At 48.7% G+C, this 288358-nt stretch overlaps 1 protein-coding gene across 3 annotated transcripts; it reads left to right on the plus strand.

The window, feature by feature from the left end:
• The first annotated feature begins 26585 nt into the window (after window positions 1-26585).
• svp (COUP transcription factor 2) lies at window positions 26586-179343 on the plus strand. Of its 3 annotated transcripts, none has more exons than XM_055077163.1 (5): window positions 26586-27154; window positions 55498-55632; window positions 59293-59579; window positions 63269-63527; window positions 71344-72202. In XM_055077163.1, exons 1-5 carry the CDS (start codon window positions 26809-26811, stop codon window positions 71553-71555), a joined length of 1239 nt encoding a protein of 412 aa, XP_054933138.1. In that variant the 5' UTR covers window positions 26586-26808; the 3' UTR covers window positions 71556-72202. The 3 variants fall into 3 exon arrangements, with proteins under 3 accessions (XP_054933138.1, XP_050045295.1, XP_050045296.1); XM_050189338.3 differs by lacking the exon at window positions 71344-72202 and adding an exon at window positions 173427-179343 and having other exon boundaries at window positions 26591-27154; XM_050189339.3 differs by lacking the exons at window positions 55498-55632; window positions 71344-72202 and adding an exon at window positions 173427-179343 and having other exon boundaries at window positions 26592-27154.
• The last annotated feature ends 109015 nt before the right edge of the window (window positions 179344-288358 follow it).

Raw genomic sequence — 288358 nt, forward strand, 5'->3', positions numbered from 1 at the left:
TCTGCGGCGCACTGAACGATATTCCCAAGGGCATGACAGTAATTACTCCCCCATGTTAAGTTATGTGCGTTAAGGTCCCCACATATGATAATATTCGAACTTGTGATGCTGAAATATTTACGAAATTATCAGTCGTAATACGTCTCGATGCTTGCAGGCATATACTTACGACTGTTGCACATATTTTAGCGAGATATACTTTGTAGACTGCATATTCAAGAAAATCCTACCTGCCTGATTGAATAAGGTGAGAGGGCGAACCTTTCGAATGCTGAGCATTGTTCAACTCAACTGGACGAGAAGATTTATATGTTATCTAACTGGAAAGACGAGAGTCATCACGTGCTCCAGTCTCTTGTATCTATAGCACAGGGAAGCTGTATTGTACATCTAACTTGCGAAAGTCAGCAGATTTGGATCGAAGGCTACTAGCGTTCCAGTGAAATACTGCGACATTCTCGTAACGGCTATTCAGGATTGCAATTCGATAGCACTGATGTGAACAGCTGACTGATTATAGGCTCCATGGACAAGAAACCCTTTGAAGCCTCTTCGCCTGAGGCACAGCAGTGGCAATTGCTCGAACAGCAGCAAACAGCATGAGTATATATCTGTGCAACACTGAGTGGCGTGGCGTTATTCTGGAATGCCGATGTTCCGGCTGCCGTTTGCGCTGATCGCTGAGGGGTGTTCTGAGAGGATCGCTGAGGTTGTCCAAGGTTCGGTCGTCGATATTGTTGGGGTGTGTATCCTTTAGTGGCCATAGCGGAATGATGACTCCGCTGTCTCTGGAACGCTTGCCTAGTTTGTTACTTTAATGCCGACGAATACAATGTTTTTTTTTTCTTATTTTTGCTCAATTGCAGTAAACTGGCGATATTTCGCCGGGCTTACTGCATCGAGATTCGTAAGAGGCTCCTTGTGTCGTTATTTGCTTCCCATGAATTAATTCATGTTTGCGTAGCATGGATGCGGCCTTGTTCTGTGTACATCCTGAGAGGGAATACGTACGGTTACCTGCACAATGTGCACATTTAGGCTGTCGCACAGACTTGCATTCAGCGTGCTCAAGGTTCTCGGAGCACATTTCACATCGACGTGACCCACGACAGTTTTTTGCTAGGTGTCCAAACCTCCGACAGTTATAACACCTCAAGGCAGGATTAAGGTATTCTTCCACAGGGTATCTGGTGAAGCCCAAGTAGCACTCTGAGGCACTGATTTGTCATCTCTGACGTGAAGGATTACAGTGCACAAGGAGCGGGATTCAACTGTACCGTCCTCTAGACGGTATCTTGCTTGGCGACGGACTGATATTACACCAAAATAATTCAAAAGCTCGAGCAGTTGTCCTTTAGCGTACTGAACTGGCACGTGACGAATCTTGCCGGCAATTTGAGTGTGCGAAGCCTTAGCCCTGTTACTTATGCAGCCCTGCTCTTATTTCTGTTACTTCGTGCATAAAAGCAGGTTTTTCGCAGATGCCACTGAGGTAGCACTGACTGAGAAATTGCCGTCCTTGTGTACTGGGAACTTTTGAACTTTTTCCTTTGCCGCCGAGACAATTTCTGAGGCAGCATGATTTGAATTCACTTGCCAAAAATTGTGTCTTTCTTCTGACGGTCGGAACACCACCGGGATTCCTACACTTCTTTTCCTTTTATACGTCACGAAAGTGAAAGGTATTCCATCACACTCAATGTCTTGATCATTGATTGGGTCATATATATAGTTTGAAGTACTGTCGTTCTACTGTTTGTATGTATCATCAAGACGTCTCTTGCTCTCACCGTTCGTGCATGGGTTCCACAATAGTGACGGGAGGCGGGGCGGGGCGTCAGCTACTTGGCGTTCGAGGACTACAGCCGTGCCGGCTTGATGATGCCATTCGCATAGTGTGTGTTGGCAGAATCTTGGACGTGCTCCTGCATTGCATTCACGTGCCTCAATACACGTTAGCGGTCGTAGGGCTCATGTCGCTGCTATCCGCTGTCGTAGTGGTTAGAGACATTCCTAAGTAAAAATTAGTTTTATTGCAGTTGGAAGTGAGCGAAAGCTGCACTTCGCACTTCGAAGTTTTCAGAGTGAGAGAGGGAGAGAGAGAATTAATAAGGAAAAGACAGGAAGCTTAACCAGGCTCAGTTCCTTCACTGGGGAAGGGGGACTGAAAGATGCAAAGAAATAGCCAAGTTCACCCTTTGAAGGGGTATACACACAATTTAAAAATTCACAAGGATGTCATTGGCGCCCAGGTTATGGCGCGACTTTCAGAAAAAAAGGAATTTCAGGGTTCGTTCTCTGCACGTCATAATGACTAACATTTATCCGCCGAAATGGGCTTCAAACAATATAGCGCCAACAACGAATAATTTAGTGTTTCTCTTCAATGTTGGTTTGACGTCTTTCAGTAGTACTCCACCCAAAGCACGAATTGCTGCGTTCTTCGTTAGGTAAAGTTTTCATGGAATTCTCACTACTAACTACATTCGCAACCAATTGGCCCGAAAGCGAGAGCCATCAGGTAAGCCATACTGCCTGCCGTTTCGATCGGGCAAGGACGGCTAGGATATGCCCCCGTTCCTGGAAATGGGGGTGCGGAAAGGGCGCGAGAATTATTTTCTAGCGATTAGCAATCTTTGGCGGTGCTGCAGCTGGTGGCATATAGTAGCGGGAGACAAAAAAATGATTAGCCAAAAAACGAGAGAGGAAAAGAAAGAAAGAAAGAAAGAAAGAAAGAAAGAAAGAAATCAAAGAAACGCCCCGAGACCTTGCGCACTTGCGGGCGCCCCTCGGTGCTCCTTTCTTTGAAAAGGCGGGCCGCGCGCTTTGCCCTCCCGACCGACCGGAGCTCTTGGACCAGATGATAACTGCGTCGCCCCCCTCTCCCCTGCTCCCCGCTAACCCGTTTCGGAGAATTGAAAACAAGGCGCCAGTAATAAACCGCCACAAAAGGAAGCCTCGGCCAGACGGACTCGCCTGGTTATTATACCGTACTACTTTTCTTTTAACCATATTTGTTGCTTTCCTTTCGGAAATTTGGTCTATGCGCTTAAAGAGTCCTCGGTGCACGCTGGGGTTGCGGTTTGCAGACGGGGGTGCCCCCTCTAGGGGACAGCGATGCGGGAAAAGGGGGGGGAAGAGGGGGGTTTCCTTGCGGAGAGATTCGTTTTGTCGGGCGAAAGAATCGCGCGCCGCGGTTCGAACGCGCTGCCTACTGACGGGACTAGTGGGTGTCGTATGGAGGGTAGCGAACGAAGGGGAAAAGGGGGCTGCGGTGGTTCGGTTAGCGAGGGTAAGGGCGTTCGCGGGGAGGCTAGATTGTGCGGCGGCGGTGGGTCGCGGGAACGCTGCGTTACACTCAAAATCATCCATCATGCTACGGTGGTTTTAGGATACGCTCCGGCTAACCTCTCCGCTTTTTCCTCTCCTCCATCGCTTTTCTATTTATTTACTTATTTACTTTCGTTCCAGAAAAGAGGGAAGGGGGCAGCTCTCCCCCTCGCACGGTGCTCCACGCTCGCGTTCGTTTTCTTCCTTTGACAGATTGGCTCATTTTTTTGCTTCTCGCCTCCTCGTCGTTTTTCCTATGCCCTGCACGGGTTTTCAGTTGCACCCGGCCGCTTCACGTGGAGGGTATGCGCGCGGTCTGGTTAGTTCAGCGACAGAGACCACCGCGCGTGGACCGCAAGGCGGCGGCAGCGGTGGTGGTGGAATAGGCAGCGCCGTGCGGCCTCCGGCTCTCGTGCGCGAGCGTGATTATTATGCGCACACGCGTGTGTGTGTGTGTGTTGGGCCTCTCATCTGCATGTAACGAGGCTGACTGTTGGTCTCCGCGCCATCTGCCGCCGCGACGGCTGCGAGCGATGATGTCCTCGCCAGCGTCGTCGAGAGGGAGGAAGAGCGCAGCGCCATGCATGATGGCTTTCGGATTGTCAGGCATTAGGGCGCCCTCATGAATGCACGATGCGCTCTGTTCGGTCGAACGTGATTTACGCTGGAGTGTTTGAGTAAGCGCCGCGAGTGGGTGTCCTCGCGTTAAAGAGCGAGGATATAGATTGAACAGAAAAAGAAATCAGGGGATCTCAAGAGGAGAGGTGTGGATGAAAAAAAAAATAATAATAGAGCAGGAACACCGAACGCGTCGTGGCTTCCTACAGACCAGCGACAAGTGCGCGGTACGTGTCACTCGCTGGAGCCGCATGTGGGAAGGTAGATATACACCACAAACACTTCTGCTTCCACACGCGCAAGGAGGCCATAGAGAATGAGCTGTTGGGGGCTGCTTTTCAATTTGCGGTGCTGTGTAAAATATGGCGGCTATAATAACGTACCTCTCGGTCGGTGTGTATCATTCTGTCCTTTAAATGGGTGGAGGTCGACGGTGGGTGTTGATGAAACGCTGTTGTCATATGCACGACAGGGAGCTGAATTCTGGGGTTTTACGTGCCAAAATCACGATTTGATTATGAAGCACGCTGTAGTGGGGGAACTCCGGATTAACTTTGACCACCAGGGCATCGTTAACGTGCTTCAAATGCACGGGACACGGGTCTTTTTGCATTACGCCCCTTCGAGATTCGGCCGCCGCAGCCGGGATTTTATCCCAAGACCTCGTGCTTAGCAGTGCAACACCATAGCCGCTATGCCACTGCGGCGGGCATGCACAATTGTAGGTCAACGACATCACTGATGCGGCATCACTGCACCATTGACTGCCATAATAATAAAGCTATAATAATAACAAGGATTTCAGTGGTCGCTAAATGTCGTTGCATTTTGCTTCCCCACAAGCGAAAATTTGTGCTGAAACGTTTCACAGAAAGCGGAGAGAATAAAATTTTAGTTGCCATGCGTAAATAAGAGGTAAAACCGGCTCATCTCAAGCCATTTACTGCTGTAACACACGCTGAATTCACTAAGCTTTTCGTTCGTAAATGCTCTTCGCCATCAAAGGGCCACCTTCGCTAATGATGTTTCCAACATCAGGATTGGCTGGTATTGGCTCTTAAGAACAGCTGTAGCGTAAGAGCTTTCTCGTGAATACGAGCCCAGATAATTTTAGCTTCAGGGCTGGTATTCACAAAAATGCTCTTACACTTGATTTTCTCGTAAGAGAAAATTCCAGCCATTTCTGATGCTATGCCTATATTTATTTGCGGAAGTTACCAGCCAACAGACAAAGAACACTTACGAATGAAAAGCTTTGTGAATTTGACCTCAGTTCATTGGTAAATGGTTCCTGCGATGTACAGTACCTACGCATGCAAAAAAAAATGTGACGGTCGCTTAGTGTTTAGGGTTTGTGCCTGACACGCGGACGTAAGGGTGCCATCATCATCATCATCATCATCATCATCAGCCTGATTACGCCCACTGCAGGGCAAAGGCCTCTCCCATACTCCTCCAACTACCCCGGTCATGTACTAATTGTGGCCATGTTGATCCTCCAAACTTCCTAATCTCATCTGCCCACCTAACTTTCTGTCGCCCCCTGCTACGCTTCCCTTCCCTCGGAATCCAGTCGGTAACCCTTAATGACCATCGGTTATCTTCCCTCCTCATTACATGTCCTGCCCATGCCCATTTCTTTTTCTTGATTTCAACTAAGATGTCATTAACGCGCGTTTGTTCCCTCACCCAATCTGCTCTTTTCTTATCCCTTAACGTTACACCTATCATTCTTCTTTCCATAGCTCGTTGCGTCGTCCTCAATTTAAGTAGAACCCTTTTCGTAAGCCTCCAGGTTTCTGCCCCGTACGTGAGTACTGGTAAGACACAGCTGTTATACACTTTTCTCTTGAGGGATAATGGCAACCTGCTGTTCATGATCTGCGAATGCCTGCCAAACGCACCCCAGCCCATTCTTATTCTTCTGATTATTTCACTCTCATGATCTGGATCAGCAGTCACTAACTGTCCTAAGTAGATGTATTCTCTTACCACTTCCAGTGCCTCGCTACCTATCGTAAACTGCTGTTCCCTTCCGTAAGGGTGCCACGTTTCCTCAAATAAATTTTTTCACTCGTATTTCGGCAGATTGCTACCACAGTCTGACCTTGATCATGATCTTAGCCCGAAAGGACGAGAAGCGATACGAGGGTCTGACAAAGTGATCGCGGCATAATCTGATTCTGAGAGAAGATTCATATATATAAGCGACTTAAGGAAAACTTTAGAGGTATCATTTGAGGGGCGATGCACTTTTTAAACAAGTATTTCGTTGTTATCATAGCTTTGCTGTAGTAGGGTCGAGACGACGTAATGATGGTAGCCCAGTTATTTTTCTTATAGCGCCAGTGGTCAAAGGGACATTCTGAATGAAAAAATAAAAAAAGGGAACCAGAGTCCAGTGAAAAGGAACGCCTTTTGAGGCACCTTAGGTTTAGGCATTTATTTCTGGCATAGGTTGTAACATTGACGAAAACGTCTATGCTGTGCCCTTAAATCATTCAAGAGCGTATGGCATGTTTTACCAGGCCATGCCACATAAGCACTTGAGAACACGACGTGTTTTATTTTGGTAATAGTGGAGTCGGGAGTCCTGATTGACGGTTGTGATTACAGCACTGCATCATTACTTTTGCCAAATTGTGCGATCAGATAGTGCTAGCGTAATAATTACACGATGCTTATAAACCAGCACACGTAAACGTACCCGACAGACATGATGAATGTGCGTAGATGGCAGCGTATTCATGCAAAACACGCAGGGGGCAACCGTTCAGACTGGTGTCTCCCAAATTACGGCTGGAATAAGCGATATATAGCCCTGCTATAACGTAAATTAGTGAAGCAAAGGGGTGGATTGTGATCTTGCCTTCGCATGCATGCACCGCGGTGTCGTTGCATTTATGTGGTCGTAAAATATTTCTCAATGAAATATTGTCAGAGAACTTCTAACGTATTACACTGTAATGTTAATAAACGTTTTATGGCGTTGTATTGCCGCCTGAAGGGTATAAACTGATTTACACGGCCGTTGGGGAGCGCCTTCACGATATAGAGTAGTTTAGCTTGAAGCGAACAGGCTGCACGTTATTGTGCTCCCTCGGGTTCAAGCTTGCAAAGTGCCAAGTACGTGCGTGTGTGTGTAGGCCACACACACAGTGCACAGTTCCAAGCGGTGACACAGCATAGATGGCTCACTGAAGGATTAATCCTGAACACCTCAACCTCTTTGGTGCGCACATGGAACACAGAATCTGTAACCGAGGTAATGTCACCGTGAGCACACATCTATCTTTTTTAATTGTCGGTCTCGCGTAAATATTGACGGACCAGAATCCCATCAGGAGTCGTAAAGACGCTGAACAAGGCGCCTAGCATTCCATGGTTTTCTTTCTTCAATTCTGAAACCGCAAACCCCTTTTAGTTCTTTTACTTCGACTGATGTGCTTTCAACAGCGGAAGTTTTTTTCTCTCTTTTTGTTTTTTAACCGGGACATTCAAGTCCAACCGGAGGAAAATTCTTGATTAGCAGTTTCTAAGTTTCTCCAATAGCTCACTTTACTAGTGTGGCCACTGGTGCATGACAATATCACGCGGTACTATATGCCATATACAGAGTGTTGAAGCAGTATCATACCCTTCTGCTATTATAACTAGACTACGAATTCTTTCTGCGATAAAAAAATATTCGGAAGAAGCATGGCAATTTGCGTAACGTATATCTTTATCGTCTTCTGTTTTCTGTTATCTTGTCATTTTTTATTTAACCAAAATAATCTGTTCATTGTTCTTCCATAATTTTAGAGGAAAATACATATATTTTATTCTATTAAGGAAGTAACTTGTACTGCCCTCATTACTGCACGCAGTTGTCTGTAGTACGAAAGGGCCAAATGCTGGGATACGTTTGTAGCAGACCATATATGTACAGATAAGCAAGCTACGTAGAACGCACAAGATATGCTCACCCACTAGACATGAAATCTTGCACGAAGACACCCGGCACTACGCAACACATCCAAATATTCACTTTACGAGTTTATATAGCCGTACTATTAACGGCCTCACTCGTCCTGACTGCAGCTGTAGTTCTTCCAGAAACTCAGATAAATTGGCACGCGCATAGGAGATCTATCCTGCTTATGTACGTGCATGGCTGATGAAGCTGTTCACAAATGTTAATGGAGGATATAAATTTTTCAATTTACCGTATGGCGAACAATTCTGGTAAAATCAAGAAAAATTCTATTTTTTGCCATAAACAGAAAAAGTCTTTTTTTTTTTTAAATGAAATAATGTCTGTTTCTTCCATTGAAAGAAACCGGAGCTTTATGCGAAATGCCTTTTTTTTCCTTTACGTTATTATCGTGCCTATTTAGCATATAAGCAGGAACCATATGAATCGAAGAACATTTTAGTGGCACTTTATCATGCCTGAGAGCAGTCCTCTCAGCCACCCTAGACAAACTGGACAAGCGCTCTATGACAGAAAACAACATCCTTGGAAACTGGCCTACGCGAACAACAGCGCGATCTGCTTTGAAGGCGCTGCTGCGGTACGTAAAAGACACGGGACTTTTTGACAAATTGTGACTGTACACTGTGTGACGCAGGATTGTACGGTGACACTGAGTAACACTAGGAACGCCTCTGCGGGCTGCGTGATAGTGCCTACAGAAACAGTTCGTGTGTAGGTGTATTTGTGTGTGTATACTTCCTTACTTCCTTTTTTGTTTATTTTTTTATCCTTTCCTCTCTTTCACCTATCTCATCCCCTGTCCACTCCACCAGTACAGGGTAGCCAACCGGAGATAATCTCTGGTTAACCTCCCTGTCTTTCCTTTGCCTTTCTCTCTCTCTCCCTCTCGCTTGGTGTTGGGTCCTACTTTGGGTGTTCTGGCCTAAAAATGCCTTTTTTTTCTGTGTTTTCTCCTGTAGCTTCATGTTGTTTGTAATGTTATAACCCACTAGGGAACTTAGCTGAAGGCAGCCAGTTATTACCCCAAACTCTTCGCCGGTGTAAAACCTGGTATTAACAGCTTTGCAGCAGTCTGGAGCGTTAGCGTGAGAAAGAGAGATGCAGGGAGGTGGGTGGGATTGGATAATTAAATAAAATGCGTGAAGGTTAACTAGTAGTGAGCCCGGTTGGCTACCCTGCACGGGGGATAGGGAAAGGGGAGGAAAGGATTAGGATAGGAAGAGAAAGTTCGCCTCGAACTTCTCTAAGCGACGATATACTTGATGGCGACTTAGCGAACTTCTCTAAGCGACTTTATACTTGATGGCGACTTAGCCCATTTGCATGCTCACTTCACGTTTTTAGCCGACATCATCTAGAAACTTGAATGCTCGGGCGCGACTCTTACCTTAACTGTGGGACTCCTTTTGGATTTTTGTCCGTGCTTCTGACAAATCTCCAGTGGACCTCCAGCGGATATGTTACCGATATAGTTCGAAACTTCAATCTGCCTCGGACAAGAATCTCGGCTTTTCGGTGCTGACAGAACAGTCACAGGCTCTGCCTGGCGAACATTCTGCAATTACAGAGGAAGTTGGATAATCTCATGTTCCGAAGTACAAGTATATGCCTCCAACTTCGGGGGATGTTGACCGTTTCCTTATTCTCCATACTAACTCGGTGAAAAAAAGACACGACATGAAACCCGAAAATCTTCGGATGCATGCTTGTTTGTCACTGCTTTCCCAATTTTTCACTTGTGGCTAGTACCATACTAGATTTCAAATGAATATTGTAACTTACTCAACCTTCCTCACACCGTGTTATTGAGAAAGCAAAATGAATTTCACAGAACAGGGTTTTCGTGGGCTGTGTTCCTCAGATGATCGTACTTTATCTTCTGGTGCACAGCGGAAGTTCTTATTTATTGAGCCTATACATAGACCTAAGAGACCGTAATTGGCGCCTATATATGCGTTATATGGCAGCTTCAGTGCTTCTTATAGGCGCCTAAAAGAGCAATATTTTGTGCCTACACATCCCGCTTCCAATTATAACCATTATGTCATGCCTTCGATACTACGTAAGAAAACGTGCAAATTAATTACAATATGTATAGGATCGGTACGTGGGAACGTATGTCTAAGCTACTATGCAACTTGAGAATTATAAGAAAAGTGGCGCACTTAATTTGAGCGAAATTACTTAACTTCCTGTGTGAGGACAGAGTGCTGCGGCTTTATTACCGACGTCGATTTAAGCAGTGGCGCTGTCCTGAGCTTTAAACAAAACAAAAGCGATTGAGAGAACCGCGAGACATGAAATAAGTAACGCAGTGCCAGAGACAAGAAAGAAAATCTTTTACTGTCCCATCGCTCACAGTTTTCAAAGTATATATGATACTAACAATGGGCCCCACCAGTGGGCACTATAATGAGTGCTATTCACCTGATTGTACCGTCTCTTGGAGAGCTGTATAGAGCATTGCCGGCAGAGCAGCTCACTTGGAACGGACCAAATTGAACCGCTAGAGCTTAATTGCGACGGTCGCAGATGATTGCGCATACGCGCTGAGGTCCACCGGCGTCGGAGACTATCAGGCGCGTTCACCTCCAACGACTGCATGCAGCGGAACCGCAACTGCATTGTCACATGGTTTTAATGAAGCTGCCATAGTCTTAAGAGTCGCCTTACGCTTCCCGCGTGTGTGCGGGGAGCGAAAAGAAATAAAAGGCTGATGAGGTGGGTTTGAACGTCGAGGTACGCACACATATGACGGGCCGACAAAAAGCGTTCACCTGTACCAACCGTTGTCGGTGAAGAGATCAAGAAAATGACAATTTCGCAACAGTTTGCTTTGTGCTCTTTTGGACTGGCGAACGACAAATCTCGTTGCGCGAGGGCTGCGACCGGGTGTAATTTCGACGGAAATGGTCCGCGGAAAAAGTCAATATAGGAACTCCAAAAGGCATGTCAGAGAGAGGCAGGGGTGCTTAAAGGGACGGGGGAGGTAGTGAGAATAGGGTGCGGCCAACCACACACACACACGCCGCTGTGTCGCCAGCTGATGCAGTAGCTCATTGGGTCCTTGGCGCGCGGGCAAGTTAATAGGACGAGACCGATATTGCCTCACGCGAATCACTGCGGCAGCGTATGCACATAGGAAATAAACGCCAAAGACGGAAGGCCCAGAGTATAAGGAAGACCTCCTGCGTGTGCGCGGCCGCCAAGAATCTGGAAGAACTGACCGATCCATCCTCGCCGCTATATACTATACAGAGTATTTTCACGAGCGTATACGTCTGTGCGCGTGCGTGCGTGCCACTCGCCCGGCTTCCAGCTAATGACCGTTCAACTGCTCCCAGAAATGACCGCGGCGTTTACTCTATAGCGGCAATCAGCTCCTCTGCTCGGCTAAGCGACCGAGGATAGAGAGGAAGAGAGAGACTGCCTCTTAAATTAACGAGTTCATTATTAGGACCGTATAATTGCTCCCGCTGTCTGTGCTTCCTGTTTAACTGCGACTCCGGCTGTTCTCTATATACACGCTACGCAACCTGCGCTCTGCCTTCCTGCTCTTCATCCTGAAGTTCCTTTCGCTTTTTATGAGCGCTCCGGGTGGTTTCGACTCGTCGCTCCGCGCAATCACATCGCGGCACTGGCCTGCACCTCTTCGAGCGCAACCATTGCGGCTCATTTGCCTGGATTGTTCGTGTAATCCCGGTGCACTCGCGGTGTGCCTGCAGCACTCGTAAGAGAAAGCACTTGTGTAGAATCCGCTTCACTAGATTGCTTCTCCTCCATGGGTGCAAGCAGCGCGTCACGCTTTTTTTATCTCACAAACCTGTAATACATAAAGAGTCTCGATGTTCGGATCGGTCAAGTATACGCAAACTAATAGTTCACGGCGTCTAACGATGCGAATACACCGCCTTACGAGGCCGTAATGAAGCGCCGTCTGACCGCAATGTCATCGCGATCATCATCATCGCACGCGTCATTTTCGAGAGAGCAGAGAAGTCGGTTAGCGATCGTTGGGACCGAGAGCTGCAAGACATTATAGCTACTCATTTCGAAGCTTCCGAATCACGAACGGGTTTTTTTCTTAACGCGGGCTTATTGGAAACTGTACAGCACGAAACTGCAAATCCAAACTGCCAGACCATGCCGACAGCCGGCCTTTTATACGTTTATACGAACAAACCTATTTCTTCTCAGTGGAAATTAGTGACGCTCCAGTAGCTAATTCAAATAGAAACAAACACATATTGATGTGAGAAAAGCAGGATGAGCGATAACGCACGTATACGTAATGACTTAGGACACTTCAGTATACTTTATTTTGCTGGACAGTTCTTTTGGCATTTCGCCATATTTAAAAAGTAAAATTCAGCCATTTACTTTGCTCTGACGAACGTTTCAATAAATTCTAGCTGGCAATCATCATGGCATTGTAGGGTGCAGGAATGAAGTCGTGCACACAAAGCCTTCCCAACTGAATAACAACATTAAGGACAAAATGGAGCGCGCTGGATGCAGTGTCCTTATGGCTATTAAACTATAATCTCTTTAGAAATGCACATCCCCTGACATTTTGTAACCACGTAGAATTCGATTACAAAGGCAAGTGTTACGCGTGAATGCCAACCCCGTCACGATTAGCGAAGTTGGTTTCTGGAAGACGAAATACAATGAAGTTATTTCAGCTACACATTATTAGCGACATTAGACGTCAGGGAGTACATGACCCTGACTAATTAGAATTAATTGAGAATTCTGTCAACCTAACGCGTAGCTTCATAGCTACGGTTCTAACGGCGTTAACACTGATAACATTTCCACCCTAGACAAACAACATCCTTGGAAACTGGCCTACGCGAACATCAGCGCGATCAGCTATGAAGGCGCTGCTGCGGTACTTAAAAGACACGGGACTTTCTGACAAATTGTGACTGTACACTGTGTGACGTAAGATTTTACGGTGACACTGCGTAACACTAGGAACGCCTTTGCGAGCTGCGTGACAGTGCGCACAGAAACAGTTCGTGTGTACGTGCGTGTGTGTGTGTGTAGGTTTCTTGTACTCTTCAAAATTTTTTATCCTTCTCTCTCTCACCTATCGCATCCCCTTGCCCCTCCCCCAGTACAGGGTAGCCAACCGGAGATAATTTCTGGTTAACCTCCCTATCTTTCCTTTGCCTTTCTCTCTCTCTCTCTCCCTCTGATAATATTTCCAAAGTATATATGCATCACCAAACTGCTCCACGAAATGCACGGCACACTTCTACGAAATTTGTGCGCAGGTGCACCAGGTACATTACGGAATATGATCCGTTCAGCAAGAATTCATTTCACCGCGGCATTTTGGTGATCAATACACCAAGACATTTGTTAAGCAGATGATCGACTGCACCGGGGTGAGCGTGCCTTGGGCACTGGCCGACTGCAATTACGCATTCACATCGGTTTTCGAGTCACCACTAATATTATTAAGCAGAGGCGCAACAGTACAGTTTATGGAGAGATGAGTACTATCACACAGCTACTAATCCACAGTGGTGGCGTAGTAGCTTTGGCGTTGCGCTGCTAAGCCCGAGGGCGCGGGCTCGAATGCCGGTCGTGGCGGCCGCGTATTCGGTGAGCGCGAAATGCAAAAAACACCCGTGTGCCATGCATTGGCTGCGCGTTAAAGGACCCCAGGGGGTCAATATCAATCCGGCAGTCCCCCACTACGGCGTGCCTGAAAACGACAGAACTAAAAAAAAAGGAAAGAAAAGCCGGATAGTGGAATCTGGTTATGCTACCTTTTGCCCCGTTCTTCTTGTCGTTTTGAACCCAATTATCATGTCAGAGAAGAGGAATAGAAGATGTCTGTGTCAGCTGGTCACGTGCAGGCACAGAAATCTTTAGAAAATTTTTTTAGAAGGTTATCTTATGGTGGTGCGCAAATTAGAGTGCATCGTGCCATTAAAAACAACAAATCGACTTCACTGCCCTAAAGAAAATAGGCATCTTCACTGAAACGCGTGGCATGCATTGATCAAATGTTCCTTCAGAAAAAGAGGGAGGTCGTTCTAACTATGCCTCTCGGTCTGCCTCAAACGGGCTTAGTGGGTGGTCACTTTTCAGCGCGCCTTGTTGTTGCACTTTTTCGGAAGGCGGGATGGGGGGGGGGGGGGGGGGGAATGTTTACTCAATTTCTTTTCTTTCATTCTTCCTTTTTTATTCCTTGGAAGAAAACATTTACATTCCGACCAGTTCCTCATTGGCTTCCTCGTTGGCTGCGATGCCGGTAGAATGTTGCTCTGAATGTTGGGTTGAGATAATTATTTCAACGCTTTAAGGCACTCGTCTTCCAAAACAAGAAGTACGTAGGCAACAAGCAACACAGTCGGTGTAACGGACGCAGAACACATTGTGTTCGTTTAAGACCGAAAATTCCCGGCGTCCAAAGTCGCCCTCGATGTCGCGGGCAGATGGCGCCCGAAAGCGAGGCGCCATCTCTTGCCAGCCCGGGGCAACTCATTTGCATATTGAGAGCGGAGAGCGGGCGAGTCGTCTCTCTCCGAGTCCGCGCGCGTCGCCGCTCCCGCGAGCTACTGAGAGAGAGAGTGCGCGTGAGGGAAATCGAAGTTGCAAACGCGACCAAGAGGGCGGGGCATGCGACCGGCGCGTCGCAGGCGGTAGCGCGCGCGGCGCTCGAGCACGTGCAGGCGGGACACGTGCTCGCGAAAAAGCCACGCGCCTTCGCAGCCGGGTGGGGAGTCGGCGGCAGCGTAGCGCGAAGCGCCGGCACGAGCCAGCGTCACGCTCCATTCGCCAACGTGCGAGCTGCGTCCGTGTTTTCTCCGCGGATCGTCACTTTCACCCTGCCAATGTTACCGCGACAGTAAAGTCAAATACTGAAACAGTTTAAACTGGGAAACTTTCCTTTCAAATGTCTCTTTTTTTTTTCTTTCGATAATTTAGCGGTAATAGGTTGAGTATTAAAAGAGAAAATAAAGGTCGAAGTTCAATTTTTTTTTAAATTTTGTGTCCGAACACCTGCGCCGGTACGTCAGTGTGACGTCACGGATTTCAATTTTCTTTTCGTATTTGGACTATTGTGGCTCAATAAAAGTTATCGAAACTTGCTAAGGCTTCGGCTCCTTTAGAATACAGTGGAATGCATCCTTGACTATAAATACTTAAGGCCGAGGAGACGCCGTCATAATACGCGATGTCGCGCAACTGCTGGTGCGCGAATTTCGAGGCAGGTGACCACCTCTCATTTCCTCTTGCCTCTTTTATGGCTTGTTAAACTTCGTGTCAATTCTCTCTCTCGCGCGCTCTCTTTGATGCCCTGTAAGAATTCCCAGAAGAGCTGGCGGCTGGCCTTTTCCGCTCCCTGCATTCGTGCGTGTGCGCAAACTGTGAAGACGCGAACGCGCGTTTTTCCCAGCAGCAGAGTAACCTCGAACACACCGACCCGACGACTGAATCTACGGAGCCATACTGCGATTGTGTACTTTTTCTTACCTTGGCACATTTGACGTCACATCGGCTTCTCCCTTTTCTTGTAAGATTAGCGTTATTAAAACGAGCTCCACGCTGTAAAATAATTTACACCCTTAAATGTGAAAAGAGGTGTAAATGTGTCTAGAACTCCTTACCTTATGGTGTTATTGATATACCGGACACCCGTGGGGTGTGAGTTATAGACACATTTGCACCCTTTTCAATTTTAAGGGTGTAAATTATTTGACAGTGCACACGTAGAGCAACAAGGGACTTTTAATGTTCAGGCACCAAAGTCACAAACCTAAGTCGTTCGTAAGTGCTGTCTGCCATTGGCCGGCCGCCCACCTTTACTAATGTAATGTCCAGCATCAGGATTTATTGAAGTGTTCCCTTACGGACAATTCTAGCGTAAGATGGTTTTGGTGCAATACGGGCCCAGGCGGTAAATTCACAAGGCGTATAGTCCGCAAGTGCTGTTTGCCGTTGCCCGGCCACTTTCAATAACTATATGACCGAGATCGCGATTGGTTGACATCGTCTCTTACGAGCAGTTCTTAGCGTAGGAAATTCTTTTTGTGTATACAGGCCGAGATAATAAGGCTCTGCACGTATGTGCATGCCATAACGAACGGAGTGTTTCGCTTGCACTTAGGTAGTAAAGCATAATGTACCTGAAGACACGGTTTCACTGACATGCAGTGATGAACAGAAAGACACACACAAAAAGAATGAGGCGAAAAAGGACATGGAGAGTGTTACAAAGCGTTGCAGTGCGAATTCGTTATATGTGAGAAATTAAAACCCTCTAGTTGTTTTCCTCAACACATTTTTTTTTTCATTTCCTTTCTCTCTTTTTTTTTTCTTTCTCAATCGGAATCTTTGGGCCATATATAGGTGGTAGCACGTTGGTTATGCCAGTTTAAATGTGCGCTAGCCTAGGCAATGCATTGAACAGCAACTAAAAGCGCTTAAATTAGAGCGAGGTGGTGAAATATGACTGACTGGCAAGTTGGTCCATTATCGCAGAAAGCAGCGCTAGAGGACTGGAAACTATAGGACAAAATCGCTGTGTGCTTCTCTCTACCTTGTGGCGTATTGTAGCGCTGCTTTTCTGCATGGACGAGATATAATTGTTTTTCGTGTCCATTTCTTGAAACAATTCTAATGGATGCAAATAATTGGTATCTTTGGCTGTTACTTCGTATAAAACGACTTCCTTTCTTCCTCGATAGTTGGGGAGGCTTTGAACAACTTCAAGGATTCACTAATTAAGTTTATAACTAATTATCTCATGGCACATATTGCAACCTACAACCTCTAGCGGGTGAGGCCGCAAGGCACATCCATTTGAATAGGATCGTGTAGATGACGCTATTTACATATGCGCCGTCAAACTTGCAGTAAAAACAAGACGTCGTTTTATGCATTGAATCACGAAAGTAACGGGAATGCCAATGCGTGTCTCCGCAAAGTTCGGCAATTAATATCTCGAAACTGGTGTCATCCTGTGAAATCGTTCCAAGTGGACCAGCCTCACGAACTCCACGCCTAGAATTTGTAAATTGCAATATGGGCCATAAAGTAATTATTTAAAAAGTTAATTAGTGAGTTAATTGGTTGATTATGCATGTCAATTTTTGTCCAAGTAATATCCGCCTCTTGCAGCAGACCAGCTCACGGACTAGAATTGTGTTATGTGCCACAGGCAACTTTCAAAAATTTTTGAATGTGTTCGCTGAAACACCCGGTATTATTTGTGTCAAGATCTAAGTCTGCCACTTTTGATGACTTCGAGTCACGAGGCTGCTCAGGCGAAGATGCAAACTCGAACAATTGTCGCCAACATCCAGAAGACAAGATGGCGTCATCGGGAAAATATATCGTTTACTAAACTCTGGCTAAAGCTAAAAAAGCAGATTAAGCAGATAGTCGAACATACATAACTGGTGATCCCGATATGCCAGAAACGACAAAATCAGTTCAAAAGGTGGCTGAAGGGACGCGTTGCTAATGTTTCATCTTTCGTTAGCAGCGCGATGATCTACATGGGAAGCAAAAGAAATGACAAGAAGGAGCGCTGTAAATTTCCTGGCATTTCTCTTACTTACCATGCAAATCGTCGTGCTGCTGACAAGACAGAAGTAGATCATAAGCACATGTTGGCTCGGTTACTTGGTTACGTGTGATTATATATAATACAGCGCTTGTCCTGTGTTCGTGTCCTTCATTGATCGTTCGTATGCGATGTATATAACATTCACAGTGACAAGTAGAGCTCTTTCTTTTATATATTCTGTCGAGTCGGGGATGTGACTTGTGCTTATAAAAGAAGGAACAATCTGTGACTCCATACTTGCAATTGCTATGAACACAAAGCTATAACAAAGGCAGAGGAAGCGATAGGAAGCAGGATGTTTAAAACGCGCGGAATTAAATAAAATCATCCACAGAACAGAAGGATTGAGAGCCTGAAGCGGTGAGGTCGTATTAAAGGGCAGACAGAGAAACAAACGCATGCGAAGGTACACAAATGAGGAAGCATCGATGCCCGTATTCCTGTTTTCGCCATTTCCTCCCTGCGTGCTTTGAACAGGGATGCATTTCTGGTTAACATCCCCGCCTGCTCTCTTTTTTCCTCCTCCTCCTCTTCCTCGAACTTAGGCATCGTCCCAATATAGTGTGACATCCCAAAAGCCCCATATTCTTGCGTCACCAAGCAAGTAAATAAATAAATAAGCAACATAAACCAGGCGCACACGTCTGGTTTGTTATACGTTACGGAAGAGGAATCAACTGCAAAAAGAAATATCGTGGAACGAGGTTATTGATATACGGGTTTATTGATGTACAAGTACAATGTCGCACAATGTGCACAATGTGCACATTGTGTATTTTGCACAATGTGCAAAGCACAGTATACGTATGTATGTGTGTATGTATGGACTTCAACTCCCATGTCAGCTGATCGTACATTACAAAGCCGCACTGCTCTCGCAGCTTTGCGGCCCGATTAATGAGAGCAAGATTTGACTAAGCGAGCAGTGTACGAGTAATGATAACGAACAGATCGGTGGGAATTAGCTCCCCGGGACTAACATGCACGATCTTGGGCAAAAGAAAAACAACGGCTGCCTTTCACCGGACGGTTCGCGCGTCGGCGCCGCGGGAAACCGAACCCAGTGCGTGCCTGCGCACCGCGCAGAGGGAACCGCTGCCACCGCCACGAAGGGAGCAAGGAGCACGCCCTCTTTCAAAAAAAACCAGTGCGCATACTCAACAAGCGCGGTACACGTACGCATACACGCACGCACCAACTGCGCTCGCCCTTGCGTGCGTGGTGTGACGCTAAGGGGAGCGTGGCCGGTGTGTTGCCGTTATAAGCGGAGGTGGCCAGTGACCTCCTGTGACCTTGTCTGACCCCTACTCGAGGAGATGCAGCAAGCGGAGGGCCCGTGCAGCCGCCGTAAACCTGTTCTCTGGGGTTGCGCTCGAATAAAAGAACCAGAAAATGAGAAGAAGAAAAAAATCGGAATCGTTTCGACTTTTGCCGAAACCGAGCCTGGCTGCACGCGGAGAAGAGCCGCTTGCCGGTGCTGCCCGAGAGTGCGCGATATAGGGGCCCGGCGGCGCCGCCAGCGAGGACCGTGCGCGTTGGACGAAGCTCGGCTGATCCCGGTGGTGAATGGGCGGGGATTGCTTCTTCGCACGTCGCTAATTTCTGCAGTGTCATTGCCTTTCTTGTTGCCTTCCTAAAGAAAGAGTACTAACGCAACACAGGTGGACCCTCTGCGACGATATATAGCTCGCGGCGCATAAGCTATTTATCGAGATTGAGGGATACCGCGAACTATCTCATCGCCCCCTCTCTCTTTTATATATATATTTATCTGATAGAGCCTGGATATGTGTCTGTCAGTTATGTTTATATCACCTATTTATCGATCACACATTGGGAACCATGGGGTACCGAACAATTATTTTAATATGCATTTATTTCTTGACACTGTACGAAATTTCAAGATGACGCAGGGACAAAGGCAATGAGTGCCTGACAGAGGTCCCTGATCATCCCGCCTAGTAGCAGTAGTACGGTGCATCAAAAAAAAAAAAGCACGTTGGCTATAAACAATGTTAATAAATAAAAAACAAATTATGGGGTTTTACGTGCCAAAACCAATTTCTGATTATGAGGCGCGCCGTAGTGGAGGACTCTGGAAATTTCAACCACCCCAACGTGCACCTAAATCGAAGTACACGCGTGTTTTCGCACTTTGCCCCCATCGGAATGCGGCCGCCGTGGCCGGGATTCGGTCAGGCGACCTTGTGCTCAGCAGCCCAACACCATGGCCACTGAGCAACCACGGCGGGTGCAAATAAATAAAGAATTGTACTTGGTGGTTAAGTCTACAGGACGAATGTATCGCTAGTTAACGTAATAGTATTGCTGGAGTCATACACAACAAACTGCAATACAGATTAATTATAATTTCAATATTCACAAGAAAAGAACACAGCAGATGTCTGCGACTTTGGAGAATTACGACCCAATTTCAAGCGAAGCTGTTTCTTCCGAGCAGCTGCAATTAAAATTTCAGTTTCCTGTAATTATATCGCATACTTTAAAATGTTGCCCGCACACGATTGTTCTGTTTGAAACCATGCCCACATGTTAATTCACACATGTTACATCGCACAGAACATTTACCATAGTCTACTACCGGGAAACTTAATAACTGGGATCTGAAAAAGAAGGCTGCAACAGCACCGCAATAATGTAGCCAAAGAGCAAACACTGTTAAACGCCCTGGCAGAGAATCACGAAAATACACGTCACAGTATTGACTGGCAATTGGCCTCCGTCACTAAAAAGAAGAAATTACCATCCCGCCTGCTCCTTGAACCTAGCCTGCGGTGAACTTCCATGCCCTTCAACTCTCCCTCTCACTCTCGGCGCATACGATAACCCGGAGACGGGGACCCCTCCCTGAGTTAGACGCAAACGCATTACGTCGTTCGGCACGTACATAATAAAGACCGCCATGCGCATTGTTCGTTGTGAACAAGGCACCCGTATTGGGTGCAAAATCGTCAAAACCATTTTCGTTTTTTCATTTTGTTTTTCAGTTGGCTTGGGTACATTTTTTTTTAATCACGTTGTTTCCTGGCCAGATCCGCTTTCGTCGAGCACTCGATTATAAAAAAAAAAAAAAGGGAGAGAGCGAGCAGTCGGTAACTGTTATCAGAAAACATAAGCAACCTACACAGTTTAAATTTTCGGTACACGTCACCAAGAAGTGGCTCCCATTTATTCAAAATACGATACATCTGCTATTATTTCTCCTGGCAGGAAACAGGTGATAGTGTAACTCTTATTGAGAAACAGCCTGAAAACAAAATTGTCGAAGTCAAAAGTGGCACACGCGTTTGAAAAAAAAACTCACGTAAGTGTTCAATTGGAATTGGAATAGCTATGTACGTTCGACCAAAGTTATTTTCAAGAGAACATCTACGATAAGTAGTGACTGCACAACGAAATTCAAAAATTACACCTGTAAGAGATATGATTAGTTTTGTGATGGCGATAAGAGACTGAAACTGCAACGCATAGTAGACTATCTCTGGACAGAGATTCAATAGTTCCAACGTTTGATGATCCAACGATTTCATGCCGCAAGGCACACCAATATATATTGTTGGGCGCGACTGATTACAATAACTTAATCAGCCGCGCCCCCTCGCCCGCAGCCTGAATATAACTAATTTAATATTGCGTTTTAAATACGATTAGGTGGTCCCAAAAACTGGGCATGATGTAAGTACAGCAAGCTGAAATTTGTTAAAGCGGAAACTGCCCAGCGAGGCATTCTCACCAATGCGAGCTCGCATGCTGAATGCCGCACGTCATCCGCTACAGTGCGTCCTCATGCGGCACAAAAGACAACCCTCGCCACCCAAACATGGAATGCGCAGTAAATAAAAAGCATTACTTACGTGGCCACTTAACAAAAAAGAAAATTTTGCTTTACCTGTGTTTTGTTTGAAAGTGCCCACGTTTAAATGTGTGTGTGTGTGGCGGCGGGGGGGGGGGGGGGGGTCAAATGGCATACTTTGCCCCCTCCGCTGTCATAAGGGGGGAGGGGTGCAAGTGCCCCCCCCCCCCCCGGGTACAATACAGACCTGTGTATACAGCTCTCAAAGAACATTTCCCAAACAGAAGTGGACTCTCTAGTTTAGTGCGATTTATAATTCGTCTCGTCAAAAAGGGAACCCAGTAAATTAGCATGGTTTGAGCATATTTACCTGTAATTGTCCATGCACTATTTTCTTATAGCGGTACGAACCTTAACTACTTAAAAGATTTGTAACCAAATATGAGCAAATCATGTGCAAATTCCGAAAGTGGAGTCAATGACACGTTCTATATGGGTTCCTGCGACGCGTTGAAGAGATTTTATACATAGCTTTCGCCTCTCTGCAACCCCTTCAACCCACCCTTCCAACCAGCGTACAAGACAGATGAAGAGGTACAGGCGAAGAGGGAATAACCACGGAGACACCTACACATGCCGCGGGGGGAAAAGAGGGAACTTTAACGACACGGAAAAACTGCGGATTGAGAATGCCTGCGCACGAGCACGCGTGCCTATACGAGCGTTATTATGGGGTCGGCAGCATTATCCAGTTGTATTCAATAGCGGCAGGTGTGATCACGCGTCGATTTTCGTATACATGACGCCCGAGATCAATTTTCTAAACCGCATTGCTTCACGAACGGTCGATAGCCAAACTGACTTATAGGCTAGCACGGAGTGAAAATCATTGGGCCAAAAAAGTTGAAACGTTTGAGAGAAGAAATGCATCATCCGGCCACGTATACGATGGGTTGTTTGTGTACAAGGTTGCAGATGCCACACCAAACTCGGACCAAGATGCCTGCAACGAAAAGAGGAGAGGGTAAGCAAGAAAGTAGCAGCGTCGGCGAGAGGTTCCGAAGGGCGCCTTTAGACAGTGACACAGCTACCTTGTTACATAGTAGCCGTCCTTTCTGATCTTTCGTACTATACAGACCTGTTTCCACTTGCTGTAGACAGCCGATCAATATTTCGAATCCATGCTGATGCTTCTGTTCAATAACTCGCTTCTTCAGCCAAACCGACGATTTGTTCTAGCGGAATTAAGCCCCGACGCGCGGCACAGGTATACTCGAAGTGTACACACCCGCCTTGCCATCATCTGCAAGCTCATTATTGTTACCCTTATCCGCGCATTTCCGGATAATCGTTCTCGCAAAAATGGAGCTTATAGAAAACACTTTTGAAATAGAAATCGACAGCCAGAGCGAAACAAATTCATGCTGCGGAGTATATACTTTCACAGCCTTCAGTGAAATGCATTTTTTGCACCAGAAGAAAGAAAAATGTCCCCTGGGACATCACTACATTATGTTCGAACTCGATGAGTGACGTAATTCTGTTCTTAATGAGGACTGGCTAAGACAGTCATAGTGCGTCCCTCATTTACAACGTAAACACCGGTATAAGCAACGAAGTCGAAAGCAACGCATGAATCCGCGAGAGCAGAGAACGAAGGGGAGAAACGACTGCGACGTTACGTTCAGGGCTGCCCGCGACACACACACCACTCGCGTGCTGTCTGACGTCGCCACCATGCCGTATACGCAAGAGGGGCGCGATATATATGCACGGCTTTGCGTAACACACGTGCCCATATCGGCGAGCGCAGACGCGGACAGGGAGGGACGTCGCCTAAAAAAATAGGAAGGAAAGAAAACGCATAACAGAAATTATGAGTCACGCGCCGGCAAGGAGGAGACCTTGGCTTCTCTCTGCCTTCAATTTTTTCTCCTCCCCTAACACATCTGCGCGAGAGTGCGCTTCCCCCTTTTCCCTTCATTCTCTTACCACATCCTCTTCTTCCCTACAGCGTGGCTTCCGGCGTCCACGTAGTCCGCGCGAGGAAGGGACGGGAGGAAAAGGGACAAGCGACCCGCTACGGGCATCACGACGACGCCAGCCGCACAGACGCACGACGGGTGAGCGATGGTCGGCGCGCCTCAGCCTCAGATAGGGAGGAAGGAAGCGGAGCTTGGTCGCGGTTTAAAGCCCCAACGGCGGTGGCGGTCGGTCGCGCGACCCCCGAGGTTCGACCCTTGCGGTCTTAACACTACACCCCGCGCGCGTTGCCCCCTTATACTCGCCGCAACGCGTGGGGTCCAGTGCGGCGACAGGGAAAAAAAAAAACTGCGCTCGCGACCTCACTAACGAAGGGGAAAAGAACGAACAGATAAATTGGGAGGGGTGGAGGGCGCAAAGACCCGGAGAATATCACTCGGTGGGTACTCGTGATACGTTGCGGGAGGGGGGGGGGGGAGAGAGAAGATGAGGGGGTGGATGTGGGCGCCCCTGAGACCACGATGTGGAAGGAGGGGGTGTGCATAAAAGGAAATGCGCGGTCGCGAGCGAGCGCGTGCGTCTAGAGCGCGGGGTCGCGGGCCTGTGGTCGACGGAGGAGCGCATATTAAAAAGCAAATATTCAGGAGCTATGTAGAAAACGCCCGAGGGAGAACGCGTGCGGGTGACTGAATGAATCAAAATATGGCCGCAAACGACAGGAATAAAAGAAAGAGAAAAAGAGAGAGGGGGGTGATGTCGCGGTGGGGTGGTGCGAATCCCTTGCTGACAAAGCGGCTCGGAATGCTGAGGTCATTGGGAGCGCTCGCCGATCCCCCCCGAAAGAACGGCGCACGAGTTCTGCCTTTCTGCAGCGTGCTTCGCGAGATTGCGAAGTTGGTGCACTTATTGTCACATGGTGGATGGCGTCATGTTTTCCAACAATTTTTTTTTCTTGCCATACGTAGATTACACGCTCATGCCACACCAGCGAACAAAACACGATGCAGCTCACTTTTTCTCTAGTAAGGAGGGAGGTGCAATATGGCCCATTTTGTTGACAGATGCGCCAGGCTGAATGGAACTCTTTGGTGGCCAATTGAGGGGCTTCGTATTGGGAACTAATGGCGCGCCTTTATCACGCTACATTTGCGTCAAACTGCTCAATAATGGCCTTGTCCTATACGTGCTGAATGTGCAACAAGCAATAGTTTTACCTATATGTCTTTTCTTTTTATTGGTTCTATTTGCGAGAAGGACGGTTTCTTCTTGACTACCTATAGTCGAGTGAAGCCAGCATGAAGAAAGCAACGAATTAGGAAGGAGCGTGGCGAGGTATAAAGTTGAAGCCAGAAAGAGTCGATGCAACAGGTGGTCATGTCGCGGTAAGTTTTACCCGTCTTCCACTATACCTACCCAACACGAGTTCGCGCACGCCATTCCGGAAAGACAATCGTTGCGACAGCAACATACGACATCAGAACCCGCACGCATTACAACGAAGACGATAAATATATAAATTGTAATAAACAACTGAACTTGCGCAATCATATCGGGAGAAAATGTGCCCGGAGAGGTTGGCAAAGCAGCCGAACAGTTGCACATCTATTGAAACCTATACCGGGAACCAACACACACTGGGCCTAATTCATCGAACGCAGGGTGATGTGCTGGACCAAATTTTGAGGCAGAGATAAAGCGAATTAAGCGCAATTATTTCACAGAGAGTTAGTTGCCTTGCGAAGGCTGGCTGCGTGAAGTAATGCTCCCATTTAGTCTATTTGCTTTCTATATACATGGAAGCGGTCAATGAGAGCTATGCCTTGACGCACTCTAAATATAGTCAAATTTGTAGATCACAGATCTTACATATATAAGTGCTGTTTCGATGCCATTCTGCGAGCCAAACCGTTTGCGATTACCTCTTGGTGGTCGAGGTTAATCGTTGCCCCGTACAGCAATGAGACGTCTCTGTTATCTGCATTAGGAAATAACGCGCACCTATTGCAAAACGAAATTTGATATTTCTCAAAGAACCAAAGTTCAGAGCCTGGAAACTTACTGAAGAGATGCTTATGGGGTATTTTCATGGCTATAACGGTTATTTCGTCATTGGAGTCCTCCGTGAGCAACGTCTCAGTGCGGCCGTGTTTGAGTTCCGACTCAACCTAATGGGTCCGTAACGAGATGGAATCTAACCCATTCCCATGTGCTGAGCAGCACAACCCCATAGCCAGTGAGACGCTGCTGCGGGCCCACTATACGTGTAGTTGCAATGAGCGAATCTCTTCGCGCGAGGCACGTATAAATAGCCAAGAGGCATTAATTTCTGGTGTTTCAAAAAATAATGCTATTTAAAGACGACCTAGATTCTTCACATGCAATGACCGCGTAAAAGTGAAAGCGCCTCCTCAGAATAAAGATGGTAATCGGTTGAGCTTGTGCGCTAGTCTCACCAGACATAAACCACACCTACATACGATGAAATGTTAAAGTTTGCACATTACCGTAGGGGGAGGGGCCTTTAAAAATATATATAATATTACTATATTATAATATTTAACCTTTGCGACGTCGGTGCCACAAGCAGAGAGGACAACGGAAAGCGGGCAATGAAAGCTCGATGCATAACCTCCCGAAAATGAGTTCACGCGTTTTCATGACAGGAAAACCCTCAAAAACAATTGTTGGATGTTATACACGAAACACATTTCAAAGAAAAAAATAATGTCAATCAAATATCACCGTCTTAAGATTCCCCGGAATCAACCGCCACAATCACTTCGCAATGACAAAATTGCGTCCGCCTTCCATCCCGGGAAAGGCATCACTGAAAACCCAAGTGCGGCGGACGCGTGCGCGCATGCCCGCACTCGACTCCAACAAGGGGCACGCGCGGCAGGGATGATCAAGTCCGTACGGGGCGCGCGACAAAAGCGGCGGCCCACCGCTCAAGTACACCGCGGGAGCCCGAAGACGGCAGCAGTAGCTGAGGCGACAGCAGCGGCGCGCGCGCGCTCCGCGACCTCTCAACTCGGGAGAGGCGACCCAGGGTCCCGGGTCGCGCAGGTTTCCGCACCTCTCACCCCCGCCGCCGCCGCCACCTCTTCTCGCGCCCTCCTCAGCACAGTGCCTCAGCGAGGCTCCTCGTTGCCCGGCAGCCACGCGCGCTGCTGAGGCGGCCGTGACGGCGGCAGCGGCGCGCCGGCGGGGGGGAGTCCGGGGGAGGCGGGACCTGTGCGCATGCGCAGCGGCCCGTCGGGTGGCCCCAACAGCCAATGAGCGCCGGGGTCCCGCCCGTGCCCCGAGAGATCCCGCCAGGGCACGACCGCGGCACGGGGGGGCGCCGCGCAGAGACGCACTAATCGGCCCCGTGAACCATGGCCGGCCGGAGGTGGCCTCCCGGCTCCTGCTGCTGCTGCTGCCGCCGCCGACGCCGTAGCAGCCCCCCGTGCGCGTAGCGGGCGCGCGCATTGGGCGCGACGCCACACCATGGCGCTCGCCATGACGCCCTGGAGAGACTCCGTGGACCCGGCCGACCTGGTGATCGGCCTGCCGCCGCCGCTGCCCCCGGGTACGCCGCACTCGTCCTCGTCGTCGGACAAGAACGGACAGCACGCGAACATCGAGTGCGTCGTGTGTGGCGACAAGAGTTCGGGCAAGCACTACGGCCAATTCACCTGCGAGGGATGCAAGTCGTTCTTCAAACGCAGCGTGCGCCGCAACCTGACGTACACGTGTCGCGGAAACCGAAACTGCCCGATCGACCAGCACCACCGGAACCAGTGCCAATACTGCCGCCTCAAAAAGTGTCTCAAAATGGGCATGCGTCGAGAGGGTACGTGTCTGATGCATCGCGGGGCCTTTTTCCCGCACCCCCACCCGCCCCCGTATCGTCGTCGTCGCTGTTCGTCGTTGTGATGCCTCCCTTCCCCTCCTCACCTGCTCACTTGCTCGGATGTTGCACCCCCCTCCTCTCCTCACCTCCCCTCACCCCTTCCTTCTGCCCCAGCCCAGTGTCGTGTGCATATTGTTGCCCCGTGCCCCCATTGGGGGGTCGGGGTCGCCGCCCCTGCCTGCACCGGTGTCACCTGCGATGCAGTTCTGTTTTGTTTCCTGTTCGATGTTTGTGTGCCTTGTGCTGTTCCACGGCGCGTTTGACGACACGTGATTGCGGGCCCGGCTACTATGAAAGGTAGGATGTATCTTTGCCACATTAACATACCAATTAACAGACACTTCAATCTCATGTAGAGTGTGCTCTAACTTCAATGCGAATGGCGGTGAGTGCTAGTGTTGTGTTTTCAGGCTCACTCGCCGACGCGCGTCGCATCCGTGCCCGACCACGCCGCGCTGTTACGCGGCGCTTGGCCTTGCGCGATCTCGGCTTTCTGTTGCTCGTTTGCGCGGCTCAAGGTCACGTCGGCAGCGTGCTTGTCGTCAACTGCTTCAGGAACTTGTTCGACCGCTAGGAAGCGTTTGCAAATACAGCAGGATCTTCGCAGCAATTGCATGTGCACGGAAAGGAGGATCACGCCTCCGTGCGTGGGACATCCCGCCCGCGATCTCACAGTCCCGACTCGTTCGGCGCTGTTCCACGAAGCGTTAGAGTGCGCTGACGCTTTTGACAGCATTCGCTTTCAATATAACCGCTAGCAGCCTGTCACCTGGCAAGATCCCATGCGAAATGCCTTCGTCTTCCGGCGCCCGTCTGGCTCTGCACTGCAGATGCTTAGTTGGGCTGTACATAGACACACATGCTTCCAGATCTACTTTATTTCGTTGGCCCAGCAGCCTCGTATCCAACAGCATCGGCGTTGGAAGGACGAAAACAGCGATTGCGCTGCAGTATAGTGAGATTCAGAAAGGTTGTACACCCTAAAGGTAAAAAGGAAACAAAAGGCGCAGGAAATACACTGTAGTCTGACGCTCAATACTCACCGTCCAAATTGTGGCATCACCAAGTTCAATTTCCGTCTTATATATCGGTCACAAGCTGGATTGCATGGAGACGCAAAACAAAAGTGCTTAGTAAATTTTTTAACATGCTTCCTTGAGTATCGGAGGGTTGTAAGGTTGCAGCCATGGCACACCAGATAGCACTTGCAAATGGTAAAATTATGGACGAAGGGTATTATATGGGACATTTGTTGTTGTTAATATATCGAGAGCCTGAACGTTCCGACCGTCTGAGGCGTCTTTGTGATGCGAGCTGTGAGTTCCTGTACAAAAAGGATACTAGGTCTCATCATACATGCATGCATTACGATCAGCTTGTGCCACCGCGGCGCCATTGACAATCGGCATTGACAATGGTTGCCTGCATTGCCACGGCGCCCACCTCGGCACTCTACAATACCGATTCGCACGTCATTCATCGTTTGAACAGACTTGAAGCGATGCTTCGCGAGAAGAGTATTGCATGTGAAATCCTGCTTCGGGGTAACCGCATGCATGTACCTGCGTGTATTCTGGCATAATCAGCATTGTGTTCCACTATTGCCTCGTGTGGTGTTCCTTGTAAACGTCAGCTTGCACTTGGTCAGTTTAACTATGGAAACATATTGACGCGTGTACTTCCTCCATTACAGTGTTATTTCGCTTAATTCATTTTCACAGGAGACCACAGGGCATTCAGTACAGCAAACATAATTTTTGCGCTGTATCAATGCGTGGGACTAGCATGGTTCATCATGCGCGCTCATTGCATTGTTTATACATCTTTACCGCGGACACTCGAGCTCGTCCAGAAAAATGAGTATGAGAAACAAATGGTTCCTGCCTTTTCACTAAATCATCATCGTAAATCATACAACACAACGAACCACACCGCCCAAGAACAGCAAGCGCAAAGGCACTCAGTGTTTCTTTCTTCCGGCCACAAAGCCTCTCGGATCCCTCGTTCATCCTCGAGTTGCAAAGACTTCGTTAAATACCCGCTCGGGCTCTTTCTTTTTTTTTTCAATGCGACCTTGTTCCCTTTATGGCTCGTCACTTCTCGTCCGTTTCTTCGCTGCCGAGTGAATGCGCGCCGCGGGGTCCCTAATCCTCTTGTCACCTCCCTCGCCCCCATTTTCATACTTCTTTCTTTCTTTGTTCCTTTATCAATTTTTTTTTCTTCGCCTCGTTCTCGTGGTCGATTGCGGCGCACCGCGGTACATTCCCGAGCTTTATCCACATGGCTGCGTCTTTGCTCGGATCGCCGCCTTGCGCGGTGCACCTGTGGAGTGATTACGGCCATCCATATCCTTCGCGTTCACATCTCGCTTTGGAGGCCCGCATGCAGCGGCTCCGCGAGAACGGCCTTCGCTTTGCCCGAGCGGCCGAATGCCGCGTTTTGTGGGAATCGAACCGCCGTGCACGTATACATATTCATAGCGCCGGGATGCCATCGTGGAGAAATGCGAAGAGAGAAAAAAAAAGAGAAAGTAACGCACTAAGAAAACAGACAGAAAGGACGAGCATGAAGTTGCCCATGGCCCTGTCGGAGCAGATACGCGAGTAATTTTGAACGCGCTTGCTTGTCATTCCCGTTGATAGCCCACACAGCGAGCGTCATGGTGTTCAAATAAAAAGGGACAAATGCGCTGTTTACACACGAGGGAAGTCTCTCCTCGGTGCATACTTAATGCGCGTGTAGACCTGGAAATGTGAAGCTAATATATACAAATGTATACGCATATTTGCCACGAGAACATGGGATGAAAATATGTTGAAGTAAAATATTCGAGGCGTTGGCGAAACTGAAAGGACTGTAGTTTGAAACTAGCCGACCAAGACAATAACAAGGCGGATTTCCTTTTTGTCTTCGTTTCTCTGTGTCTATTAATTACACTGGTTTTTGTTGCTTCTCTATAAGCCAAACAACCGATGGTATTTCATCGAGTATTACCAAGCGTTAATGTACTCCGAGGCGTTAGTTCGAGAATGATGGTTGTAAGAATTCGTGCCACATTTTCACACTCTTAGCGTTTACTATTTCGGCACCTATAAAATTGCTTTCTTGCAGTCCACCGTACATGATATCTTCCAGATATGTCGCTTATGCTCACTGCTTTCTTGTCCTCAGTTGGTAACGAAGCACATTTATGACCTGCTCGTTATTTCTGGCAACCCGCTAAATGCGAATCCTTATCGAGCTTTCAAAGTCTCTATAAGACATTCTGTGTAGGCACTGACTGGAGAAAACTTGAGAGGCTCTACCCGGGTTTTGCTCATTTCTTAGCACGCATTGACCTGTTGTTCGTGTTACACTTCTGCAGTGGCTCACAAAAAATCTACTTTACGTTATGATTCATCTGGTGCAGCTGATAGAGTCATAAGGCGGCGAGTGAGGCCTGGATGTCTGGCATACAAGTACCTGTAGATTGTAGAATAAGCGTAATGTGCGAAGTACCGTCACGGACGGGTTAATTTCAGCCCGATTTTGGGTTCTCTTGAACCATAGCGTTATTCAGTAAATAAAAGATCGTATATGTGTTGAACAAAGCCTCGCTCTTCTTAAGCTAAGCAAGGAGCTCTTTTAATACAAACAAGAAAGATTCTCACATTCCTACAAAGAAAAATCATTACTGTTTCTTTACTACTGCGTTGTTTCAGGTGACCGGTCAGTCCTTTTTGTCAAGGCTGCTGAATTCTTTCCAAACAGTGGACCTTTGATGCGCGTGTGACCACATCGCTGCAAAACTTTACATCTGGGCAAAGAAAGTATATGATATGTCAAAGATGTAATACCTTCTTTTAGGTTAAGAACGATGCAATGGGATCAAAACAGCACAGACCTTACACACAGACCAATAAAACATTGAGGTATATTAGTAATAAGTGATTGCATAATTTTGTTATCAAATGGAAGGAAAGGAATTCCTCCTAGTCGCGCGTACCTGTCTAGCATATCAGTTATAGACTACTTATGTCAGTTATACTTACAACTATAAGCATAGTAAGAACCTTACGTCTCACCTATTCCTACTTCTGAGTTGAAGAAGTACCTCGGAACTTATGCTCGGAAATAAAGATCTTGCATCTGACATAGCGAGGTTATAATCCAACTCAGAGTGCGGGTTTTGACAGTGGTAGATCAGTGGTATATCATTGAAGCGTTTTCTGTCCTATGTAGTGAATTACGTTTTACGTATAGAGCAGAAACGAAAAAGTAAGCGCATGTGACTATTTCACTTAGGGAAGCATGACGCAAGGTGAGCACGAACTGATCTTGAAGGAATATTAGCTTGCAGAAATATAGCGGAACCTTGTACGCCATCTACCTGTGAACTTTCGTGCCCAGACGCACATTCGTGCGCACTGAAAAGTGACATGTATACGTGCTCACCCAACGGTTGTTGCGCACGTTGCTGTTTCAGCCTGGCAAATCAATAAGCACAATGTGTACAGTATAGTTTTTCCGAGAGATATGTGCCAACAAGAGGATATTGTGGAAGGGACTCGTGCACATATCGAACAGGAGCACGGATACATTGCTGCGTTAATAGAATGGACAGCTAGAGGCGCTTGTTATAGAGTGCCCATAGTTGAAGTATAGTTCTCAGGAGTCCAAGACATAGATCCCCAGGGTTCTCGCTTGCATTACCTCCGAGATCTTTATATTTGTTTGAAAGTAGCCATCCAGGGCATGTAGCCCGTATCGATGGAGACCTTCGCAGAGTGTTGTATATAATCGAAGAAGTGGCGCGATGCAACATTCGGTGGCATTACTGGAACGCAGATGTGGGTAAAAGGCAAGTTGCTGCTTAAGATATCGTACATGCGGCAATCATGTAAACTGTACTCTCGTGAGGAACTTCTGTAGCCCAATGCAAAATTAGTTTTTCATCTTGAATGCGCAGTGAGTTTTCTATGTTAAGTTACGCAGCGCATGATTGTGGACTTCCCCCAACGAGTATATTTGCTATAGTTTCGTTGCACACGTGGTCCAGGCAGAGTGAAAGGTGAGGGTATACGTCAGTATTACGAGAGCGAAGTGCGCATGGAACCACGTGCTATATGGCAGGCGATGTTTTGAGCATATGTGGCACGTTGTGAAAGAACCGCGGGGCAACCCCGGCCGCCTCGGCGTTGCTCAAGCGTCCCACTTGGCATTGTCCCCCGCGGAAGCCTTGATAAGCCGTTATATGCATGCGTGCGCCGGCAGTTTATCACGGGGGAGATTGCTCATGTTGCGACCTTGGATTATCTCCGGCGTCTCTCTCTCTCTTTTTTTCTTCGCTTTCTTGGTTCATCACGCTTATATACTCTCCGTCCACCACTTCCCTTTGGCTCCTTTTTCTGTGTTATTTTTTCCACTCTCGCTTGAAGCTCACTCGCTCGTGGGCTACACCCTCTCAAGACGCGAGCGCGCGCCTTAGCTGGGCGCCGTACTTTCACAAAGATGGCTTCCCGCTACGCGGTGTTTTTTTCTAACCCGAAGGTGGTTCGCGGGGTGACGTAATGTACTGACTCGGCTGCGACTTGAATTATAAAGCTAGAAGAGGGTGAGGGGAGTGGAAAAAAGATACGGCTCGACTGGCTGTCGTATTTCTTCACGGAGCAACTGCGTCAATTAGTGACTGCTTCTGACTCGACGCGCAATACGGTGGGCCGCGCAGTACATCTGTTTTGTCTGCCGCGGTCCAAGGAGCTGACGTGTTTGTCCCTAACATTGTTGCAGATAAGCCGTGCACCGAGATGCAGCGAAGATATTTTTACAGATCTCCCTTCTTCATGGTCTATGCTACTTGTATAGCCGCTGTTTACGACGACCGACCAAAGGGTTTTTATTCTTTCTTTCCTTTTTTATTTTTTGTCCAGGAGGCTGAACTATGCCCCTTGTATATACCCATGCGGGCAAAGTGCGGGCTCTGATATTAATACTCTCATGGCAGAGCCCGCATTCACAAAAAGCTGTTACACTAGAATTGTTCCTAACAAAAAAAAATCCTCCCATGCAGTCACGACGCTGGACGTATTATAGCTAAGGCGACCGGACAATCATAGAGAGCACTTACGAACGAACAGTTTTGTGAATTTGACCCCGGGTTTCTTCGATAACCCATGCTGAGTGTAAATATGCCCTGTTCGAAAGCCTGTATTTGCACAGTTGATGGGCATCGGATGAGCGAACAGTGGACGTTAATTTGTTCGCATTTTACATTTTTGGTACCGATAGCAATAATTTGTAGAGTGAAAAAAACAACGAGCCAGTTGGGACCTTTGAATTTTTTTGAAGAAATACTTAAGTCGCTACACTTTCATGCGAGGAGCAGAGCTTTGCACTGATAGATTGCGACGTGTCAAAGGTTTTGCATCAAACTACTGATTAGTAATCAGGTGCTGCAAAACAACGAAACACGACTGCCTCATAACAATCATAGACTACACGCCCTGAGCCAGCGAGAGGAGCAACATGTGCCGCACAACTTCGCTAATTTGCTTTGAATCATGCACATAATTAACCTGTTGGAAGAAAAGCGCGTCAGCAACTGGCGTCTCTAATGATTCATTCCGCCTATCGTGAAAACCGGTTATCGATTTGCCATCGCCCACAAAAGCACTGCGGTCGCGACTGCCTCCTAATCAGCTTAACTCGCGCACCACGCCTGCAATAGTATACGGCATCCTTTAATACCTTTGTCAGGGTTGATAGTGCTCCCATATAGTCTCCGGCGCCGGGAACGAAACACTTCCAATAGCTGGAGCGCTAGCGCATTCGAGCGCGCTGACGCTGCAAGCCAGCACGAAGCCGAGTCTCGACACATGAAATATGAAACCGCCGCTTATGCCTCTCCCCTTTTATTTATGTCCGTGTGCCACGGTGAGGACATGCAGAGCGCGGTCTTCTTCTTCTACTTCGCGGGCGAAGCGTGGTACATGTGCGGAGTTGCACGCCGGAGGGATAGAACGCCTTATCGGAGGGTATACGTGCCGACTTGGGCCGTCGGCGGCGGGGCGGTTGGTGCTACAGGTACGTGCTCCGCAACCAAACGCGAATTGCGTGAACCGGCGGCGCGGCCGGAACGCGGAAAAAGGCGTGCCCTTCCCCCCTCTGCCTGACCCTCTGCACTCCCGCAAATAAAAGGTCCCATCTGGAGGTTTGCACGTATTTAGAACAATTTCGCCAGACCGAGCTCGCGCGCGCGTTCACTTCGAGCAATGCACGCGCAGCGCCAGGGCTTCGGCCCATGCCATTGTAAGATGCCCGTGACCCCGTGGTTTGAGATGTGTTTGGTGGCCGTGGACCATTTTAGTTTCGGTGAAAGGTATACCCAGCAATCTTGGCCTGTGAGGCGAACATTTTGCTCACTTTAGCGGGCGCGGTGACGTCAAGTTAACACGCTTATACGAAACTCCGAACGCTATACTGCTCGAATGTTTAGGAGAGCACGACTGGGCCAGTCGAGGTGACTCAGTAGCTGCGGCGTTAATGTTAAGCATAATGATAATGTTAAGCATGACGTCGCGCGTTTGGTCCTTACCTGTACAGTAGCCGCTTTAACTTGGGCTGGAATGTATGCCACTCTATAGTTGTTTGTGAATAGAGTGCCAAGTGGCCAGAGTGACATTATCAGTATCATTAATGGATATCACACAGAAGAAACGAACATTATTGGGACATCTATTTAAACCGCGGTGTGCTTATTGGCCTTTCTCAGTGGCGTAAGGAATTTTTTTTTTTTTTCAAAAAGGCGTTGGGGGCACGTGCCCATTTCCCCGCCCCATCTTCCTGCGCTGTCTTTCAGTCTATCAGTATGCGTGCTTATATGTGCGTGTGCGTGACGGAAGCAGTGTCTCATTGCTTTGGTGAGTGAGCTATACATAGTGTTCATCTTCCACCTCATTGTTAGAGCATAGTTTGCTCCACGGGCTACGAAAGCCGATATCCTTTGCATCGGGCGCCCACCATGTTCGTCTATCTGGCAGAATCGCCGCATCGAATTTATGCGGAAGTCGCAGAATTGACGGCGACGCATTCTGACTCTCGTTCGAGACGGCGGCAGCGTGTGAGAGAGCACTTGCTCACGCTCGCCGTATTCTTAAACCGCCCCGCCATGGCAGCTCCTCGCGAAGCTTTCCTTCACGCTTAACTGCCACGGCGACACGAGGAAGAGAGCACACGCGCGCTCCCAACGCCACTGGTTACACACACATGAGTAAGGGATATGCTATGCGCAACACGTGCGTGATAGTTGGCGCGGCGTCGATCACAGGTCCGGTTGGATGCGGCGCCTGCAAACGGTGCCCGGCCGCATGCATTCCTCCGTCTCTGCCGAGTATCGCGAGAGCGGAGGAGGTATATGGACTGATCTGCGGAGGAAGGCAACGCACACACACGACGCCCTGTGGGTCTCGCGATACCTCTCGCGTGGCGAGACTTCCGGCGTGTTCTGCTCCTGGCCGCCGTGCGCGTCGCCGAAGATCGTGCGTGCGCGCATATGCATGACAATTCCCGGTCCGAGCGCAAGTATATACGCATAAACCATATGTGCGGAATGAGATATCTTCCTGCGGGACGTTCTATACCCTCCTCGCCTTCTGCATATACACTGCATATACGGTACGGTGACGGTGGTGGCGGCGGCGCCGGCTATCTTTACGCGCTCTGGTTCCATATGCTTGCTCCTCGGCCGTGCGCGGTGGTGTCCGCTCGCTGCAGCCTTCTCGCCGTGAGCGTATGCGCAAGTGCGCGTGAGGACGCCGCGGGCGCTGCAGGCGCGATGCCATATGCATGGCGTGTCCACGTTGCTATGCGTGCAGGTTCGGGAGCGGGCAGTGTGCCGTCATTACCCGGGCACTCGCGCGGGATTGAGCCATGATAAATGGCACTCTGAAGCTCTCCCCGCTTTGAGATTATGCCGACAGACATTCCTCTCTCTCCTTGCTCTTCTTTCTATTCCGCTGCTTGTATCAATATATTTTAGTTCTTTACTTGAGTAACCTCGCTCTATATGGAGCGTTGAGGCGTTTACGTACACTGCACAATATATAGACGCGACCTATCACGCGCAAACCTAAACGACCTCGTCTATATATATATATATATATATATATATATATATATATATATATATATATATATATATATACTTTGGCACCACGTGGCACGAGTTTTACGGTGCTCGACATCGGAAGCCTTGCCCTTCCAGAGGAAGATCACTGTACGCGATCTTGGAGAATGCGCCACCTCGCGTGTGCTTATCTATTTCGCTTTTCTCATTTTTGCTACTGGTATGTTCTAGGGCGCGGTCAAGGTGCACCTCGGAGGAGCGTGCTGCGTATATACGCATGCACGCCGCGCGGTCGAGACTGTCAAGAGAACGTTCAGTGCAATGAGGAGCACATTGAGCGTGCCGTTCGTGCACTGTATATATATCGTTGTGGGTTATCAATATAGCAGCTACAAAGTACACACATGTACAGTTCTCCTTACGAGATGTTATTAAGTAAATTAAGAATTGATTAAATTAAGTGCTTTAACATGTCGAAGCTGCGCTGTTGGCTGTTGAATTGAACATTCGTTCGTGTTCACTTGAAAGCTATTGAACTCGCGACTTCGTGCTCAGCGGCAGAAACACATAGCTACTTGGTCCCCGCGATCTGCAAGAATGGGATGAATTCGAAAAATGTTGTATCGAATAACGCGAATGACTGGCGAGAGAATACAAGGGCCCGTATTCATAACAATCGTTTATAATAGAATCGTTCATCAAAGAAAATTCCGGCAAATTCGGTAGCTGAATAAATTGCTAACGAGGGCAGCCAGCCAATGACAAAGAGCGCTTATACGAATGAAAGGCTTTGTGAATTAGGCCCCTGATGCGAGAAATGCGACGAAGGAAGAGGTAGCGTTAGATTCATTAAAGCGCGCCCCTTAAACGAAGATGAGTAGCAAGCATGCAGTCATACGATCACATAATATTTTCATGTAATTTTTCACTTCAATAAACAAAACGAGATAAAAGAAAGGGGGAGGGAAGCGACTCCCGTATGTGTGTCTATTCAGCGAATTTCGTGTACTACGCGCCGTGACCATTCATTCATTCATTCATTCGTCTTATTTGTTCTTTACAACATGAGGTACATATTGTGAAAGGGGCCAAAAATAAAAGCCGTTCCATTATGGCTTGAAAAAAATATTGGTCCCCTTGGCATTGACGGCAACGAAGCAACGTAGGCCAGAACGGTAAAAAGAAGATAATAATAATATGACATTTTTACAGATGCCACAGTGTAAAGTTAACAAGAGAACTGAGATAACACATTCAATACAGGGACTTTTCTGATGAAGCAGGGGCAGAGTGTCTCTACAGGGTGTTTCGTTTATGAAATATACGTGTGCTGTGTATTAGGAACATGCGCATGTGAGTTAATAAAACAACGCCTACAGTATACAGAAGAACATCTATTTCTGCTTTGATATGTGTGCATTTAGCAGTCGAGGTAGCTTATTCCTTATCTGAAATCCGCAATTAGTGCGACATTTCGAAACTTCCAGCGGTGACAATTCGTGTCAGTTACAGGCTCATCTTTTGTGAAACGCAATGCACACATAACTCGTATACGTGTCCTCAGCATGTCAGCTGCGTGCCAATAGCTCCCGCTTATCGATATGCTGATGGCTTGTGCGGTATACCATCTGTCCAAATGATTACTCTACTCTAAGAGTTTGACGTGCCCGTGTTGGCGCGGTGTACTATGTTTTCGCTTAGCCGGATGGACGTTTGGAAAAATCAGGAAGAACGATGCGCCTTCACACAGAAGGCCTTTCTTTTTTTTCAGCGCAAGGAGCTTGGCTTCTCCCAAAGCGGCCGCGAAACACGCCAGCCAACCTGGCTTTTCGGCACGGGGTGTATAAGGTAACAGATGAGCCCTGGATACCTGAAAGGATTAAAGGACCGCTAGGAGATTTGCCTCCGTCGCGAGACGCTCGTGAACACACCGGTCGTATACAGCCTAAAGTATTAGCGGGATTACGTTCTCCGGAGCGTTCGCGAGAGCCGGGAGGAGGACGCGAGCACTTCTTCCGCGCTGGGCCAAGGATTGGAGGAACCGGACCGTCTCCTTCGACAGCTGGCAGCAGCGGAGAAAGGCCGCTGCGAGCCTTGCGCGGAAAATAAAGCTTCGGAGCAGAGCAACGCATTGAAGTACGTTGAAAACGGTTCTCGTCATGACAGACGGTGAATTTAAAGTGCAGCAAGTGTGTGTACTTGCACACGGAAAGGGAGAGCGAGCGGCCTTGCATGCGACTTTTTGCTCTCTACAACACAGCGCTTCTATGTAGTGATGATAATCAGTATTAGAAACATACTGATCGAGTGCATTGGGGATAACATCGCGCTTGATTGTGGTAAGCCCTTTGTTTGCTTGTAAAATCGTCTCGTACCGTTGCCCCAGTTACACGATTAATCAATATTTTATTCATTTATTTATGTTTTCAAGCTTGTCTTTTTGTCTATGTCTCCTTGTGAAGGTCTCACGGGAAACTCCTTCCCATGCCAACACGCGCCGCGATGCAATCGCTGCACTGGCTTCGTGGCAAGGTGACTTTTTGTTACTGCAGACGAAGTCGCGTTCATCCCTGGCCTTACATTTCAGTGGAAGTAGAATGCAAATACCCTTCTCATCAGCAATTTCCTTAATGAGCGTTAATGAATGCCCATGACGACGAAATTAGTCCGGATTTCTTAGCGCTGGCTTCCGTAGTAGCCTATATAGTCATAGTTTTAGGATGTAAAATCAATCATTCATTCAAACAACGCCCGTGAAGTCAGAACGAACAGAGTTTTGAACCTAAAATGGCTGATGCCTTAGGTCTGTCGCCCACTTGTTGCTGTATATATAGGAGGTATAGAACGGAGTGTAAAGATGAGTGTACAGATAAACTTTTGCCAAAGTGTCTCGTTGCAATCGCTTGATTTTTATTTTTACGTTTGTTTGGTTGTTCATTTTTGTGTACCTTCAGGATAAGAAATCCGTTTACGCAATGCAAGTTTATGCAGTGTAGCATAAATCTAAGCAAAAATTTGTCATTTCTGCGTTTGATGGGAGTGCAAGCTAATGTTACCAACCCCTGCACTCACCTGTCGGGCTAAATGGCACTCGGAGAGCGGGGGCCACAAACTGCTGCACGAGCTGGTTCTGACTGCGGCCACCTTTCTCCTGCCTCATTAACTTCGAGCTATTTCTGCTTCAAAGTACGTCTTGATGGAAGCAAGTCATACAAACGGGTGACTAAATCAACAAGATCTAGCATACATTGTTTGCACACATCCTGTTGTTTTTCTGGTGCTTGAACTGCTCCGACAACTGTCCATCCGTTAGGTTTTGACAGATGCAAGCACTTACTTGTGGCCTACATTATGCAACTACACTGTTAACAAGTTTGACCTGTTAATTACGGGTGATAAATTCCTCAGGCAGCGTATGCAGCTTCGTTACGAAGGACTGCACGCGTTTAAGAGGAAGCTTTAGCTCGGGCCCAACTCCGACGCGGCCTATTCAAATGCATGTAAAACGCAAAAACGTTTTTATGAGATAACCCCTGGACCGATTTTGATGAAATTTGTTGCATTTGAGAGAGAAAGTCAAATTCTAGTGACTGTCGGAAGCGGAATTTCGATTTAGGGCTTGAATTTTCTTAAATCGATTTTCAAATATTTGACCGTTTGAAAAAAATGGAAGCACGAAGTTTACAAATTCGTAGCTCTGCATCAAGAACTGATATCGTGGTTCTGTAAACGGCATCCATTAGATCATTCAAAGCGGACAAATTCAATATGTCATTTTACATCTTACGTGAATTTGTTACGTCGCTTACAACGGTTTTGCAAAAGTTGTATTTCCCTATGATTAAATATTTTTTATATTCATGTGTAACACATCAATTTTGTCCGCTTTAGATGTGCTATTAGATGCTATTCACAGAATTGTATTATCATGTTTAGGGGTTGAGTTACAGAGTTGTAAACTTGATAGTTTCGTTTTTTGAAAATTTTCGATTTTTGGCAATTTTTAATAAAAAATTCACGACCTAACTCAGAAATTCGAAACCAACAGTCACTAGATTTTAAGTTTGTCTTTTAAATGCAACAAACCTCGTCAAATTTGGTGCAGTGGTTGCCGAGAAAAACGAATTCTCCTTTTACATGTATTTAGATAGGAGCACTCGAGCTAAAGCTTCCTCTTAAGTGTAATTTGCCGTATAGCAAACAGTGCGGTTCTTGACTGTTCTTATTATGGCGCAAATATGTTTCTGAAATGAAGAAAAAATGACGGGAAGAAAAAGCGTCATTCTGGCCCTCTTTCTGCCTGCTTTTTTTCTTCATATCCTGAACTTCTGCGCCACTATACCATCGTCAGCCATGCACTCACTACAGGCAAACATCTTACTTATAGTATACAGCTTGACGTTTAGCAGCATCCCCAACCGGAACACACCATACTCCATCAAAGCGGTGTTTTTGTTTGCTCTCTCATTTAAGATGTATCTATGAGGAATCTGAGTTGGTATCATTTCTGCTGCTTTGAACATCAGCACTGCAGGGGCTTTTATGAGAATATTTAGGTGCACGTTAAACAACCCCAGATGGTCCAAATTAATCCGGAGTTCCCCACTACGACATGCTTCATAATCAGATCGTCCTTTTAGCACGAAAAACCCCATAATTTCATTATTCTTTAGGAGAGGGATTGTAAGTTATTCATTTCTGCTTCGAACACCATAATTCTAGGTGTTTATGTGGAACCTTGGGAGTCCTTTTTCTGTCTCACAATATATAATCACGCAATCACAACACTTGGCGGCACGATGCCAAGGGCATTGTTTAAAACTTGAATATTTCAGTGAGTGGAATTAACACGGCGCTCACACGGTCTTTCTCTCGCGAAACAACCGACGCAGCCGAAGCTGAAGCAACCAACGTTCGAGGGCTCGATTTTGGCACATACATGTGCTTGTCACGTGGTGAGTCGCGTCCAGTATATATATGATACCCATGCGCGCAACATAAGCAAAAGATAGCTGCTCCGGCTGCTGGAACATGATGGAATCTGTTAAATTTTGTTGGAAGGGGCTGTTGATACGATGTTTCGTAGGCCGGATCGCACGTGGAATTGTGCCATGTGCATCTTGCTTAAACCCTTGAAAGCTGTCGCTCGCGCGTCGGCCTCATGTCAGCAAATAACTTTCAGGGTAAAGGATATCCGTATAGCGGTTGTTCTATAGGCTTCGAGTCTGCGTCTTTCCTATTTAAAGCACGGCGCTTGGCAGCGCATGATCGCGCCGCGGGCGGTCTGCTTGCTTTGAGTGCGAAACAGGCCTTGTGGAACTCGAACCTTAACCAGTCACTTAGTCAATTGCGAGCGTACGTGTGTGTGTGTGTGCGTGTCTGCGATTTTCATTCTTAATTTTACTCGCGCTACAGTAAAACATAGCGAGCAAGTAAAATTATTTTTTTATTTAATACACACACGCACGCAAACACTCGCGCACGTGTTTACATGCCCTTGTAACGTGTTGCGTGTTTTGTTATATTTGCCTGTCTCTGCGTGCATGTTTCTGAAAGCCACTTAAGAGAGCGCTGATGCTATACCCTGGCACATTCGAATTTCGTGCTCGTCACCCGTTCGTAAAGGAGAGCTTAAGCCAGCGCGCCTACGCGCCGAGCTAATTCAGCGGGTAGCCGTTCGCTATCTTGCGATGCCGGCCCATCGGGACGCTCCACTCTAACGTTATTAGGTCGCCGTCCCAGGCGCTCGATAGCATTGCACGACAGCCGCATGCAGCGGCACAACATACGGCCCGAGTGTCCCTGGGACCACCTAGAGCGCGAGGAGCTTCGTCTCTCGTTCCCATGACGCTTGGCGGACACGCCCGCGCGGCTTCCGCGCCGACCTGACCCACAAACAAATCGCAAATGCGGCGTGCCTTTACGGGGTGACAACGCGCGCTCTCGCGCTGTGCGGATCCGCCGCAGCTCTCCCGTCTCACCGGAGCGAGCGCCAGCCCCTGTCTGCCCGTCGAATCGAAGGATCGGGTGCTGCGGGGAACGTGTACTTACAGATTCGCCCTATAGAGCGAATCGCGGATTAATTCAGCAAGGCGCGGATTGCGTGCTAGCGACGTTGTTTTTCGGGCCAAGTAGTAAAGCATGATTTGTGAGCTCGTTAATGTCTCCTACTAGCACCGATGTCCCCGCGTAAAGAGAGAGAGCGTGCACGTATGTGTGTGGCGTGGATGCCCGAGCACACACAGACGGTTGACTGAGAGATTTATTCTTGTCTCGGCTCATTCAGTTCCCAGGACAGTGTGCGTAGAAGTCCATGCAACTACGCTCAGGAGTACACATGGCAACATACACATTCAGAGTACACATTCAACGCGCAGTTAACCGTTTATTGCCGACGTGCGTACTGTGGCGACGAGCTCCTGTCGTTTCTTGCGAGAAGGCTTTATACACTTCATTGTACGCTTGAGCATTATAAGCATTTATGCGAAACAATTTTCACCTGGTGTTTGAGAGTTCACACTGCAAGTGCGCGACACCTTGTACATACTGAATCGTTACCACTTGAATCCGCGTTTAACGCCAACTCACTTGTCATTGTGGTCGGCCGTAAGGAACGTCTGCGCCATGCACACCGAGTTTTCAGTCTAATAGTAAGTCATTGGTAATTCTTTCTTTGGAATCCGACATCCTCGAGGAAGTGATCACCTGCGAGTTATTAGGAAGCATAGAATAGCGTAGCACGAAGGAAAGGGGAGGGGTGTGAGAGAATGCTAAGCTGGGAAGTGATCGCTGCATGCGATGCTTACATGCTTTGGCTACAGGCAGCTGAATTTTTTTTTTCATCCTTCATACGCCAAGAGACGCCGCCATGTTCAGCTGCCAATAACCATGCGGGAGGAAAAATGTTGCTATTAGTAAATGAGGGAATTCCCGACCGACGTATACCGCTGCTGTCTCGTTCAAGCGGGACACCCGAACTCGCGATGGTTTCTCCTTAATTAGAGATTTGTGGCTTCTCCTTGAGTGTCCCTTTAATATCCCAGTGTTTTATGCACTTAGCAAGCGTAAACCGAAACTAAAATAACTCCCAGCGCGTGTTGAAGCAGATGTCGCCCGCAAAGCCGGTTACGCGCGCGGCACCTCGCCGCTGAACGCCATGCATTTTCCCATGGACAAGTCGCCTATCGTCGCGACGCTGCGTGCGTGCCCTCGACTGGGCGCCCACTTAACCATGCAGCGGCGCCATAGCTGCTTTTAATGATCCACGCACCGTGGCCGCGCCGATGCGGTGGCGCGCTCTGGGTACGCCGAGGCAATTTCGCGTTCCGCCACTGCAGCTTTCAGCCGCAAATAAGGTGCGATTCTTCAACGGCGATTCTCGGTGGTATGTGCGTTTTCCTGCGCTCTACTGACACTCTTTCAACGTCGGCCCATAGGTGCGAGTCTGCGCATTAGCGCGCGCCACGCTGTTTGACCGGTTGGCGCAGTCCCGCAGGGATAGTTGGCCACTCCATCGTAGATATTTCTTTTCATTAGCGCTTTACACGCTTACGCGTCAATGTATACGTTGTCTCGGTGCGTTCATTTTGTCACGCTTAACTGTTGCAGTATAGTTCCCGCATTCAGTGGCTTAACGGGCAACTGTATGCACTAAAGATGACGTGCATTTGGATGCTGTATAGAGACCGGCAAGGCGAGATGTGACAAACGGGCTTCTTACATGTGGTCGACCCATCTCGGTATACGGGCATTTTCACCTTCTCCCTCTCTCCATTTCGCTCTCTTTCTCTTATCCTCCTCCTCATTCCCTCCGTGCAGGGTAGCCAAATGGAACTACCTCTGGCTAACCTCCCTGCGTCTCTATGCATCATTTATCTCTCTCCCTCCACTTGCTGACGGTGCCGAGCTTGAGGCGCCGGCCAACAGATTGGGGCGCTTATGCGAAGCGGTAATCTGTGGCGAGGTTGCCTGCACTCTGCAGTCCACGGCCCTCCCCCACTTTCCACACACTCTCGCATTGATTTGCCCCTATTCTAAATTGTTCCTTCTTGTCTGGTACATAACTGATATGCACTTACATTTGTAATTGCTGCTAAGACGCTCAGGAGTACAGGAAGTGCACCTATTTCTCTCTCTCTCTCTCTCTTTCTCTCTCGTTTATCACCTGGTATGACAGACTCACTTATAGTTTGTTCTTGCGCCGGGGCGGACCGTTACGATCAAAAGCGTGGTAACGTTTGTTTGTGCCTAGTAGATATTCATAACGAGCGCATTTTTTAGAGAAATAGAAACTGCCTGTATTAATGCGTCAGCATTAGGGAGTATCATAGCGGAAAAAAAGTTTATATGCGGTGAGTGTGAAAAGCCGCCCAACTGACAGCGGTTTGCTCGGGACCCACGTCAGTTGCACTTCGCTCGAAGAAATAGGACGTGTGTCGAGTGAGCTCCAGAGCAACACTTTGCAACGTGATGAACGCGGGTCCGGAACCTCAAAGAGGTGCGGCGTAATGCTTACGCATTTCTCCTCTTTTGCCGCTAAATCGCCGCGGAATTATTTTATTGGCAGCGATGTTGTGAGTTGTTGCGTGTGAGCGAAAAGGAAAGCAGTCAACGAGAGGCTGAACAGTCGGCAAGGGAGAGGAACGTCTATGACCTCCCGCTTGTGCACGGGCACGCGAGACAATGAGCGTTAAAAAATGAGAAAATGAGAGAAGATATAGAGATACTTACCCATTATGGCAATGATAAACTGAAATAAGCTGTTCATACAAGTATCACAGTTTTACTTATAGGTATGTGCTTTTAGGGATTTACATTATCTGCGTGAACGCAAGTAACGCAATTTGTAAAAGCTGTTAAAAGTGGGGCTGAAATGTTGTTTTCTCTGATTATTCTCTTTGTCTCTCTCTCTCTCTCTTTATGCATTACGTTCCACACTGAATTAGAAAAGGCTATAGTTTGCAGATAATGCGCCTGCTTAATTGTCCCAGTTCTGTGTCCTCTCGAGGCCACTACCACTCGGTGGTACGGCACCTTCGCTCTTGGAACGGCCGTCTCGCAAGTTGCCGCATGCAGGCAGGTCGAAAAAAAAAGAAAAAAGAACGTGCTGTCTCCCCACAGTCGACCCCCCTCCTCCCTCCCACCACGATGCATATGTGTGCAGCCGATGCGAGCGAGTGCCGCAGTAACCGGAGGAAAGTCCGCTTTACGCGATGCGGCAGCACCGCCGTGTCGGCGGCGACGACGTGCCTGCGCCAAAGTGCGGGCCAATCGTCTCCCTTTCCAAGGACGACGCGGCGAGCTAATTATCTCGCGAATGACCTAGGCTCGAACGGCTTCTTCGACGCACCGCCGGCTAGCAGTATGCGGCCCGTTCTTGATTTTCTTTTTCTTTTCTTCGACCTCTGCGTGTCGTTATGTAGGCTACGTGGGCGGTTGGTGGCGCGCCGGGCGCTCTCAGCGGCTATAGTTTCTGCGCTGTGTCGCAGTTCCCTCTTTCTCTCGTTTGCAAACCAGCGACTGACTAGGCACCGGTGGGCCCGTAGTTTTGACCTACTGGAATGTACAAGCGAATAAACTCCCCTAAATCCTGCCAATTTACGGCGAAGTTGGAGGATAGCGGATGTCTTACGCGAAAGGTGCTTAGCAGTTTAGAACACTGTATTAATTTTCGCGAAGGAAAAAAAAAACGTAAATGAAGGCGGTACTTATTTGCAGTGCGTCTCCTACAGTATTCGTTACGCGAAATTGTTTGTTTGAACAAACCACTTTTCTTTTTAGGAACACGGGGGCTCATTTTTCAAATGGTAGTCAATAAGCACATTCCGCAACGTATCGAAATCCCAAACGTCTTTCAGATGTGTCTTTCTATCGTCCACGATACCGCTATCGTTGTAATAAATATTGGGCTATCATATAGCGCCATCATTGCTCTCGTATACTAACGCATACGTGCGTTTGCAACCGTTGTTATTATTTGCTTTTCAAAAAGCTTGGAGGATATTTAGCGAATTCAGAAAAATACTTTGCGACACAATATGGCGACGTCATGAAGCGCAGGATAGACGGGGAAGGTGCAGGGATGATTTTCAATAGAACACGAATACGCATGACGGTACTGCACAGCTTGTCTCGTAGCTTTATACAGGAACGTCCTTGCGATTTCGCTGTTCTGTGGACCTCGCCTTCCGCCCGTCATAGTGACCACAAGGTGCTGAATTTCTTTTTCGTTATATTTATTTCCTTTAGGCTGCGTAGATGCTGTCCCTTATACCAGCGTAATTATTTCCCGTGGTGCGCGATTGCTATCGGGCTCAGATCATGTTTTGTTTGCAAAACTTCTAACGGAATTAACTTAAACATAATTGAAATATCTCGTTACAGTTGCGCAGTCACTTGCACTCGAAGGCAGGCACCGTCGAAGTCATCTTGAAAGGGCAATTTCTTATTACGCCTCTTGCATCGCAAGTGCTGGAGGCCGGATGTTTTGCAAATATATGTAGGCGCTTCCATTTTCTTGTAGCCGATTTTGTATGCTAGCCGGCGTTATATACCTAATTTTGATCTAGATAACGTGGTCTAATTACTTCTTCGACTCAACGTGGCTGCCAGGTGGTTGAAAGCCCGGACAAAGGCTGATTTATTCGCTACTCTTGACAGTGCTGCTGGCGCTGACGTTATAATCCAACCAATGAATGCGCGCGCACGAGCGTGTGGGCGGGCTTATAGCGTATAGAATTGCAGTAAGCTTTAGTTGCTCAAGTTAGTTTTCTAGAAAGCCGAGATGAGTGTAGGCAAAGGGAAGGCTATCTTGAAAAGATTGTCGTTCGAAGCGATAAGCATGCAGCGAGACAAACATGCAGCGATTGGAAAGCCAGTGCATTCATGTGCGCTGTTTGTAAACATTCCGTCTTATGTGGTGCAGGAACGGAAGCCTTGAGGCCTTCTCATTCTTTGTTTTAGTGCTCAGGATTACACTCGATACTGTGCTATATGGAGTGAGTATACGAGACTCTGGGGAACACGTGCGGCATGGGTGCACGTATTTTCCATTGATCGTGCTGTGGTATGCTATAAAGCAGCAAAATATTTGCAATGTCTATACTTTCCACTGACGTCGTAGCGCTATCTTTATAAACGCACAGCTTATTTATAAAACCCGTCAGCGTTCACTTAGCTACCGATCTCGCCGCTTCTCTCGTCTCTTGCAAACCAGTGCTAACGCTGTATGAAAAAAAGAAAAACAAACTGTATACGTTAGCTTGCAGCTACAGGTTTGGCATGCTACCTTATGCCTATGAACGAACAAACACGCAACCACGCGCACACATTGCAAAATGCACTAACACGCGAACGCGATGCAATTTACATAGTCGGAACAGTCTGTCCCACCGTAACGTATGAAGGCTTTTGTAGCGCGCAACGCAGAGGCAGCGAACCTCGACCTCTTGGCTACGACCGAACTGCCGCGTTTAACCCAGGGCTTTCAACGTGTTCTAATGTGCAAATAAATGGGCCGGCAGTAATGCAGAGTTGCATGCCTGCATATTTCTTCCCCCTTCTTCTAGGTAACAGGTACAGGTCACGTGATCGTCCCATTTCATTACACCTGCGTTGCGCTGCACTGCAGTTCGAGAGGTGGCCATGGCCAAAGCCAAGAATTACGTCACACATCGAGCCATGACCGAATTTTCATGAAGAGAGGGCAGCGCCGGCAGGTGTTCGTGAGCGCATGAATGATTGGCACTGGTATCCGTGCGCTTTCTTCTGCGGCTACTGGTGGTTAGCCAAATTATGAGTGGCAGGAAGTCTCGAAAAGACAACCCACGGGTCGGTCGCCTAGTTTAACATGTTTTGCTTTATGTGGTTGTACGTACCAAAACCATGGTCTGATTGTGAGGCACGACGTAGTGGAGGACTCCGGATTAATTTTGATCACCTGAGGTTCTTTAACGTGCACTTAATTCTTTCTTTTCTCATTTTTTTAGGCTCTGTTCAAAGAGATATCTGTTTGGTCCAATGGTTTCAGCCCCTGTATGCTTAGAACTTATTGGAAGCGCCCATCGTTCACGACAATTTGTTCGTACGTGTTACGCTCGTCTTTAGCCGCAGTTTTCCGAGTCACGTTGGTATACCTCGCTGTCGAATCCCATCGCATCATATAATGTTCAGAACGCTCTCAATTGAATCAAAGCATTGTGCTTCATTTAACGAGTTTCGTGTACCTGCGTTTGACGAAAGTATCACATAGTGCGTAGCTGGCGCGGCATTTACAGGCTGTTTTCTGAGACGACGTAAGATAAGAAGCTCTGTCACAGTATCTAAGGACCGCAGTTTCGCATACAAAGCAATACCTCTAAATGGATTGCTCTTACGGAAAAGGCAGCTGAGTTACATATTCTGATGCTGACCATTGGCATATGACAGCATAAGTTACCCACGTTTTCCAGTCCGAACTGCGGTCTTTGCACTTTCCAGTTAAAACTGCTAGGTGTTAGAGCATCACCTGCTTGACAAGAAGATCGCGAAATGTCACCGTGTTTAGGGTCCCCGTCGGCAGGTAATGTCGCAGCCTGACCCAGCACTCGGTTCTGTATACTTGTCAGTAGCACCTCGTACTTCGCGGACCGTGTGCTTTACGATGCCTCTTCTATCTTATGCACATCGTCTTGGTTCATCATGCTCCTCAGAGCAAATAACATTATCAATAACTTATCATTTCTTTAATTCAATTAAGAAGAAAGCAGCAAAACTGGGAATGACGAAGCTAGTGTTTTATTGGGCGACCTTGTGCCCTCAAGAACAGGTTACTCTCAAAGAAGGGCGACAGTGGCGAACACAGTCGGCGGTCGTCGAAAATCTGATCAGCGGGTCAATCGCGTCAGCTTTTATACATGAGCCATCGAACGTTCCAGAGTAATCGCTGGTGCCCGCGTGTCTTCGAGAAAGTTCTACACCATTCGCGTCGCGCATACATGGAATGAGATTACACAAGGTTCGGCGACAACAGACAGCGGATAGAACCATCGATAACACACCAGAAACTTCTGATAGATGTAGGCGCGTCCTGCGCTGAGCGATATCATTTGCTAGACGGTGAAAAGCGCTCACCCGTGAAAGATACACAAGTTGACGTGTCAATATATATATATATATATATATTGTTACGCGGTGAAGTACGGGGATCGATACCCCCCGCACCTCGACCTAAATGTTACGCGGAGAAGAGAAAGAGATGCATAAATGTTTATTTGGGAACTAGCGCGCCAGACAGATCTCTCCTCCCCCTAGGGTGGGCGGCTTCCTCTCGCTGCCATCCTGCCCCAGTCCACTAACGTTCGCTGTTCATCAAGCCCTAGCTGGGCAAGACATCATAGCCTCCCACAGTTCTCTCTTGTCCTCTTCCGTCTTGTCTGAATCGGCTGTTTTTTCATCTGGCGTCTTTGGTTTTTGAGGGGGTCCCGCGGGCCCCGAGGTTTCCATTACAGTGTGGCGCAGGGCGCCCGCAACTCTGCAAAACTTGCAGAGGTATAGGGGAATTGCATTGGAGTATATCCTATGCAATAGGATACCGTTAACATAGGAGTTCCTTAAAATTCTGTCTTTTCTGTTGAGTTTCAGGTGAGGTAGAGGGTACAAGCTGCGTTAGAGTCTATGCTGGTGTAGTATATTGGTATATTTCTTCGGTATGTCCGCCTGCCTCGTCGCTTTTCTGGTCCCCTCTGGGAAGAAAGCCCGGCATGCATGCTCTCAGGCTACGGCGTGAACCGCTTCGTTCCCCGCCAGGGACTCGTGCCCCGGGGTCCAGATGATGTAGGTCTCTGGAAGATGTCCTCCTCTTCGGTTACTGGTTTCAGTAAGGATGATCAGGGTGTATTTTGAGATTTTTTTTTCCTTTTTTGGTAATTGTGACACGCCGCCTGGGGGTCGCTGATAATCACGGCTGAGTCAGTGCACATGAATCGCCATTTCTTCCACTGTGTGTGTGTCCCATGCAGTGACCATGCAGCGGCAGCTTGTCCCTTGCCCTGGAGGTCAACGTCACTCAGGGTGGAGGCTGAACATTTCGGGTATTTTGCCGCATCCATATAGCGGAGAGAAGAGAGGTTTAAAATATATTTACGCGGTATTTACAAAGCATGCACTGGCATACAAGATGGAGGCCAGTCCGCAAGCGTCATTGTCTCTGTACTGTCCCCAGCTTCGCCTCTGGCTGTGCTTGGTAACTATGTATATATATATATATATGTGTGTGTGTGTGCGTGCGTGTGTGTGTGTGTGTGTGTGTGTGTGTGTGTGTATAGTCATAAGACCAGAACGGTGCAACCACTGCGTATATCGTCACACCGCGCACATTTTACGATAAAGTATCTGCTTGCGTTCTTGATGTCTACACGCAACCGACTTTGCAGCCGCGGCGCTGTTTGTTGGTGTGTGCGAAGCCGCCAGACATTTCTCTTCACTTCCTCGAGGGCCACGAACCTGCGGAATCTTTGTTGCTTGCACTCGGCGGAGATAACAAACCTGCCTCATCGGGTTGCGCTGTCGCGAGTGTCAACTTGTCAAAAGCGTATACGAGAGAAACAGGGAAGGGAGAAGCTCTATTTATCTTTCATATCGCCGGACATAGCCGAATGTATCAAACACCTCGTCCACTGGCAGCGCCTTCGTTCCAGTTCGCCTTATGTTTTGGCGCTGGCTGGCTGGCTGGTCTGTGCAGCGCGTTTTCTTGCACGCACGTCTAAGCTTTAGCCTAGCAGGGCAGTCTCTTCGTCTGAGCGCCCATTTCGCGGAGGCACGTCACCGAGCGTCCAGTGAGCCATCGTCGCGTAGGAAAGCATTGACTGGGCGTGACACTTCCTTTACTGCGTTTACATCCGCATAGTACACTTGTGCGCTCGGCGGGAGAGGGTTTCGGCGAAGTGCGTGAATTCGCGCGCACTCGCCTCCGCTCGTGACACGTGCGCTCTGCCCCCTTCGCCGTCCTGCTCGCATTCGCTCGAGCGAGCAGGCGCGGTTTAAAGCGAAACATCGCCAAAAAGCGGCACATGGGCTTCGCAGCAGCGACCGTCGACGACGCCCGGCTATCAGACAGCCGTAATGACGGCGTTGGCTTGGAATGCCCCCCCCCCCCACCCTCCCCCCTTCCTTTCCTCTGCACCACCAACGCCACCACCACCAGTCCGGGAGTCAGCGACCCCCGGACTCGCCTTTGTCCCTGGCAGCCGTTAACCTTGGTCCCTTCCTATCTGAACGCAAACAGGGTCGGTCGGCATGGCGGCGGGCGGCCCGGTTCGGGGCACTTTTCCTCTTTTTTCTTCCCCCCCCCCCCCCCCCCCCCCCGCGGGACTTCGTTTGGCCTGGGAGGCGGCGGCTTGCCTTCCTTGCTGGCTTGCTCTTACTATACTCGCTCGTTTTATCGAGGAGAAGAGACAGCGAAGCCGTCACTTCCCCCCCTCCCCCCCTTGTCCATGGTGTCACCGGGGCGGCTGACCCCGACAACTTCCACTTTCCGCACGTTTCGTCACCGCGGCGTACACTACATACATGGCACCGCTCGCTTCCCCATGCAGCCACCTGACGCGCTTTCTTTGGGCGCTTTACTCGCTCCCAACGTGCTCGGCCGAGCACCTCGCTAGCTTACTTCACTCAGCGCTCCTTCAGTCTGTCTTCGTAGGGTGGGACGCCCTGTGTACCTATTTGTGCCTCCGTCTCTCGATTAGACTTTGCTTTTAAGTTGGAGCGACGAAATACATGCTTCCCGGAAGCAGAAAAGGCGGGGTCCGCTGTTTACATTCTACGACAGCCGTTGCGTTCCGGTCCCCTCTTACGTGTATCAGTAGGTTCCTAACCTGTGCGCAGCGTCTTGGGTTGCGCTTGCTGATCATGCATCACCTTGTAATGCCCGGCGTCGTCTGTGCGTTGTGACGTAAATGGGAATTACGAGGTTGCTATTATGGAGTTCGCAATAAGTCGGGAATTCTTGTAGGTGTCTGTAGTCCCAGAGGGAAATCGGAGTGGAGTGGTCGTTGCTGTTGCAGGTATGGAACTGAATCGCGTTTATGTTATGCAAAATAAACTTAGGAGGGATTATATTCGTTTCTTGGCGAGCAAGCGTTCGAACTTCGGAGCAGGCTCTACGCTGTACCGGGCTGTCGCCTAAAAGCAGCTTCAGCCTTGAAAACTTCGACACAAGCGTTCGAAGGGCGTAAGAGCGGAATCGCGCTAAATAAAAAAAATATATATAAATATTACGTTTGAGTAATTTAATTCGCCGGATGTCATATCAGTTGCTAGCGAAGAGTCACTTGCGTCTTCCCCACGGTAAATCCTAAATGACAGTTTGTAATTATTTTTTTTTCACACCTTTCATATACGTCTGTGCAGCCAGTTTCTATCGTTTTTAAGCGTTTTAAGCGTTTGCATGCAGCGAATAAGACGGTGGTCGCCACCGCAGTTTGCATTACGAATCAAGAACGTGACGCGCGCAAAATTACAATCTACAAAAGCCGCCGATACCGGCCTCTATTACAAGGTTACATGTAATCTTGACAAGCAATGAGCAAGACATTCCAGAACGTACGGGGACTAAAAACCCAAAGAAAGTGGAATTTACGCAGTGGGACATCATTACCATTTCACTGGCCTATATACTCTCCACTGGTGCAATTTAAGTGCGTGTAGTTATTCCACGCCGAAATTAAACTAAATGGATTTAAAAGGAACTGGCGGCCCCATACCGCTATCTGCATCGCGGTACGCAGCTGCAAATCAGCCCCAATATTTCGCTCTATAGTGCAAAGTACACAGGAGATCGCGCTGATGGTTTTGCCCAGACATTCTGGAGGGACATTCCTTTGCATTCCGTGGCAAGGGAAATAAAAAATGCAGGAGCAAGGCTGCAGCATCGGAAACAGCTGCCGAAAACGGAACGGACCACGGGATTCGACCTCGGTGTACAGTATTAAATTGAAGCTAGTGCTCGTTTGCAGCGTGCTGAAGCTCGCGCGACCGTGGTCCCCACTAGAAGACGTTCAATATGCGGGTGCTGCGACAGCCGCTGTATTAATCGTCCGTGTATAATTTACCTATTCACGTTCGGTGTGGTGTTGCAAAACAAACCATGCAATAGTGAGGCTACCGAACTTTCGAGACATATATGCTACGTGACATGTGTACTATAAAAGCATTCTACTATACTCCCATGCGGATGTAAAACGTATAGAAAAGCACAAATAATTCTTTAGGTTGTGTGTTTTTTTTTTTGCCATCAGCCTTTGCGCAACGCCGCGAAACGTTTCAAACAGCTTAAGCTGTATGGCCTGTTTCATTGTTTACTGAGCTGGTACAATGGTTTTCAAATACTTTGCCTTCGACACAAGCGTACTGACCACGTCGCTGTTGTGGAAGAAAAAAAATTACGGCGACTTGCACGGCACCGGGGTCCGACTGACTGCGCAGCTCGCGCTATTGGAAGCGCCGGACGTAACAGCCATTGAAACAGACGCACCTGGCCATCGCTTAGCGACGGTAAAATGATGATGGCTATGCTTTATGAATGGAACGACGCACGCGCGCGATGCACTTAAAAAGACAAAGGAAGCTTCCCTGTAAGGCAAACTACTTAATAAGTGTACACCGACAATTTGTGTGGCTAGCAGATTGTCTGCCGCGAGATGAAGGTACATGGCGAGCGAGGCAAAAAAAGAAAAGTGCCACCGCTGAAATCGTGGATGCATCCGAGGGAAAGATTGATCAGTGACGTATTAAGTGGTCGGTGTATACTCACGAACATCGATTTGATCGTTTCTATTTTAGTCGCACTGGGTACAGTGCGCATACATACATGGGTCGCTTAAGCAAATGATCAGTGTCTTAAACCAGGAACCCAGGAGCAGGCGCATGGAAACCCGGCTTCAGCCGTGTGATTTCACCAGGATGCTCGGTGACAACATTGATGAAATACTGAACGAATTCCGGCGAACGCATAGTGAGAGGCCTTTACTAACGTAGACGTATTACTTCGATACAACCGGAGATGGAAACAACGCCAGTGACGACTTATTGGGACGATGTGTTTAACATTTACTACACTTAGCTGCCACGTTTTGGCGCTGCTTTATCCGCTGGCCTAAAGGCTTCGGCAAAGTCGTAATCATCGTGAACGTATCTCCGATTTCATTCCTGAATATACAAGAAAAACCTTGCAGTACCGAACAGTTTCTAACGTGTTCTGTAGTTGAACAAAACCTCCCAAGATGTCGCAACCAGGTAAGCTGGGCAAACCAGGCAAAAAGGCATTCCACCTCCAGTACATTGAATGAGTGTTAAACTAATCGTATTGTATTTGCATCAGACCGTTAACGCCTGGACGCGCTATTCTGTCCCCCTTAATTTGGGTAAAATGTTTGACGTTCCTCAGATTAGACAAACATGAAAGATCTGCCTTTGGAAGCCGTGTTCGACAACTATACCAGACCGCTAAACTCTATTCCACTGGCGGGAAACTTAAAATGGGACGCGATTTGTTCCGACGTTGGTATAGTACAGTCGCATATCTCGTCGCTCCCAGTGGCTTCACAAGCCAATGCTGTTCCTCAACTCAAACTCATTCCTCCGCTCCCGACCTAGTTATACATTACGATTCACATGCGCAAAAGTTCTCTGAGGTACTTGTACTTCGTGATTCGCCGAAGTGCCGACTATCGCTTCGTTATCACCTTGGTCGTGGTGTCATATAATATAATAGACGACGACCACTCCACAGTGGCGTCCAGTGAAAGTTTTTGAATCTGATCCCTTATCTAAAGTGCTTATACATCACTGATTCAGGGACGCGGGCTGAGCGTAGGCGCTGTCTGCTACCTATAGGCATGTGCGACATTGAAAACGAATGAAAAAGAAATGGAAAAATAACCCGTGGTATTTAATTCGTGAGCGTTTGCTCCATGTTACAGTTTGCCATTCATAATACTTCTACAGTGTTAGTACCTTTGTACTGACTTGTGTCCAATGTGGTTAGGTAAGGAGCCGGCAAGAATAAGCGCAACTTGATTTCGTGAAAATATCCGTGTCCCGCGTTACAGGCTTTGCAATATAGGGCCTCTATGTCTATATAGGTGTAGGAGCGCCATCTAAGTTTTCCGCGCGAAGTCTACAGCGAGGCCCATTGTCTTTGCAGATCACTCGTGGACGAAATCCAGGGTAGCGACACCGCACTGCAGGAACAGCTTCGCGTGCTCGGTACCAATAGAAAGTGGTGCTAGGTCGTCCCTGCTAGGGCTGATCGAAGAGCGTACCGTGGTGCTATCTGAAGGTACGTTCTGCCTTTGCGGCAGGCTGCGATGCTTTCCGCCACATCCATAAAAAAAGAAAGAGAAAAAAAAACGAAGTTGTGACAGATTCTCCGAAAACTAGTCATCATCGATATTGTAATTGTGCACGAAAACATTTCAATATTCTAAACCATTCCGGATATATCTGTGTCTGTATCTAACTTCTAAGTATAATTGAATAGTACAAGTATAGCTAAGGGATCGGTAGAAGTGTATCACTTTCCGAATTTTCATTTCCGTATGGCGTTAATGCGAAGCAACGGCGCAGATGACGTCAGCTTTATGTGGTGATCTGAAAACTAATAAAAAAAATAAACCACATATCAGGCCCCATTACTACAAATGCGGCTTTCATTAGTTCGACGTATCTAGAGAAGATAAACGAGACGTTTGATACCCAACAACAACACGACACATCAAACACACGTTTCTAAACAACCACTGCACACGCCGGACGTGAGATTTAGTAGCTGCCCCTGAAAGACGTAACTACAAAAACCCCTACAAGGCAACTGAAAGGGCGCGGAATGAGCTTAGCTCGAACTCATTCATACAGCACAGTAGACTGCTTACATATATGTAGTGCTTATCACCCTGAAGTTTCTAGCCGTGGGTCCACTGTAACTCCTTCGACCCGCGGTTCAGCGCGTCCAGCAAATTAACGCCGCGTCGCTGATGAGACATGACGTCTTGACAAGGAGCAGGAGCATATAACTGCGCCATCGGGCTCCTAGCGACCGGTGCTTTCTGAAGCGGCAGCGCCATTGTTACGAAAGAGGAGCGGACAACGGACTCCTCCACCCACCCACCTACCCGCTCTCCACGTGGAGCGCTTCCGAGCGCATGCGTTTCCCGGGAAAAACGGCTCGAACTGCATCAACAAGTGCCGTCGTCGGCCCTCCCTCGCGCGTCCTGGAGGGAGCCAGTGTCCACCCACCAACGAGGCCGCGAGCAGCGCCATAGGGTAGCCATCCCCCGCCGCCGCCAAGAGAGCTCTCTCCGGCAGGGAGAACGGAAGGGAGAAGGGGCACTCGAAGGGAGAAAAGGGTGGCAAGGATGAAATTGGGAGAAAGAGAACGCCGGAATTGAACCACGAGTATGGAGGAGAGGGAAGGACTCGGACTCCGAGGCGGAGAGCGAGAGAAGGGGAGCGCCAGCCTACGAGAAGGAGGGCACAGGACCGCCTTCTCCTCTCCTCTTCGACACCGCTCGGCCCGATTTTTTTATCCCCCCTTTCCTCTCCGAAAGCAACCGCGGTTCGATTTTTCCGGATCTCGCGCGGAGAGCCCAAACCCCGAGAAGCCCGAACCCGGAGCCGGCGTTCAAGGCACGCTGCCGAACTCCGGCGCCGACCGTCGTCAGCAGGAGCGTGCGTGCGCGCGCCGCAGCCGCGCGCTGGCCGTCGACACCCACGCACGCGCCCCTGGATTGTTGTTCTTTGTGCGCGCACCGCCGGCCATGACATCGCGGCTTGTCCGCGCCCGTGTCGTCGTCGTAGACGTCGCAGCCGCCGCTCAGTCGTTCTACTAACCCTCGGCGTTGCCGGCGCGCCATCGAGAGGCTCAGCACGCACCACTGCAGCAGCAAAGACGGGACGGCTGCATCACGGCTTTTGACGTGCGGTGTTTCCCGAAGCGACGTTTCCTCGTCGAAATCCTCCCCGTCACTCTGAAGCGCCATTGGGACAGCTGTCACTCCGCGGCGAAACGTGTTGATGTGATCAGTGTGTTTCGTGAGGCGTACCTCTCTCCTTGCTTTGTTATTTCTTTGGCGCTTCTGAATGCTGCTGCTGACATTTGTACTGGAGCTACGCTTTGATTTCTCCACGCCGCGCGCAGCTTTGGCACCATCCATTGCGGTTCTAGTTTTAGAGACGTTCAGCGGTTCGCGTCGCTTCGGAACGGTCTAAACGGAGCTAGCGCGGGAGCGGCGCCCTTTCTCCTTTTGAGCCGGGCAGGCAGCCCTCGTTCGCTCGGTTGGCACGCCGCCTTTTCATCTTCCTCAAATGGCATGGCGCTGAGACTGCTGTCGCATCACGTTCTACTTGTGCCATCATCACGAACTTTGTAAATGACCGTGGCCGCTTGCCGTTCACGAAAGGCAGCTCTTCTGGTTCTCCGTACGAGTCCTCTAATTCGCTTTTCGATAGAATAGCGTGTTCCCAAGTTACGGTCGTCGGCACGTGCAAGAAAAAGCGGCGCGGTTAATAAGACAGCGCCCTGTGTCTTTCCAGTAGCTCGTAAAACATGCGCTCCACTCGATTTCCATGCGCGCATCTTCGTCGAACGGGCCCCTGCGTCATAGACTAGTGGGGGTACTCTTTTACGACGGCTTCGCCGCGCGAACCGTAGAGCCGTGGCAGATGCCACTTGTCGAGGCGCGCTGGTAAGTTGTTGCTTATCAGGCCGGCGCGTTTCGCGGCCACGGCGTTGATGCCACAGCGGCGCCCGCGAGCAGTCGTGTAAAGTTACTTGCTCGCGCGCCGAGCGGGCTCGCTCATGAATCGTGTCTGCTGTCCACCGACACCAACCACCGCTGGCAGTGCCGGGCGCGGCTGCAGAACGTCTTTCGATACTTGGGGAGGGTGGATATAGGCGGGCGCCTCCCGTGCATCTGGCTTCTGCCTATCTTAGCTAGGGGTCAACAGCCGCGACGCGATAACGCCTTCGCTGTTGTCCTTGTACCAAGGTCCTCGCGCGAAAGTGGTCTCCGCGAGGCATATTCTGCTATCTTACAGATCCTCTATCCCTGTCATACGAGAGTTGCCGCGAGGGACTAATTTTGGCCTCGCCGCTCTTCCTTGTGTGAGAGTAGTACAACGGTGGCAATGCACAGCCACCGAAGTGGAATTTCTCACGTCATTAATGCAGGGACAACCTCGAGCGTCGCCCTTTTAGCCCGTGTTCCTGTTGCCCGTTGCCGTCATTGCGCGTGGGAAAGCGCTTCAGGAAATCATGAGAAGTGGCGGGACGAATGAATGAGAGTTATACCGATTCCGTTCCTTCGACTACCAAAATGGACTCGCACTAACAGTTTTACAATGATTTCAACTCCGTAGCGCTACGTAATGTCTCTTAGCGTTGCGTAAACTGCCAGAGGCGACAATACATTGTCTGGTGTGCTTGGCTGTGCAACTTCGCTTGATTAAAAAAATTGTTACGGTTAGTGAATGTTCACACTACGTACCTTATACACACACTATAGACGTAGTTGACAAGGGTGCATGTGTTTAACAGGGTATCAAGACTGATGAGTGTAGCTGCCTTACTCTAGCTTAAGTCACACAACTTTGCAAACGGTCGGTTTCTTACGTGATGCGCGTGTATTGCCCAGACTGCACAGCAAGAGCTCCGCGCACTTCTGAAAGCAGTTGACGACAAACCGCGTACACCCTAAAGCACATTCGCACTACTGCGACCGAGATCGGCACTTCGTAGCATGTCTCAGGCTCCCGGTGGGCCCCTCTGAAGTTTTACCGCAGTGCCGAAGGGCAGGCCCCCGCCACGCCATGCCCGTCAATCCGGCGTCCAACGCGCTGTCTGTGGAACGGCTAGTGCCGTCGACTTCGTCGTCGACGCCTCTGACGTCGGCCAACGCCGTAGTGACGAGTTCGCCCGCGTGCACGCTGTGTCCTCTCGCAGCCGTGCAGCGGGGCCGGGTGCCGCCGACGCAGCATGGTGGCCTGCCGGGTCAGATGTCGCTGAGCAACGGCGACGCGGCGGCCGCGGCGGCGCTCAACGGCCACTCGTACCTGTCCAGCTTCATCTCGCTGCTACTGCGCGCCGAGCCGTACCCCCCGAGCCGGTACGCGCAGTGCATGCAGCCGAACAACATCATGGGCATCGACAACATCTGCGAGCTGGCCGCCAGGTTGCTCTTCAGCGCTGTCGAGTGGGCTCGCAACATCCCCTTCTTCCCGGACCTGCAGGTGAGTCATTGTATCTGTGTTGCATACGCTAGCGACGTTGTATGTTACGGCTGAGGTGCTGTGGTGCAACGTGAACGGCGAGGGGTAATGCAAGTGCCGTGGGATTTTGCCGAGATTCGTGTTAAGTGTTGTTCGAGGAACAGCGTGGCACTGCAGTGGAAGCAACCGGCGCGAGCCATTGAGGAGTGTGATTGTACGAACGCGTGTGTCTCTACGTACGGCGCATGCCACTCCGATCAGAGCGCCGTATGATCAGTCTCGAACGTCAGAGCACGTTTTGTAGTTTCCACTTCACGTCGTTCCATGTAATTTTGTTCCACGTCATTTTGAAACAGAGTGTAGCCATGCAGAGTCATGTAGTGCTGTCGTGTGTCTCGAAACTGTGACCTGAACGTATTAGCATTTAAAGAGCACCGCCACTGAAGCCATGCGATGAAACGCGCTGTAGGCTTTTTTTGTTATTTCTCATCCGAACTATATAGCCTTATCTACGAGCCGCTTCTTCAGGCTTGAATTCAGCTTATAGCTGTATGGATACAACTGAGGCATGGAGCCCCGAAATAGTTTCGTCTTATGTCGTTCCGTTACAGCAGCCTTTCGTCCGCTCGTACAACAAAAGTTCCCTGTAATTTCAACTTCGGGACCTCACGCTTTGGCACACCGGAAAAATCTTGCCGTGGCATTGTCAACGCTCTAGCCATAATGGTTCCTCTGTTTCGATGTTCGTTACTGCGACCTTGTCGCTTCATCGCTGTAGCCTTCCTGGTACGCATGACATAATGAAATGGTGTCGAAAGGTTCGGCAAGGATTCGTACCCTCATTTATTAAACTATAAGCAAGATGGTTACATAAGCAATACAGAAGTCAAAAGGTATACAAATGGAGCTTTACAATACAGGCGGAAATTTATAGGTGTCAAATTCGGAAGCTGCTGCTGGCCCTTCACGTCATTATGCAAACTATATTTCATTGATCTTGCCTCTTGCAACGCTTGCTTCTCAAAGCAATATCGGTGGCTTCCAACTGCTTCACCCACTATCTTCTTATGTGAGCAGCTGTCGGTGTTTTTCACTTGCGTGAGTGCTCTTAAAGGAAGTAAAAACTCCTATTGTTTCTTGTGACCCCTAGTATTCGTGCAGACCCCCGCGATGTTTTATTTTTATACTCCAAGTGACGTAATTTTGTGTAATTGGCTAGGCATATAGTTATGTACAAGTAATGGCCATTGAGGGTCTAGTTTCCGGTCTTTGATTTCTTCTGCTGTACGAGGAAAACTCTTGCGTACCCGGGGTGAAAACAAAGAAAGAAACAAGCAAATAAGAAATGTGGCCGCCTGCACAGACGACCGCCTCCACAATCGCCGTCCTCCTGCTTCCTCCACGCACTTTTTTGTTCATAGCGGAATGTGCGTGCACCGAATGTCAAGACCGTGGAGCCAACGAAGACGTAGTTCACAGGCGGGACAGACGACTCGTTTTAGCAAATCTTCTGACCCGTGCGCGTGCGTGTCAAGAACACTGAAGGAAGGACCGACCACCGGCTACGCGGCTTCTGTCCATCGCCGCAATTAGGAGCGTTCAGACCGCGTCGCCGTGATCGACGTGCATTCGCAGCGCTGTGCCGTCGCGATACACGTGATGCCGTTCGTCCGACGCGGTGTGCTGACGTTTCGCGTCTTCCATTTTCGTCCACGACGTCTCAATACCGTCCGGCTTGGCGTCCTGCTTGAAGGCGTATATATACGTATATATACGTGGGCACATGCGCTCGCGGTGGAGCCTGTCGCATCTCACACGTTCTCTTCCTCACGAACTGCATCCCTCGCGTTTTAGTGCGTGTTTGTACGAGACACATGCCTGTCGTCTCCGCATACGTGGACGAGTGACACGGGGAGGGGGGGGGGAAGAAAAAAAGACGAACGACGTGCTGGCCTCGCGCGAATTTGCGAGCATGGCGTGGCAGTGCACGAGGCGCGTGTAACAGCTAATTTCACGGCATCCGATGGGCTCTTTTTCTGCGCTGCCCCGAGTTATCTCGGGAACGTCCAGCGCCAATGGGTAATCGTCGTGAACGCCAGTTCGTCCTCTTATTCGGCTGATTCGACACGCACCCGCACAATTTTGCCGCTTCCTCTTTATAGATCGCGCCGTGGCTGTGTACGTGAGAGTCTGTCGGCGCCTTTGAAGAAAAAAAAAAAGGAGATAAAAGAAGGAAATAGCTACAGAAGCGTGGCAAAAAAGAAGCGACAAAACAGAACTGATTTGGCGACTTGTTTAGCTGGCAACATTCGCTTTGCCTCGAGAGGAGCATTTCCTTTTTGACCGGCCCTTTTCACGCGGCTTTCAACTTGCCTGCCAACTCTGGATGACGTTGTTATTTAGGTGTACTTCTGTGCCTCCTTCACCGCGCGCCTCGGGGCACAGAAAATAAGTCGGAGCTATTGCGGAGGCCGTCTGTTATGTTGAAGTATTTATTGCGTTTTATTAATGTATCCAATCGGTGGCGCCATCTACGGGCCCTATAAACAGAAACCTGTCACGAAATTGTGTCGCACGGCGCGTGCGTTCTGTGACCGTCTACCTTATAGTTCTCATTTTATGACTTCAGTCTCGTTTAAGTAAGGCTTTCCTGAAGAGTTTGTTTAAGCTATTCCTATAGTCCGGTACCTGGACTACATCATGATGGCCTAGTAGAGTTTCCACTTCGCGAAACGAGGCCGCCTTTACAGTGTAGATGCCAGGACGTCTGCGCTTCTTGGTGTTCACGCCAAAACCGCACAGCTATACTCCATTAATTGCAGTCATCGAAGCACATGTTGCAATGAAACGCCCGTGCGCTGTCTTGTGAGTGTGCTTCGAAGGCGCTTCGAAGGCGCTTCGAAGGCGCACGTAGGGCGCGGTCACACATGCCATCCTGGCTAAGACAATACCTTCGGGCGTCTTGATAAAGACCAGAGAAAAACACTTCATTTTACCGCGGGTCCCAAACCGACCAAGTGCGCGATCAGTTTATTGCTCTTTATTCGGCCTGGAAAACACAGTGTCGAATTCATCTCACGAGAGATGAACTGTTCTTCCAGTCCCTTGAGCGCCAAGGATAGACGCTTGTCCATGATAAGGGCGATGTCGAACGTAATATAACTTTAGTGAGGAGCTGAATTTCACGGATGTTGCGCGACCTTAACTGGATTCTAGCTAAAGCACGCCAGCGTCTGGAAGAGTTATAGCGATGGAAAGTTGCCGACGCCCAGAAGGACATCTGATGACAATACGAGAGGAAATGCTTTCATTCTCAGTAAACAGGCACACATTTCGGTAGCGCCGTTGCTAGAATTCGAACCACCATGTAGAAAGCGATAAGGAGGGGCGGGGAACTGGAAGAGGCGACCTTCGCGTCCATATTGTAGTGAAGTGGTTCCTCTGTGAATTTGGATCTGCAAGCTATAGGATACGAAAAACAACATAGACACGCACAACATCTTCTTGCGTAAACAAGTCGCGTAGGAGAATGTCTATCCATTTCAGTTAGCTTTGACGCAGCGTTTCTGTTGTTCACGGGCATTAATAATGCTCATTTTAGGAGTGTCACATTGTCCGTACGCTCACCTTCTTTGGACGACGCGCCTGAGTGTTCAACAACGTCCTTTTTGCCTCTGACGGACTGTATGTGTCGCCGCTGTGTGTCGCAGGTGACGGACCAGGTGGCGCTCTTACGGCTGGTCTGGAGCGAGCTGTTCGTGCTGAACGCGTCGCAGTGCTCTATGCCGCTGCACGTGGCGCCTTTACTGGCGGCAGCGGGTCTTCACGCGTCGCCCATGGCGGCAGACCGCGTGGTGGCTTTCATGGACCACATCCGCATCTTCCAGGAGCAGGTCGAGAAGCTCAAGGCACTGCACGTGGACGCCGCCGAATACAGCTGCCTCAAGGCCATCGTGCTCTTCACCACCGGTCAGTCCTCTCTTTGTGTAAGCTGCGCGGTTTGGCTGTACAGGAAGGAGCCCAGACGTGCGACCGCAGGACATTTCTGTCGGCGTTAAGTTGTGGACACACATTTTCATTTTCTGTGCCAACCGTCGTTTCACGCGCTGTCGGTGCTTTACACGAGGCGCTGCGTGCATGTAGTGTCAACTTAAACTGAAACGCAAACGGAGTTTAACATGTGCACTCTTTATCGGAAGTATACGGGCTACGTTGCCTGCGCGCCCGCCACGCTGACTACGGGCCTTGCAAAGGAGTTCTCTGTGCGTATGCCAAAAGTTTCAACACTCTGGGGAATGAAAATGACTCTTGTACTCGCAGTACAAGAGGTGTGGAGTGTCAGGAGAGCCACGGGAACTGCAGCACACAGCAGAACGATGAAGGCGCGGGGCATCCTGTATACTTTTGCCAAGGGCTATACATGTTGAGTTTGTCGGTGCGAGACGATGTCACTGCGTGCTCAGTGAATAGAGCAGGCTTCGGACCTGACACGCGCCCTCCAATTCTAAATCTCGCTGACAGGAAAGGGCAAACGAAGTCCCCAGTTTATATTGACTCGTTCGCGTTTGGGTGTTTGTCAACAGCACATGCTTGTTCGTAACTATCAGAACATCTGTCTAGTGTCGTGACGGCTATTATATGTGGTATTTTCTGCATTGTTTACTTCGCTTTATTGGAGGTGCCTTTTAAGTCTCACATTCGCCTCGCCTAGTGGGCACCGAATGCGGTTAATTTCGGCTGTCGGATGTCAGACTGGTTGCTTAAGGAGCCAAGGGTGTATTATGAAAACGGCCTCGCGCGCCTATGCCTCATCGGGGATTAATGTCCAATCGCACACGCAACATTTAAAGCATGAGAGCTTGGATTTGAAAGTTCAACAGGAGCTTGCATCATAAGAACATGGTGTACGACCGCTTTTTGACTCTTTCTCGCGCTGAAAATGCTGCAAAGTGTTAGTGATGGTACGAGAGTGCTCGAGCCGTTGGGAATCGGTATGTCGTCGAGCGTTACTAAGCGAACAATCACGACGGACTAATCGTTAGTGTGCCTCTTCCAGGGACGGGAACAGCAACTTGAATCCCAAATCGCCATCTGCTGCACAGAAAACAATATTTCTGAGCGTGTAATGACCGTTCAATCTTACCGTGGCAGTCACGCCTACCGCGCCGCTTTGTACAGCGCCCACTGGATGAAATCTAATTCCGCGTTCACGATTTCAGTCTAAGTCAAAGCCTTGAACTAATGACGTTTCTCCGACGTCTACATGCTTATACATAGTATGCGTTCTTGGCCTCGTACTTCAGACAGAACGAAGGCAATATTTACTACAATCATGTTGTTTGCACACGCTCCAGGCAGAATCGCGCTCCGCTAAGAAAGGATGCCGTTGGCGGAAGTGTGTTGTTGACCAACGGTGGATAAACAAGTTGGCTGCCTTGTGATCAACGAACAAACCCACTAAAGTAGCACGCTGAGGCGTGATGATCCGATTTGTCCTTATCTCATATATCTAGCGCGCTTCTCACGATGCTATACATGCACGAAGTGCTTATACGTTGTCCAGCAGCTTTTCTTCACCTGACGGGCAAAATGCCGCGCGGCCGTTATTCACGCAGACATCGTTCGCGCTATAGGGCTCCCAGCTTGTCCTGCCTTCGCTGCCTTGGCGTTTACGCCAGAATGGCCTCTGCATTTCTCTCTCTCTCTCTCCTCGATGTAGGACTAGCGTAATAGCATCTGCTCATCCTTCGCGCAGAATGAGCCATGCGTTGTCCGTCCCGAATAGGTCCAAGTTCCTTGGATTGCACTCGTGTGTCTCAAACTCAAGCGATACGAGGTGGGTGCGAAAAGGAGGGGAGTATAAAAAAAATATATATATACGCGTGAGGAGACGAAATTGTGAGCCTGACAAGCGGGAGGTGGGGGGGGGGGGGGGGGTGCGAAAAAGAGTAGATGAAGGTTCCGCGAGTCCGCGCTTCATGTAAAAAGAGGAACTGCATAAGATGTAGGGTATATAGGTAGCTACGCACGGGAGCCGGGCACAATCGGTTCAGATGATCCGACACGATAGCCGTCGTCCGTCCTTTGCACAGTTATGCACTTCTTTCCTTTCATCTCTTTTATTTTTTTGTTTTCCTTTTTCGCACCTTCGGGTGTACTGCTGCGTCGTAATAACGAAAGGCGCCCGAGGGCACACCGCCCTCCTGTCTCGTTCGCACCTCTCGCAGCTGCCGCCGCCGCGCTACACGAACACCTACAGCGGCAGAAAAAAAAAGAACGTATAAAATGAAAAGGCAGGATCAAGAGCACCTTAGCTACTTCGCCAAACCTGAAGACAGCTTCGGGCCTAAGGACACGGCGGCCAACGGGGCGCCCGGCGGCTCCTGCCGGGGCCCGCGGGGCTGGCGCGCGTGCGCGAGTTTCGAAAGCGCGACGAATCTCTCGTCTCATACACTATAACGTCGTACTGGTCGTGTATATGTATACCTGCGCCTTCGCAAAGTAGCCGCTCCTGCAGCAAGTGCCGGGCCACCATTCCCTTCTTTTCTCTCTCTCTCTCTCTTTCGTCCGTTTGGTCGGCAAGTCCTGGCCTGTTATAAAGCTGCCGCTCTGGACAATGCGTATCGGTAGTTCCCATCCCCTCTCACGCCTCTGCCTTCTTCTTGTTCTTAATCTGAGCAGACCAGCGCGAGCGCTGCGCCGTCCGTTGTGCGTCTTCGCCCGAGTTTCCGTGTTGCCCGTTCAGCCAGCTGCAGCGCGGTCTTCGTGAAGAGGAAACTGCAGTATATATATATATATATATATATATATATATATATATATATATATATATATATATATATATATATATATATATATATATATATATATATATATACGGCTGCAAGCGATCCCCGCCGCTGTCCATCGCACCTCCAGTGCTGCAAGGCCGACAAACATGCGTGATCTTTTCGCTCCTCCGTATATATGTGCGTGTGCGTTCACGCTGGCAAAAGCCGCGCCGCCGAACTCTCCTGTGTGTCGGTGCGCCGCCGACGCCAACACTGCGCGGCGTTGCGAGAAGAGATCGAAGCTGTGTATACGTGCGGCAGGTTGATGTGGCGATAAAGTAGCTCCAGAAAAAGAACAGAAAAAAAAAAGAACGACGCGCACGCACCACTTCGTCAGACTGCTCACGTTGCCTGTCACGCGCCGCGTTCCCGTATACAGAGAACGCGCCCAGCGCCGCGCCATCTTCGGCTCGCTTTGACGGATTGCCCGTTTCCTTCTCCGGAATAGCTCTTCCCGCGTCGTCACACATTCGAATGCCGGTATGTGAACACTGTCAAGCATCTGGCAGTGCGCAACACAAGAGCCAGCTTGCGTTTTACCGCGGCTAGGATTAATCAGAGCTTACTCCTTCGATGGAAGCTTTCCCTCCGCTTTCGTTGTGTTGTTTTTGTTCAGGGCAGCGTGTAGTGCCCCTCATCAGATAGAGTGCAGCATACAGATAGCAATGATCGACCCGCTCTGCTGTACCGGAACAATGCGGAAGGCACGCCATCCAGCTGTGCACTGAAACACGCGCATGCCTCATCGTATACTGGCTTTGTATACCATGAGCCGCTAAGGAAAGTTACCATAAAAACTTCTTGTTATTTCTGTCGTTGGTTTAGCTCCCGGAGACATTCCACTCGAACATTAGCAAGGAAAAAGAAAGTGGCTTTAATCTTCCTCTTCCAGATATGTTCCATAGATCACACAATGCCTTCTCTTAGTAAAATGAAACGCATCTTTATGCTGTTTCATAAGTGCAGCTGAAAAATGCACCCTGACTCAAGGGTAACAGACAAGCGCCCCGGTTACGAGCGTTCGTGGGCCTAGCAGGTAAAACAGTGGATGATAAACCGATGATGAAGCTCCCACGGTTCTCGTTACGGTGTCGCCTCTTGACAGAATCCGGCCGGCTCTCGCATTTCGCCTCCACTGATCATTCAGCGAAATCACCAAGCTCATTGTGTGACGATTTTTTGTCTGTCCGTGTTGTACAGAGATCTCGTTTCGTCGTCTAACTATCCTCAGTCGGAGCTTGCGACCTACTTCCAGGTAAACGAGGAATATCAGCACTCATCCTACTCCGCGGCGATGAAATGGAGCACGCAAAGATATGTCACTGCGTCTCAAGAACGACTCGGGGGTCACCCGGACATAGGACAACCGAGACGAAAACATAAATGACGCCTCCTTAATCTTTCTCTCCTATTTTTTTTTTTTTTCATTTGATTCTTATATCTACCTCGATTTATTTTTTCCTGGCGACTTGGTGCAGCCTTTCAAACATGCGCGCGGTGGATGGCCTCGCTACAAAAAAAAAATAAAAAAATAAAAAAAAAAACGGGAAGAAAGAAAAACAAAGTGGACGAATTGGCCAACACAACAACTCACGCAAAGAATGCCTGTGCAGAAATAGGCAGACGCGATGAAAAAAGAAAGAAAAAAAAGAAGTGGTGGAAATAAAGTCGAAATAAACGTAAGCGAAGAATAGCAGCATTCTGGGGGGGGGGGGGGGGGGGGGCGAAGCGAAAGAAAGGCTTCTTCTTGTGTAGCTCGGCTGGTCAGCGATTGGAGACGGTCCAGCGGATATCGGAACGGGGTCAGCGCTAGGTTTTCTGCCGGCGGAGGCATCACTGACCCGCTTCGGCCTTACTAAGCTTCTGCTCTGCTCTCGCGTGTCCAGCAGCGACGGGAGGAGAGCAAGCCGCAGCATCGAGGGGAGGACCAGTTTGGGCGCCGGACTGGTTCTGCAGCTACAGAGGGGGTCGTCTACGGTGAGAGAGGAGAACGAGGGGCGGGAGAGAAAGGTGCAGCGCGAGCCGAAACGACGACCGCGAGCAGACGCTAGGCGAAACGGCACGCGGTCTTAAAAGAATGGAAAGGGGCAGCGTAGCGAACGATGCTTTGACGATCGCCATCCGCCGGATAGTGTGGATTACAGCTGGAGATCGAAGCACTCCGTTTTGGGTCACGTTTCCTATTGCACGGAAGACAAGTTTGGCGCGGAACATCGTTCGAAGCAAGAGGCATGTGTGCTGCAAGAAAGGAATTGGACGGACAGAACGAATAAATCGATGAACCTCCCCGGCATGTTAAGAATGGTCGCGGAATTGAACAGTTCACGCGTGAATATCAACCATGCTGTGCACATAAGCCGATATCCGGGCTATTTCCGTGGAAAACAGCTTCGCCGTGAAGCAAGGCATGAGATGAAGGGAGACGGGAAGGGGGATATCGGCACTGCTCCGAATGGTGTGATACAATAGGCCTTGTCTTCTCCGCTATCAATCGGTAAGCATCGTATGCCTCTTTAGGTAATGTGTCTTGCCATGTAATAAAATATAGATATGACTGTAAGTCTTAAAAACACAAAAAGCCGGAGTGCTCTCTTTTGCAGATTACCCAAAAAGGAGTAAGAAACTATGCGCATTGTTCTTTCTTGACCCACATTTCAGCATCGGGGATGTAATGGTGGTGCATATAAGATTATCTGTCTAGTACATATGACGATGACTGACAGTTTCGCCGGTCCTAACGTGCATCGGGCGAATCCTGCTTGCCCTTTTATAGCTCCTACAGCGCACAGTGTTTGCGCCGCGTTAGATACTCACCTGCCACCGAATTTGGCACTGAACACACGCCGCGTGCCTCGCGGCGAGGAAGTTCGCGCAAACCAAAGAGAGGTCGGCTGCGTTTCTTAGGCGAGGAGCCGGCGTCGCGCCGCGGCAGCCCGTTTCTCGAGTCTCTCGGGAGTCGAGTAATGACAAGGTGTATGCACGTATATGACTAGCTTACCCTCGATTGACCGCTTCTTCCTGCCGTCTTATATGCGTGGCCGTTTTTATGCGCAGTGCCGCCGCCTGGTTAGGCACAGGACGGCGGCAGAGCAGTTGGCGTTCCTCGTCTCACCTACAGCGAGCGCCCGCCGCTCGAAGACTCGTATTTGATGAATGTTCGCCGTCGCAGTTTATCGACTCGTTTCGTGCCTGTTAACGCCGCCTCGCCGTCACGCTTCGCGCAGCCTTTGACGGGCCGTGGCGTCTCGTGGGGGGGCAACGAAGCAGTTTGGCTTTCCGATCCTATAGAACCGGTTCAACAGTGCGCGCTTTTTACCGTTGGTGAATCTTCCGCGTTGCGCACCCATTGGGTTTGACGTCCGCATGAACCCAACTCACCTGCTGCATTCTCGCACGCATGGCTGTCGGCTATATACTTGATCGGAGCGCTAAAGCACGCGCGGATTGATTGCCGATTGCGCGCCGTTCGTCCAAGACGAATGATCGCGGACCTCCTCCTAAACTGCTCCGCTATCCCACGGCACGATGGAAATGTGAAGGCCGCACGACATTTCGCCTTCGCATGTGTTAGCCCTGCGAAGGTATACGGCGTCGCCCGTGTCAAGCAAAACACATGAAAACGCAAGCTTCGGCAATGCTAACTGCGCGTGCTTATGGTAATCGCAGTAAATGGGCAAGTAATTGTGGAGAATGCGTCTAATCGCTTTAGTTTTCTTTATTTCGTTATTTGTTCGTCCTCGCATTGGGTTTTGGAAATGTCGCGGGACTTCTGTCATCGAACAGCAGGGTCAAGCCGCCTGTGGAATGGCGACGGTGTGGTTACGCCACCGCGCCACCGTAAGATGACCACACGCACGCACTCCTACCCGCTTTATACGAGTTCATGCGCTGGGACCTGCACATTCCGCGTCGTTGTGCACCGTGTATGAAAGGCAATCTGGAGTTGTGTACATTCGTAAACATTTTTACGCTTATCTGTGCAAGAGTATAAATGTATAATTTAGAACTTTATTATTTATGTATATGTCCGGAAAGATCAGAATCCCGGCCACGGCGGCCGCATTTCGATGGGGCCCAAATGCGAAAACACCCGTGTATACTTTGATTTAGGTGCACGTTAAAGAACCCCAGGTGGTCCAAATTATTCCGGCGTCCCTCAATACGACGTGCCTCATGATCAGATCGTGGTTTCGGCATATAAAATCTCATAACTTAATTTAATTTTCTAGGGAGATGATCGACACTTAAGGCGGGTGATTACAGTCTAAAGCGATGTAAGCGTTTTTGCTGCGTGCTTCGAACAACATCGCCGACCGCCGCCTCGACACAATGCGAATTACACGTGGCGCCTGTCGTCTCTGTCCGCACGCTGAAATGTACGTAAAATCTTCCCCAGCTGACTTGATATCTGTGACACCGGTACAGTCATTGACGTGCTGTCACTAAAGCTGCTGGCGCTTTACTGTCCATTATCTAGCACAGATCTTCTCCCACTTGAGTGCCAGGAAGGGTGCTGACGTAAGAATGCGTTAATAAGCTGGAGAAATTACCAAGGTATACATTCCACAACGACACCGCAAGCAATGACGGCTGTCGAAACGCCCTCCAGCGGAGAGTGACGTGCTGCTAGTTGCGTGCACTGGGGAGAGTGTAAGTCAGTACAGAAAAGTGTGCTTGGGAAATGTGACATAGACGCACTTTTACGTAACAATGGGAAAGATATCTAACGAGCATGACTGTTGTGTGCGAGGACCCACGAGCGCGCAAGTTGCCGTGGTTGTGCAAATGATTTCCTTCAGAAGAATATTTCGCAAGTTAAAAAAACAAAGAAAAGTCAGCTGTCTCGGATGTTTCCTCCTCGTTCCCGGCCATACATGAATTATTTATGTTCCTTGCGTGTGTATGTGTGTTTTTCCTATTCCTCTTTTTAGGTTAACATTTTTTTTCCTCCATAGAGTGTTCTACACACGTATCACATCGGTGCTCGCTTAGAAGGCTTTGGTGCTCGCTTACAAGAGGCGCCATGAACAAGAGAAGTATTTTCGCAGATCAAGCAACGGAACGGAAACGGATTTGTATATACATATATGTATACCATAAGAAGCCAACAAAAATAGCAACTAAAGACAACACAGGGGAAATTACTTGTACTTACTTATTGAAATAAAGAAATTATAAATTAATGGAAATGAAAGTGGATGAAGAAACAACTTGCAAATTTATAAACTTATAATTTATAGTTACAAACTTATAATTTATTTATTTCAATTAGTAAGTAGAAGTAATTTCCCCTGTGTTGTCCTTGGTGTCTTTGTTTGTTGGCTTCCTATGATATGATTAATAAAAATCGGGCCCCTTGGTTAACGCCCTTTCTTCTCGTTCATTGCATAACGAGGCAATCAAATCCGGCAAAAATGATGCCTTCAGGTGGCACGTGTGGGTTTATTGAGCAGTTGCCTTCACCGAAAAGGAACACGTACTCGTGACGCTTGCGGCAGAAAAGATGTTCCACATCCAGCGCTAAGGTTTATGAGTGGTGGCGCTGGCTAACACTCCCAGGGTTAGTTTTAGTAGTAACACATAAATACCCAAGAAAGTCTATGGGAAAACGGCGCCGCGGCAGCTCAATTGGTTTAGCATCGCATGCGTCATGCGAGGACGTGGTATCGTTCCCCACCTGCGGCAAGTTGCTTTTTCATCCAATTTCCTTTCCATTAATTTATAATTTCATTATTTCAGTTAGTAAGTACAAGTAATTTCCCCTATGTTGTCCTTGGTGTCCTTATTGGTTTCTCATGATATGATTAATAAAAATCTGGCCCCTCGGTTAACCCCGTGTCTGCTCTTTCATATATATATATATATATATATATATATGTATATATAAACATTTGTTCGTATTTTCATTTTCACGTTCTTGTTTCTCTCAAGACGGCGTTTTAGCCATATGTTGCTCCGCCATATACTATTGTGCTCTTTATGTGTCGGGTGTAGTGGTGCTTAAGCGAAACATAACATTTCATTCCTCCAGATAGATATTCGTGCCGGTGAACACTTCCTAGCTCTTCATAATGCGAGCAGCCGTGACATTGCTCGGCGGCTGTTGCGTACTTCTCGAACTCGTAAGCTTCTGAGCACAAGCTTGCGAGTTCGAGTCATGGCAACAGAGGAAGAAAGAAGGAAGGAAAAAAAATACACATCTAACGCACATGTCGGAATCTTATATGAAACGAAGCATTCGTGAAGCGGTCATAGAACTAAATGCGATGCGTACAATGTTTTTCAAGAGCAAAGGAATTGAGGTTAACCAGATACGAGTCTGCGGTTTGCTACCCTACACTGCGGTTGGGAAATACGGGTTAGAAAGAAGACAGAAAGGAAAGGGTTAAAAAATTGAATTTACTTTCATCCTATGGAAGCTGTAATCAAGGGTGGCTCTAAAGAAATGCGAGAGCGAGTTAAAGAGGGGGGAGGGAAGGGGCGGTGGCGAGATTCAATATATTCTCGTGCCCCGCTACCACCATGTAGTATCAAGTGATAAAGTGCCCTCCACGCACCTTCAGTGAAACTGGGAAATTACGCTTTTCACATGACACGTTTAAAATGCTTTAGAGGCGCTCCTAAATCGCGCAGAAAGAGCGAACGTTATGCTCAGGAACAGGCCGCGTAAACAAACGTGACGCTTGTCGCTCACTTTCACATCCAGCGAACCGTCAGGGACTTGGGAAACCAGCGATGATGTCGACGTCCCGACACGACCTGAACCGCGTGTATGTACTTCGGCGGCCCACGTCGCCAGCGTCGTGTAGGGTCGTTTTCTCTCCTGAACCGGAAGCGAAAGAAGCAATAACGCCACGAACTCAGCATCAGTCGAACGAACACGCGGCGCACGACGAAAGGACCTAGAAGTGCACCAGAAATGGAGGTAAACTGAAGACAAGCCGCTAAAGGTGAGCACGCAGAGCGGAGAGCACACTGCACGCAGCACCCTCGACGCTCACCGCTTCAGTGCCCTGCAGACACAGGCACTGCTCCGTGACGTCAAAGTAAAAAGAAGAAACAAGGAGGGCGCGAAGTGGGGGGGGGGAGGGGGGAGGGCGCTGCGGTGGCGACCATGGCCCTTTGTTTCTCAGAAGCGCGTGGACGCGTTTCGTGGCAAGGGGTTCGTTCGCCGAGCCCATCAGAAGGAAGGCTCCGGTGCGCCGTGGCGCACTGTCCCTTCATCGCCGGCTCCCGTTCCCACAGTTGGGACGGACTCAGCAGCATTGGGGGAAAAAAAGAAAGTGCGCTCGCGTACGAGAAAGAAAAGCGAGGAAAGGTCAAAAACAAAGAAACAGGAAGCTGCAGTCGTCGTCGCCGTGTTGGCCAGATTGGTGCATGTCCGCGATGGTTGGTGACACGCTTCGCTGGCGAGCGTGGGTGCCCCGCGCGCGCATGGAGCTATGGCTATACTGCTTCTCCGCACGTCAACTTTCGCCCGCGCATGAACTTGCGGCCTCTTCAGGGTTCGTTGCGTGTCGAGGAGCTCGTTCCCGGAATCGAGTGGCTTCATTTTCGAAGCCAGAACACTCGCGAACGTTGAGACAGTGGCTGTATACAGCATACGAAGCGGCTATAATAAATGGGCGCTATAGGGGCTGCATTCCCAATTTTGCCCGTCGCTTGTGCTGTCTTCACAAACGGTCCGAAATAACCCCTGGCCTGCCACTTCACTTCTTCGGCGACAAACTTGGTCTACACTTATACAAATACCGATATACTGCGAATCGTTATTCTAGTTCTGCATATGATTCTGCCGTCGCTGTAAGAGTGGTACTGCTCTTTGAACGCAAGTTGAGGAACTGAAGATGGTCATAAAATTAAGCTGGAGTCCTCCAACACGTCGCCTCTGATAGTCGTCGTGCTGCTGTGAAACAATACTACCAATTAGCTATTGAATTAATCAGTCTCCACCCGGCTGCTTTGGAACGTTAAATTAATCCATATTCTGGTGTCAAACCGAGATGGCCGAAGGGACGAGCGTAGTTCTTGCGGTTTGCTTTGATTGCTCCAACCTCTGATTGCTCCAAACGATCAGTGGCCTAACGGTGCATCTCGTGCTATTCTTCGTGCGCGTTTAAGACAATGCACACGCCGCTTCCCCCCGGACGTGTGAACAAAAAGAAAAGCGCGCTAATTGCACGTTTAGTACAAATAACTTTCAGTGCGTAAACGGTACATCCGTAGCACGCCGGGGGCACATTTTTGCAAAACGGAACATCAGCGTTGACCGCAGACATATGCCAGATAGTACGCGGTCTGCGGGGCCCCTGCAGCCGTCTGTTAAACCTCGGACGTCCACGCCACGCGAAGCTCGTTCATCGTGGGAGCACCCGCGCGGCGAGACGGAGATCATCGCGCTGCGCGCGAACAATGGCCTCCGCGCAGGAAGAGAAGGCTGGCATGCAGTGGCGCGGCTCCCGAAAAACCAGTGCGGCGCGCGCGCGCGCGTTCTCCGTGCCTCTCGAGAGAAGTCCTCTCGCATCGAGCGATGATGACTCGCACCGCTCGCGCTGATGGTTCCTCGGGCGGCGAGTCGAGCTGCTCGCTCGCTGGTGCTCCCGAGTTGCACCGCCGCCGCTCCTCTTGCCCGAGATCGGCAGCCTGATGACCCGACGTGCCGTGGGTGCTTATGGACACGACTCGGTTGCCGCTGCCTCCCGGCGCGCGTACTTTTCCTCGCCAACACGTGTGTGTGTGTGTGCGGTGCAACAGCGGCGCGGCGATCCTTCTTCGTCCGGGCGCGAGAGCGTCTGTGCGTGTGTCTGTCAGTGGCGCGCAGCAACACCGCTGTTCGCGTGCACGCTGGACTCGCGATGGGAGAGCTACTGTGGCGCGGTTGCGCGGCACTCTTTTGCACTCGTCGTGGACTGCCGCTGTTGTGTTGCGCGCGGACAATGCCGCGGAGGAGTCTTGCAGAGCGGCTGCTGTATACGTGCGTGCTGAACGCGGCCGCTGCCAAACGAGGCTGGACGAGGAAAGAAAAATCGCGCCGCGTGCTTAGCCACTTGATGAAGGAGAGACATCCCGCGCTCTCTCTCGCGTCTCTGGTCTCTCGAAACGCGCGTGCTCCGCGACAGCTGTTCGCTTTCTGCTGCGCAGACACAGCACGCAAGTTCGCGTGGCACAAGTATATATATGCACATATACATGCTCGTGTACACAGGCAACAAATAATAATAATAATAATAATAATAATAATAATAATAATAATAATAATAATAATAATAATAATAATAATAATAATAATAATCAGTAAAAGTCCACGGACCACGACACGAGCACGAGCAGACGTTTTCTTGAAGTAACAACGATCGCGTGTACGAGATGGACGATGTCATCTAATGCTGCTCAATTTGAGTGTTCGATAGGCAGTTCGTTACTTTACTTTATACCGCTGTAAAACGCACACCTGCGACTCTATTAAGACGAAGTCTCGGCTAATGACGCTCATAGTCGATGAAAGGCTTCCATAACCTCGAGAACCTCCAGTCCGCGGAGCACATAAACGGTAACGTGCGCGGGCCACGCCATTTCCTCTCAAAAGAGCGCTTGTTGCGCCAAGAAGGCGCACGCTTTATATAAGGTGCACCCTCTGCTGCCTGAAACAAGGCGCCGCAGAGGAGGGGGCGCGGTCTATGATACAGGAGAGCAGGGCGGTTGGCGCTGCGAGGTGAGGCGGTGAGCTTAGTCGGGGCTGATTCAAATAGGGCAACTCGTTAGCGTCGCTTAATAGCGGCCCCTTCCACCTCACGACCCTGGCCAGAACCCGAGGCGCGCCACCGACGCTCGGCTGGCCTTATGCAAATGAGGCCAGCTGGGGCCGATGAATGCATAGCATGTGCTTAACGATCAAAGGGCGGTGGAACGGAGGTGCGAGGTCCTCAGTGCGGGGAGAGCGCATGACATCTTGCGGTATAAGGCTATCAGAGCAAGAACTATCAACGCTTGGAAGCGGATCGATGTGTAAGCGTAAGGTAGGTATACTGATAGACAAGAATGCGTGTTACGATCGACGCTTCTTAAGATGGCCTACTAAATTTAGTCTCGTCTTGCGTCTTTGCCACCCCCAGGTGTCAGCAGCTGCGGTCAATCGTCGTCGCCGTGCTCGCGTTGTAGCAACCGCAGATTGCTTTGTTGGCGACCGCAAGTTATACTGGAAAGGTCGCATTCCTAACAGCGCCGTCACACTTGCTAGGATGTCTGAGAAAAGGAATGAAATTAATGTTTTTCGTACATCTCCATATGTCCTAAGCGACGCGAGATACTCTCTAGTACTTTATTCAAAGAACTGTGCCTGTCACAGTCGCTCTGATTGTGTGTGTAATTGTTCGTCATTATTGGCGAGTGCCTATGCACTCGGTAATGTGGAAAGTTAGGCTAGTTAGTGATAGAGAGAGAGAGAGAGAGAGAGAGCGGAAGAAGGAAAGGCAGGAAGGTTAACCAGACTGAGTCCAGTTTGCTACCTTACACGTGGGGAGGGGAATGGGGAGTTGGTGATCAATCATCATACCTTGCTGGTGAAGCAGCGCACTGACACGAACACAATGAAGACACACACTGTGTCTTCACTGTGTCCGTGTCAGCGCGCTGCTTCACCAGCAAAGTATAATGCCTATACACTGTTGCTTCTCCTGATGGATGTCGCGTGTTTCAAGTGTTTCTTAAGATGGCCTACTAAATTTAGTCTCGTCTTGCGTCTTTGCCACCCCCAGGTGTCAGCAGCTGTTTCCCTATAGCCGAGCTCAGGCGTGACGTAAGGCGGCGCTATTGTTAACTCACGGTGAGATTGTTAGACAGAAATGCAGACTTCAGTGTTTTTAAAGGGTTACTAAAGGCAAATACTAACTCGACGTATACAGTTTAAATACCATTCCATAAACCTCGCAACGCGTGTTTCGTGCCAAGGAAAGACGTAGTTTACGAGAAAACTGCATCTGAAGGGTCAGCATACCTCTGTCGCCACTCCGATTTCCCGCCACCCAATCGGGAAGTGGTGACGTTGCATACACCAACACCGCACTTTGCGGCTGTCGGTGAGTAAAATGGTGCCCTAGAGACGGCGGTACGCTGTTTCGCGCAAAACACAAACGCCTGGTCACGGAGAAACCGAGCCACGACAGAGCGGTGGATTCGCCGCTGCAGCTGCTTTTGGTCAAGTGACGTGGATCATTCGGGCATCCCGCGACATCACATGGAAGTGGAATTGTCTGCTACCTGCAGTTTGTGCGAGTTTCACGAGCCAGCAATACCAGTGTAGCACTACGCGATAACGAAACTACTCAAGCGCAAAAGCCCGTGCGGCGCACAGTCGATCGAGCGAAAACGAAACCTTTCGACCGCCCGCGTCGTTGTCAAGGGCGCCGTCAATCAGTGACTTTTTTTCTTCTGAAAACGAAATAGAACTGGGCAAGTAACATTTTCATTCGTCTTATAATGTAATACATTGATGTTTTTGTAACGACTGGTTGAGTGCTAGCGACAGAATTTAAATGAGGATTGCCTTCGTCATTGGGCATGTACTTGAATGTCCAGGAAGAGTCTCTAATCGTATCCTGCATTTAACCCGATTACTAAGACTCGGTTAGCGATAATATTGAGGCCTTAGAGATTCTCGAGCACTAGTCTGTGACTTTAGCGTGACTTAGTATTTGCGTTTAGTGTTCCTTTAAACACGACTAATGATAAGTACAGAGTGTTCGTAATTTGATTAATGGGGTCAATGGCCCAACAAGAACTTTGTACCGCACAATGGGGCGTGTAATAAAAAAAAATCACCGCCCAAGCGCTCGCACAGGTGGTTAACCAGCGAAGCTGAAACGTGCGGCCCCGGTGTTTATCACTGGGTTAATTCCGACGGTTCATTTAATGACGGCTTGGTAGACTGCCGGATCCTCGGTACACAGTTGCTGCTTGCGCTCGGTTGCACGAGCCTTATCTTGTATCCAGGCTGCAGTATCGGCACGGCATAGACGAGCTCGTTCCCTGTTCTGCTCGCGGCGTTGCTGATCGAAAGCTGCCTGCTCCTCAGGAGTACGTATGACGCGTGGCCTACCCGTTTCGGAGCCGGAGAGAAACTGCTGCGCGCGAGCTCGGCTGCGACGGTGGGCAACGACGTCACTGCTGGCGCAGCAAATGGCGCGCCTATCTTTCTCTTTCTTTTTTTGCGCATGCGTATGGGGTTGCGCCGGAGGAACTTTCGGCGTGCAGGCGACATACGGGCAATCGGCTATAGCCATATACAGCTTAAAAGGGATGAGGATTAGGATTTTAAACTGAACCGCCGCCGCCTTTAATTCTGCCTATATGCTGGTCCCCGACAGTGAACAAGGGTGTGGTCACTTCGAGCCTAATAACGTAAAGCATAGAATACCGACCGCACTTACTTCAGTACCATACTGTGTACCTGTTTTCCAGCTGAAGAATAAAGGTGTACAAGTACAATAAAGTGTACAAACAGTCGACTATAGAAGGTCGCCTGTCCTGCGTCTTGTGTAGTTACGTAGTTCGCACGTGGTAGGCAGAATAGGGCACATCCAGCGATCCTATGACTACCTCCATCCCGATACGAACAGAGCCGGGTTTCCTTTTTGTCGACGGAATGGCCGCGGGTCAATTTGTCGATATACCGGGACAGTTCAATGCCCCGCAGCAGATATAGTGTGTACAAGGACAGAAATATGAAGGCAGAAAGTGGAATAGGAAACGCCGGCCCGTTAAAGGAACATCAATATAAAAGAGAGAAAGAGGGAGACAGAGAAATATAAGTAGAATCGAGGAAGCGGTGCTATCCTTGACGTAGCCGCTTTTGGGCGACATTTAGCCGCAGATGGCGGCGGCGGTGCCTCCGTCTCTCGAACACATAGCGTCAGGCCAAGGAGTCGTCAATGCTAATTGGACTCGGGAAGGGAGAACGAAAGGCGCGGCCGCAGGCGCACTTTGGAAGGGAAAACTGGCGCCCGTCTGTAAATGGGCTAACGACTTTCGTTTTCGCCGCTTCTGTCGAGCGCGCGCCGTTTATGCCGGGCCGCTAATTTGGTTTGATGAGTGTCGTCCGCATTCGGGATCGGCCGCTCGCGCCTCGAGAGTCGACGGGCCCCACCGCTGGCCGCCACAGATCTTGCTTCTTTCTGGGCAAAAAACACGCGACCGCGAGCCTGCGCGCGCGTTATAGGAAACCCAAATCCAGAGCAGCGCTTGAGAGAAAGGGCATCGTCTGTCAGGCGTTATTAGTTTACGGTTGACAGGAACACGTGGCGCGTGCACTTGTAAAAGCAAGTTTATAATTCCCACATATAGAATTTTCTTTGTTTTTTTTTCGAACTGCATGCGTTTAAAGAGGGAGGGCGTCGGCGTGTACTACGCGTTCGTGCTCTATGTCGTACATATACTGTCAGTCGTCATAACATTTTTTTTTTATTGACACGAGACTTCGCTGTCAGGAAAAGTCTGAAAGAGAACGGTAGTTAATGTTATGTGAAGAAGTTAGCCTAGCGGCATTCTTGGCTTGCTATGGTCAGCGTTGAAAGTAGGGGGCGCTTCGCTCCTTTCTGGCCGCCGTTAGCTTCACTATATATATATGCTCATCATATCATAAGAAGCCCACAAAGATAGACACCAAGGCCAACACAGGGGAAATAACTTGTATTTACTAATTAAATTAAATAAATGATAAATTAATGGAATTGCAAGTGGATGAAAAACAACTTGCCGCAGGTGGGGAACGATCCAACGTCTTCGCATTACGCTTGCGGTGCTCTACCAATCGAGCTACCGCGGCGCCGTTTTCGCATCCACTTTGTGGGGTATTTATGTGTTACTACTAGAACTAACCGTGGGAGTGTGAGCCAGCGCCACCACTCACAAACCTTGGCGGCGGATGTGGAACACCCCCCCCCTCTCTCTCTCTCTCTCTCTCTCTCTCTATATATATATATATATATATATATATATATATATATATATATATATATATATATATATATATATATATATATATATATATATATATATATATTGGCAGGCTCTTTTAAGTTCTGCCATTTCGTCTCTACTTCGACCACGTGACCGGCTTCCCAGACTTACAGGCACATACATTTTTTTTTTTTGCAACTTTAACACTTCCAATGCAAACACTCTCAGAAGAAAACACGCACCTTTACCCACACGCACACACGCACGCACACCCTGCAGATATGCACGACGCCGCCGTGTGTAATTAACGAGCGAGCTTCTTTTCGCGATGATTCCCGTTTAATCACAGCCCGCGTAAACATCGCCCCAGCTCGCGTCCGTCTGTACCAAAGCGCGTGCCTGCGAGTCGCGAAAGCGCGGCGGCGCTCGAGTGAAGGGGCCTCGCCGCGTTTCGACATCGCGCTGAGGTCTCGTCAAGGTCTAGCTACACGCGCGCCCCTACACGGGCCGGGCCGAGTGCTTATATTTGTAACCGCGGCCAATTACGGAACGCAGCTTGCGTTTGCCGTTCGTGCTTTGGACAAGTTCGGTATTGCGCGCGTTGTGGCTTGCCAAGAATCTTGTGAAAGGCCTCAGAGCGGGAAGGTGCGCGTCCTTCTGCCCCTTTGCATGCATGAGACGCTGGGGGGATAAAGGTTTTCGTAGTTTGCTGCTGGGAGTACGAGTGTGTCGTTTCCAAGGTCCGGGACTTGCTTGGAAGTAACACTCGACGAGTGTTTCACAATTAATTACAGCGAAGAATAGACTCTGGGACAGGTAGTTTCTACAGAGGCTGCGAATATGAAGAATATCAACCGCTACTGTGTGCCTCGTAGTATCGGCCGCCATCGCATCACCTCGTCACAAAAATTGAGTCGCAAGATTCACCCGCATCGATCGTATCGTTGAGTAATTTAATTTTCGTTTTCTGGCGTTTTGTTTCGTGCCAACGCGCGACTCACTGAAGCTGTGTTGCTGATGCGGTGGCCGTGATATGATGGGACTATACATGTCGCAAGAGCGCCGAAGAGTGCAGTTCTTACGTCGTCTCTCTGTACGAAACAAAGCGTTGCGCTTGTGCCTCTCATCCAGAAAACGACACTGTGATCCGCGCGATGCTCCGCGTCGACAACGCAGTACAACGCGTGTGGATTTCGGTTCATTGCGACAAAGGGACCAATTCGGTGGTTGATAACGGGGGCCGCACATGCGTGCAGGTGGAGAAAGGGAAGGTGGCATTGTGTCCTTCGATGCCGAGTGTCTGAGAACGGCAGCGACGCGTGATCCAGACCATCCTTTTTGCTTGAAGCGAGCGCTCGAGAGGAAAGGAAATCCGCGAAGAAATAGATACCTCGAAGAGAGTACAGGGCCTCTGCCGATGCCTGAACGAAAAGGCGACGCGCGCTGGAAATGGGGGGGGGGGGAGAGAGGAGGAGTTGCAGGCACTGTCCTTCGGACCCTGGCTGCTGCCGAGCTGAACACGAGAAAGGAAGCGAGCTGCTTCGCCGTGTCGGGTTCTCCCTTCGAGGGCGCCGCTGCAGCAGGCGAACTTTGTTCGGACGGGCAGACGACGACACGACTCCCGGCGGAGGAGGACGAGCGGAAGACGTCCTGCGTGCCGGCGCAGTTCCGTGCATCAGTGGTCGACGCTGGCTTCCACTGAACAGCGAGCGCTTGAGCGCGACATATGCGGCGTTGTATTTGGTGAGCCGCGCGGTCTTACACCTTCAGCTTGGCCTACTAGACGTTCGAGCGCATGACGTTGTGCTGCAGTTTTACTGCTTTCAGTAAACCCTTCACAATAAACAGCGACAGCTGTTGGAAAGTTGAAATAAACAAACTAGGCCAGAGAAGCAGGCATCTGGGGTGGAGAAAGGGTGCGCTGCGACAACTGCGCTGGTTGCCTCAACTGAAGCTGCACGCCAGCGACCTCCGCCTTACTGCACGCTTAACTACGACCACGGATGCACCGCCTGACCGTGCTCGGTGGTGTCGGTTGTGCATGTCTGTGCCAACGTCTGCGCCGGCTGCAGAGGTGCGCTCTGGAAGCGGTAACGCGATACCTTGCACCGAGGAGCCAGGGCGAAGGCGTCTGGCCGGGAGCGAAAACGGCCATCGCGGCTTTGGCTGTGGGAGAAGAAGCACAAGGGGGGAGGACATGGAACTCTGTACGGAGAAACACAAGCGTCGGGCAATGGCGCCTGATGAGCCGATGCAGGTCTCGAACTACATAAACGTACTGGATTGCAGGATACACGGCATTCATGGGTACCCAATTCGCTGTAGGCGCGATGTAAATGGCGGTTACCTATCGCGCGTATTATCTCGAGATTAAACTTCTTCGTGGCTGCGCAAGGCGTTCCTCTAAGCGCCAACAAAGCGACGTAGAGCGATAGCGGTATTCGACCATGCACCATATACTTCCACGCGAGTAAACGTAAATCTAGATTCTCGTGCAAATACAAGGGCGGAAATTAACGAACCCACCCTATTGGGACGTCCGTTATACAGTAGTTCCTCCGGCCCTTTCTACACACGTGACAGTTCGTGCGTGTCTCCTATACTACTTAACAGCATTTCATTTATTCTTTCGGGGAAAAAAAATGAGGCAGAGGCGCACCCATGGTCGACGTGAATCTGGGCAGTGCACGCACCAACGCTCGAAGCATCGTCGTCTCGCGGGTAGATAGGGAACGCAACTTTATACCCGTAAACCAGCAATGAAGAAGGCCCTGTTGTCTAGGCAAACCGGGCGGCGTAATCATTGCGATGCCGTGCACGACGGCCCTATACATGCCTCGCACGAAACGCGCCGGGGCGCGTTCAGCCCGTTTGAAGTTGCGCGCCCCTCTCTTAGCCAGCCGCCACCGACACCAGCACAACCACTTGGGGGCTATTACTTTTTGGCCGAACAATGGGAACGTCTCGGCAGTGTAGTATCGCGCCGCGCTCACCGCGGGTGTTGTAGCCGCCGGATCGCCACGCTGGAAAGATGGAAAGACGAAAACAGAGAAAGAATAGTTTGGGAGGATTGACGCTGAAGAACAACAAACGGGCCGCAGGCGACGACTGCCCGGCTTGGAATACCACGCGCGCTGAAGAATGAACGAAAGCAAGAGAATACGAAGGGCGTATCAGAGAGAGCGCAGCGAGCCGGCGTACGGCAGGAGCGAGAACAACAAAACAAAAGAAATAAAAGGCTGGAAGAAAATTGTTGGAAACTTCCAGGTACGGAGCTCGTGCGACCCATCGCTCGCTCGCCGTGTCTCGACGCGGCATATACTACTCCGCTGCGGGAGACGCCATTACTGTTATTACGGAGACGTGGTTCCACCGGTTGGCTTGCTTGCCTGCTTGCTTGGCCTATTGTTTCAGAGACGCGCTCGGAGAGAAGAAGAAAGGGGGCGATAGAAAGAAAAGGACGCCGAAGTAAATAAAGCACGAAAAGACGGCGTTCGTCGTTGGCTGGACGCTGCTGGCAGCAAAGTGGGGGAGAAGTGCGTATATAGTGATGAAGGAGGAGGAAGATGGAGTGTACGGGAAAGGCTGGTTGTATTTTTGTGGGAGGCGAATTACAGCCGCCGCGTTAATTTCGGACGGGAACGCGCACCCCACGGCACGTGCTCGAGCCCTCAGGACAACCAGCGGCAAGAGGCAAGAAATATATATACAAGAAGATAATACTAAACGGCGGCGAAAGGCTAAGAATACGCGCTTACACGCGTGCAAGACGCTGCCACTGCAGACGCTCCCTTCCTACGTCGTGCAGCCGAGAGGGGAGGTGGGGTAGGCTCGTAGTCTGTATATGCACAGCTCCGTATGGAGTCTCACCCAGTAGGGTTCAGTGCGTGGTAGAAGCGCCGTGGTGCTCTAGTCGCCAAAATATAGCAAGGTGAACGAATGAATGAGACAACAAAACGGAGAGACACAAAGGCAAGGAATCGAGAGAGCAGGGCGTGCGGAGAGGCATAGTGGGAGCGGAGGGGTGTGCGGAGGGACACAGCCTTTCTTAAAGGAGGCGATTTCTCGAGAGTAGGCCCCTCCAATTATCCCCTGCTTCACGACGCGCTGCCTTGGTTGGTGTCGGTGTCGGAATGAAGCACATAAAGCGAGCTCGAAAGACAGTGTGCGTGAGAGACAGATGAAAGCAGTGCTGGTGAGAGAGAAAAAAAAGACAAAAAGAAGGGAGGAGAGAGGACACACGCGAAAACGTAACAAACGATGGGCTGCGCGCACGGTTCGCGGCCTCGGCGCTGGCCAGCGCGGCGCGCATGCAGCTCGAAATTGAGGCAATTGAGGCAATTTGCTTCTCTGGCTTCTGGCTTGGCCGTTGGCTCGACTTCTTCTCCGGGCTTGGCACAGACGAAACAGTTCGTTCTTGCCGCCCGCGATCCCCCCCGCCTCCTTCCCCTCTCTTCCTTCTTTGTCTTCCTTTCAGAGTAGACGATGAAAAATGGAGGAAATGCGAGACGCCCCGCGACTGCCGCTTTGCCACAGTTAGAGGAGCGTTCATTGATGTCGCAAGCGCAGAAAAGGCGGCCACCAGGAAGAGACAAAAAGAGAAAGAAAGAGAGATACGGTGGAGGAGGGGCTTCGTACGGACGGGAGACGACAAGAGACTCGAAACCATGAAGTTAGCGCCAAACGATTATCAATGAAAAGAAAGACAAAAGAAGAGGCCGCGTTATACGGCGCTACTGATTCGCAGCTGTTCCTCGCTTTCCGCCTCAGGTGCGTCCGGAACTGATGCCTGCTGGAGGGAATTGGCTGAGTTCCGGATTTTCTAAAGAAGTTTACCGTGCTTTCTCAGAAGCCTCCATCTTGTTCGATGGCCAACTCCTCTTCGAGAGTGAGGAAAGTAGACGGAGGGCGTCAATTTTAGCGAGCCTGCGCAACAGCATAGGTTTACCGCGCGCTGTCGTCGAGAATAGAGACTATATATATATATATATATATATATATATATATATATATATATATATATATATATATATATATATATATATATATATATACAGAGTTTGGTAAAAGCAAAGTGAGCTGGACAATCGTGTTCACAAGGCTCTTCCTTATATGGGTATAATTATTGCTTCCCGCAGACAAAGTTTCCATCGCTGTGCCCCTCTGCAGTAAAAACATAAAGCGTGCAGATGCGGGCTTTATCCCTTTGAGACGATGACGCAGAACAAACGTTACCTAAAATGTGGCGCTGTCAGCTCCGTCGGTTCCGCTGCGTCTCCAAGACGTCAGCGCGCTGCAGAAGAAAAACAAAACCTGGACTGTCATGCTGTGAATAAACGTGCAAATTAAAAGCTCTGACGCCACGCACAGTTCCATCAACATTGTTAAAGTGAGAGGTTGCTTCATTAAGGAATCCGTTTTACGTATTTTGTGTTTGTAACTGCGCCGGACATCAGGCCTCATGCCTTACAAAGCACACCGATCATATCAGTCGACGCCTCTGGAATCATTAGCTTGACATGCGCTATCCGTCAAGTTTATCAGCTCTCGTGAGAGTGCTGTCACGAGTGGGCACTGGGTACCTTAACCTGGAGTGCAGGCGGCGCAAATGAGAATCACAGGAATGCATATCGAACTCCTTTAATTAGTGTAGGTATGGCTAGATTACAGCCCACTTAGAAATTGACGTTGTAGATAAATTAAGAGGCTGTCGAACATGAAACGTCTTTCTCTGAAAGTCGGGGTGGCCCCGAATAGTCCCACGATCTTTCGCGTAGTGTGGCAGCTCTGAATACCTTTAGCTATAGGTTTAAGTTGTTGCAGTGGCAGTAATAAAAATTAAGCGAGTGTTGCGCGTCTGTAAAACGTTAAGACGAAAGCATGATTGCGCATTTGTCACACTTTCTGTCACAATTAAAATACGTTTATGAAGAATTGCGGCCACTGTCCATCGGAGCGCATGACAGAATCCACCGAAATCGCCACACCTACTGGTAGGGGGCCAGTGCCCTCAGCGTCTTCGCAGAGAGAGGTTCAGTATGGGAACGCTGGCATGATGAATGGCGTCGGAGCCAGCTGTGGAAGACGACGACGACGACGAATGCGCGAGCAGTGGCACGAGCGCGTCTCTGTGACCACGTGACGTGTGCAATCGGGCACGCACCAGGCGCACCCTCAGTAAACCAGAACCATTTTTTGACATGGTTTTAGCATTTGTTGACATGGTTTTACTCTTTGCGGCGTCGTCCATTTTTCGTCAAGGTGCCGTTTCGCCAATGTCACGGTCAAGGGCGCCGCCAGACCCCTAAGGCTTTCGCCCTAGAGAGGGCTGACGCTAAAACGCCCGTATCCTGGCAGCTTGTTCGCGAAGAGTTCGGCGTCTTTAATATGGAAGTGCCTTTTCGTAAACCAAAATTGTCTCAGGCCAAGGTGCAGTATTTGGGAACGAAGACGCCAGTGATGGAAGGTCACATTTAGGGCGTACGTAAAAAGGGCACAGCTCCTGTACCAGAAATTTTTTTCATATTAAAGAGCGCTGGTCATTCATGGGTGACCGTAACCGGCATGATAACGACTCGCGGATGGTGCCCAGGTTTTTTTAAAATATGGACCCTAATCACTGACTGGCTGTACCCCATGGCTGTCTGCATCCTGTTCGCTTACCGACAGCTTTAACTTACGATTTTCAACGTAGGAATTGCGTTCGAAAAGAAATGCGAGAGTGTGGGCTGCGCCTCCGTACAAAGCTCACGACAATGAAGTCGCTCGCCACTGCGCTAATTATCCCCACGCCCTCATTCGCGACCGGCATTACGAAAATATGGCAGCAATCTGTTTCACCTACATGGGAACAGACGGCAGTACTGCATGTACGCCCACAAGCGCCACTGCATGCTCTCATGTAGCGCCTTGCAGATTGCCTGGCCAAGCTTCCCTGTCTTCTGTGTGCGCAACAGCGCATCGCCGCCGCAGAGGCATAATGGAATCAGTCAGAAAAGACGCAAAAGACCTGGTGCTCGAAATTGCGGCGTCGTCTCGTTCCTCCGGAGGTTGGAACAAGGTCGCGAAGCGCATGGGTATGTAGGGCCCCGCGCAGCGCGGCTGTCCGCGCCGCGTGCGCGCGATAACGACGCTCCGAAGACAGGTCCAGCGCGCGCCGCCGATATCGGCGCCGCCGCGGAGTATAGCTATATAGCGGGGTCACCGGGTCATCTTCATTTCGAGAGCATTACTCAAGCTGGTCGCTGACACGGGCTGCGGGAGAGTAGCCCCTCGGCGAAGTGCTAACCATACTTTGTTTCGCTAAAAGCGTGCAGTATTGTGGAAGTTGCAGAACGGACCTTAGCCGTGCCTCCAGCACGCCTTATTCACAAAGTTGGTTACGCTCGAGAACACTTCGTGATTCGGTTTCGTTTTGGTAGCCTTGCATCGGTGGCTGTTGTGGTCCGGTACGGCGGACAGGTCACACAGGATCACGTGACTGGCCCGTTCTTCAGCCGACCGTACAGCCGTTGGCACGTTGTTACGTGTTTTTACATGTTGCGCAGTCGAAATTTCGCGCATTACAAGTCCCTGATTGGCGGCTCTAAAGGATGCCATGGCTCCGGCAAACGCTGCAAGGTATTACCGAGTTCGCACGTGAATGGATAGTTAGCCGCTGCATCTCAGTCCAAGGACACGTCCCGCTGGCACAATTGCCTGTGTTAGCGCGTGCAGGTTATATATGAGCATCACAGGCATAAGGTTTCAGTTGTGGAAGCGGCTCGTACCGAGAAGGGGACGTAAAGCGAACATAAATGAAAGAGCAGCAGACTGGAAAGAAGAGAAAACGGCGAAAGCCCCTCCGAAGCCGCTCATGCGCGGCGTGTCGAATGCTAATTTGACCGCTTGTTTCTTGCACGCTTAGGCGATTGCGTCGTGTTTTGCGTTCAGTGCCACGGCTGCCCTTCGCTCTGCTGTTGTGTATTGCGCCGGAATTCTTGCGACTGTTGCGTCACTGACGAAGTGGGATCCTCATGGAATACGGCGGTCAAACAAGTCCGCGTCGTTATTTTCTTACCACTCGGTCGTAAAGTGGCTGTACGCGTAATTACAAGCACCATCGCCATCTGCGCTCACTGGCTTGTCATGTTCTCGTTTATAAACTGGTTAGAAGAGCTACGCTTGGTAAACAATTGCGAAGCACCGGTACTAACTAGCAAATGAATCTGATAGCTCTTCTGATGCAAGCGGCGTTTTTCTTATGCAAATGCAGAATGGAGACATCTTCGCGCGATAATTCGGTGAATTCACTGTAGGATCTGCGCTAGCACGAAGTGCTACCTATTGTAAGCTGTTGTGGAGAAGAGATCGAGCCATACTTGAATCAGATAATGCGGGATCGAATGCATAAAGAGAAATTACGAGATAAGCGTGGGATTATGTGAGTCCTGTACGCTGCGCGCATCGTTGACAATGCGAAATAAGCATATCGTTTGCGTGCGCTATAGCCTTTGTATTTCATTTCTAGCCCGTGAAACAAGCCGTAGCTTGAGGTAGAGATGGGATACCTCTATCCTGGTCTACACAATGCATAAGGTCAAGCAATCGATGGCACTGCATTGTACTTAGTTAGTGAACTTGACATGATGATGATGCTGATGATGCGGATCATAATGATGATGATCCCCGCAAGCTGCGATTCTGCTTCTTCCTTCCTCTTGCAATAACATTCTGGCGATGACGATGACGACCTAGAAATATAAATTTAGCGGCGTACCCTTTTGGCGAAAGCAAAAGAAAGTAATAAATAAATAAAGCAAGAAAGAAGAAGTAAAAATAAAGATATGTAAAATAAAGAACGAAACGATATGTTTCTAAAGAAAAGGCGGTGTGTTTGCAGCTTTTTTCTTCTTTTGGACTGCTTCTCTTTGTTACGCGGGCAAATATGAAGTGTCTTGGTTAGAAACCTGGAATCTTGCGTATTTCCCAAATCCCTAGGCTTTAAAACCGATGTTTAAACGGATATATGAAAAATCGCATGTGCCAGATAGCGCATTTTTGCTTCTGTGAATTACGTGAGAGAGTATGCAGCTCGATTTTTTAATGGGATGGAACAATGCTTATTCGGAAAAATCAATGTACACCCTACTAATTAGCCATAGATTATTATTTACTCTTTGTTTACTTATATTAGGGTGCATATATACCAATTAATATCAGTGCTGACATCATGTCAATTTAATGCCAACCTTGAGTTTAGAACCGCTTTTGAGAGGTGCATTCCGAAATGCGTCGCGATATGAATGGGGTTTTTGCGTAGCTTTGTCTCGCAGTAAATGAGGAAAGCTTTAGTTAGATCACTTGCTCCACTGGGTTTAACGCCCATCTACTGCAGTAATCCACACGAAATGGTTGAATTGCGCTACCTCCCGTACAATTTTGTTTTTTGACATGTGTAGTCCAAAAAAAATACAGGTGGTATGAAATGTCGGACGCACCTCGAAGGCTGTTACGACGTACGTGCGTAGCTCGTTTTTCGTCAAAGCTTGCTTTTCCGCAGCAGAAAGCTTCGTGAGGAGAAGCCCGATCCGGAGCGCCCATTATTATTATTATTATTATTATTATTATTATTATTATTATTATTATTATTATTATTATTATTATTATTATGTGATAACCTGTATTTCCAAAATATTTATGCGCATGTGTAGCCAACAATAGCAGACACTTTTATATATACATATGTAAGCAACTAATCAATCATTACCTACAGGTATACTGTCCAGCATTAAACTTGGACAGGCTCACAAAATTAATGCCGGGGATCAATGGCTTACGTGTCTGAGCTTGTAGGCTACCTGTATGCGCTAAGATTCACTGATGCTGACGGCAGCTTCGAGCAGAGGATTAGTCGTACAATAAAGTGGGCGTGATGGCAGTGGCAAAAGACGTACAGTACATGCAAATACAGACAGCGCTATCGTCTGTGGCATTTCGACTGCAGGCTACGGCAGTTCCCTTGATTTCGCGTGATGAATGAACGTTTCAGCCAGTTAACCTAGTGCTTAAGTTTCCCGTACCACCAGCGAAAAAAAAAGAAGCGAAACTAAAATAAAGAAGAGTGTAGTCAGAACACTAAAGTCAAAATGACATTAGAACTTTGGGAACGAGATCCCAAAGGAATGAAAAATTGAAAAATAATGTAGTGCCAACGGACTGGCCAACTCAGAATAGTCACGTTGCCAAGAAGGGATAAAAAAAGAAGCCGTGACCCGTCCTACGCGCATGCCGAGCGAGTTCTCTCCGTGCTCCATTTGCGAGATCGATTCGAGCCGACCGTCAAACTTGCCGACGGGCGGCCTCCCCGATATCGGCGTCGTCGCCGACTGACACATCGCACGCCGTTAACGATGCACGACGACGCTGGCCAGTGTAGCGGCCGCTCGGCCAGGAGGGAATCGCTCGCCTCCTTCCACGGATAGGCGTGCACCGCGAAGGTCAACTACCCGACACCGCCGCCACTCTCGGCGTGACTGCGAACTCCAGGCGAGCTGGACGCCCAGTGTAGGCTGCTAGCTCGACGCTCCTTGTTTTCGCCAGCAGCCGTTCCAGGGACTGCAGTCGCGTTCTCTATACAGAGTTCCATGAGATGAGTCGAACGGTTTCCGTGGCTAGGATTGCTGGTAATTAATTGCTTGGAGCCATTGGACGGTACTCGTCCTCGAGGTCGTGGAGCCAAACTGAAATCTTGCTTATACAACGTTTCTCTGGACACACAAGGCACACATAATCTTCATAGTGACCATGAGCTGGGAGTGAAAACTGACGTCCTCAAGTGACCGAGCGCTCGAGGTGACCGTGAAACATGACAGCAAACAAGAGAACGGATGTTGGCAGGTATACACAGAGAGCGGCGATGTGTCGGACGCTTACAAAGGGCGCGACAAACCTGGCAATGACCACAAGCGGCAGGATGTCTCACGGTGAATCCCGCGCGAACAAGGAGCGCGAGAAGTCCACTCTCAAAGCGGGACGTCGCGGAACGCGCAGCCGCGTGTACAACGTTAGCGTCCGCTAATCGGGGCCGCCTGCGGCGGCTTTGATCGGTGCAGGGTCGCGCTCCCGCCACCACTCTGCAGTCACTCGCCGTCACAACAAAGGCGTTTCGCTGCGATTACGGCATCGGGGCGCGAGCTACCTTTGTCACGGCCGCACTAGGCGACCGCCGACGCCCTTCGCAACGCTCGCGCTAGGCAAGACTCGCGAAGCCTTGCCGCCCGTCCGTCTGTGCGTGCGCGGTCCTCCTCTTCGAGCCTGCAAAGGTGCGGTGTCCTTGACCTGGAACTCCCGGCAGGTCTGTCTCCTCTCTCCTCCTCCTCCCCGCTGCTGCCGACGGCGGCCGCGAAACCGGTTCCTCGCCGTTGCGGCAAATACGCTCCGTTCGGCCAAGTTGGGTGCAGCATTGCGTGAAACTTTGGCTCTCGTACCGGTGGCCTCCGACAGCCCTGCCGGAGCGGCAGAAAAGAGGCGTGCGCTCAATGGCGTTCAAACGCCAGATAAACTTTGCTGCCCGTCGCGGCTGTCATTTGTGTCGTACCGCGTGCATATTTTCCGCCTCGAGAAAGTCGGGGTGGCCTTTAACTGCCACTTGTCCGGTGCGGCGCCGACCATAACCGCGACAGAGTCGCGACCGTTCGCCATTGAAAATTGCGGGCCGACAGGTGCGAAGAAGCCATTTTTTTTTCGTGCGCGCTCTCAGCTTTGACGACGCTGCACGGGATCACCGGGACGGAGAATGCACAGAGAGCGCGCGCGGAGCGCGCTTGCGAGCATAAGCGTAGTCCCGAGGAAGGTGGGGTGAGTTGCGGGAGGGGGCGGGGGCAGGTTTCCCCCCCTTCGACTACGAGGTGACGCGCGAGCTTTTGGATGCGCAGTGTAGCACCTCCGCGTCTTACTTCTTCTTCTTCTTCGTCGTCGTCGCTCGCTGCACTAAAGAAAAAGCACGACACGCGCTGGAAGAGAGAGGAGCTGATCCTTTTGACCTTTTATTGAGAGTGGCTGCGGTGACGCCGCACTGCGCGTCACTGGCCGCGGCTTGCGAGTAGCACCTTACGGGTGCTCCCCCCCCCCTTCCCCCTGTAATAACGGTTAAGTCGGGATAGAGACGCAGCTGACATTTCAATAAGGCAGACGAGGAAACATATTACGAGTCGATAATTTGCGCTTATCTATGAGAAGCAGTTTTAGTATTTCTGTTGAGCTGCTGGGCCAGCGTTCCTTAAGTTTGCAGTGCGTCACTGTCTTCCTTATACATATGCACATCGTGCCGCTAGTGTAATCCCTTCCTACACGTGAAAGTAGAAAGCCGGTTATTATCGGTTCCGCGCACCCGGAAATTCTTCCATTGCTCATTCTCTGGCCGCTTTTAGCGGACACATAATACAATATCTCAAATCCGTGTGGGAGACGTTGCTTTGCGCCGATTCTGTCGACCGTTCAGTAAACGAAAATTTCTGTGCCAAGTTAGCTTGAGCCAGGAAGGGAAAAACTTGAGTTTATCGTGACATTATTATTCCACTCATCCTTGATAATTCTTTCTGAAGCGTAGTACATCCCGCAGCGTAGGTCCGATAAAAATTACTTAGTGCACCCTTACGTTTATACGTGTGCACAACTCCGAGATGCAGACAAATAATGAATACTTAAACAAATCAAAAGAGCAGCATATCAAGTATCGGTCCTTATAAGTATGCATTCTCGAAACCAGCAGATCCGTCTTCGTATCTACCTGGCTTTCGTGGCACCCTAGGCGTCCTTCTCTGCCTGCCGGCCAGGATTTCGTCCTGTAAGCGCGCCGACCCGTGTCACACCGTGCTCACGCGGGAGAGCTCTTCGCTGGCTCGTATACTGTCAGAGGTGCCTCCCCGACCCGATCTGCTGCTTCGTACACATCGTGATGTATTTATGCACGCATGCGTTGAAAGCTACTGCATGTCTTTTAAATCGCGTCAGCTGCGAAACATTGCTTCTTCAATCTAGCGAAACTAAAGCCCAAGCTTTATTTTATTTCATGTGTACATCATAAGACGATTAGCGAAGCTGATTACATTCGGAGGTAAGCGAGCTGGCTGGTGTTACATATTCAGTGCAACAAAGTGGGCGTTGCTCGCAGCCTACTATAGCAATTTGTATATTTCTAAAGCATGTTGCCGAATGGCAAGAAGCGGAATCAACGAAGCCTGGAGAATTAGCTGCGAAAGAAAGCAGTTAACTGAGTGTAATATGAATTTACAAGGTGTGGCAATGTTTGTTAAAATGCAAAATGTCGAAAAATTGAGGACAGTGACGGATGTAAGAACCCCCTTCGTTCTCGGAAATTTCATTTGAATGTGCTGTCTTACTGAGTCCAAGAAAGCCATGATGCGTTTCGCCAATAGCCTCTTTGAAGTCGACTACACTTACTGTAGACACATTGCCGCTATACGTCACGGGTTCTACCAGGCTCGCAGACCACCACTTGCCGATTTTGCCGATCTAGTAGTTCCTTAACGATGATTTGTCCTTGTTATACATACTCAAAACTGGGCTTAAGCACAGCAGCTAAACGAGTATAAAGAAGCAAGCGCTCAGCAAATGACTTTTTTGTCCTCGTTTAGACGGACTGTTTCAGTTTACCTGGACGGTGGACAAACTATAGCTCTCACCAAGACGGCATTGTTAGACATACATTTGCCGCTCTGGCGTCATAGTTTGGCAGCACTTGTTAATACTGGGTTATATAGTTTATTCCTCTTTTGGTAGGGGGTGTGCGAATATTAGAAACTTTCGAATAACGAATCGAATAATGTCCTATTTGATTCCGTCTTAGAATCGATTAGTCACTATTCGTAAATGCGAATATTTTTCGGATACCTTTCGAATATTTCGAACGCCAACTGCGCCCAATCAGGCGTAAAATTGGAGCAAAAGTACGGTAAGCTTTCGCCCCCGCGGGCATAGCCTAGACATAAAACCGGAGAACTTGCGTAGTGAAGCAGGCTAATTCGCTTAGGTAGCCATACTTTGCAGGCTATATACAGCGATCATTCGCACTCTCTGAAGAGTCCTGTACATGCGAAGAAACAACTCGTTTGCTCCAGATGTTCTATTTTTGAGTTTAATAAACAACTCTTCATACGTACTATGTAACGGGAGGAAAGTTTACATTAAGAATACTATGATGTGAATATCGTTTTATATTAATTGTGATAACGGCTGTTCATTATTTGAAAACTATTAAATATTCGATTCGTATTAGATTCGGTCTCAAAAATCACTATTCGCACAACCCTAGTTATTGTTTATTTGTTCACAACGCCACTCATTACCATTGTCACGTTAACGCTGTAGATTACACGCGGCACGCATCTCTAAACTCTTTCAGTACACAAGCCGTCACCTGTTGTAAGCCGGGACTGCGTGAAGCGGGCTTCTTCCCAAGTGTGCTCTTACTGCGGGAAAGCCAGTTTTGACGAGCGTACTGTAGCGAGCTACGCACTCACGCACGGACAGCTCCACTGCGTGTCGCAAGCAAGAAACTAACGTTTAACAGAAAGAATCCTTTTCGGGCTTACGCCTACTACGAAACGAAAGTTTTTCTTGAGCAATTATTACGGCCATGCCGTCTTCGTGAGTTGTTGGACGGTCACGGACTCTACCATCTTAAGCATGAATTGATGCACGCTTATTCTGAAGGTCTTCCAGCTTGAAAGACCACCGTGTTCAAGCACGTTCGCCTTTCTTTCTATATTTCTTTTATGTACCGTTGAGAATATTGACACCACGGAGAAAGACATTAATTCGCCGCCTCGTATTACTTGCCGCCTGTTTAAAACAATGGAGTGTATAGCGTACCACAGAGCCACGTCGGTTGATTAAAGAGGGGTCCCCCTTGCTGCTAGCCGGGAACCTTGGAAAAGAGGGTGCGCCGGGTAATGAATTGCTAATCACTTACCGGTGCTGTGGATATGGTCAGTGCAGAATTTTAACGCCTGCGCGACGGCAGAGTCACAAGCTGCGCCGCTCGCTCAACGATGCTTTAGACTGAAAAACCACGCCACTTACTGCAACATGGGTGAGTCCTTGCAAGGAATATGTACTTTCCAGCGGATAGCTGTCACAAAAAAGGCGCGTGATTCATACGATGTGTACACTTGGAATTCCCCGCTTTAAGCGGTCAAGCCACTGGAGGTGGCTGTCGTGGTGCGTGCAGTGTATACAGTTGCGGCTGGTCATGGTTGCTGTGCACAACAGAATGAAAAGGAGCGTTATACAGTGCTATTGAGAGCCTGATACTGGTACCAAACGTGGCGACCGCACGGCATGCCGGCGGAGTGTTAAAAATAATTTATAAGTTAGATTTTCATCAAATTCTGTACCCGAAAGGCTTGCAGAAGTGTGTTCAGTTGAGTTTACCCGCACGCAATGCATAACCGGTTAAAAAGCAAAATAATTAGTCGTCGTACGTTGTAGCTTTCTTTCGTTGTCATGTCAATTACCCTTTTTTCTATGCCTGAAGGATTAATTTGTTTCTTGTTTCTCGTTTGATATGTTTCTTTCATCGCACTGAAAATTCCTTGAGGTTCTCCGTGGCCTGATGATGAGTTCTTCTCTTTGTTGTAGTTTTCTTTACTTCTATTATTTTTTAAACGAATTGAGCGTTGCCTGAAGTGTAATGAACTTGATTTTGTGCCAAATTGGTTTAGTCGTAGGGCACAGTGCACAGCTTTGTAGAGCGAGTGACGCCAAGTCGCACGCCATCCTATTCCTGTACCAGCCGCATGTCTCCAGCACTGCAAGCCACCCTGTGCTGCTGTTGTGTAATAGGGGCTCTGTGGAGTCGCGCTCTGCCGTTCGTGTGCGTATTACCGCAGAAAACAATGGTTACGCGTGGTAAAGGAACACATCGATCGTGCATGTCTGCAAGATGATCGCACATGCATAACGATTTCCGATGCGAAGTATTGTTACAGCTCGTGGCCTAAAGCTGCGCCCGTTCCGCCGCTTTGGAAAGATTTTCTCCTGCCGGGTATCCTGCCGGGTATATCTCCCGTTCCTCAGGCTGCTCCCCGTTTCCCGTTGCGGGCGCCCAACAGACAGCTCAGCAACGAAACCGGTCGTGACTCAGCTAATGAATTTTTTCTCGGGAAACTTCGCCAGAACGCTGCACGGCGATCTCGTTCTCGCTAATGATAATAAACGGAACGAACACGCCGACCCAACATTCACCCTTCGCCTCTGCGCTCGGAAGGGCGCGCATACGCGCCAAATGCAAGAAAGAAAACGAATCCGACCGACCCGGACCAACCGCTGCTCTCTTTTCTGGTGGCGTCAGGTTTTCGCTCGCGCGTGAAAGTTTAGGGCAAAAATAATATAAAGAAAATTAATTACCGGGTAAGAAGAAATAGGAAAGAGCGGGGAGATATATCGGACGGAAAGACTCGGTTCGACTGGAAAAACGACCAGACGGCTGGAAATTCCGGCCAAATGTACAAGACGCGATAAAAAAAAAAAAAACGCGTCTGTGCGTAGCACGCGCACACACGTATACAGACACACAGTGAAAGAGAGGGAGGGACTTGAGGCCATGCGCTGGGCACACGCAACCGCGGCGACCAACGAGAACCCGACCATGCGCCGCGCCAGGAGAGAAGACGAGGGAAACGAAGAGATGTAATTACTCCGTTTGTGTCCCTGTTCTGCGGCTCGAAAGCGCGCATTAGTATTGCGCACCGCCTGTTCCGCCGAGCTGCGCATCTGCATACGTGTTGGCACGTTCGAACACGAGGGTGCGCGCGCGCGCGCTACTTCGCCGCCTGCGTCCCCCTTATTTCCAGCACGGATATGGAGAACAAGCGCGGGCACAAGCTGCGAACGCACGCACGCACGGACTCACTCGGAGCGAGCACGCGAAGCCTATTTTTCCGGATGGCTCGCTAAAGAAAGCGAGTCGCCCGCGGCGGCAACGCATGCAGCCGCGCGGGGGCCCATTGTCTATTGATTCTTAATTACCGAAAACCCGCCTTCGAGCGAGGCTAGCCGGCTTTTCTCCCGATTGTTCTTACGCGGCGCCGCTCTTCGCTTGCTGTTATCTTCGCGGCTGACGCCGCAGCGGGTGTCTTCGCCCTTGCCTTTTTCTCGTTCCTTCGCGCTCTCTGCGCTCAAGCTCTGCGCGGTAGTTAGGGTGAGTTCGTTTGGCTGCAGTCTTGGTGGCCGTGCGAGGTGCCTCGGCGTTTCCGGCTATTTGACGGTTTCTTTACGGCTCGCCACGCTTTTAGTCCTCTACCACCACGCGCGGAAAGCTAGCGCTACGTTTTTATCCCTTTTTCTTTCGTTTTGTGTCGTTGCTGCTGCTGCGCTATCGGCCGGCCGCTTGAGCTCCCCAATATGTATGGGGCACTACACTCGATGCTTCGAAGCAGCACTGTTGCACCAAGAGCGTTTGAGGCCACGCTGGCGTGCGGTTGCTGGAGGACGCGCCGTATCCGCCTTTGTTTGCGTGCGTGGACGGTGTTAGGCCGCTGGCACCTCGCTGGCGCATGGCTCCTGACCCATTTGGCACTTTTATGAGTCGTCAAAGTATAAACTTGCGGACACTCGCTCGCGGCGGTCGCGCTTATGGGCTTCATCGCCGTTCTTTCATAAACGAATAAACAGTAATAAAGCGAGGCCTGGGTTGCGGCGGTTGTAACCTTGCGCGAATATGTTTGCTGGGGAACGGCGCTCTTCAGTTTTAAGCCGCCGCCATACAAAAACTTTCAAGGATGTCCTCGACCCTCTCTCTTTCTTTCACTCTTTGGCAACGTCGTCCGCACCGTGACAGGGTAACGAGCTTCTGCTCTCAAGCTCCAGCCGTGATTGGAACGCTTCGAACTTATACAACCGCTCAGCCGGCTGCAACTACGCGAAGAGATACAGCTCACAGGCAGCTAAACGAAACCAAAAGCGACTGCAGAAGTCGGGAGAGAGATAAATTAAAAATGCAAGGAATACAGAAAATTCCCCTAGTTCTACGTAAGCAGCTATCCAATTTACAAGTATGTTACGTTCTTCTTGTAACGAGCTCCTGCATGATGCTAACAGACTGTTTGATCTGTCACCTTATTATTATCATCATTAGTATTATTTTTATTTTGTTTTATATATGTATACCTGATTATTATATATTCAAACTTATAAGACAGATTTAGCGCTGCAAAGGTATGGTAACGCACCGTGGTTTACCGTGAGGCGCAGACTCTAGCGACAGCTCTGGGGTGTGGAACTCTATAATGGTGTGTTTATAATCAAAGCTTGCACAACTTTCTTCGCTGTTCTGCCTCGCTTTTAACTTGCATGAAACGGGCACTGTAATGGATACGCTATCTTTAACTGCGTGATAACTTATCGTAGACTGCGAGCCAGTTGAGCGCTGCTTGTGTTCCATTGTGGGAGGGCGAACCTTCATAACAGATCAATGCGTCCATCACCTGAACTGCAACCTGGTATACCCATACTTCACCCCTAAACTTTCGTCAAGTTGGACTATATACCTTGAGTTCACTTGGTCGATTCGATGTTTTTAACGTATTATGCCTTTTGAATATGTGTCAAGGAAGTGGAATCACTTCGTGAAATAACAAAATTTGTGAAATCGGGTTTTGTTACGTTGAGGTATAACTCTATTTGAAATATTTGCATCTAGAAATGGCGCCGCCGTCAAGTATAGTCGCGTAAGTCCAGTGGGTCTGGAGAGCCAGGATATGATGCTTTCCGGGCGCGTGGTGGAGAAGGTTTGCTAAATCTCGGGAGGTCTCTAAATATGACAGTCAGGAGGGCCGCACGGGCTGCGAACGAGGACTTCGCTGGCTGGATGCTTGTGCTTTGAGATCCATGACATAGAACTATAAACTGCGCTCCATATGGGAAAAGGCAAAACCCGGTGACATGGAAGCATGCAATGGAAACAGCGCGATTTCTCAATTAGCGAGATGGTTGATATTCCTCGTGCGACTGCCGTTGAAACTTATCAACCAAGGCACGAGAGTTGTTGTATGCACCTCATGTTTGACATCGGGTCGAGAAAAGTCGCCCACTGTTCACACGCCTAGGCTTTTTGTATATATACAGATTGTGTCCATATCTATTGATACAATCTGCTTTCTTATCTTAACGCTCGATACCAAGGACCCAGGCTCGATAAAGCCTACTGCACTGTTCAAAGCACCGGAAGCCACTAGCTAACTGCACGGACTGTGCAAAGAACTTAAATTTAGCCGTGAGAGTAGCCACTGTAGTGTTTTGCCAAGATAACGTCGCCTTTCTCCGGTAGTTTGCAGGCCGTACAAGCCGGACTGTGTTTATCTGCACGACCATTATCCAGCTCGTGGTCTTCGTCGTTGAAACTAAATTTTCAATGTGCTTAGCAGCATAAATCTATAGCCAATGAGTCTTCACGGTGGTCTGCTGAGATCATTGGACGCTAGAAAATATTGAGTACTCCGTTACTCGTCTCGCACAAAAAAAAAAAAAAGACTAATGTATTTTTTGCCTTGATAGATGTGAAAATTGCTTTTAGGCATACGCGACGCATAATGACTCATTACATGCTGCCATAATTAGTAAGTTATTAAAAAATATTTTGACATTAATGATAGCAAAAAGGTAGGGCGACATCTTCCTCTGGTACCAAGCTTAGGAATCACTTGTAGCCTCACTAATTTCACGAAGATGTCGCGCTTTCGCGACTAGTATCAAGCCATAATTACTTCTCTTCCTAATAAATAAAACGTTCCGTCGCCTACCGTAGTAGCAGACTGGAAAGATGATTAAACTTTATGGTTGGCCGGAACTTGATGATGAAGGATGCAGTTGCCCTTTTTTTTTTGTAGCTGTTCTTCTTCGTCTGATTGGTTTTCAACATCAAAGAAAAAGCTCTGCTCACCGACGCTGCCCGACGCAACAGTGCTGCACGAACACCAGCCAACAGAGGTGGGGGAAAGTCGTAATAGTGAGGGCAGGATTGAAGTATATATGACAAGAAAGGAGGGGGGGGGGGTAATGTATACAGAAGAAATGCAGCGCACAAAGAACTATTTACAGCTTTCCGTGACTCGGAAGATAGGTTGCCCGATTGCATAAGTTTATTCTCGAACGAGTACCGATGTTAGCAGGTGCTTGACCTGTAGTGTAATCACGAGATGCGCTGCTAACAGTATACATCAATAAAGAAAGAAAGAAAACAAGAACAATTAGGCGCCTACTAAGTCGGCAGTGGATGAAACGATGAACACGCTGCTCTTTATAAAGCCAAGGCCCGATGCACGTTTTATAGTGGAAAGTGCTTAGAAAAAATAAGTACATCAAAAATAAGAGTGTGTAGAGCCGGGCATATAAATTTGGCGTCGCCGCGGCGAGCACTTCAAGATTGCGCGAAACAATCAAATCGATAAATCACCCCCGCTTCGCCTTCGCATGCGTGGATGTTTTTAAAAAGAAAATAGGAATAACTCCTCGAGAATGATGAAGAAAGGCTTGAGTCAAGGCTTTCTGAGTGTAAGGCGATGGAGGAAGCAATTGAGAATCATCAACCTCGGTTTCTTCAGAGTTGGTCGCCTCTTTCCTTTATTAATTTATTCTTTAATGTTATATTGCGGGTTATAGTTTTCTATACTTGTCTGACTGGCCCGCTATACGCTGGCGGCGCCTGTGCGGCGCCCACTGGCTCGCGCACTCGATTACATCGCCCGCATAAGAGGTTATTAATAATTTTCATGTGGCAGCGCGAATTCGTCGTCGTCGAAATTGCGACACGACCTGGGTCGGCAGAACAGATTTGACGCCCCCCTTCTTTCCTTTTTTAAGAAACGGTCTCTTCTTTTCTTCTTTCCTCGTTTCTTTTTTACCACCAACTTCCGCCGCTTTAGGGATCTGCGCGTTTTATTCGCGCGTTTTCTTGTTCTTACTTCTTGCCCCTCGAATGTCACAAAACCGGCTCGTGCGGTGCCTTCCACTTGTTGGTTATTCAGTTTTCTTTGCCAGAACATTGCGCCCTTTCTTGTGTTTGTTTCACAACACCGCTACTTTTTTTCTCTTTCTCTTTTCTTGTTCTCCTTTTATGCTTTCTTTCATTTAACATTTCAATTTTAAATTCGTGCAAAGGCTATTCCGCCGCGACCTAGGCTTTTTTTTTATTAATGTACGGAAGGCAAGGCGAACTTCGCACTCAATTAGTCAGCCGCAGCGGAGGACGATAGGCGCGCACCGGTCCTGTAACATATCGCTGCGCCCGTTTCATGGCTCTATTTGGATAACCGTGCTCGCGTAACGCATAATCCATCCTTTCTCAAAGCTTCGCTTATCCTTTGAAGATGATATCGCGTGTAGATGATGCGTCAATGCGCTGTATTCAGAAGTTCTATTTGCCCGGGTATCTCCACGCGTGCTTGGAAGTTTGTCTATAATAGCGTTTTTACCAGAGCGGTCGCGCCGGTCATGCACTATAGCGTTATTATTTATTCCTCTGTATCCACGGCGGCCGCATTTAGATGGGGGCGAAATGCGAAAACACCCGCGTACTTAGATTTAGGTGCACGTTAAAGATCCCCAGGTGGTCGAAATTTCCGGAGTCCTCCACTACGGCGTGCCTCATAATCAGAAAGTGGTTTTGGCACGTAAAACCCCTATCATTAAAAAAAATCCTCTGTATCCTCGCCTTTTTCATATGTTGATATAAAACGGCAAACAGGTGGAAAAGGTCTCAACGAGTAAGAAAAAGACAGGTACTGGTGCTGATTATGTATGACTATTCAAATAGGATGACCCACGCTTTTGCAAACCGGATCACACAAGTGCGAAAGGCGTCATAGAAGAGGGCGAACCTTTTGTCTCTTAGTTGGTGCATGGTCTTACTGTTGGCTTGCTCTTTAGACGTGCTCAGATAAAATAAAGATAATGCGATATTTTATCTTATTCTCTACCTTAACATTTATATACCTATGTGCGGCTCGCTCCCCTCTGCACCATAATCGCGGTCACTTTCTAGACGTCCATGTATCTGCTCAACCAGCCAAGCAACTATATACTCTTCTCCGCATTTCTTTTCTCGCGACACGTGCTCGAATGTGCAGCCTTTGTCAAAAGATTCGAAGCCACTCCGCGCGAGGTCGGGTCCTGGGTCGAATCCGTGGTCGGGTCCTGCTATACAAGGGCGCTTGGCGCTCTGAAGCTTTGGACAGAGACGATGATTGCTCTACTAAATCTTTGAAGACTTCGCGGAGAATATTGTTGTTCGATGTACTCTAGTACATGGCTCGGCTGCTCTTTCGCGGGTTAATAGGTTTTGAACATTTCGATAACACAAACCGGTGGCGTCGATCAATCGATGTGAGCGTCGAGTTACATTTCGCAATCTAGTTATCCCCGTTATAGACATATCACCAAACCTAGTCTTGAAAGACGTGTTCGTCGGCGGTTACTGTCGTTGACGTGCATCATTTGATGTACGTGGTAAAGTTACTGCGTGTGACTCGTTTCTCAAGATGGCGATGCGCAGGGCAACCATCCTTCACGCCTTTACATTAAAGGTGATAGAAAAACAAGAGGGAAGCAAGAATTAGCCACTCACTCCGCACTGTATGTGCAGTACTCGAAGCGAGCGGAACGCCGTCTCCGTAACGTATACACATACGCACACCCAAGGCGATCCATGCAGTTCGCACGTGCGAGCTGTCCGCGGAAGTCGCGCCTCGCGATCGCGTTGACTTCTTGACACGCCGGCGCGTTGTTGCTCGTGCTAAAGCGTCACGTGCTCTCTCTCTCTCTCTTCTTCGCTGTGTGTACACAGCGCTGCTCGTTACGCTGGCGAAACACGTCGGCCGAAGCGCGAGGCAGTGAGGAAGCGAAAGCGCGCGCGAGCTACCGTGCGGGACGGCGTCGGCAGCCGTCGGGCGTGACGGACGTGGAGATGTCAGCCACGCCCGAAACTCTCGCACGCCCTTCGACGAACGTCCCGCTCCACGCGCCTTTCGGGATACCGTAATGACGTGCATCACTTGTTATTTATCTTCGTCCGGCACCCTTCCTATATTCGACAGCGAGCGCACGGGACCTGACCTCCTCGTTGAGAGACTCTAATAGTGGGCGATGGCTACGTAACCTACGGTTAATTGCTTTCGGCGCGTTCTATATCTTGTTTGTCCCTACACGTCGCAAATGCATAATGTGTGCCGCGCTGTCATTGGACCTTGTTAGGCAAGAAACATGCGCAGTGTCCGAGCTTCGCTTAGGCAATATTACAACGAATGCAAGGCTTTGGATTGCAAACGCTGCGGCTGTGGTCGTCATTGTTCTTGCAATGTCTATACATGTCTATAGGGATGCAAAAAGACGTCCAGTCTCGTTTATTTTTCTCGAAATATGGACCGCGCGTGCGCCTTATATCATCATCAGCTGCACCGTTTGTATACACATTGCGATGCAACGGGAAATCACGGCTGCAGATAATATCCTCCTCAACTTCTCTTCAGAAGTCTAATGTGTATATTTTTCAATTATTCATCTCTACCACCTCGATCCTCGCTCCATGGTTTATTGCTGGGCACCCTAATTTATCGTCAGGAGGCCTGTCATGAAGTTGTGCATTAGCTCGCGCACACCCCTGTTATCTTATTTGGCTTTGTTTGTCTGACATTCGAACACACCTAAGTGTGTCAGATGCGCTAATGATACGGATGACGTAGGTACATGTTCCCGCTGCGCTGGAACGCTGGTAGTTCTTATTTTCGACTATCGCATGTCTCGGACACGCCTGTACTGCAGCTCTGAGCTTCAGAATCTACAGGCGTGGCTCAGGCCAGCGATAGCAACAACCATTAGACCTGTGATTACTCTGCTTAGATTTCTTTCTCTCTCTCTCTCTCTCTCTCTCTGTCTTTGAACACTCCATCCCTTTCATCATTTTGTCTGCACGTTACGATTTCGCAATTTGTTACCTTCGTATAACGCCGATCGCGCCCACAAAGCGGGCTCCTAACCACGATGGTCGCTTTTAACAGAACCGCAACGCGGTCGAATTAATGGCGGGGGCACGCCGTTAGGCTCATAATTACTAGCCTCCCGCAGAGATGTTGAAGCCGATGATGCTCATATATCTGCCGGTCACCCCTTCTGTTTCTTTTTTATGCTTCTCATCTTCTTCGTATTCTCCTTTACCACTGTTGCCCGGCACGCGCTATCTTCTTTTCCCGCCCCCTGCTATCGCCTCTTCGAGATCACGCTCCCGTTATTTGCGCTGGATGCGCCCGCTCCCCGAAGAACGTTTGCACAAATGTGCACGCACGAGCGCTTCGGCAGACAAGCCCGTTCCACATTGCGCATGCGTTCCGTCTTCTTACACGAGGGCGTCCTCTGCGGGGCTTTGTTAGCTGCGCTTGGCGTCCGGAACGCGGCGCTAAGTTGCTTCGCGGCCATTTTGGAAGGATGCCATTGCGCGCACGAGCGTGAGCAAGACATCGTGAGCTCTAGCCTCGCGCGGTTTGCGAAGGAGACTCGCGGATTTCTTTATGCGACGGGTACCAGCTGTAGAAAGCCGGTGCGAGAAAAAAAAAAAAAAAGAAGAGTATACTTCGGCATCGCGCGTGAACTGAAACGCCGCGCGTCGTTCGGTGGCGTCACGAGCATGATCACTATCTCTGACCGGCACTATACAGCCGACGCGTGCAGTTCCGAGTCGTAGAATCCCGTTAGCGTTATGGGTGCTTAACGTTTCTTTTTTCAACGCTGGGACGTTTGTCTTGTACAGCACGCAGACTCGCTAGTACGTGCATAAAAGCAGCGTTGCGCACCGTCAGCAGCAGGTAAAGGACAAAGCGGCCGCATGCGTGGTGAGCTGCGGTAAAGCCTGGTAGCCGGTCACATGCACGACCATACGTGTGTGTGTAGCTCGATAAGACACGCGAGCAGCATCTTAATGAATATGCAGCGGCAGGAAGAGACGTTAATTTTCTTCGGGATCTTACTCGGTGAAGTTGCCAGTAAAACTGTCACAGATCGTATTAGAATAAGAGATAAAGGCTCTATAGACACGGTGCAAACGTTATCCGCTTAGAAACAGTTCTTTCTCGGCTGCCGGTCACGAACTAGCTCATCTGTCAGAGATAGGCCAGCTGCCAATACATCCACCGTGCAAACGTATTACACCTTCCGTTCTTACTGTCAAAATTAACCATGAAATGCGCCACCGGCGCATAAAGCACACTCACGTATCTAAGACAAGGAAAGTCACCTTACAGGTCTGGTTATAAGCTATAGCTTTTAATGAATATGTAAAGGATGTTGACAAACGGCATGGACGCGGAGAGGTAGTTTCGCCCCAGGATTGTGGGAGGTCGCCATTTTCGGGCTTCGCCGAGAGTGAAACCAGCCGGGCGCTTCGGTAATGAGTCGGGGGGCGCTCTTTGGCGGCAGATATAGCCCGCGCCGACACCTCGGGACATCTTAACCTGTCGCGCGTGCGGTCGTGAAACGTAGGAAAGGGTGCGACGTTGGGGGCCCTTTGGCCCGGAAGCGCGGACGGGGACGCCCTGCCTCGGACGGACCACGGGCAAAGCGTCGTTAGGGCGTCAATGGCCATGCCCGGGGTACAAAGGGGCAGCTTAAAGCCAGAGGGATCGGTGACCCGACGCGCGGTCTCTTGAAAGGCAGGCCGGCACCCGAGACAAATCCATCTGTGCACTTAGCTTTACGGGCCCGCCGGAGGAGACGGACCATGCACAAGACGGCATGGTGAATCGGTGGGTGCACTTCGGCAGTGGTGCCCTTTGCGGCACGCAGTGCGCGATCGTTTTAATTAAGGTGCGAGGATGGGGCGACGCAGATGGTCGTTTCCCGTAAGTGTTCGTCAAAGTGTCGGGAGGCTTTTCCCTATGTCGCGAAGACGAAACGGTTGGGATGCTATTTGTTTATTTGTTGTTTGGTGGTTCCTTTCTCTCCCTCTGTCTCTCTGAATGTTCCGAGGAACGCAGAGAGAGGGTGAGAGAAAGAGAGTGTCCAATGAGTGACAGCCCAGTTGACCCAATCAGGTCATTGGGGTGTCGTGATTTGCCGTGAGGGGATTCGGGAGGAGCAACTGAAGGGTTAAAACCTGGCTCCCGACCTCTCACGGAGGTTCCGGGCGCAGGAAAGGTGCTCTGCACTTTCGGCTCTGCCGAGTTAAGGCGCCGGTCCCAGTGTAACCCAAGGGTCTTGACGTACGAACGGTGCTACGCACTATCGGCTATGTCGAGTTGATACGTCAGACCCACTGTAAATAGCTGTCAATGTAAATATTCTGTACATAAAGTCTATTCTCCAAGTGCAACGTCTATGGCGTCCCATCTCTGATGGAAGGGGAGAAGACAACGACAGCTGAAGAAAAGTTTTCTACCAAGTAAGCTGGGTACGCCAGCTTGGAGGCACTCTGTGCCACGAAAGTAAGAAGAAGGGAGAAGGTAGAAAATTTACTGGCGCAGTCTGGACAGGATCGAAACAGTCGACGACAAGGAACGCTCTGCATTCCGACTGAAGCGTCGCAGACAGCGAGGAAGTTCGCCGGAGACTGCAAGAAGCAACTCGGCAACGACATCGAACTTCGGCCTGGGCAAGAAAATCCGCAGCTGAGGCGAAGCAATCCGTCAATCCAAGGGCGTCAACGGTTCCTGGCCGTCTCCACTTCAGGCAAGGTCCCGTGAGGACATTGGAACTTTGGTGCGACCGACGGTGCCGACCCTGCATCGGGCAAGGCGTGGCAGCGGCGACCAGCAGCATCTCAGCAAGTGGTGAGTCCTCTCGTTCTTACACCTCGGGGGTACCGCTGCCTAGTCGTCCAGTATCGTATGAATACGAGGTTTGCTCATTTGAACCCCGACAGGAGAAATCGTCCCATGATGAGTGAATTGGGAGCTGAGAATGTCGAGGGCCACTCGGCTGGGTCTGTCGCATCGGAGAGCCAGAGGGAAATGGACCTCAGAGGCCTCGCGGATCATCGCCGTGTGCTTGAGTTGGAGGTGGAGCTAGCGCGACTTAGGCAGAACGGAAGCGGGAGCTCACGGGAAAGCGGGCACGCGTTCGGTGTGCAGGATCGCTGCGGTGAGCTGAGACGCTATTCCAAGGGTCTCGCTGGAGTGCTTCCCAAATTTCCGTCAGAGGCCGAGGCTCCGGTGTGGTTTGAGTTGGTTGAGAGCGCCCTGACGGCGTATGAAGTGCCGAGGGGGTTTTGGGGACAGATTGTTTTCCCGTTGGTGGCGGAGAAGGTTCCGTTTTTGTCCACGAGGCTTAGCCCGGCGGAACACAAGGAGTATCCGAAAATCAAGGCAACAGTACTTGACGAGCTCAAACTTTCCGCGGGGGAATACCTCAAAAGGTTTTTGGGGTCAGGAAAGCGCATGAATGAAGGATGGAGACCTTATGCAACTCGCCTTCAAAGCTACCTGCACTTCTACCTTGACTCGAGAGGGGTGTCGACGTTTGAGGAGCTCGTTAAACTGTTGGTTGCAGACCAATTGAAGAAAAACCTGTCAGATGACGCACTCCGGTACGTCACGCTGCAGGAAGGGAAAACGTGGCTAAAGGCACCGGACCTAGCCGCGCTACTGCGGACATTCGAGGAGGCGCAAGGCAAAAACAGCGCAGGGAAGCAGCTGAAAGAAAAGACGGCAGAGTCGCAAGGCCAGAGTGTTAAGCCAGGCGTACCGCAAAGTAGTCGCGGCGGTGGGAAAGGCCAAGGCGCGGAGGCAAAACCAAAGTTTAGAGGTTGCTTCGCGTGCGGCTCTAGTGGACATATGAAATGGAATTGCCCCCTGGGCCAGGGGCAGCAGACATCGAACGTTCCGAGTACTAAGAGCGACAATTTGTCGGCGCACGTGGCGATAGGAGAGCCAACAGCCGGGCACAGCGACCTCATTCCCGTGGTTCTGGAATGTAAGGATAGGCATATCGACGCAATTTTGGACACGGGAGCAGAAATTACAGTGTTGCGCGAGAGCGTAGTTCCGCCAGGGATCGTACAGTCGCACGGAACGATCAGCCTAACCTCCGCCTTCGGAGAAAAGGTGAGGGCGAAGCTCGCGGTGGTCCCGTTAACAATGTCCCGCGAGTGTGGCGTTTTCGCAAACCTGAAAGAGGCGGTGCCGGTGTTGTGTGCGTTAACGGACAAGCTCACGGAACGGACCGATTGCCTGCTGTCAGAGGAATCATGGCAGTTGCTTAAGGACGAGCGCGGTTTCGAGGGGGTAGTGAAAATCAGAGAGCAAAAGGCAGACGGCGCCCAGCCAGAACTCGAGGGCGTTCCATCGAAAACTGGGGCTGCGAGGGCGAACGAGAAGCCTGCGTCCGACGTAGTCCGCGAGAAGCCAGTGGCGTGCCTTTCTGGGGAGTGCGGCGCAGCCGCACAGACTAGCGTTTCAGCTTCACTTGCGAAGGCGCAGCGGCGACAGTCGGTTGCGGCTCAGTTGGCTAGAGAGGGTGACGGGGTTAATCCCGAAGTGTCGCTAAGTGGCCCACCCGATGACGAGAAATCCGGTCAGGAGATCGTGGAGGGAAAGCCAGGTGGATCAAGTGTCTCCGAGTTCGGGGCTGATGGCTGCGCTGATAGAGAGTGCGGTGGCGCTGTGGTTGCTATGCAATCATGCACTGAGGTTGCAGAAAAGCAGCAACCGGCAGCTACGGCGTCCGTTGGCTCATCGGTGGCCGATGAGAGTCAAGAAATGGCCGATGTCACTCTGGTGAAAGTTCCAGATGTACCAAAAGAAGAGAAGACCCCGGGTGACGTGGCTTTCGCTGATGGAGGCGTTATGGAGCGTGGTTGTGAGGTGCGTTGCGTCCAGAAACGCGATGGGATCACGGCGAACTATCGGGGAATGGAGCTAAATGTAGTCCCGCTCGAAGATCGTCAACTTATAACTGAACCAAGCGAGGGTTGTGCTCCCAGTCACGAGACACAAGGGACGGTGGTGCTGAAGTTACGCGCCGACGTCAGTGTTCCCATGACGACAACTGCGGTGTTGAGAAAAGCAGACGAGGACCCCATGTGTCTGCCAACCGGGGTCTCGGCTCGATTCTTGACCCCTCCGAAAGGGCGAGCGTGCAGGGCTGGTCTCACAGTTCCTATCGTAGCGGTGACACAATGTGCGCTCGACCCGAAGGGGAGCATGAGTTTTTCGAAGCGGTCGCCGCGCGAAGAAAACGTTTCCGAACAGACGGTTTGTCGCAGCGCGCGCCGCGAGATCACCCGTACGCGCTGCAGGGAGCACCCATTCGACCCCGGCGGCTAAGTATGAGCTGTGAGGGGTTTCCACTCCACCTATGTTTCACCTTAGCTTAAGGTGTAGGATGCTTATGGCATTGTTGAGGGCATGCTTGGTTAAAGGCAGCGGTGTTTCCGAGGGAGATAAGATACGGGAGGACTATGCAGTGAACACTCGCGCGGAACAGAGTGACGTGTCGAACTATAGAACTGAACCGTGCGGTGAAGTGTGTGTTCTTCAGTGAAATAAGCGTTTTCCTGTCGTATTATTGCATGCGTTCAAGGAGTTCTTGTTGTTCTGTTGTGTGTCTTTTTTCTGTTTTTGTGTGTGCGGTCATTAATGTGACACCATGACTCGCGATGCTGTTCATGAGCCGTGTTCGGTGCCTGTTATTGCTTTGTTCATTTTCATTCGTTAGTGCTTGTGCATTGTATGTGCATGTACGACATCTCGATCGGGTAGTGTTACTGTATCACCATGGTGTGTTTGCATTCAGTGTTAGCGCAGGGGGGCTTGGTTGTTAAGGAGCGATGCTAGTTTAGGCACAGAAATCCTAGTGCCGAAAGCGTGACATTTGCTTTACTTTCGTTGCACCATCCTTTTTGTTTTGTTAGTATTCACGTACCCGCATTTGAGCGCGTACATGAATCTTAGGGAGGGCGTGTAAAGGATGTTGACAAACGGCATGGACGCGGAGAGGTAGTTTCGCCCCAGGATTGTGGGAGGTCGCCATTTTCGGGCTTCGCCGAGAGTGAAACCAGCCGGGCGCTTCGGTAATGAGTCGGGGGGCGCTCTTTGGCGGCAGATATAGCCCGCGCCGACACCTCGGGACATCTTAACCTGTCGCGCGTGCGGTCGTGAAACGTAGGAAAGGGTGCGACGTTGGGGGCCCTTTGGCCCGGAAGCGCGGACGGGGACGCCCTGCCTCGGACGGACCACGGGCAAAGCGTCGTTAGGGCGTCAATGGCCATGCCCGGGGTACAAAGGGGCAGCTTAAAGCCAGAGGGATCGGTGACCCGACGCGCGGTCTCTTGAAAGGCAGGCCGGCACCCGAGACAAATCCATCTGTGCACTTAGCTTTACGGGCCCGCCGGAGGAGACGGACCATGCACAAGACGGCATGGTGAATCGGTGGGTGCACTTCGGCAGTGGTGCCCTTTGCGGCACGCAGTGCGCGATCGTTTTAATTAAGGTGCGAGGATGGGGCGACGCAGATGGTCGTTTCCCGTAAGTGTTCGTCAAAGTGTCGGGAGGCTTTTCCCTATGTCGCGAAGACGAAACGGTTGGGATGCTATTTGTTTATTTGTTGTTTGGTGGTTCCTTTCTCTCCCTCTGTCTCTCTGAATGTTCCGAGGAACGCAGAGAGAGGGTGAGAGAAAGAGAGTGTCCAATGAGTGACAGCCCAGTTGACCCAATCAGGTCATTGGGGTGTCGTGATTTGCCGTGAGGGGATTCGGGAGGAGCAACTGAAGGGTTAAAACCTGGCTCCCGACCTCTCACGGAGGTTCCGGGCGCAGGAAAGGTGCTCTGCACTTTCGGCTCTGCCGAGTTAAGGCGCCGGTCCCAGTGTAACCCAAGGGTCTTGACGTACGAACGGTGCTACGCACTATCGGCTATGTCGAGTTGATACGTCAGACCCACTGTAAATAGCTGTCAATGTAAATATTCTGTACATAAAGTCTATTCTCCAAGTGCAACGTCTATGGCGTCCCATCTCTGATGGAAGGGGAGAAGACAACGACAGCTGAAGAAAAGTTTTCTACCAAGTAAGCTGGGTACGCCAGCTTGGAGGCACTCTGTGCCACGAAAGTAAGAAGAAGGGAGAAGGTAGAAAATTTACTGAATACATAAGCGTTTTTATGGTCGATTCGGCCGGTGACCTGTGATGAGAGAACAATGAAGAGAGAAAAAGAAGAACGATGCGCTGGTGATTGCACGCAGAGACTAAACTATCTGAGCTAGCGGCGCAAATACACGATGACGAAGGAGAAGAGAGTACGTGCGCGTCAATATCCACTATAACAACAGCAGTTCTGACGACGCAGAAAATCAGAGAGAAAATGCAACAAAGAAATAGTACTGTAGAAGCGAAGGATACAACCACCGGTGGTATACGCGTTAAGCCTGTGGACAGCCAAGAATAAAAAAAAAACGAAGAAAAGAAAAGTCAGCCGATGACGACAGCAGGCGACAAGGAGGCCCAACAAAGGGAGAGAGCCGAGCGCTAAGCGCTCGCGACCCGGCGGTCCGTAATACGGCATAAGCGAGGCCACAGAGGCTGCAGCCGCGGCGGGCACGGCGCTGTTGACGAGCGAAACATAGCGACCGAAGAGACGGCGACGACGCGTCAGCCACGCACAAAACGGCAGCAAAACTCATCGCGCTCGTAGGAAGCCGGGGTCTTCCTTCCCACCCTCGAACCGCTATAGCCGTGGCTCGAGCAGCCGCCGACTGGCGTGTCTCGGCAGCGGTCCATTATGGCCGCGACTCTTTAGAGAAGCGCCCACTGGAAGCTCCGGGATCCGGCGAGGGGAGGGGGGGGGGGGGCGAAATAAGTCAGCGAAAGAATGCGACGAGACAAAAAGCGGCGCGCAGCGAGCTATCTGGCTGGCTGCGGAAGATGAGGAGCAAAATATAAAGGGGCGCCCGCCATCGTCACAAATGGAGCAGGCAGGCGAGTAGAACCGCGGTGGCGACTGCGGTGGCATGAGCGGAGCGGGGCGGGGGGGGGGGGGGGGGGTGCAGAGCGCGAGCGAGCAGTGTTTGTGTGACTCGTCGCCCGAGCCGAGACCGAGGCAATAGACCCCGCGGCTTGGCGCGTAGCCTTCGCTGCGGTCGCCGGCGTTGCTGCCGCCTCATTTTTTCGGGCGCCTTTTCTGCACTCCCTGAGGGCAGTTTATGTGAAGTGTCTTTTAGCTCGCTCTTGTTTGCGGTATCGCTGCGATAGAAAAACAGCGGCAGCCGCGGAAGCACGCTCGCAGTTATGCCGTGGCACCCGAGATCGCTTTCTCCGCACCGCGCTTCTTTTTTAGAGAAAAGGTCGAGGTTTAGTTCACGTCTAGTGACTGCGCAGAAAGAGGGGAAATAATAAAAGAAGAACGAACAAGGCTGCAAAATGAAAGGTCGCAAAAAATCCCTGTAGTACAAGCACCTCCCTCCTGTTGCTGCGACCGCGCTGTTGCGTCGTCATCGTCGTGTCTCGACTATGCTTCATTCAGATCGCGATGTAGGCGGCAAAGTCACGCGTGACGTCACAGTCTTTCGTTACGGCTGGCTGCGTGGGGTGCTCATCGCGAGATGAGCGCACGCTGTTTGGCGTTGTACAGCCGCCGCCACGGCTTTTCGGCGCCTATTCAGCGGCCGTGGCGGTTTAGTTTCGCTTGGTTGGCGATGCGCCTTCGAAAACGAAAAAAGAAAAGAAAGAAATATATTGTTGCGGTCGGTGCAGCGCGGTGGCTGCGTTTGCAAGCGGGAGTGGCGCACAACGCCTGTCTCGCGGTCGTGACACGCATGACGTCCGCTGAACACCTCTGCTCGCACGTGCCGACGTGGCGACGCTGCCTTGCCGCGTCGCGACCTTTTATGTGGATGTTTGTTGATGCTGTTTGCGAAGCAATATTTCTGCAGTTATTAGCGTTGTGTTTATAAATGGTCGCTTTGTGCTATACGCAAAAGAAGGCGGAACGCTAGACGTTAGCGTGAATGGTTATTGAAGGTGTTCGTTCTCTTTGAAACACTATAAAGCCGCGGACACCTTTTGAATACGCAGTCTGTCAACAGCCTTTCACCAACATTTGGGTCACCAACAAATTACGATTTAGGCATCAAATCCTTAAAGCCGGCGTAGTACTGGTTTCAGTTCACGAGAGCGAAACTTTACGAATCCTTCAACGTCGTTGCCGCGTAGTATCTATAGTCTGCCTGCACCACCTCCTACGAAACCTTTCGGAAACTGGTAATCAACTATGAAAAAAAAATGCATCGCAGTTCGAACCGGTAATCAGACTCCAGAACTCTCGGCGGCGAGGTTGATGTGGTGGTGGCGACAAAGCTATAAGCTTATAAGCGCGAGCGCCAGTTGTCAGCTGCCAAATTGTTTCTAAGAATGCGACTCACATTGAAAGGATGGAGGCATGCATTTTGACTGCAAAAAAAAAAAAAAAAAAGAAGAACCGTCAGGTGCAGATTATTTATCTCTAAATTTAGCAGGAAAGGTGAAGATGAAATGATAATGATCACAATATGGTGAATAAAAGGACGATGTATGCGGAGACCTAACAGGAAGAAGATGTCGAGTCAAGACGCTATACAAGGCATTCGCTCGCATTGTAGCGAAACCCTGTACGATGCGTGTTCGCAATCGTGACCTCGACCAGCTGTCTCGAAACTGGGATTGTAAATCGTTGCCATTTTTCGGTTGCTACTCCAGTGAACCCGGGGCATTTCATGTCGAGCATTATAGTATTGCGCACAAACTTCATGTTGTCATAGTCAAGAATACAAAAGTCTTGTCTACTTATCTTTTTCTTCCTTTTGCCATCTTGTTAGCAAACGGGAGTGTTGAATGGCGCGGGTTTTCTCCGAACTATTGTGTAAAAGTGCGAGGTCGCTCGATGCTTTCCGCACGTCTACGGGGACCCCTCTATAGAACCGCAAGAACATCCATTATATTGATGATAATAACTTAGGGGGTGAAGTAAAATAGACAAGGAAGGGAATGATGGCTAAGAAAAAAAGAAAGAAAGATGCATTCGGTGCCTGACGACGCGTTGTATCACACCCCCATCTCCAAGCTCCTGCATCCTAACGCTTCACTCTCACCCTCTTCCACTCTTCAGCTCGTCTTGTTTCCAGACATCAGCGCTTTCTCTTTCTTATACCTAATCCAGACACGGCGAGCAGGGCCAGGCCCGAATCGAATGCGTACTCTCCTTTGAGTTTAAGGCGCGAAAGCGTAGTGGGGTACCGGTGAAGCGAATCAAAATAAAGCGAAAGAAAGGCGAAGGGCCAACGCAGCAGATGCGAAAATGTGGCAGCAGCCTGTTGTTTTGAAAGCATGGCTTCCATCATCTGCGCTCGTACAGGCGAGGGGTCGCGCGCAATGCCGCTATAGTGCACTTCGTGGAAGCTGGGAGAGCCCAATAAGAGAAAGTTGTAGGAAAAAGAAGAAGGAGCATAGCGCAGGCAACTCGCACAATCTATATAGAAGATGCTTGAGAGGCAGTAAGTGGCTCCAAAAACAAGCCTGGCCCCTTATTTTCTTCCACTGTCTCCTGAGCATAAAGATTCCCTTCCCTTGCACTTGGCCTCACCCCTCTGCTTTTGTGCGGACCTACTCTACATTCTGTACTTGCTAACCTTCTCCACAGCAAACGCGTCTCCCCCCACCTCCCCCGTTCCCAACCCTCGTGCTTCCATGCCAACAGCATCCCTCCATTACATCCCCCTTTAACCCTCCCCCGTTGCCTTTTCACAGTCCTAGCCATTCCCTCCCGCCTTTTGAAGAGGCAGAAAACAAAGCTTGATAATCAGAAGGCCGCGGCAGCTCGGCCGCATTCGCACATACACACTGAAAAAGTGAGCTATGAAAAAGCACCCGAAAGAATCTAACCAAGGTCACGTGCGCGCGGCGCCTTTACACGTGCCCGCTGCCACTTGCCGCTTTTCCGGATGTGAGAGAACGGCTGCGTTTCTTCGCTATTTTACCTCTCGCTTCCATTCGGCGTTCTCTGCAAGATCCCTTCCCTTCGGGTTCCTTTTTTTTTTTTTTTTTTCCAGCGGTGCTCGGTCTGGCTGCGCGCACACTTGTGGAACAGTTTGTGTTCTTCGCCCTGCGTGGAGCAGGATTTGTCTTGCCAGCTTAGGCCCCCCTCACTCGCCGCCGCCGTTCATCGCAAAGCACAGGCCGCCGCCGCCCCCGTTCGGGCCGTCGTCTCGTTTACCGACCGCGTTTGCGTGAAATCCGGACGTCGCAGTTAAAGGAAACGGCGCGCTGTAGTCCCGCTGTTGTCGGTTCAATTTTGATGGCGGATCGTTTCGCCGGCGACCCGTCGTTTGGGGAGGCCGGCCGCGTGCTCGCGGGAGCATGAAAATGATGAAGGCCGTGGTGCCGTTGACCCAGATCACGGCAGCCGTCTGCACGCGTCGTCCGCCTTCCCTGCGTTTTGCCTGTCGCGTACAACTCGAGCGATAACAGCCGACTCTTCTCCGCTATGGGGTTGATGATGTTTGTTTCGTTGTTTCTTCACCCTCTCTGCCTTTTTTTACCCCCTTCAACATTAGTTCCACCGGCAGGGCCATTTAGTTTTGCCGCTTGTACCGTCTTTGCCGGAGGGCGATTGTATGTTTCCGAATGTGTTCGATGGATGCTGCTATACTGACGCATAAATGTTGCCTGCTGACTAGTTCTTCGTCCTGTGTGAGCAGGCCACTGGAAGTAGCGGGAATGTCTGTCTGTTGCTACCTGTAGTGATTTGTCGTAGCTTGGAAGAGCGCTTACTTTAGCGCATCGCAAGCTTGCGAGTGTATTTGTGTACATTGTCCCGAAGCCACAATTTGTGGAGCTTGACGTTATTTTAAATATGGCTTGTGAAGTTCAGGCAGCCTGTAGAGATATGTAGACAGAAACCCGCGTTCAACGCGACGCCAAAAATGGAGAATAGCTAAAGGAAACGAGCAACGCTCCGTAGCCTCTTATCATCCGTCTTGTGTTGAGAGGAAAATCATTACCATTATGGATCAGCCTCGTTTCGCACAAAACGCGGTTTCAACCTTGCATTGTCTCGGCAAGGACCAGAGGAATTCCCACCTCTTAGCTTCCTGCTGAGCGAATGACCTATAGCTCGTTAGCGCTTGCCGTTGACGACGACTCGAGCATAAAAATAACAGCCGCGAAAAAGAAGAATGATCGTTTCCCTGGCTGTCTAACGCGAACTTAATTCAAATCGCGTACCTTGTGCGATACCGGAGTTACGCGTGCTTGCGCTCCGTAACTAATCGGCGCGTCCTTGCCGCACGGACCTTGGACGCGCAATTCATCACATTCAATCGCAGTTTCCATGCCCATTTACGGTACACAGTGTGGAGCAGCGGCCTAAAGCTGCATCCTCGAAACCTTTTAGTTTCTCCTCTCTAAGTCTTGTTGCCCATATGCAACCTCCCCCTCTCCCATCACACAAACGCACGCACGCTCGGACACACACCACACATGTGTGCCACAAGCAAACAATCTATAACAAGCACAATAGACGTAATGCACGGCGGGGAAGGCTTGCTCTACGATATGGCAAATGCGAAGTTGGGTTGCATGTACGTACATTTCACTTGCGGAGTGCGTGCACCGTCCTTGGCATGCGTGTCGTGAACATTTACAGCTGCGATGAGTGCTGCGACTTCCTTGCTTTTGGGAAGACCATTATGTGCAGAACGGAGCTTAACGTTAACGTGTGCAACACGCTTGTGTTCGTCGTGAAAGATACAAATATTTGTTTCTATCGCAGTTCGAAGCAGCCTACATGTATGGGTGTTTCTTTTTCTCTTTCTTTCTTTTTCTTCTTTTTTCTGTTGTGCGCTGCAGATTTTACGAAATCTGTATGCGGCAGACACGGTCGCGGCCACGGTGTGTTGTGAATTCACTTCACGGCGGTTTCGTGCATGGCGCTTCGCTGCTATTTATGGATTAATCCTATAAAACATGTGTATTTTGCGCGACTGAGCCTGATTTCACTTGCCCCAGTGTATTACTGATAGTGTTTTGCTGCCCCTGTGACGAAAATAATGGGGTTTGTCCAAATTTATTTATTTATTTATTTATTTATTTATTTATTTATTTATTTATTTAACATTTTAAAGTGACACGTGGGTCGCTGGGTAAGCCGCAGCCCAGTTGAGGGCATCATCGCACGTGGATTTTCCATTCGCGTTGTTTTGTTCGTGTCTCTGTCATTTGTTTATTTCGTATTTTCCTTCCTACTCCGTTTCCTATCTTCTCCTCTTCTCTTGTTTTCATTCGTTGCTCCCGAAAGAGTAGGCAGGCGTTGCGCCCCTCTCGGTAGCAGTTGTCAGCTTGCTCCCTGTTTCCTTTGTGTGTTGTATGTTTCCATGAATAATAATAATAATAATAATAATAATAATAATAATAATAATAATAATAATAATAATAATAATAATAATAATAATAATAATAGCCTCTTGGGACGTGGCCGCTGTCGTCTAATATGTTAACTGCAACCTTGCACTCAACAGCTGGACCCGGTGCCGCAGCCGCTGAAACACACCGCTGCAAGTCAGGTACGAGCTTACAGGCGCGCGGAAAGAAGCACATAAAGATGAAGAGAAAGTAAATGCGTTTTGCTAGCTCAGACGGGACAACATGAGACATGGCTTCAGGTAATTAGCCTAGTCGAGCAGAATGCGCGAACATCGAAAGGGCGAGAGACGAGGAACAAGTGAGGTGCGTGGAACTTCCGAGTGAACAAGTGGCTTTCAAAGTAGGCGACGAGCTCTAGGGTTTTAGGGACCTACCTCTTCCACCATTGCTCCGAAGTGCGTCGTATGTACGTACTTGTATTCTTGATGCCTCCATTAATCCTCCTTTTTACTTTTTTTTTTCTACCCGCGGGGGTGCTCGTCCTATTGCGGTGATTTAGTGGAGAACTTGGAAAGAACTGACCTTACTATGCAGAGCAGCGTCTCTGCTTGCGATCACTGTTTCGATTTTATTTATTTACTTCTTTTAACGGCGTTAACATGCTTCTTCTATATCATTATTTCTTTTTTCCCGCGTTGCCGGTGCTAGAAGACGAACAGCTAGGCGGGCGCCCTCTACCCCAACTTTTGCCCTCTGCACCCAAGCGCGCCGCTTCTCGTGTTATTTGCTTTACCAAACTGTCCGTCTCGCCTCGCGCACGCCAGTTTAGTGGGGCTTTTACTTTCTTTTGCCCCCTCCGCTTAACAGCGTTCATCGTTTCACGTATTTACTGCGTCCCCTTGTAGTTGTTCACTTTGCTTTCCGAGCCTCCCCCCAATGGCCCTTTCCGCCGCTGCTCTTTCAAAAGTCTTCGTCGTTCGCTTTTTATCTATCTTCGCGCTCTCGCCTTGTCGTCGTGTCTGCGAGTCGGCCGTCTCTTGAAAGTTCTCTTTCATCGTGCAAACTGCGGTGGTGTCTGGCCGCGGTCTTCGCGGCGGCGAAGGGGCCCGCCGCCACTTGTGCTCTGCCCGAAAATTCCACGTTCTCGGAAGTCTGCGGAGCAAAACAACCTCCAGCCGGCAAAGGCGAGCGAACGAAATGGGAGAAGGGTGGCTGGGAGATGGTGCGTGCGTGTGCGTGCGTCCGTGCGTGCGTGCGTGCGTGCGTGCGTGCGTGTGCGCGCGCGCGCGCGCGCGCGCGTGTGTGTGTGTGTGTGTGTGTGTGTGTGTGTGTGTGTGTGTGTGTGTGTGTGTGTGTGTGTGTGTGTGTGTGTGTGTGTGTGTGTGTGTGTGTGTGTGTGTGTGTGTGTAATTGCGAGCCACGCTCTGCCGCCACGTTCCTCAGTGTTGTGCGCGTTTTGCAGGCGCCAGAGAACAACGGGAACGTCTCGAGGTTATCAGTAATCGCCAGTGCGCGTTGAAGCGTTAACGCTTATTTCTATTGTTCTTCGTTTCTTTTATTTTTTTTTCGTTTCGAGCTAGTCGCTCGAATTCACACTCCACCTTTTTGGCGTTTTGCTGGCGTAGTTTAGGAGGTTCTTAGGTAGATTAGGAGGTTATTTGCAGGTTCGTTCACCAGCGAGACCACCTAAAACTGCCACTTATTGTTACTCTTAACGTGGTGACTGCAAAGTCAAAATTTCGTCCAGTCCAGCATCTTCGCACACTGTGCATTAAGTTAAGCTTCCCTCTGTTATGAGAACAGGACAAGTAACCTCTACAGTTGAACTTGTGTAGCCTGGGTGTCATGCTGGTATACTCTGTACAGAAATATTGATACTGCCCGGCTCATTTTGCCATTCTCTTGCGAATAGAACTCGCCTGCTATGAGGCTTTTGCTCAAGATATGGTGACATAAATGCAGCAGTCAGATCGGCTACCTCTTTCTTGCATATAGCAACGTAACAGGTCTATTTCGCAAGAATGTAAAAAAAAAAAACGATCTTGCGGCTTATGATCTCCATTTGCATGTGATTCGCCTGCGAACTGCCCGCTCTTGGAAACTTATGTCTTCAAAATGAAAAAGTACCGACCTTGCGAACGAAGGACTTGGAAACAGTGTGCCAATTCCAGTAGCGTGATATATTGGCGTAATAAATGCATCTCTTCGAGTACTTTCTTTTCTAAGATTGAATAGAGGCGAAAACTGCGTCTGTTCCGCACGAGCAGCTAAAAAAACTGTTTGTGAGCTTAGTGCCTTAGTGAGGTATACCGGTAGGGCTATGTTAAAGTCGACATTGAGTCGATAGGTTGTCAGCTATCACAGTCATCTGCGTCCGACGTGATTGTACGCAACAAGCCAATGGCAGCTGCACTCTACATATTATTGGAAGTAGAAATGTAACAAGTGAGGTGGCATTGCTAGCCTATTCGCCTGATGACTTACGGAGTGAAACCGCAAGAATTCAAAAAATATATATATAAATATAAATTATAGGGTTTTACGTGCCAAAACCACTTTCTGATTATGAGGCACGCCGTAGTGGTGGACTCCGGAAATTTTGACCACCTGGGGTTCTTTAACATGCACCTAAAATCTAAGTACACGGGTGTTTTCGCATTTCGCCCCCATCGAAATGCGGCCGCCGTGGCCGGGATGCAAGAATTCAACTATAGATGTCTGAATTACGTGATTTTGTAAGGAATGCATCTTTTGAAAAGCAGATATCTAGTACAGTTACATGAAATAGGGCTGCGAGTCCACGTGTGGTGCATGATGAAACGATGTCATTTACGTATTTGGGGGGTTGGGGGTGGGGACATAGTGCGCGCGCGTGTGTTGTGCGTGCCATTCTGTCTGTCTGTGTTTTTAACCAATTAAACCAATTATCTTGTCCAAGCGTCGACAAGGCAGCTTGGCCTCAACATGAACGAAACAGAAGAGTACACAAATGCGGATGTTCGTCCAACATCGTGCTCTAGGCCGCAGCGGTAAGAAATGGTGCAGGCTTGACCACTGGATGCGCCATAAGCTGAAAGCCTGTCCTTCGTGCATCTTCGTTTATTTCTATATTTTCTTGCTCTGGGGGGGGGGGGGGGGGGGTTCTTTTTTTTCGTTCTTTTTCTTTTGCCTCGAGGACGGCGCGCACGTTCCCCACGCTTTACTCCAGCGACGGGGCTTGGCCGCATGCGGAAGTTTGGCCGGTTTTGTGACAGAGACCGCTGCGCTGGCCTTTAAGTAAGACGGATGGTGGGGCAGTGCGCGGCGGCTCATATGGCTCTCCCGATGGGATTCCCGCGGGTTCTCCGAAGACGCAGCGCTTCTCTCACGCTTGCCCGCGGCGACAACGACGCATGCGCGGAGCCCTGCACGCATGTGTGGGCCCAAGCCTCGCGCACGTGTCGTAGAGCTCACCAAATTCTACGTCACTGTGAGATCATGATACAGTGACGAGGCCCGTAAAAGGTGCTCATTGCACAATGCGAAGGGGGTTTCGCTTGCGTCGAGGGCCTAAACCGTTATCTTAAAGGACACTTAGGACAAGATTTGTCACTTTTATATCGTCTCGGTACAGCTTTTGTGTGGTCTACTTGGTGACGTGTAATCGTTGCTTAAGTGCGCTGCTCGGAAGACAGAACACCGGACAGAGTCGCGTCAATCTGTCATTTACGCATTTCTCGTCGTTCCGTGCTTTGTCTCAAGCAGAGAACATAAGTAGCGGTTATGCGTCGTCTAGCATGCTGGCAGGGGAAATATTTTTGTCCTAGCCTTCCTGCGTTTGGATATTTTTTTAGCTGATCGTCGTCTTTGTTGCGCTAAAATGCCTTCTGGCGTGTCGATGAAGGCGAAAGCCTTTTCAGTCTCCGACTCCACTATACAAGAGCATATGGAAATCAAGTTGACGGGGCAGCAGGCAAACGCCTGACTTGCCAAACATCGCGAGAGTTGAAAGTGCTGCACGAGTATTATCTGCAGCACTATAAGCGATATTGTATGCGGTGGGGAAGCTTCAGAGAAATAGGGAAGCATGAGCGTCAAAAAATAAAAATTGACTAATTAACTAAACGTTCTTTAGAGTTGACAGAATTTTTACTGCAGTGTATTGTTACTCTCCTGTAAGCAAACAGTGTTGTAGCCAACCTTGCCTGGGAGGTTTCAGTACGCTAACGGAAATGTACAGAAAACCAGCCAGCGCTATACCATAAAACCGCAAACTTTTTTTCTTGTGTGTGTGTGGAAGGGGGGGGGGGGATTGCTTGCGTGCGTTTGCGAGTGCGTGCGTTAAATGACGTTGCTTGTACGCACCAATCCCCGAAGCGGGCAGACGACCAAGCCTTCTTTTACTCGCGTCGTCGGTCGAGGAAAGATTCCGTGCAGTACACGGTTAGACCTATTTTGCGCCTGCGCATATATATACTCGGGACCGCTAAGTTATGTGCCGTGCATGACTATTTATAAGCGTCCCACGAGGGCGTACCCTCGGCTCTGGCCGCTGGCCGAAGGCCACGGCGTGTGCGAGTCCACAGGCACACATGTGGAATCCGTTCCGTCTTTATTGGGGTCGGCACTGTCGCGCGGGCATCCGACTATACGGGACTGCGTGCGTAGTCACCGGCTCCTCGCCGACGTTGCGTACATACACGCCTACTAAGGCTTGTTGAGCGCGCAAGCAGGTATTAACGCGCGGAATCCGCTTTAAAGAAGCGTCTTTTGCCCATTCAGTTGACTTAGCGTGACAGCTCGGGAGGTGGCTTTCTTCCTGGTGGTTATTGCTATTTAACTCTCTCTTTTTTATTATTCCAAAGACTCGCGCCGCACGCATACTGTACTCGTCGGCTTGAATCTACCGCCTCCCGTGTGGCGGCGTTTATAGTGTTCGCTGGCTTTCGTTTCTCTCTGGCGTGCGCGAGTCAATATACGTGCACGTGTGCGAGTGTTAACCTCGTTTCATACGATTACCGCGCCGAATTCCGCGCGACCGGAGACGCATGGTTTGCGTTTAACGAACTGGCTTGGATACAGCCTCGGGAAGTCGGCCGTGATGCATCGTAGAAACAACTACGAAGACCTTACTAAACGTTAAAGACGACCCGGAAGCCAATAAATTTCCTTGACAACTACCGCTGCGGGAAGTGGCCGAAAGATCGAAGCTTTACGCTGCACTTGAAAGAGTCCACTCGCATTTTGTTGACTACGTTTCCGAAAGTATGCTGCGAATGACGGGAGTTCCTGCCCTGGATAGCCAGCGCCAAGAATAAATGGCCGGAAATAAACACGAACTGATTGGTTGGAAAATATGCTAGTAATATAGAGCGAGGCGCTCTTTGACGGGTAATTCTCTACACCTTACTGGAAAAGTGAGAGAAAGGCTCATCGAGAGTCCGGTGAAAGCTATCGACTTGTGCTCAAACCGCCGAATGTGAGGTAGAAGTCCGCTGGGCTGGGGACGCGCAGCTACCGTAGCACACACTGCGCCTTTTCTTCCCTTCTTTCTTTCTTTCTTTCTTTCTTTCTTTCTTTCTTTCTTTCTTTCTTTCTTTCTTTCTTTCTTTTTCTTTCTTTCTTTAGTAGACGGCATGGTCTGGGAAACGGAAAAATATAAGTGAAAGGTATAGAAGTGGCTACTTGACGGTGACAGCGAATGGCGGGTGCCGTTAGTAGGGCAGACTTGCGGCCATAACAGCGCGTGGATGCGGCCACCTAGGTCTTTTGGTTGTGACGAGCTCGTTAAGGTTGCGAGACACAAAAATAAACTACTCGAGAGGGAGCACTCTCATCGGGACTGTGGGCTTCTCTCAGAAGGGTTGCAGAGCAATTCGTTACGACGGGCACAGAAACAGCGGGAAACAAGTACAAACCACAAGTGATGGCAGAGAAGAAGGGAAATGGTGCGGTCAACCGTTTCGACACACCGAGAAGTCACCCCGATTCTGAGCAGCTGAAGCGACCCCTTGTGCCCCAGACTCTTTCCTTTCTTGTCCTTTCTGTTGGTCCGCCGTGGCGAGGCTTTTATCAGCGACCAGCCAGAGGCACCTCCGGGCGCACTTCTCGGGCACCGGGGTGCGGTCGCACGGCCGACCGCACCCACCCCTCGTGGCCTGCGCGGCCCCTGATAGCGCCGTGGCTTCACCGCCTCGCTCCCAGCACTGCTCGGGTGGAAGAGCGCCCTTTTTGCTCTCTTGCGCACCCGAGTTGATCGCGCGAAGAATGGGTCTTCTCACTTCGCGCGTCGGCGTTGAGTCGCCCGTTTGACGGCTCGGCCGGGTTCTTTGTTTCCTGGCCACCGCTTGCGCTTCTCTCGGAGGTGACAACCGGTGCCCTGCTGCCGAAAGTGTCGGCTGTAGTATCGGAAAGAAAAGTCTTCCTGGCCCTGGGTCGGTGAGCTCTGACCAACACTCCTGCGTGTGTGTGTGTGTGTGCCCTGCGTAACTGTGGCGAAGTATAAGTCTTTATTTATTTTTGCCGCAAGGCGAATCCACATAGCGAATGTACATTCCCTAACCTTACTGGGCTATATTGCCTAGCCGCCCGGTACCCATCAAACTCTTGGTAGTGCTCTATATATTTGGGCACAGTAGCGTTCTATAATAACAGAAATGATGTGTCAGTTATACATTTAGTGCTTATTCTTGGCCATGTTGCGCGAAGTCATGCATTTTGTGGTTAAACGTATATTCGAAACGACGAACAGCACGCGTATTACGGTGCCTGTAGCGGCATGCTTCTAGCCAATTTCTGGCATAAAGAAATATATACATTCTGTTATGTTACTAAATTGGTTAACGCCAGCTAAAGTTTCACAACACACAAGCTCTGCGCTTGGCGTGCTGCGGCATTTATTTCGCTCTCTGTACTAGAAACAGCACTGATTATTTGTTCCAACTGATTTAATTTAAGCAATCCAGCGTTACACCTGGCGTGGTGCACTGGCAACCATGCACTCCCGCCCTTGCGTTCCTGCTTACCCTTTAAATTAAACTGTCGAGAGGAAATGCCGCCAGAGAAGTTAGCTCTTTCCTTGGAGAGACGACAAGAGCCGACGATGCTTAGATCAAGCCGTCTTATGCCAGAGGGGACAGACAACTGGCCGAACTGCGGCACTCTGGCATTAGTCACACAGCTCCCGTTCCGTTTGTGGGTCGCGCCACGCAGTAAGGTAACTGCCAAGAAGTCTCGGACGCCCATATCGCTTATCCCACCTTCCGTTCGTCCGGCCACAGTTTTCTCGTGTACGTTGACTTAAGTTCGCGTATACTATATTGTTACGTGTGGAAAGACACAGATTAAAGAGGCTATATACAGGCTATTTACACCGGAGACAGATCGCCAGGCCGACTCTCGCTCGCGCCAAGAGCACAGACCCACTTCGTCGTCGTCCTCGCGGCGGCTCGTCCCTTGAGCATCGCTCGATGGTATCGTAATAATATTGATTGGCAAATCATCGTTCAGTTTGCAGGAATATGGTTTCGCCCTCGGACGTTTACGTCGTCCAATGCCGTGGCGAGGCTTATTTCTTGCACTGCTTGCGGCTGTGCTGTTCTCGCAGACGCATACGTGCGGTTGTCTTCGCTGCGTTCTCTGCTTATGCTTCGTAGCCACATCGCTACAACGCATGCATATGCCAAAGGATTCAGTTCCCGACTGCCCATTTCGAATCCGAAGGCCGCTAGTTCTGCGGCGCGTTCGCTCTTGGCTGGGCGAATGCGGACAGTCGGAGAAACCAAGCCAGTGGCGAGACGCGGCTTCGATTTGCTTAATTCCCGCGATGCGATCATTATCGTTCCGCTGGCATGGCCTAAAACAGCCAAACTTGTTTTCCCCGCACCGTAGCGCACCGGTAGTCTTGCGGTCCGCTGTACGCTTACGTACAAACGCATCACGCAGTACATCGCGATCGTTTTCACCTCCACCACCTGCCCGCCACTGCGCACCCCCTATCCCCTTCCATCTCTCTCTCGCAATGCGCAAAGCGCAGATTGAATTCGATGCCGGTACGCGATAACTGCCTTGATTACGCTAGGAGCGCCGTAACGACTCGGGAGAATACAAGGAGGGAGCACACGGAGACGGATAGCGAGGAAAGGAAGATAAAAGAAGAGGAGCATAAAGTAATGGCGAAATAAAGAAAGAGCGCGTATAGTCGAAGTGTGTGTGTGGGGGGGAGGGGGGTTGCTTGAGCTGGTGTCCCGACGGAGCCAACGAGCGGAACCTTCACACGGAGGGGGAAATCGTGATCGTCGCTTCCTTGAAACCCTCGCCACGGATTCCTCGTCACGTCGTATATGCTGAACAGCTCACGCACGCACGCACGCACACACAGAGCTGCCACTATGGACTCGGTGGCAAGCGGCTCCTCCGCGCGCCGTATGTAAGCTTCTCGAATCTGAATTTGTATGCATGCAAAAAAGGCATTCGCCGGATGAAACCGGAGTCGCGGCGAGCAGACAAGGCCGGTCGCGTTGACGGGAATAAGTGACCTCTGGCGGTAGTGGTGGCTACTGCTTTATGCATGTTTCTTCTGCGCGTTGTGCGTGCGCGCCAAAGACGGGATGTCAACTGGTCGCCGCTTACGCGCGCGCACACACACACACACGCACACATGCACGTGGAAGACGCGGTGCGAAGGCGGCGGGGTTTTTGATTAGTGGTCTGCTTAGGCGGAGGGCCGTGGCGTCTGTGTTCGCGTAAGGCCGGAAAAGCAAACACGGCCAAGTAATTTGTATCGATTTAGTCTTACTTTCGTGTGTGGGCACATGAAGCTTATATGTGCTCTTTTGGCCTTCGTCCGCCAATGCAGGATTGAATATGCTTCGTGTGACGGAGGAGAAATATGCTATTCAAAACAGGCTCTCGCATATGTGCCTGTTATGCTTATCCGAAGTAAGAAGAGAATGCGCTGACCCTAGGCTCTTACACGCACGTGTATGTCGGCATATCATTGAGCGATGCCATGCCGACAGACGATCCTGAGCGCCGAAAGCAGGGCTTCCAGTAAGTTCTGCAAATTACTGTGTTGACGCATGATGGAAATCGGAGGACAGGGCTTCTATCTCGCGATACTCTTTTCCTACCATGCGGACAGCATGTATTTATTTTTCTCGATTTTATCTACAGCTTACTGTAAAACTCTTCAGACCACAGTGGGCATTACAACTGTGTCAGGACTGTATACGATGTGCCACCAGGTGCACTGGGAATAGCAAAGAGGTCTGTGGATAGCAAAGAGGACATGCCGTTACTTCCTGAGCGTTGGAACGCTGTTGAACCACACGGTCCATTATACGCAGTGTGTGCGACTGTACCTTACAGAAAGGTCGTTTTATTTTTAGGGAGCACACGCCACGCATGACACATCATATGGCGCTACTCTGCTGAAATAATACATCCTGCACTGCCCTCGCCCCCTTATCTGTGCAGCCCATGGAGCTCCTTGCTTCCCCCGTTAGTTGAAAACACCGTCAAAAGGCTTAGTACTACGTGTATTGATTGTTGATTCGAAGCTAAATAAAAAGCCGCAACATCTCTATACATGATCATAAAATATCTAGCCACTATATCGCTTCAGCGTTCTCAGCATCGCTACAGCTAACGGAGTGCTCGGACCACCTGCCGAGCTGGCACTGTCTCTTTCGTTGTGTCGAATCGCTGTATAGCACACGTTACAACACCACGCGGTGACGTGATGTAAAAGCCGGGATATATGTGGGCGTCACGAGGTGGGAGACAAATGTGCCTGTGCCTGAAGCGACCTTGATTTCCCCTGCTGTCCGAGCCGACCACACAGCTTCTGAAGAAATTTCTTAGCAGTATAAAAAAGAGAGAGGGAGAAAGAGAGAGAGGAACGTTCAAGCAGCACACAGAGAAGCGGAGTCCAGTTCCGACAGTGCCGGTCCGGTACGTTGGGGATCGTTATGCTGACGATCAAGATGGCGCTTTTTTCTTAAGGGGTGGTTCGGTGGGTAGGCCGGAGGCAGGCAGCGTTTGTTTAGTTTTCTGTTATTATTACTTTCTTTTTCGCACACGTCCCTTGGTTGTTCTAATGTGTCTGGCGTCCTTCGAGAACTCCGACTTGTTGTACTCTCGCGGCGCAGAAAATCGTGAGATGGCAGAAAGAGCAGCGGGAGGTGCCTTTCGCCCTCGCGCTGAGAGGAAGGCAGCTTGTGGGGTGTTCTTGAAAACGGTCCTGCATATGTGTATTTTACTCTTGCGTGGCAGTAAGCGGAGAAACAAAAGTTGTCGTGCTGCGTATAAACTCCTCTGATCTGCGTTGCTGCTTCGCCGGAAGTGCAATCTAACTTTTTGGTGAGTGCTCTGTCAGAACGATAAAGGGGAAGCTGTTCGGAAAACGGAGCACGACGCCGATAGCAGACGTCGCAATGACTTAAACTAAGTACACTATTCTTAGTGCTCCGTGCTGGGCGCTGGTTCCACATTATGAATAACAAACTAGGCCACCATTTCTTCCGCTGAAAGAGGTGCCCTGAGTTTGACCAGGAAAGAGAAAAAGTAATAGTAAGCGAGGCGTGTTTAGTAGTAGTGTCCCGGCTTGCGTTTTGGTGACCATAATTTCCTCGTGGTGGGGGCGGGGCATCTTGTGATACTTGTCGCGCGGGAGGACGCGGCAAACCTCCCGCTCTATGAAAATAACAGATTGCACACAGCAACAGGGCAAGTGTTGACCGAGTGTACGCCAGGAGAGGCGAAGTAGGCAGCGCTGAAGAACGATGCTAGAAGAAAAAAAAAATAATAAGGAAGGAAAGAGAGAGAGTACGCGTTTGTGTGTTCGAACGGGGGGGGGGGGGGGGAGGCGGTGTGGCGGGATGGGGATGGCGCGACCGGCGCGGAATGCCTCCGCAACATCAACTGCAGAGGCACCGCGAAGGAAGAAGAAACAGGCGGCAGCAGCCCGTTCGTGTCCGGCGTGGTCGGGGCGGGGCGGGCAGCCACAAAGGAAAGATGGCGCCGCCGTCTCGTGCGCGCGGTCTCCCTTCCCTCTTTCCAGGTGGAAGGAGAGGGGAGCGGGGGGGTACTGTTGCGGAGAAGCGCCCCCCTGTGGAATCCGGATACGAGGGACAGGTTCCCCGGCGGCCGCGTAGCCATCGGTGTGGGCGAACTCGGCGAGCAGCGGCGACGGCGGCACGCAGTCGCACCAGGCGCCGCGCGCCTTTTGCTCCATGCGTGCACACGCAATTCGGTGCAGCTGAGCCCGAAAGCATTCGCGCGGAACCAGTGCATGCTCTTAACCTTGTCACCCGAGGTCCACTTACCGCTACATCATCCTTTACCACGGCAGGCCAGACGGAAATGCGGGGTGGTTGCTCGAAAGCACTACGAGGTTAACAAGAGCATTTCCCGAGTCCGGTTGCAGTATTCCGACCGGACGATCTGTTTGTCATCAGAAATGGTTCCTACATCTTCTTTGACACTTTCAATCCAGTTAATCACAAGGTGTCGTTAACTGGATTCTAGCATTCTACGACTGCTGATCAGGAACAACGGATGTTGTTACAACAGGTCAAGAATACTATTAAACGTTCTTTGACTACGTTTGCAAGAGATCTTTAAAAAGAAAATATGGCGCAGATGTTAAGGGGACTTCCATGACCATTTTTGTCGGACGGCGGTGAATCCCGACTGCGTACAACAGCGTGCCCAGTATCAAATACTCATCGAAGAAGAGCCAGAAACTCAGCCTGCATGAGAGCCCTGAATTAGCTTTTAAACCTAACAATAAGTTATAACTTATTATTATAACTCGCTCGAATAGACAAAAGCTTCTTTGCGAGTTTAGCTTAACCAGCGATTTGAACTTCGTTCATTGATGCCATAGACAAGGGAGGAGCAATCGCATAGCTAGAGCCCAACGACCGCGCCAGGTCCTTGCTTGCCGGTGAGGAACGTGCTTTTGTATAAATTCTAACCCACTCATAAGAATATTCTACTGCCAATAATAATTAAATTCCTAAAGCCAATCATTTTTATAAGAGAAAAATAGAGGAGCGACATATTTAGACATGTCATGCCGAAAGCAAAGCTTGGATCACGTTCTCTATTTCGGGTAAAAGCCATAACTTACCAACTTTTCTTGTTTCACATGAAGCTTGCCGACATCTGTATATAAAACATTTAAGTGTTCCACATAACTTAGTAACATATTCTTCGCAATAACAAAGGTCCGTAAAGACTCAATCGTCAATACGGCGATGACACAACTTTGGCAGGCTGTACCACTCACAGTCACAGGCTTTTACTCTCAAAGCAGGCTCACAGCACCCATATCTTTTTGTATAACTGATAACGCGGCCTGGAAATATTCTAGTGAGCGGGTTGTTTTACCATAAATCACACACTGAAGTTGGCGGTGCCGCGACTTTTAATTCTTATATTCGATGTATGTTTATAACCGGTATTCTTATAAGCGGGTTTAACTGCATGTGCCATCATCGCCCCCTTCCCTCCCCCCTCCGGTGCGTGTGTCGTTGAATAGCATCGGTTATTAATCAATCACTTTTCGCCGAGTGCCTTTCCCAGTCCCGTGGAAAATGAGGTTGGCGACGATATTACCTGTAAGAGTGTTACACACTTTGAGAGCACAGAACTAATAAAATACTCGAGGTACCAGCACGCGCTGCAACATGGTTAACCTTTATAATCAGATAAAAGCAGTTCACCACAGATAGGAGCTTCACCACACTGCATGATTTGGAAGACTTGGGAGTCGTCCTGCAGGCAGGACCGTTGCTATTCGTGATATCGTTGTCGATCCTTACCGTGCGCTGAAAGGCACGCATCGCCAAGCTGTAAGCATCTCTCCGCGCTGCGTACAATTCCGGGACGGGGTATGGCCCGTATACGCATCTCCGGCCTCGCCCCGCAATGGACAGCAGTGGCGTCTTGCCGGAGACTCAGCCGCCACATCGACTGGCTAGTCGGCTTCCCTCAGCACACGCTTGATTGTGTCTTCTAGCGCCATTTTATTTTTCTCCGTCGCCCTTCTAATGGGGGGAAGCGTGCGTCAGGGGCAAAAAATGACCCCTCCCATTCCCCTCCCCCCCCCCCCCCCCCGCCCGCTGCCAACCTCGCCCAGAGTCTCACTTTTTATTTTATTTCCCCGATGGCAGCGACTCTGCGGACCTTGCGCAATGGAGCATCCCTCTTCTGCTTGCCCTTTCTAACTCCATTTTCGCTTCACGGATTTTGGCTGAGAGAGCATTATGGCACTTCGCATGCCAAGACAGCGTGAGTTGTTCACAGGAGCAGTCAGCCATGCACGCTGCGTGTGATGGAGGAGCATTGCTTATTCACCGTTAAGTGTGCGTGAGATTATCGCTTGCTTGGCTTGGATTGTTGTGTATATACATCCTGTGCGCTTAATGATTCTCATTGCCTCGTTGGAAATATACATATATAGCGAAAGGAATCGTTAATCTTGGGGCAATCTTTGCGGCTGGTCTTGCGCTACGATACCTGAGCCATTGGCTTGTGAGTAAGCGGGATGTTCGCATGAGGAAAACCTCTTGTTGCCGCAAAAGCGGATATCCGCAGAACACAATAACCGTTCTCTTTCAAAAGCATGTGGGTCTCGTTTCTCTTTAGGTACACATTTACATGAACACGGCGCGAGCGGGTCGAGTCTGCAGTCGAGCTGACCGAGCCCAACCCGACCGCCTATGCACCTTGCCTTGCAAGTGCGTTGGGAGAATCAACCCACTCCTTCCCGGCGCGTTGGCAGAACTCGACTGGACGCTCACTCGGCCCGATACGCTATAACATTTGCATGAAACGAACAACCGGTTTTCGACGCCACAAGCTCGACCCGACTTTCCCGGATTTATGTAAACCGGCGCACAGGCAGGGGCTGAGAAATGTTAGCTGGGCATAGGCATTTGCCCGGTGTCAGTGAGATCCATCGTGAATAACGCGGACAATGAAAACGAAGTTGCGTCACATCCGCGGCCGTCACCGCGCAGTCTTTCTGGACTCCGTTTCGGGAGTCACGAGCGACCGGCACGCGCCGCGAACACCCTGACGCGCCTTGACCTCGTCGCAGGGCGTAACAAGGTGCTTCCGACAGCGCGCGCGACGTGCAACAAAAGGAACCGACACGCGTATACGTAAATATACTCGGAGGACGCCGCTATTCTCGTCGCCAAGGTTCAAAAGCTCGCGCGTACATTTCTGTGAATAAAGCGCCGCACCAAGATAGCCGGGCGCGACGACGACGCGTCTTATGTAAAGGTCTAGCGGTATGAGGTTGGGGCGCAGGACCTGTGCGAGCGGCGCAACCGGATCAGAAACAGCGCGACGACGAGGTCTTAGCGCCGCGCGCGCGGCCATTGTCATTCAAATTCTCGCACGCGTCGACCTTGCAGCGGTGCTTTACGCTCTCGAAAAGCCAGCCGCGCGTGAGACGACTCTTGACGCCACCAAACCGAGGAGCGCAGGCTGCGTCGGGTCGTGCCGTGGCACGCATACACTCGTGCGACAACCGAGGTGAGACGGCGGCGTGAGCCAATTGAAAAGGGCGCCGCTATTCACGGGAAAGAAGCGTCACGGCGCGACACTGAAACTCGTCTTCTTCTTCGGCACCTCTGAACACCAGTGGTTATACGAGGGCGCAGGGAAGACTGCCCTGTCTGCCGGTGAGGCCGGCAATCCACCGACGATCCGCGTGCATGGGGGCGGCTGTAATGATCTCCGGTGCCGAATTCGAGCACGAGCAATGACGATTCGGACGCCCCTTTCCAAATCTTAAGACCGAGCAGGCAGCAATCCTAGAAGCAGGGCTGACCTAAGAAGGATGTGGAGGCGCCGTGATTATGCACGTCGTATACCCGCGTGCACCACACACATACTATGCTCGGCGCGGGTTCTTTCGTTGGCTTCGAGTGTGTGTAGTGCTGCCAGCAGCTCTCTCGCGTGGCCCCTTGGGCGACGCGGATCTCTCCTAAATGGAGTCGCCCTGGGCTAAGTGTGGCGTGTGGCGCGCGCTTACATAATCGCGCCTTCGAGCCTCCCTCCTCCTTGCCTTCTTTGCCAATATGCAAACGAAGACAGAAAAGGGAGGCCGTTAGAAGCGTGCCTCTTTGTTCGGCCCTGGATTGCGAGGCTATAGCATGCGTGCGCCTTGTATACCTAGCGTGTCTGCTAGGGAGGTCTCTCTCGGCAGTCGCGTCCCCACTCCGGTGTGTCAGATGAAGGAGCTTGACTTCTAAGTAGGACATGTAGGATCTGCAGGTCATTCCAGCTCGCGCATCTCGATTGTCGGTTGCTTCCGCGCGTGCACTAGCTGGTCGCTAAGGGTATATATACTACGAGGTTACATCATGCGGACTCTCGGCCGTGTATTTCGTGCGTCGTTTCCGAGTGGCGCATTTGCGTAATCCGTGGGGGGCCACACAAATCGCCTGCACAGGAATCCGGCGTCGTAATTAATTGGTACGCGCGCATCTAAACTCGCATGTCTTAGAGGAGCGATGTGCACATGTATACCGGAGTTTTCTTTTTCTTTTTGTGTTTGCACTTCGCATTTACTTCAGGCAGAGTCACTTTAATTGCGGGAAATGCATATATACTGGCTATTTGCTTTTCGCGCCGCTTTTACGGGGACAGCCCGCGGTGCGTTTCTGACAAGAGCCGAACACAAGTTATAATTAGCGTGCTCTTGCACGCCGGTAGTCACCGACACTTATTGGACATATATATAATTGCGACGCAAAGCGGCCGATCTTCTTTACGTGGATTGTTTATTGCCTGAAATTCGTTTCACACGGGGAAGTCGAACGATGATCGTATTATGCGTTTCCGGTGGAAAGGAACTGCGGAGGGTCCTTATATAAACGCCGACTGTGCAACATTGCTCGCTCTTCGCGGACGCGGTCGTTGCGTCGCTCTCAGTTCTCGCGTGAGAACAGGGCTAATTGCTAGACTCGACAAGCTCCCCCCCGCCTATCGCTGTCCATAGTCGAGCACAAAGTGGCGATTGAGCGAGGACGTCCCAACGCAAGGGATAGCATCCGAGATTCTCGGTGCCACGCGCCCGCTACGTGCGCCCACGGGTCGTCCTTCCCCTTGGGGCCGCCATGGCCTCTCCGCCGGTGCTGGCTGCTTGCTCATTTCCTCGCATCAGATGCGATGCAATCCAGCCGCTGCTCTGGAATCTAGAGTCGTGACATCGTAAACCCGCGCCATAAAAGAGGAAATTATCGGTTGCTCCCGTGGGTTATAACAGCCTTGAGGAAGAAGCTGCTACGCTTCTCCGCCATCATCGATGCACTTGCTCGCAGCGTGCGCGCGCGCTTTTGCCGTGGCACCCAAACCTGTGTTGAAGTCGTTATACGCCGTTTGCTCCGTCCATTAACGTTTCTTCCGCCATGCAACGTCGCTACGTGCAGCACGTTGTTCCCTGTCAGGACCAAGCGATGCTTGTCAAGACTCTCCTACTGTCTTTGTGGCATTTTTACAACAGCAGCTTCGCATAAGTCAACTGAGTAGCCGACCTGTCCGCATCCGTACAGGCAAACACATTGTTATCCTGCCGACGATCGTCGTCGGTTTGCAGCGTGGTAGTGGACGTCGTTCTCTTATACCCTCTCTGTCCCACTTCACGCTGGACATTGCTCGTATTGCTCGTCTGTGCTTTAAACGTAAGCAATAAAAACCGGGGCTTCTACGCTTTTCGAACCTTCGCATGCTGTTGTAGGGAACGGTGGCTAAGCGGTATTCTAAAACGTATGTAGAACGGTACGCTAAACGGTGTATGTAGAAGGGTATGCTAAAGACGTAAGAATAAATCGCGTGCTGGGAGGTGGCAGACACAGCCCGATATCTTCTCCTACAACCCACCACAGACCAAACAGTTCCGGCATTTTTTTGTGCATGTTTCCCAGATATCTTTTTTTTTTTTCACTTGTTTGATATTTCTCGCCTGCGTCTAAATAGCTGTCCTTTTTGTCAACGACAGCGTCCCGTTTATTTCTTATCTGTCAGCCTTCGCACGTCATCGTGAATGAGAGCGTTAAGAAAGCTTTATTGGGGTCAAAATATTCGCATAGCTGAAAAATAAAAGTTCTGTAAGAGCACCCGCTGTCTGCCATCGTGCACGTTATAATATGCCTTGCGGCTTTAGTCGTGCCTGAATCAATGCGACTCTTGATCACGACTCAAACGTGGCGTTTACCAGCAGCGGCGTTAACGGCAATTCTTTCTATGCTTTTCTTTCTTCATATGTGCCTTGCATATACGTTCAATCTTCAGACCTTTTCACAGGTCTCTGCACAAGTTCATGCCTGGCAGCCTCCATGCTTCGCGCCTTGGTGCGTGCGCTTCGATATCTCCCGGTTCCTTCGCGTCGTACGTCAATGCCTCGGTGTTTCTGCTATACTAACTCTTCGGCACTTAAATTTTTCATTTTCTTTTATCTCTTTCTTTCGAACTCTAATCGCCAAGCTGCTGCAAAGTGTGCGTAGGCGGAAACCATGAATAGCGCATTAATCAAAGCGCTTCCGATCGAATTAACCTTATCGCGCTCGTGTTTTCAAAGCCGGCAGCTGCGGGTCTCGGGGCTGAGGTTACAACCCTTCAAAAGAAGAGTCACTGCCCTTTGCTCGTGGGCGCATCCTTCCATAAAGCGCGCCACTTTGCCGATAACCTCCATGGAAGCTCTCCATTGTGCTAGCGAAAGAATGTACAGCGTTTCCGTGGGCCTTTTTTCGAGCGTGCGCTTTATGCACGCGTTACTTGTTCAGTTTGTGTAGCGGCCGTATTATGTGTCACGCAAAGGTACCCGTGCTGCTTAGCTTCTCTCACTGCGTTGTTCAGGCAGTAATCTGCTTTGCTTACAAATAACATTAGTCGCGTAACCATTGTGACAATTTTCCATTCTTGTGCTGCGTTGCAGTTACGGGACGCTGCCGGTTGCCCGTTCTCGTTATCTTGTTGGGAGTTTGAAGCGCTTTCCGCGTGATTCTTCAAGTAGGAGGTCGGATGGGGGGTGGAGGGGGGAGGCGTAGCAGTAACGTGAAGTTGCTCGTTTTCAACACCGAAGACACCGGCGTCGTAAATTAAGGGATCCACAGTTCCAGTCCGGTTCCAATCCGCCGAACCGCTTGTATACTAATTGAAGTCAGACTGCAGTGGAAGAGCAAAAATAAAAATAAACGTGAGGAATGAGAGAGAGAGAAGAAAGAACAAAAATAGAACACCTTAGGGCGGCGTGAGGAGAAGAGGATTGCGTAGGGGGATGCTGTGGAACAAAAGTTCAATATAGGGCGTCCGCGAAACCCAGGGCGACGTGATGAGGAATGGCGCACGAAGCGAAGAGACGGGGTGGGTATTCCAGTGAAAAGGGGCCGCCGGTCGAAGGCGGCGGCAGCAGATTTGACCACGCAAGATTGAATCCGCCGCGGAGATAGATACCGCGGTCGCCAAGCAGAGGGCAGGGTCGTCATCGGCGGTCGGAGAGGAAGGGAAAGGCGACGAGTGTATCGACGGCGACACGCAACGCTGCGAGCTGCCCCGGCGAATAAAGGACGACGACGACGACGACGAAAAGAAGAAACGCGAAAGGACGGTCGTTGCTGGGGGCGGGGGCCGTGGCCGCTATAAAGAGCCGGTAGCACCTCCGTGAAGCGTAACCGCTTGATAAGCGAGGCACGCATGTGGCCACTAGGGTGGCGGGACAGGAGAAGGGATATACTCTGCTTTCTTATTTTCTTATTTTATTCGTTTTTTTTTTCCTGATGCGACAAAGTGATTACCGATAATGACCCTGTCCTCGGTCGACCGCGTTACGCTGAGGACTTTCCCTGCAAAGCTCCGCGCACCCACTCCCTCATCGCGTCTGGAGAAAGCGCCTGAACATTCTTGTTACTTTTCTTTGATCTTTTGTACGTACCGTCCGCGCGTGTGCGTGTATTCTTTCGTTGTGTGTGCGTGCGAGTGCGTGCCGTGAGTTCAGCCACATTGCGAAGTCGGGGCTGCTGGACGCAACCTCGGTTCGCTACTTTCTCTCAGTATGCGAGTTCCGTCCGTCTTTGCTGCTGAAGCTGGCCGCGTCGCCATTGTTACTCTTTCGCCGTCGCCTGTGCCTCGTTATATCTCAGTTGCATTTGCTTTCTATTTCAAGGGGCTCAGGAGGCGAGGATATTCTTCTGACTTCGCAATTTTGAATGTTGTCAGCTAGCCAGTGCTTTATTTGCGTGCCGGCTGAACTTTCACTCTAAGTTTGGAAGTTCTTCGCTCGGAAACACTGAGCGACGATAGTTTGAGCTTCTCCATGCACTCAAGACGAGACTTGGGGTACATACAGCAGCTGAGTTCTGAATGCACAGGGAGTAACTTTCCCGTTTTTACGTTTCTCCAAGAAATTACCTTTGCCTTTCGATTCATTTAGACTTATTTATCGATAGTTTGACCGTTTCATTTGTATATTACACATTAAAGAAGAAGAACTGATAGCTTCAGCGCTGCTTTGTGGCTGTTTCGTAAACACCACTGTGTCCGAAATGTCCACTACTTGTCACTGATAACTGTGTGATACCTTACCCCAAATTTTGGCTTTCAGATGACATCCACTTATGAAAAGAAAAAAAAAACTTGGTAGCTCATCGTTGTCGACTAACCGTGTGAACAATTTTAATCTGCTGACATCTTTTAATTAAGTAATGAGATACTATATTCGAACTTGGGCTGCGTGAAGCGCGAATGGTTTCCGGAAATACTGCTATATAAACGAGCGTTTCGAACGGTAAACTATACCGAGAGAGCTCACGCGAAACACACATTTGAGCAGCGATGGTGTGGCTGGAGCACGTATGTCCTCGTTTTTATTGTTCACTGTTCTATAGGGCTAATGGCGCGCTCGAAAGGAGCGAATATATGTCTGACTCTTGCTTGTTTTCTCTCTCTCTCTTTCTCTTCTTTTTTTTTTTCTGTTCCCTAGAAAGCTAGGATAACGTAACGTGGAGCCAGTGCAGCCTTTCCGTGCCTCGCAGCTTCGCACTGCACGCTCGGGGAGGCGCATTTTTGCCTTAAAGTCACGTCGACCGACGTGCGATTTTGAACCGCGGAGGCACATGTGCGGCGGTAGCCGAGGGCTCCGGTTTCGGCCATCGATCGCGCACCTCGCTACCGAGCGGTGTCACATCTCCAGGAGCTGTGCTCGAGATTCAATTTTCTGCCTGGCAAAGTGGGTCACCGTGTCTCCGGTTTCGCCCGTAGTCTCCTCGTGTCTGGCAAAGATATGCCGGAACATTCTTTCTAGACTTTGTTCCTTGGTTTTCTTTCGTTCATCGTAGCTCTTCTGCTATCATGAATATTATTCCACTGTTAGTGGATACTTCTCGTGCTCTCCACAACACCATACCTGGCGTCTGAACGTTTTGTTTTGCCTTTGTGTGCTGGTGGAAGTCTGCTCTCGTGCGTGACTATAGCTTTTGGTGGCGATGACTTTTTAGTTTATCAGTAGGCACAGTTACATAGTTGCGCACTGTGCTGAAGCAGGCTGAAGGGCATGACATATTTTCATTTGATTTTTTTTTACTTGAGTCAACGGAAATGCAGTATGCTAATTATGTGATATAACGTAGATTCGTAGACGCACAGCAAATATTTATTAATATTCAACATTGTTTTAATTGTATAACGAGATACGGTTTTCGGTATCCGGAAGACGAGAGCCCGGCGTAGCCTGTGGAGATTGAGGCACTCGTAGGGGTCGCCCACTAATAGTCCATTTTTCTAATTCGCAAGTGCGTTTATCTGCATTACACAGTTACCCAGGTAAAGGCTGCACTGGTTACGCTTCAATATGAGACAAAGTGCTGAGACAAAGCTCATGCTGGGGCTTGTTTGTCGCGCATGGTTCCGTCACGAGAGTCACGTCTACATTTTTCAAGCTACCGTCCATCACAGTAGCTTCTTCAGTTACGGAAAGCGTGCGCCATATGGTGTGGAATAAAGTAAGCACAGGCCAGAATCCCTGTTCAAGAAAAAGGTGCTACTCTCATCCGGTAACGAATAACTTGCGTTCACACGATGCTGCATGCAGCAATACGACTTAGCGCGCTAACTGGTAGTTGCGGGCGTCTTGCACAAAAATTACCCTCGAGTCGCCATAAAGACGTGCGCGGCTCACGTCGAAGATGCCCCGAACTCGGTCTGGCCGCCTCCACCACCTTCCTTTCCCAAGTAGGGGAGCTCGGAAGCGAAATGCGCGCTGGCTTCTCTTGATCAGACATGACCGCCGTAACTTCCCCTTTTCTCGTACACCTTCCGATCCTTACAAGAGCAGAACCGCATCTCGTGGGCGTGAGCCTGCATAATTCACGAAGAGAAAAGCGCTGCCTTTCTCCCTGCAGCGAGGAGAAAACGTGAAACGGAGCACGAACACATGACCGTTCCTCCGGCTTCCCTTCCTCCGCGGGAGAGCTTCTCGGCAGAAATGCCGAGCAAAGAAGAAGGAGAGAAATAAAAAGACAACAACAGGAAGAAACGTGCAGGTTGCAAACGGCATCTGTCTGGAGCTCCAAGACAAACACGCGCGCGACAGGCCAACAAGTCGTACGCGCGCTGCGCGCGCAACACTATTTTCTCGCTCCTTGTCTCTCGCCCTCTCCATCTCTTTCTTTCTTTCTGTCGGCTGTGGCGGCCCCCAGGAACAAAGCCTGCGCGTTGCAAGTGGCCGCGTCAGATGCAGCACCGCGCAGGAAGACAGAAATCGGACGAGAAGAAGAGACCCTGCGACAGAAAAAAAAAGAAAGAAAGAAACAACAACAAGAACAACGGAACGAGCCGCTTCCTTCCATGGGAAACTGCGAGTGCAAGTCTACACTGCTGCTCGCCAACATCGCGCCACAGCTCTCCTAAGGAGAGACGGCTCGGGCTTCATCTCCTCCTCCCGGTTTCGTTCTCATGGTTATCCGACTGCGGGCGCGGAGCGGCAAAGGCTGCGGCCTCTGTTTGTGTCTCTGTCCAGTCCGCTTCGCACTCAAATCCTTCAGGACCCCGGAGCGCACCGAGAGAACGCAGGGCACCTGATGCCGAAACACAACCGCCGCCGCCTTTCCTTACGTTCGCGCTTCCCACATGGTCCGGGGCAGTCGGCGGCAGAGGCGCCGCTCGGTTTCTTTCGTTTCCACGCGCGTTTCTTTTTCCTCTTGTGTATGGCATTGTTTTCTTTTTCTCTTCTTTTTTTTGATAACAGCGCGGAATTCTATTTCGCCGAGGCCAGCATGCCATGCGCGCTCCGCAGGTACGGGGCGCTCCCGCGCGCTCTGTTGCCTTTTTACCGCGCTATCTGACGCGCTTCGTCAGATCTCGGAATGCCGCCTCCGGTTCTCTTTCCTTCTTAGTTTCGTTTCTTCCTTCGTCTCACATTTTTCTTTCGACATGTCTGTTGCTCGCACGTCTAACCCTTTGTCTTTCTCTTTTGGCCTCTTCGATCGCCGAGCCAGCTCTGTGAAGAAAGGACAACGCTGAGGGTTCGCTTGTTTGCTGGTTTTGGCTCTCGTGTGCGCGTGCGCGCGCGCGTTTGGGTGCGCGTATGTGTGCGTGTGTGTGCGTGCGTCCGTGCGTAAGAATGTTCCAGACGCGACGAAAATCAGGGATCTTTTGTGGTCTTGTCGTTTTGATTCTCTCGAAAGGTCTAAATATATTTCGACAAAATGCCTACCCGTACAGTGCGAGCGTGTATGATAACAGCATTCAAGTGAACCGAAAAGAAGCTGGTCATGCTGATTGGTACGGATACCCTTTGGGTCCCTGTAACGGCAAGTATTTTGGGGTGCGATCTTGTACGCGTTCCAAAATCGAACGGAGGCGGTCCGTTCTTTCCGTCGCGAAATTGGCGGTCCGTTCCGTTGCGTTCGTCCGATAGCAGACGACACTGAATGATTTACAGCAGATATCACTTCACAATTGACGTCATGGCGTTCGTCACCGTTCAAACTGACCAACCGTGTGCGGCTAGGTGGAACGGACCGCCTCCGTTCTATTTTGGAACGCGTACAAGATCGCACCCTTGATGTCTTTGAAAGGAGCTATTCACTCGACAGCGTGTGCCCTAATGCCAGAGACGTAATGGACTTCGCTTTTCGTTATGCGATCACTTCACTGCAGCATTGCAGCTGCTGCAACTCGGCTAGACCAGACCCATTGTTATCATTTCTTCTTTTACGGAGCAGTTACGGAATTAACGGAAGCAGCTAGCTTTCCCGAAGAAAACTCGAAAACACAGTAACACGAACTTCACCGTAAGGCGCTGATAGCTTGCTCCGTTCAAATGTGAAAGAACAGCATATATAATAGCCATATAAGTTAAAAAGGTGGCAACAGTGACGCATAGTCATCTATGAAGAATTTTTTAGCCTATCACCTCTTTAGCTTTTGAACGACGACGACGACGACAACAACGACGACGATGACGACGACGACGACGACAATAATAATAATAATAATAATAATAATAATAATAATAATAATAATAATAACAATAATAATAAGAAGAAGAGGAAGAAAATGGCTACTCCCAACACGACAAACATCTAGCGAACTTCATGTATCTGCATTAAGTTATTTTGGCTTGGCAGTGATGGCACTACTCTGTGAGCGAAGCGGCGGCGTGTTATGTACTTCATCTAGACTACACGAAGCATCGTGTTCTCCAGACCCCAAATTGTTTCGGAAATATCATCCACACGACGTCGCATAATGGAGTGCTTTCGAAAGGTCAAGCCCCGGCCGTTCCTGCTAACATAGGCTTCACCTTCTGATTTGCGAGCTTTCCGTGGGTTTCTCTAATCAGGACTCCGACTTCACTGAACGTTTCTCCTGGCAGAACGCCGGTAGGGACGGTCTGACTGCTGAGAGTTCGAGTTTCTTGCCTTATTTCGTATCCTTCTTTCTTTCTTTGTGTTTTTCAGCAGCCACTTGAATCTCTTGCTTCTAGCTCTGCCATTTTTCTTCCCTGCTCTCGGACTCCCGGCTTTCCTCGCTCAGTGCGCTTTCCGCGCAAAGCTCGCCAGGCTAGGAGCGCCCTACCGTCTGTGCCATAACGCCGAGTAAGCGGGAGCAGAAGAGATATAGGTGGGAAAGCCGAACCATACGGTGGGAATCCGATTAGAGCATGATGCATTGTTTCTTGTTTTTCGGTGGATAACAGCGAGGGAAGCAAAAGAAACCAGGGTCGGGAGAGTATTGCGGGGCGGCACGGGGAAAGCACACGTTTTTTTTTCTTTCTTTCTTTTCTTTTATTTTCCTGCGAGGCTCTGGAACACGGCTACTGCATGGTACACAGTGCTGCGGAAATCTAATGCTGTACGACGCGCTGTGCAGTATGGCGGCCCTCTCCGCTTTTTACATTTCTTGAGCCGCTTGTTCACGAACTCGTTCCCGATGTTTGTTTGTCTTTCACTCACTGCCACCCTGAACCTGCCACCCAAACTCTTGAGAAACGTACCAGCGAGCGCGTTTAAAACGTACAACGAAGAAAACAAATCGCTGTGTGGGATCGAGCGGAGGATTACGAGAATCCGCCCCGGAGGGCCCTCGCCATTTTTGTATGACTATACATTCCTCAACCTTCCGACGCATATATATATATATATATATATATATATATATATATATATATATATATATATATATATATATATATATATATATATATATATATATATATATATATATATATATGTTCTTTGCTTTATTTGTACTTACGCCCGCTGGATGAAAATGTATATGTTATGTACGGTACGCGAACCGGTCGTTTTACTTTTACTCATACCTTCTAAGCTTTGATCCCGCGTTTCTGTGCTCCGCAGTTTCGTGGAGGCTGCTGGGCTGCTGTTTGAACGATACAGAGATGTGGTGAACTCAGGGGCACAGTGCAGCTTGAAAGGCTGTTGCTACCGATGTTTGGTGCAAAACGTGCCTCACAAAGCTTTCACATTCAGCAGTGCTCCAGAGTGCCGGCAGTAAACTGTTCTAGAAGTCTCTCTCTCTCTCTCTTTTCTGTTTTGCAGCAGTGTGGTAGGATTTTCAGTGTGGTTTTGTCGAACGTGCTTCATAGAAACTCACAGCGTCCTGGGACTTCTTTTCTCTTTCGGTTTTTATGATTAATGAAACAAGCGAATGAAGTGTCGTGCACGCTGAGTTTACGCGCATGTTTAGCTGTATGCTAATAGAAGCAAATCTGTCCAGTGCAAGAACTATAAGAAGAGGGTGGCGTGCACAACTTAATGTAATTATCCACAGCCGGTCTGCAACTTTCGTCGGCAGACTTCTCATGTGATAATCCTTATTTCCGTACGTTGTATAATCGGCAGCATACCCGTCGTGGTAGCTCGATGGCCATGACGTTGCCTTCGTGAACATAAGGCCGCGGATACCGCATTCCGATGGGGGCGAAATGCTAAAGCGCTCGTGTACCGTGCATTGGATGTACCTTAAAGAACCCCAGGTGGTCAATATTAGTACAGAGTCCCCGTTACGGCGCGCCTCAGAAGCAGATTGTGGCTTTTCACATAAAACCGTTCAATTTAATTACTTCGTATTTTAATCGGTAGCCCTTAATTCATCTAGGTAGCGGCGCCTCGTACTTGGTATTTGTTTTAGGATTGTGTTGTTTTAAGTAACGATCGACGATGGTCAGTTCGTGCTACCAGAACGTGCGAATTTTTCGCAATCTTTTTTCTCCTACAAGACAACCAGGAGCTCTGTCCGGCTGAAACTTAAGTATGTCAAACACTAATGTAGATCCTAAAGCGTACAGTTTGAAACGTGGGCTCAATAAACTACGTAGCCTGGGGTGATCTGCTTTCTCGCGTTGGAAAGGCCAATGTCTGCTCATGGCGCCTCGATGACTAAAAAGAAAAAAAAATGAAGTTAAGAGAAGCTGAGACCTCCGAGTTCGTAATGGTTATATACCTCACCTCCTGGTGTAAAACGAAAACAAGAACCTGTAGCTTGCGGCTTGTTTAGGCAGAAATAGAAGGGCGAGTGTGATGAACAGAAGAAACACGTCCTGCGCCTCAAGGCGATGCAAGCGCAGCTGTTGGAGAGAGGGCGAGCGGGCGGCGGGTAATGAGGGGTCCGCCGGTGATTAATTTCGATGCTCCGAGAGGGAGGCAAGAATATTTTTCACGAAACCGCAGGCCACGCTCGACGCGGTACCAGAGCAAGGCAGTAAGTACTACATAAGCGCGGGGCTGTGGAAGACCTTGCAGAATAAGACGGGTTATACTACCGGCGAAGGATAGGAGTGCGTGGTCTAGAACGAGCGACTGCGACCTGCGAACGCAGGAAAAAAAAAAAAAAAGGGGGAACATCGTTCCTGATAGTGAGCGCGACGACTAGGAGGTCTCTGTGACGCGAACGAAAACATAAACTTATGTATGTGCACAGGCTTGGGCCTCCCCCAGCCTGTGCACATGCATAAGCGTAGTTTTGATAAGAGTCCAAAGGCAACCGTCACGAAGCGTAAAAGCGCGAAGCTTTGCGGTGCGGGCGGCAAGCGTGAATCCGAGTATGAACGAGTGAGGCTTTGCTGCTCTCGGAAACCAAGATGGCGGCGGTGAGCGTATAAGACGCATCATGAGCTTGCAGAGTATACGCGAGAACGAGGCAGGGGAGAAAGAGTGACAGAATGTGCGTGCGAGAGAGAGAAAGAAGAGGGAGCAGAAGGTTGCGAGAAGCGCGTAATTACGAGGAAAACGACGCGTGAAAGAAGAAAGTCACGACGGCGGCTCGCGGGACTCGCCGCGCTTGTAAATAAACAGCGCAGTCGACCGGCCCAGCCGGGATGCAGGTACGCGCAGTTGGGCGCGCACAGACAGATAGACAGATGCATCCGTGATTCCACTGAAACATTGCTCTTCGCAAGCTAGACGTGTGTGTGCGTATGTGCCGAGCGAGTGTTTGGACGTATGTAGGCTGCTAGGCGGGAATGAAGAGTGCGCATGACCCCCATGGCTGTTCTTTCTGCATCCAGTGGGTACGCATGCGAGCTTTGCCGGGTGGGTGGTGTGTGATGCCGGTCCGGTAATTTGAGGCTCGGCACGAGGGGGCGTTGGGGAGGGAGAGGAGGGGCGTCTATGTAGAACCGTAGCGCCGCAAAGCACGCAGGAAAAGCGGCCCCAGGGAGCGGGTCAACGTAAGTGCGGTTCTTAAAAAAGGTGGGTGGAATAGATGCTTTTAATGAATAGACATTAGTCAAGCTTTGATGTCTCTTGCATTTTAACACTTTTTTTACTCTCTCTCTCTCTCTTTGGGAAACTGCTGCCAGCAGTTCAATGCAGAGGTTTTGGAGAGACAGTGGCATTTTGTACTTTTGTTTCTTTTACCCCCGGTGGTTCCTTCACCGACAACGTTCTCTGTACGCCCCCTGGGGGTCATTGACGGGGTTTCTGGGTAGGACGGAATCTCCCAACACAAATTAAGAGGTATGGTCCGCGTACGAAAAAGCATATATGTACTGTGCGATCCAGACATATCTCTTCGAGAATCCATTACGCCAGAGTTCCCGCTTATGATGTTTTTTTTTTTTTTTTGTGTGTGTGTGCTCATTCCGTTCTTTTAGTTGTGAAGGTCAAGATGACTACCCAGGGAGTTGAAACTAACCCCTTGTGTTAACGGGACACATTGCCGCAGCGTTCACTTAGAACACGCCCTGACAAAGCGCGCATCTTGCAAAAAATCACCTCTCGCCACTTTTCGTCTTTTGACGTTGCGGGCTTTTTCTATACCTGTATGAAATAATTCCTCGCACGCTCGGATATATTTCCTGTCCTTTCTTACTTTGTCTTTCTTGCGAAGATCTGGAATATATGGGCTGCCAAACTTACCATGGTATTGACGACGATAAAACGGTGCGAAATGATTCTACGAAGCCGCTCATATATAGGGCTGAGCTCCTGAAAGCTTTCAGGGCGTGCATGAAAGAATCAAAGTTGTTGCGCTTTGCGTTGCTGCGCGCGAGGTCGCAGGTTATATCCGTGCCGCGGCTGCCGCATTTCGATGGAGGCGCTGGGGGCAAAATTCGAAAACGCTTTTCTACATTTATATAGGTGCGCGTTAAAAAAGAAAAAAGAAAAGAAAGAAAAAGAAAACAGGTGGTCGAAATTATGCCGAAGTCCCCCATTACTACTTACTGCATTATCAGGTCGTGGTTTGGCACGTAAAATTGCGGGGGCCGAATTCGCAAAGCTTTCCGGTTCGTAGGTGCTCCTGATCATTGGCTGGCCACACTCACTAATAACATTTCCAGCATCAGGATTGGCTAGAATTTGCCTTTACTAGCAACTCCAGCATAAGAGCTTTTCGCGAATGCGGGCCCCCCAACTCACTTTTTAAAGTTGTTGCATCGTAGATTCATTTCTTTACTCAAGCCACGCTCTGTTCGGATCGTAGAGCGTGTATACCTGCCCGAATATCTGCCCCTGTCCTTGCCAGTGCGGACGGCTTCGCACCTTCTCTGCACTTCCACATCAACTTGCCCGCACATTCGCTCACATTTCCGATTCCGCCCACACGTTCGCGGACGATCACGATCCGAGATCCGAAAACCCTGTCCCGCAACTGATTCGCGCGTTATGTACGCTCACGCATGCGCCCTTCTTCCGTACGCCACGTCGTTGTGTCGTATACATATATCTCTCCATGCGGCGCGCGTTGTTGGAGTCGGCACAGTCGTGCGTATATCTCCTGCGCACTTAAGCATTCGCCGGACGCGCTGAGATGACCGACTTCGGCGATAATTGGCGACGAATGAAGCGTTTCGGTTATTGCAGGAAAGGCGCTGCAGCCTTCGCGCGTCTGCGTTCGTACGTGTGCTCACCCCGGGCGCGTGCTTGTCTTTAGCTTTCTCCACTTCCCAAGCGCGCGTTCTCCTTCCTCGGCTTGATACGACGATTCATAAACAGGCGCACGCGCGGCGCGGCGTGCCGCAACCACTCGCGTGGCTTCCTGCATCGCTCTGGCTCACGCAGCGGTGCCAAACGAGTCGACAAAAAAAAAAAAAAAAGTGCGTCGTCACCCGAACGATGTTTGACCCTCTTCGAGAGCCGCATTGGTAATGCCGGCCAATAAGCGATGTCTGCTTTCTGCTGTTGCGGGGAGGGAGAAAAAGAAAACGAGTGTGTGGGGGGGGAAGGGGGGAGGGTAGGCGAGGAGAAGGAGGAGGAGGAGGTTGTGGCATCTTCGCAATGGCAACGGTGATGAACAAAAGGCAGCCGCTGTAGCAGTGGAAGGACGCCGCAGCGGCGCCTCTGAACACGACGCGCCGAGGCGAGGCGCAGGGGCGCGCAAGAGTGTGTAGGAAAACTAGAAACAAGAAAGCAAGTGGGGAAAAAAAATAAGACGACTAATAACTGTACCCCCGAGAAAAGGGGAACGAGAAGAAGCGATAACGTAACAAAAACAACTGCCGCGGTAAGAAAGGTGAAAGAGACAAATGAGACGTCGAAAACACCGTGAGTGTGGTGGCGGCGTAAAAGAGCGCGCAGAAATGTATTTGCATTTTTGGCAAGAGAAGGGCGGTTCGTTTCTTTCGTGCACGCTGTGTATCCGTTTATACGACGATGAAGAGGCACTTCGGTATAATATCGCACAAGCAACCTCTGTCTCTCACTCTCTCTGTCTCTCTTGTAGTGTTCTTCTTTCCTTTCGCGTGGGAGACAAGAAGGTGAAGCTACAGACGCGGGCGGATGTGAGAGCGGAGGAGAGGGCGACTTCGAGGAAGTTCGAATAAAGCTAACCACGAGTTGGCTGGTGCGCCGGCAAATGGACTGCGTTGAACGTCATCCCCTGGATGCCGCGGGACGATAGTGGCAACGTTGTGCGTGTTGTGCCCGGTCGCAAATTCAGGACTACCCATATATATATATATATATATATATATATGTGTGTGTGTGTGTGTGTGTGTGTGTGTGTGTGTGTGTGTGTGTGTGTGTGTGTGTGTGTGTGTGTGTGTGTGTGTGTGTGTCTGGGCAATTCGTGGCGTGGTGCCTGATAATTGGCCAACGTGGGCGGAGTGCACGTTGACGTCATTAGCTGATCAAATTATTAGCGTGTTTGTTCGAGTGAGAACAATGGAACGGTGGAGTAAGCGGCGAATAGAGGAGGAACTCTCACGTGCTGACTGTTGCGAGCCGGAAAATCGCCGCAGCGACGTCAGCGCTTGGTGGGCATCAAGTTTGTGACCGAGCATCGAGGAGCTCTTTGTCTTTCCTAGCTTCGTGCGCTTTTTCACGCGCCGTGAAACACGACGGAAGGTTTAAGTTATTGACTTCATAGATATGTGACAGATAGACTTCGCTGAAATGTTTTAGGAAGAAGGCTTTCCATTAAAGGGGCCCTGCGAGGTGGCGGTTCAGACGTTCAGCGATCGCAAGATGTACTCGGGCGCACTGTTTCTCAACAGTGAATGAACAAAGAAAATGCCAGCCCAGATCCAACTTTTTCGACAGACGTCAGGACATCGCTTCTCTTAGGCGTGGCGAATACAAGCACCCGTGTAGAATCGTTGGCATTGTGCTGATGCTTCCTTTGCTGGCCCTCCGTTCATCAATTGAAGCCGTCACCTTCCCGTGATCCCTTTGTCTTGCTTCAATTTCAAGCGTGCCATATTTGCCTTCCCATCATTCAGAACGCAGCATGCGTGCAATAGAGCTGTCGCTTGAAGGACATTAACGTATATGTCTGGTGCCACGACGTCCTTAACACGTCGGGGTACCAACCTGCTGTACGAATCGTTCGCACATGCGCTATTTACTCTTGCACTTCGATGCACGAAGGGTAAGTGCGTAGTGCCCCAGGATGAATCTCCCTAATCAAATGTATGTTCGGAACTCCATAACGCTTTCAGACACTTCCTTCGCACCATCTCGGCTTCACATCATGTATGTCTGATGTATTTCTGCGCGCACGTTGGAATGCTGCATGTGTACAAGTATATATAGTAGAGATCCGCTCTCTACAGTCATAATAGCGCCTGAACTACGCCCATTTCTAAACACAGTCATGTAAGCTGTGCATAGTTTTTGTTTCGTCAGGGAGGATTAATTACGGTGTAGCGGGAACTTATTTGATTCCCTTCGCTCGCTTTGTGCGACCGCTTTATCACTATTCACGCCGAGGTTAGCGTGCGACATGGAGATAATACCAACGTTCAAGCCGATACTAGGAATAGCTAGGTGAGGTTTCTAAAAGGAAATGCGGATGTGCAAAAGGCATACCAATGGCAAAATGTCGAATGTAAAAAAATAAAATAAAACAACTGCGATATCAATCCAGAGAAGTGACAAAGAATGAATATGGCGATAAAACAGGGGGCGACGAATCGCGTTTATAGAGGAGGCGACAACAGAAAAGTACAACAACGACAGACAGGATGTGAGAGGGATAAGGAGCGGAGGTGGTGGTGGTGGGAAGGCTGGGGCAGGCGCTTTGAGATGAGATAAGGAAGACGGAGCAGGCTGGCGACCACCAGCGAGCCGTCGAAACGCGGTCAGAACGAGCGGGCAGCAGCAAAAGTGTCGGCCGCTACCGAGGCTTGCTATCGCGACGCGGGGGGAAGCCGCAATTTGGCGCGGGACGTAAATCATGACAACTTGAAGGAAGTAAACAAAGGCGCTTAAAAGAAAGTCTATACCGCGGACAACATAAAATAAAACGGCGCGAGTGTAGAAGACGGTATGGAAGAAGTTCGGGAGGAGGAAGATCGAACGAGGCGAAGGAGACATAGGGGGCGGTCGGTTCTTCATACATAGGCATGCGTCGATGCTTCACAGAGAAAAGGGGATGAAGGGAATGGGAGGAGGTTGGGGGAGACAGGATTCAACGACGGGAATGCTCGCGAACTGTCCGCAGATACGGGGACGTACTACACATCCATGTTTATTCATTCGCTGTACTTGAGTCGTTCTCTCGCGGCGGGATTATGCCGCAACCGACTCTTAAATGCCAAGAGGCAGCTTCCGGAAAGAAGCCCTTAGGGCTCATTCACACCGGCGACTGACAGTGGTCGCGCGACCAAGTTGGTCGCAAAGCGACCAGTCGCAAATGGTCGCAAACGGTCGCCTTTCTTGAAAAGCGACCATTTTGGGCCAGTCGCTCTCTGCGCAATTTTTCAGTCGCGCGACCGTGGTCGCAAAACTGATAAACCAATCAGCGGCGCACCGGAAGTGATCTTTCGTGTGTCTACATCCGGCCTCCTCCGGCGTCGCGTTCAAATTCCGCGTAGATTCCGAGAGTTCTCGCTGAGAACGATAATCTCCGGGATTGCGACTTGCGGGTCGCGCTCAGCCGGGCTTGCCGGTGTGAACATTAGTCGCCTTCGGTCGCTTTTTGATTGCGAGTCGCAAATGGTCGCGCGACCTCCTCAAGTCGCCGGTGTGAATGTGCCCTTAGTTTATACGCGATGACACGTGGCTGAGTAGGGTTATACAGGCTTGCTGGCTTCTGACATTCATCAATCTCCGTTGCTAGTGTAAACGGCGGGACGATTTCTTCAAAGCGCGAGGCATTGCCTCAAAATTATTCTCACGATCGTTAAATCTCAGTCAACTGTGTCACATATTGACGGTAAAGGTAAGGGGTGACAGCAGATATGAACACCCATTAGTTCGCCATCTTGCGTGTGTTTTTTGAGCCTTTGGTTCTTTCATGTCGGGTGTTATTACTGTCGCGCTATTTTATTCCGCAGTACCATTATTTGCGAAGCACTTCATGCTCTGGATGTCGCTCACAAAAAACAGGCTCGTGTCAATCGTAATAGCAAAAACATATTTAGCCAAGGGGGTCGGCCAATGACACAAATAATGTTCTTACAACCCGAAAGCTTTGTAATTTCGAGCGCCGATGCTACCAGCAATTTATTTACGATAGTCAGGGACGGTGGTGATTGTGGATTGTAAGACATCCTAGCAAGTGCATTAGGGAGCTTATAGATACAAGAATTGCTGTTCGGCGCGACGCGTGCAGCATGCGTGTGGGTTTGCTCGCGCACCACCTGACTCGCAAGCCGAAACATACAGTTGAGCCGCGCGTGACGCTTGCGGGTGCTCGTTGGGCAACAGCCAGGAGCTTTGCGTTTGTGCGACTGTGCACGGCTGCGCCTCTATCCAGGATCGTCCATCCCTAGGGACCATACGCTGTATACCTCCGGTTTGCGGAGGCACGACGTGCATCTGGCACCAACACGCGCGGATCAGCTCCGAAGGCACCACGAGAATAAGTAACTTCGTGCACCCCCATAGAGTTAAGTGTTGACGTTTCGAGCTGCCATGAGGGAAACATATATATATATATATATATATATATATATATATATATATATATATATATATTATAGATAGATAGATAGATAGATAGATAGATAGATAGATAGATAGATAGATAGATAGATAGATAGATAGATAGATAGATAGATAGATAGATAGATAGATAGATAGATAGATAGATAGATAGATAGATAGATAGATAGATAGATAGATAGATAGATAGATAGATAGATAGATAGATAGATAGATAGATAGATAGATAGATAGATAGATAGATAGATAGATAGATAGATAGATAGATAGATAGATAGATAGATAGATAGATAGATAGATAGATAGATAGATAGATAGATAGATAGATAGATAGATAGATAGATAGATAGATAGATAGATAGATAGATAGATAGATAGATAGATAGATAGATAGATAGATAGATAGATAGATAGATAGATAGATAGATAGATAGATAGATAGATAGATAGATAGATAGATAGATAGATAGATAGATAGATAGATAGATAGATAGATAGATAGATAGATAGATAGATAGATAGATAGATAGATAGATAGATAGATAGATAGATAGATAGATAGATAGATAGATAGATAGATAGATAGATAGATAGATAGATAGATAGATAGATAGATAGATAGATAGATAGATAGATAGATAGATAGATAGATAGATAGATAGATAGATAGATAGATAGATAGATAGATAGATAGATAGATAGATAGATAGATAGATAGATAGATAGATAGATAGATAGATAGATAGATAGATAGATAGATAGATAGATAGATAGATAATTAAAGTCTACCAAGGTTGATTAAAAAAATATCATGCCGTGCAGGTAGGTGACAGCGCAACGAAGTCCAAGACGACGCGTTCCGCCTCAGTAACTACCAGATGCTTGTATTGTATTCCCACTCTTTACTTCCTCCTTATTCTGCTTCCTTCAAAGCTCTTCCGAAGCTTGCTATGGTCCCTCCCTGTAAACATCACGTCTGCACCGCTCCACGTCACCGTCGCGAAATTCTCGGCTGCTATACAGAAACGACGTGCGAAGCGCTCGCCGGTTGCCCTCATCCGAAGAGGTGCGACGCGGGGGTCGTTACGCGCTACGCTAAGTGACAGTTGCTGTCACCGCGCGAGATCACCCTAAAGATGGCGTACCCTGTGCATGTATGTATGGGTACGTACGTGTATTTACACGCTCGTGTTTCTTTTTGTACCCCCTCCGTCGTATACATGACGCGTCTCCGTGTTTCGTAGGGTTGCCCTCGCTGTTACTTCGCGTTTTCTTTTCTTCTTTTTTTTCTTTCGTGCGAAACCGTTCTTCTGCGCTGCTGTAGTTCTCAGGCGTCTACCGTAAAGGGCGCGCGCACACACGCGCCCGCTTGTCGCCTTTTCGGGGGCAAGGCGACGTGCTCCTGCGCTCCGGAGGCCTACAAGCAGGGGCGGCGGTTCAATCGACCGGAACCGGAAACCGGCGTGTGAATGTACACGGCGAAGCGCGTGCCGCCGCGATCTCTTCTCCTTCCTCTTCGGCGCTCGCGCGGCGACGCGCATCGTTGATCTGCATCCCGAATGAACGCCGCGAGGCCCTCTTCGCAGGTCCTGGCACGCGGGGTGCTCCTTGCTTTATCTCCGCTTTTGTTCGCTTCACCTTGTTTGGCCTTTTAGCGCGCTTGCTCGGATGCAGTGAGGCGTTTTGGTGCCCGCGCACAATAAGAAAAGAAAAGTGAATCTGGCATCGTCGAGCAGGCACGGTTCGCCGCGCGTATACCTCTGCAAAATCGCAACGATAGGAAGCTGATAAACGATCCGGCCGCTACAATGACGCAATTATCTGTGTTCGGCATTACAGGTCGGGTCAACGTAAAAATCCTTTATTACTGTGACTGCGTTGTCGTTTAGCTCTGTTACCGCATGGAAGGGGATAATGTAAGTTCTGTGGTTTTGCTCTGGTTAGTTTGAAGGTAGGGAAAAAGAAATATTCAGTGAGCTGTGTCCCACTTGTATGGTAACCGCTGAAGTACAATGACTAAACTGCATAAAAAGAAAAAGAACGAAAGAAAGAAGGAACAAAATGCATTGTCTCTTGCTCGGTCGTCTAGCATTGTCAGTATTTTTTATCGGTAACTTTGTTGGTATTCTAGTATACTTATGTATTGATGCCTTTAACTGTGATGTGAGATGGACGACGGTTTTGCTACCGAGCATACAGTATTTTGCAATAGCCAGACGATTACCAGTTTCTAATCCAGGCATACTTTTTTGTCACTTCCGTCCAAGTGATAATAGGAAGCGGAATTGGTCCGTCGGAAGTCATTTCCGACAACGAGTTCACTTCAGGCTTCGTTCGGCAATCTCAGTGCGTTGCACAGCGGTGACCCCTCTCTTCTCCCACGCCCCATATTCAACCGGCCGGCGCCGATAGAGAGCACCTCATCACCGCATTGCATCCCGGGCCCTTCGAGAGAATGAGGAACGTATAGATATCCCCCGTCTCCCCCTTGCAGTGGTCGCAGAAACCCAGAGAGCGAAAAGCGCCGCTGCCAGGGACCCGTCGCGACGACAAGAGGCCATAGGGAGGGAGCAAGACAAAGTACCTCATCGACTGTTTCGAGAATAGGCTGCCTGAGGGACACGAGGCCGTGGACACCTCGCAAGAGAATGTGGCGCTGGCCTTGTGGAGAACGAAGGAGAAGGAATTCTCTCGCTGACGACTAACGCCCGAACTGCGTGCGCACATAGCCATAAACAGCAAACGACGCGTGCCCAACCGTATCCAAAGACAAAAGGCCGGCGTGAAGAAGCCCGAGATTGGAGCGGAGAAGTACCGTGCTAGATCGAAAAAAAGAAAGGAGAGAGATGAAGCAACGGACTACAAAAGACGAGGAGTAAGACAGAATGTGCGGCAAAGGATGCGACCGTGCGAAGGCACGTGCGTAGAAGCGCACGCACGCACAGACAATGGGAGCTGCCTTTTGACCAGGCCTCGCGAAACTGCGCGATGGCGTGCGCGGCGCGCGCCGCTGAAGCACATAACAAATGAAGCATCGTGAGCGCGAGACCCAGAGGGCGCGACACGGACAACAAGGCGCATGGAGGCGTCGTCGCGGTCGTAAGCGATTCCCCGGGAGCCCTGCTGCGTGGACTGCAAGAGGACGACGACGACACCTCGGGGACCTCGTCTATAGCTCTGCAATGAGACCACGGCGGTGGTCGCGAAACAAACAGATGGACCCCGGAGGAACGAGCTACCACCGCTCGCCCAAAGTTCACCCCCGCGAACTCGCTCGCTCGCTGGCATGGTTCGCCGGTCAGCTGCGAAGAAAACGACGACGGTTGTTTGGTGGGGAGGGGTGCAGGATGTTGTCGGGGTGGCGGGGAACGCTGGGACATTTATAAAAGCCACTGGAGGTCGGTCGTTGTGGTGGCGCGCGAAAATGGGGCGATTAGGTGCCCACTGAGCCGGGACTTTTCTTCCTTTTTTTTTTCCTTTTACACGAGAACCGTGGCTCGTTTTGTCGGTGACGAGTTCCTTTTGCTTCTTTTGTCATCGCCAGTCGCGTGTAACGTTCGTGGCTGCGAGAATGACTCTGCCAGTTGTGGTTGTCTTCTCTTTAACGTTTTTTCTTCTTCTTCACCTGCAGTCTTTGCCCTCGCTTGATCCGAGTGATGAAGGTAGGCATTGTCATGAAATAACGTGGGTAACTCCCATCCTTCGCGACCATCTTCCATGTCTTCCAGCCATTGAAGGGCCAGTCGCGACACTTCTCGTTCTAACTTAGCTCAGCGCTGAAAATTATCATGTCCTGAGACTTGCTTACGGTTACTACAGAAATAGAAATGGGGAGGGGTGTGTGCGAAAAAATCGCCGGAAGTAACCCGGAAGCAGCGTTGCCGCGCACACTCAGAACAGCGTAAACAACATTGCGCAAAGAAGCGGTTAACCGGATCGCTGACACAGTTTAAAGGTCTCTTTGAGAAGCGATGAGATTAACAGCGCCATCTTAAGTTGAACACTTCAAATCGCGTCCTAATACTTCGAAGTGCACATCAAGCTCTGGACCTTTTCCGCGCCTTCAGGGACGGCACTAAACAGAGCGAAGATTCTGGCTCGTGCTACTTCCGATGCACAGGGTAAGTCTCCGGGACCCTTTAAAGTCGGCTGCTTCGCATCAGAGACCCGAGAGCTCCGGGAAACAGTCCGGCTCGCGACAAGCAAGCTCGCCGAAGGATTGACTCCCGCGCAAAAGCTTGGGCTCGCCAAGGGGTATTGGCGACGCGTTCGCCCGGAACAAACGCCGAAGAAAAAAAAAAAGGGAGTATACGGGAGGAGCGGGTATCAGAGCGAGAAATGGCCACATAGCCTCTCTATGGCCTCGACACGGTGAAATCGCGGGAAAATAAAACATACGGAATGCCCTCGAAAGCCAAAAAGCGTCAGCGGACAAACAAACAAGCGAGTAAACTAGCGAGCGAGCATACAGGCAGTGCTGGAAAGCCGATGCGTCAGAGTTGGGGGAAAAGAAAAGACAACATGGAGCAAAACGCTACAAGTGCGCATAGGGAGCGACATACGCAATACTGTCCGGGCGTAGCTTCGCTGACGACCGTTCCATTTGTATTTGCTTACAGACTCGTTCGTCGCCGTTGCCACTGGCCCCTCTACGACTCTGGTCGCGGAAGAGAAACGCCGGCGCCATCCACCGCCGTCACAGTTCGCCGCGAGCTTCTCCTTCTCGCTGTCGCTGCTTCAGCTGTCCCGCGCTCTCCCACTTTTCGCTCCCGCTCTTATTTACTTCACTTTTCGCCGTTGCGTCCTCCGTGCCGCTTGCTTTTTTGTCCCCACTTTCACATCACTTTTGCTCCTTTACCGCGTCTTTTCATCATATTTTGTTTATTTATTTTTCTCTCACTTCGGCCGCTCCTTTCTGCTTCTTGTGGTCGAAGCCCCGAGATTACGAAGCGGCTGCCCCCTGTCGGTCGGCGGTCGGCAGCGCGCGCGAAGACATATGGCCTCTCGCTGGCGGAATCGCGCAGCCGCGCCAAAACTCGCGAGATATCCATAAGCCAGGGTCTAAGGGGGCGCGCGTGCGTTATAAATATAAGGATCTATTCCGCGAACGCCATCTCCAGGCAAATACACAAACCACCACCACCGCGGGGCTATATCCCTTATGACTCGCCTCCCGCCCTTCTCGACTCACCTACGTCCCCGCTACGACGGGCGCGCGCGAGAACGCAGTCTGTTTTGTTGTTTGTATTTATTCACTTTATTTTGCCGAAAGAGAATGAACGATGCAGGCACCTCCGCTCCTACTCGGGCTACCCGCTCCAAGCGCGCCCCTCCGTCTCGGCCTTTCTGTCTCGAACTCATACTCTCTCTAAGTGTGCCTTTCCTATAGCTCGCACCTCGGTGAGAAAATGTAGGGGTTCGGAGATTCATGCACGCGCGCAAACCTAAAGCGACCAGCGGCTTTCCTTGAGCGACGCAAAGAGTAGAATGCATATGAGGATGAGGAAAAAGAGCGGCGGGAGGGGGCCTGCCGAAGTAAGAGCATGGGGATGACGTCGCACATCACCCCCTCCGCCCTCCCCCCTCCTCCACGCCCCACGAGAACGAGGGGAGTGGTGGCAAGGACATTTACATCGCGCGAAACATATCGGCACCGTAAAGCACAAGCCCACGACTTCGAAGGGCGCCGCTGAACGGTAGAGAGAAAGAAAGAAGAGATGTCGGGAGACAGGTTTTGCGAAAACAAATACGCCGGAATGCGGGTCGCATTGTTTCTTCCCGCCCTTTTTCTCGCATCACGGGGCGCCGCTCCCGTTTTCTTTCTTTTTCTGTTGGTTTTCCTTTGCGTTTGTTGGTCCAATCTTGGCCGTTTCTCCTCGTGCGTGGTCTCGCTTTTTCGGACGTTCTGTGGAAGGCTATATTTTCTTGTCGCTTCCGTCCTCCGTAGAAGTTGTGAACGCCACGAGGAAGAAGGGCCGCCTGCATACATTGGACAGAATAAGGGATCTTAGGGGCGAAGCGAGTAAACCGTCGTGTTTATATACTGTACACCCACGGAGACGAGCGCGTGCTTTAGGGAAGATGAAGGGACCGAGGTCGCTGAGAGGTGGTGCGGCGCGGTGTTCTGTCTGTCCCGATTCGAGACTGTGTGTGTGCGTGCGTGCATGCGCGACTTCTTGCGTTTGTGAACCTCAGTACGAACGCTCCGGGATAGATGGCGGTACCCCGAACGCATACGTCGTTTTCGGCGGCGATTCCTGAAGAGACCTGCCCCTCCACCGTTGCGGGTCTCACCTTTTGCTTTCTGCGAGGTGCGTGGGCCGCTCAGCTCGCACGTCGTGTACGCGGGCGCGTGGGTTCTGTATTTATCAGGCGCTGCGCGTCGTATATTCTTCTCGCAGTTTTTTTCTTCTTCCCGCTGAGAAATGCCGGGACCTCTCCCGGACGCGGCTCTGCGAGCGTATATATGAGCAGGGGAGCTGAGAGGCGGCCCAGAATGGCAGATAAACGATCCGAAAACTGCGACCTGAATGTCGAAGTGAGTTTGTTCTGCTCGGGTCATAAACAAAGGCTGCCTGGGTGAAGAGAAATGCATAAGTTAAAGCGGAGTTTTTGTATTGTTATTATTATTTGTTTCCCTGTTCCTGTCTCATTTCTTCTTTTTTTGTCTCGTTTTTGAATTTGCGTCAGAATATTCGCCTTGTTGTGGACAGCAATCGGTGCTTGTTTGTTTACTTCTGTTTCCTTACTGTTGTATTGCTCCCCGCGCGTTTGCCGACTCCGCGGCGCTATACCTTTCCATATAGACATTTGTCCTCGTGAGCATCGGACACACGAACGGAAATGCATCGTTGTGACGTGGCGCACAGCGGATACGATTCGTTCCGTCAGCCCGCCTTCCTTTCTTTTTTCCTTCACTATTACCTATGCCCTTCAGAAACAGCGTTGAACACACATGAGAGAGAGAGAAGCAATGAAATGTGGGGAGCTGAACCAGAGGGACGACAAGTTGGCTACCCTGCACTGGGAGAGGAGGTGAGGGAGTAGTAGAGGAAAGAAGGGAAAATGAGAGAAATAGTTCACGCGCACAGTCGTAGACGCATGCGGGGTGTCCGTAAGCGTCTCTGAGTAAAGTCGTTAGAGCACGCGTAGCCTTTTGAGTTTGAGTTTTTTGTTTGTCCTTGAAAGGGTCCACCGTCCAGTTGGCTTAGAGCGCTACGAAGTGGCTGACGTTGGACATCAAAGCGGGTGCAGTGGCTTCATCCTTCTCATTGCAAAGCCCCTGATTATGAAGTTTATTAGATCTCATCGAAAGGCTTGGGTATCTTCAGAACGCACAGCCTTCAGTGCTAACTTAAACTCGCTTATCATGAATCGTCACAGTCTCCTTTACTTCCAGGATTGCCTTCCTCATCCTTACATCGACACCCCAGATACCACGGACATCTACGCTTCGTTTCATAATGATGCATCACTGAAGTCCATTGGAGCGCTATACGGCTGGTGTGGAGCTATATAGCTCCGCGTGAAAGCATTGTCAGCAGTCCATATAGCATTCTTGGGGCTCATTGTAGAGCGGAAAAGCAGGCCTCACTCAGTACCTCAGTAAATGGAAAAAGAGTGCAGTCGCAGGCGTCACTGCGTAATCTACGAGAGACGGGTCACCATATTCCAATAGGCTACCGGGCCGCAGTGTCGTTACTACAAGCGAGTATGCGCACGGGGTCACTCGATCTGCCCACGGCGGCGTCCGCACTCTATTCTCATTGCGTTTTCTAGAATCGACTCCTCGATAGTCTCCGCTCTCTGGCTTGCTAACACATGCTAGCTGAGTAGCATAATCGACTGAGCACGTCAGCTTGTGACATGTGGCAACGAAGAAACGGTCACAAAAGGACCTTAACGAGCGCTTTCCATTCACTGTAAAAATAGAACAAGCAGAAACAGAACAAACGTGCTTTATTTGTCTTCGGGTTTACTCCGCATTAACAACAGTACAAAAGAGGGGATCCCATATACAGTTGAACTTTATTGGGCATAAAATGCGAAACGCGCTCACTTTCACTGAATCGACGAGCGCTTGCTGTAGGCGCAGAATATTCTGATCAGTGAACACACCCTGAAGAAGGCCAGTGCGGACCCTATGCGTGCTCTAGTGGATGGATTATGCCATAGATTTGCGCAAGCGTGCCTCCTGGCGTGCTTGCGTATAGATCTTTATATATACCTCCTCATTTTTAGAGCAGTTTCACGCCTTTCTGAGCACAGGCATTATGGCGGGTAGTTTTCGTGTCTCTGCGCCTAGACTTAGTTCGCTAACCCTATGTGTCCTTCTCCCACTATCTTATTTGCCCTGTTCATTTCTCCGTTTTACCATGGAACGTTGAGTTCATAACTATAAATGGACGGTACTTTATAAATAAACCAAAAGAAAACCAAGTAAAATGATTCCCGTCTTACGGAAAGATGCCAAAGATCGAACGTTTTCTTTTTCTTTATTTCTTTATAAAGTGTATGGCGCCTCGGAACGATCGAATGCTCACCAGTGACGCGTCCAAGGCATGACGAGTGCAAGCAAGCTTGGTTTTCCTTTATGTGTTTCTCCTTGTTGTTTGCGGCCGCAAGTGCACCTCGAACACGGCAGTTCTTTGCGTGAGTTCTCCAGCCAGCTGCTATACGAGCGCGCGTGGCGACCCCCTGGCAGGAGCGCGTGATCGCGTGCTGGCGGTGATCGCGAAGCGTATGCAAATTAGGCGCGATCGCCCGGGCTCTTTGCCCGGAGTGCGCAAGTAGTAATTAGCTCTCGCGAACGAGGACGCATTAAATTCATTAGCAGAATCATAATTCAGATGAAAGCAAACTACCGCTTGGTGGAGAGGAAAACACACACACACACAGCGATGGTAAGAAATGAGTTGAAACAGAAGTTTCGAATAAATGTGAAAAACGCGAGCACTTTAACCTCGCCCTGGTCCACTGTTTGAACGAACTTCTTTTTATTTAGTAACTTTTACGTTCTTTTATTCCCGAGAAAGAAAAGGGAGTGGGATGTTTCGAGGGTTGCTCGAAGAGGGCGGGTACGCAATTATGAGCCGCAAGTGAGAAATTCGGCACTTTTTTCGGGCTCCACGATGAGAACTCTCATGAATTCGCGCCGCTTTTTAAATCGAATCAGGCTGAATGATTTCTCGAGTTACTTCTGCTCTTTCCTCGCCCTGCTCTTCCCACTCACTGCTTTCGTCATGATAGATGCACGGTTTCTTCATTAGTCGGTATCGCACTTTCTCAACTTGTTTCTTTGTGTTCCTTTCTATCACCATCTTCAAATGAAGGAAAAAAAAAAAGAACGGAAAGAACGAAAGAAGAGAGCGATTTTGAGAACCGATGAGATGGGTATGATTTGTTGCCCGTTTTTGTTCTTCAATTTCTCCTTAGGTTGTATTGCGCACATGCGCTGAAACAGTCTGAGTAGAGTGCGGAGCGCTGAACGTTATGGAGTTCGCATACACTCTTAAATCATCGAGCGCTTCATGAACGCGTCTACGCGCTTGGGCCTGGCGATGTTTCCATGCTGCGAAAAGATACACAGCATGGTGAAACTGGCGTAGCGGTGGCTTCAAAGAAATAACGAACGTTCTTCTAAACTTTATTTTTCTGTCTTTCTGATTCCAGATTTGTTTCGAATTGTGTCTCAAAACGTAGTCGATCTGTACTTACATAAGCGCGTCGCTAAGATATTCGGTGAGTGCGTGCGATGAATTATACGTTCGCCATCTGATCTATACTAAGCTCCCGAAAGAAACTATTTATGTCGTTAACTTCTTCTTTTTAGAGTTAATCATTTCATTCGCTCATTCCATGAGCATCAATTTGAGAATGGAGAATGCTTGATGTATGCTACATCATTTCAGAGCGCGCTGGTAGTATGTGTGAAACGCTGGATAGGTCAAAGATAGGTCAAAGCGCAAGCGCATTTAAAATGTGCAGGAGTGCAGTCGCTTCTGATCACTCTATATTTCGACATTCTTATATATTCCGATGGTCATCCCCGCTGAAGCTAAACGGCCGAAATGTGAGCTTGGGTGCTATGCAGAATGGCTCGAGTTTGGCAGAGAGGGATTTCCGCGAGCGTTGGGCACGCCCTCAGATGAATGAACTAATGGTATTAAGACATAAAATTCGACCCTCGGCACACTTCCAGTTTCACTGGCTTGTCTAGATTCACTCTTAGGTTATTATCGCTTGGGCGTTACCTCATGGGTGGCCGAAGAAAAAGGAGTCGCGTGGTCAAGGCGCGGGTGTCTTTCAATTGTTTATCGTTCCACCTGTGCAAGTAAGTGATAGAGAAAAAAATATCTTTTAACGTATTCGAAAGAAAAGATTGGTGTAAGAATGCGCCATGTCTGCACTGTTCGAATTCGGTGGTGGTTAGACAGATAATGTCCGAAAGAGGGGGACACGCCCGTGACGTGTCCCAGAAAAGAGCGGCAAGCGGCTTCAGCCGAGTGCGCAGATAGGTAGCGGGACAGGTCACGGGCATTGCGATACTGCGTTGATAACAATAAGCGGCTCCGGTGCGTAACACTGCCCAGTCTTCTGCGTTTGAAACGAGGCATTAAGCGGCGTGCGCAGGGGGCGCGCGTGTTCACATACGAGGCTTTATCTCGACATTTGATTGTCTGCTACTTTCGCGTCGTTGCGCACTATCTTTCTTCATTGGACAGTTTTAGTTGGGCGTTCGCAACAACCCACGTACGCAGCTCGCGAGGTCGAGGGTACGTAGCAAAGCGCGCCCCCACGAAACGGCAGTAAGTTGGCCCGACGCAAACGTGGAGAAGGGGATTGCTGGCTTGCACTCGCAAGAGCCGGTACTGTGCTACTTACCGCCGCGATATGCCAGCTTCTGAAACTGTGTAGCCAATGTGAGCCGCCACGAAGTCGAACCACAAGCCGGAGCCATATCATGGGCAAGAGCCACGTCGAAAAATGCGCTCTCGTGGACACGCGAGAACACGTGAGAACGTCCCACAAAGCCCGTTGAGCCCGCAGCGGACGCTAATCAGCTTTTGAAAAGCGGTGGGTACACGCAAGAGACCACGCGTGCTCCTGCGTACTGCGCATGCGCACTGTCGCCTCCGCGGCTTTTCTGCGTACGCAGAGCTGCTGCTGACGCCCAGTTAAAACCGTCTATTGACTGCCGTCTAGCAAACTCAGGCCATATAGTGTGTAAATCCGCGGGGCATCCTGCAGTAGCACCGCTGCGGTACGACTTGCTTCAACAATTCGGGAAAGAGGGAAGTTTGCTGTAAAAGTTTGTTGCTTATCAGGTTGAACTTCTTAGCAAAGCGCAGTATGCACGTAATTTCGTGACCGCGAGCCAACTCATTCCATGAGGCTGGAATTTTGTGTTTCCTGTCTGGTTATCTCTTCCTTGAGCCAGAGCCAATTATGGTCTCGGCATTAGTAATCTTCGTTTGGCATTGTACCAGTGTTATTCTATGGAATGATTGGTACGACCTGCGGCTGTTTTTGCGCGTTAACGGCGATAATTATTAGCACCAAGCGACAGTCCTCCCTGTTATTATTATTCCGCAAAGCGCTGTTATCTTATGAAATCGCGAATGTTGGTCGTGCATAAATTACGTCGGGAGAGTATTCCTGCCATGTGGCAATTCCTTTTTCTTTGACTTGTCGCGTTCCATTTCTAAATATTCTTTCTCGCGTTCCTTACTTCGAGGTGGTTTTTGGTTAAGGAGATAATAGGAAAGAAAAGGAGAGTTGATGAAATCCGTTTGGCCGTCTCAATATCGCTTTACTGCGGAACGATGAAGCAAGAGTGGCTGATTGGGTTGCGATAGGGAATTTCGTGGAAATGAAAGAGTAGTTGCCTAACAGAAACTGTATTGTCCGCCAGCGCTCGGACATAGGGCACTGTCATTCTCAGTCTGTCTTTAGATTTCTTAAAATTTAATCTCGCATCGGCCCTTCAGTTCCAATAAATCGCCTTCAGTATATATATCTACATACTTATATTATTTAGAACATGTGAGACGCGTTCCGCGAAGCGATGCTGATTTGTTTCTACCGCATCCACATATGTAGAAGGCACGATGAGTTTATCGGTACCCCGCCGACGAAGCAGGGTAAGTTTCCACTGACTTAACTCGTTATTTATCCTTTGCGATAAAAACATAGGGGAGGTAACTTTAGAGGCAGCGGAGTCAAATTTAGCAGACGCTATCGGGCCTGCGTACAAAAGAACCAAAGCGAAGCTCGCATTCCGCGCATGCGCAGCACTCCATGTGCTGTTTGACGGTTACGAAACAATACCTTTAGCGCACGCAAGCTTTTAGAGCGCAGCTCTTAGGCGCCCGTGCCTTCGATGAGCGTCGGTGGCGTAACCGAGCGAACGAGCACAGTGAAAGATGAAAGAGCGAACGCGGAGCGAGGTATGAAAGACGCGAACCGTGAACTGCGGAGACCAATGAGACCGGCCTCTTCAGTGACGTGCGCACGGTGCGTACTCGTAACTGGCTCAAGCCGGACCGCTCGTTTCGTACTATATATCGTCTGCCCGCGTCAGCTCTCGCTCGTACTTGTTTAGTTTGCTTGGTTTGGTCTCGTTCGCGCTTGCTTCAATTGTCATGGTTTGCGATCGTTTTCCCATCGATTACGCTGGAACATTCGACGGGTCATGTATTACATATAGCCGACGCGCTTGACCCGCAGATCAAAGTTTCGACTATTGCCGACTCTGCTACATGTTTCTCTCAAATTCTTTGCCTCAGTATATCGCGAAATGAAAACGCCTATAGAGCTGCGCTCAAATTTCGTGTTAGGGAGTATCGTAATCGCCGGTGATTTCTTTTCCTGCCTAAATTTTCTAAATTTCTTTACAAACTTTTCGTTGTAGACACGGCCCTGTGGCCGTCGTGTACTCACCGTCCTTCGAGTTCTCTGGCGAGGTACGCAATCACGTGTTCGCGACCGCCCCCCAAAATAACGCACGATAACCGCAGCTTGTACTCTTTATCCGCACGGTAACGTCGCCAGCGCAGTTCTACTCACGCGCAGTTCGGCGAGAGTTGGCTCGACGCCCTGTATACGCATAATAGGGATCATTCGCATGCGTACGCGCACCGCGGAAGGGAAGCAGGCTCGCACCTGAATAGCGGCGAACTGCCTGGTTACCGCACAAACGCCGCGGCCTCGCACAATTTGGCGGCGCGCATCCACTTTCGCTGGACACCTGCGCAACAGCCGCCTAAATAGCCCCTCGACGAAGCTCCTCGTCCACAGTGTACCCTCTCCTTTCGGGCTGAAGTGCAGAGCGGGCGGAATCGAGCGCGGTCACTAAGCTTGCAGCTAAACTAATTTCCGTCCCTTTGGCGACCACCGCGCGGTGTGCCTTCGCGTGCGCCTCGTGCAAGCGCTCGGTGCAATGATAATCGCGTTGGTGGTCTGTGTAGCAGTGGCTTCGTTTACATATAGCGCGCCCTGAAACTGTGTTGGTAACGCTAGGGAGCCCTTTTTCCTATAGAGGGACCCATGTACGTTAAATCCATCTGGCATCCATTGTCTGGAAGCAGGCTACCTTGAATGGGGCTGCGCTTAAGTGGTGGGCGCTTACTAGTTTTGTAAGCTGCATGTCTATGCTAGGAGTGTGCTAGTGCGACCGTTGCAGTAGTATTACGGAAGCAATTATTAGATCAGGTTAGGTTAAGAGATTCTTTCGCAGTGCTCAGGAGTAGAGTTCCTACTCAGGAGGTGATCACCACTCCGCCACGTCCAGTAATTTTGAAGAATATGGCTTCCGCAGTACTTAAAGGCAAGCAAGCAAACAAGTATACAAATAAGTGCAGAAACAAGTAAACAAATCAGTAAACAAACAAACAATCTTTGCATCGTTCTGACGCAGTTGCCGGTGTTATGCGCGATCCATAGTGAGCTAGATGCGAAGCACGGTGAAAAAAAAAAAGAAAGAAAGAAAGGAAAGCACGGTCTCCGATTTCCCTTGCGTCTCCTGTGGCCCGTGCCTTACATTAACGTTACTGCGGCCTCTGTCGTTCACCAGTCGTGTACTTCTATTTACTCTACAGAGAGAAGCAACAAAACGAAAGGGAAAAACATAAGTTTGCTAACAATGTACTCTTGATTGCGCATGTATGACGGATATTTTCTCTCTACGCGATCCTCTAAGACTTGTTCTTATAAGAGGGGCAACATAACGCGCCGGCGGCCTTCACTTACTTAAAACTCTTCGCGTTATCTTAGGGCTGCTGGCGCTCGCTAAGAAAAAAATCCTGGCATCGGCTGATCTCACGTGGAAGCCAGCTAAAAGCGTTAATGAAAGAAAGAAAACAGAGAAATGTCCCAGAATTGGGGAAAGTAGCTCAGTATGTAATAGCAAACACGAAGCGTTGCAGTGGTTGTTACAGTATATGTACGTATACGCCAACTCTTATCAACGTTGTCAAGTTTAATCACTTTCGCCGAGTTTTCTTGTTATTATTCTCGTCCCTACGTTTCTTTGCGCCTCGTGTCGCAGAACTTCACGGGCTGTCCTTCGTTATCGCGCACGATCGCAAAAACGAGACAAGCAACTTTGTTTCTTTTTCTTCCCTAAACCGCGAGCGTTTCCCAACATCACCGGCGTGTGCTGCGGGTGAGCCGACGCAGTTCGCACGCGGTCAGCACAGCAGACGGGGCGTGCAGACGCGCACGCATGCGGCCGCACCAGAGATGGAGTCGGCATAAACGGGCGATTAATCACGCTTCTTTCCCGACGCGCGGACGCAGCCCTGTCGCAACAGTGATGCCCCTTTGTTTTTTGCCCGCATAACCCCGCGGCAGCGCCGTAAGGCTTGACGACTGGAACAGCGGCGCCGCCTTGCAGTGATTTCTCACACTCGCACCGCGTGCCGCACACCCTAGCAGGACGCCCCGCTGAAATCCCAAGAGGCCTGTCTGTCGGCGGCGACCCGGCGCACGAAAGCGGCGCACGCGCGGCGTTTCCGCGCGAACTAATGCGTCTGTCGCCTCGGGGCCAGAAAACCATACGCGGTATTTGCGCGTAAAACTAGACCGCGGCGAACGCGACGCACTGATAGAGAAAGCGATTAACCGCAGCAAGCTCGTGAATTCTCGGCCGCATATGCACGCTTCGAGCGGTTCCTTTTGTAAGTTGAGGTCGCCGTCGGCTGTTCGTTTTGGTTCTGTTTTACGAAATGTAGGTAAAGGAACGAATGGTCAAAAAAAAAAAAGAAAGACAAGAAGAAAAGTCAAAATGAAAGAAAGAAAAGAAAAGAAGAAAAAGCTCGTTGCAAACAAGACACTGCTTTTGCTGACAGTTGTTTGCTAAAAGCGAGTAATATAATTCCCGAATGGCGACATCTAAATCTTTAAGACACGAACAAAGGAAATACATATTCAGAGCGTAACACTCCGGCTGGTCCATGCGGCAACCATATAGCGAACTTCGCGTTTGCTTTTGCGCAGTGGAGGCATCGAGAATTGCGCGATTGTTATGCAAGTTACACGGCGTCGTTCTAGCAAAGCCGATAACGCCCGCTTCGGACTGGTAAGGTGATCTGAGAGCCGGGAAACACGAGGCCGAGAACGTGTAACACGTGTGCAGAGCTGTATTGAAAAAAGAAACGAAAAACTGTTTATACAGTGCCCACCAAGATTATAACCAACGGGCGAACTTGCTTATGCTGCTTAAAAAAAAACAAAAACAAACGAAATAACTCTGGCCCTAGTGAGCAGTATAGGGTATGTGCGCATCCCAGCATACGGAGCGCTGTATCACATTAAGCGATGCGCACTTCAATGCAAGAAGAATGAAAAGAAGAAGCAAATCGGCGTGACGCCAAATCCCCAGTTCGTATCCCGACCAGGATTCATTACAGGACGGCAAGCACCTAGCGTTCCCTGGATATGCCCATCTTATATTACTGTTCTGATTTTGTTCTTAGCGCGACTGTTAGCAACACGTCCGCACAAGTGCATGCAAGGCCTCTATGACTGCCATTTTTCTTTATACATGTACTTTCTTTATTTAATTTGGTTTTCTGTTTATTTGTATATTTTTCTTTATTTATTTTTTTGTCACGGTACCACGTCGCCCAGCTTTCCTGTCCAGTGCATCCGGCGGCACGCCTAAAGCAAACGCATGCTGTACGCATAAGAGCGTTGCGGGGGCCTTGGGGGAAAGAAGTGTGCGGATGGCTGGAAGAGGAGGGCGGGAGTTCGCGAATGCACAGCAACTGGCCATTGTAGATTCCTAATGAGGAGGACTCTTGAGCTCTCGTCTTCGCCTCGCTCCTTCCAATTATTCCGCGCCTAATTGAATACGGAATCACACTTGACGCTGGCGCGAGCACGCGTATAGCGAGGTCCCGGCCACAGCGGACTAATCTGCAACTCGCACTCTCGAACCGTGCCCAGCATTTCTGAACAGGGGACGCCACAAACAGAGACGCAACAACAGCTTTGTTTGTGTATGCGCTCATTTATTTGTCGCTCTTTACTCTTCGTGGGGGTGGCTCAGTGCAGACAGGTTCCTTCTCTCTTCCTCTTTTCTTCTTTTTTTATTCGCTAAATAAAAAATGTACCTTACTGGAGGCGCTGCACGTTTGGCTCGCCGCCGACAATATTTACACAGCGCGTATGGGCGATGCTAGAATGGTTGATTTATTTTAAGGTGCCTCTTCTTTCTTTTCTTTTTTGTCCAATCATCTTCCTAGCAGTAAAGTACACATTGAAAAGCTGAACGACGGTGTTGATTGGAGTGTCTATTGAAGGCGGCAAACTGAATGCCATGCGATAGAAGTGCTGCTAATAATTTTGAGTGGGAAAAAAAAAAAGATAAGCTGCACGATGAAGTGCCTTATTCCAGCTCTGAGGGACAAACTATATTAGTGACTCCTTGCTGAGGTGTGCTTTCAATGAACCGTAATTTGCGGCTTATCTATGAACGGTAATGATATTGATAGCAAACATGCCTTTATATTATTTCATTTTATTTTTTCTCACTTCTCTCCCTGACGCTCGAATGCGCGCGTGTTTACTTTGCTTTCAGCAGTCGTCTTTTCACATGTGCCGCCATCTGTCGCTTCTAATTTCGTTCTGAATGGAAGAATAACAAACGCTGCGCCAGCGTAATATAATTAGCGCCCCAGCCACTCGCCACTTTGCTTCTTGCGACTGCTTTAATGCCTCCCGCGCGAGACGAAGTCATGAATATTCAGACAAGGACGCGAACGGCCGGTTGGTTCTGTGGTCTATACAAACGGCCAGACTGGACAAGCGAATTATGCCAGCGTCAATTCTGGGACGTGCTTTTGAGTCCGCGGCTGCTTATGCGGGCTGTATACGTGTTCTCTCCGAGCGTGCGCATCGTTTATTACTACACGCCGCTCTAAAGTATACGGTGTTTGTGCGAGTTTGTAGCACGTTCTGTGGGGTCCATTTCCTTCTGCTCTTCGAATTGTCGTCTTGTTGTTAGCGATGTTCAGAAACGTTTTTTTCTGAAAAAACAAAAACACAAGAAAGACAAAAGAAAAGAAGAGGAAAAGAAAGCAATCTGACCACTTCCTTTGACACCTAGTCAGAACAGCAGTGTGATGACTTTAAACATGCAGCAAATATACATTCTACACATTTGTATTGTTTTGGCAGGTGGCGCTTCATATTCATTAGGCTTGTTCGTTAGCACGACATTGTCATTTGCAGGCTCTCAGACTCTCTTATTGGTCACAGCTGTATCAAAAGTAAAAAGAAAAAAAAAGAAACTCACTTTTATCATTTCCGTAGGACCTATTAGCGTTTTCCAGGCGACGCAATTTATGCCGTTGAATGTGCGCCATACACTTGACAGGGACACCACGTCACGCCACGTCACGTTACGTCACCGCCTCACGTCACGTAAGCGTGCCATGGAGGGATTGTTGCCCACCGGTGCTGCTATAGATGAAAATTTGTTTCGGAGACATCGCACCTCAAAAGGCGAGCTCGGATACGAAATGGAGGCAACACAAACCTATTTGTCCTTGTCTTGTGCGGCTGTCTCGCCCTTCAGAAGTCATGCGACGCCAACAAGCCCAACGTCGCGCACTGTCGCCAGACGGTACAGGAATCATCCTTATAATTATTTTGTGCCGCTATCACATGCACAAGACACAGATAATAAAAGGGGGGGGGGGGTGCGAAAGGAGCCGGCTGCCAACTAAGAGCGAGCAGAGCGTATTCCTACTGCGTCGAGCTAAAGGGAAGGAAAGAACGCGGAGAAAGAAGCAGAGGAAACAAAAGACGACGCGCGGCAAGGACCATACAGTAGAAGTCAGAGTCAGCACGATGGTAAAAAAGAAATATAAAGTCGTGACGTGACGCGTCTGCATCACACGCATATATGGTCGGTCTCCTTCGCACCCGCGACGACAACATCAGACCTGCGTAGGCAAAAGTACGGAACGTAACCAGACATACGCGCGTAATCACCAGAGCTGTATATGTATAAGAAAGGGGCCGCTGCAAAAACACGACAAAGAATAGTGTTTTTCGCCAAGTGCCACTAAGCTGGGATTTTCTCCCCTCCTCCTTCATTTCGCTCTTATTCATGAAGTGCGGTGCCCCTCACGCCTATTCGTCCCGCCGGCACTCTCGCGTTAATTGCTTTAATTGTGCGGCACAGCTTACGCTTGCCGTCTGTCTTTTCGAGAATGAAAAGAAACGAAGAAAGGAACGAAAGCGAGAAAGCGACAACAGCATGCAGTAGCGGCAGGAGCAGCGACACCGCAACGCGGCTCGTCGAGCTTGTTTTAATTAATAAAGCAGGGAGGGACGGCGGGACCCGAGCGACACGACCCCCGTCTTTTCTTCGGCGCCCGCCTCTCGTTATAAGCGCACTCTGGCATTTTTATTTGTAATCTCGACTTCTTATTCCCCACCCCCACCCCCCTCGTGTTTCCGTCACGCTTTGTCTCGCCGTCCTCCTCGCCCTCCAACCAGCGTTTCTATGTTCCCTCGCTTTCTCGGTGGTGAGCCTCGGGGGCATTTGGGGGCAGCGCTGCCCTGAGAAGGAAGCAAGCGAACAGGGTGCTAGATTGAACGCTGGAATACAAGGCGTCGTCGCGCTTCCGTTTTCTGACGCTTTGTCGCCGCCAGCCGCGCCCTCCAGATCGTAGGCGCCTTGCGCTGGCTCGGCGCACGCTTTGTGTCCGCCCCCACCGTGAAACAGCTGCGATTGTTTTGTCTACGCGCCGAGAAGCTGTCACCGGGGGACTTCACGCGATTCGTCTCACGGCATATATATATATATATATGTGTGTGTGTGTGTGTGTGTGTGTGTGTGTGTGTGTGTATGTATGTATGTATGTATGTATGTATGTATGTATGTATGTATGTATGTATGTATGTATGTATGTATGTGACACGCGCGTTGTCGGCTGCAGTGTGGCGCTATAGGAGGAGACAGCGAGTGCCGCAAGCTGCGAATGATGCTAGGGCAAGGGGGATACGCTTTTGCGGTGTAACTGCCCACATTAGAGGAGCACGTTCCTTTTTCCCCAGCGTGACAAAGGGAATCCCTCGTCTTCCAACCGTAGAGTGAGCGCGAGTAAGTGTGCCATGAACGAGAAAGAATTAAGTCTGCCGTTGGTCAAGCTTGCTTGTTCGTCATCCTGACCTGAATTCCTTTTTCTCCAAAGCGTATGTGAGACTGCAGCATTAGCAGCAGTATATACATTGAAGAAATCAACCAATCAATCAATCAGTCAGACAGTCAGTCGATCAAACAATCAGTTACTTATCAAAACAGTTAATACAGCTATTAGGAAGAGCACCGGGAACGCCTTCTCTAGCCAGCTCCTCCTCCTCCTTCTACAACAACAACAGCAACAACAACAACAACAACAACAACTACTACTACTACTACTACTACTACTACTACTACTACTACTACTACTACTACTACTACTACTAATGATGATGATGATGATGATGATGATGATGGTGGTGGTGATGATGCCAGCTGAATACCGAGAATAGCGGACTAAAAGGAGGTCGCGAAAATTATCTGCAGTAACTCTTGCTCCAGGGGCCGGTGATTCGGGGTATTGGTTTCCGCTACTCGCAGTCACAGGCTGGTGAAATGACTGTAGCCATCATTTACTCTACGACATCGACGCTGCACTTGCGTAAGCGGGCACACACTCTTCGAGAGCGCATAACTGCTCTGTGGTAAAATGGAACGAACGTTGCAGGCCATCAGACCTGAATTTAATAGCGTCCCGGACAAGCCGTGGCTCGGCACCTGCCCTATAGCTGATCACGACTTGACCTTTTGGCCTCGGGAGTGAGATCGCCCGCCTCCGCTTAATTCTCCCTCCAGTCCACAGCGTGTTCCTCTGGCCATTGTCTTCTTTCTTAAATTCTTTTGTTCCCCCGGACTCTCGACGCTTCTTGCATTCGTGGCCCAGATGAGAAATCAAGACTACCGCCAGCACCATTTTGTGACTCACCGCTTGTGGTTTTGACGTGGGACGAGAATAGTGGGGTTATATTGCGGGGACCGCGTAATATAGCGAGCGCCGTCCCGCGACCAAGCAAAGCAAAAGTAGTAGTAAAAGAAACGAGTACATGAGCAGTTTCGTACAAGCGTGCCGATCTTGGACGAAACGGGACCATAGCTGCAGCAGCGGGCTGGTAGTTTTGGTTGTGGGCGGTTGAACATATACGGGCATAACGGGAACGCCTGCGGTGCTGAACCGCTGACGAAGGCGCCCGCCAAGCGCCGGGAAGAAAATGACGACGTCGACGTGTGTGCGTTGTACGCCGTAAAAAGCTGCGCTGCGCAGTGCGTGTCCACGTACCGCGCAGTAAAACAGTGAGCAAAGCAGTGACGCGCAACACGCCCGTATTGCCGTAGCACCAGCCGCGCGCGCGCGCATTATAAAGGATTCTTAACGATGCCCGAAAAGGTCCCGCGCCGTTTAACCCCGACGGCCGCGGCACAGTACACGCCGGGGGTCAGCGAAGGTCACAAGGTGAACGCGAGAGAGGAGAAGAAGAAGTCGTATATATGTATATGCACGCGCGCACGTACGCTTCGCTAGCCGTCCACCACCGCCCTCCCGAAATAGCAACGCATAGTAGTACACCGCCGCCACCCAACCAACGGCACGGCGGCTGGAGGAAGCTCTCAGCCTCCATCTCGACCGAGCGCACACAGTGCAGTGGAGAAGGGTGTGTAGTATATGCACGGACGAAGCGCGCGCTGCCCGGCCCTCCCCTCTAATCTTCGGCGCGAGACAGCGCGTGCGCGGGATACTGGTCCTCGGACAAGATGCTTACACCCCTGGCCAGCTAGACGATAACGCGGGGAAACCAAGAGAGAGAAATAAAGAAAAAGCAGGGGCTTCTCGCGACCAGCTTGGGCGGCTGCTCCGCGCCGGTTCGGCACTGGTGCCGTGACACAAGACGTCGGGATCAATTAAGCGCACGCGGCCGGTCCCGCGGCTCTGTGTAGAACCGTTAGACACATGCGTTCGACCTAGCAGTATTATGGTGTTCTTTTCCTCTATTGTCCTGCTTCTTTTTTGTGTCTGCGTGCGTGTGGTCGGACGAACTGACGGCTTACATGCTTCACCTCTCTTGCTTTGTCGACCGTAAGTGAATAGCCTGTCCTTTTATTTTCTTTCTTCCTTTTTCTCTTTTTTTGTTCTATTTGCACCGTGTCTTTGTCGCCGCACAGTACTGAGATGTCCATTACCATTGTAGTCCGTTCTATACGTGATTTACCTATGCTTAACAAGAATATCGGCGAAGAATGCAGGAATATGCCTTTTGCTGTTTTCACCGAAAAGCTCGTGCTCGCCGTCGTCGCTGTATTCCTACGTGCTGCCTGGACAAGGATTTACAAAGCCGATCATATGTGCTAGATTTGTTAGCAATAACGGTCCAGGCCAATCGTGACAGCGAAGGCGACGATAACGATGGCGTCGGCCAGCAGCGCACGCTCTAAGTGTAGTTGAAAATCTAGCACTTAATGATGGTGGATAATTAAAGGCAGCTCGAACAACGCGTACAGAGCAGGGATCACGCCAGACGAGTTGGCGACGGTACTCGTCAGGTGTGACCAAGGAGAAAGCACTCATTATGCGTGGTCCCCCTTTCTCCTCGTTGTTCGCAATGTCTTTAATCGTGACACAGCCTTTGCGATCGAAAAGCATGCGAATCCATCTACGAGACAGTATTGTATTCTTACCGCGTTCGTGTGCCGTAGAAGAAAAACGCGTCGCCGTTGACCAACCTTAGCGCTACCTTAACCTATCCTCCTCTTTTTTCTTGTTCTCCACCCTATGCAGACGCCTGCGGCCTCTCGGACGTAGCGCACATCGAAAGCCTGCAAGAGAAGTCCCAGTGCGCGCTCGAAGAGTACTGCCGGACGCAGTACCCGAACCAGCCGACGCGGTTCGGCAAGCTGCTGCTTCGGCTACCCAGCTTACGGACAGTGAGCTCGCAGGTCATCGAGCAGCTCTTCTTTGTGCGCCTGGTGGGCAAGACGCCCATCGAGACGCTGATACGCGACATGCTGCTGTCCGGCAGCTCGTTCAACTGGCCCTACATGCCGCTCCAGTGACCTCCGTCGGGGGTCCACGCGACGTTGGACCCCTGGGCATCCTCACTGCTGCCCACTGCCGCGCCCCTCTGGCAACCGCTGGCCACGGGCCCCGTCGCGGCCACCAGTCCGCTGGCTGCCGAGACGGCGGCTGACGTGCTCGGCATGCCTCAGGACCCGTTCCGGAGGAACGGCAAGCAGCTGTGACCTGCTCCTTGGAGCGAATCGTGAGACATCGCGCGGCCAACCCATTCCACCCGGTGTGTTGTTTAGGCAGCGACGCTAAGAAGGTCTTCGGAGCGAGTTGTCGGTTGAAACGGTGCGGCCACGACGTCCTGCAGCGGCTACCAGTGGCCGGCAGCATCTTGAGGTTCTTCGAAATCCTGGTCCTCGAAGTCATGCCTATGGTCCCGGCCTGTGCTAAAGCAAGGTGACCATCCGCTCGGCGCAATCGGCGCGTTGTTTAGGAAGCGTAGCAAAAGACCAAGAAGTGCGCGGGACGAGTTGGCGACCAGAAACGGTGAACTTACAATGTTCAGCTTCTTGTGGCCGGTGGCTTAATGTTCCTCGACACCATTGTTCCCTCAGTCATACCTGTGATCCTGGCTTACCGTAAGAAAACCTCCAGCAGCTTCCGGACACATCATCCACGAAGTCGTCTTGCCCGACGCTCTTGTGCGAGTTTGCGGCAGCTGCTGTCCGCTACGCGCTGTCGAGGGTTGTGAAGAGGAAGCAAGGTATATTGCAAAGAAATTGCCTGGTCTCGAGCCACACAGAACGTCCGCGTGGAAGCTGCAGAACTGAATTTGAAAGCCATGCAAAAGAAGAAAAGAAAAAATCAGCGTAGGGGAAATGCTACATCGTACAGGGTAGGGCGCTTGCAGCTCGCTCATTTCCGGCTGTTTTGCGTTGGTTCTTTGAACTTAATGCCGCAGCGCAAGAAAACATGTTTGGTAGAGGTGACGAGATCTGGCATGCGTGGCCCGCGAGTGATGTTCTCAGCCATCCACGCGTGCTGTTATCAAAGAAGAGAAATTATCGGCCTTGGAGGAAGCCCCTGATGAGTTCGAACCGCCGCGTGTTACGAGAGTCCCGAGCAGCGTCGAATTATAAGACCTTACAGTAGTTTTGTCAAGATCAGCTTCTGGTTCTTGTGCTTAGACTTTGACCACTGACCGGTGTTTATCTACGCGGAGAAGCTCGTGTCTAACCGTTAGCGTGCTGAAGCATAGTGACAACCAGACGTAGTGCCACGTTTCACATCTGCTTCCAGACCACCGGTGTTATCAGTGAGCTGGCCACAATTGATGTCCACGTCCGGTGACCGAGAATAGCCGACAGGAGCCAGAGTCACAGTGGACTGCGTGACGGTGCAGCACCAGGCGAACGTGAGCTTGTGAACATGCGTGTAATGAACACCGAAGATCAGGTACAGCTCAACGGTTTGGACCACAGTTCTTGCGAGTCGCAGAGAACAATCACGTTGTGCAGTGTGTGTTCGGACAATGCATCTTTTGTTCTTGTAAATATGTTAGTGACTGATGAGCGGACCAGAAAATGCAGTGAGCTGGACATGTTGCCGAGCAGGGCAAACGATAGCGCGATACCCTTTTCAGTGTACAGATGATGCATACATACTCGCTCTCTCTATTCCCAGAGTAATCTCTCGAAAGTATCGCTACTGTTTCTCCCATTGTCCGCTGAATCACTTCCAGCTCATCGCTTCGATACCATACCACAAGTCGCTTGATTGACCATCTTAGACGTTTCAAGTGATAATATAGGAAGTCGTATTCAAATGCTCGGCTTGCCTCGCGTGTCGAAGGATTCAGACCATGGGTGCCAAATTTACGCATCAAACCCTCGTGCGAAGGCCAAATGCTCATCCATTCTCATTCATTCATACTCTCGGAGTTTATCTTGCACGCGTAAGATAGGAGCTCGCGGTACTTTCGATTTATCTGCCCGCGTGTTACTGCAGCTTGTCAGTTGACTTCAAAAAGAAAAAAAAAAAAAGAAAATGCAGACAATAAAGGGGTCTGTGACAGTTAGGTGGTCCTAAAATGAAAAAAAGAACCTGTTATTAGCGTATGTCTTTGCGCCCTGTTCTCGGATTAATCCTAAATTTTTGAGTGGGGGCAGCCCGTGGAGTACAGGCGTACTGGCTCTTAGAATTGTCTTCAAAGTCACGTGGTTCCCACCTTGTACTCTAGACACGCCGTTATTCTAATTTGTCGTCCCACCCTGTCATCTCCTAGCTTTCGCAACCACATAAACATCAGTGCTGCTGCCAAATGAACGTAAGTGTCGCCGAGCATCAAATACGTAAGGGTAAAAACAAACAAATAAAGCATCCAGTCATAAGATCTAAAACTTAGAGTGCTGTTTCTCCATGCAGCTAAAAAAAATATGAATGTTGAAAAGTGCCGACTGTCTCATAAGCGCAGTATGTATGTCTCAAAAGCCCGGGGAAGTGAGCACTGGCCTGTTAGTAAACAGCGGTGATCTGGGAAGCTTCACGTGCACATTCAGGAGCAGGTGTTTAAGTAGCCCACAAGCAGTCTTCACTTTCACCTTCTTAACTCCAAATATGGAGCGACGGCCACGGAAACTACCTTTTTATTGTGCAAACTATTACCAAAAACCGCTGAAAGAACTGTTGTCGTTAACACAAATGATCAAACGTGGTGATGACAGAGTGTCTCCGTGTTACCGTCATAAGTGTACATCAACAGACGAAGGCGTTTATTGCCCCAATTTGATTACTGAAGTAACTCGCAAGCTCTAAATTCACACGATCTGTGAACAATGAACATTGAATTTTAGGGGAGTCGCCCTTGCGTTCCACAGTACATCTGACGAACATCTTTCGTCTGCTCCCCCAAAGCCGTCGCAATGTGTTCATCTATGTGAAAGTGTCCGAGGCACCCGACCAGTTCTGTCGACAATTTTATTTAGGAAGCTATAAAATCACTGTGGAAAGTGGCACACTCCCTGCGCGCAGCCCTTCCAGTTCCCTCAGTTTCTTAACCATAGCACCGGTACAGTGCGTGCTTTTGCGTGAACCACCGTGCGTCATCAAAAGCGTCTCACATCTCAGTGACTGCAAGTGTAACGACTGCTTGTGCCTCGTGCAATTTAGCAGTCGGTGATCTCGGCGACCTTCGACATCGTTGGTTACTGTATAGTTTTTCGCTCATTTTAACCCATCTCTCATAAGGACAGAGAGCCAAATTAAGCCGTACATGGAGACGAACACTCCACAGCCGAGCTGAATTCGTGCGTGTGTATTTCAATTATGTGTGCCTGTGTGTGTGAACGTTGTACACATTGTGGTATTTTATCAGTGTCGATACAGCGTCTTTGTCCCGTTCTATCTGCTCGCTTCTGCTTTGTGAACTTCTGACATTCTAGGCGAAAAGACAAGGAGGAAGTGTTAAAAAATAAAAAATATCGCCTTCTCTTAGCGCTGCGTTGACGGGTCTGGATCGTTCGATGGACTACAAGACTTATAAAATTACTGATCCCGGTTTTATCGAGAAAAAAATTTTAGAAAGAACAATTGTTTGCTCGTCCTGTTCGTTTGAGATACCTAAACTGGCTCGTAGCAACCTTGCTTTACGATGACATAGAGTGACTCAATGTTTACCTTGATTCTAAGGGAACGAAATCTTTCAAAGAGAGCAGAGACAGTAACACCGTGTCATACGTTTATCTAACTGAGAGTCTTCTAGTGGGCGAAAAGAAGTGATCAGAACCAAAGCACAGCGTACTTGCCTGTCGTATACCGCGTAGTCACAATATATTGTATACCGACTGCAGTAATACGTAGTCCGTTCAGGCAGCGCTTGGGGAGAGCGATAGAGGTTCAAGCCATCCAAAGCCGAAGCCTCGTTCATTGCGCACCTGTACTTTCAATCTTTACGCACCGCCGGAAACATTTGGCGCTGCTCATTTGTTGTTGGAACGGTTTGTACGACATGCGAATTACTTTCTTCGTGTCAATAAGCGGCCATATGTGACGGCAGACGTGGTCTGCAAGCAGCGAACCAGAGTGTGTTTAAGATGCACGACACCGAATGATCGCAGAGGTCCGGTTTTACTCAGCTCTGGACAGAGGGGAAACATTTCCGTTCTATGATCACGGAATTAGGAATTAACCCATACCAGCGAAAATACCTTACATGCTACATTAATGGTTACATGCGCTCAAAGCTCTATTTTATCTTCGCCTTTCCTCAGCAGCCAAATGTACGGAATCAGCGAACACTCTTTGTATGAGTGACGTTGTAGAAAAACTGGTGTTAGATACCGCGTAGTTGTGATTTGTACAAAGGGCTCCTTCATTATCCTGATTGCAGTGGCGGTAATTTGCAGAGAGCCTTAAGAATGTTGTTCTCTTTTTCCAAGTTTGGTCGACTTTATCAAACTACATGCCAGCATCTCTTGCACCGTTCGACCATCCACAAACCTGCCCGACCATCTTAAACAACGTTTCTGAAGTCTGATTTTTTCGTAGACATCGTTATGAAGAAAATAGTTTGCTCTCCATTTAGTAAGCGTTCTGCATACCTGCAAACATTATCCGTCAGGAAATTTTCTACTCAGCCATAAATACGGAACAGGAAATAAGGCTGCTCAGATAATCTTAGTCCGTAGAAATAGAAGTTGTAGCCTTGAAATCATCGCTTAAAGGGACACTAAAAAGAAAAATGATTTCTTCTGCATCAGTAAATTACTTTTCTGAGACACTAAAAACACCATTCTCACCACAATAAGACGCTTGGTTAGCCAGAAAAAGCGCAAGAACGAAAGACGGGTGGCGACGCCTCCTTGAAGTTCCCGCATCTGGTCGCTGTGACGTAATGGATTTTAATGGTATCTTCTATGACCTACTTACTTATACAGCGGTACTGATTCACTACATTGTGTTCTAAAGGAACCAAATATTAAACACAGCAAGTTTCGGTAACCTTTACTCAGCCAATGCGGTCCAAATGCGAAAACATAATTTGGAGTCCCTGGCGTCACACTGACGTACCGGCGTCGGGGTTTCGGCGCGAGATTCAAGTACTGATACTTCGACCTTCATTTCTTGATCTAATAATCAAACTATTATTTTGAAATGACTGCCTGCAGGGTTCTCAAACAATGCTTTATTAGCCTCAACTGATTTATTGCTTCGCTTTAGTGTCCCTTTAAGGAAAAGCGACGTTACACACGTTGAAACAGGTATAATGAAACCTAATAATAACTGTTAGAGTCCACCTGTTCTCTAAGTTCAGCCGTTGAACGCTGTCCGACACGACTTTGTTGCTCTTCGAGGTTATACGTCGAAACGGCCGCTCGGAGATGCTGCATATGACGCGGGCCAAGGTTATCCTGCACTGAGCTTCGAATTCTAGAGGCGTTCGTGCAAATCCTCAAGCGGTCCAGAGTACGTTCCTGCTGGTGTAATCAATTAACGTAGAAAAACAAAGAAAAAGAAAACAAACGAACGAACGGAAACGTTGCCTCTCTGCCCACCGTGGTTTTCATGTGCGCGTACCCGTGCTTCAAACTGAAGGTGACCCGCGCACTCACACCCACCAATTGGTTATTATATAGCGCAATGGAGAGGAGTGATACTGATCACAATAAAGTGCAATTTTTTTTTTCTCGAATACCGTCGTCCTGTGTTCAATTACGGCTGGCGATTTTTGCGTCCCGTGCCCACTCCGGAGGGCTTACAGGGCCACTAGGGGAATACAACGGCAAGGACGGAAGGAGTGTTCACAAAGAGGAAGGTTTTATTCGGTGTTTGTGTGTCTGTGCCTGCCTGATGCAAGAGATTGTTGTGTCACGGAAAGGACCGCTTGATGCTAGTCCCCCCTTGTTTGTTTTTTCAAAGAATCAACAATGTATACATACCTGCTAGTCCTCCCGAATGAATCGTAAAGTTTACGAATATAGGCTCGTTTTACGGCTTTGCGAATGTTGAGTCTAAAGGTAAAACATTTTTAATGAAGTGCATATGTGTCCCCGAAAAGGCGTGTGCTAAAGAGAAAGTTTAAAATTAAACTGCAACTGATCTACAACTACACACACACACACACACACACACATATATATATATATATATATGTATATATATATATATATATATATATATATATATATATATATATATATATATATATATATATATATATATATATATATATATATATGTAAAGGGCCCACATGGTTGAAGTAGGAAACGAGATGTTGCTGGTACCTGGCGTAAGCCATGTAACATGCCTTGCTAGTTCAATTAACTAGATGGGGAGGACAGAGGTACTATTAAAAAAGAAAGAATGATAGTATATCGAAAGAAAAAAGGAAAATTAAGAGCAATCGAGAATATAGAAAACTAGAAAGCAAGACGGAAAGAACGAAGCAAGAAGGACAAGCATTGCTTAACCAAGCAACCCGCCCCCTTCACCTCTCCCCCCCCCCCCCAACCCTCTGTCCCGCTATTTTTCTATTTTCTTTATTTTTGTTACCTGGCGCTAGGAAAAACTGGTAAAAGGAAACCATAGAAAAAGTAAAAAATTCTTGATCTTAACAATCGAGTCAAATGGCGAAAGTGGGAACTTTTGGGCAACAATGTGGGCTCTTATACAGCAAAGCTGGCTGCTCGTATTTATAAACTACAGCTTCTAAAAACGAAAAGTCATAAGTTTTCATAAGCTAGCCAAAGTCTGAAGTCACAAAAGCAGTGCAGACTTGGGCAATAACACGAAGAAAAGAAAGTACCAAGGAGTAAAAGAAAGAGAAGAAAAAGGAAATAGGGTAGACTAATGCGTAAGAAATACAGACAAACCATGACATGTATATCGACAATGATAATGAAATAACAAAACCAACCTAAGGTTAATCAACAATCAGGCGTGCGTATAGGCATCGTTATCGGGCCATCAAAGCAAATATAGTGGTTTACATCCTAAAGATCCAGTGCAAGCGTTTCATCGAAAACCACAATGCACGCGTTTTCTGCGCCTGCGCGTTCGAAAACAGAGTTCCGGAGACACTCCAGCTACTCCAGCATTCACAGAAGTATGACGTCACTGCAATGAGGCATCGTATTAAGTGACCGGCACATATACAAAATTATCTCGTAACAGGCGCATTTGCCCCTGCCATCTTATGTTGTCACGTTCTAAAATTATGAAACGCAATTCAAGCGAAGCGAAAGAGGCAAGCTTCGTTGATGATCACAAAGTCAAGCTCTGGCAGGCGGCGAAACACATCGTCGGCGCTGCGGTATGGAGTTTAGTATAGCTTAGGGTTCGTCATAGGGAAGGGGGGGGGGGGGGGGGGCAGGATCTGGGAAATAATAACGAAAAAGAAAAATCGACTGCGCGAGCAGGCCTTTCATATTTATCTCCCCCCAGCCGTCCCGCCTGTCAAGGGCATAAACCGCGCTAACCGCTGCGCAAACCGACCAAGCGTCGCAATCCCCGCCGCCGCGTCGCGGGCACGACCCACCACGTACAGGGGGACCGTATACGCACCAAGGAAAAGCATCTCGCGGAGCGCCCGGAAGCGTTGCTGGTGACTACACAGCAGGCGTCTTGACTGCGTGAACTGGCTCGCTTAGTTTGCGTAGCATGTATATATATATATATATATATATATATATATATATATATATATATATATATATATGCTCGTGTACTGTGCTTTTGGTGCACGTTGAGAAGCGCCAGGAGAGCACCACACAAAAAAGATCTTACGCTAATGGCGGCACTATGTTTTCCCGACAGCTAAGTGATCTGCTTGTTCGAGATAACTTCGAACATCGTAAGTTTGAACGGGAAAATAGAATTTTAAAAAATTTCTGGGGAGGGGGGGGGGGGGGGGTTACGCGCCAAAAACACGATCTATTTGTGAGGCACACCGTGCATGGTGGGTGACTCCGGCATAATTTGGACCACGTGGGGTTCTTTAACGTGCACCTAAATTTAAGTACACGGTTGCTTCCGCATTTCGCCCCTGGAAGCTGGAACTGTTCTGCGTTAAAAGTTAACGTTCAGCTCGGCAACGTACTTTTTGTGCAACTACGTTTTTTTTTTTTTTCCGCAGTGTATATAGAGCCTGCTATAAAGACAAGCTTAGGCTAAAAGCCTAAATGATTGACTAGGTATCACTAATTGTGCTGGTCTTACTCTATGAAAAAAAACAGGGGTTGTGTAAAACTGAATCGTACTGAACGCGGTAATTAAAGCATTAGATCCCTGCAATAATTTCGATTGACAGGCTATAGTTTGCTTCGTCCATGCGATACTAACCTTAGTGAGCATTGCACACTTATTTTTGCCGCAATTCTGTTCAGAAACGATGACTTCAGCTTTCTGTTTCTTACCGAGCGTAAAAATTTCCTTTCGTGGGTGGCTCCCCCTTCACAGCGCGCTACCTACTTATTCCTTACCACCTTGCAGCCAGTGCCGCCGAGGATCCTGAACTCTCCTGCTTCCCGCCGGTACGCTTCCCAAGCCCGCCGCAAGACAAGCGCGTCGTGCCGTCTCGTTGGCATCGACGGTGTTGCTATCCAGGAGAAGGACCGTTAACCGACGCGGCGCGGCTGCTGCGCTTACGCCGCGCCAATCATCGCTGCCAGAGCGGCGCGCGTACGCATGTCGCCGGCGGCGGGCGCTCGTGAGGCAATCACGGGAGCGTCAAATGCTCGGAAGACGGGTCGCCTATTCCGTAGCGGCGGCCGCGACGGCTCTGCGAAGAGGAGCGATGGCGGGCAAACAGTGAAGCGCTCGCTGTCGTGATCCTTTCGTGCGCGCCTTGTTCGTGCGCACCTGCGGCGCGTTACATATACGCCGGCCGAGAGAAGGCTGTATACATTCGCCGCGACAACCAGGAAGCGCCGTTCCTGACGTGCCAGAACTAATTTAAAACAACTGGCCAAACGGCGCGGCCGATCGTTCCAGCCGTGCAGATAGACAAGAGAAAGGCCCCCGCGTGCTACGCATACCCCCCCCTATCACACTTCCAAAGCCCATATACCCGTCACATTTCTCGCGCTCGAATCTTGAGGCTTGCGTCGGGGAAGGAAACACGAAGGAAGTACGCTTGCTCGCTTTTGAGGCCGAGAGAGGAGGCCCTTTTTCGTTTTGTTTTTCTCGTGCGCCACTAACCGGTTGGTCAGTGGGCGCACATTAGCCGAGTTTCGTGAGGCACCGTTTTCCGTGGCGCGATATACACGCGCGAAGGAATGCCGACGCAGGGGAAACTCGGAGATGCGGGCACTGTTCGTAGCCGAATGTGTGCGCTGTGGGGGAGAAGATGGAGGCCGTTTTGTCTTTGTCGTCTGCGTTCTCTAAGCGATATCGTCCGCTGTTCCTGAATGATTTTGCCTCCTGATGTAGCTTGGTGCGTGGGTCACGGTATTGAACAGTGTTGTTGGCGGTGTTTGGTGGGTGTCATTTGTTTTATGCTGACCACGAAAGGTTCACGCACGCACGTCGTTTTCCACCAAAACAACGTACAATATTGCCGTTTCGTGTGCTCCAGTGCTTCATCTCCATAGAAGTATCCAAGAAAGCAGATGGTCACACGCTGGTTGTTTCCGCATGGAATTGACTACCCAATGACGAAATGAAGGATTTTTTGGGCACCACCACCGTCACCACCATCCAGAAGTTGGGATTTCTGCTTTTTGCAGCAGCTACAAAAGGCCACAAAAGCGCTGCTGCGATATTTGAAAGATACAGGATTGAGTCAGCGTCTGTGATCCGGACTGAGTGACTGAACGATATCCCCGGTGGACTTTCTCTTCTTTCTTTAATCTTTCCGTCCCCGTTTCCCTTTCCCCAGTGTAGGGTAGCCAACCGGGCTCAGTCCTGGTTAACCTCCCTACCTTTCATTTATCATTTGCTCTCTCTCTCTGCTTTTTGCAGGGTTCTCGAGCAACGAAGTATGATTAATATTTTTCATGCTTCAGTTCGCTAGCCCCCGCTACTAAGATATGAAGTTGTACGCACATAGCCCACTGAGAGAGACGAAACATGAAGCAGCACTACGATAATGTCTTATATCGAACATTTTCAAGCTATACGTCACTGAGTGTTCCTCTATGGTGATCTGAAGTAATCCACAATTAATGAACTTGTGTCGTTAGAAGGACTGGAATAGGACTTGACAATTTTCTGTTACTCTCCTGCTACAGTACCAGAAAAAACAAATTCCGAAACAGTAAGGTTCACGACTTCCAGTTTTCTGCTACAATGCGCAGTCCTTGCCATATTTCGCTATACGTAAGAAGGAATGCAAAAAAATATGTCATCGAAGATATCGTACCAAATAATCATTTTGTGAAACGATGTTAGAAGTCGGTCTATCTTTTCAAAGCAGCACCCTTATCAATAAAGTACTTTGTAACCTATGGTACTAAGAAGAGGCTCCGGCCAATCGTGATAGGGAAAAAAGCAGAAGCCTACTGACAAATCACGAACAGTTCTTGCTTTCTTGTTGAATTCGGGCCAGGAATGTTACTTTTGTAATCACATGTAAGAAGCCAGATGGTAATTGTCTATTTGCACCCCTTACATACAGAGCTCCGTGCGTTTAGCAGAACCTCGGTGATGTGGCAGGGCTTGTTGAACAGTTCGTGCTCGGCACCTCAAGCCAGGCATACCAGGGGCCCTCCGCTCATACTTCGCTCAACCGGAAGGTAGCGTTCGCAATGCAGGCCCGCTAAGGCCCACCGCGCGGAAATGTACGCTTGCCGGCCCGAACGGCAACAGTCGAGGCAGTTCGTGGTTTCTCGTCGACCTCCCATTTGTATCACGCCGGTCCCTTTTCACGCTTGGAGCCCGTGTGCCCGCCGAGGCACGCCGACCGCCAGCAACACTAGCCGAATTCACATTCGTCACGACTGCGCGAGCGCTCGGCGCAAGCGGCCGAAACGGCGGCGATGCGCCAGTTGCTGGACAGAACGAAAAAAAAAAAAACACCATATATATATATATATATATGTATATATATATATATATATATATATATATATATATATATATATATATATATATATATATATATATATATATATATACATATGAGAGAGAGAGAGAGAGAGAAAAGCGAGACAAGGGCGGGGGAAAACCAAATGAAAGAATGAACGAGAGACGGAGAGAGAGTGCGGCGAGCGGCGCGCAAAAAACACTTTTTCCGTTTTCACCCTCGGTCTGACAGGAACACGCAACATTGCCAGCGCGGACGGCGTGATCAGGCTGATCTCGAAATGCGCTCGCGCCTGCGCGCGCTCTTTAAGCCTCTTCCTGCGCGACCATACGAACGATGTCGACTGCGCGACGGGCGCGGAAGGGGGCAACGAGAGGAGTTGTTCGGCGTGCACGAGCGCGCGCGCTCTCCGGCCGTAGCCTGGCGCTCCTCTTTTTTTTCCCCGTCGCGGGACGACGAGTGGACGACGACCGGGCCGGCCACTAGGCAGGCACCCGGTGTACGCCGAGGAGGAGCCATCCGCCAGTGGTATTTACAAGAGCGCATCGGACTGACCCGCTAAGGGGTCGCTGAACCGTGGCGCGCTCGACGACCGACCCCAAAAAAAGGAGGCGCGCTCGCCGCACGCACGCCTCCCTCGTGCCGGCTCGAGCTCGCCTTTCCTTGCGTCTGCGCCGCGGTAATCGCGGCGCGGCTGCGTGCGATGTGGACCGTCCTGGGGACCTGGACACTGCGCGGAAGCGGTCACTGAGGCTGCAGCTATAGCGGGTGCGGGTGTACACTCGTCTACGCAGTGCTTCTTTGAGGCGAAGGAGAAGGCGCGTCGTGAGGGGCAGCTTTTCCTTTTCCTCAGTTCCAACACAGCATTCTTGAACTACTTTTGCCATTCTCTACAAGCGTTGCCAAGTGCCACTGCTGGACTGTGCCTCTGCATCGAGTGCCCTCTGCGCATTAAAAAGAAAACTGTCCTCGTTGCGTACAAGCACTGTTAAGTCCGGCACAGTGTAATGCGTTAGATATTCACGTCGTATGGATTCGTGTCGGCTTTAAGGAAGTTGCTTGTGATCTTTAACACACCTGGAAGGTTTCACAGGTGCTGACGCCAGGGCGTTTAACCGATACGGAACCGAGGCGGAAACGGGAGCTGAACCATGATATTCAGCCCCACCGGGACCAAAGCGAACCGATATGTTTTCCGCCATGTTAGAACCGAACGCAAGCTTGAACTTTTTTGAGGAACCGTTTTGAACCGGTTAGACCCATGTTCAGCCCGGGGTCGTCACTGCTGAAATTCTACCTGCAGGCCGTGGCGCTGACGAGAGTACACGACGTAACTTGTGTCAGTTCGTCGCAGTTCGTGGAGGAGGATGGGTGTTGCTTGCTGCAGGCGGACTTAACCTCGCAAAAGCTGCTGCAATTGCTCGGTCAATTCTTGCGGCCGCACCACCACTTTCAGATCTCAAGTTTGCCTACAGGAAAACATGCTGGCACAGGGGTAGCCTTCAATGGAGCGGCAGAGTTCCATTTGACCGTGCTATTACAGGCGTTACTGCGTCGTGTAACATATCCTACGCCACCTATCAACCGCGACAAGGTCTGAAACACTTCGCAGTGCAACTAACAACACCAGGTAGCAAAAAACAGGTTGACTCGGAGCCCAATACGTCGCGCGTTTTCCGAACCACGACGACCAATGCGGCTCACCATTCACTTCCCTTCTATAACTCTGTTACTTCTATAACAGTCATTTATATTTCACACTTCAGGATTGGTAGCAGCGGCCAACTGCGCGGCCCCTGGTTTTACGTTTGCTATCATCGCAGTTTATGCACCTGCCTCGATCTTCTCCACTCGAACCACTGCTCGACGAAATCCAATTACGCATCACTAACATCAGGCACTTATTTATGGTCATTGCCGGCGACTTCAATGCGGAACAATTAACTTTGGGGCACGGTTGACGGTGATGCGTGTGGCGCACAGTGATCACAATTCGCGCCCGCCAGTTATCTCCTTGTACTCACTAACCATCGATCCCAGCCTACATTGTAATCGCACGTTGCTCACAACTGGATGGATGACACGTTAGCATCTCTTGCTTTCGCCTCGTGCGGCTACGGCTGGTACGTTAGCGATTCCGAAACTATGACCATCAAAACGTTCAATTCTTTTTGACTTTTTTTAACTAAGTGCATGCAAGGCGATGTTGGCGCCGGCTGCTCCTCTTCTCTTAATTCATAAACGAGCTAACCAAATGCGTCAGACAAAGAATTGAGAAAATACTGTAGTGAGAGCAGTTCTACAGTTCATACAAACAATGAAAACGATTGTTTCCGAGCTGTTTGCGAGCCTTCGAATGTTCATGTTCACGAGCACACGGCGACCCTCGTTGGTGGAAAGCACAGCGCACACGCAGAAGAACCGCAGGAACACGATAAGAGTGAATACGGAAAACACGTATATATGGATTTGTAAAAGAAAAAAAAAGAATCACTTTGACAAAAACAGCGTCGTGATCGGTTACAATCCCAAAATTTCACATTTTTAGATATTCCCAATTTGCACTTTTCTTTTAAACCAAGCCTCAACATGCCTCACAAAATTTGAAACACAAGAAATTTCGTAATGGTTCTCTAATTCCAATTGCTTCCATGTAATTCAACAAACTTCCCTTCAGAAAAAAAGCCTCCACTAGAGAATTTGCAATTAATAATGTCTATACTACTTACAGACGCTTGCATAACGCTAATTAACGACAAATACTTCCGCGCCCAGGTGGGAGCAATTCCTGATCGACACGAGATTTGGTGATTGAACGTAAAGCCATCAAGGTAATGAGCTGGCGTTTTCGGAAAACAACAGAACCCCAACCGAGGGACATTTACGATTCTCAATACTACGACGCTTTCGCAACTTATAAAGTGCACATCGATCTTGTTAAAGCATCTGCCCCCAAGCAGCTTTGCACATTGTTAAGAGAGTGAACTATATTCGGCCTCCCATGGCAAATCTCATTTGGAAAAAAGCACGCCACGCAACAACTGCTATCGCTTACACTTCTGGACGGTGGTTATACGACAAGTGGCTCCACTAAGTTGTTAACCACTCAAATGTCTCTAGATGATCGGTCCACTCAATGTGACTTGCGACGTGCGTTTCATTGAAGGAAACACCCTTTCTGCTCAGGGGGAAAGGGTTCATTCTTAACATGTTGAAAATGACTTTTTCATACGCACGCGACATTCTTTTTTCTTCATGTTTTATCCTTGAATAAAACTAATGAACTTCCCCATTTGTCGGCAAAAGGTTGCATTATTTTTGTAGTAACCCCTAACCGACAACCCAAACCACTCTCATCATACCGACCTAATGTAATGAATCTCATTTTTTGCAGAACTTTAGAAGGAGTTTTAAATTCCGACCGATATTATTTCCTAACTCTAATAATTTACTCCATTGTAATCAATTTGGTTTTACAAATGGAAACAGTGCGCCCCTAGCTTTATGAGCGCGCCGTAACGCACTCGGTTATATTAAAGACAAAAAGCTATAGGTTTTATTTATGCCTCGTGATTCTAAAGACGAATACATTCGACGGCATTTGGCATGCCACAGTATTAGTTTCTCAGATCTATAGCTGCAACAACAACTATCAGTGCCAGTTAATGTGTTTTCGCGCTCCGTTTTTAGCTATGAACGTGTATTAGGTACCCCAGCAGCCCGTTTTACTATGGTATTACATGCTCTCTTAAAACTAGGTGCCTTCTTTCGTTAAAATAAAATGAACACAGAACTAGGGTAGTCAACACTAGATAATGTATCTTACTTCATTTTGTATTCGGTACATAGACATGGGCAACTTCAGGAATGCGTTGAAGGAGAAAAGTTGGGAGGGGAATATCGCGGTAAAACACTGCATAAGCGCACAGGCCGCCAGGAAACTCACTGAATGTACAAATTCCGACCCCTATACGCAACTGTGCATGGTGCATCGTTTTTGGGATAGCTTCTTCAAGTTCATGCCCACGCAAAACAGAACGGTCTTTACACAGTTACTGGGGAGAACGGTAGCGCGAAGCAGAACATCTGGGCTTCGAGTTAAACAAGGCAAACTAGAACCTTGTTTGTCTCGTCGTCCTGCTGTTCTTTTGGTTCGCCCTAACGCTCTCCCCAGTAATCATTACATACCAACTAGCCCAAACCGCAACCATTTTAAGATTTTACGCAGCTATAGCCAAGCGAACTATGTTTCTCCAAAAGCATCGCGTATTTTTTCAGCCCGGAGGCACGCGAATGTTCTTTTCCTATTCCTTCGAACCCGTTTGAACTCGAGTGAACCAGGTAAAGATGTTCCGAAGCAGCTCAGACCATCATTATTTTCGCTCCGGAGCTGAACCTGAACCGAACCGAAAAGCGTGAACACGAACCCGAACCGAACCCGAGAAGACTTCGGTTCGACAGCCTGCATTTCATCACGTGTGCACATGCGTCTCCTTCATTTCTGTTTTCTTTCTGCATCTTTCAGGGTATCACTGTCCTGTGGCAGAAGTATTATGCAGGCAACCAGATACTGTTCTGGTGATCTTTCGAGGCTTCCCGCTGCTTTGTTCCTTTGCCCGTTTTCTTCTTCTTTTTTTAATGCTATACGTGTAATTACACAGCTTGACCCTGCAACTAAACTAATCTTTGACGCAGAAACTGAAATCCTAGCGCTCAGATCTAAGCCGACCGTATAGATGCATGGTCTACCATCTAGATCAATGAAGTTTACTTATGTAGCGTCTGTAGTCAAAAACAGCGAGCTATGCACGTGACGTCCTAGAGTGCACAGCGCTCTGCTTGTAGTTGCGTTCGCTCGTCCTAAAGAAGCGAAAGAGTGCCACAGCGAATTCTCTGCGATGTGCGTGATACACACAACCATGCAGGTTGAAGCGAAGTTACACATGCTACCGGGTCTGGCCTGGTCGCTGCCCCAAGCGGTCACTCAGTCGTTTGCCAGACACAATGGGAGGAGGGATCGTCACGCGCGTGCGCAGGCGCGCAGTTTTCTTCTTCCACGTTCCCGTCTTTCATTTATTACTTCATTTTATTTTATTTTATTTTTGCCGTCGACCTCTTAAGAGAGTGGCGGCCGCCTGTGGAGGAGGCATGTACCGTTGTTCCCTTGACGACTGGCCTGCATGCCCGCTCTTGCTGCTGCTGTTCTTTCGCCTGCACTTCATGCACTGCCACCGCTTTTTTGTTTTCTTTTTGTTTTTCTACCCTTGTTTTTCTGCCTTTATTGATCTCCTCGCGATGGCTTCTCTCCGGGACACCCGAGTACCGCGGAGAGGGTTATCGGAAAGACGCACGGGTCGTTAGCACGGCAGGGTGCATTTCTTGACCCGCTCGTCGCACGTATTGGGTTTCCTCCACATACTTCCTGTACCTTCATTTTTCAAACGCGCACTGTAGGATATTCTTAGCTATTCCCACGCCACTTGCGCCTTTAGGTTCTACTTCTTCGCGAATTGATTACGCTGCTGGAAGATTTGAACGAAGAGTGCCGTCAGCAAAGCTTGCCAATTGGACCGCAGCATTTGGTTGTTCGGCTGCTTGTGCAATATGCTGCATAGACACGAGGTTGCAGGTTTGACTGCCTCTCGTTACGCGGTAACGATCGTAGGAGCGAGAGGTGAAAGAATGGCTGCACGCAAATGTATATTTTGGGCAGACTAGGACACTAGTTCAGTGGATATCGACTCGGAGCCAACCATTACGGTGTTCGATGCAGGAAGTTTAGCTTTCGAAAATGAAGCAGCTCCATGAAACCAGATGCCATGAAACACGGCCTCTGCTTTATTCTGATAGCCAGTCAAATACCTTGCTATAAGATAGCGATAACTTGGCATGCACCACTACGTCAATGCCTGCGTAGACAAAACTTGGACCACAGGGCATGAGGAACTAGGTATGTGCCAATTTATGCCGTGCTGGGCTCAATGAAACCCGCGTCACACAGGTTCCTCAAACACAACCCGACACCTTAATGCGCTGCGCCACGAACGCGCGCGGGCAGTGAGGCAACAATTCTCAGCGTTGGCACCATGGAGATTAGACTTCTGAAGTGGAAGTGGCTCTCTAAAAGTGAAGCCAGTCACTTACATCTTGCTAGAGGCATGAACCCCGAAACGCCCTAACAGCCGTTGCAGAGCGCAGAATATGTTCGTCATGCTTATTTCTTGCACGCTGTTTTAACTGTGTTTAAAGGGAAGCTGAAGAGTCTGTTGAATTCAATAAGACGCTCATATACGGATGCGGGAACCTTATAAACCATGCACGCAAAATTTTGGGCGGGATTTTTTACTTAGGAACGACGTAATCATCGGGTAAAATTGCGCTGTCACTCCGCCCCCCGTCGTAGCGCCGCGCGCTGCTGCTGACGCTGACGATGCGAGCGGAGACGAAACCGCGGCGTAGTGGCGTCAGCACTGGTGTTCCGCTCCTTCGCAGTCTCCGCTACCGTGCCTGACCGCGCTTGTTTCTGCGTGCGTGCCGTCATAATGTGGCTCGCTCGAGCCTGAATTCCTTTGTTTGTGTGTATGTAGAGTGGTATTTGACGTGCGCAGCATCAATTGAAGTGGTGGGCCGATCATGCCGGCGTTCTGTGCAGCCTACGGTTGCACGAACACCAGCGGCCGCGACGATGTGCCATTACTCCCCGCATGACAAGAAGCTTGCAGCTAAGTGGGAGGCTGCTGTGAATCAAAAGAGTTTCAAGCGCTCAAGAACAACACTGCTGTGCTCTAACCACTTCCGTGACGACGATTACTACCAGAGTTTATCAATAATGCGTCAATGAGTGAGAGTACGACTTTCTGCTAGCAGGCTTTCTAAACGCAGCGCGAGAAGGTCGGGGCAACGAACGCACAAATGCGGGACAAGTGCGGGCGGACGGACGGTACATGGTCTTGGAAGACTTTATGAATACACGAACTCGTCCAAACCTGGATTTTGATTTATTGCTAGCTCCTTCGTGTTAGCACGCTGAACGGAAGGTACATGTTCATCTCCAACCCTTGACGCAGGTTTCGTCGCAAACCGCCGTTAATTTCCTATTCGCACGTGTGTTGTGAACCAGCCAACATGCAGCTACCATAATGCAGTGCAAGTGTAAAGTTTTCATGTGTTTGAAAGCCGGCGCACGCCATGACGCTGCGCTCCCCCTCGCGCACAGAGAGAAACCGGCTGTCTCACGTATAGCCGACGGAATTCGCCGCCTTTACGGCTCCGGTTACGAGTAGCGTGCGGATGGCGCTCCGATGAAGGCCACTGCACGTTCTACAAGAGCCGGAAAACTTTTCCCGCATGTAAACCGTTTGTGTAGATTGCCGACAGCTTTGGGGCAGCGCACAAATGCCGACGATCGCATCCCTCCTAACGTTCCACGAAGAGGCATGCAGGAACATAACAGTACAGTTGTTTGCCCGGAAACGAACTCACTGGATCGCTGAATACAGCTTTGCAAAAAACATACTCATCAAAGAACATTTCTAACACGAGGAGATGCTAACACTTCGCTTTCGTTCGCGTCGGAAGTATTGCTTGCTACCAGCATCTTTTGTTGCTTTTGTCTCTTGGAGAGGCCGGCTACGTATATATGCAGAGAGCAACGCCGAACTCCTCAGAGAAACGCAAGCTCTCGAAATTTACCGTTACCGTCTCGCCAAACCACCTTGCACCGTGCTTCATGTGTGGCGGCAGCGGTCGGTCCGGACGAACACCAATGTTAACGTCACGAGGCGCCCGACCAATCACAGGCGCAAACGAGGCGCGCGGGCTGCCCGAGTCTGCTGCTGCACTTTTCGTCGAAGTAAAATCTGTTTGCGCTTTCTTTCGCTCAATTTCGATGCGATATTCGAATTCGGAGGGTTGAAAACCATTACGTACAGCTCTTCACAAATTTTTTCTGGAAAACTCTTCAGCTTCCCTTTAACTGATTGTGGCATGCGTTAAAAGAGCATTACAACACCTCGGATGGTGAAAGCTCCACCAGTCGTGCGCACGTTTGGGAACATTTGGGAAGCTATGCGTATAGCAATATTAAATTTACCTCTTAAACATTCGTTGGCACGTCACTGTGTATGGTTTTTTTATATAGCGCGTACATGGGCCACACAGTTTTAAAAGGAGAGGATGGTATTTCACTGTTCGCTTGAAGTGGTATTGAGGGGTGCTCGAATACAAGGTCTGCTTGTACAATGACATACCCTGTTTGATTTATACTTTTTTAATAGAGAAGTCAGTGAGACACGCATATAACTAGAGAAGACGCAGACAGCAGGAGCGCTAGACTTAGCACAAGCGAAGAGTTGCAAGTTCAGCATTTGACCTGCTCATTTCTCTTGCCTACGCATCTGTGCGCTTGGTAGGTTTTCTGTTCATTAATTTGCATTAACTTCTATAGCCAGAAATTATTCTGTAATAGCTGGGCTCGTACGCAAGAGCGTTAGCCCTCTACTACAAGAAAATTGCAGAGTGCTAAGGTTTTGGGTACACGACACTGCTGTGAAAAAAGAAATCGCGAAAGTTGATTTCAAGACTTGTAATTCTTAACAATTAATGGGCGCATAATGTGGATTCCAAACTGAGCTTTTATAATGAGTATAGTATAGAGTATGCTTCTGTAAAAACAGGTACTTATAGAAGTGCTTTCTGCAGTTCCTATTTCTGTGTAGCACTTTGTACTAATGTGCTTCAGTTCCCCCGTGTTTTACAATAACAGTTTCTTTGGACACGTGTAAATATAAGATAAAATTCACACCGAAGTTCTGTATTACGCAACCATCGCTTCAGTATATTAATATTGAGTGCCTCCTAGTGTGGGCAATGTTGCGTACTAGTTCATATAGTATTGCGATTTAAATCAATATTCCACCGCCATGAAAGCCTTTTTTGAACTATCTGCACCAGATTTAAAATATTCAGTACAGTTTGTCCATGTGTCCACAGCCTTGTCATAGCGCTCATGAAATATGAAATGATGTCTTTTCGGTCTTTATGAAAGGGGGCTGAAATTTTCTCACGTCCTTAGTGGGTCGACACGCTAACTCTGTGTAACAATTACGCGAATCTACTGTGTATCGAGCGACCATAAATATTTTACCCAAGCAAGGAAGTATGATTGGCGAAGCTTGCTGCCGATAACTTGTCTCGAATCTTGAGGCATCAAAGTGACGCAGGAAGACTTTTATCGACAACAGCGACACACGACTGTGGACTGACAGACTTCTTAAAGGTCTTTTTTTTCTTGATTTTTCCTCCCGGAACCGAAAGCGCAGTGGGGCGCCGTGCGTATTCCGCGGTTCGTTATGCTGGAGCCCTCTTTTTCCTCTAGCAATATGGCCGCTGGCGGCTTCACACGCTGCCGTAAACGGCTGCAGGGGCAGCCACTCGCGAAGTTTTATATAACCTCGTCGGTTGGCACGCACCGGCGCGCCTTGCATCTCGGATGCCGCGCGCAAATTTCGCGGAGGCACCGCTAAACGGCGCAGCGTGTCGAAAGGGAAGCACGAAAGAGGAGCCCGGTACATGGCCTCATACATGACGCATTTCGGCGGTGGCATTAAGGTCATCATCATCATCATCAGCCTGGTTACGCCCACTGCAGGGCAAAGGCCTCTCCCATACTTCTCCAACTACCCCGGTCATGTACTAATTGTGGCCATGTTGTCCCTGCAAACTTTCTAATCTCATCCGCCCACCTAACTTTCTGCCGCCCTCTGCTACGCTTTCCTTCCCTTGGAATCCATTCCGTTACTCTTAATGACCAGCGGTTATCTTCCCTCCTCATTACGTGTCCTGCCCATGCCCATTTCTTTTTCTTGATTTCAACTAAGATATCATTAACTCGCGTTTGTTCCCTCACCCAATCTGCTCTTTTCTTATCCCTTAACGTTACACCTATCATTCTTCTTTCCATAGCTCGTTGCGTCGTCCTCAATTTAAGTAGAACCCTTTTCGTAAGCCTCCAGGTTTCTGCCCCGTACGTGAGTACTGGTAAGACACAGCTGTTATAAACTTTTCTCTTGAGGGATAATGGCAACCTGCTGTTCACGATCTGAGAATGCCTGCCAAACGCACCCCAGCCCATTCTTATTCTTCTGATTATTTCAGTCTCATGATCCGGATGCGCAGTCACTACCTGTCCTAAGTAGATGTATTCCCTTACCACTTCCAGTGCCTCACTACCTATTGTAAACTGCTGTTCCCTTCCGAGACTGTTAAACATTACTTTAGTTTTCTGCAGATTAATTTTTAGACCCACCCATCGGCTTTGCCTCTCCAGGTCAGTGAGCGTGCATTGCAGTTGGTCCCCTGAGTTACTAAGCAAGGCCTCTAGACTATTCTCTCTTCCATTATCGTCGTGGGTGTTAAGGTATGTCGCTACATTGATTCATTGCTAACCGCGTTAACGTCGACATTCGTCCTTCATCGTTGGGTTCTGCCGGAATTTTTAATGCCTCGGCATTCTTAGAGTACCTCACTAGCCTTCCAGGGGCTTTGTATGTGTATAACCGTTTTCCCTCCAACCTGGGTCACTGGGTAGTACATGGTCGAATAGGTAGCGCATCGGGCTGCTGTACCGAGGGAACAGGGCTGGAAACCAACCATCGGACCAACTTGTATACTGATTATGTGGCAATGCGTACATATGCGCCGCTCTTCAACGAGCCTCTTTCACGCCGATATGGGTCCCTGTTGATGCCGGACTGGTTGGTGCCGCTGTTCACTGAAACTCTCTGACGCCGACTTGGAGCACCCGGTTTGTGCCAATCGGTCTGCGCTTGTCTTGAATAGGCCTCTTTCATGCCACCTTGGGTCACTGGATATGTGCCAGTAAGTGTGTGCTGCTCTTGAATGAACGTCTTTGATCCGAACTTCAGTAAGCAGGTATGTGACCATGGGAATGTGTCGTTCTACAATGACGAAAAAGATCCCTTAAATTTTTCTGATGCTGAGCGAAAGCGAGCCCACGCCACAAAGGATCCTCAAGGACAGCAAGCCGGCGCCTTAGGAGGATGTGCCACAGGTGTACTCGTTATGTGTCGCGTTTGAATGAACGCCCTTCTTGCCAACGCTTTAGCGAGCTGCGTCCTGAATGCACTTGCTATGCGCCGCTCTTCAATGAACCTCTCGCCAACTTGGGTCGCTGAGTATGTGTCACTGGGTGGGCGGCAAGCGAGGGGATAATTGTCAACATTCGCAGGCACCGATGCGCCATACTTCTCGTCACTTCTCGGCAGCGCCACTAGGTGGCGCAGCGTGTTTGAAACGAAGCGCGAGAGTGGAGCCCGGGTGCCGTTTCTCAGCGTCCACACGCACTGGCACGCCGTGCATCTCGGAGGCCACGTGCAGGTTCTGCGGTAGCGGCGCTAGATGGCGCCGAGTATCCTTAGGGAAGCGCGAAAGGCGGGTGCCCCTGCAGTACGCGCCTCACACGTAACCCAGTTCGACGGTGGCAACACGTTGTGTCACTGTACAGATTCAATGCAAAATGCATTACCGTATACACTCGAACACACGCTCTGTTGAACACCCCCCACCCCCCTATTTCACCCCACATTTATTTATGGTGATTTGCGCTGTGGGACGAAGGGGAGGGACTCTACCGTTAGCGGCTGCACCAACAGTCATATAAAGATCCAAGCAAAAATAATGCAGGGGATTCCAATTCTCGCAACCAAAGTGTCTATACGTAAATCTACATACCCTAAGCATGGAGGTTTTCTTTCACTCAGTGTACTCAGCTCACCTTGGGTGGTATTATCACGAAGTCTCAATTTCCTCTCCTCAGGTGCAGGAGGGCGGTAAGTGGATACCCCCCAGCCCCCCCCGCTTCAGTCGAGTTAACCACACTCCCTTTTCTCATTCCCTCGCTCTGCCTCTGCGCTTTTCACCCGTGCCAACAACCGGTGAATGAGTGGGGTTGTGTTTACATTCAATACTCCTTACCGAGTTGCTCCGCGCGTGCTGGACTACATTTCCCGTTTTCCCCGAACAAGTGAATCGTCGGAATTGATTCTCATAGCCAGCAAAGTGGAAAGGCTTAGAAAGATCGCCCCAAGTGGCTTTGAGTGCCCAAACATCTAAACGTATTTGTATGCTTTTTGCGTTCTTTCGTACTCGGCGATTTTTTGTACGCCTGGCTGATAGTGGTCCCTAACTTCAGATGCTCTATTTTAAAGACTCCATATTATAAAAAATTAAGACCACCATACCGTCGTGCGACTCGCAGTGCCCTTCTTTAAAGCGTGTTTGACGAGACGTCGTCGTTGTGCTCCAATCCGATGACGAGGAAAGTGGGCTGATCCCTGAGATGACGTAATCAAAACTAGGCCGATCTCCGAGACTGCTTCATATTTAATCAATGATGACTTGATGGGCCCGATCCTTAACAAATTTATCATATGTGTCCTTCCAAGGGCTTTAATGTGCATTTTGAGGCGGGAAGATACTGGATGCAGTGCAGTGAAAGGTGGGGGTGGGCCGAACCTGATGATGCTGCAATACAGTCACTCAGGTGTAGCATGTGGACTTAGCCCCTTTGCCTGATTCTCCGGGCTTTGCGCGGGTGTCTCTTCGAGTAGCCGCCGCAGGGGTCTCTCATGCAGCTGAAGCGCCAGTAAGAAAAGCACGAAAAATAGCTGATGACGTCATCGGGGATAAGTTTCAAAAGGAACTACTTGCATCTTAGCGCCGGTTTATATACCTCGCAAACGGTGGTCGTATAGTTCACTGCGAACCGAAAGGACATTTACCAGCGTCTCAAGAGGGAGGTACAATTGATCATGCCTTACCATGTGTTGAAAGGCACGTTAAATGTCAAGTGCTCCGATTCGTACTTTTATTTACATGCACCCGTATTCTGGTAGGTTCCCCTAACTGCACCACAAGACCAAGAGCATCTAGGTAATCAAAACTTTTGAGATGATTCGTGTCCACTCAGTCCCCCATTTTTTTTTTGATCCAGATAACATTAATTTGATATTCTCGCGATCACGCAAGTAATGATGAAGCAGTTATCAATCAGTGAAATAAGCAAACAAGTAGCCAGTACATATGACGCCGTTCCCTGCAAGTCAAATCAAGAACCAGGCTACTTATTGACGTTTTTATCCTAACAGACTGTCTGTCTATTTCCGTATGAACGTCACTATTGTTAAGTCTGGTCCTACTCAAGCGGAAACCGCAGTGGCAAATAAACAGCGTTCATCTCACTCTGTTTCATATCGGAATGCTACACACTCCCACAACGCGGCTGTCACTCTTCTTTCGACATCGCAGCATCAGCCTCCTCTTCGGTTCAGTGAATCCAGAACGCGGTTCGGCTCACAAAAAGGACAGAAATAGAGAGAAAAAAAAAAAAGGAAACGCAGGAAAGACAACAGAATTTCCCTTCCCTGCGCCTCGAGACACAGGACGTGTCGGCTGATGCTTTTCACTTGTCACGCGTCTGACGCAAGTCTCTTGTCTCCCCCGTCAAAGTGCGGGGACACAACCGACAAGGGCAGCAGCGGCGTCCGAAGAGAGCGGCCTCCCGACGACGTCCCGGGCGCCAGCTGTGCATGCGGTGCGCGCACGGCTTATACGCGCCAGATGCGGCACCCCACGCCAACGGGCGCGCACAAACGGACGCACACACGGAGTCAACGCGAGAAAGAAACAAAACGGTGGTAAACTGCCTGCCAGCCAAAACGGCGGGCACTGCCGATGTAGTGAGGAGAGAAGCGTCGTCGTCGCCACTTTATAATAATCTGGCAACAACAAGGGCGAAGCGGCGAGCGAGCGACGTCTTTCGTTGCCACCGCATCCGCCGGCCGGGAGGAGGGCGACCGCGACCCCGAGGAGAAGCCGAGCTGAACCCGCGGCGCTTCTCTCGGCGCTCGTTTGGCGCGAGGGTTCTCTCTCTCTCTCTCTCTTCGCCGGGGTCTTTTCCCTCTTTTCCACCCACTCGGCAACGCGGTGGCGAATTTTGCTTGCTCTCATTTGCAAGTTATTGGCCCGGGACTCAGCGGCGCGTCTCTCCGTAGTGTGCCAAGGCCCGAACCGCCCGGGCTTCGGCGGTGTTCGCAGCATAGCAGTGCGGCAGCAACAACGAGAATGGAGGGGACTTTTCTTGCGTCGCTGGTGTGTGTGTATGTGAGAGCGGGGTGCTGGCGCGAGCCCGCCTGTTGCCCGGCGCCGTCCGTCTGTTGGGGCCAGGGCTGCGTCGTGGCACGGGTCTTTGCGTATAGGCTGAGCGGCATATATATATATATATATATATATATATATATATATTTCGACACAGTTTGTCCTCTTTCTTTACCCTCATAATTATTGCGAGATCTGCCAGCTTCTTTGTTTGTTCGCTGGCAAGATTCTGGAGACTAAGTTGAGAACAGCTTTCCAATAAGCATGTCGTATTTGCTGCGCGTTTTCTGCAAGTAAATATAAGATCAGCATTTTCCTAAATGGTCAGGTACTTTGTTGTTTGTTTCTTTTGTTGTGGTTGTTGTTGTTCTTGTAAGTCTACAATAAATTGGAATGGATCACGTTCACTAACACATTATCGAACATACTATCATGGAAATCACTTTAGTACGGTTACGCATCCCCACACAAGCGTTTGTAGGGCCTCTTGCACCATCCATTATTAACGATCAGAGAATAAGAGAGAAGCCCTGCGATAAACGAAGAAACTGCAGTTTCCACCAAACGTTTTCACGGCCGCCGTTAATCAGAAATGGGGGTAAGCGTGACTGTTATTCATATATAGCATGTATGCTTTCGGAGAAGTTCTCGCGGATGTGCGCAACAAAGCAGTTTCACAATGCGGGATCCCTCGAAACACTTGGTGTAGGATTCTCGGGCCTCCACCAGAGAAGTCGGCTCATCAACTCGCTGGTCGGCGTGATGTCACGCTTCCGGCTTGCGCGGGCTCACGCCGGAAGAGACGTCGACGTGCCGGAGTTGCCCATTCGTACCCGGGGCACGCGATCTTGCTGCGAGCACACAGGCACCCCACCACGCCCTGGTGTCAAAGTGCGGCGCCTGCACCGACGCAAATGACAGGACAGGAAACGGAACTGCCACTGGACCGAACGAGATGGGATGAAAGGGGCCACGGCCGCTGCCTGCCGTCTCCCGTTACGGGAGAACGAGGAAGCGCGATTGCGCCTCGCTCCTTTTGGGGGCTCTTTCGCCACGGTCGAAAGGGGAGACGCGGCAAACGAGGCTGATCACTGTACAGATATGTGCTGCTGTCCCCATGCTATGTTTCTGTCCTGCTGGTTGCCCACATGCGAATTTCGCAGCAATGAGCTTGTGGCTAGCTAGCTAGCTAGCTAGCTCGCTCGCTCACTCACTCACTCACTCACTCACTCACTCACTCACTCACTCACTCACTCACTCACTCACTCACTCACTCACTCACTCACTCACTCACTCACTCACTCACTCACTCACTCACTCACTCACTCACTCACTTAATATACGCAGTTTACAGTATCGTATTTTGTACTTGCACTGAATTATTGGAAGTAGGGGCGCCAATGCTTGAATATTTTCCGGGTTTTCTGAGCCCACTGTACCCTCACAAGTAATCGACAGCGTGTTCCAGATGAAACACGCACAAAAATTTGTCTCCATTCGTCTTATGGATGTCTTTCCCTCTACTATGCACTATCTTAAATTACTTATTTGCCCATGAACCTCCTCCTGTAGTATAAAATAACCGTAGCTTAGAAGTTCCGCAGCATCTCGCTAAAAAAAGAAAAAAGAGGCATCCACAAGAACTTCTCATTACTGTAACTTTTGTAATATAGGCTTAAATTTCGATTGAGCAAAAATAGTAAGATAAATTATATAACGCTGTGAAGAGCAAGATGCACTTGAGCAGGGACACTTCTATGACAATTGCATTACTTTGGTAAGAGTTATTGTATTACCCTTACCAAAGGAAATTTCCTTCAATTAGGAGACCTTCTTTTTTATCCACAAACTCGCCATTCGCTATTTAGTTTGGCAAAGTTTGGCTCCATCTTGTGCTCATCAATCAAGTTGGCGCGTACTTAAAACGCACGGGTGTGCTTGCGTGAGGGAAATGGCAGTGACATCATAATGATCACACACGCTTCTCTCGTCCCCTCAGGAGATTTCCTTTCTTACGTCTATCATTTTGATTTATGCGCTTATCTTTCTCATTTATCACCTGTTCTTTTCGCTGCTCTTGGGTAAGGGCGAAGCAGCATCAAATGACCGAGCAGGAAATTGTCGAAAGCCACGCTATTCTGTTCGTGCCGTTCACCGATTGACCCGGAGCTCGTAAATGGCTTTATACGTATAATGGCTGGCTGAGCATTGCAGAACAAAAGTGTGTCATCGAGCAAACGTGGCATGTCGTTGTTCTTTGATCTGAAATTACAGGCTTTGGTTCAAACTTGCAAGGCATTTTCTTCGTGTCCGCACATTGAATGGTCTTTGTCCAGTGATAGCGAGCCCGTGAAGGAGGCATCACGAAGTTGGGTCAGGTATGAAACAATCGAAGGCAAGGTGAGCAAACACTACGTGACCGAGTGGCATAAAAAAAAAAAGCAGTCTCCAATGGCAGATGCTCCGTTCCCCATAATAACGCGAGCAACGTATGCTTCCAAAAAAAAAAAAAAAAAAAGAAAGCAATGAAAGAGGGGCAAGAAAATTTCTTTCCGAGTCGTGAAGGTGGATTGATCGTCTTCGGCTGGTACCTATCTTCTTGTTTTTACCGCTCATTAAAACCGAAGAGCAAGAAAAGAAGGGAAGGATAGATTGCTGGGTTGATGCTAATGGCCGTACGTATTCACTCGGTGTGTTCATCCTTACTTAAATTGTACTGTGGTATTGATCTGGCGTGTTTTCAGGAAGGTTAGAAACACCGGTAACAAATGATTCGCATTTGTGATCGCCTTCACTGCGGCCTTATTAGGTCAAACTCCGCACTCTAAGCGAGAGAACAGCTCTCAGGACTGAAATCAAGTGCAGTTAAGGAAATCGAGTGATATGAGAAAACAGTTAACGTAAATAGAGGCTTGGTGGCTGAGGCGTACTGCTGCCAACTATGATGTAGCTACGTAGACTTTGCGCTTCGGCTGTGAAAAGAAAAAAAAAATGAGGGAGAGAAAGATAGAGGAAAGTCAAGGAGGTTAACGAGGACTGAGCTTATAGGAAGAGAAATTCAAGAAGCGGCGGGGCAGGAAACGATAGGTGCACGTTAGCCAGTTTCTGATCGTCTAAACTACTCAAAATGATCTCCATCTACCGCCAATTTCTCGCATGCTGCGACCTGTAGCTGCCACTGCCGTTGAAAGGCTACGACATAGCAGCATCCATCAAGTTACGTTTTATCCAATAATTCGAACACAACCGTGCAACGTAATTGCCCATGACCGCTATACGCTGGATTGATGCTTAGACTTTCTTTCCCACATAGAGATAAAAACATAACTTGAATATTCTAATTACAGTCACCATGTTTTATGTATCTTTCCAAACTGCAAGAAATGTAATGTAAAGGGTAAAGTGTTTGGGAGAATAGTGGCGGCCTTGCCTTTCTTCCTGAGCTCAGGGTACATGAGCAGAATATAGCTCCGTCGATTTGGCCCCGACGGGCGTCCGCAGACTGGGTTATGTAAAACAGATGAAGTTAGAAAAAGGCAGGACAGCCCATATTCATGTATGTTGGGCCTTTCGGGCTAGATATATGGCTCCTCGAAAAGAATGTAATCAACCGAGCCTTGCCTTGCATGTCCCAAAAATTTTGTCAGTGCCCCTTCGGTTATCTGTGCATCTTCACCGGAGTGCGACAGGGTAGCTCAATGAACAGCTCTCTCTCTCTGTCTATCAAAAAAAAAAAAAAACAACAACAATAACAAAGAAATCTGAAGACATGCGCATTTATTGCACGTAGTCGTAAGTTAGTCGCAACTCTTTGCGGGGTAGAGCAGAATTTTGGCCAGGATTAAAGCACTTCTATAACTCTTTAGGAAACTTGGGAATAAGTGACGTAAATATGCATCTTATTAATAAGGGAGAACTCTCTCGACGTCGCTAACTGGATGTTGTTGAAATTTGGGCGGCATTTTGAAATATCGTTTTAAGAAGTCCTGCCCATTGAGGTACCCTGGTGTGTTGCGGTGAAGTTCAACAGAGGGCCGCAGAGGCAACGTCCGAAATTCCTGAATATGTGTGCATTCAAGATTAAAGCACGCACAGGAATACTTGTGGGATTTCAGTGTGTAGCCTGTGATGCATGCCACAAATTTTGACGTCCGGAAGGGCTTTGCAGATGATAATAAATAAATAAATAAATAAATAAATAAATAAATAAATAAATAAATAAATAAGAAAGGTGAACGAACGTGAAGGAAGTCAGGCGCTGGCGCGCGAGGAGACCCCATAGCCTTATAGGATGAAGTCGAGCGTGTTGGTCAGTCATACTAATGCGCGAACTTAACGCGAAACCCAGCACAAAAGAGGAAGTGGCACAACACAGTTTTCGCCTTATGTCGTTCTCCCCCTTCCTCCCTCGTGTCCGTTGCGCTTTATTTATTTTTTTTTCTTGACAGCAGCAAGTGCGTCCTCGTCACTTCTACTCTCGAGGTCATCCTTGACCCAAGTTGGTCAGCTTGCTTCGCTGAGTTGGTCCTTCGCTGATGGGGAGTGTGGCCACGGAGCTACAATGACTAGAGAGTAATTAACGTGTCGTCCGGACGAGTGATATGCCTTCCGCGAACATCACCGCGCAAGAAAGGGACTCGTGCCGTGTCTCGCTCGCCAGCGCGAAAGCGGGACGCTGGCGCTCGCGCCTCTTTTGAATTCAGGAAGCCCCCACAGCACGTGCACCACTTCCGCACTGTACGGCCTGGCGGCCCAGTGCATGAAACCCGTGGCCCACAAAAACGCGGACAGCCGCGGAGCTCGTTTCCGTCGGCCGAGCACAGCGCTAGTGGCTCCCCCCTTTCCATCCTCCCCACTCCCTTTCCCGACAACCCGCACTCCCCAATCCTCGGTTCGGCGAGACGCATATAGTGGTCTGCAGCAAGTCAACGCGCGCCGCGGTGGTTTTCCCGTCGTCGTCTCTCTTCCCGTGACAAACGACCACTTTGTTCGCGGGGGCGTCCTTTTAGGGGGCGAGCGAACTGAAGCCAAGACAAGCCGGGTCGGGCCAAAAGCCGCGAGCTCGAGCCGCGGCTCCGGACAACAATGGGGGCGACCGCAGCGCGCCTCGCGCGGCAGTCGCCTTCCACTCTCTCCAACTGTCATCCGAGCAGTCGGGAGACCGCGGGCGATGGAAAGAAAGTCAGGCGCATGCAGCCGAGCTGCCGGGGCGGGTCGGAACTTCATTTGGCCCAGTGTCTGGTAGGGAACGGGGATGGAGGGCAGCGGGATCACAGTACCGGGGGTAAGTGAAGGAGAGAAAGAGGGGAGGTGGCAGAGAAGAGACGGTCGGTTAGCTGCCGGAACGGGGGTGTTGTATTGAATGGAGTTCTTGTTATACTAATGCCCGACGATGTGCGCGCTGCTAGACGTCTCTACTCTGTGCGACCCGTTATCAATTTGCTCGACGTCCGCGCGCTACAGCATCGACACGGGACGCCACCCATTCGAGTTGGGGATTCGTAGCTAGCCCTTCTCCTCGGTTCTCCTCGTTTCTACCAGCGCCGGATGTTTAGCACGCGCATGTCGGCGACGGCGCGGAGTCGTCCGCCTCGTTCTTTTTTGTCGTTCGTCCATCTGAAAACGTTCGTCCGGCGTAATAGGCTCTTTGCGAATCTCGCAGCAGTCGTGATTGAACGTAATGACCTTTCTGAATGCATGTTTCGTACAGTGACGCGGCGGCGTGGATTTGTGATGACCAGTTCTACCGGTTGATGCGGGTACGGAGATCTTGATAGATGCGAAAAATGGGCAATACAACAATTGCGGAAGGGGTGCCAGTGCTTCTTCTGCCCGCGTTTTTTGCGTCCGCCATCTCGTTTCGGGAGGAAACGAGAACAATGAAATTGCGTAATGACGCACGAGAGTCTGCCTTATACACAATAGAGTTAACGCCATGATAAGTATTACAAGAAACTCAATAACACACACACAGACACACACACACACACACAGGCGCGCGCATTTGTGTGTGTGTGTGTGTGTGTGTGTGTGTGTGTGTGTGTGTGTGTGTGTGTGCGTGCGTGCGCGTGTGTGTGTGTGTGTAAGGAATTACTTGTAAGACAATAAGCAGCATTGAATGAACAGAATAGTTCAGCTGGTTCGTGTTCGTTCCTTGGCAGACATTGTTTGCCTCACCATTTGACATTATAATGTTTTGTCGATCCATGAGATCCTTTACTGAGGGTAATTTTGCTAATGTTCTCGAGCTAGCAGATTGTACACAAATGAACGGCAGAGAAATGAACTGGAATATATATTTAAAAAACAAAGAAAAGCAAGGAAAGAAAGGAAAGGAAAATATGAGAATTTCACTAGAAGATCGAAACTTGGGTGAGTTGGTTACAGTAACATAATGGTGTCGCAGCGCGAAATAACGAAGACGTAGACAAGATACACAGGTAATACACAAATAACCGAAACTTTTCATGTTAACAGAACGGGGGAGACACGCGTCAGTAAGGGTTCAGTTTCGCTGTCACACAAAGAATATGCATACCTGCTTAGCACGCGTGCTCTAACTTCATAATCTGTTATATTATCCTTTTTTTTCTTTTTTGATTGTCTGGTCTAGTTTTTTCTGGGCACTTCTTATGTTTGATCTTTTTTCTTTTAACTTTCATGAATTTGTTCAGTTTTGTATTTGTATCTGACCACGTGTTCCTTGGTTGCTATGTGTGTTGCAATCGCTTATATACCATCTTTTTCAATGAAATCTTCAGCTGAGAGTCAGAGCTTGTCCTGGGGGGGGGTGTATCGAGTCCACGTCTTCGTCCTTTCGCGCTGCAACAGAATTATGTTCAATAGAAGCCCCAGATTAACGTAAATATTTTTATAGGAGTGTGCGAGCATTCGAAGTTCAGAACGCGAATAAAATAGCCTAGGCTATTCGATTCGTATTCTAGTCGAGAATTGTCCATTAAGAGTTGAATTTTGGTTTGTCTTATAGTACTATGAGGAATAACAACTGCTGTTACGTTATATAAGGAAAACGACCGATGTAAATGGAGGCTCTTCTCATTGATTTTGCTGCAGGAGAACCGTAGTTATTGCTCAAACGTACTAGTTCACGAACAAATGCATGGAAGAGAGCACATCTACACAACAATTTCCAGTTTTTAAATGAGCATGTTACGCCTCGTGCAGCCTAAGAATTTGTTATTTAGATTCAGAAAAAAAAAAGTTTCCTATTTCACCAATCTCACCGTGTTTGTGTTCCTCTAGTACGATAGACGGTGCTATAGTAGTAACAGATTGATACGTGCATGTAAGGACGTGCTGTTCCTTTATTTTGTTACTGTCATGGCCATACTGCATCGGATACGATCACATTTTTGTTGCTTTTATAGTGCAAAAATTTAGCTTTTCAATTGACCTGATACGCGCTTACTTATTGACCACGTTGTATCTATGAAGTAATCTAAATAACCGCCCCCCCTCCCTTTGTTTTTGCCAAGCAGACTACACATAACCCTTATATTTCATTTTGTTTACCAAATGAAAATATCCAATAATGGATTCAGTTCAGAATTCTTGCTACGTTTAAAGTGCATTTGGCTGTTTATGTGCCAAAGTTTTCACATTCGCAGTGGCGCAGAAATTTATCTCTGTCTTTATATTAAATTCAACAATCAAGACAAACACATAGCGATTCGGGGTGAACTCAGTGTAAGTTTGGAAGTGAACTTATCAATTCACTTCCAGACTTCCGGAGTTCACTTGTGAGTTGTGTCCGTATGATAACTGCATAATTTGCGGTTGTAAATTTGTAATTTTCAGTATGCAGTTGTGACTGCAGTTGCAACGGTAGTTTGCAGTTAGTGAAAAGTATAGGGGAAAGCACTGTGCGCGCAATGCGACGGTCGTTCAATCCCTACCTGCAGGAACTGATCTTTTCGTCCACTTTCATTTTCCTCTGCTATATTATTTGTATATTTCGAGTAAACATAACAATTACCTTCCCGTTTGCTTTTTCTGACTTAATTGTCTGTCACTTCGTGTGATTGCGGTTCGTAGCTGCAATTGACTATAAAGGAGGAGGAGGAAAGAAAGGGAGAAGGCAGGGATGTTAACGAGAAGTGCGACTGGTTGGCTGCGTAATTTGCTATAAAGCGCTTCACTACACGTGTACAGCTAGCGCTGAGGTGCCGCGTTCATGTTACTGCAAATGCCTGATGATAAACACTAAATGATTGGTTAGAAACAAAGGCACGACCTGCAGCAACAACCACACAGGTTTAGGAATTCGCCTTGTCTTGCTCTTGATTATTTCGTTTAGGCAAATTTTAGCCGCACTGCAGTTCGAAATAACAAAACAAAGATGTTATAAAACAACAACAATCTTGTAAGTATTAGTGACAGTATGACACCGAAATTTGTGTCTGCAGTCCATAAAAGGAATTTAAATGTCAAAGGGCCGCAGGAATACTTCGAAATCACTCCCCCCACTTTCAACACAAAGAAATATTGTTCCAACTGTTAAGCCAATAATGCTTGCCACTGCAAAGGCGGCACTGTCAAGATAAGGAATAGCCGCGGTGTGAATTAACCTGCTTAATCTGTAACGTGGAAAGTGTCAAAATTATTTCCGCGTCGACGTCACCTGTTAATGCTAAGTGCCATCATGAGCAGCCTGACCTACCTATTCGTTTGAACGCCGACTGCAACCGCACTTCTGTTGTCAGAAAAACGCGCAATGTGGCGAAGCAAAGTTGACAATTATGAAAGGTGCATGATGATTTCAAGAATTAATCAGCGTGATTATTATGCATCTGCATTAATGACGTCTTGAGCTGGAGCCACGTGTCATCCTTTTTTTTCGAGCGCAGTCTTTCGTAAGTCTTCACAGACGTTAGAACGTTCAAGATCTTACAAGCATGCTTCTCCGCCGAGCGCAATGCCACAGACATTACGAAGGTTTGCACTGCAAGAAAGTTCGCTTGCTTGAATTCTCGGAGCCAATATTTAGAGATGGGTTCCGTGCGAGATTGTACAGTACCTATCGCCATTTGTTGAGGTAATTTTGAGAGGTTAATGTTCTGCAACAAAATGTTACCGGTCATGTTTCCAAATTTACTGGGTACTGAATTTGCGAAAGACAATCAACGTTGCGGGCAAATTAATCCAACAAGGTGTTTCTGGTGCTTTTGTCCGCGTGACAAAGAGTCATGCTATATCCGGTATAGTGACTTGCCGACAAGTAGACTTACAAAGTTATGAACGCCCTCCGCTCTACGCTCGTTCTAGAAATGGCCCTTTCTGCATTTTAAACAATTGTTCTTTTTTTAAGTACGTCGCTACAGCTTGGCTGTGCGAAGCTCACCATCTACGCTTCGTCAGTGCTGTTTTCGTCCCTGTGTATTGCCAACTTAGCAGCGCTGCTTTATAAGCATAATGATATTCATCATGTACTGTGTGTTTCGGTAAATACGATGTAGCCCCACGTATAATAAATAGGAGTTATCTTTCAGTGGAGAGACGAGATTTTTATCCGAAATCTACGAGTTTTTTTGTTGTCATGAAGACACAGCTGTGTTTCTAGGTTGAGCTGAAGAAAAAAAAAAGCGCTAGCCACTGGGCCTGAAAGTTAAGCGACGTCTAGACATCGTGTTTTCCTCTCTTCGTCGCTAAACACGTATTGCAGCACATTCACTACACTGGAGCTTTTCAGCTTCCGGCAGAAACTCGAGAAAAAATACCCCGTTCACACGCAAGGGGCGGAGCTGAATGCTATCAAGATTGCGACAAGACTTCGTAGTGCGGAACGAGAGACCCAGTCGAGTATTGTCTCGCATGGTCAAAAAAAAAATAAGTATGAACGCGTTCCCGGTCTGTTAGGTGAGATAGTTGTCGGTGATTATGGGTAACTATAACAACCCTTCCCTCTGCTTAGTACGAGCTCTACCCTGAGGCGAGAGAGAAAATTACTCCGCTGCGTTTCTGCGGGAAGCTGAGTCCTACCCTTTTTCTTTCATTTCCTCTTAAAACATTTCTTTCTTTTTTCAAGAAAAGGAGCGTTTTTCCTCTTACATGCTCACAAACACACCTTGCAATAAACTTCATCCTCCAATTCATCATCTGCGCCTTCTGTTCGCCCGGCATTTTCAAAGCTAGGAGCCTATGGGCGCAGAGTACACCCCGAGGCTCCATAGCTGCTTAAATACCGGTTAAGTAAAATATATGCGTTCATTCTCCCTCCATCACGTTAGGAATGATGGTGCATTGTTAGGGCTACAGCTTCTTGCGCACAGCGAGTGAGTGAGCGACTGAGTTCGTGAGCTTGCGGGAAAGGAAGCACTGGGTAATGGACCACTAATTTATGTAAACGGTCGAGTATAATATATATGGGACTGCAGCGTACCTTCTGGTGGGAGCAAAATGAATAGCTGCCTCGTTATCGATATGTATAGCCACCATAAAACCACAGTTTTATCGAAGCTAGACAGTGAAGCTTAATGTATAGTTGTCGGTGAGTCTTCCCTCATTACTTGTCACTAGGCTGTGGTGATCAGAGTTGCATATTCTTTTCTTTTCTGCTTCTTTTTTTTTAAGCGTGAAGGAACACTGAGACTGGAATTCAACAAGGCTCATTTTGTTGCGGTGCACTCAGAATAGGGACGTGTCTAGCAGGAACCTGTTAAATGTTGCTAGTTATCTGCGCCGCATCATTTTCTGCCCCGCCTTTTGTTCCCGTTCTTATGAGAAGAAAACATCGAGTCGTTTCACCTGAAGGGGCTGTGCCCCGGACAACGAATGTGCCCGGGACACGCCCTAGCCGTCATAACTTTCAAGTGTACGTGCGAAGTTAGACTTATTGGTTCTGGTTCAGCATATACGAAAAGCGCGGAAGGCGCGACAAAACTATCATTTTATTGACACGTCAGGGAATACGAATGCTTCAACCGGGCCTGAAAACAGCAGGCGGGTGCAACACAGCGTTTTACTTTTTTAACTATAATAAATTTGTCTAACAGATTGCGAGAAACGACCAAGAAGTACGCTTGAAGTGTCAAATTTCTGTAGCTGTGGAAGGTATTTGACACCTTGCTTTAGCTGCAACCTGCAGGCACGCGTATAGTTAGGTTGAAGATGCTGTTGAAGGCGAAATTTAAGCCGGCTGTATCAGAAAACTGCCTGTATTTCACGCGTTTCGGACGAGTTCTAGGAGTAACCACTGCCATTCCCGCCGAATGGAGAGCTTCATGCTTATTATTGAATTTTATCTAATTATGATTTGCTCCATATAGTTCTTAAAGGCAACAGAATTGGACGAGCGGCTGTAGCCTGAACAGATGTTTATAGTGCTGCAAGTGCTACTGTGCTGTGCGGTGACAGTATGCGGCGGCAGTGACTGGCTGTGATTGTATGTCTATGCTCCTTTCTTTCTTTATCTCTACTTTGTTATTACTTTACCTCCCTCTCCCTTCTCTCCCCAGTGTAGGGTAGCGAACCGGATCTTCCCCTCTGGTTAAGCTCCCTGCCTTTCCGCTTTCCGCTATCTCTCTCTCTCTCTCTCTCCGAACAAATAATGAAAGGAATGATTGTGACATGACTGGGTGCACTTGTTCCCAAGTCTGCCTACATTACTCTCATGGTTTCATCTTTCTTTCTTTTTTTGTTTTTTCGAGAGGAAGGGGTAGCGAAGGCAGCGAAGGCAGCGTAGGGGCCGCCATGCCAGCGATTTACTCATGACCACCGAGCAATGGCGTGCTCGGAAAGGTGACACCACCCGAGTGCCCGCACAGAACGACAGGTGTGTTCGGTCGCGTCCTATCTATCCCAGTTGTTTTTGATGGCAGCGACATAATGGGTTTTCTGGCTAGCTACGCTTATTTAAATTGCTGTAGCCGCTCGCTTAACTTGAAGATATGCTGCAGGGATTTATTCTAGTAATACATTCAGTCCACTTTCTCCGCCTCAGTCAACACTGGTCTCACCGCATCCCATTCACTCTTCTTTGTCCATCCCATCACAGCGTGATTGCTGGAGAGATTGACTCATGTGTGGTGACACATCAGGCCCTCTAAGCTGGACTCATATGTATTACCATTACTAAAGTATCATGGTGCTGGATACGTAGACGAAAACATTGACGAAACCTCGTGGCACTGTCTTTATCCAGAAAGCGCATAAGGCTTGTTAAAACGTTCGACTTTGTCCTGCTTCCTAAAGTTTCATACAATGAGACAGACAATGAATAAGTATAAGGTACGACCCGAGCGACATAAGCCCCTGCTTCTTACATGTGGCCTGTTGTATTGCATGCCCCTTCAAGATGTTCCAACTGGCTTTATCTAGTTCCTTTTCCCTCTTCCCTCTTCGTTTCTCTCTCTCTCTCTTTATCTATTCTTATTGCAATGGCACATTTTTCTCAAAGTAATTTGGCTCCCTCGTTGCCTCATTCTTGTCTTCAATGAGGACAGTCGCACAACTAAGAAATTTTCCTGGCGCATCCAGTTCAACGCAGCGTCGCAATACGCCATCACGAGAATAGCTGTCATCTACGCCTCGAATTCCACAGTAATAGGGCAACGGTAGTGCGAATGCATGCAACTTCTCTTCACTATACGTGTATAAGTGTCATGAATTGTGAATCATCGTCTGCCTCAGGGAGCGCTGACACGTACGGCCCTCGCTATACCTTTGCTTTCACTGAGGACGCCAATTCTGCGTCTTGTTTCCTTTAAATGTACGAAGGGAGACATATATCGGTGGATTTTAAAGCGCAGAAGTCACGTGTGCTGTTGTTGAAATTATAATTTCCCCCTAGCATACAAGGAATATTCTACCATGGTAGCGCCGATAATTGTTGCCGTCGGTCTTGCACCAACGCGTAAGGGATAAATGTCGTCGGGCTTTCTGCTCCCGAAACCGGAGCTGCTCCTGGGATCTGTGGCGAAATTCATGTGGAACTTTTAAAGCCACAAAATCTGCAAGAGGAAAACGATTCTCCTCACCGTTTGCGATTTGCAAGGGTTGAGTGAAAGTCACCACAAGCACTACGTCCAGATGGTTAATCAGCGAAGCTGAAACGTGCGGCCCCGGTGTTTATCGCTGGGTTAATCCCACCGGTTTATTAAATGACGGCTTTGGTAGGCTGCCAATACTCGGTACGCAGTCGCTGCTTGCGTTCGGCTGCACGAGCCTGTTCTTCTGCCCGGGCTGCAGCATAGGCACGGCGTAGATGAGCTCGTTTCCAGTTCTGCTCGCAGCGTTGCTGATCGCAAGCTGCCTGCTCCTCAGGAGTACGTATGACGCGTGGCCTACCCATTTCGGAGCCGGAGTGAGACTGCTGCGCGCGCGTTCGGCTGCGACGGAGAGCTACGGCATCACTACAGGCGCAGCCAATCGCACGCTCAACAGACGGACGGACGAATCGGCTAGCAATATACAGCTTCACTGTAATAATGACCAATATGCAACATTCCGTCGTAAGTAGGCTTTCCCACATATCTAACTGACCCAGATGGCCGCGTTGTCGCTAGTAGCATGCCCAGTTAAAGCAGTCACGCGTTTGGAAAGCTCAGACGGTGCGTCGAACGGAGCACTGCAGAAGCGGTGCCACCGGTCCACGTTTACTTCTTAATCACGATTTTAGTCCGAGGCCCACCATCATACTTAGGTCGGACAAGGTGTGTGGAGAAGCTCACTTGCAGGTCTTGCATATCCCCATTGGGGTCACGACAAAAATCCTGGATTTAGCTCTGGTCAGGCACCCGTGGCAGCCTCAAAAACAGTCGTTGGGGTCACACAGCGAGGGGTACAATATTAATATAACAACACACACACACACACACACACACACACACACGCACACACACGCACACACACGCGTCTGTGTGTCTGTGTGTGTGCGCAGACGGTGACACACACACACTCAGACACACACACTCAGACACACACACTCAGACACGCACACACACACACACACGTGTGTATGTGTGTGTGTGTGTGTGTGTGTGTGTCTGAGTGTGTGTGTCTGAGTGTGTGTGTCTGAGTGTGTGTGTGTCACCGTCTGCGCACACACACAGACACACACACAGACGTGTGTGTGTGCGTGTGTGTGCGTGTGTGTGTGTGTGTGTGTGTGTGTATTATTGAAAGCCTAACTTTCCCTACCAGCAGTCCATACCTGCTGTCCACTCGCCAATGCTGAATATAAAGAGACGTGCCAGCACTGTCTAATAATAGTGGATATGAGGAAGAATTCACCTCGGGCCGCGGTATGCTTTGACAGGTTGAACAGACTCACAGGGGATAAACGCGAGCCACGTGGTCCGCGAAAGACGGTCGGCTCAGAACGGCAGCGTAAGTAGGGACATTACAATTAAGTGTGCTTCACCGGCCCTTCATCCCTGGGAGCATCAAGAAAGAGTTCCCTTACAGATGTGATCAGAACGAAGAGGATGAGCCTCAGTTGCACAGCAACAATGAGCATCCCCACCGTTGTTTTCGTACAGCTCGTAACGTTTTCTCCATCATATGGGAAAGGTTTATGTAAGAGAGACCAAATTTGTGTGCTGATGTTCTGACACCGAAACACTCCCACTGAGTCAGAGAATCCGCGATCCGAGGAGAAACATGGCGAACAGTGCAAGTAAGTGAAACGCCATCTGCGCTCTTCACTATGTTGAACGTAACATTAATCCAGCTTAGAACCATTGAGCGATCTAGAATAGAGTGTGAGCTCTTGGCAACCTGGCTCTCTTGTCCTTTTTCTAGACTCATTTTTCCTTTCATTTCTCTAATTCCCTGCCCGTGCAGTGCTGTTCGGATGTCCTCAACAGAGACAGTTACGACACTGCACTTTTTTCTTCTTTTCGCCGATAGTCACCGTCTCTCTCTCTCTCTCTATCTCTCTCTCTCTCGACAGCCCTTACATGTGATGTTCCAGGGAAAAAAGTACTTTCATATGAGGAACGTTTTAGGTGCCCACTTGAGACCCGGAAGGAAAAAGCTGCCCTCAAAAGCACTGTGAACATTGCGAACACGTGTGCGAATTCAACTCACAAATGAAACCGACATCTCTCTTTCTCCCTGCATGACACTTATTGCAGTCAGGTTTCCAGTTTCGTTTTTCTTCTAACGATGCTGTGTTTTAACGACGTACACTTGTCGCTTAGGTGACCTCACTTGTACATTTCAACTGAAGAGACTGGGCTTGCCTTCTTATTTCTCACTTAAGCTGTGGTTTCGTTGACGAGGCATATTTTCGTGTATATTAGCACTTGTCAGTGTGTCGTTTTATGTCACGCATGGAACCCTGATTCTTTTTCTGCCTGCTTCTATTTTTTCACATTACCTATTTACTCTCTTGGTATGGTTTCTATGGCTTGTCTGAATTTAACATTTTTTGTGCGTCTGTATTTGCTCTAAAGTCCCTGTACGGTCTGTTATCTTGAGACCTTCTGCGTTTTCTGTTGTAGAGATCATGTTTAGACCAACTAGAAAAAAAATAAAGAAAGCAACTGTAAGGACGGCGTATCCCTTAGTGCAAACATCGTCAGAGCTTGGCATCGAGTAAATATGTTGTTAAAGCATCATAAACATCCCAATGGACACTACGGCATTTGGGTTTTGCTTATATAGAACTATCAGTGTAATATTATCCTATTGGACACATAATCACAGAAAAACGAACATCTGTAGAGATGACTGCCTTCCTGCACACTGCAGCAGATATTAAATGAAGTTATAAGCAAAGCATTTTTGTATCTCTTATAACGCTCCTCCTTTCCTGTGAAGCAGCGAGTGGTGCGTAGGGAATAAAGCAAGCATAAATGAATGAACTCTTCTCTCCACAACCGGCGCCACCGCAAATGTTTTTCGCCGACCCCCCAAGAAACAAGCGTTCAACCTAGGCACGCCGCCGCCTCAATCTTGGAGAGATGATAAAGCGGCTTTCGGGATCTCCGAAGAAGAAAAACATGTCAAACTCATAAAAAAAAAACTAGGAAAGAACTGCTCATCTATGCTTCAGCGAATCCGCGGCAAATGAACAGCAGAAGAACGAGAGGTAACTCCTTACGGGCCAAGAAGAATAATTAAAAATAAAATAAAAATAAAGTACAAACAACGCGAGCGCGAAAGAATAATAGAAAAATAAAGGGAACCGAAAATAATCACTAAAGCAACGCTTTAGCAGCACTCTGTGAAGGAGGAAGCGACTTGCTGCGATGTACTCGCCGTCCGTGGCAGCTGCCCACGGCGTTGCTGGGGCGAGGCGCGTACGTATACAGCCCGCCTTGCCAAAGATGTACGAAGCTCTCCGCACTAGGATAGCTCGGGCTGCCGCGATGAGCCGCTGGTGCCGTGTGGAGGGGTCAGTGTGGAAGGTCGCGGAGGTCGCGACTTGCCAGGCTCCTCACCTCACCGCCCATCGCTGGAGCGCCCTCTGTGGTCAGCAGGAGCGCTCTGTGCTCAGCTTGGGCACGACAAACAGCAGCAGCCGAGAAGGATAACCAGGCGGCGAGACCGCTCAGTGCGACAGTTGATTAAAACACCACGCGTATACATGCACTACGCAAGCATGCGTCGCCCTAGCTCGCGTGATCGCCTACGCCTTCCTTTTTTTTTTTCATTTCTTCGCATTTGCACGACCTCTCTACTTTGCTGGTGCGAGCGTTCTTTTTCTTTTCATTTCTTGCGGGTGTTTTGCTGCCCCCAGTGTGGCTAGCGCGCTGCTATGCACAGCACGCCACAGATGAATGCACCTGCCTCGCGCACAGCTCTGCCGCGGCGGCCGTCGAGGCAAAGTGCTCGTCGGCTGCCCCTTGCATGCACGTGCGTGGCGTGGAATGTACGCTGCGCGATGCTCGGAGACGCTGAACGCGGTTTACCAAGGTGCGAGAAAGAGCGCGCATTCGAGACCGCGGCGCAAGGCGACTGGGTCATTCATATACTGCCAACAACGCCGTGGTCTGTCCCTGCAGCATCGCTGTTGGACCTTTCTGTACGCCCCGCGGTCGCTGTATGCAAGTGCCGCGACAGAGCGGCAAACCTGCGTGTTTTATGGGAGTTGGATTTGGGGCAGCAGCCCCGGCAAACTTTTTCTCTCTGTGTGTGTTCTCGCTTGCGCTGTGGCGCCCATAGATTGCAGGCTTAATGAAGTGGCTGTAGTGCACAGGTGGGCTAGAAGTTTCCAGTGTGAACCGAAGATTTGTAGTCGACGTTGAAACGCCACTATCTACGTTCCTGAAAACGTTCTGTGTGTCCTAATTTTGCACACACTATAATCAATAGCCTAACTGTGGCGCTGAACGCAGGGGATTCTACGGGCGCTTCAATGTCAAAGCTCCCACCGCAGCTCAAGGCATTATCGTGCGGCGCTTTTCACGTTTGTCGTGACAAATTCACCGCCGCCTATACCCATAAATTTAAAAGGATGGATTATTCTGGCAGCAATATTCGTCCTAGTATGCACGTTATGACTAAAGCTATATAGGCGCTCTTTATGCACGAGTGTTTGATGTGAAAGCGGGTTTGTGAAACGGTCGATGGGTGCTTAAGTGGGGAATTCATTTTATTTTTTTTTTTCTTTCTCTACTGCAGCCTCGGCGACAAGCAGGTCGTTTGTTCGCTACTCAAGCCGGGATCTACTTTTGTGCTGTTGTTTCTTTTTCTTCTTTTCTATTTTTCTTTCTTATCGGCTTTGTAATAAGAAATGCTTTTCACGCCAAACTTTCACTCTTTTTTTTTGCATTTCACAACTGCATATCCGAGGCGTCTCAACTTCCCGGAGCTCTGGCAGGTCTGATCGATCGCTTTGCATGACGCGCTTAAGCGCGGCGAGTCCGATTTCTGGATAACATCGTCGGTAGGCACAAGTTAATCATATGCGTGGCTCTCCGGGCATGTTGTATAGCTGACTTGCGCCTCACGGTATTTATAGAGGCGCGTGCTCACTACCCAAAACCGGCCGCTGGCGCATCAATGTACATCCGCATGTTTGGGAACGCAAACTTCTATCATGATTTCCCCGGGCGTGCGCTGAAGGCGGAGACTCACTGACACGCTGCCAAGAAACTGATACACGATATGCTTTCGTGGCGCCGTGGCGTTCTCGAACGTGCACAGGTGCCCGAAGAAAACAGCTACATAGGGACACCTCTGCGTCGCTAACGCTTCGCTAACCCATTTGCGACGACTACAGCCGACTCACCAGCTTTTCACAACTCACAATAAGCCGCTCTTGCTGAAACCTTCCACGTCTACGTCAAAAGTAACACTGCAAGGTACAACCAGACGAGCGGAATCGGCAGCATTAAGCGCCTTCGCGATGCTTACTCTGAATGCTTGCACCTACATAATGTGTGCTCTTTCCTTTCTTTAACTTCTAACACTTAAAATAAGAACTTTACCAAGCTTACTCGAATTATTTCAATGCCGCTGATTATTTTCTTAGGCAGACATCATTTGCAAGGAAAACATAAGCAGTTTACGCAGTAATTCAGCGTTGACGTTAACAACTTTGCGGCAGATATTTGTTCGGAAAGTTGGAGGGATCCATCAGAAAAGTCTAGTTACGTCTTTGTATATTTTAACATGTCCATCTAGACCGAATAAATTGGTGTCAAATTATTCATTGAATTAACCTGATAACGCACGCGGCACCTCGAAACTCAGCTCTTCGTCCAACCTTTCAGTGACGTAGAAGTGTGACGTAAAATGAAGGTGCAGTCGCACTCGCCTCTTACCAAGAGCTTGTTCCGGTTGGCGTCTCGCGCGTCACTCAGTTCGACGCATCCATAATCACTTCAGCAGAAGGGACGAGACAGACCGCTTTATTGCGCGGTATGGCGAAGCTTCACTTTACGCCACCGTATACTACATCACGGGTGGGGTCACAGGTGGTGCTGCATGCGTAATCGGGTAAATTGAATGAATATTCTGACGCCAGTTATTTCCGTCTACATTGTCCCTGTAAAGTGTAGAAAGACGTTACTAGGCGTTTGGGATAATTTCTTTCAACTTTCCATTATACGTATGTGCCGTAAAGTTTGCAAATAAGAAGTTAACTAATGTAGGTATTTTATTTAGTGAATACATTTCTCCGGTTTTCCTTGCAAATGACATCCACCTGAGCCAATAATTCATCCGCAGTGGCGTAATTTGAGTAAATCTTGTAGGCTTTCAAAAAAAAAAGTACCCTAAGAAAAAGAAAAAAACCTTCCGTAGATAGTGTTACCAAAACCCCGGCTCGCGAAATAAGCTCGACGCGCTGGCGCGATGTGATGCAGGCGCGTGAGCAAGCGAGCGTTCGAGTGCGACCGTGAGCCGGCCTAATCTGGGCACCTGGGGCCGGATTCGCAGCACTTTTCGTTCGTAATATGTGCAGCATTAAGATTGGCTCGAATTTCCTCTTACGAAGAATTCTGGCGTAAGAGCTTTTTTTTTAATGCGAGGGTTAATGCTTCGGGGCATACAGGGTTGTGGGATGCGGGCAAATAAGGACGATTAAATGAATGAAAAAAGATTTTCGGATCTAAAAAAGTTCAGGAGGTATTGATAACGTGGTCCCTGCGTCCACGCGGTGTAATCGCTAGGATTATGCGGTGAAAGTCCCGCTACTGCGAGGTGCCGGAGCCTCGTCGGTTTCAACGCCGGGCAAACCCACAGAGCCTCTTGTGAATATAAGCCCTGAAGCAGCCACAAGAAATAAAATGCCACGACCATTGGGTATACACTATAGCGCTTCTTTTTGGTGGGACCAACAGCTGAGAGCGGCAATTTTTTGTCGAGTTCTTCAAGTGTTGACCTACGGTCATTGCGGGTTCCCGATTTACTCGCACGTAAAAGTATCGATTAATTTACTTTTTTGTAGACTAACTTGGCCCTCGCTTGACATCATAGAGAAACGGCGTCAGTAGTTTTGCTGCTGGCTCTGTAGCTGCTTTAATAATTGCGAAAGGAAGATGTTGACACCTTAAATGGAAAAAGCACAGGGCGATATACTGTGTTTGAACGCGATGAATTCGGTTTCAAAGCCTCGGCTTCTGTTCTATCGTAACATAGCGCATAGTGAGACTGATATGTAAGGACATTGCGAGGCGAATGATGCAAGTTTAATGGTATATTATTTTTTACGCTGGCTCCTTCTAATTCATTTTGAATTTTACTGAGGACAGCAGCTATAAGCTACGAAATGAGCCCATCCTGTTCGTACGTTCATTCGTCTATCCGTCTATAATGCTTTGGTTCTTGTATGGCATGTCATAACAGGAAAAAAAGGAAAAGAAAATATATCCAGACAGTTATATATGTAATCGAACCAATAGTCACGCCTTTTCAAGCTTATCGTTTCAATCGCTTTGCCATGGTAGTTTTCCGCAAGCGTGCAGATGATAATTGCATTGGGCGCTGACAAACGCCAGTGGTTTTCTGGTTACAAGGCATGCAATCTTCAATTTATTGATAACCCAAAACGACAAGCGAATGAACGTACAACTTACTGTTCTCTATAAGTTCGCCAGCAGTCAGCAAGCGGACATGCTCTTGTGCCAGTAGTTTAAATCCGAAGATTCCATCCTTGAGCAGTCAAGCCGCGGTTGTGCTTCGACGAAATTCTTTTAACTTCCAGGGCCATGATGTGGACGGGCTAATGTAGGATGCTATAATATAAGCCTGTTGTGACACATGGACTAAGAAGGTAAGTATGTTTTGTATACGTTACATTACTGTCCCGTTAGAGTTTAAGACTGAGATCGATATCTCGGTGGATTAATTTCTCGCCTACGTTCCAACCCCTGCTATACCACCCGCCTAACTTAAGATCGCCTGCCGTAAATTCAGCAACCCAACAGAACAAATGCAGTAATGGACGTTGAACGGTGCGCGCTAACGCTACTTATGTGCCAATAGGTGGCTGGCCGCTTTCCACGTGTCTAGCCACTGGCACATACAGATGGCAAGTCTGGTGACTCTGGTAAAAATAGAAGTCGAAGGTCTGCAAAATCTCACTGGCGTTGTTCACCCTTCCCCATTCTGCATTCGCGCTGACGTCACTCCCCGCGAATCACTCGTGACGGCTATTTGTACAGGCTTCCACGTGCGGCTGCTATCGATGATACAAAATAATGGCTCCGAGTTCGTTCGAGAGATGGACGTGCCCCCCCCCCCCCCCCCCCCCCTCGCGAAGCTTTGATAGCAGCACCCTGCCGAAACGTACCGTCTGCGTTGCACGGCAGCTCGAAAGTCAGTCCGTATCACGTTTCGAACCGCGCCATTATGCTCGTACACCATGCCCGAACGGCGTTCCCACGTCGAACACGAGCGAACCCCAATAAACGACCGCGGCAGGCACTGCCGAGACTCCAAAAAGCGGGCATAATGCATATCTGGACGGCGGCAAAAACGCGAGCCCCATCCGCCGTTGTGGCTCTTGCTTCGGCCATAAACAGTCGTTTTCCACGAGCCACATATAACACCGCCGCGCTGCGAAGCCGCGGCGTCCAGAGCTGCCCCACGTGCTTCCTTCGGGTCCGCTTCCCCGCACGGGCCGGGAAAGCTTTTCGATGTTCCCGGACCGCGCACCGTAGCCTCCCTCGCCTCTGCTGGCAGCAGGTATCAGGTTACAATGTCCATTTAGAAGCAGTTCTTCAGCCGCGGGGGATGCCTCACCGGAGCACATTTTGGCGCAACGAACATCGCATTCACTGCGGACGCGTAGCATCGTCGACGGCCTTGTCCGTTCCGGGCTAAAATAAAAGCGGAAAGGCAAGATGGAAAGCATCACAAGGGGCGTATACGCGAACCACGAACGCTCCTCATGACATGGTCCTTCAAATGAGACTGCGAGATAGAGTAGCAGAGACGAAGTGGCAGAAACGGAGCTGGGAGAACAGCACCGACGATGGAGCAGCCACCGCAGGGAGTAGTAGTAGGCTGGCGAGGTTGTTAGCGGTGAAACACAACACGACGATGCAACACGGACAGCAGGCCAGAGCCCTACCGTGCAGCGTACGAGTAGAGTTCCCCCTCCCCTTCCGCTCTTTTAGTAAGGAAGAAAAGTCAGAAATCGCAACAACTGGCAGTGAGGAAAAAAAAGAAAGAAAAACGAGCGCAAGTAGAGGGGAAGTTGGAGAGATATTTGAGTTCCCCAAATGGATGTATCAGCCGAGTCATCACGTAATTGAGGAGTCGCCGTCACAAATCAAAACTGCTTTCGTATTTGTTAGGTCGAATAGTTGCACGTTGTTTTCTGGTTGCGCCATTATTTACGCAGTTTTCCTTATTTCGTAGCCGTCGCTGCGTTTATCGCTGGGAAGGCGCCGTAAACGAATACAATAAAAGGAGGGGGAAGTGGCCTATCTCGTTTTGTTCCAATTATACTTCATCGTGAGAGCGCCTGGTCCGATGACGTGGCAAATCGTATTCGAAATCAGCGTAATACGCCCCCACGAGAGTCGAAATAGACCAGGCGCAGATGCACACCTAACGGTGGTTGCCAACCAAGTAAGGCTCGTGGGAATGATCAGTTTGACCATGTGCTGCACTATAACATGGGTAATACCGCGGGCGGGTTCTGCAGTAAACTATCAGTGCCCTGAGTGATTGATAAAGCAATAGCTGGTAACACATTCGGTATTTTAAAGCCTAGGGTATATACCCAGGGTTTCATATATTTTTCGCGTTTGTGCGTCAGCAATAAGAATGGTGAGTGTGGGAAGATGCCGGAGAAAGTGCAATAACGGGCCGACCCGCGGCGGAAGTGAAACAGGCTTCAAACACTCCGTCAATAATAATAATAATAATAATAATAATAATAATAATAATAATAATAATAATAATAATAATAATAATAATAATAATAATAATAATAATAATAATAATAACAATAATAATAAATCAAAGGTGTTTATTAAGGTGCCCATGCAGGAACAACCTCGAGGGCCTTGGTGCTGGCGTACTGGGCCAATCAATGCACAGGAAAAACAATGCAAGCTCACACACACAACACGCGCGCGCACATAAAAAAAAAAAAATCGCGAATACAGATTTTAAGAGAGCATAAAATGTGTACACGAAGAGAATACAAAGCAAAAGGGGAGAAACAGAAAAAAGGATTACAGAATGACGGAACACGCTACAGATATGAGAGTTCTTGCTCAGTTATTGAAATACCTCTGCAACTCCTTTCAGGAAATATTAAAATTAGGCATGGAGATATCCAGGCACTCTGAATGGGCATTATATGTCGCCTGCACTATAAAGGGTCACAAAAATCTGAAGGCTGAAAGGCACGCTCTTTCCTTGTGCCTTTCTGCGGAGTCTAAAAGCGCACATTAGAAAGCAAGTGCGAAGAAAAAGAACATCTGATTTATTGCGTCTACAGGTGAGGGTAGGAAACGTGAGTGTCTCTGTTAGCTCTATGGAGATGGAAGGCTTTTGACAGAATCGATGGTTAAATATAGATGGGATCCTTTTTTTGCACATTTTCGAAAAGTTCGCAATTTGACCTACAAGTGCCGCCCCGCACCACGCAGGCGTGCTCAAGAACTGGAAGGCATACGCTCATATATAGAGTTACAAATGGCCGAGGTTGTTTGTAGTCTCTCGTTACTCGACATACTGTGCCCAGCGTTCAAATTGCACGCTGCCTCGTCTGTTGAGCGTGGGGCAAGAAACTCAGAGAGCTATCAAAGCACACTACAAGGTCTTTCGTTCCCTGAGCTCTTTGCGGGACAACATCTTTAATTCTATAGGGAAAGTACTGTTAGTCTTCCGCTTATAAGCTTACAGCTTTCGTTATTGATGAATTTATGACCAGCTTGTTTTCAGCGCACCCTGGAGCGAAATTTGCAATGTCCTTCTGAAGAGCGCCGCAATCATTAACATTTTTTACCGCTTTGAAATGTTTCGCGGCATCAGCGTATGACAAAATTGGAGTTTTGAATGGCTGTCAAACCTCGTTAATAAACAGCGGCAAAGAAGAGGGCCCAGGACATATCCTTGAGGAACTCCACTTGTATAATAATAATAATAATAATAATAATAATAATAATAATAATAATAATAATAATAATAATAATAATAATTGTGATATCCATTATGTATATATCTCCAGGCACACCCAAGTGTCATGAGAAGTTCATGACCACACACTTTTCATGGGTTAGCCGTGATGAGATCACCCCTGCGATCATCGCTGGAGACTTCAATGTGGACATTTCAAAACCCCAGAAGAAATGGTTCACTCAATTTGTGCTAGAAGAGTTAGGTTTCAAGTGTCACACCCATCCAAGTCACTGAACTACTCAATAATGGTGATGTATATATTTAACTTTGGCCAAGAATGTGTCTAAGGTTGTAACCGAACAAACAAGCGTATATCGGAGTTATCATAACGCTATCCTCACTACCATTACCATATGATGAAAACTAATACGTCTACCGTTGTCCAAACCTGTGTGATGTGCTACAGCTTCGCTGGTCATCTACCTTCATCGAGTAAAATGGATCCTCATTTTGTTTTCTCCAAGTAATTTTATTTTGGTGAGAGAGAGCAAAGGAAAAGAGAAAGGCAGGGAGGCTAACCAGAAGACATAATCCTGCACCGTATTCATGAAGCTTTTTGTTCGTTAGTGTTGTCATTTGTATGCCGCTTTCCCTAATATGTCCGGCGTCGGCACTGGCTAGAAAATACACGTATGAACAATAATAACGTAATAGATTTTTGTGAATAGGGCCACGGTTTTCCTACCTTACACTAGAAGATGGCGGAGCAGCACATAGAGAGCTCGTCTGTCTGTGTCATGTGACTCTCTCAGTGTCGTAGTTTCCGGTTACAGTGTTATGCTTGAAACTCCTGCATTGGTTAACCTCCCTACATTTCCCTCTTCGTCTCTCTCTCTCTCTATCTTGTGCACTGAAGTGCAAGAAGATGGAAACAAAAGCTGGATGAGGACTACGTCAAGGCACGAGGTAGCGGGATCGAATCCCGGTCGCGGCGGCTGCATTTCGATGGGGGCGAAATGCGAAAACACCCGTGTACTTAAATTTAAATGCACGTTAAAGAACCCCAGGTGGTCGAAATTTCCGGAGTCCTCCACTACGGCGTGCCTCAGAATCAGAAAGTGGTTTTAGCAGGTAAAACCACATAATTAAAAGAAAGGAACTACTACTTTAAGGCAGACGCAGTGGCCCAAGAAATTATGGACTGTGGATCGCTCTCTTTCTCTTTTAATCTGGTGTAGGTTCTTTTTTTTTTCTTCAGCACAACTTCGCAGTCAGTCGACGACATGTGCGTACTGCAATAGTTTATTACTCTTAACGATACCATTGACGTGTACTTATGAAAACGAACATCTCGCACAGGAGTGAAATGAAATGAAACAACGAACATCTCGCACAGGAGTAACCTGCGCGACGAACACTCAGAATATTTGAGAAAAAAGGAGTATTTGCAGCAAATCTTATTATCCTTATCGTACTCTGCAGTAATAAATGAGCTAGAGAAGATACTGTACGATTACAATCACAAAGGAATTGCGCCCTCGAAAGCTATGCACAATCGTAATAATGCGCACCAAATTAATATATAAGCTATAGACAGAGTCAAAGAAAGGTCTTCAGCCACATCCACAGCTGTAGCTTAACGTATGTTGCGTTGCACTGCTGAGCTCGAGGTCGTGGACTCGACCTCGACCGCGGCGGCCGCATTTCTATGCGCGCAGAAACGCAAAAAAAAAAAAAGAGAAGCTCGTTTATTTAAATTGAGGTGCACGTTAAATAACACCAAGTGGTTATATTTAGTCCAGAGTATTCTCATTACGGCGTGTCTCATAACCTAATAGAGGATTTTGTACGCAGAAGCCCAGAATAGTAAACAATGGTCTTGAAACGACTTTAACGTTGCCTGAAGTGTTAAAAGACCAGCAGTATCAACAGAAACAATTAATTTTTCAGCGGAGCCTGGCGTTTTAACGGAGTCCTGCCGAAATCTCCTATTCTCTTTCCGGACTCCTTGGAGTCGTTCATTGGGATAATTTTTCTTTGCAATATTTACTATTATAATCTGCTCACCATGCAGTAGAGATAGTGGTTTAATGTGGGCAATGACGCTGCAGTTGCTTGCACTAACAAAACAAAACAAAAAGAAAAGAAAGAAAGGAAGGAAGAAAAAAAAACAGAGAGAAGGGCACAATGCTACTTACATGTAGTATAGACAGTCGATGCAGAGGCTGAAATATTAGCTTAAATGATGAACATGAAGAGCAAACTGCTTATTGGGTCATCTTGCACTCTGGAAGCAAAGCAACAATTAGCGGAAATCCACAGTCTTTCTTCTTTTCTGTCTTCTCTCTCTATTCTTCTTTTCATGCAGCTTGGCCTTTGGCACAGATGTATGACTAAATGAAAGCGTGGAAGCTAGCGCAGTTGGTGGTCCTTTAATCGAATCTCGCTGCTGGAGTCTACAATGTCAAAACGCCTTCACACACATACCAGAACAGTGCCGGTTCGACACGATTAACGTCGCGTGTATACAGTCTGATTAAAGCTTTGTTTTTTTGCTTTAGAATTTGCGACAAAATTCACAAGGTTTGCCATACAGCCAGTAAGTGTCTTTTGCTAAAGATATAACGTGTAACAGTGCAATCAAGGGCAATGAAAGTATAAATCAACGCACGTGTGGCCTTATTATTGAGATTAGCAGCACTGCACAAGTGGATGAGTTGAACAAAAAACAAAAGGACATGCGCTACTTATCTTGTCGAAATGATAAATACGGTAATATTACAGAAAACTGTTCTCGTGATTCAGTGGTCTGGGCTGATAAGACAGATAGATAGATAGATAGATAGATAGATAGATAGATAGATAGATAGATAGATAGATAGATAGATAGATAGATAGATAGATAGATAGATAGATAGATAGATAGATAGATAGATAGATAGATAGATAGACAGACAGACAGACAGACAGACAGACAGACAGACAGACAGACAGACAGACAGACAGACAGACAGACAGACAGACAGATAGATAGATAGATAGATAGATAGATAGATAGATAGATAGATAGATAGATAGATAGATAGATAGATAGATAGATAGATAGATAGATAGATAAATTGATAGATAGATTGATAGATAGATAGATAGATAGATAGATAGATAGATAGATAGATAGATAGATAGATAGATAGATAGATAGATAGATAGATAGATAGATAGATAGATAGATAGATAGATAGATAGATAGATAGATAGATAGATTCACGGGGTATAACATTCCAACGTCTCGACGTCTTTCGTGTTTAGCATAATGACAATACTGTGTTGTCAATCAAATAAATTAATAAAATAATATAATATCAGGCCATCAGGCCGAGTCCCTGATGACTGGCTTACGGCAAAGGTTATACCTGTGCACAAATCTGTAGATAGACAGATAATTGAAAATTATCTTCCAATATCGCTGACCTGCGTTTGCTGCAAGCTCCTAGAACATGTTGTAGCCAAGTCAATTTACATGTACATCGAAAATGCGAACTCATTCTTTCCCAACCAACACGGATTCCGACAACGCCTTTCCACAACAACACAGCTTCTTGGAACAATCCATGACTTTGCCAGCGCATTAAACAATAAGAAACAGATAGATGCCATCTGTCTTGATCTGTCGAAAGCATTCGACAGAGTGGTACATGCAGAAGTGATTGTGAAACTGACTAATATGGGAATAAACGCGAAAATAGTAAAATGGATAACCGCATACCTCCGGGGCAGAACCCAATACGTAGAAGTGGAAAACATTAAATCAAAGCCGTTGAACGTAACGTCTGGTGTCTCACAGAGGTCTGTGTTAGGTCCTGTACTATTTTTAGTATATATTAATGACATTTCCTCTGCAATTGACGAAAGTATCACGGTGCGACTTTTCGCCGATGATTGTTTACTATACAAAGAAATTAATAGCACAGAAGATCAGAAATTACTCAGTGACGCTCTTAGGGCTATAGAAAAATGGTGTGACAAATGGAAAATGAAAATAAATGAGAGTAAAACTGTTGTATTGCGCATAACGAATAAAATAAATCATATTTTTGATTTTAATTACACAGTGAATTCTTCGGTGCTTTATACGGTTGACGTGCTGACATACTTAGGCATACATATATGCGCGAATTTAACCTGGTCGAACCATGTTACAAAAATATGCCAAACTGCAGAAAAGAAGCTTTGGTTCTTGCGCCGAAAATTGCAGTTAGCCTCACAGTCAGTAAAACTAACAGCTTATTTAACGTACGTTCGACCCACGTTAGAATATGCCAGCATAATCTGGGACCCTTATCAGTCAGGGTTAATTGAGAGACTGGAAAGAGTTCAACGTCGAGCAGCAAGGTTTATTCTGTCGCGTTATTCTCGCACAGATTCAGTCCCCGAAATGCTCGGTTTGCTGAACTTGCCTGCGCTCGCTGAACGCAGGCGCATAGCTAGGTTAAAGTTCTTTCTTCTTCTCACTAAAAACACATTCAACATCAATAGCGAACAGTATTTGCTAGCATGACAAGGTAGAACACTACGGAAAAGCAAATATAATACTTTTCAAATACCTCAGATGCACATTAACGCTTACGCATTTTCCTTCTTCCCAAGAACCATTAAAGAATGGAATGAATTACCGGTGTTAACGCGAGAAAGCATCAGTGCGGAAGAATTTGAGAAAAACTTAAAGCAACATTGAGAGAGAGAATGAAGAGGAAAGGCAGGGAGGTTAACCAGATATGAGTCTCCGGTTTGCTACCCTACACTGGGGATGGGGGATAGGGGTTAGAAAGATGAGAGAGAGGAAAACGCTAAAAAAAAGGAAAAAAAAACACGCACACATGGAGGCACACACGCAAAAGGCGTTCCAGTTAAAGTCGTTCACACAGGCATGCCTTCGCCACGAACTTGACCAACTGGACGACCAAGCGCTATCCGAGAAAAGAGTTCTCCAACATCGAAAGGACCTACTGTCACAGAAGAAGGCCGTGCAAGCGCTATTGCGCTTTTTGCGATCTACCGGCCTGTGTGAAAGCAACATGGAAAGATGCACGCACGTATACGTGCTTTTATTTTTTGAGGGGGGGGGGGGGGGGGGCATGACCTCGTTTGTTAGCACTGCATTTATAGTCATATTGATCGGAGTATCTGTAGAATATTTCGCTTATGTATCTTCTTTGTTCGCTTACGTTCACTTATTAAAACACTATTCATGTACTGCCTTCATGTACTGCCTTCATGTACTGCCTTCATGTACTGTACTAATTGCCGAAATATTGCTATTGACATGTTTTATTTTTGTGCTATATATATTATTGTAATACCGTGTATTGTACTAATTGTTGAAGTGCTGCTTTGACCCACCCTGTAACGGCCGACAGGCCAACAGTATGAGTAAATAAAAAAATAAAATAAAATAAATCAGTACAGGGACAATGAATGACGCGGTATCCAGTGAAGTGCTCCGGATTAGTTTGGACTACCCGGGGTTCTTTAACGCGCCCCTATAGTGCCCGAGCATTATTGGCTTTCACCCCCATCGAGATGCGGCCCCTCCGACCGGCAATCGAACCGGTGACTTGGTGATCAGAATGCCACAGCCGCAGTATACCACAGCTGCTGACCACCACGGCGGCTGGCGGTCTGCCCTCTCAGTAGCCACGAAGCGTTAGTTCCCATGCCGTGACTAAGCCGGAACGTCACAGGTTTCATCTGGAGTTTGGCCTGGATCTAGGAACCTTGGACCTCGTCATGGGCAGATGTCAGAGTCAGAAGTGCCTGATTCTTTCGCTGGCAACATTATCGCAGTGCATAATAAAGCGCATATCTTTTCTTCTTTCTGTTTTTAACACTGCGGGAAAAAATTGCACATAACAACTCTCTATAAGCGGATGAAGCTCTCCACTGGCGTCAGTTTTATTGATCGGACAGCACTTTCTCCGGCAACCTTTACTTCAGAGAATAAGGAGAGTAATTAAGAGCCGTCAATCCTAAAGTTTTTTTTTTGTTTCTATGCGTTATTTAGGAAAAGTTAGCCGTTAAAAGAAGTTAGCCAGTCCCAAAACGGGTGTCACGACAATGCGCTATGTATCCTGGCTATGCAACCCACGAGGTTGCACAAGCTCGGTGAGCGCGGCGCGCTTCTGTGGAAGCTTTCGATCGTTGTTTAATCTTCCTGACGTATCACCATCTTGAAAAATGAAGGAGGCCCAACTCAACGACCAAGTTCAGGCGCATCCAGGCACGCAAAATAAGCAAATACACTTCTTTATTTTTTTAAAGAGAAGGAGGCAAACTTATTAGGGTAATGGTAAGGAAACTCTAGGACCTCAAAAGTTGTCACGTACAGACGTGACGTAAGACCGAGAACAAATAAAGACATGCGTAATCAAGTTAGTCAGAATAAAACAAAATAAATATATTCAGATCCGCTCTACACGGGCAAAGGGCACGAATAGAGTGCGCATTGCTCGCGATGTTGGATGTGTCCATACGAATTACGTACGGACACTGCACAGCGCAGTAGCATGCACGAGGACATCTTCCTTTGGCTTTTACCCGCCGAGATTCACCGGTAGGCCCGCAAGCATATTTAGAAAGTTTAGAAAGAATGGCTCTATCACATGACGAGCATGCTTTCGACAAGCAGTGTGAGGGGACAGAAAGTGAGAGAGGCATAAAAGAGAGTTGAGAGGTCAGTGATTAAGGGCTCAATATTTTTAAACACATCTTCGGGCCTAACATAATATGGCCTAAAATTCCTGATTTCATTTAAGGATAAGCGTATTGGACTGATCAAGTCGGGAACCTTCGTTCTAAATTCGGTGGTTTAAAAATTATCTGAGGTATGCCGTGTTGTGAAGATGCACAACGTCGGAAGTATTAAATAATTACATGCACTTTCGCACATACGTAGTGTACCTGAGATTGTTCCGAGTGACAAAAAAAAAATGACGTTCTTTTTTTTCCTGCTGTGCGTGCGAAAGAAAGTGCAGAAAATGGCGTTAAAAACCGATATAAACGGAAGTTCACACGTCGCTTCCGTCTCATAGATTGGTACCTGGGACCGGACTTTCAAGCGAAACCGGAAGCAAACTATTGCACCGCCGTAAATCGCAACCGTGACGGCCGTGGTTTCCGCTCAGCATTCTGTCCAGTCCTTTGGAAAGCCAGCTGCTGGAAACAGGATGGGGCTGCGTGGGGTCACCCTTTGGCGTCCCCGGGCGCCCGCCGCCCTGACCTCGGGGGGTCATCGGCTCGAACAACGGTGAATGAGAAAGAATGCGTGAGTTATGGCTCTATTCAGAAGGCAGATTCATTCGCACGCTTCATATTCTAATTGGTGATAAATGACGTGTTAAGGAGTGAGCCCGCGCAGCCTAGAAAACGTTCCTATCTGGGAACAATCACATGTGCGAGCAGCACGCTGTGCGGCGACGCCGACGTAGGGTGCTGGGGAAGCGAAATGCGGAAGAAAGAACAAAAATAAAAGAGAAAAAAATAGAAGAGAGGGCATGTATGAAACACAAGACGAAAGGCCAAGTTGGAGTGGATTTCGCAGAAACGTTATAGCACAGGGCTTCGTTTAGAGGATGCACTTATCATAGAATTTATACTAGTAAGCAAGCCAGCAGCTTTTGGTGGGGTAGCCTTCTGTGGGAACCCTATACTCTTACGCGACCGTTTGAAATGAACTCAGCAGAAGCGGCTGGGATATGATAGTTGTCATTGCATGACAGTGATGTTTAACAAGGAAACAAGGTAATAATATGTTAACTTTATCTTGCCCGATGAAGCATGCAGGAAATGGTCGAAAGTAGCGAGTGGTTCTGTGTCCGCCACGCTAGCCATTAGAGCAATATATTTTTATTTATTTATACAGGTACGTCATGGGTTTCATGTGGGAACATTGTGGGAGGGGAGGAATACATACTTTCGTTCTACAGAGAGCGATCAAGACAATAAAAAAATAGAAGAAAAGGACTACGAAATCTTGTTTGTAAGAAATACAAAAAGTACAACACGGAAATCAAACATTATATTACTGTTAAAAACGACACATAAGATTATGGATGTAAGGAAGGATGAAAGGAAAACAAGAGGTGAAAGGCAGAGAGGTTAATCAGATTAAGCGTCCGGTTGGCTACTCGTTCTGGATCTATATAAACAGGTGTATCTAGCCAAGAATACATTTCTAGTTCTGAAGAAATAGCTACTCGAGCAGTTTCCTAAAGTTTTCAGTATCTTGATTGTCAGCTATGTTATCTGGAAGATTATACCATACTACAATGGCACGTGGCAATGCAGATGTCTTGAACGCGTTAGTGGGACTGTAGAGATTGTGAAAACTGAGGTTATTGTGCAAACGGCGGGAACAGCGATAAGGTCCAGGAAGTGGCAATGGGGAACGATGTTTGCTGTTGATGATTTTCTGTAGCAGACAGACAAGCGAAATGTTTCTGCGTAAGTCCAAAGAAGGAAGTGACAGCGATTGTTTTATTCTAATCACGCTGGAACGCCTGCTGTAGTCACTGACGATGAAACGTGCGGCACGGTTTTCGACTTATTCTAAACATTGGATTAGATAGGCGTGTTCGGGTGACCATATGGCTGATGCGTATTCGAGTCTAGTAGGCAAAAATGTTTGGCAGGCGAGTTTGTGCATGGAAAGGGGGCGGGAATTCAATCAGCTGTATATCGCAAGAGAGCGCTTTGCCGAAGCCGTGCTATAGTTATGAAAAAAAGTAATTGTTTTGCTCTAAGTGAGATGCAACATGTGATGAAATAATGTGCTGAAGTAGCTTACATTGGATGCTTGTAAGAGATATGGGGCGATAGTTACTAGGTAGGCATTTATCACCGGATTTGAACATAGGGGCCGTCTGGCGATTTTCCAGTCGTACGGAATCTCGCCATTTTGTAGCTATTCCTGAAAAATATGGCAGAGAATGGTGGTAGACGGAACAACAGTCTCCTTTAAAATATTTGGGTTAATATCGCCGACACCTGAGCATGCATGTTGAAGTCTTACGTTTATTAATTGGAGATGATACCGGCAGAAGTAATGTCTATGGAGTTCGTAAACCGATAATCAACTGTAGCTGGTATTGACATGCTGGCATAGTCTTCCTTTGTGAAAACTGAAGGGAAGTAATTATTGAAAGCGGCAGGACACTCTTCAGGAGCGACTGCAACACCAGCCTCATCCAAGGCTACGATGCAGTCAGTAGAGCATGAGGGAGCAATTATTTTCCAAAATTTTGTAGGGTCATTTATTAAAAGGGACTGTAGGTCGTGCGAAAGGAATTTATATTTAGCTTGATGTACCGCATGACAGTAAGCCTTTTCTGAAATGTGGTGTTTCGCCCATGCAACCAAAAATTGCAATAACTTATTCGTTCTGAATAGACCCTTTTCATTATTTCCAAGGGTGTGAAGTGTTCGACTATAGCACGGTTTCGAAATATTGACCGGAATGAATATGCGAGGAATATGGCGACGCACCAGCCGCAGTATTTTTTTCTTTAAAGAGGCACAAATTTTCGCTAAGCGACCAGTCAGAGAAAGAGGCCAAGAATGAGCGTGAGAAGCTTTCTAAGCCCTGATTTATGGCTGTAAAATAAGCTTTATTTGTCATTGAGTTTGGGCCTAGGAATCACCTGACGCATGGACACAGGAAAACGAATTATTAACTGAATGAGACGATTGTCACTGGGGCCATCAAGATGTACTGTGGAGCAAATTTTTTCAGGTGTCGATGATAAAAGAAGGTAGCGGGTGTTCAAGTAGTGAGTGGATTGATCGATTAACTGAAGAAAAGAGTAACCAAGTGTTAGATCAAGAAATTATCTGGAGCTGCGTGAGCGGGAAGCCAGAGTTGACCAGTGAATATCAGGCTAGATAAAGTCCCCAAAAGCTGTAAGGAACTTCGAGCGCAGTGTCATTAGATTCTCATGCAAATAGGCAACGAAACTATCTAGGCTGTCCGAAGGCCTGTAACAGACCCAGAATATGACTTTAGGTGCATGTGATGAAGTGCATAACCAAAGAACTTGTAACCGTAATGGAATGTCGACCATGAAGGACGTGATATAATTTTTTGTAGCAATGAGCACACCGCACTCGTTCTTCTTATCCTATTTTTTTCTGTAAATGCGGAAATCAGATGAATCAGGCAAGACTTCATTGTCTATGATACTGGAGTGAATACTCGTTTCTGTAAGCAGTAAAAAGTCACAGCTGCAGTTTTCAAGGTACCAGCATAGTTCAATAGGTTTTGCAAGGATGCTACATTTATGTTGGTGTAAGATAAAATGAAGTTCTTATATTGAATGGTATCAGCACGTGTCAGTGAATGATTTGTAACTGTGCGCGTAGCTGATTTGCGTGCTAGCTATCGCGGAGCTTGTGCTATTCTGTCAATCTTGGGAAAACACGGGGAAGGCGGGTGATGGCAGGAGATGTCTTGAAAAAGACAAGTTCACTTGTCGTGTCAGCGAAAATGAATAAGGCTGGGTTCTTGCTTAAATGAAAAACTGTTTATTCTCTGCAGAGCGTCGGCGTGAAGCGTGTTGCTGCCTTCCTCCGCCGCGCCTCTCGTGCGTCTCTCCTGCCTTCCTCGGCCGCGTCTCTCGTGCGTCTCCGCTGCCTTTCTCGGCCGCGTCGCTCGTGCGTCCCCGCTGCCTTCCTCGGCCGCGTCGCTCGTGCGTCTCTCCTGCCTTCCTCGGCCGCGTCTCTCGTGCGTCTCGTGATCTACGGGATTGCGGCGGTGGAGCGCGCTGCCTGACATGGGAGTGCGCGCCGCTCACACGGCCCACCCAAAATTTGCGACTGTCCTCAGGCGCACGCGTCCGTCGATGTCAATTCCTCGGTGTCCAAGGCGCGTTCTTTGTACTTCCTCAGCTGTTCGACGTTTACAGTTTTTTCGTTTGACCTTCCGGGGATGGGGGTAGCCCTGCTTATAACAGCCATGTTGGGACCTGTCAGTGCCGTTATTTCGAACGGCCCTTCGTATCTGGCATCTAATGGAGACCTTGCGCCGAGCTCCAGAAGAACGAGATCACCACACTGAAAATGCGGTGTCCGGCGTTTCTCGTTGTACCGGCTGGTCGTTTCCTCTTGGCTTTTCTTAAGACAGCTTATCATGTCCTGGCGCCCCTTGGCCATTTCATGGAGCCTTTGTGCGGCTTCCATTTCTTCTCCGATTGTTCCAATATTTAGTTCTCCCGGTACCCTCGGATCGTAGCCGTGCATGAGCCAGAAGGGACTTAGGTTGCCGTGTCGGTGCTTTGAGACGTTGATGGCAAATATGGCCTTAGGTAGTTCCCTTTTCCAGTTTTCAGACTTGCTTATAACCTTTCGCAATACCTGTTTCAGGGTTCCCACCATTCTTTCGATTAGTCCATTCGACTGCGGCCAGTACGGAGGAGAGTTTATGTGGTGGATTCCAAGCCTGTTGTGAACTTGCGCTGTTCGTTTGTTCACAAAGCCCTTCGCTTGATCCGTGAGGATGATGTTTGGGACGCCGAATCGTGGGATCCACCGGTTCGTAAGAAATTCCAGGTAGTACTTGGAAGATGTGCTTGGCACTGCTACCGCGTCCATGTACCTTGTAGCGTGGTCGATGCATACGAGGATATAACCTTCACCTCCATCCAGGGGACCCATGTGATCGAGAGAGATGACAACATTGGGCTCGTTTGGAACTTCTCTGGGGCTGAGGCACCCTTCGGCTCGTGTCGTTCGTGAGTTAATCATTTGGCACGTGTGGCATGACTCGATGTAGCGGCGGATGTCCCTTACTATAGATGGCCACCAGTACTTTCGCTGGACCAAGGCTTTCGTTTTCTCGCTTCCGAGGTGTCCGTTGTTGTCATGAAAGACTGCCATTACGCTGCTTCGGAGCGCCGCAGGAACCACCACCCTTTTGCAAGCTCGTCCTCCCTCGATCGATCTTCTCACCACAATGTCGTCTTCCACTTCATAGGTGGAGTTAACAGTTCCCGCTTCCGCCCGGAACTTTTGGCATTCGGGATCGGTCTCTTGAAACTCGCGAATGCGACTGTGTTTGCTCACTATCACGGCGAGGCAAGTTAGGTCGTTGGTAGCCAATTCATCTTCGTTGGGTTCTGGATCCGCTGCCAGTCTCGAGAGAGCATCGGCAGCAGCGTTCTGCCGTCCCGGCCTGTGCTTGACAACGAAGCTGTATTCCGCGAGATCGAGTGTCCATCTCGCGAATCGCCGGTTCGTCGCCCCCTTTTCAACCAGGTAGGACAGACTGAAGTTGTCCGTGTAGACGGTGAATCGTGGGCCACCACGCAGGTAGATGGAGAATTTCTCCGTGACGGCCCAGTGTAGAGCCATACATTCCAGCATGTTCGAGTGCAGACCTCTGTCATGCTTGCTCAGAGATCGACTCGCGTATTCGATGACCCGTTCTCTTCCTTCTTGCGTTTGGGTCAGTATCGCTCCGAGTCCGGTTTGTGATGCGTCGACGTGTACTTGCGTTGGGCAGTCTGAACAGAAGTTTGCTAGTAGCGGAGGATTCTTAAGCGCTCTCTTGATTTCGTTCACTATTTCCTGGTGTGCTCCCGTCCAGATGAATGGCACATCCTTCGAGACCAGTTGACGCAGTGGGTGTGTGAGTTTCGAAAACTCTGGTATGAACTTGCGGTAATGGTTAGCAAATTGCAGAAACGAATACAACTTCTTTGCGCTTCTCTCAGGCTCAAACTTGTCCACGGCTGCGACTCTCGCCTCGTTTAAGGTTCGACCGTCTGCGGATATAACGTAGCCCAGAAATGAGACTCGGTCTCGGACAAGCTGGCACTTCCTGATGTCCATCTTCAAACCGTTGATGATGACCCTACTCAACGCCTCGTCGAGTAATGACAGCGCTTCAGTGACCGTAGCTGCTCCCTGGCCGACGTCGTCCATATAAGTGGATGTTCTCTTCAAGCCCTCAAACGTGTTGCGCATTATTTGCTGCATGGTCTGCGGAGCTTTGCAAAATCCAAAGGCCATTCGTAGGTATTCGTATTTTCCGTCTGGCATCACGAACGCGGTCTTGTGAATGTCGTCAGGTTTCACTCGCACCGTGAGAAAGGCCGACTTTACATCCAAGACAGTGAAGTACTTCGAACCGTCCCTCATGATGTCGTCAATTACATCTTCCATGATTGGCATCGGGTAAGGCGGATTGATGGTTTTCTCGTTCAGTTTTCTGTAGTCGTGGACCATTCGTCTGGGCGTGGTGGGGTGATGTGGTTGATCCACTACAATGGTAGGCGCGCTGTACTGGCTCTGGCTCGGTCGGATGATCCCCTTAGCTAAGTAGTCACTGACCTGTTCTCTCATAAACTGGCGGTCCGCAGGGCAGGATCTGTATGGCCTTGACGCGACGGGAATATCGTCCCTGAGATCGATGCTGTGCTCAGCGTGAGCGCAGAGCCCCAGCGCGTCCTTCCTCGTGGTGAACGCCTTATGGTGACGATGAAGAACTGAGCGCAGCTCATCTCGTTCGTCGGCGCTTGCGTCGCGGGACATTTTGGATACTGCCTCTTCAACCTGATTGGTATAATCTTCGTCAGGACCGGGGTCCTTCGTCTTTAGCTGTACGAAGCCGATTTCGCTCTCCGGTAGTTCGTCTAGGACCCTGCGATTGCTAAAGGCTGTTATTAGGGTCTCTCCGACGCGATGCGCAGTGTGTGCGCTTGGTGCGTGACCCGATGGCTCACTCACCGATGGCTGAACGGGAACGAGGGTGACGTCGTTAGTGGGGTGGAACGTGACGTCAACGTTCGCAGCGCGGCGCCAGTCCGAACCAAGAATCAGGTCTATGGCACCTGGCAAGGGCGCGATCACCACCTCCTCGAGCCGCACGGTCGATGTTCCGATGGTCACGTTCAGAGTCGCCACTCTCGCCGGTCTGATGCTCCGGTCGAGAACTTCTATCGTTTCGGGAGACGTCCAAGGTCGGGGATGAACCTCGGGGCCCACGGAGCTCTCGCCGAGGACGGAGACGTTGGAGCCGCTGTCTATGCAGACTCTGACCGGTCGGCCCTCAACGAAGCCCTTCACGATGGGTAGGGTGCCGCCCGTCGATTGCAGGAAGCAGTTGGCTTGCCTGGAAGTTGTGCCGGCGTTGCCTGCGTCATATCTGGCTTCTCGGCGTCGTTCCGCGTGGATTGTGGCCTCCGTCTTGGGTCTCGTGCACTCCCTCGACAAATGTCCGATATTGCCGCAGTTAAAGCAGGCAGGTGCTCGCGCAGCTCGAACTGGTTCTCGGTGTTCGCGCCGCATTGACTGAGCGCTCGGCCCCGGGCGTCTGTCGTCAGCTGCCGCTCTGTTCTCGTAGCTGTTCCTCGTTTGGTTTCGTTGGCTCTGTTGTCCAGCTTGAGATTGTCGGAACTGCGCTGTTTGCGTCGTTATTGCTTTACGCCGCCTGGTGTCGAGCAGCGCTGCGCGGTCTACCAAATCAATGACGCTGCTGCAGGGCTGTGCAGCCAGAGGATTCGCCCAGGTGTCGTCTTCGATCCCGCTGAGTATCAGCGAAATTCTCTCTTCATTCGCCAGCGGGTACGGAGACTTGTCCAGTAGAGCATTTTTAGAGTACATGTACTCCACTAGGGTCTCCGAATCGCGCAGTTTTCGTGAAGCTTGCAGGTCCAAGAACTCCTGCATTGTTAGCTTCCGGTCGAAACGAGAGGCAAGTGCTTCCTTCCAAAGGTCCCACGTTTCACATGCCATACCGTAAGAGCTGTGCCAGTCCTTTGCGGCACCTTGCAGCCGGGTTGCTGCCGTTGCGAGCGTCAGTGATGGGGACCAGTGGGCCAGCGTAGCAATGCGTTCCACCTGCGTGATCCACGTTTGGACATTTCGTTTTACATCACCGTCGTACTCGGGGATGGCGGACGCAGTATCGCTCGTAGACTGGATCAGCACGGGCGGAGCTGGCGCGGACATTCTCGACAACGCTTCCGTCATCTGCAGCTGCGCGCGTGCGAACATGGCCACGATTTCAGTCATGCTTGGCGTACCTTCTGGAGCTGTGGCGGCGGTGTTCTCCGGCGAGGGCTGTGGAGGTGCGCCACGGTTGACTTCTGCCGGCCGTTGGTTCGCTGCCGTAGCGGGGGCTTGGATCCCGTCGAAACGTTGGGAGCCCGTTTCGTCCCCAGCTTGCGCCTGCGTTGGCTTCGGTGCCGCCGTTGTGTCACTCGTAGCGTGTGACCCGCGTTGCTGGGTTAGAAGCCGTCGCAGTTGGTCAACCTCGGCACGCAGACTCTCGATCGTAGCCGGCGCCTGGGAGTCCGCCTCTTCGTGGTCGTCGCCGTCAGCTTCGGTCTGGAGGCGAGTGTTGTCGTCTTGGAGACGGGTCACGAGATCGTCCTTGCGGCCGCTGCACGGAAGTCCACGCATTCTCAGCTCGTCGGTCAGCTGTTGCTTTTTCAGGGCGCTCAGAACTTCGCGGACAGTTGATTTCACCGGTGAATAGATGAATGTCGACTCCGAGCTCACCGATGGCGTTCTGCTGGGCTCCGTGGTGGCCGCTCGTTCTTCGTTCGGGAAAGACGCATCTGCAGATCCTGTCGGCTGCGCCATGTCAGCGAAAATGAATAAGGCTGGGTTCTTGCTTAAATGAAAAACTGTTTATTCTCTGCAGAGCGTCGGCGTGAAGCGTGTTGCTGCCTTCCTCCGCCGCGCCTCTCGTGCGTCTCTCCTGCCTTCCTCGGCCGCGTCTCTCGTGCGTCTCCGCTGCCTTTCTCGGCCGCGTCGCTCGTGCGTCCCCGCTGCCTTCCTCGGCCGCGTCGCTCGTGCGTCTCTCCTGCCTTCCTCGGCCGCGTCTCTCGTGCGTCGACGTGATCTACGGGATTGCGGCGGTGGAGCGCGCTGCCTGACATGGGAGTGCGCGCCGCTCACAGTCGAAACGTTGTATCCCGCTTTTACCTTGTTCTAGTTTTGCTCATCGTCTGTCAACGTTAGTAACATGATCATACATAACACCATCAATACGTAGTTTATCAAGAGAAAGATTGAAAGAGGTTTTAGGTTTTCTAAATTCTAACAGTTTACTTCTGACAAACCGTGTTTGAGGAGAAAAATCCTGACGGATGGCAAAGTGCGTGCCTTTCAGGTTGTTACCATTTTCTAGTATACCGTGCTTGTCTTTACAGGAAGTAAATTTTGTGATGACTGGCGTACATTTGTTATCATCATCACCGTCATTATCACCAACATCATCCTATTTTATGTCTACTGCAGGACGAAGGCCTCTCCCTGCGATCTCCAAAGACCTCTGTCCTGCGCCAACCGATTCCAACTTGCGCCTGCGAATTTGCTAATTTCATCCCCCCACCTAGTGTTCTGTCGTTCTTGTCAGCTTGGTATCTGCCAATCTTATGGGCCCTTTCAATTTGCAATGGCTGAAGTGCGATGTCAAGATTCTGTGAACATAGGTTGATAACTTTTTGTTTGGATGAGGAGCAGGATTCGAACGGTTCGTCGCGAGGCCAAAGAAAAGCAAATTAGAACTTCTTAGCCTGTTCAAATTCACTTCAAGTTCAATTCAAATTGCCTTGAGTTTTAATGCGACAGCGTTAAGGAGCTCGTGTCGCAGAAAAACCGGTGTCGTCGGCGTCGGCGGCGTTGACCGGGAGCGAATAATCCCGGAAGGTAATTTATAAATAAAAACAACTTCCAAGATGAGCTGGGTGGGAACCGAACCAGGGTCTCCGGAGTGTGAGACGGAGACGCTACCACTCAGCCATGAGTTCTATGGTACAAAGCGGGACAAAAGCGCCTCTAGTGAATGCGGTGTTGCCTTAGAAACGGGCCGTAGAAAGTTATGCTGCTGTGTATATCGGTAATCATGAGCATGTAAATTACAGAAGTCGCAGTTAAACGAGTAGCGAAGTACGTTTCCGCTACATTTCTTCTGCGCTTGGCGCACACGCAGAGCCATCTTGCGGCAAACACAGAAGACCCCCTGCTCACTATGTACGGCGCTGCCCCGACAGGTGGCCCGCCACTCGCCCGCTTCTCCCCTTCGTCTTGTTTGAGCGCATTGTGGCCGTGTGGGGACCGGTGTGAGGATGCCCCAATACCTTTGCGTTTAATAAGTTTTCTCGCTCTCTCCCCTTCCGACTTCCAACGTGCGTCACTCGAACCCTCGTGTTTAGGCGAGACGGCTCCTCTTTCCGCTCACAGCGCGATTCCTAGGTGCATCGTCTGATGCGGGACACCTCTGACGTGATCGCTGCGCCGTAGCGCGTCTGGTGAGAAAGCGTCCCCTGCGATGTGTGCCGTGCTGCGACTGACCGAGATACTCAGTGCGTGTGAACGCTAAAGGAACAGGGGAGCAAGAAACGTTGTAGTGTGCACAACACAGTGCGGTAATGTAGATTGTGAGAAGCACTTGTTAGAACAAGTAATTAGACAAAAGTTGTACTGTGGACTTAGAAGTGTTGTATATGAAAATTACGTCTTTGTGTGACTCAAGAGCACGCCGAGCGAATGAGTGGGCGGTGCGAACGGCGTACGATAACGCTATCGCGTTCCACTCTTGAAGGCGAAGCTTAAGCGTCCTCCAATTTTTTTTTGCATACGTTGTTGTCAAAAGTTTGCGACGACGGAATTCTCGAAAAGTCTTGCCTAAGCTTCAAGGCCATGACGTCGACCTCGACGTTACGCATATTAGAGTATATGTGCTTTAGTTGAACATCGACAGATGTTTGCCAAAATTTGAAGGTGCGAGGATCATTTAGGATTTCTCCTTACCTGGAGTCGATCCTCTGAACTGTACGCAGGACGGTAGCCAAGACTCCATTTCTGTTTGCTCCAGGATTAGATTCAACGTCTCCACATAGTAATAACAATAGCCTACAAATACACTGGCGAAAACAGTTTTTACAGCGCTCAAACATAAATAAACAGTTCGATAGGGCACAACACCACGACCAAGCAACGATTGCTGCTGCGGGGACAGCAAGAGTAGACCAAGTGACTAACCTGTAAGAGCAGACAGGGTAAACGCTCCATTCTGGAACCGATGTCGCACCCCAAGCAGGCCTCTCCGGGAAGCTGCTTAAATGCGGCGCCTCCCACGCTGATAGTGGCAGTCGATGACCATGGTTGCCGGTGTAGCTACTGATGAATAGCCAGTGTTGGCTGCAGCGTCATACATCGGAATTAAATTCTGGAACCGATGTATAGAACACTTTCTGTATTGTAGATAATTGCAAATAATATAACAAGATCGAACTGAGCTGTTGCACGGTCCCACACACATGATATGTATGTAGTACAGAATCCAAACGCAGGCTAAGTTTTGCAGACAAATCGTCGTAATCATGACCTCAATACATCCTGACTTACTATTTTTGGATTTCAACATCACCATTACGTTTTATTTACTCTTATGTTTAATTAGAGCGTAAGAATGATGCGTGTAGTACGGACGCGCAGCATCTCGTATTTATTTCTTCCTTCAGGACTAAATTTCCTCAAAGGATTTGAGCGTACCTTAGATCCTTTGTTGCTCGCAGTAACTGACTTCGTCTTTCGTTTTCACCAGTGTTGTTTATACGGTACAACTAATTCGGAATCAGCGCGCGTCTCTCCGTTTAATTAAACTTCCAAGCACAACGAACCTCGCAAGTGTTCCTTCTCAACGTGACTAAGCACAACGGCACTGTCAACATGTTGTCAGGTTTCTCCACGTGCGGCTGAAGTGGTGCCAGGAACGAGAGAAATGAGTTGCTTGCTATTGTTGGGAACTGAACGCGCCGTTCCCACGCCATTAGCAACACAAAAGGGAACTGCATCTTGTCACAGAAGTCGTAGAAAGGAGCCTAAACACGCGTACATCGGCGAACAAATGAGCCCCGTACCACGAAACGTCTTGTAAGGAGAAATTCGACTCTTGCATGTCATCCCAGACTCCCCGTTGGTTTACGACACAGCTTGCCGCACCATACCAATCGAAGAAAAGCTGTCAGTGACACGGCCGGGGACAAGCGTCACCGAGTCGATAGGTTTTCCACGGGGCTGCAGATAGGCAGCGGGCAAAAGCCGAGCGACCGTTGGACCGCGAGGCAGCTCCGTTCAAAAGGGCGACGCGAAGAGGCAGAAGCACGCCGCCGCCTGGAAGAGGCGATTCGATCACATCGATCCTTCCTCCCCCCCCCCCCCCCCCGTCGGACTTTGCTGCGACCCTTTTCTTACGCCAAATCCCCCCCCCCCGCCAACACACGAGTCCGCTTCTAGCTCGCTCTGAGCGCAACGCACCCACACACTCCCCTTTACGGTGATTTCTCCGTCGCCGCCTTCTGCATCTTTGGCGCTTTTCCCGCGACGTTTTCGCTAGTATCGTATTCGGCACTTCTACGAGCCTAACATACCGGGGCACACGCCGGCATGCAAAGATATATATCCACCGGAGAAGCTCCCGCCGACGTCGACGACAGGCTTTCTGTTCTTTTGTCTCGTTTCTCTTCGTCGCCTTGGAAAAACAACGGCCGACGCCAAACCCCGCGGTCTAACCCTCTCTCGCCGCGACAGCTCCTTTTGCGGGAACAAAAGGGTGCGCAAGTTCCCGGAACACGAGGAAAACAACTCCTGCCCTCCCAACTTCGACACGGGAGCCGGAAACGTGCGAGAGAATGAATGAAAGAGCGAAGAAAAGAAGGAGGCTCGAAACGAAAGAGACGGTGAACTTAAGGAGAATAAAGGAAAGGCGGCAAATAACGGGAGTGCACGGGGCGGCACCCGGACGAGAAGGGAGCAGAAGTCATCGGTCTTGCTCCCTTTTTAGGAAACATAGGATATCGGGTCCGAGGTAAAGAGGGAGTGAGCGCCGCGATCGGGAAGGCTTGACATCGTCTGAAAAGAGGGGGAAGACGCGAAACAGCGATTCTTAGAGACTGATATATAGGAAAAAGGTTCTGTCGTGGTCCGCTTTTCTACATCTCCTTGTCGCCACCTCCCTTCTCCTTCCTTTTACTAGTTTTTTTTTCTTTCTTCCTCTTTTTTTCCCTCACATCTCGCAAGACACTTGTTCTTGTTTTTGTTTCCTTCGGGTGCAGCTTATTCCTTTCCCTGCACCGGGACCAAAGAATCCCTTTCAATTTTCCAATCGCTCCTTATATCCGCCGCCTTTACGCTTGCCTACCCTTTCCTGCCCTGCGTGGGCGCCCTTGGGGATTTATTTTCCCCTTTATACTTTGGGTTGGCCGGGAGAGGTGGTGTCGCGGTTTTGCCTTCCGTGATACAGTCGACCGTACGTCGTAACCCGCTCCCGCGCGGAAGAAAAATAGGCGGGCGGCCCTCGGCTCTTTGCTGTTCCGAATTCACGAAGACAGATGGAACTGCGCTCGCTCCCATCCGAAGCCCTAGTTTGAGAGTCGAGAGACAATAGGCAAGCCTAGCGGAGCCCAAACTCTTGCGTATATATAGTCTGGGCCTAGCGTTTCGTCTAAAGTAATACATATTTGCAATTGTCTCACTTTACGGTCTTACGATCGCCGTTCAGTAAAGGCGCACGCATGCCTGCTTAACAATGAGTTTTACTTGGTGGTAGGTTAGCATAAATGCAACGGAAAGGATTATTGGTGGTTGACTATCCCAAAACACGTGTAATTTTGGGTTTAGCGTAATTTGCTCTAATTAATAATTTTCGGAAAGGAAGATCCTTGTGCCATGGCTGTACTTGTCGATGGCACAGAAAGCCACGAAAGCATTGTTACACTACCTCAAGTCAACAGGTCTTGGCAACCTTGTGTAGAAGCGGTGCGAACCTTCACAAGTGCGCGAAACTCTGCCCTCTCTACGTCCCCTCCCCTCTCTTTTTATCCCTATAGCCCTTCCCGTAGTGCAGGATAGCAAACCACACGTGCGTCTGGTTAATCTCCCTACCTTTCCTCGCTTCTCTCTCTCTCTCTCTCTCTTGCTCTCTTTCAGAAAGCGGAGGGTTCCGTTCTTCTAAGTAAGACGAAACGTTTAAGTTTCATTGAAAAGTGTGTTAGTGGAAACAGGTATCGCTCATCATAATCACAACTATCCTATATTTAAGTTTATTGCAGTACAATGGCCTCTTCTGGTGAAGCCAAATCCTCGTTGGAACATCAATTGATTTTATGATAACCCCCGGAAATTCATAATCTCATTCCTTAATCCGTAGCAAATAGAATTTTGGGTCAGGAGATATTCCTATTTCAGGAAGATGTTTATGATGACCTACAATTTTTTGTATATATTAAACTCTAACATTAGCCAAAATCTATTAATGCGGAGATGTCAGTTGCAGTTGGCAGTTGTCTGAAATGTCACTTGAATTCAGATAAATGTGAACATGTACTAATATGGCTTAAAAGTTCATCGTTTAAATATTGTGTAATATTAATAAAGGTAACTTATAAGTTCAAGGCAGATCTCACGTTTACAGACCAAAGTATGGAAAACTAACCCACCGCGGTGGCTCAGTGGCTATGGTGTAGCTCTGCTAAGCATGAGGTCGTGGGATCAAATCCCGGCCGTGGCTGCTGCATTTCGGTGGCGGCGAAATGCAAAAACAACCTTGTACCGCCCATCGGGGGCAAGTTAAAGATCCTCTGGTGGTCAAAATTATTCCGGAGTCCTCCACTATGACATGTCTCATAGTCAAATCGCGGTTTTGGTACGTAAAAACCCAGAATTCATTTATTCATTCATCATAAACTGCTGGGCGCATGTCGTAAGGCTTCACGACAATGCCGATCTGTGTGTAGAAAGAGCCTTCTTTACAAAAGCGACGAATATCACTACATCTCAACTTCGTCTAAACAAAACCCGCAGCTCAAGAAACGAAAAAAAAAAAAAATATCGGCACAACCCATCTCACGACGGCTGCCGACTGCAATGCGTTAAGAGAGAGAGAGAGAGAATGAAGAGGAAAGGCAGGGAGGTTAACCAGATATGAGTCTCCGGTTTGCTACCCTACCCTGGGGATGGGGGATAGGGGTTAGAAAGATGACAGAGAGGAAAACGCTAAAAAAAGGAAAAAAAAAACACGCACACGTGGAGACACACACGCAGAAGGCGTTCCAGTTAAAGTCGTTCACACAGGCCGGTAGATCGCAAAAAGCGCAATAGCGCTTGCACGGCCTTCTCCTGTGACGGTAGGTCCTTTCGATGTTTAGAATTCTTTTTTCGGATAGCGGTTGGTCGTCCAGTTGGTCAAGTTCGTGGTGAAGGCATGCCCTCTGTGGACTGTACTGCGGGCAGGCGCGCAGAATATGGCCAATTGATTCTTCATGGCCTCAGCGGTCACAGGTTGGGCTGTCGGTCATCCCTATGCGGAATGCATATATGCTTTGGTAAAGGCAACGCCCAACCAAAGTCGATATAAAAGCGTGGCGTCTCTACGGCGAAGCTGTGATGGCGCTCGAAGACTTAGTGTTGGATCGAGTGAGTACAGTCGAGTGTTTCTTAAATGTGGCTCATTCCATTGCAACGCGGTGCACTGCCGAGCAAGTAGGCGGAGCTTCCGTGCTGCGTCAGTTCTAGAATGAGGAATTGGGACGTGGCGCTCCTCAGTATGGGCTAAGCGGGCAGCGTGATCCACCCGTTCATTGCCGATAATCCCGCAGTGACTTGGAAGCCACTGAAAGGTTATTTCATGGCCTGCATCACTTATATGTGGTAACGTCTCTGTAATATGGAATATTAGTTCGTGCTGTCCGCGTCGTAAAGGTGACAGTAGAGATTGCAGTGCCGCCTTCGAATCGCAGAATATTGTCCACTTGTGTGGTGGTTCATCACCAATGTGATGAAGGGCAGTAAAGAGCACTGCGAGCTCTGCTGCCGTCGATGTTGTCGCCTGGGTCGTCTTACATTTGATTGTTGTAGCTTTCGCTGGTATGACGATTGCCGCCGCGGAGCTGCTTGGAAGGACAGATCCATCAGTGTAAATATGCGTAGAGTCACGGTAGTTCTCGTACAAATATGGTAGCGTGAGCTGTCTAAGGGCTGGCGATGAAAGATTAGCTTTTTTCGAGATACCAGGTATTGTGAGGTTGATTTTTGGCTGAGCGAGGCGCCATGGAGGAATGGAAGGTCTCGCAGCCGGAGTGAAACAAGCTGGCAATGATTCATCATATGCCGTTATCGTTTGGCTGAAAGATGTGTGTGGTCTGTCCGCCGTTAGGGAGGCCAGGTGGTGACGAGGAGTCCTGGCCAGATGCCTTATATGGGTCCTGAGTACTTCAATTTCAATGTGGGTCCTGACAAGGTGGTCTCCAGCGATTGCTATCGTAGCCACTGTTGAAGCACTCTGAGGCAGGCCTAGACAAATCCGGAGCACTTGACCCTGAAGACTTTGTATTGTGCGTAGATTTGTTTTACCTGTGTTGTTTATTGCTGGCAAACTGTATCGCAGAAATCCTAGAAAAAGCACCCTGTACAGTTGCAACATGGCACTTGGCGACATTCCCCAGGTCTTGCCAGCGAAAAACTTGAACAGGTATCAGATGCCTGTCAACCATTTTTTCACGTATGATACGTGTGGGCTCCATGACAAGTCCCTGTCGATTATGACACCTAGAAACTTGTACGATCGCACCCATCGTATTATTTGGCCATTTATCATTACACTGTAGTTTGCCATGGGTTTGCGCGTAAATGGCACTAATGTGCATTTCTCGGAGGAAATTTCCAGGCTTCGATTACGGAGGTAGATAACAGTTTGTGTGGCGGCTCTCTGCATTCTCGCTCGCAACTGTAGGCGGGTTACAGCAGACGTCCATATGCAGATGTCATCCGCGTACATTGATAGCCTGACTGTAGTTGGCACGTGCTCAAGGAGAGCAATTAGTGTTAGATTAAATAACACAGGGCTAAGTACACCGCCCTGGGGGACGCCGCGGTAGCTATAATGTAGGCAAGTATAATGTAGGTAGTATAATGTAGGCAATGCGTTAAGCATTCAGTTAATGTAACGGCACAAGGTGTTGCCACCGTCGAAGCGAGTTATGTATCAGGCGAGTACTGCAGCAGGACTCCGCTTTCGCGCTTCCATGAGAACACTCGTTACCATCAAGCGGCGCCGCCGCGAAGCCTGCCCGTGTCCTCCTAAATGCATGGCGTGGCAGTGCGTGCGATCGCTACGAAATGCGTCATGCGGCATCCGGGCTCCTCTCTCGCGCTTCGTTCTAGACACGCTGCGCCATCTAGTGGCGCGGCCGAAAAGTGGCGAGAAGCGTGGCTCACCGGTGCCTGCGAACGCTGAGAAATTTTCCCTCGCTTGCCGCACACCCAGTGGAACATACCGAGTGACCAAAGTTAGCGCGAGGTTCATTGAAGAGCGGCACATAACCAGTGCATTCGTGGCGCTGTTCGCTAAAGCGTTCGCGTGAAAGACGCTCATTGAAGAATGAGAGACACCTACTGCCAAATACCCAGTGAGCCAAGTTGGCATCAAAGAGGTTTATTGAAGACCAGCAAAAACCGAGTGGCACATTCCCAGTGCCCGAAGTTGGTGTCAAAGAACTTCATGGAACAGCGGTACCTGCACAGTCCTGAATCTACAGTGACCGACATCGGCGTGAGAGAGGGTCGTTGAAGAGCGGCACATGTGGACACATTGCCATATACTAAATAGCCAAAGTTGGTCTGATGGTTACAAACCCTGTCCCCTCAGCACAGGAGCCCGAGGCGCTACCCATTCCACCACTGACTTCCCAGTGACCCCGGCAGGCGGGAAAACGGTTAGATACAGATACAAAGAGATAGTACAGATAGAAACACAGATCGATAGATAGATAGGAACATACATACATACATACATACATACATACATACATACATACATACATACATACATACACACACACACATACATACATACATACATACATACATACATACATACATACATACATACATACATACATACATACATACGTACATACATACATACATACATACATACATACATACATACATACATACATACGTACATACATATGCACACATGCATACATACATACATACATACATACATACATACATACATACATACATACATACATACATACATACATACATACATACATACATACATACATAGCCCCCTGAAAGTCCGTGAAGTACCCTCAGAATGAACGCATTAAAAAACTATCAGCACTTCCAATGCTTCTAAAGAAACGGAAAAAATCTGAGAGCAAAAGAGAACAGCACAGGGAGAATATGTCCTGTTCTCTTTTACTGTCTGAATTTTTCTGTTTCTTCCCAAGTGCTGAAACTGCATCAGTTATCAGAAATCCAGCTAGCCCAGCTTTCTGCCTTAAGGCTATCAAGCGGTAAAATTGCACAAAAAAAAGGAAACTTAAAAGATCTGTTCACTTCTAAGCCAGAGAAGGCATACTAACCTGAAGCTACTTATAGGTGACCATAAATCTGGGGTCGAATTCGCAAAGATTTTGCTTCGTAAGCACTCTTTGCTATTGGCCGGTTGATTACGACAATAATTAGTGCAACATCACGATTGGCCAGCATCTGCTCTTACGGACTGTTCTAGCATAAATGAATTTTTAACGAATTCGCACCCAGGGCCCGCATAAAAATATCTTACGCTAGAATTGTTCTTAAGAGCAAATTCCAGCCGATCCTGGCACTGGACAGAATATCATCGAACGCGACTGGTCAACGGCAAAGAGTGCTTACGAACGAAAAGCTTTGTAATTCAGCCTCATATTTTTGTGAAAGACACGCCAAAACATGTGACAATATCTTGTTATTTAGTTTAAATAGAAATTTTATCGTATCAGAATATTTCTCACGGTTAAAGCATGCTCTCAAATTTTAGTGCACTTAGTCTTATTAGACTCCTTTTCTTTCCTGTTGCGTAATTTGGCGTTAAATAAATATTCTTTTGTTGGTCAAATCGGAACAGAATTCTATGTACATGATGAAGACTCCGTAACGCTGTTCGATGTAACAACCTCCTATATTTATGCTATGCGGCCAGAATATACTATCCTTGTTATTTTAATCGCCTCGCAGTAATGAATATCCAGTCTAACAACGGAATGTCACGATACCACCATTACAACGTTCTTTTCAAGGAAGTCGTCCTGCTCGACGCTTTTCCCCCTTGTGCCTTGTGCGGCCTTTTTCTGGGCTTATGAGGCCCACTGCTACTTACAGGCTATTTAGGTAAAAGAAATGATCAAAAAGAAAACTCAAGCAAACACAATGAAAAGCCGATTGCGGTCTAAGGGCTCTCAATTGACCGATGTAAAGCCATTTTTTTTCTTGGCTCACATCCGGACCCCTGGCTACATGTAAGCGGCCGTTCACAGTTGGGGTCCTTCCCTTTGCTTTATCCTTCCGCGAGGGCGGCCTGTGCGCGAAGTCGTGGGCAAAAAGTAAGCGGAAGACAGCGATGTATAAGTTATGTCAACCCTGCCACACGCATGGGCAGTGTTGAACAAAAAAGAAAGAAACAGAAGCGAGAAAAAAAGAAAAAAAGAAACCGCCCGCTGGTTCTAACGCTCCCGTAGATGCCAGAACAAAGGCTAGCGGACAAAAGCTGCGTCCTCTTTGCTTCGTAGCCCACTGTATGCCCAATGCGTAATGCAGGGAAAAAATGCGTAACGTAACGTTACCACACTGGGGCAAACTCGCTGCGTGATACCCGGTCGCGTGCGCAGCGACTTACAATGCCCCCTCTCGGACGCGCTCTGCGTATAGCCGCACGAGTGATCGCATGCGCTCGGCGCGCGACGGGGGAATAAAGGAAGGTCTAACTGCGGAGGGCATTGTGCTGGGGGCTGGGGGAGTGTTGGAGGACGCAGACGCGGCAGTTCTGTAACCAGACACTCTCGACCCCGGGACCGCGACCTAAGGCCTCTGGGGGCCTTTCATAGTGCAACAAGTTGCGTGCAGCATAGCTTCGAGACCGCGAGCCTCACATGCAAAAGCAGGCATCCTTCGGGAAGAGTTTGAACGAGCGCTAGCAGTGGGCTAACTTCGCGATGGGAGAACATCTCGTAGTAAGAGTTGTTCCCCAGCCCATATTGGCTGGCCATAATTACCAACAGGCAATAGAACCCAATATGTCAAAACTGCACAAATCAAACATTGGCTACCCAAAATCACATTCTTTGGACTTGCGAGTTTTGTGCCAGGTCCGAGCTTTGTGCCAGGTGCCAGGTCACTCCTGCGACCTCCCTCACAAAAGACGTTGGAGGAGCTGCTCAGAACGCCGGATCAAAAGCTACAAAAAGCCCTCGTTGCCTGGACCGAAAGGGCCGCTCCTCGTGAGGGGCCATACTAGGAATAGGGCCTGCCAGATCATAATTGAGCAGAATCTCAATAAAGCTGTTACCACCACCAATACGAGTATAAGATCCCTAGAAGTTAAAGAGCTTTCACTTCTAGGGCCGGTATATGCAAGCCTTTCTTGTGCCCACAGCTATGCACTGCACGGTACTGACGAAGCGCTTCGTTGTCCCCGCGAGTGAGCGCGCACGCGCCTCATCATGAAGCTGCCTTCGTCTACGCTTTCCCGTTTTTTTCTTTCTCTCTCTCCCTCTCCCTTTCCCTTCCGTTTCCCCGTTTTCCCCGCTGCCCGAGGCTTGGAGGCAGCGGTCCCGCGGTCACACGATTACGCGGTTTGTGATGTCATAATAGAGGACCCCCACCGAGTCACGGCGTATACGCCCATGTCTTCCGACGGCGGGGCTGGGGGCACCCGCATGTGGGACCAGTGGCTTCGGTGACCGCATACAGCGGCGGGAGCGACAGTTTTTGTTACAACGCAGCTCACCCCGGCGCTCGCTCGCTGTGTGCATATATCCCCAATCACATTGGCTCAGCGCGTATACGCCCGTTGTGTGTGTGCTGCCGCCCCGCATGAAGACATTAGTCAAACTCATCGCCACATCCGTGTCCCCTCGCCTTTTCCCACTTATGGCTCGCTGCTCGTGCTCTTCGTGAGCTTTACACTCCGATGTCCGTTGCACCGAGCTGTGCCGCACATACAGCGGCTAGTTCACCATTTTGCGCACTTCGAAGGAATGACGTGGAAATGAAGGAGCGGAGAAAATGAGTGCAAGCGAGAAAGGAAAGGAGGCTCCGCAGTGGACGCCGTAAATTCTCGTTGAACAACTGACATATTTTTTGGCAGGGAGGATAGGGAAAGTAGGAGATTGTGCGAAGGGCGTTTGATACGTGCAAAATTTAAACAAGGTGAATTTCAGTATGGACAGAACGGGTGTTGTTGAAGAGACTATGCAGGAAAATGCACGCACCCGAAGATCTAGGCATAAGACACCACTTTATATAATTCAAATAATAATAAATACCGGCGGCTTTATAAATATCTGGGGCCGAATTTCCGAAGCCTTCTTTCGTTCGTAAGTGCTTATTGTCACTGGCTGGCCACCTTCGCTATAGTAATCTGTCCAGCATCAGGATTGGTTGGTATTTGTCTTGCCCGAACCATTCTATATCCTGCAGTATTTTTGAAATACGGGCTGTGGCTATCACTTCCCAGTCTTTCGTTCTTCATTTCTTATTCGGCTTGGTCCTCACTTAAATTCGTGCTTGGCTTTGCCTAATTCAAGAAACTGCAGATATGATAGCATATGTGACAGGCTTCAGTTAATGCGCTAGCGGATCATCTGTTGTCGCACAATCGCTGCCTTACTTCGCTAAAAGGAAAGGAGAAAGTAGTATAATGCTGCTCTCTAGTTAAAAAAGATGCAAACGCGTAGGATGGTATATGGCATACGTTCTCGCAGACTTAAAGCGAATTAATAAAAAGAAAAAGAAAAGAGTGGATTACACGCTTATGTGGGAATCCGTGTTAACACGCTGACATGTTCACGAGGGAGACTGTGACAATAATGTTAGAAGCAAATTTTCAGGTAAGAGTCATGTGCGAATTCTATTTTTATTTGTTCTTGTTTTCCTGCTCGAAACTCAAATGCTTGCCACTTGGATTACTGAGAAGTCTGCTTTAGCGCGGTGCTAACTCGTGCGGGTGGGTTAGGAATTATCAGTACAACGTAAGTTAGCGTGCGGAACACGGCAATAAATTTAAATGTTGTATACGTCATCTATGAGTTTTTCTAGGCTCCCTACATGCTTAATTCCGTCCACATTTATTTCAGTATCACTGTACTCCGATCGCCAAGTCACCTTTCACGTGTTCCGGTTATATATAACGTCAGCTTTTATGTGCTCGTAGTATTTTTTCACTATTCCTTTAAGAACCGGTACATTTTTGTGGTTGCGACCAGCAGCTGCTTCTAATGGGATCCGAAAGCAAAGCTTTGCCGCCAAGCAGGTGAGTTTACCCAAAGTAGCGTCCACGAAAACGTTTTCTCAACGAACCCGTTTGGCTGCCCATTTGCACTATACTGTCAAGCGATAGGGGGGATTCTACAGACTTCACAGAGTGGCATCGCTAGGTTAGTATGTGCACGCCAATGACACGGGACAATCAATATCCTTTATTGTGACTCTATTCTCTCAGCCACTGGTTTGCCGCCTTTCATATTAGGCTGCCTACCTACTGACTGTTTCAGCAGGTAAGATTCCGATTACCATGCAAGTCATGCAACGCACAGACCGTTACGTTCACAGTGGAGCTGTCGCCGCAAATATGGCTGGTTCACTACCACGTTCAGCGCGGTTCTTGCTCTTGTGTTTCAAGATAAACAGTGTCCCGAAATGCAGGCAAGATTTGAATTTTGCGCCATTTGCGCTTTAAGGTGTTGCCAATGAAAAGAAGAATGACACCATGACATCTGACAGTTCAGGGTTATTAAAAAATGGAGCGCTGCACGAAAGAGCAACGCGTTCTTTTTATTGACCAAATTTTACATGTAATGAAGGTTTGGCATCTACAGTTCCCAATTTTCGTACAAAATATGGTCGGAATAGGGATTTAGCTTCATCATCTGTCAAGAGAATAATTGAAAAATTTAGGGAGACTGAATCAATGAGTGATCTTAGACGCTCTGGCCTTCCTCCAACAAGTCGTTCAACACGAAGCATCGAAGCAGTTCGTGAGAGTGTTGCATGCCGAGAGTCCAGGGACATTAATTCGGCACAATGGTCCAGAAAGGGTAATTTCTAGGCGCTCTCTACAGCGTATTGTCACGAAAGATTTGCATCTTCATGCTTACAAAGTTCAATTGACTCAATAACTGAAGCCTACTGGCTACGCACGGAGTTCGTTGAATGATTTATGGAACCACAACAAGTGGATATTTTTCGAACAAAATCATTTTCAGTGATGAGACCCATTTTGATCTTGATGGCTTTGTTAATCGAAAAAATTTTCGCATTTGTGGTCCGGAAAATCCACGAGTGATTGTTGAGAAACAAATGCATCCACAACGTGTCCCTGTTTGGTGCGGGTTTTGGGCTGGAGGCATCGTCTGAGCATTCTTCTTCAAAAAGGCGGCTGGTCAGGCAATGACAGTTAATGGTGCTCGCTATCGCGACGCGATGACCCAGTTTTTTGTGGCGATGTAGGAAGATGTGGATGTGGCCGACATGCGGTTTCAACAAGACGGTGCCACCTGCCATGTAGCCTGAGAAACAAATCAACTATTGCATGGGTCATTTCCTGGCCGTGTAATTTCCCGTTTCGCTGAGCCTAACTGGGCGCCCAGATCATGCGATTTAACGCCGTTTGACTTTTTTGAAGTCTACGGTTTATGCTAACAAGCCCACGACTACCTACGCCTTGAAGGAGGAAATTGAGCGCTGTACCAACAAAATTCTGCCACACTTAAGACGCAAAACGATCACGGAAAATTTGAACAAAGGAGGACGTATACGCCAGCAAAGCCGTGGAGGCCATTTAATCGATATGCCGTTCCACACATAACACTATATATTGTAAATTTGGGGACTGATTAAAAAAAAAAAATACAATTTTTGATCGCGAACGTCCGTTTGCTATCAAAATTACTTCTCCTGTGAATTTGGGAGATCCTGTATAGAGACATCAATGTAGCATCTGCAAATATTACATAAATAAGAGAGAAGACGTCAAATCCCTCTTGTAAGAAAAACACTGCAGTGCATCCGACGTTTTTCTGTGGGAAGTTACTCGCACGTTCTTGCTGAGTCCCCTCCCCAGTATGGTTCAGCCATCTGGCAAAGTCTATGCCTCTCGTATATTGTTTGTGGTCGAAGCTTGAAAAGAATTTGGGAACAGACGAACATAACTAGAGAGAGATAAAGAAAAATGATTGGCTGAAAAAAATGCACCATCAGCAAACACCGCGTAGCGGGATCACGCCAATATAGCGCTCGAAGCGTATTGTATTCCCTCCCTGACCTTATTACCTGCAATAATATTCTTTATGAAAACTTTCTTTTTCTGCTTTGCATTCATCTTCCGTGCGAGCACAGAGCATTCACCGCCTGGGAGGGTGCGACCGCAAACCGAACACCTAACGGCCCAGCAGGCGTTTCTGAATATAATGGGCGAGCCCAGCCCGTCACCGCAGCTATAACAGGCGCCTCGCAGATCCCCACTATCCCGCTAGTTCGGCCGAACCGGAGTGTCCCATCTGGCAGCCCGCGCTGTTGCGATTGCCGCAGCACGCGCGCACGAGCGCTGAAGACGCCAGCTCGCGCCCACGTACGGCGCCAGAGGCACGCGCCCGGCGGCCGTGTCGTGTTACCGACGCCAGGGGGGCGAACCTTGCCGTTACCGCGGCCCGGCCGCTGCTGCGAGATGGCGCGTCATCAAAATGGCGGGCCACGCACAATACGAACGCACTCCGCGTGGTTTCGGGTTTCGCTAAACACAGTTAGGGGCCGGCGCGCGCATAAGCGGGAAGAAGCCAAAAAGTCGAGCAATCAACGCCCGTGGGTGCGGCGCGCACGTGCGTCTGGCCAACTGTTTGCCCAACGCGCCCTCCCCGTCCGCAGTGTGGAACCAGAGACAAAGTTGGTGCAGGAGAGGAACTGCGACCTATTCCAGCGGCCATGCGGAACGTTGCCATGGCTGTCGCTACCGCGAAAGATAACTAGATTGGCCCTATACTACTGAAGACGATGGCCTTGCCCATGTTTGTTACAGATAAAGCATTAGACGCCTGGTCTTCTATTTAAACTTTGCTCTTACTTGAGCTATAGGCTTTTTCCGAAGTGTGGAGAATCAATCAATCAATCAATCAATCAATCAATCAATCAATCAATCAATCAATCAATCAATCAATCAATCAATCAATCAATCAATCAATCAATCAATCAATCAATCAATCAATCAATCAAAGCTTCTGAAGGCCTCTCCTCATCGTTCCGTGCTGCAGAAACATATTATGCAAGCCAGCCGTGTTCGATGCGTCATCGTAAGAAATGAAGAAAAAAAGAGGACACTATTTTTGGCTCATGTCATGGAAATGCGGAACTTTGCACCACTTTGTTACAAATTGGCTAAACCACAACGCCTTTAATATCTGACGCTCAAGTTCCATCTCCTCCTTACTATCAATCGTCTTCTCACAGCTACGAAGGGAGACTCTCTCGCTCTCTTAGCCGTAGACTAGTAGATTAACGTCTCGTCACTCCGGCGTCTTGAACAAAGGCGATGAACCGAAACTAACTATACCATCTACCCGAACCTGTAACTACCTAACTCTGTGACCCCACAGGTCGCACTGTGGCGCCTCGGAGAGTTAGGGTGTTAATCAGGAATGGAACAACTTACAAGGCCAAATTTGATTAGTGCCTCGAGATCTGTGTGCTTGATTCTTCTGGTATATAAGGTTGTACTCCCAGTCTATTCGTGATCATTACCAGTCTTTCCTACCGCTAAAGAGGTCAGTGCTGAATCAAATGTCGCACCGCACATCCAATTCCTTTTCAGGTATTTATTTGCTTTGCGACGCCGAGTGCCATTCAACTCTGATGAGCTCATGGCTCAGAAGTTCGAGTTGAAGTTAGATACGGAATGGAGTTAGATTAATGGCTAGCCCAGTGGTTACCGCTTGCTTATCTGGTGAACGGAGATGCAAGATGGCGGGCCGTCTCCTCGTGTGACCTTCCAATACTTGGGGACAGTTGGCAATAGAGCATCTGTAATCTCGTTGTTGGCGCATATGATCACTTTGTGCTTCAGCTGTAAAGAAGGAAAGTGGTTGAAACGACAAAAGAATGCGCATTTCGTACTCGGAGTGAAACGCGAACTTTCCAAACCACAGATATAACTTGCTCAGTGCACTCCCCCCACCCCGCCCTCCTTTTTCTTTTGTCGTTCTTCTTTGTTCCAAACGTCAGAGAAAATCTCTTGATTTTTTTTCTTTCCTAGCCGCTGACAGTGGCAGATAAGAAAATCTAGGCATTCATGCTTCATGCCCTTCAGTCAAAAATAACGGTGGACTACCGATAAATGCATCAAAGTGGCATAGCTCGATCTGTTCCAAGGCGAGGAGGCAACTTACTTCATTGAGGGAAAGTCAAGGCGTTAATATGATGCTGTGTAGACTTTCTAGCGAGCAGTTATAATTACAGAGTAACTAAATATCAATATATTGTACAGCAATACCTGTTGCGTTTTTACAGCGAATCTGTTAAGGGCTACTTCCCTCAGGATCGCGTCCATGTGTCGACACAAAGCTCGAGCCTTCTCCTCTGGCGTCCGCGTCAGACGGGACCTGCGCTTTCGCCTCGAGTTTCTCACGAATGCTCTGTAGTTCTCGATCTAATGCAGGTATCTTAGAAAAAAAAAACACACACTGAAATTTGGCCGCTAAGAAGATTCCATCCTTACGCCGAGATTAATTTACTTGTCGTAATTAGTTCACAGTGAAGTTGTAAACGTTACAGAATTCCCGTCATCTGTCAATACATGACCGTCTACGGAAGGAGTATGGTTACAGAAAACGGCTGTAACTCTTCTTTTATCGAAACTATCCCGAAATAAATTATATCACAATCAGCCGCTAACACGACTTTAACATTATAACATTTAACATAAAATAAGTATTCGTTGTCTGTGTCCCTCAACAACAACAACAACAACAACAACAACAACAACAACAACAACAACAACAACAACAATAATAATAATAATAATAATAATAATAATAATAATAATAATAATAATAATAATAATAATACCTATATATACATGGATGCATTGATTGAGGTAAAACACAGCCCAGCTTCGCTGCTCGTCCTTCACAGAGTGGAAGGGCTGATGACTTTTTTGATAAAGAGAACTGATCGAGTGACCAACTCAAAAGACATCAGCAAGTTATTCATCAGGCACAAGCATCACGATAAAGAAATATTCTTTCGACAGCGCTAACGTAACGCAGAACACCGAACATCCCGCCAGACACCTACGGTAGTACTTTCGGCAAATTGCTCATGTGCAGCAATACTCAGTGCGCTGAACTAAAATAGGGCAACGTTGAGTCTGCTGGGAGTTCGAGTTACGCGTGGTGCAGCGTCAAGTGTTTTTGTCCTTGCCAGAACTTTACAGAACTGGCAAGAGCAAACCGCGTTCCGCAAAACGCGATACCGCAAACCGCAAACCGAAAACCGAAAACCGCGAAATGTGTTCACTGTGACCGCAGGGGGTATACACTGTCTCTCGAAGCGCGTGGGACTGAATTTGGAGGAATGAGCAAGCTGCCCTTTTGTTTCCTTATATATTCGAATCCTTAGATTGGCGACAACATCGATTTATGTTCGCACAGATTATTCTGTACCACTCGATACCCTTTCTTCTGATTCGTATATATATATATACTCTAAGTACTTGCACAAGTTCTGGCAAGTTGTCATGACGCCGTAACTGTGCTTAGAGGCATGTCGCTCCGAGCGCAAGAGTGCTAAAGCAAATTTCCCCACGCGCGTTCGATGCCATAGATCAGAGAGGCTTGGCGATGAATCAGCGTCTCCAAGCAAGTGAGTTTGTGTGTTATACCTTTGGCAAAGTACACTTCCAAGTTAAACTTACCACTAGTACACGTCGTTCTGCTCATTACTCTCAGTTAGTGCATAATAATGTTCCTACAGGCTGAAAACGACCTTTGACCATCTCCGTTACTTCCTCCTTCAAGCGCTGCCGGTCATGTCTGCGAAAGGGCTCCTCGGTATAACTCCTAGAAAAAAAAAGAGAGAGAAACGTTCATAGATTATTATTGAGAAACTACTTAGTTTGACATAAATATGAATGATATGTAAGAAAGGGTATTCGAAGAATCACGAGTGTCTCAAGTCAATGTAGGTCTTCCTCGGAAGTCCGAGTTCGCGCAAGCACAGATATTTCAATTGTAATTCGAAGCTTGTTTTATTCACCCTCCCCCACCCTCCTCTACTTTTTTTTCTGTCCACGGGCTTGTACGGGGCTACGCTCCACAGTGGGCCTTCGAAGCCAGTAAGAGCCAAGAAGTTTACAATGTACACATCTCGGCGTGGCGTCTTATACTAAACATACATAGACACGTACACACGGCATACCAACCGCGATGAAAAAGCTGATCGTGCTACACGAGCAAGCTCGCCAATATTTCTTATAAAGGCGAAGGTAAACAACACCGGGAAACAAGAAGAAATGACAGCAACGCCTGGAGATCTGGCCAGCGCTTTCGCAACGCCGCAGCGTTGGCAAACAGCCGGCCGCGGGACTCCGCGTGAAGCACTTTGGCTGATGAACCCGGAACCCTGATCCCTCGGCCGGGCAGGGAACCACGTTCCTTCCGGGCGACTGGCAATCCTTTCGCACTGTGTACCCACTCGTGGGACGCCTTGCCCCCGGCGGACTCCTGGATCGGGCTATATGTAGCTGCTTAGCGCGGAACGCGGCCCTTCCACGTACAGCGGAGGCGGTACGGTCGAGCACGTACGGGCATAACGTCTGCCACTTGTTTCTCTTTGAAGCATATAGGTGGAAGAATTATTCGCTATTCCTTTTTGGAATAATCCACATTAGCCGTGCTCTCTTCCTAAGACTTTGGGAACGCTCCATACATGACGTTGTTGGCACGTATGTGCTCAAAGCTTAAGGGCTGTATAAAAAGAAAGAAAGAAAGAAAGAAAGAAAGAAAGAGGGAAAGAAAGAAAGAAAGAAAGAAAGAAAGAAAGAAAGAAAGAAAGAAAGAAAGAAAGAAAGGAAGAAAAAAGAGGGAGTTGAGGAATCAGATCGAGAGATTCACGGAGTTGCACTATTAGGCTGCTGAAATGACATTCAGGGACATTAAGCTTCGTCTGAAAGCTTCCCTGCACGCTGCGAAAATTCTTAAGCAGAACTGTGCATCCATATTGATAATGTCAATGCAAGCTCGCACGGGAAACGCAGGAGAACACTAAGTTGGTGCTGCCGCTCTGTAAACGCTACCACGCATTATACCACAATAGCGGATGTTGGAAGAAGAAGTTGGGTGAAATAGCACAAAGAAAAACAACTTCGACGAGCGGAATTTTTTCTAAGGTGATCAGCAAACACGGAAGTAGAATCGATGACATCACTAATAAGGCCTCATGTTCACCTTCTTGCAGACGTTTCGTGAGACGCCCTTCAACTTCTGACGTCGAAAGTGGTCACCACGCGTTCGTCAGTACTACCAAATCTAGTTAGAGAAATGGATGGCTTAGGAAAAAGAAGGGAGATAAATGGCATTACAATCGCATTTAATGCGCACGCGCGCGCGCGTGTGTGTGTGTGTGTGTGTGTGTGTGTGTGTGTGTGTGTGTGTGTGTGTGTGTGTGTGTGTGTGTGTGTGTGTGTGTGTGTGTGTGTGTGTGTGTGTGTGTGTGTGTGTGTGTGTGTGTGTGTGTGTGTTTTACGCACGATTTCTTTTTCATTCTCTTGTCGATTACTTGTTAGTACCTTCGTTCCTTACAGTGAGGAACTTCCTGAAATTCGCTTTTCAACGAGAGCCTTCCTAAAGAATTGTTTTGTTTGACAGAACTGTATGTACACGCATGTGAACACTTATCGGAGTTTCTACGTGAGTTTAATAACATGTAATAACAGCAATTTTCTGTAAACCACTTTAATGTTTATTCAAAATTCGAACTGTACTAGGCGATTTTCAGCTTGCGCCAATTAGAGTATACGTTTATGAAAGAAAGGAAAGAAGCAAACAAAATGCGAAAGTCTTTTCACCGTTTACATTATTTCTTGCTGAACTCATGCATTGTACGCGCCAACGCAACATGCGCAAGCTTTGACTCAGGGTTACTTTGCTGCCTTCTTCACTGTGTAAATGTATTTATAGTGATTGTCATGCTCTGATTAAAGGGCCCCTCACCAGGCCCCATAGTAAATTTTGATTATACGCTGGAAGTTGTTACGTATCCTCTAGGGAGCGTTCTGTCGCAAGAAGTTTTCATATCGGCTCATTAATAGCCGAGATAGAAATATTTCAGTACCGCGAACCCATGATTTCACAAGGCGAGCTCCACTTCATAGCGAGACACTCTCTCCACTCGCTCCGTCTAGCCTCCGCAAGCAAAATTCCTTCCCTGCGTTCTCCCTTACCGGACCTCGAGGAGCGCGTGACGCATACGTCACGGGCCCCGCCTTCATTTTTTTTTCTTGTCGATTTTCTTTTGGTGCTGCGCACTTCCGCTGACGGCATTACGCGCGAGCTGTTGTGATTGCGCAGTGCACGATTTTGCGCGCTGTGCACAAGGACACATGACTAGTGGTATGATTCAGTGCTGCACTAATACTGAGGCAGAGCAAGCGGATCGCAGAGCATGATCACGCGCTGGAACACGGTAGAAAATGGCATAGTTTCGGTACCTGCACACGTGACTGCACGACCGTTGGAACAAGCACACGAAGCGGAAGTACATCCCTCTTGCTTCGGTGCGAAGTAAAAAAAAAAAAACGCTGACATTCCGTTTGTGGGTTTTATTATTTCTCTAAACTTGAATTTGTCAATCAAGCAACACATGACACAAATAACAGATGTTGCCTTGAGTGATTGTCGAAGTCACGTGTCACCACGAGCGACGTCACACTGCGGACACGAGTAAGTAGCGTAGGGAAACGAGTACGTCACCATCCGGCTTGGAGCACCGTCGCCGCGAGGGAAAGGGAAAGTGGCGTTCGGATTGAAATTTCAGACCTTTCCGCATCGCGTAGCGACGTAATTCTTTGCAAACACGATCGTTAGCGCGCATTGTTTGCTCTGCGCTTGTCAGCTCAACATGTCCAGACCTGGTGAGGGGCCCTTTAAGCTGAGCTTTGTTCTCCTACCCGTAAGCCAGTGTGAACATTTAAAATGCCGAACATTATGTGCGATCTTCCAAATTGTGGGGTTATTAAACATTCATTTTTTTTATGTAGAAAAAAATATTAGGCATGTGGCTTATGACCATTAATTCTGAATGGAGACATTATTTCATTAATTTATTTATTCAGCGCTGATTTCGTAACTGTGTCTTTAGATAGCAGGCTCAAATGTAGTGTATATTTGTCTGGAGTTATGCAATGAATCACAACTAATATTCTTTGGAGAAAAGTCAGTGCGATTGTACTAGGAGGAGGTGAACATCAGAAGTGCTTGGTTCATAACACCTCCCAGGTAGACAAAAAAAAAAGAAAGAACCATCACAGGACCGGAATAAAGTTTTACCATACCGCACAGGTCTGTGCGGCACACGCAGCACAGTCACAGCTGGAAGAGAGGCTTTATAGGAGCTCCATTTTCGCCACCACACAGTACAGGGTCTGCGCAGTGAAGTCGCTTCGCGTCGTTTTCCCGAGAACGATCTGAACTGTCCGCCCGGCGTCCATGACAAGCTGCGGCTTGGGCTGCGGCTTGTGCTGCTCTCTGCAAAGCGGTCTGCTGAGCCCGATGCCGCCTTGTTGCAGCCACGCGCGTAGCTCTACTACGGTTCGCTTTTTCGAGCAGCAGTTCGTACCTTACGAGGAGGCGCCATAACGTGTACCGAGAAGTAAACACAGGTATCCAGACTACGTGGCGCACATGTCACATCGCTTGACCCGTGGCACGGTACGTTGCTGATATTGTTGATGGCGATAATGGTGGTTTATTGGCATCCCCTTCGAACCGGGGTGGTGACAAAATGTCACCTGGCCTGCTAGAATTAACGAAGTCCAACTATACATGCACCATGCAACTGCTACATGCAAGTGCTTCATGTCGGGACACCTGATGGAATATAACGGAACTGCAATGCGAAGTTTGTACGCATCGACGCTATGCGGCGCGCATGTACCATCGCGTGACAAATGGCACGATACGATGCTGCTGATGATGATGAAATGGCATTCCCTTTGAAACGGGACGGTGACAGTCACCTAGCCTGGTGGATTTAGTCATGTATGCTACACATGTTTTTCATTCTAACATTATCTATTTACCTAACGCTACTTATGCAATTACTGCATGGCATGCTACCTAGTGTAATAATATGCAACTGCAATTCAAAGAGCGCACGTGTAGACGCTACGCGGCGCGCAGTGAAACGATACGACGACGACGACGATGACGACGACGACGATGATGATGATGCTGATGATGAATTATTGTAGTGAGTGAGTGAGTGAATAAACTTTTATTTGGTCCAGCAAAGCGCGATAAAACGCGCACCCGGCTAATCCCACGACGGGACTGACAGATCTAGCCTGCCGGCGCGATCGCGGGCGCGCTGGACGGCCAGGATTTGGTCCTCAAAGACGGGACTTCGCAGGAGCGCGTCCCACTCTTCCTTGGTGAAGTTCGGGCCCAGCGACCCGCACTCCCAGAGCATATGAGGCAACGTAGCTACCTCACCACAGGCCACGCAAGAACAATTCGGATAAATCTCGGGATATATGCTATTAAGGGACGCCGGATTTGGGTACGAGTTCGTTTGCAGAAGTCTTAGTGTGACCGCCTGCGGCCTGCTTAGCTTGGAGTGAGGCGGGGGGAAAACCCTTCTCTCTAAGTAAAAGAATTTCGTGATTTCGTTGTGTGTGAGAGGAGCGTCTCTGTGTCCGGGGAGAGAGTCGCCCGATCCGAGGGCAGCGCGGTCGGTAAAGCCACGCGCAGCTTCGTGGGCAGACTCGTTGAGGTTCAGAGGAACCCCCTCAATCGCCCCGACGTGTGCAGGGAACCAAATGATCGAGTGCATGGAGGTACCCTTTGAAACGTGGCGGGGACAGTCACCTTGCCAGCTTGATTTAATCAGGTACACAACACATCTTTTTTCTTGCATTCTTGTACGTATCTTAACCTTTTTCACTCTGAAACCTTCTTTAACAGACTTGTACCGCTACCTGTGCATCTGGTACGTGGCGTTCTACCTGGTGTAATAATATGCAACTGCAATGCAAAATATGCAGGCATCGACACTACGCGGCACGCATGTCACATCGCGTGTCTCCTCGCGCGCTAGGATTCGTTTATAAGGCATTTTCCCGATGCATGCTAGCAAGCGCTGGCGTGGCTTATTGGTAGAGTATATCTGACTGTCACACAGCGGTGCCCCGGTTTGATTCCGGCACGAAGTGGTTTTTTTCTCATTCCTGGCAATAGCTGCCACGGACACCATACGCTGGCGGCGGCGGCGAATACCATCGCCAAACGAAACGGCTATCGGAATGAGCACATAACAGCTTACGCTATAAAACCGAGAAAGAACGTTGCTCATGTGATATGCAGAATGCCTCATGTAGCATGCAGCATGAGGAGTCGCGCCAGCGCTACCAACGCCAGGTGAGGTTAGAGAGCGTAACTAACGATGTGGCGTGCAAGGTCCACATATTTGCATGGTTGGCTGCAGCTCATGCGGCAGCCGACAGGTTACAAGTGAGACGGGTTGGTGTGCGCATTCACCGACAGTCTCGGCAGGTGCACAGAACACACGGCCGCGGCTCAGTGCGTTAAGGAGTCACTCGTGAGCTCTTGGCGTGACGACGAAAGTTGCAACTCGACTTGCTTTGGCGATAACGATCTGCAAAGTTCTACGACGTACGTGAGGAGTCATTTTTTAACGAGGTGGAGACAGGCATGCATGAAGGTGTGCATCGATAACGGGCCTACATTAACTTGCACGTGAATAGTCGGACCAGTTAAAATAAAATGAATAATCATGGGTATTCTGTGGCTTGCATATCGTTTATTTTTGTGTGTTGGGTGGCAAAGAGATGTGCAGCAGTCGCAAGAAATATAATCGTTTACAAATATATTAGCAGTTCATGAAGAATCACGAATGTTCTTTATGTGCATCAAACAATACCCACGCTATTCAATTTTCTTTTAATTACGATCTGCCTCTGTTTGGTAGTTTTGGTCTTACTGGGAGCGTGTTTCTATTGTCACATACCCGTACACATGTTTTTAACGAAAGTACAGTCGCTTATCGTGACGTGACGCTACCCTTCGCCGCTTGTTAGAATGGCTCGCACACTAATTAGAGCTGGTTAAAAAGGTGGGAACTGGGAGTCTTGTCTTAAACGAAGAATTTAGAATCAAACTATATCGCTTCCTTCATGCTCCAGGAACGGAGGCTTCACACATGTTCTGCCCATTGCAAGAAGGATGTTTGAACCTCATGAAACACGATCACAACATTGGAAACCATGTATCGACAGCAATGGTGCAAACACGCTACAATAAAATGAAGCGAAGTGATGCGTCACCTCTGTGTACAAGTTGCACACTGCGATTCGCAAACTTGCGCTTCGTGTTAAAGGGCTACAAATAGGTTAGATGATCAAGAATATCGTATCGTTACTGTTTCGATGCTGTAATAATGAGTAGTTTTTTTTGCATCTATGACTGTTAACACCAAGTATTGTGCAGATTAGCAATCCTGAAAAGAACGTTACAGGTCAAATTAGGTTCAGGATATATTTTATATTTAACTCACCAAGTAAATGTGTTATCTTCGATTGGCCGTGGAAGTTTGTCGTGGATTGGTCGTGGAAGTTGTGGAGCGAGCGGAGATTGGTCGAGAATCTGGATAAACGACAGCGCATAGAGTGAGCAGAAAGTGGTAACTCGGGGAACAGTCCACTGCATTTGCTTTTTTCACAGCTAACCATCGATCCCAAGCCCGGTGAAAAGTTTACCGATCCGAGTAATGTCCCTAACTCAGTCCATAACTCTTAGCGGTAATGCATACGGTATCTTGCAGCGACCAAATCAACGTCGACCGATCCTCCAGCATAAATGGTGGCCTTGCGCCAGTCACAAGCATGGATAACCAAATAGACCTCTCTGATGCAGACCGCAATGAATGAGAGCAAAAGAAAAGTTTCTGGTTCAGTGTTGTCATCATTACAATACGTTAACAAATGCCCATCCGGTGATATTAGCTGACCCTTTGCTCATGCGCTGTTAACCACTCGTCAATGCCTTTGTAGACTCACTCAGTGACTCCCATTTTCTTTTCGAAGCCATACAAAACTCTTTCTTGCAACCGTGTACGTTACGTCACGCCGGATCTAGCGTCACTACTCAGTGGTCTGGGCCGCACACGTGGCCGCAGAGGTTCCGCGCGAAGTCCGGCCAGGTAACATTGGATGCTCGCGACATTCCCATAGCCGGCCGTGGGAACCCTGGATTGCCTACGGGCGCAGCTTTCGCCTTCCGCGGTTCCTTGAGCGCACCCGTGGGTGCGTGCGTATATGTCCCACAGCCGCGGGTGGAGGCAGGGCAGGAGTCAGCGTTCCGCAACGCTGCCGATAACGTGGCCGCGGAGCCTCTGCGGGCCGGAAATGAAGTAGCCGGGCTGTCGGCGTTGTTTCGCGCTTGTTGCTCTGTTTGTTGGGCGCGCGTGCAAGGGCGCCTGTGCAAGCACATCACACGCGAACGCGTCTCTCGCTACGCACCCGTGGCTCATTCCGAGTCGTCGGCGGTATGACCGCCGGCACCTTGCGCATGTGGTTAAGCGAAGTGCGAGGCGAGACGACGGGGAACGACGGCGATCAAGGATGCGGGTTGGTTGGCGTACTCAAGCAGTTCCAAATTGTATATTACATCATTTGTTAATTTATTCGCCAATTTACGAATCTGTCCCTTTACGATTGCGATGAAAGCACACACAAACACACGTACACGGTGAGAAAGTAACCGATTCATTCCGTCACCCTCCCCCCTATTACATTTACTGTGTGCTTCACCTATAGAAATTTTGCAGCGGATTGTTGAATGTCTTGAACATCGCACTGCTGCCTGCCGAATGCAGTATCGATTTTTGTCATGTCAACAGCAATCACATGTTTTCATTCAAACGAAAAAAAAAAAGAAGATAGAGCTCCAGCTACACTTGCACTGCTGTGTGTTGAACGTGACCGTCATGCTCAGTAACCGACGGCATATTTGCTACTATGAGCCGCTTATGATAGCGGTGTCTATACAGGCTGTGAGTCCTGCATAGATACGGTAGGGGAGAAACCGGTCTATTTACCTGCGCGGATCGTTCCGCAGCCGCTTGACACCCAATATCCGTGTCAGAAAACGCCTCTCCCATTTTGAGCACCTCGCCGACGCTTCATTTTAAAGGAAATAAAATCTGTCTTCGGACATTCCTCCGACCCAAGCGCGCGCTTTATATCTCGCGGCCGCAACAGGGGAACAACGGAAACGCTCCATCATCGGCGAAGAAAAGAGGAGCTGCCCGACAACATTGCTCGGCCGGCGAATATTCTCGACTTGAGGCGACATCGCGTACGACACGAAGGCTCGACTCGGCGTTCGCTTAGAACGACAAAAAAAACACACGCGTGCGCGCGAGCTGGGCCCGACTTTAGTCAAACAACGGCGGCTGCCGGACAGTTGACGATAAGGCCTGGCCAGTCTATGATGACGTAGAAGGCCGCACAAAGCCCCGTCACTGAAGAATAGATGTGTCTCCCCGACCTCCGCCATTTATGTATGTATCCGCCCTTCCGAGTTGAGGCGTGAAAGTGTCACCGCGAACTGCGAACGCGCTCTGCGAACGTGAACGTGGTCTCACTACTCGGGGAAATGCGCGGCGGCATGAGGCTCCGCTAGCGTAAGTGTGAAGTATGGAAGGAGGGAGAAGAAAAGAGCTCCTTTCATAATGGAGTCAATGAATAGCTGCTTCCGAAGACGTCAAGCATGGCAAGACGCGGGGTGAGGGGGTTCGCCCGAGGGGACGAGAGAGACTACTCTCTCTCTCTCTTGCGCGAGCAGTGCCGCCTTCTACATCCTCTTACTCATCTTGTTTTCTCGCCTCTCCTGTACTACATAAAAGCACGCGCTACCAAAGAGGAATATATAAAAAGGCAGAAAGAAATACATTTTATCATCTTTTACAAAAGCAGCCAACCTTCATTTTTCTTCGTCGCGCTGCGCGGGGAAGCCGCGCGAGTGGGCAGGCTTCGTGTGCCGAGCGAGCCTCGCCTCATCGTTGGAATTTTTAAAAAGTGCCTAAAAATTCCATAATCGAATAAAAAAAAAAAAAAGGACAAACGAATAGGAGGAGCGTGCGCTCCCCCCAAGCGGCTTCCAGCTTCAAGTCGATCCGACGCTGGCATGGCGAGTGATGCTAGCGCAGCGGATCCCAAGGAAAGTGAAAAACGATTACTTCTGAAAAAAAAAAAAAAAAAGTGTAAGAAAGAAGAAAGAAAAATAAGACTGCGAATAAACACCAAGAACACTTGGACAACGCCTATTTGTTTTTTTCATCTCGCGTTTCCTCTTGCTCAGCTTGGTCACCGAGAGTTCGCTGGCCTCACACTTCAGTCGATATTTGCGTATTTTCTTTCAGATTATGTTCTGATGCTTTGGTACACGACACGACAGAAGGCTGCAGCCGGAAGAACATGTTTTTATACGTCTCTACATCTTTTACGGGCTCTCTCCTGACGGTACACGCACGCTTGTTAATATGGTTGCACGGTTTCACGTGTGCCCCGTGAAGCCTTCATCGTGTTTTGCAATTCATGATGACCGAGTTCGGTGAAGCTACCCTTGTTTGAACCCAAGACGTTGCGGTTAACCTCGCTGTGCAGCATAACACAACCTACCGGACTGATGTGTTGGCTTGAAGAAAGAAATGCAATGTAGCGCGAATTCAGTGTAGCAGGGCGTACTGGAAGTATTGAACTGCCCTTCGGTAACTCAGTATTTCGCCTTTCTTTCGGGAGAGTGCCATAACTAAGCGCATTGTGCTAACTCAAAACAAACCCTGTCACAGAACAACGGGGCTCAACGTCATACGTTATGCACTTTGTAAAGGACCCGGACAAAGAAGCGGAAAACGTGGCACCTATACGAATACGCCTCCTCTAAAGACAAATGTCCTTAGAGAGCTATAACAATACCTCAACATGTGATCCAAGTCCCGCAAACCAGGAATAAAAAAAAAAACGTAATAAAAAATGAAGCCGGAGATGGCCAAATGGAAGCCAATTCTGGAGCGCCATTGGAAATCCGAGGCGAACGTAAAAGAGAAAGAAAAGCGAGGGTGCCCGATGATGCGGGGAGCTGGGGAGAGGAGAGAAGCGGGGCAGGCTAATTCGACCCAATTGTGCGCCGCCGGCCGCCGCAAATTCCGTTTACGAGCGCCACGCCAGGCCGTCACGATTTCAACTCCGCCCCGAAACCCGATACCCCGTGGACCGGGCACGTCACGTAGTAGGCCCCGCGCCCGCGCATTCGACAAGAACAACAGAACCCCTCCGGCGACGGCTACGCCGGACCTAAAGCGCCATAGGTGTAACCCTCACTCTTCCCCCGCCACAGAGTCCTCCTTTGCCAGCGTTCTTACTCCCTTCCACCCACGAAAATAGTGAGCCCTACGCACCCACCCGCGCTTCTCATTTCCCAAATGCACCTTTGCTTCCCCTCTTTTATTCCCCCACATTTCCGGAGACTTGCCCTTTCTAACGCACGTATGCTGGACTTCTCCCAGGATGCTGCGGCAGTGGTCCGCGTAAAATGGACGCGGGTACCGAGGTCGAACGGTAGTGCACGCCGAAGCGCTGCGCGGCTTTAATCCTTTTTGTCTTCTTCCTAGCCGAGTCTTCATGCTCTTTTCTTGTCTCTCTCTCTCTAAATACCCAGTCATGTCGCACTTAAACGTGCAACTTTGTTGTGACCTAGCTTGATAGTATTCTTGCGCATGCTTTCATCTCCTAAATAAATCACATTCGCACTTCTGAAGCTACGCGGTCTTTCTCCTCGTCGAGGAAATGACATGCTGGCGTACTTTAACTTAGAGATAAAGTTACTAAATGGTTTAATGCAACACATGCGTCCTAATGTCTTGACGCGTTCTACAGGTATTAAGCATCGTAATCTTCAACACAGATCAGTATATGGTAAAAGCCTCAATGTTCCTGAGAACACTCAGGGACACTCAGCTGAAAGCCGACCATGGGTATTGTAGGACGGTTATTTCATGTTGTTTAATTATTTTTTTTTTATTTCTTGTGACTAAGAATGTTGCTACGAAATTTTAGGGTGTTTAGTTAAATAGAGAATTCCTTAATACGCTCGCTCAGCAAAGCGAGCTTGAAGAAAAGCATACACGTTTTCTGTTGTGCTTTTCGTTGCCATTCAGCTCGTGCATTTCCTGAAACTCGCCGTTTTACCCGCAGGAGCCTTTTAGCCATTTGTGTTGTTTAGTGTACATGGCCGACCCGACCTCGTCCCGTCAGGTTAGTAAATCACGAATACCAATCTGGTGTTTTTTTCAATCGTTCAAATGTTCAGTTTCGCCTATTTAATCCCTATATATTTTAAAACAGTTGGGTCTCGAGTTACTTGCTGCCTAGATTTACGGTGTTTCTGTGCCGATGACAATTAATATCGTTTCTTTAAGCTCTTCGAAATATGTAGCATAATGTACGTCACTATAGCGGTTTCATTTCTTGTCGGAAAGGGATTTATGGTACTTTATCCGTGAACTTAAAATGGTCAGACATTTTAGTTTTCAGACACAAATACTTGGTGTGAATGAGTGCCAGTTAATTCCTTCGAATAAAAAGCGAGATGCCTTAGCAAGACAGCCCAGTAGTTTGAGAAGAGCCTGAAGTGAGAAATGCCCGGCGATCAATCGTTTGCTATTGTTGTTAATCTGTGCCGTTGGCAAGGCGTGCCTGCTCATTCTACAAAGCCATTAAAATGATCCGAGGCCCACGAGAACAAAAACAGTTAGGATGTTTTCGAAAGAGCGAAACCGCTATTTTCCCGAGTCAGCAAACAAAACATTTCCGAATGTTCGTCAAGGCAAACAACATAGTGTCTAGAGGAAGGTATCCCCTGCTGGTACCACAACTCGCATTAAAGGCCGGCCTTTCCCGCTGAATCCTCGCCGAGAAGGGACAGCGCCCGTCTCTCGCCTTGCTCATACTCTTTCCTCGGCGTCCTTAGCGAAGCAGCCAAAGTGCACCGATTACGCGCGAGATCACGGATAGCGCAGCAGCCGCCGTCAGAAGGAACCGCGCTCGCCGACGCCCCGGAGCGCGTTTATAAATTATTCCCTGCCCGAGCAGCCAGCAGCGCGAAAGGGTGAGGAAGACAGAGAGAGAGCGAATGGAAGATTCGGGCCGCCGGCTCATCGAGCGCCCGGCCCCGGCGCTCAAAACGTGACCCGGGTCGAAGTTCCTCCTGTCCGAGGGTATCGCCCCGGTCGACCTCTGGGCCGACCTCGGCCGCTGATTGGACGGCTCCGGGCCAGGCGGGGGCGGGGCCTGAACCCTCTGCCAACCTTCGCACGCAGCACGCACACACATCGAACGTCGTTTTGTGTGTGCTGCGGCGGCACGAAAACTGCTCGTCGGCCTTGGACATCGCGGGCGAAATCCCCCAACCCGCTAAAACTTTACGAGCGGTCGCAGAAACGTGCTTCCCCCTCCGCGCGGTGACTGCCGCTTCTCTGGAGGCCACGTACTCTTGGCGGGAAAGCCTCTCTCACCCTACCTTTGACGTGCGTGCAGTCGGCGTGCTGGGGAAGTGGATTAGGAACGAAGGCTGGAGGGTGGATGTGGAAGGATCGGAAAGACTCGGCGAGCTGGCCCTGGGGTGGAATGAAAATACTCCTGGAAGCTGTACGGACTAGCGAAGGGCCAGACTCTGCAGGGCTAGGAGAAAACAAAAACAAGAGGGAGCAGATTAAAGCTTCTGCACATGCGACAGAAGTCAGGCTTCTCCCGATAAATGCGCGTGTCGTTGCTCCCACTATACCGATTCTCGTGGATTGCTTCAACAAACAAGACAAAAAGGTTCGTTAATTCATCAGACTCGCCGCACACTTTGTAGGGTCCCTTTCCCGGAAACTAAGGAAGAGCGACCGGGTGAGTGCGCTCGGCTAGATAGTTATGGACAAGCAACGAGCTCTAACCAAAATAAACTCCGGTTGGCCACCACGCGCAAGAACGAAAGGAAGGGAGCGAGTAAGTACTAAAGAAGTTGCAAAACGTTGGTTTACTTTAGGACACAGGCAAGGCGTTGCAGCATATCTTAGGGTCACAATGGAAACAGCATAGCTCGTCTTAACCCGCCACTAATAGTGCATAGCGGTAACCTTTTGGAACGTATTTACTGAGGAAGCTTGCACTAGGGAAAGTACGCAGGTTATTGAAGCCCCTTCCACGTGGTTACACAAACAAGACGGAGGTTCACAGAAACATGGATCCTTGAAGTGATTCACAGTGGTTGAACGAAGGAACCATGGTTTCTAAATAGGGTCGCGTCCTCGCTGCGCCGATGATACAAGTTTCATCTCTAAAAGTTGGCTACGGCGACGCCCCATGTTCTATGCCATGCTTGTAGCTTAAAAGTTCGGACTTGAACATTCCGAAATGTCACTAGTTATGAACTAACATAAGTCTCTTCACCAGAGTTTCTTTTCAACTGGTGCAGCTGCTGCTAGCCGATTTTGAGAAATTGGTTCAAACTGCAATACTCTTAAGCGTCGATATCGAGCAATGCAAAACTTTTTCAATTCTTCTACTTAACCCCCCCCCCCCCCCCTCCTCGATTACATTATGGGAAAATTCGCATCATATATCTAGAGTAAATATTAGTAAGCGATTTCGCTTAAGTTTCTGGCACTGCAAGCTGTGTCTCCGCGTTTGAAGATACTTCGAATTCATTTGTGGTACCTGTATATAGCAGCACACTTTCGAAAAAATCCTCAAGGGCCATATACTGCTGCGATCGGTAATAAAATGCAGTGAGGAGAAAAAAGACTTAGTCAAGTTATCTTAAATGCAATCCTAAACATTTTTTAGTTGTAAAATATAACAAGAAAAAAAAACAAGAACAACTGTGCATTATAGACAGGCAGTTCTTTATGGGTCATAAAAATGATTGCAGAGGACCTTATCGGTGCTCCAAACAGCAGCGTCCCATCATCCCACGTTGGCAGTGGATTGACCAATAACACTCAAGCACTTCGTAAACGACTCCATAAAATGTCTTCAGTGCGATGCAGTTCTGGCTCCCATCCTCGGACCAAGCGCCTGCTTTTGAAAGATCTACGAGTAGATTTTTTAAATTATTTCGTAGTTGGAGAGCCCCCGATGCAAGAAACGAACAGTGGACAGTGGCTGGTTTTTCGCAGCATGTGCGCGCTTATGCACCCCGGTTTGAACATGATAAGCCAGTACCTACGGCTACGTATAAGCTCTATTTTCAGGTCGCGGAGCAATGGGCAACTTTATAACACAGAAAAATGAAGGCGTCAAAGGCATTTTTGGACAAAGAGACTTTTTGATATGGGTGGGCTAGGTTCTGTTATATTTTATACTACTCATGCTATTTCGGTGCCTAAATTTCATAATCTCTTTATAAGTTTTATAGATTTAATTAAAGTCTCAGACGACCCAACTAGTTTCTGAACACGCCGCCCGGTTATTGGGAGATCCGAATCAGTAGGTACATGGGCTCGAATTAAAGCCTTGAATGAAGAAAATAATTGTGTGGACTCACGTCTATAAGTTAGATATTCGGGATATTGTAAGACAAGTGTATTGCCACTGTTCTGAAGGGGTTTTATGATTGTACAGCGAAGCAAACCTTGTTATTTGAAATCAGATGACTTGAGATGTGCAACAGAGCAGCAGATCTGCAGCGACACATAGAGACATTAATCCACCTGCTTGAGTTGACAGGGGCACATACATATGGCTTTTTTATATAATACACGCCCCTCCAGTTCTCCTGAATACTGCTCACGAAAGCTGCGAACGTTCACCATTCCCGGGCCTACTTGAGTTCCAAAGACATTATGCAGAGAGAACATCAAAAAAGAACAATAAACACTGAACAAGAGTCCCTTTATTATACGCAAAATACATCAGAATATGGTCCAAACAATTGAGATGTGGTAAACAAGTAATCTGCAGTAAAATGCCGACACTTTGGTAGTGGTAGTCAAAACTTTATTTTTTGTCCGTCAAGTTAATAGGTTGTGCTTCACCCTGCCTGGGCGCCTACCACGAGCCGCTGAGCTCTGGCGGCGTCGTCGGCCCGCAGGACTGCCAACAGTTGATCTTCTTGGGCTCAGCTAAGCAGCACAGCACACCAACGCGCGCGCAGGCTTTTGCTAGAGGCAGTCTCCCCATTGCTACTCGTTAGCCCATTGCATTCGCACAGCATATGCTCAAGAGTTGCTCTTGGGCATATAGGTTAGTAATAAATTTACTGAATTGTCCTGCAGGTTTTTGGTGACTTTGGCTCAGGTCTCCCACGACGGGACGTCGAGATCTTGTCTCAACGCCACCTCGCGGGCCTGCTGGACGTCCCAGAGTTGGCCGCCGAGGTAGGAGCTGCGCAGAGCGGCGACCCACCTCAGCGATAGGATCTCAGAGTTTAACTCGTTTTTGCGTTGTGCGCTACACATAGCATGTGTTGGAGTGTAGCTATGTCATGTGTGCATATCTTACATGTGTTTTTTTTTGCGTACTTCAGGGAATCTTTATTTGAGGTCAAGCGGGTTCGGGAAAGTATATGTTTGTAGTTTGGCATAGATCCACTGCTTGTGCCCTGTTTAGGTCTTTGTGTGGTGGTGGGAATGTTCTTCTGGCTTGTTGGTACATCTTTGCGAAGTCGTTGTATCTGATCAGTCTGTCTTGTTCGGATCGGGGGTCTTCTCGAGAGGCCGGCCGGGCTCGGTCCGTCAGCTCTCGCGCTCTGCAGTGGGCTACCTCGTTGAGGTTCGGGGATAAGTGGGGAAGTATTTTGTGAGAGTCTACCTAGTGAACATGTCCATTTAATCTGCTGTTGAAGTTCTGACTGGCTGGTCCGGGCAGGGCATCCGCAGCAGCGAGGCACCACAGCCAATCAGCACTTCAGCAGCAGACAAAATGGACATATCCACTATAGGTGGACTCCTACAGAATACCTCCGCTGGTTGCCTGTGTTGACGTGGGCGGGGAACCATACGATTAGACTTGAGCATATGCGCAACAAAACTTTTATTGGGCATGAAGTCGGATCGCGGTGTGTGATAAGTGGCGCTGTAAATTGAGTTATGAAGTAACGCGTCCATCGTATTTTGCTGGCAAATTAAACTGAGCAACGTGAGGTCCACAGTAATACATTGAGGACTTCTGCACCAAAGTTAAAGACTGCGAAATGCATACAGAATTTGTACAAGTGGCGTGGACAGAAGTTGGATTTTAAGTGAACTATCCGTCGTGAAATAATTACATTCATTATGGTGTAAAGGTGTTTATTTGTAAGCGGCGTTTGGGCTGACTGTCAGAGCAAGGCACGGACTCTCAGCACGAGCGGCGTTCCCCGTGCAAGCGCGCTGGAGAGATTGGCCCACTGGAAAGCGCTGGAGAGGATGACCCACTATACAGCGTTCCTCTTCTTCGCTGCAGTGAATACATTATTATCGTTTTTTTTGTGCACTTTCTGTTCCTAGATCACTTATTTATTTTTACTGTAGAACAAATAGAAATAGAGCATTCGAGGCATTTTCTACCTCTATTTCTCCACAGCAACCAATTTATAACAGAACAAAACGCTCGACAAGAACCATAAGTAAATGTGGCCAGTCCAAGGCCTTTGATGACGGTTGGCTTGCACTGCTGACTTTACTAGATGGCTCCAATACATGGTGTCAGTTTCAGGTGAGAGACAGAATGCATTATGAGTTGAGTGATCGCGTCTCCTTCTCGCGTCATTATTAATTTCCATGTATGGTTTATGGAAACGTTTTAAAATATGAGGCAAACTCAGCATCATCGACGAGCGCGCCTTCTAACATCATAGCTAAGTACAGTGCAGAACATTGGGTTCGGCACTCCATATGGACAAGTTGCTTTATTTATGAACCAACAGTGAAAAAAAAATGTTTGTTGCTAAACCGTTCTGCCTATGGCTCCGAAGACCATCAAATATAGCTACTTAACAAGCGCTGCTGCATAAAAATCTGGGTTCGTCGTTCATATAACCTTTTTACGTAATTACCATCCGCGATTGGCCATCGCTTTCCCTGATTGTCTCGCTATAACAGCGGCCGTTATCATGTGTTGCCGGCGCCCACCGGCACTCGACCAACAAGGAAACAGTCTTACATAAAGCAAATTTTGTGGACATGAGCTTTGACCTCCAATTGTAGAAAAAGCTTACGATGTCACTAGGGAAGCGCTGATGCATTTGTCATTTCACATATACGCTTACGAAGCATACTATGCTCGCAAAACGACGCTGTACTGTTCTGCATAAGATAATCAGTATTTTTGCTTGAGTGGTGCTATTACGTCTATCTCCTAAGCACTTTCGAGTACAAGCTGAGTCGTTATTTTTGTGCAGGCTTGGACTCCCCGTACGACGTAAATATCGAACTCGCTTGTGCGTTGGGTGCTCCGACTATTAAGTAGGTTCTAAGTTGCGCTTTGAGAACTCGTTTAGGGAGGGTGGAGCTACAGTAGATAGAGTGGATAAATATACGAAGTGCTCCTGATAACGACGTGTATTTCATATTGTATTCAAGGATGGGATATCACAAAGTATTTTCTTGGAATGCCGGCTTATACGTTCGGCAGACTAGAATTGGACGAAGGCGTTACTGAGCTTCGAATGCTAAAATGACTTTGTTAGATCATTGTAACACTCACACACCTTCTTATTCTGTTTTTTGGTTGGAGGGGGGCATGAGTCTTATCCTTTCTTCTCTTTTTGTCCTTGTGTATGTGCTTTCCTTATCCGCTTTCTTTTCCCTCTTTTTGTCACTCCTTACATTTTCCCCAACGTAGGGTAGCAAACCAATTGTTTGTCTTAAGGTTAACAGGATGCTTTAACTCGAGTGCTCCTATTTAAATACATGGGAGCGGAGAAAACGTTTTACTCGGCAACCACTGCACCAAATGTGATGAGATTTCTTGCATCTAAAAGAAAAGTTACAATCTAGTTACTGTAGGAAGTAGACGGGGCCTCCCGGAGTCGTCATTACTTTCAATTGCACCAAGCACCCTTCGCAGGGTACACTCTTAGCACGGTACCTTTTATGGTAACTTGTAATCACGAGTAACTTATAAAATAAAGGTTACATGCGAAATATGTTGATGTTTTAATTAAATGTTGTTACGTATATATATATCTATAGGTTACAAGAGTCAAAATTGACGGATTTAAAGGTTAGTTCAACGCAAAGCGCCTTGTAACCTTTAGATTTTAACCTCTAAAGAACTCTGCAGCGCACCAGTGAGGAGACCTACATCATGGATTGGACGTTTGCTGATAAATGTATCCTAATGTGTTTGTGTGCTGCATTTATTATCTGGTTATTACAAACGTAGGACTTCGGCAGTTCGAGCTGTATTCGGTCTTAATTTCTGTCAGCCAAGTAGTTACATTTTTCACGATTTAAAACCAAAAACTAAATCTAGCACGATCGCACTTGCAAGTTCATCTGCGCGCTGTTCTTTGACGACCCTCCATACTTGGCACACAGCCATATTTGAAATATCAGCAACGAAGACTGTGTCATCGAGTGATGTGGCGTGCACTGCCTGCCGAAACCCAGCGGTCGAACGTGACGGAAGCCCCCTGCTCTCGCACGCATTCTAGCCACCATGAGACAGGCATGGAACATCGGTATTTCAACGCAAGAAACAAAAGCGGGCGAGTTTCTTTAGAACAATGAATATTTTTTAACAAATTTCATGTACGAGGCGAGAAAGAACAGTAGAAGAAAAGCACACGAACGCGTTGGGTCTTTCAGTAAAAGGTTGTTGAAAACATTAGATGGTTCTATCACATATCAATATAATTCAACTTGTCTACTAAAATGTCCCTCTACAGAACCTTTCAGTTGTCTGCATACATTTTCTGCCTTTAACCGGGTTCGTTTCATTCCCTGCACTGCCTTGATGCTGTCAACCAAAAGTTTTCCATGCCTCCACCATAAGCGCTTAAGATGAGGTTAATAGTTAGTGTGCAAGAAGCGCGTGCCTAAGAAAACCATGCCGACACGCGGTACCAGCTAGGCAGCGTGCGTACATAAGTATAAACGCGCGGCGAGGGAGCTGGGTATGCGGTACGCGCTAGGCGACCGGCGTAACTGCTTTGAAATAGACAACAACCTACATGTCGGCGAACCATTCTGCATTGCACTTAGGATGTTTTCTAATAAAACTTGTAGCACCTGATTACACTGCCAGCGTTCTTTGGGCATATTAAGCTGTGCCGAAGATTGACTCTACAACGACAGCAAATTTAAGTTACAGCAGACACGAAACGCGCCAAACGTTCAGTGAAATCAACAGGATGCCGCTACACTCACATAAAAGCGAGCGCCGTCCGCTCCGTTGTGTTTTTAGGAGACATAGACAGATGAAAAGAGCGTTAAATGTGTGAAGCCGCCAACTGAGAAATGAAATCTTTATCACTGTCCAAACATGAAATGCTTCCACCATCACACCAATAACATCACTGGCACCTCTGACATTTATTTCTGTAAGTCATTGCTTGTTTTCATTCTTTTTTTCATTTTTGCTTGTGCCTCTAAGTGCCTCTTTCTAACATGGCGGAAGCGAGCAGGCATCAGCCACACTGGAGTGTGGCCATCCACGGTGCTATCATCTCTCCTCCTCGGTCCAATCGAGATAGCTCGAGTTGCACGCTGGGAAGGTTTTAAGCGGGAGCGGGAGGCTCGGAGCCGGCGGGTGTGGTTAGCGCGCTGTCGTCCTGTCGTTGTTTTAGTTATCGTTCTGAGACGGCCATTATATATTTGACTTGTTTGGATACCATCCGATCACCATTGTGTGCTGCCACCACTTGTAGCCTGCAGTAGTTATTACCGCTTCTACTGGGAACTTGCGCCATCCGCTGCACCCTCATGCCTTTGTGCAGCAGAAACCTTTTCGGTGTGTTGCGCGGTCGCTGCAACGAGCCAGGTTGTGAGTGCAAGCGATACACTATTCTGCGCCTGTCGGAAAGTGACAACCTGGTGAGGTGTGACTATTGTGACCACGTCCCAAATGCACACGGAAAAATCTCGGTAAGCAGAACTTTTGCTTTTAATTATTTTTAGGTGGATAGTACGTGAATTCTTTATAGTTCGCAATTCAACATTTGACATAGTGCATGCTCTCTGTTTCTGAAAAAAGTTATTGTTGATATATTTGCTTCTTTAAGCTCTTCGATTTACATTGAGCTAAATTCGATGTTGTCATGTTGTCATTTTGTGCAAATATTAGATTAGACCTCTCTAAAATATTGAGATTGTCGGCGGGATGAGTTGTGTCAGGGCAACTAAATGACCTCAACAATACGTTTCTTGTACTGGCACCGTGCTTTGGGCTGATGTAGTTGATAGAAATCGTTCAGTATTGTACAACTCGCCTCGCGCACCCTCCGTTAGCCATGCTGTGGTGGTGCGTGACTGCCCGCGCCCTGGCCTGGAGGTAGTCTCCGGTGTGTGCAGAAGTCGGGCAAGCCGAGGCGGCTCGTGGTTGCATTTCCGCTTTCTTTCGGTGCGCGTAGTGCTGGAGGTCGCGTAATCTCAAAAGTTTGGAGACACGTTGAAGGGAGCAACAAAACAAACGTTCGCTCCCCTCTGCGTTCTTCAAGCCAACTTGATAGCGATTGTTCGCGGTCGTCAAATGAGATATGTTCATTTATGCCTGTGCTTGCGTGACACCATGGTTATTAGTAAGCTAATGATTACTGTTACGGCAGGTAAAACTACGTACCTTAGTTTGAGTAGTGGTCTAATGCTTTGCTATCGCTATTAGTGCTTCGCGTTTTGGGTGAAAATACGTGTTTTTTCTATTTTCTTTTAGTCAAACGGGCCAATAATTTAACATGGGAATCGGTGGTTAGCATTGGCTAACTGCGAAGAATGCACAATTCTCTTTTTACCGCAACGTCACCCCTTCTCTTACAACTTGCATTCAAATTTCGCACAATGATGTATAATTATATACAGCGTTGTTCCGGAGAATACCTGTTGTATAGCTGTCGCACGCATTTTGCTTACGTACGCGTTTTTTTTTTTTTTTTTCGCCTAGAGCTCTGCAATGCGCTCTGCATTGCTTTGTGAACACTAATGATGTTCTTTCGTTGCGTCTATAATTTCAGAAATGAAAAATACAGCCGAGGCAAAGGCGCAATGCAATGTGCCAGGCACCGTGTCCGAGGCCTCAGTGTCAGATGAAACCGTGGAAGCTTGCACATCTAGTCTCTCCTCAGTACAATACGGTTAGTATAAAGTGGAATGTTAGCCAAAGCTTTTTTGATTGCCTAGTGTATCAAATATTTTATAGCGAAGCTTTCTTTGCCACTTTCCTCGGCTTTTCCACTGTTGCTGCTGTCGCTGACCTGCACGCGGCGTCGGGGAGTGGTTGAGTACGTAATGTATATAATGTACGCAATGTACGAGAAATTACATTGTACGTGTACATAGTAGGGACACGGGAGTGGCGTCTGTGAGCCCTTTCCAGCAAGAGCGGCGCGGGCGTCGCCACAATGCCCTCTGGAGCTCTTTAGTCGTCATAATGTCCTCTGGAACTCCTCGGTCATCGACACAATTGCCTCTGGAGCGCTGTAATTACGCGTTAGCCTGCGGTTTAAGCATTGTAGAAGCTGCAGCGCTTTTGTACTCACGTGCAAATTTCCAGAGGGGAGATAGTCAATGGAAAGATAATACAGAGAATGCGTAAAGCCAACGCCCTGACCAAACGGATGAATAATAGCTGATATTCGCTCGTGGCGCCTTGCATACATAGTATGATCGCGGAAGAAGGGAAAGACGCCACCAGAAAGCATGCTTCATTTGGGGTCGCTACTTCAGAGACGTCGCTACTAGACATGGCAACAGTTGCGGAGAAACTGTAAAAATGTTAGTTTCAGAATGAAACGGCACGTTTCTGCTATTTCTGAAAAAGAAACACCCTGCAAGTTTGCACATGATGACAACTGATGCAGGCGTGCAGACGCAAAGCTGCGCTCAGTACCGCAGCGTCAAGACGACAACGCGCAAGCGGCTGTCGAGCAAATAAACATTTCAGCCACGATGCCATGCGCTCGTGTGAAGAATGGCAGTGCTAAATTCCTTGCAGCATACGAACAATGGCGCACAACAATGCCTCGAGCAAACACGCCGCGCTGTTTGGTGTACTACGTAGGCAAACACAAGTGGTGCACGTAAGGTAACATTTAACATCGCATCACGACTGTCGTAGGCCGTCAACATCACCGCCAAATATTGCCACTAAACGCAAACAGCACAGAAAGCTTTGCTTACATCGATTCCCACAGTGCGTGGGATCTATATATATTCTTTTTCTTTTTTTGCTTTAGAGAAGATTGTCCCAGTAGGTGCCTCCATAGAAAATGAATCGGCCTGCATGCCTGTGCAAGAATCACAGCCTGGCTGCTCTAAAGGTAAATGCATAGCGCATACAGGAAAGAATTGGTTTCATTGGGTGCTTTGTTATCACTTGTTTGTTTCAGACTCCGCACCGTGGCCCCATGTGGAAGAGCCCCCACTTGACAGCCCAGTGGTTGCCATGGAGAAAGAGATCCGCGATACTGAATGCGGCCAAGGTATGTGTTGTGAAAGATAATTTACTAGTTCACAAGGAAAACATCTCAAATGTAACGATGCTAAATATTACATTCATTTGTAAACTTTTCACATATCGTCCAGAAAGCTCTCTGCATTCACTTTGTGATTACTTGTACTCACATCTGTGTCCCTGTTCAGTACTTATATTGTAGCATTATCATTTGTATTGGTCAGTGGTGCGAGTCGAGCGGAGCATCACTACACGATTTAATGTTGTCGCCTTAGATTTTCTTCCCTTGAAGTAATACTAAGGATGGAGGCATTGCTCATACTTTATATGCGCTTAAATTGAGGTATGGTAGTATTTTGGTGCTATTTTTTATTCACTCCTTCCGTTTAACTAGACTGCGCGATAATTAACACATGAAGGCACAGAATGTAGAGAAGGAACAAATTAATGAAATTAGATGAAATTGTTAAATTATATTTCACAATTTAATTTAAATGTGATTTACTGCATTTGAAAGTTAATAAAGGTGAGGTAAGCAAAAACCGTAAGAGACATCCTGCCGGACGGAACGTGCACACAGCCAGCTCATGAAGTGTGCGATGCTGCACCAATTTACCTGGTGAAATCTCGTTAATGCGTATCTTGTGGGAACAGGGCATAATTACGCGCTAAACGGTAGTATCCTTTAGTGAGATTTCAGTTGTATATAGTTCAGCAAACAAACGAAAATTAGTATTATACTGATTACTTTCAGTAAAATAACATTTCATTGCTTTTTCCTGCATGCTTACTATAATGAGAGCTAAAGGTGAGCCAGTTCTAATTTTCCTTGATGTAGAATGGTTGGGCTCTTTGGGGTTGTGTTGCGCTCTGCAGTACTGCACGTTTTTGGTAAATTTTAGTTCGTCAGTTCACATTATACTGTGCATATTTATTGTTTGATAGGCGAATGTTTATAGGCTCTAACTGTCTTTGTAGGCTCCACTGCCCAGTGGTGATATCCAGATTGCAGCTCCCCACGTCTACACATGCAGCGAGCACACGTGTGTTTATGCTGGCAGCAGGCAAGAAATAATTTGGGTCTCGAACGGCAGCCTGGAGCTAGCTGTAATTTATTGTATTTTAACCTACTACATCAAGAACCTCGATTATCCATATGCATTTGCACCATTCCTGGCGCTGATGCAGAAACTTGTGCTTCCCAGCAATGTTGTGCCTAGAGGGCTCATAAATGACAGATTGAAGTGTTTCTTTGCTCTTCTGAAGAAAAAGAATGTGATTTGACTTAAAGTCTAGTTAACAATTTTCACCTTGCATTAATGTTCACTTGTTGCCAGGAGGTGGTGAACAGATGCATCGTTTTGTGGATTACATTTGCATGCCTTTTTATAACTGTTCAAAATTACTGAGGTAATACAACCATTCATGCAAGTGACACTTAGTATTGTGCACAAGTATTTTATTTAGCTGCTCAAAATTCTTAAATTCGTGCAATGTGAATTATGGCGGCCTTACTTTGTCACTGAGTTATTCTAACTGCTAGCCTCTAGATGATAGAGTAATTGTGCAGTACTATGCATAGTAGAGTCCAAATGACCTTTTTCAATATTGATTTTAAATAGGTAGTGCATTCAAGAAGTTTGAATCCCATCCTTGACATTGTTAGCTAGACAGTAAAATGTGTCTTGTAGTAATTTTAATAAAAAAATGTTCATGTTTGTATTGTCACAAGGATCTAAACTGAGAGTTCACTATGCTGTAAGCATCACCACTTCCAACCTTTTGTCATTTGGCCCTACAAGCCAGCACTTTGCACATCTCCTGGTTAAGCTTTGTCTGATGTTTGTAAGAGCAACAAGTGGTCTTTTGATGCCAGTGGTGGTCAATGCTAACACTAAGAAAACGTTGCTCAGGTATAGGTGGGCTGCATGCATGCATGGCCTTGTGGTCTAGTCTTCTTTTTTAGGTTCACCTATAGCCAATACCTTGTATATTTTTTGCATTGTCTACATTGCATTGGCAACGTCTTTATTGACCTGCTCTAATGCTGCACAGGATATGTAAAGCTTTTTTATGTAGTGTCCAATGTGGATCTGAACACAAGTGTCCAGTTTTTGTTCCTGCTATCTCATATACTAATCTTTGCCTTGTTTTCTTGCTTCCTGACAGCAGTGCAAGTTTTTGCATGGACAGTTAACACGAATTTATTGACGACATGCATGTCTGAAACACGGTGATATGCTTTTGAAAATTCCTGTGATATGATGCAAGTGATAGTATTCTCTTGAATTTTCAGATCTAGTCATGTGCCAGCAAGGCCTGCTGTACTTGTGGTGTATTCTATGTTGTATTTTCAAATAAAGATGTTGCATTCTGAAGTTAACCTTATACTGCCTGTGGAACTGTCAATTTATACTCAAATTATTTATACAAGCTAATGGTGCCTCCTCCTCAGGCGTTCAAATTGTGTTTTGATCTGTATTTTTGGGAACATTACCGTTACATATTTGCTCAAAAGGTGCCGCACGGGGAGTTTCATTTGGTCAGAAATCCCAAGGGATACTAGTATACTAGTATCATAGTAGCCCTTCGTTGGCTGGAATACAACGATTTAAGTGATTTAAATGAAAGTAAACTTTTGATACCACATTCAGTTGAGCGTTCCTTTTTTTTTTCAGAGAATTTCATGTGGGCCCCGCTCTTTACATGGTCCGACGGGCCGGGTGCGGCCTAGCAACGGGGAGGCGCCACCTTGGGTTTTGTTCCAGGAAGGCCAAATCTCCGCATGGTACACCGAGCCGGCTGCCGCCAAACAACAGAGGTGCGCCATTTCCTTCTTTTGCGGTTCTCTCTGCTTGCGCCTCTTCTTTCTTGCGCGCTTCTTTTTGCGGTCGGATTAAGCAGCCGACAACCATGCCCGGAGAAACGTGAGCCCTCGCGGAGGACGCCACTCGGCCAGTCCTTTTTGGACACTCTTTACACGCGGTTGCGCTTCGAAATAGTTCACCTGTCCACCTCGTGTGGTTTCCACAGGAAAGGGTGTCCCTGTGTCTCTCTCAGCCTAAGCCAAAAAAAAGAAAAAACTGCGTTTTGCTGGCAACTTACGCAAGCCGTAACATCTCTTCGACTGCAATAATATCTAGTCAAAAAATTCTCTAGCTATCACAAAGCGCAAGGAGGAGCGCGGGAGTACAGATCTTCACTTACGAATGGCATAGCAAGTGACAGACGCATACTGTTTTTGGATACAATTGTGTAGCTGTTTAGCAATAAATGAAGCAAATTTTTGCTTTGCTTATGAACAACGGCAAGTGTTCAGGCCCTTTACCCGTGCTGTTTCTGTTTTTCTCCTGCGCATGCATTTACGTTTACTGTGTGGATTGTACCAAGGGTATCATTCAGCATGCAGAAATTAAAAAGGAAAATCAGTCAGCTGAAATTCATTTTTTTTTTCATTTTCGCATGCTAAATGATACCTTAGGAACAATCCAACGAGTAAACACAAACGTATGTGCAGGAGGATAAAAACCGCAACAGCGCGAGCCAAAGGTCTGAACACTTGTCGTTGGCAAAGCGAAAATTTGGCTCATTTATTGATTAGCAGCTACAGAACTGTAGCCCAAAAGAATATGAGTCTGTCACTTACAATATACTATTCGAAAGTAATTTCTCTGCCTCCCGCGCTCACCTTTGTTGCACTTTTTGGGGTAGTAGGCTGCATTTTGTCTTCGTATTTTTTAGGTCAAACAAGAGATGTTGCGGTATGCGTAAGGTCTAGGTTGCCTGCAAAACGCAATGTTTCTTTTTATTTTTTTTACTTAGGTTGAGAGAGACACAGGGACACACTTTGTCCCGAAAACCGCACGAGGTGGACACGTGAACTATTTCGAAGCGCAAGCGCATGTAAAGGCAGCGTCCGGAAAGGACTGGCCGAGGGGCTTCCTCCGCGAAGGCTCACATTTCTCCGCGCACGGTCGTAGTCTGTTTAATCCGGCCGCGGAAAGAAGCGCGCAAGAAAGAAGAGGCGCAAGCAGAAAGAAGCGCGAAAGAAGGAAGAGACGCACCTCTGTTGCTAGGCGACAACTGCCTGGGCGGAGCATGCGCAGAGCAACGGGCTTTGATGAAACATACCGCAGAAAGAAGCCCGAAAGAAGGAAGAGCCGCGTCCCCGTTGCTAGGCGACACCGGCTCTATATACGGAGCATGCGCAGCGCGGTGTCCATCTGGGACCTGCAAGCCGCATTGTGTGAACATTTTAATCGTTCAACCGGTATATTGTAAAAGTAACCTTTATATTTAGGCAAAGGCACTAAATACTGTATGCCTATACTAGAGGTTAAAGTGTTGTAACCTCTAGTTGAGGTGCACGCTTTCTTACCTTTAATAGAAGTTAAATTTGTAAAGGTTGCTGTGTAACTTATAAGTTAAAGGTGCACAAATCTGTGAGAATATACCCCTTTAATAAACGTTACCGTGCTAAGAGTGTAGGCCAAGGACCTAAAAGAAACTCGTTTGATAGCGGCCTCTTAATCGACGTTCGCGATGGAAGAGACCAGTTGCTGGCGTTCTTGCGCGTACGCGGACAAACGCAAGATGTAGGATGGGGTGTTTCTGGTACCTTACAGTATTCACAGTTTGGGCTACTATCACTGCCACCTATCATATGTCTATAACGGTTGGCGAATGCGACACCAAGGCGAATCCGGTGCACCATGCTTGTTTGGCTTCTTTTAAGTTTGTGAGGCATTCGACATTTCATTTCTTGGTCCCATATTTGTATTCGCTCGTGTCGTGAATCTGGTTGGGTTCAGTGTTCCAACGTACGGTTGCGTATTACGCAACGAAGTAGCGCGTTTGTGTTTGTTCGTGAGAACGAAATGTATACTTCAGAAGTATTATTTAAACACTTTTCGCTTCAGCGTCTGCCTGTTCGTTCCTTATGACGCCACACAGTGTGAAAAACGAGAAGAGAGGGGGTTAACCGAGGGTCCCGATTTTTATTAGTCATATCATGAGAAGCCAACAAACACTGACACCAAGGACAACATAGGGGAAATTACTTGTGTTTAATAAATGAAATAAAGAAACGATAAATTAATAGAAATTAAAGTGGATGAAAAAACAACTTGCCGCAGGTGGGAACCGAACCCACAACCTTCGCATTTCGCGAAGGTTGTGGGTTCATTTATTTCATTTATTAAACACAAGTAATTTCCCCTATGTTGTCCTTAGTGTCAGTGTTTGTTGGCTTCTCATGATATGACTAATAAAAATCGGGACCCTCGGTTAACCCCCTCTCTTCTCGTTTATTACATAACGAGGGTCTCGAATCCGGCAACATTGATGCCTTCAGGTAGCATGTGTGGGTTTATTGACCAGTTGCCTTCACCCAAAAAGATCACGTTCTCGTGACGCCTGCGGCAAGAAAGACGTTCCACGTCCGCCGCCAAGGTATGTGAGTGATGGCGCTGGCTAACACTCCCAGGGTTCTACTACGACACATAAATACCCAAGAAAGTGAATGGGGAAACAGCGCCGCGGTAGCTCAATTGGTAGAGCATCGCACGCGAAATGCGAAGGTTGTGGGTTCGGTTCCCACCTGCGGCAAGTTGTTTTTTCATCCACTTTAATTTCTATTAATTTATCGTTTCTTTATTTCATTTATTAAGCACAAGTAATTTCCCCTATGTTGTCCTTGGTGTCGGTGTTTGTTGGCTTCTCATGATCACACAGTGTGAAGGTATCCACTGAAAGGTGACATTGTGGCCATTTATATTTGCGTGGTGAGATGCTCTGTAATTTCTATAGCCATTGAATAATACGAGCCCCGTCTGAGGACACAGTCAATCGTTTGAAGAGCTGGCTTGGAATCGCAGAACATCGTCCATGCGTGAAGAGGCTCCTCGGAGAGAAATCGAAGTGCCTACCAGATAGCAACAAGTTCTGCGGCAGTTGATGTTGACCTGTGGTCTAGTTTAAGCCGCCGAGGGATCATCATATGTGGGATGACGAAGGCTGCAGGGGAGGCATATGGCATGACAGAGCCAACGGTATACACGTGTACAATATCTCCGTACTCTGCAGAAATGGGAAACAGGGTAAGTTGCTTGAGACAAATGGATGCAACGTATTACTTTTTTTGTAATTCTAGGAATCCGCAGTGTAACGAAAGGTTTAGGCAGAACCCAACGGGGGTATTCTCGGAATACCTGCGGGAAAATATCTTGATAGCAGATAACTCTCATGACGCGATAGAGTTTTTAAAAAGCTGGAACCCGGGTGGGTGGCAGGGAGCGATGACAGAGGATGGTGCCTGTGTCGGGTCAACACGCGAAGGTACATTCGGAAAGGCTCCCAGAGCAAGTATACACCAATAGGACAAGCACGAGCTTCCGCTATTGTTCCACCGGTTGACGTGCATCGTGGGAGGCCTGAACATGTGCGCAATGCTTGAGCTTGAATGCTCTCCAGCGTGCACACGCAGCTATGTCCCATGCTTGAGAGCGCCGGCATGCTGTACCGTATATACACTCTTAGCACGGTAACGTTTATTAAAGGGGTATATTCTCACAGATTTGTGCACCTTTAACTTATAAGTTAAACAGCAACCTTTACAAATTTAACTTCTATTAAAGGTAAGAAAGCGTGCACCTCAACTAGAGGTTACAACACTTTAACCTCTAGTATAGGCATACAGTATTGAGTGCCTTTGCCTAAATATAAAGGTTACTTTTACAATATACCGGTTGAACGATTAAAATGTTCACACAATGCGGCTTGCAGGTCCCAGATGGACACCGCGCTGCGCATGCTCCGTATATAGAGCCGGTGTCGCCTAGCAACGGGGACGCGGCTCTTCCTTCTTTCGGGCTTCTTTCTGCGGTATGTTTCATCAAAGCCCGTTGCTCTGCGCATGCTCCGCCCAGGCAGTTGTCGCCTAGCAACAGAGGTGCATCTCTTCCTTCTTTCGCGCTTCTTTCTGCTTGCGCCTCTTCTTTCTTGCGCGCTTCTTTCCGCGGCCGGATTAAACAGACTACGACCGTGCGCGGAGAAATGTGAGCCTTCGCGGAGGAAGCCCCTCGGCCAGTCCTTTCCGGACGCTGCCTTTACATGCGCTTGCGCTTCGAAATAGTTCACGTGTCCACCTCGTGCGGTTTTCGGGACAAAGTGTGTCCCTGTGTCTCTCTCAACCTAAGTAAAAAAAAATAAAAAGAAACATTGCGTTTTGCAGGCAACCTAGACCTTACGCATACCGCAACATCTCTTGTTTGACCTAAAAAATACGAAGACAAAATGCAGCCTACTACCCCAAAAAGTGCAACAAAGGTGAGCGCGGGAGGCAGAGAAATTTCTTTACTTTCGAATAGTATATTGTAAGTGACAGACTCATATTCTTTTGGGTTACAGTTCTGTAGCTGCTAATCAATAAATGAGCCAAATTTTCGCTTTGCCAACGACAAGTGTTCAGACCTTTGGCTCGCGCTGTTGCGGTTTTTATCCTCCTGCACATACGTTTGTGTTTACTCGTTGGATTGTTCCTTAGG

Source organism: Dermacentor andersoni, chromosome 2 (genome assembly GCF_023375885.2).
Source record: "Dermacentor andersoni chromosome 2, qqDerAnde1_hic_scaffold, whole genome shotgun sequence".
NCBI lineage: Eukaryota > Metazoa > Arthropoda > Arachnida > Ixodida > Ixodidae > Dermacentor > Dermacentor andersoni.

Bases quoted from the DNA above. Each gene is read 5' to 3' on its own strand.
- svp (XM_050189338.3), top strand. From the start codon at position 26,809: ATGGCGCTCGCCATGACGCCCTGGAGAGACTCCGTGGACCCGGCCGAC. The intron at 27,155-55,497 runs GTACGTGTCTGA...TTGTCTTTGCAG, and splicing joins AATGGGCATGCGTCGAGAGG to ATCACTCGTGGACGAAATCC. The intron at 59,580-63,268 runs GTGAGTCATTGT...TGTGTGTCGCAG, and splicing joins CCTTCTTCCCGGACCTGCAG to GTGACGGACCAGGTGGCGCT.